Source organism: Salmo trutta, chromosome 2 (assembly GCF_901001165.1).
Source record: "Salmo trutta chromosome 2, fSalTru1.1, whole genome shotgun sequence".
Lineage (NCBI taxonomy): Eukaryota > Metazoa > Chordata > Actinopteri > Salmoniformes > Salmonidae > Salmo > Salmo trutta.
Genome location: NC_042958.1, coordinates 71,713,000 through 72,001,357, shown reverse-complemented (window position 1 = coordinate 72,001,357; position 288,358 = coordinate 71,713,000). Strand labels below are relative to the sequence as shown.

Genomic DNA, 288,358 nt, shown 5'->3' with positions numbered 1-288,358 from the left:
GAAACCGCCTTTGATTGAACAGTCAGTCAATCACAACTTGGGAATTCTGACTGACCTTGCAAATCAGGCATTGGTGTCAATGGAGAAATTGTGTGAAAACTAAAAATCAGGATTTTTGTCACTTCACAAATTTGAAAAATAAATTGTAAATCATGTTCATGGACAAAAATAAATGGTTACTTATGCTTATATGGCATGACCCTCTATGGAATCTATTCAATGTATTGTGTGATTTGTTACAGAATTACTAACTGACAAGCACAGTTTCTAATGATGTTACAGCTGTTCTTGAATGGCTCCGGTTCTGACTTAAACCTGCAATATGTAACTGTGGGCGATCCTAACAAATTCACATAGAAATGTGTGTAATAGATCTGTCATTATCATAGAAAGCAAGTCTAAGAAGCAATAGATCTGTTCTGTGTGCGCCACTTCTGTGCTTCCCATTCTTCAGTTTTGTTTTTGCGTCTTTTACTTTCGGCGCTGAAAAGACAATATTTTTGTCCCGTTTCCTGGTTGCTAAACTATTAGAAGTTTACCAACCAGGAAATGGCAAAGCAATTTCTGCATAGTGCTTCTTTAAAAACCTTAATTGAATCAAACAATATAATAATGGACATATTGCTGCAGGCTAAAAGGCTCAGCCGACTTGACCCAACGCAATGATTCGGACACAGTAGATAATGTTCAGTGGATTTTTCAGAAAGGGCATAATAACATTACAACTCACATTACTTTTCTGGTATGCCTACTACTTTAAATGGACGAAGTCCAGGTAAAATCCTAAAAGGAAAACCTGCTATCACTTTAATTTAAGGAAATCAAAACCTTTGAAAAAGCTGATATGAACGCTATATTAATGCTAAGTAGGAAGGAGTCTCACATGACAAGGGAACAATGTTTCAAATTATTGCATTGTTCTTAAAAAAAAAGCTTAATAAAAAAAGTGTAACTATGATCCTTCAAGACATGAACAAACATACTAGCTTTAGTCATATAACCTGGGACCTGACACCCTGAATTCAAGTTTATGCAGCTCAACAACCGATGGCAGGCACAACACCAAAACATGTAATCAAGGGTTCAAATCATCAGCGGATTTGGAAATCTTACAGTAAATCTTAATCACATGGCTTTGCATCTGATGGACACCCGACACCACAACCTTTCAAAAGAAAATACAAACAGGAGTACTTGTTAAGACAGAGGTCAAAACTAAAGACATTTAAAAATAGTTGGACAACCCTCTTTGTAAGCTTTAAAAGGATATCAAAATCAACCTTAAAATGAAGATCTGGATGTCAGTTAAAATCAAAGGAGTGTGGTCAAAAGACTTGATAAGGCATTACCCTTCCATGACTTAGGAAGGCTATGTGCTGTAGCCGTCATTCAGAATTTGCCAATCAATTTCCCCACTGTCTATTGCCTCCAAAGTCTCAACCTCCCGCATTCATGCCCAACGCAAATACATCGATTGACTATGATCTATGTCTGCGGTATGCGTGTATGCCTACATTTGTCATCACTAGTTACCACAGCTACAAAGTCATAAAGCCTGCCTATTCTACAATTTATCTTCTTAAAATCGTTTTTTAAACCTAACCTTAACCACACTGCTAAACCTATGCCTAACCTTAAATTAATACCAAATAACCTATTTAAAATTTGTGGCTGTGGTAACCCTACACTTTGTGTAGCAGTTAGCGATGATGCTAATGACAACCATCTTCTGTTAGAGATGGAAAGGTTTTCTCAAAAACATTTCTCAATTAAATGTTAACTAGAAATTAGCTAGCCTATGCCTACCTGGCAGAATGATATCGTGATTATTTGCATCAATCCAGTGGCCATTTGTTTTGCAAACACTGCAATCACAACCGCTACAGAAACATAGCTAAACAAACATTAATTTGCTGATGCACACATGCATTAAAAGGGTAACTGCACCCCAAAATCAAAATTTCGTAGATTTTTCCTAGACCTCCAAGGTAGTTTCTAAATGTTTTAAGTCCACAATAATGCTTAAAGCACAACAAAAATTGGATGTTCTTCTAGTAAACAAAATGTATGTTTATGTGACCAAAAAACTTAACCTGGGAAAAACAAAAAACGGACAACCAAACTTTTTTTTTAATATATAAAATGATTTTACAAGGCTCTATTACTTACATTCAAAAGGTGTACACTTAACCTTTTCCCGTGTGAATTCCAAATATCTCTAACGGTCGCCCCAGCGTGAGTTGTTTTATGCACGTGATGTCAAAATGCACTCACTTTTCCAAAATGTGATTGTTACGCAACAGGACAGTTAACCTGCGCTGCCTGCTAATTGTTTCAATTTGTCAATTTCAAATTATTTCCTAACGAAATGTATTTTCTAACTTGAATTTAGGGGTGTTCTGCCTCATTAATTCACATAGAAGTAGCCAAGTATTCATCCCCCTTGGGGCTTTTCCTATTTTGTTGCATTACAACCTATAATTTAAATGAATATTTATTAGGATTTCATGTAATGGACATACACAACATAGTCCAAATTGAAAGTGAAAAAATATATACACTTGTTTCAAAGAATTCTAAAAAATGTAAAACTGAAAAGTGGTGCGATCATACGTATTCACCCCTTTGCTATGAAGCCCCTAAATAAGATCTGGTGCAACCAAGTCACATAATTAGTTAAATAAAGTCCACCTGTGTGCAATCTAAGTGTTATATGATCTGTCACATGATCTCAGTATACATGCACCTTTTCTTAAAGGCCCCAGGGTCTACAACACCACTAAGCAAGGGGCATCCCCAAGGAAGTGGCACCATGAAGACCAAGGAGCTCTCCAAACAGGTCAGGGACAAAGTCGTGGAGAAGTACAGATCAGGGTTGGGTTATACATTTTTTTATCAGAAACGTTGAACTTCCCACAGAGCACCATTAAATCCATTATTAAAAAAATTGAAAGAATATGGCACCACAACAAACCTGCCAAGAGAGGGCCGCCCACCAAAACTCACGGACCAAGCAAGGAGGGCATTAATCAGAGAGGCAACAAAAAGACCAAAGATAACCCTGAAGGAGCTGCAAAGCTCCACAGCGGAGATTGGAGTATCTGCCTATAGGACCACTTTAAGCCAACACCACCATGCGTTGCTTGTTTCACACAAAAAAAATAATAATTGCATATTCAAAGTGGTAGGCATGTTGTGTTAATCAAATGATACAACCCCCCCCCAAAAAATATATTTTAATTCCAGGGTGTAAGGCAACAAAATAGGAAAAATGTCAAGGGGGAGAATACTTTCGCAAGTCACTGTACTTTTTTGAAGGTTGTACTGATTATGATGAGCTAATGCTGTTTGTTGACATTATACAATGCATTCTGGGTATCACGTAAACGTCTGTCAGACCAAAGATGTTATAATGAGGTAAAGGAATGGTTCACGCATCTTTCAAGTAAACTTCCGGAAGTGAATGATAGTAAATTACACACCCCTTCAACATGCATACTGCAAACAGACCAAACTCATCTTGTCTCCTCTTATCTTTGGGCGACGTGAAAAAACAAACATGGTGGCGCGCGAAAACTAGCCATCGTCGGATTACTACACATCGAAGTGTTTCTCTATTTTTATCAATGGTGAGCTCAACCGTGATGTGATGAACTGTGAATAGTAATTGCTACTAGCTAATTCATATTGTGCTTTATGTCAGCTGAGTGTTAGCTAAATATGACCACTTGTGTTACGTCAATCTTTCCCCAGAGTTAATACTAATGTATGCTGTCGCTACTTCTGTGACTGTCTGAACATTGCATCCAAAAATAAACTGGTCACATTCATGACAACTTTGTAAGGACTGCGTTTGTGCAAAATATTTCTGTGAAAAAAAGTGGCCAGCTGAAACATTGACTGTTGCATCAATCGAAACTGGACAGAGGTTTGAGCGTACCCTGTAGGGACCACTGTAGAATGATCACACCCATTTGTTGGTACATGTCAAAGGGCTAAAAGGGCAATTCCGCCACTTTTCAACCTCAAATTCATGATCTCCAGCGCCAAACCAGTGTCTACATGTGAAAAAAGCACGTTTCTATGATCAGTGGTTAAAAAGAAGGTCCTAAAAAAAATGCTTCTCTGTGACATCACAGGATAGGATTTAAAAAAGGGATTTTCAAAACCTGCTACTAGTTTCTAGCCCAAGAGCGGGTATTTGCTTGCTCCCCACATCACCACAAATCTCATAGTGTTTGAAAATCACATTTTTTTTATCAATGTTTCAACTGATGATATCATCAGATGTAACATTAAAAATGTATTTGTTTCTACAAAACTTAGAAATGCGCCATTTTCACATATGTTGACACTAGTATTGTGCTGGAGATAATGAAGTTACCCTTTAAGTGACAGATTCCTGTTTGTCACACTCAAGTCCACAAAGTGAATATTTATTCACTTCAAATCATGAAATTTATTAAATCAGTAACAAGATGGAAATTTTCCCATGAAGAAAATTTTTGCGGCAGTGGAAGAGGATTATAACATTTTACTAAAGTGAAGCGGTGAGATATAGTCAAAAGGTTAACATTAAAATATCTGGTCTGATTACCCCACTATATCAACCTTCGAGTGTGGGGCAGTTACATCACATATTTCATCACAAATAACTACTCAGACTACTAAACATTTAATAATGAAGGAATTTGAAGAGTTATCGGGTATTATTTTGGGAGAGAAATATGATGGTGCATCTCGTGGAAGAAGTTATGACATTTTCAAAGTTGTGCCGAAAAATTGTGGCTGGTGTATTAGAGAGCAACTTTTATTAATAGTTGATAGTAGCCTTCAGTGGGACAGGGTTCGACATTAACACTGGGGCAAGTCCCCCAAAAAATATCAGACAAGCAGAATATACATTTAAGTGTACATTGTTTTTTTTGTTGTATCAACCGATTTCTGCAGATCGCATCAGAATATAATTGTATTGCATTGAAAGGTGATCTGTCAATCACTTGCGGTCCCGAGATCAAAAGCTTTTGAGATCAAAGTGCTGATATTCCTTGCTAGTTGAGTTATTTACCCAGTTATAGCAAGTCTTGGGTCAGCCAACAAGGTTTGTGCGGTCATGAAAATCCTGGAAAAGTAAAGATGTATGAGTCACCTGTGTGTGCCAGTGCGACTGGGACCGAGAGAGACATTACAGCATGTAGGCTACAAAATAATAAGACAACAGACAGACTAGATAGCCAATTCAAAACATAGTGTAGCCTGGCTAGTTAACTATTTAGCATCTATTAAATGTCATTGTCATGTCCGATGTCCAAAATCGGAATAACTGCAAATGAACGAGTGTGTTAATAAACCAAAGCTAAATACTCCTGTTGTAAACCGCCTCACAAGTGCTCAAAATTGGGCATTGCGAAATAAATCCGACAGTTGGCCTGCTGGGATTCCCCTATATTCAACATTGGTCATGTCATTCCGACAATGTTAAAAAATTCTTAGAATAGCCCAGCATAAATGACAAATAACACCCAATGCTGTCAAAAGATCTCCACTGAAATCTGAATACTTTTGCCTTACAGTGCAGATACAGTGCATTCGAAAAGTATTCAGACCCCTTGACTTTTTCCACATTTTGTTATGTTGTTACAGCCTTATTCTAAAATGGATTCATGTTTTTCCGCAATCTACACACAATACCGCATAATGACAAAGCGAACAGGTTTAGAAACAGAAATACCTTATGTAAATAAGTATTCAGACCCTTTGCTATGACACTCGAAATTGAGCTCAGGTGCATCCTGTTTCCATTGATCATCCTTGTGATGTTTTTACAACTTGATTGGAGTCCACCTGTAGTAAAGGACATTCAGAGACTTATCCCAAGGCCACTCCTGCGTTGTCTTGGCTGTGTGCATAGGGTCGTTGTCCTGTTGGAGGATTAAACTTCACCCCAGTCTGAAGTCCTGAGCGCTCTGGAGCAGGTTTTCATCAAGGATCTTTCTGTACTTTGCTCTATTAATCTTTCCCTTGATCCTGACTAGTCTCCCAGTCCCTGCCAATGAAAAACATCCCCACAGCATGATGCTGCCACCACCATGCTTCACCGTAGGGATGGTGCCAGGTTTCCTCCAGACGTGACGCTTGGCATTCAAGCCAAAGAGTTTAATCTTGGTTTCATCAGATCAGAGAATCTTGTTTCTTATGGTTCGGGTGTCCTTTAGATGCCTTTTGGCAAACTCCAAGCAGGCTGTCATGTGCCTTTTACTGCACTCTACCATAAAGGCCTGATTGGTGGCATGCCGCAGAAATGGTTGTCCTTCTGGGAGGTTCTCCCATCTCAACAGAGTAACTCTAGAGCTCTGTCAGAGTGACCATCGGGTTCTTGGTCACCTCCCTGACCAAGGCCCTTCTACCCCAATTGCTCAGTTTGGCCGGGCAGCCAGTTCTTGGAAGAGTCTTGGTGGTTTCAAACTTCTCCTATTTAAGAACAATGGAGGCCACTGTGTTCTTGGGGACCTTCAATGCTGCAGAATTGTTTGGGTACCCTTCCCCAGATCTGTGCCTCGACACAATCCTGTCTCGGAGCTCTACAGACAATTCCTTCGACCTCATGGCTTGGTGTTTGCTCTGACATAGACACGTGTGTGCCTTTCCAAAGCATGTCCAATCAATTGAATTTACCATAGGTGGAGTGCAATCAAGTTGTAGAAACATCTCAAGTATGAGCAATGGAAACAGGATGCACCTGAGCTCAATTTTGAGTCTCATAGAAAAGGGTCTGAATACTTACGTAAATAAGCTGTTTTTTGCTACAATTTCTAAAAAAAACTCTTTTCGCTTTGCCATTATGGGGTGTTTTGTGTAGACTGATGAGGATTGTTTTTATTTAATTCAATTTAGAATAAGGCTGTAACAACAAAATGTGGAAAAAGGGAAGGGGTCTGAAAACTTTCCGAATGCACTGAAGAATGGGACAAAGTGATTATTAGTCAGTGCTTGCGTCCGTAGCAGTTTGTATGAATTTGAGTGGTTACATACAATACATGTCAGAATGGCTGTGACAGGGGGACTGTTGCTGTACTCCCAGGTAAGGCCCTTGCTTCTGGAATCACTGAAAACCCCAGTATTCAGTCAGGAAGCTTGAAGATGTGTGTTACCATCCAAGCCCATGTCATAGCATGCAGTGGAGATTACAATAAATGCATTATGTTCCTTTCATCACCAAAGCCATGTTCACTGCACATGTTGGTGAACAATTCAACCCTTTTGTTAGTTACATTGATATATGGAAATTCACATACACATTCAGTTCATAAGCATTGACTGTAATACCTCTAGGGTCCTGTGGTGAAAGACTGGTATTGGGCAACAGCTTTCTTCCGGGGCCCGTATTCATAAAACGTCTTCAGAGTAGGAAAAGTGATCTAGGACCAGCTCCCCCTGTCAATGTAATCACTAATTGCGATAAAGGCAAAAATCTTAAAATCAGAATTTCTAATCTGAGATGCTTTGGAATACAAGCCCTGGTCTGACTGCATGCTGAATTTCTAGTGATCTAACTCCCTCTTCATCTGAAATGAAACACCACCAAAAACATGAATTAGACTAGTCAGTCAGTAACTTAATTAACTAATGTAAATGTGCACAAGTTTATTCTGACAAATTATACCAAACCAACACAGCCTATTTGCAGTGAAATCAAGAGGAGCATTTTTCTTGTGAAGCAATAAACAGGCAGGGGAATGAAAAACTGCAGTTTTACAAAAAGTGTTCAGAATGGTCAGTATTATAGCTAGAAAATATATACAGTGGGGGAAAAAAGTATTTGATCCCCTGCTGATTTTGTACGTTTGGCCACTTACAAAGAAATGATCAGTCTATAATTTTAATGGTAGGTTTATTTGAACAGTGAGAGAGAATTACAACAAAAAAATCCAGAAAAACGCATGTCAAACATATTATAAAATGATTTGCATTTTAAATGGAGGGAAATAAGTATTTGACCCCTCTGCGAAACATGACTTAGTACTTGGTGGCAAAACCCTTGTTGGCAATCACAGAGGTCAGACGTTTCTTGTAGTTGGCCACCAGGTTTGCACACATCTCAGGAGGGATTTTGTCCCACTCCTCTTTGCAGATCTTCTCCGAGTCATTAAGGTTTCGAGGCTGACGTTAGGCAACTCGAACCTTCAGCTCCCTCCACAGACTTTCTATGGGATTAAGGTCTGGAGACTGGCTAGGCCACTCCAGGACCTTAATGTGCTTCTTCTTGAGCCACTCCTTTGTTGCCTTGGCCGTGTGTTTTGGGTCACTGTCATGCTGGAATACCCATCCACGACCCATTTTCAATGCCCTGGCTGAGGGAAGGAGGTTCTCACCCAAGATTTGACGGTACATGGCCCCGTCCATCGTCCCTTTGATGCGGTGAAGTTGTCCTGTTCCCTTAGCAGAAAAACACCCCCAAAGCATAATGTTTCCACCTCCATGTTTGACGGTGGAGATGGTGTTCTTGGGGTCATAGGCAGCATTCCTCCTCCTCCAAACACAGCAAGTTGAGTTGATGCCAAAGAGCTCCATTTTGGTCTCATCTGACCACAACACTTTCACCAGTTGTCCTCTGAATCATTCAGATGTTCATTGGCAAACTTCAGACGGGCATGTATATGTATTCTTGAGCAGGGGGACCTTGCAGGCGCTGCAGGATTTCAGTCCTTCACGGCATAGTGTGTTACCAATTGTTTTCTTGGTGACTATGGTCCCAGCTGCCTTGAGATCATTGACAAGATCCTCCCGTGTAGTTCTGGGCAGATTCCTCACCGTTCTCATGATCATTGCAACCCCACGAGGTGAGATCTTGCATGGAGCCCCAGGCAGAGGGATATTGACAGTTCTTTTGTGTTTCTTCCATTTGTGAATAATCGCACCAAATGTTGTCACCTTCTCACCAAGCTGCTTGGCGATGGTCTTGTAGCCCATTCCAGCCTTGTGTAGGTCTACAATCTTCTCCCTGACATCCTTGGAGAGCTCTTTGGTCTTGGCCATGGTGGAGAGTTTGGAATTTGATTGATTGATTGCTTCTGTGGACATGTGTCTTTTTTACAGGTAACAAGCTGCGGTTAGGAGCACTCCCTTTAAGACTGTGCTCCTAATCTCAGCTCGTTACCTGTATAAAAGACACCTGGGAGCCAGAAATCTTTCTGATTGAGAGGGGGTCAAATACTTATTTCCCTCATTAAAATGCAAATCAAGTTATAACATTTTTGACATGCGTTTTTCTGGATATTTTGTTGTTATTCTGTCTCTCACAGTTCAAATAAACCTACCATTAAAATTATAGACTGATCCTTTCTTTATCAGTGGGCGAACGTACAAAATCAGCAGGGGATCAAATACTATTTTCCCCCACTGTAGTTATTTTCTAGAAACCTAGCTACAGTCTACTTCGCTAGCTAAGGTGGTGAACTCAGACTGATGGTGGGAGTTAGGGTAACAGTCAACTTTCCTTCAGCAGTTTCAATCTAGCTTGCTAATGGCATTTTATCAACTTTAACAATCAGATGGATAGCTTAGCAAATATAGCATTTCATTTCCCCCTGGCATGTAAAACTGCCTGATCCAGCTTTCCAGCTGCTAGTAAAGTAGCATGAATAAGTCAGAAGCCAGCAAGCAATGCCAAGTTCATGCCTTTTACCAACAAAAATCATGTAAACGTAAGTATAAGAGAGAATTATTTTAGGACTTCAGGCCTAGGAGTAATAGTTACTTGTTTGCAAAACTGGCGTCTTCACCATATGTTGTCCCCAGTCAGCTCCAGAGTCTTCACCTGAACGAACGTCTTAGGTAAAATCACAGGCTGCGTCATGCACTTGAGGGGAGCATTGCTTACTAGCGCATGTGCTTCACACGTCTTTTTCTTAGCAGCCCAAATTTTTGGGGGTTGTTTCGCCATTCACAGGGGGTGTATGTATATTATATTGTCAAATGTAAATTGCAACATGGCATTTAAGCCCATGTGCCCATTAAGCCCACACCAATCTTTGGATTCAAATAAAAAAAACGAAAAAAGTATTCTGCTGTTTAATGTTTCAACTAATTCATCTGGATGTTACATCCATAAATTATTTTATTCTAAGCTAATCAGATGTTTTATTAAGTTATTGACAATTGTGTAAGTTCACATTAAGTGGCCAATTTCAAAGCTATTAAAAAAAATAACAAAAAACTTATGTTGAGGCTTCCCACAGATAACATTGTTTACTAACTTCTCAGATAAGTGATCATAATTTATCTCAAATTAAGAGATCAATGTGCTGCTATATGCACATGTTAGCATATTTAAATGAACATTCATTACCATTTCTTGCCAATTTAAAATATGTGTTTTTCATGCTAGCAGTCGTACCTGCATGTCACAGTAGTTATGTTGCTACAACAACATACATTTAAAAATGCAATTTTTGTAAATTTGACATTTATCTCAGGTGAGCTTAAAGGGTACATTAGCATGAAAAGCACTCCCTCTATACAGAATGCAAATGAAAATAAAGCAATATTGTTCAATATGATCAATACTAACTTTGCATAATATTGTAGTCTATAGTGTATATGTATACCCCAAACCATTGGCTTCCAAATATTTTATGGGTAGATTTGTGATTGGTCAAGAGCATTTATTTATTTTTCACGCATATCCATATTTTGTATATATAATTCAAATAGTGAAATAATGTCAACTGCCCATCCCTAACAGGAGCCACGTATGATGAGCCGTGTTGGTTGGGAATTTTGGGGAGGTGTGCGGTCGGGGCTGTGCATCCCTGCTTTTATGCACAAATATTGATATAACAACTATCATGTCAAAGTAAACTTACAGTCACACGATGCTATGTTGTGTGGTCCTCACACTGCGACTTGGAAAAGCATGCACAGTGTATTAGGCCACAGATGTAATAAGTTATGATGAACGTCACAGGGTGGTGAAAGTGCACGGTGATGAGCTTGACACTCCTTTCCAATAATTATCACCTCTGGTTGGAAAAAGACGATATTCGTATGAAAATCTGTTGCAAATTAGATGGAAGCTTAGCTAATGATGACTTCACAAAATTCCAATGTGAGATCAGATGGTCTCATGCTTTATTCTTGTGGCTTTTTCATTGTAATCAAGATTATTTTCACACTGAATTCTGTGTTAGGCCTATATCTCAATGTTACCACTAAAAGAAAAACAGTATTCCACACAGCATATGCACATTTGTTGGTGCAATTGCCTTGTATCAGATAATAAATTATGGTAGGCTTTACAGACTAAGATTAAAGAACAGCATGACAAACTGTATTGACTGAAATTGATTGAAACTTAACTACTGTATGTCTGTTGTATGCACATCCTAATTCATCTTTTACAAAATGATCAAGACTGAACTGGATGCATCAATAGAATACTTGCTCAACAAAAAGGAACCTCAGAAATGACATCCTTTGTTTTTATTATGACTATTTGAATTTACCTTTACCCCTTCCAAGGAAGCCTTAACATGAATGTTCTGTCTTCTCCCTCAGGGTTGGTGATGTGGGGATGGGCTCCGCAAGCTGTCAGATAAATTGCAAAATGATTAACATCACCACTGCTTCCATTTATTGTGTGGACTGATTACATGGTTTTGATGTCCATTTATTGTCATCATAATTCTGTTTGTGTAAATTGGTAAAATATTGAATGAAAGGTAAAGACTATCAATATGGTTAAATGAAGGGTAAGATTCAGATTATGGTTGAGACTCAACAATGAGACTCAGCAATGTGACATTGCCACAAGCAGCAGGATTAACCAATAATATTGCAGATGAGCGCGATGCAAGACAAAGTATCTGCACACGTACACTTCACTGTGCTGCAACGGGATACAACAGCACAGAAATTTAGCCTCACACTTTATGCTCTTAGTTGTTGCGTTAGTCGGCCCGATATTGTTATTTAGTCTACCTTAGGGTTGGGCAATATCCAGATTTTCATACCAGTAGCCTAGTGGTTAGAGCGTTGGACTTCTAACCGAAAAGTTGCAAGATCAAATCCCCGAGCTGACAAGGTACAAAATCTGTTGTTCTGCCCCTGAACAAGGCAGTTAACCCACTGTTCCTAGGCCGTCATTGAAAATAAGAATTTCTTCTTAACTGACTTGCCTAGTTAAATAAAGGTAATAAAAAAATATACTGTTTCTGTACCATACCGGGGTCTACGGTATTACCGAATGTACACAGAAGGGGCAGTATTTCTAAAAAAATAAAAGTTACAAATTAGGCAACAGGGATCTTGATCCAGGAGGGGATTGGATGCATCTGCTGTAACCAATAAGCTTGATCTTGACATCTAGCCACTTAGCTAGCAAGTTAGCATACCAAATGCATAGCTGGAGCCCTGAGATGGATATAATGTATTTGACAAACCTTCAAATTTCTTATAGTTATACTTTACTTTAGTTATAAGCAGTGGTGTACCACACACCCCCACAAGGCAGTGGTGCCCCCCCCACATAAATAAATGTTTTTTGGGGGGCGGTATTGAAAGTCATACTGTCGGTATTTCGGAATATACCGTATACCGGGGTATCGCCCAAGCCTACTCAACCTTTAAGTTTAACATCACATTATTGGATATAGGCACGCGTTGAAAGAGGACACTCCTTTTCCAATATAGCCTAACTGCCAACCAACTCCAAGGATTTAGGTTTGATTTTAACTTTAAAGGCCACGTAACTAATTCTGCTAGGGCAAAATATAGTTGTCAACAAGCACAAATGGCAGTCTAAATAGCTGGCTTTCTAATGTCAGACTTATTTGCACAGGATCCTTCGAAGGTTGGGTATTAGCACACAACCCATGTTTTTTGACCCAACCAAGAAAACTGCATAACTGACCCTGGAGCATTGGCTGGTGACCATGTTTGAAAAAATAGCCACCGGGATTTACAAATTCTGTGATGTCCCAGCACTACACAACTAAAAAATACATAACTGAGTGAGATGTTGTGCCACCATCCCAAAAGACACATTTCCATCCTCACTGCTAACGAATACTACATTTGCTGCATTAACCTAGCCTATGCAACTCATGCATGCATTTCACAAGGCAACCAAACCATAAACTATTCTCTAATTCTACCACATTTTCTGTGGAAAAAAAATATCAAATTAATAGCAGTATGTGGTAAATGTATTAATTTTACAATATGATAGCATAATGATATTAACACTAATGTCCTTCAAAATGTGTAGGTCTGTGTGTTGTTATCGAAGAGGGTCCCTATAGGAAGCAGCTAGGATAACGTACATTGTGGAAATGTTTTTTATTCCCTGCATCCTACAAACAACGATCAACAGAACATCATGGGCCAGAACATCGGATCCTTACCCACACCAAAGCAAAACGACACAATAAGTACAGTGTGTGCCCCCAAACAATTTTATGTCTCAGTAAGCTAACGTTACTTCACAACAGGCAACAACTACCAATATTTGTGGAAGACAGACAAATCCCACCTCGTGTGTATACATTGTAAACAGATAAATTACTTGACAAAAATACAATTTTAAAATGTACTTTTCCGGTAGCTAGCTACCTATACAGACTCGACATTCTCTAACTTTGAAAAAACGAAGACGTATAGCATACATCACCAGTGGAAAGCATGGGGCAATGTTTATCTAGACAATTTATATTGCTCTACGTACCTCGTCAACTTCATCCGTGATACTGACAAATAAATACTTTATATTGGGACTCTATAGTAAGAACTTGTTCAATAACCGGTTATTTGAATACAAAAATAGAGCTTACCCCCACCCACGCCAGAAATAACGCCTCATAATGGAAATGTATGGTTAGCGATGATTTATATAGACATTATCCACTGTGACGCAATGTAAACCCTTGCGATTGTTAAAATTACAGTTGAAAAAAGGTTTACCGTTGATGAATTTACCTTCCTTTTCTCTTCAGCCTTGCAGCTCAGCGACGGCGGCCATGACAGCTCCATCCGGGTACTACTACTACTTCTTCTTTGGTATCATGGCGTTTGCACAATTGTTTGTGCATGCCGCCGCTATGGAGCCAGGTACCTGCATAAAGGTTGAATGTGCGTATTGTTAGGATCGTAATAAGATCCATATATAAATTGTTAGGGTCGTAAGAAAAGCCTTGCGTGAGAAATGAACTGAACGTGAAATTTCATCTGTGAACATACAAACACCATGTTACGATTACGGAATAACATTTTAGGCTTGAACAAATCTCGAGTTGTAATTCTGACATACAATAATACCTTTCAGAGTTTAGGCAGTTTCATCTCAGCAACAACAAAAAAACATACACCAAGCGGCCTGTGAGGAGTGCTACCCAAACAAGAAAAACAGAGTATAAAAAAACGGACGTTTTCAAGTTAAAAGTCTCCATTATTTATTTATTTTTTACTTTATTTAACTAGGGAAGTCAGTTAAGAACAAATTCTTATTTTCACAGATGGCCTAGGAACAGTGGGTTAACTGCCTTGTTCAGTGGCACAAAGAATGATTTTTACCTTGTCAGCTCAGGGATTCAATCTTGCAACCTTTCAGTTACTAGTCCAACACTCTAACCACTAGGCTACCTGCCACTCTATTACTCCTCAGTTGAGTTTACTTCACATTTAGGTAGCTAATGTAATGGATTTGTTTGCCAGCACTAGTCTAAATAGCACTAGCTGTAATATGCCTACAACTGTGAGCATTCAGTCCGCTAGGTGTATCTCTACAACATGAGCATATCTCTGGGTGACATGCACCTTATCAAAATATTAGTAATTCAATATTGCACCATCCCATTCTCTGGGCTCTGTCTGCAATCATAAACAATATTATATACCATGAATAATGAAACATAAAATAATAATATATGTTTGGTGAATCTATGAATTATGTATGACCACTGGAGTCTTTGCCACTAAAATACTTTTCTATAGAATATTTTGACATTTATTTCATCACTCAAAATCTTGCCGAAGCATATGCTGTAGGAGGGGTTACTATGAATTTAAAATAATTTGATTTGATTTATGTGAATCCGGGTCATGAACATATCACCAAGGGAGAGGTTTAACGTAGGCAAAGTCTGGCATAAACTTATTCCCACACTCAGTATAGGCTATTCCCCACATCACAACACTGCTACCCAGTTGAAGAGCTTATGATCTCCATGCAGCACCACAGCACCATGCGCCTGCGGAAAAGCACCCATCAACCTCATAAAATGGCCTTCTGGAGGCATGTAGTCATAGAGTCATTATACCCTAATGCAGGCCTATCTGCCTACCAGACAAATAAAGTGCAGAGCATGCATGATATTTTCTTTTAACATTTAATTCATCCTTCATTCAGTTCAGTCAGTCAGTATGTCACCCATTCAGTCATTTGTCTGAGTTGCAATAGGAACTAAATCAAAGAGAATAGAACAGTCTTATCCATTTGTTTATTGAAATCCATGTGTATTCAAAATTATCAAAATTATCCAAAGTTCTTTAGCCTATCACTTTAATAATGCAATGTCTAATTTAGGACTATCCAAATAACAAATAGGTCTTCAACTTGTAGGCATTTCAATCTAGGCTATCATTTTGGGTACTGGTGTCTTGCAGAATAATATTAGAACTCTATTTGTGTTTTATAACTGTTTTCATTATAGGGCTTACCTTAAAAAGAGACCCTAGCTCACAGGCCTCTAAATATAGCCTCTAAATACTGGCAATAAGAATAGGCTATAGATAGTCTTGACCATTTGGGACCCCTTGGCTATTTCGCTCAGAACAGGTTTTAGCAAAGACTTAATCAATATTTTGTACAGAGGCCCATTGTCTGCAACCATCACTCCTGTGTTCCAATGGCACGTTGTGTTAGCTAATCCAAGTTTATCATTTTAAAAGGCTAATTGATCATTAGAAAACCATTTTGAAATTATGTTAGCACAGCTGAAACTGAAGCAATAAAACTGGCCTTCTTTAAACTAGTTGAGTATCTGGAGCATCATCATTTGTGGGTTCGATTACAGGCTGAAAATGGCCAGAAACAAATAACTTTCTTGAAACTCGTCAGTCTATTCTTGTTCTGAGAAATGAAGGCTATTCCATGCGAGAAATTGCCAAGAAACTGAAGGTCTCGTACAACGCTGTGTACTTCTCCCTTCACAGAACAGCACAAACTGGCACTAACTAGAATAGAAAGAGGAGTGGGAGGCCCCGGTGCACAACTGAGCAAAAGGACAAGTACATTAGAGTGTCTAGTTTGAGAAACGGACGCCTCACAAGTCCTCAACTGGCAGCTTAATTAAATAGTACCCGCAAAATATCAGTCTCAATGTCAACAGTGAAGAGGCGACTCCGGGATGCTGGCCTTCTAGGCTAGCAGTCATTTACAACATTAACAATGTCTACACTGTATTTCTGAACAATTTGATGTTATTTTAATGGTCAAAAAAATTGCTTTTCTTTCAAAACCAAGGACTTTTCTAATTGGCCCCAAACTTTTGAATGGTAGTGTAGTCTCTGCGTGATGGGGTTGTGCAACGCAAATGGCTATAACAAGCCTACATACAGAGTGGAATTCACTAATATAACAGTCAAAATGCCTAGTATAAGGCCTACAGTCCGTGCTCCCAAATACTGGAAAAAGTGTGATTCATTAGCTTACATGATCACCATAATAGTCCCACGCGGCTATAAAAAATGTATTATGCAATTATATGGCCATTAAATAGCACACAACAGCATGGCATTTAGATAGCGGAATAGGCCTAGCCTAAATCATATTAACTTTCTATTTTGCATCTCAGGCGGTTATTCTAGACAAGGCTTTTCTATGTCTTTATCATTCTCACATGTCATTTACTGAAGGTCCAAGTCTATACTTCGCCATCTACTGGTATAACGTCATTATTGAATGCAGTTCTAAAAGAAGCACTAGACTTTTATTTCGGAAATGAAATCGGAGGTTGCCAAGCAACGTCTCGGATAGAGTTGCTTCAATTGACTAGCTAACTTCGACTATCTAAGTTCGGTTCATGTCCTTTGCAGATGCCACATTACTGACAAAAGTTTGTACTCATAAAAAAAACCTGTAAACGAGTAAAGGGAGACGTAAAGTAAGAATTGAACGTGTAAATGTTCATTCATAGTCGTAACATAGAAACCCTATGTTACGACTATGAATGAACATTTACACAGTTACAGATCTTTTTTTACGTTTCATGTTTCACACATGGCTTTTCTTACGATCCTAAAAATGTACGTATTGATTTTCGTACGATCCTAACGATTCATATGTTCAACCTTTTGGCAGGTATCTGGCTCCATCATTTTACATTTTGTGATACAAAAATTTAAAAAAGGGAGAGGGAAATGGAAAAAATTGCTCCGCCAACTAAGCTACACGTATATTCCACAATTTCATACAAATAAAAATCACCACCCCATTCCACTACTTTCACCCTAACTGATCCTACACGGGACTCTTTCGTTCAACACACTTTTTGTTCCTTCTTTTATTTACCTTATTTAACTAGGCAAGTCAGTTAAGAACAAATTCTTATTTTCAATGACGGCCTAGGAACAGTGGGTTAACTGCCTTGTAACTCTTCTGCAGTAAAACCTCGTACACCCAAGTATTTCCCTGCAGCTGCCACCACAACATATATTTTCTGTGATTTACGTTCCATTCCTGTGATACAGTTGATAACCATGGCAATGAATGCTAAGAAGTCAACCTTACTGAAACCAAATACTACTCACCCTTGACACATCATCCTCTACTCTCTTCACTGTCTCAGCATATAACACCTTCTGCTCTACTCTGGCCCTGGCAACCTCAACCTGTCTTTCTCGCACAGTTGACACAGTTTTTTCCACCGGTGCTACACATTCCTTTGTCCCATGCTCTCCTGCACACTTCACACATTTCGGAATCTCCCGCCTACACACTGCTGCAACGTGATCATAAGCTTGGCATCTGAAACACCTTAGTGCAGTGGTCACCAACTGGTCGATCACGATCGACTGGTCGATCTCCAATGCATTCCTAGTCGATCACGAAACATTTCTGAAAAAAAAGCCTTGCGTTCTAATTTTTTGTATATGTTTCGTGCTGTTGGCGGTATATGCACTTGATTCAGCAGCCCTAGCACCGGGAAGGGAAAGTGTTCCCATTTTGAACCTATTCATGTGTCTGAAGGTAGAACTCCGCTTACCCAGCAGAACCAGATAACAAATCAAGTGCACTTATAGGCCGACCGCTGGCCAATCAGTTCACAGTTTCTGCATAGTTTCCTCGCACCATAGACTGTAAAAAGAAGCCTCAACGCACAGCAAAGTTGATCATGTGAGACTTCAAAACTTTTAAAACTATGACTAGAGAGAGACTCAATGAATACAGAAAAGAGTTGCTGTTTGTATTAGTAAGTTCATGTTTAAGTTCTTATTCAGCACTGTCAACACTTTGTTCAACTCTTTTATAAGCCATAAAATGCACGTTCTCCCTACTTCAATTGATTGGACATGATTTGGAAAGGCACACTCTATATAAGGTCCCACAGTTGGCAGCGCATGTCAGAGCAAAAACAAAGCCATGAGGTCGAAGACAGGATTGTGTCGAGGCACAGATCTGGTGAAGGGTACCAAAAAATGTCTGAAGGATTAAAGGGCCCCAAGAACACAGTAGCCTCCATTATTCTTAAATGGAAGGTAGAACTCCGCTTACCCAGCAGAACCAGATAACAAATCAAGTGCACTTATAGGCCGACCGCTGGCCTATAAGTGCAAAACCATCCTCTAGAGTTACTCTGTGGAGATGGGAGAACCTTCGAGAAGGACAACCATCTCTGCAGCACGCCACCAATCAGGCCTTTATGGTAGAGTGGCCAGACAGATGCCACTCCTCAGTAAAAGGTACATGACAGCACGCTTGGAGTTTGCCAAAAGGCACCTAAAGACTCTCAGACCATGAGAAACAAGATATTCTGGTCTTATGAAACCAAGATTGAACTCTTTGGCTTGAATGCAAAGCATCACGTCTGGAGGAAACCATCCCTACGGTGAAGCATGGTGGTGGCAGCATCATGCTGTGGGGGTGTTTGTCAGCAGCAGGGATTGGGAAACTAGTCAGGATCAAGGCAAAGATGAATGGAGCAAAATACAGAGAGATCCTTGATGAAAACATGCTCTAGAGCGCTTAGGACCTCAGACTGGGGCGAAGGTTTACCTTCCAACAAGACAACAACCCTAAGCACACAGCCAAGATAATGCAGGAGTGGCTTCGGGACAAGTCTAGGAATATCCTTGAGTTGCCCAGCCAGAGCCCGGACTTGAACCTGATCGAACATCTCTTGCAAGACCTGAAAATAGCTGTGCATCAAAGCTTCCCATCCAACCTGACAGAGCCTGAGAGGATCTGCAGAGAAGAATGGGAGAAACTCCCCAAATACAGCTGTGCCAAGCTTGTAGCGTCATACCCAAGTAGAATCGAGGCTGTAATTGCTGCCAAAGGTGCTTCAATAAAGTACTGAGTAAAGGGTCTGAATACTTATGTAAATGTGATATCTGTTAGCAAAAATTAGCAAAACAAATCAAACCTGTTTTTGCTTTGTCATTATAGGGTATTTTGTGTAGATTGATGGGGAAAAACAACTATTTAATCAATTTTAGAATAGCGCTGTAATCTACTAAAATGTGGAAAAAGTCAAGGGGTCTGAATACTTTCCGAAGGCACTACATGACCAAAAGTGTGTGGACACCTGCTCGTCGAACATCTCATTCCAGAATCATGGGTATGGAGTGGATCCCCCTTTGCTGATATAACAGCCTCCACTCTTCTGGGAAGGTTTTCCACTAGATGCTGGAACATTGATGCAGGGACTTGCTTCCATTCAGCCACAAGAGCCCAATGGCGGCGAGCTTTACACCACTACAGCCAACGCTTGGCATTGCGCATGTTGAACTTCGGCTTGTGTGTGGCTGCTCGGCCATGGAAACCCATTTCATGAAGCTCCCCGATGAACAGTTCTTGTGCTGACGTTGCTTCCAGAGGCAGTTTGGAACTTGGTAGTGAGTGTTGCAACCGGGGAGAGACGATTTTTACGCGCTATGCGCTTCAGCACTTGGCGGTCCCGTTCTGTGAGCTTGTGTGGCCTATCACTTCACGGCTGTGCCGTTGTTGCTCCTAGATTTTTCCACTTCACAATAACAGCACTTACAGTTGAACAGGGCAGCTCTAGCTGGGCAGAAAATTGACGAACTGACTTGTTGGAAAGGTGGCATCCTATGACGGTTCCACGTTGAAGTCACTGAGCTCTTCAGTAAGGCCATTCTACTACCAGTGTTTGTCTATGGAGATTGCATGGCTGTGTGCTCAATTTTATACACATGTCAGCAAAGGGTGTGGCTGAAATAGCCAAATCCACTAATTTGAAGGGGTGTCCACATACTTTTGTATATATAGTGTATATATTATGCTCACTCAGCTGCGCCTCACAAGTAACACAACAAATCATCTATTACCAGTGTGATCATATACCTAAAATGTTGTAATATAATTTCAAAATGGTCTGAGGAGAACAACGTTGGCAGGGCAATTCAAGCATAGACAATATGCAGTTATAATGTATTAGGCCTATATCCTACTGCACAAACCTGAATGCTACAGAACTGTTTATCTCTACGGGATTGGTGTCCCTATACTGGGACGGTTGAGATAACGTGCGCTAATGTGATGAGCATGACGTCGTAAGTAACAGCAATCTTTCCAGGACTTAGACATATCTTATAAGGGCAGAAAGTTTCAATTCTTGTTCATCTAATTGCACTGTCCAATTTACAGTAGCTATTTCAATGAAAAAATACCATGCTATTGTTTGAGAGTGCACAACAACAAAAAACTTTTACCACGACAACTGGTTATATACATTCACCTCTGAAGGTAAATAATGTCCTTAAATTCAGTAATCTTGCTCTGATTTGTAATCCTGAGGGTCCCAAAGATAAAATGTAGCATAGTTTTGTTTGATAAAATCCCTTTTTATATTCAAATGTAGGAACTGGATTCTACAGTTTGAATCCCAGCTGTCTCTGTCTCCACACCCACCCCGCCCGGCCATCTACATGTGTGAAAGTCAGTGTATAAGCTAATGATCCATCATGCATGACATTCCTGGGAATGTGTAAATTTACATTTTGTATTACCATATTATTTTTGTATGTTCTCAATAGTTATGTACTTGAAAATGTATCAATTGACCAATTCGGCACATTTGGGCAGACTTGATACAAAATATTGTCCAGTATTGCAATGCTTACCTGGATCAATCTGAAACTTTTTGCACACACTGCTGCCATCTAGTGGCCAAAATCTAAATTCTGCATAAACTGCAATGTTATATTATAGCCTTTCTCTTACATGTTTTTTTGAAAACTCATGTTTTTGTTCGTATTATCTTTTACCAGATCTAATGTGTTATATTCTCCTACATTAATTTCATTTCACATTTTCACAAACTTCAAAGTGTTTCCTTTCGAATGGTATCAAGCATATGCATATCCTTGCTTCAGGTCCTGAGCTACAAGCAGTCAGGTTTGGGCATGTGATTTTAGGTAAAAATTGAAAAAAAGGGTCCGATCCTTAAGAGGATTTATTAATTGGTTAATGTTGCATAGGCTTACGTTTTTTAAGTCGTGTTCCAAAAAATCTGTAAATCTCAGCTTGCATTTTGACTCAGAAAAGGTTGGTGACCACTGCCTTAGTGGGTTTGGTACAAAAGCTCTCAGTGGATAACTGACATATCCTAACATGACTTTATCAGATAAAGATTATGCTTCAAAACTCAGTTTCATCACGCTCGCCACAGGGTCTGCGTCGCACCAAATGTCGGGCATCACAGACACAAGGAATTTTCCATTTCAGTTGCTCCACATCAACACTTAACGCCTCCACAGTAATCATTATTTTCAAAGGCACCCTGCTCCAGAGAGCGGAGCAGGTCACAGGTCTTGTCCCTTGTCGAGTGACGTGAAGCACCCACTCCCTCTGAACAGAAGAAACACAGAAAATCATTACAAGTCACTTCAAGCTACCTTCACCGATTTAACAGTGCCAAACTTATTTTCTACCCAGCCTGCGACTACATATGGATCAGGCTAAAGACCGGGATCCACTTTCTACAAAAATGGCACTCCCACTGGGCCCAAATCATCCTTCTTCTCGGGGTGAGGCTCGGACTCGGAGGTCTTCACCACATCTGCCACCACAGGTAATTCATCCTCACTCTCGTTAGGTTAAATATCTGTCCCATCAGAGAAAGCAGAATACGATTTGTACTTGCCGCCATTCTTCCTCAACACACATCTTCCGACTGTACTCAGCTCTTCTCCTTCTTCCTCGCTGTCCATAACGACATCTATCCGCTCACCACGCTCTTGCTGCGCCTTCATCCGCTGTATTGGTTGCAGAGCAGGCACTGATGGTGTTTCTCCAAAACCCAACTTCTCTTCCTTATCCCAATTTACAAGTCTCTGGCCTCTCCATGCTTCTCTTCTATCGTTACCACTTTATCCCTCGGGGCTGCATGTCACCATCTGGGTACTTCGTTTCTGACATTCTTATTATAGCTCAGTGGTTCTGACTGTCTGAGGTTGGTGTTGGCAGAGAGGAAGCGGCAAAATGAGAGGATTTATTCCCCTCAATCTGTCCACAATAAAAGCAGGCCGCCAGACAACGACTCCCATTGTTAGGGCGGAGACCATTTCGTCATTATATACAGTATATTTTGTGTTCTAACACAGATAAATATGGATTACATGTTAAAAGCCTTTTCTATGCGCTCCAACTGATTTAGAGGAGGCAAATGCATATGAAGAGAATGTTCAGAGCCCAGTTACATCTGTTTCCCTAAATAATTATGCCATTATTTCAATGGTGTTATAACGACACTTAACCCTTCCTAGTAGCCTACGTCATTCTCAAGGCAGAGCTGAAAGGCACCATGATGAGTCATACTTGTTCTGCAGCTCAGTAAGCTTATCAGCAAGATCAGAAAATAAAAATTATATCCGCATTAGTGTGTTTACAAAATAAAATAAAAATGTTTAATTTAGTTATGTCTCGTAAACCCCTAGCATTTAGTGCACTGAATTGAACATTTTGCATAACCTGACAGCAATAAAATAATATATTAAAAAAACTACACTGAGCTAGTAAGCTGGGTAGCTAGTAAGGAAACCTGAGCTTAGAGAAATAAAAATATACACATGCATGGCTTATAATAGCTGGAGACGAATATCTTAGATGCAAGGTCCCCCCTGTTTAGGGGACCTGCGTGTTTCTGGTATCGGTTACGAGAGACAATTTCGCTTATAAATCGACCTGTGGACACCTTAGATCGAAATAGCTTGCAACTCTACATCAAATCAAATGTTATTGGTCACATACACATATTTAGCAGATGTTAGTGCGGGTGTTGTGAAATGCTTGTGTTCAAAACTCCAGTGCAGTAGTATCTAACAATTCACAACAATACACACAAATCTAAAAGTAAAAGAATGGAATTAAGAAATACATAAATATTAGGACGAGCAATGTCTGAGTGGCATTGACTAAAATACAGTAGAATAGAATACAGTATATACATATGAGATGAGTAAAGCAGTATGGAAAAATGATTTAAATATGATTAAAGTGGCCAGTGATTCTAAATCTATGTATAAAGGCAGCAGCCTCTAAGGTGAAGGGTTATGTAACCGGGTGGAAGCTGGCTAGTGATGCTATTTAACAGTCTGATGGCCTTGAGTCTCTCAGTCCCAGCTTTGATGCACCAGTACTGACCTCGCCTTTTGGATGATAGTGGGGTGAACAGGCCATGGCTCGGGTGGTTGATGTCTTTGAGGATCTTTTTGGCCTTCCTGTGACATCAGGTGATGTAGGTTTCCTAGAGGGCAGGCAGTATGTCCCCGGTGATGCGTTGGGCAGACCCTGCAGTTGCGGACAGTGCAGTTGCTGTACCAGGCGGTAATACAGTCCGACAGGATGCTCTCAATCTGTAAAAGTTAGTGAGGGTCTTAGGGGCCAAGCCTAATTTCTTCAGCCTCCTCAGGTTGAAGTGGCGCTGTTGCGCCTTCACCATACTGTCTGTGTGGGTGGACCATTTCAGATTGTCAGTGATGTGTAAGCCGAGGAACTTTAAGCTTTTTACCTTCTCCACTGCGGTCCGTCAATGTGAATAGGGTCGTGCTCTCTCTGTTGTCTCCTGAAGTCCACGATCAGCTCCTTCGTTTTGTTGATGTTGAGGGAGAGGTTATTGTCCTTCCCCGTAGCTCAGTTGGTAGAGCATGGTGTTTGCAACACCAGGGTTGTGGGTTCAATTCCCACGGGGGGCCAAGTACGAATAAAAAAAATTTATGAAATGTATGCATTCACTACTGTAAGTCGCTCTGGATAAGAGCGTCTGCTAAATGACTAAAATGTAAAATGTAATGTCCTGGCACCCCTTCGCCAGGGCCCTCACCTTCTCCCTGTAGGCTGTCTTGTCATTGTTGATAATCAGGCCTGCTACTGTTGTGTCGTCTGTAAACTTGCATGGCCACGCAGTCATGGGTGAACAGGGAGTACAGGAGGGGGCTGAGCACAAACCCTTGTGGGGCCCCTGTGCTGAGGATCAGCGTAGTGGAGGTGTTGTTTTGTACCTTCACAACCTGCCTTGAAAGAGTTAACACACTTAAATGTCTTACTCATGCCGGTCACGAAGAACAAGAGCCCACAGTCCCTGGGAGCGGACCACATTGGTAGCACTGTGTTATTCTCAAAGCGAGTGAAGAAGGTGTTTAGCTTGTATGGAAGCAAGACGTCGATGTCCGCGACGTGGCTGGTCTTCCCTTTGTAATCCGTGATTGTCTGTAAACCCTGCCACATGTCTGGCTCGTGTCTGAGCCGTTAAATTGCAACACCACTTTGTCTATGTTCTGATGTCTTTCCTGTTTGATTGCCTTACGGTGTGAATAATTACATTGTTTGTAGTCCACCATATTCCCAGTCACCTTGCCGTTGTTAAATGCGGTGGTTCGTTCTTTCAGTTTTGAGCGAATGCTGCCATCTATCCACGGTTTTTGGTTTTAATAGTCACTTTGGGAACCACATCTCCTATACACTTCCTGATGAACTCAGTCACCGTGTCCGTGTCTGCGTCAATGTTATTCTCAGTGGCGACCCGGAACATATCCCAGTCCATGTGATCAAACAATATTGAAGCATTGATTCTGATTGGTCAGAACAGCATTGAATAGACCTGAGCATGGGTACTTCTTGTTTGAGTTTCTGCCTATTGGAAGAGAGGAGCAGAAGGAGTCGTGATTTGCCAAAGGTAGTGCGGGGGAGGGCCTTGTAGCCATCGCAGAAAGGATAGTAACAATGGTCACGTGAGTACTACAGGCAATGTGTTGATAGAATTTCGGTAGTGTTTTTCTCAAATGTGACTGACAGGCTCAAATCGGTCTTAAGTAGCAAAATTGGAAACTTTGTTTTTTACATTGGATAAAAGTAGAGACTCAGAGCTACAAAATGGTGTTTCATACACTGCAGTTGAGGAACAATGGGAAAGTAATTCTGCTTTGAAAGATAAACTTGTAAACTCACTTTTGAGAAAATGGCCTTTGAATGTTTTGGTACTACTACTGCAGAGCCCTTCTTTGTCTAAACCCATTCAGCATCATTCACACCCTCTTAACCTTAAGCCACACCAATCTCTTTAAGGGGGAATAGAGATACTAAGGACAGGCATTTATTTCAAGTACAGAGGAAAGTCGGCGAAGACGGCAGGAAGGGACAGAAGAGAGATTAAGGGTGGGACACAGCCAGTTGAATAAGTCCTTAAATAAAAAGTGTGAAAGTGTGATTATTGCCAGGAAACAGAGACCGTGGAGCATGTATTGCTACAGTGTGAGCAGTATCAGAGGGAAAGAGAGAGGCTGAGATTTAGTATGAGGGAGAAGGGGATACAGGAAATAAGTTTAGAGTATATTGAGTAGAAAGTCATTAGATATAGTACCAAATATTTTGCTATCTTTTTTAAGAGCAACAGGGCTGGCAGGTAGGATTTAGTTTCACCCTGTCTCTGGCCCACACTCCAGTACAGTAGGTGACGGTAATGCACCATAATGTTGGATGCCAACCGCCGATGAACCCCACTGATGAAGAAGAAGAATCTCTTTAAGGGTTGATCCGAGCGTTCTGTATTAACAGCAGTCAAGCACCCTAGCTAACTTGCTAGCTACTTCCAGACACAAATGAGAGAACAGCTAACTGAACATTACTTGCCCTAGTAGAGCTGGTTAGGCTGCTATGTTATTCAGAGCGTTGGTGACTGCAACTGTGCTGCCAGATAGTTCATTCATAACCAAATAGGTTTCGCTCTCAGAGCATTCAGAGTGCATCCAAACGTTCTGACCTCACAACGGCAGTCAAGCACCCAAGCTAACTGGTTAACATTGGCTGGCTATTTCCGGACAAACTCGATCCTCCAGAAAGTGGAGAGTAACACTTACGCTGTTTTACTACACAATACATTTATTTTAAAGCAGCGTTAGACGGGATTAATCTGGATGTGAAAGAAACGCACACCTGTTTAGGCGAGGTGTTGCTTAAGGAGAGCCGCACACTCTAGGAGCTTAGATGCAATAATTTAATAACCTAATAACCAACATTTCGACAGACAAGCTGTCTTCATCAGGGTATAATGACAAACACTGCGGGTCACTAGTTTATACAGTGTCAAAGGACACACACAGGTGTCTGTAATCATGGCCGGGTGTGGCCTGGTATCATTGGTTCATTCTCAGATATAAACGGAACATACAAAAAGCATGAATGGATAGCATACGATCATAGATAGAATTTGGCTACATGAATAGCAAAATCCTAATAATAACAAGAATGGCTTTACACCAAGTCTACATTGAGACCGAAGGGAGTAATGGTCTTTAAATGAAAGATTCAGGCAGCCTTTCCTAGGGAGGGTGACATGTTTGTTGCCGATATAACGTTTTTGCACCTAATGGTGCTATGATGCGCCGAGATTCATACTTTTAATTTGCTCTTTGTTTTACCTAATTTACATAATTTTTACCACAAGGACAAGTTATAGGATAAAGAAATGCCTTAGTGGAGCATGTGATAACACCTTTGATTGGGGCCGGTTTCCCTGTTTGGGGTTGTTTGAGGGATCAACATTTGTAAGTGCCATTGCATTGAGCGCAGCCGTTTCCATCCGGTAGAGGCGCAAATAGACATTGTTTAAGGATATTTTGAGGTGTCAGAGTTTACCAATTGATCTCTGAGATTTATCTTTAGACAGGATTACCTAGACATACTGATCAGCTCAAATATACAGAAGCGTGCTATATGGCAGACCAATCCAAACTTATCTCGCGGCATGTCCGGCCCACTCATTATCTCAGCCAATCATGGCTTGCGGGAAGGTTACTGTATTTTTCTTTGGCTAAACCAACTAGGCTCGTAATTAACAATTGTATTCGTATTTACATATGGGATAAGTTTGTTATTAAGGCACATGAAAGTTCACATGATCGAGAAGGCATTGCTGCCAAAAACACATTTTGATTTAAAAAAAGTTTACGTTAAAACGGCTCTCCTGTGAAGTAGTGACCTGCGACATACGCCTAGTTTCCTGAAACGGGTCACGAATTTGCTTTGTTGAAATCCCCAGCTACAAAAAATGCAGTCTCAGGATATGTGGTTTCCAGTTTGCACAAAGTCCAGTGTAGTTCCTTGAGGGTTGTTGTGGTATCGGTTTGAGGGGCAATATACATGGCTGTGATTATAACCGAAGAGAATTCTCTTGGGAAGTAATACGGTCAACATTTGATTGTGATATATTCTAGGTCGGGTGAACAAAAGGACTTGAGTTCCTGTACATTATCACAATCACACCATCAGTAGTTATTCATGAAACATACACCACAGCCTTTCTTCTTCACGGAGAGTTCTTTATTCCTGTCTGTACGATGTACTGAGAACCTAGCTGGCTCTATGGACAGGGACAGTATATCTGGAGAGTGCGATGATTCCGACAAACAGAGTATGTTACAGTCCCTGATGTCTCTCTGGAAGAATGTCCTAGCCCTGAGCTCGTCTACTTTATTGTCCAAGGACTGAATATTAGCGAGTAAAATACTTGGAAGTGGTGGATGGTGTGCACACCTAAGTCGGACTAGAAATCCACTCTGAATACCTCTTCATCGCCGGTGGCATCTTGGAGCAGCCTCTGGGATAAGTTCAATTGCCCTGGGGATTAAGAACAAAGGATCCAATTCGGGAAAGTTGTATTTCTGGTTGTAATGCTGGTGAGTTACTGCCGCTCTAATATCCAAAAGTTATTTCCGGCTGTATGTAATAAAACATTTTTCTGGGTTAATAATGTAAGAAATAACACACAAAAAAACGAAATACTGCAAAGTTGCTTTGGATCTAGAAGTAGAGCTGCCATGTCTGTCGGTGCCATCTTCCATTGCAGCCACCGACAAAGCGTCGAGTGACTGTAAAATGATATTACTGAAATTAGAAAGCTCATTAAAGTCCAGTTGCATTTGAGGACACTGGAAACTTAATAATTCACCCTTAAACAATCCAGTCTTTAACTAGAGTATGAAGAGCTTAATCAGGGACTTGTTTCATTCAAACGATATATACTGTAGAACCACAACATGGGAGAAAGTGGGAAATATTTAAATTCAAAGTGAGATGTATCCAATGCAGTAAGGAACTAAAGAAACATTTTTGGAAAGAAGATGACCTCGTGAATAAATTGAGTGTTATTTTGGAAAAGGATACACTTTCAGCAGAGGAAGAAGTAGAATTGAATACATCTGAAATAGAACTAGATCAAATGTACATTGATTCAGCAAAAGGGGCCATTATTAGATCTAGAGCAAAAGGGGGTTGAGGAGGGTAAGAAAAACACAAGCAATTTTTTTGCACTTGAAAAAGGGACTATAATATGCTTTACATATTGAAAATGACTTGTGTAAAGACCCTCCTGTCTCTAGCTTTGTGTATTGTTGCTATGGAAATCTGTATACTTCTATTTTTGGAATAATGTTATCTTTATATATTTGTCACTTATAAAGCATCCTAAATATTCAATATTTTTTGTGGTCCACTTAAAGGATCTGTAAATTGTGAGTTATTCTGTTTCTATTTCCTATTGCCATTATTTTTTTCCCCCACGTTAATTTTATAACCTGAGATTTTTGAATATTCTGAAAATATTTTTAGCAAAGTGGGCGTTCTAGTTTTAATGCGATTGAATGTGAAAACTATAGGAAACATGTCCATGGTCATGTTCCAGTTATTTCTGATGAGTTCAAGTTCATTGTGAAGATGAGTTTTCTGTAGTAGAGGTTAGAGTTGGTCTTAAATATATGAAGAAGGGCAAAGCACCTGGAACATACAGTCTTTCTGTGGAATTTTATTTACACTTTTGGAAAAATTTTGAGGAACCAGTTTTTACAGGTCTGAAGAATGCCTAGCTAATTTTGAGATGATTACTACCATTAAACAAGGAATTATTTCTTCAATACCAAAACCAGACAAAGAACCCCATTTCATACATAATTGAAGACCTAGTACAGATTATAAATGATAACTTTAGCAAATGCTAATAAACTTAAAATGGGTCAAAACCAACTTATTAATGAAACCCAAACTGGTTTCATGTAAGGTCACCAACCACATCTGTCAGGTGCGTCGTAGAAAGTGGACAAAGGTGCAGCGGGTATCGTGCTCATCTTTTTTTCTTTATATAAGTGAACACTTATACAAAATAAATCAATGTCAACCAACAGTTCCGTAAGGACACAAGGACTATACGAAAAACAACTACCCACAAAACCCATGAAGAAAAAAACCCTACTTAAATATGATCTCTAATCAGAGACAACGAGATTCAGCTGCCTCCAATTAGAGATCAACCCAAAATACACAACATAGAAATATAAGAACTAGAATAAACACATAGAAACAGATAACATAGAACATAAACCAAAAACCCCGAAACACACAAAACAAACACCCCCTGCCACACCCTGACCAAACTACAATAACAAATAACCCCTTTTACTGGTCAGGACGTGACAACATCAGCTGTAACATTAGGTTAGTTTTAGATTTGATCGATTATGCTGATTCAACTGACTCTGAGTCTATTATTTTATTTATTGACTTTTGCACTGGACCACACGACTGGACAATAATCAAGATTAGACAAAACTAGAGCCTGCAGAACTTGTATTTGGAGTGCAGTGTCAAAAAAGCAGAGCATCTCTTTATTACGGACAGACCTCTCCCCATCTTTACAACCATTGAATCTAAATGTTTTGACCATGAAAGTTTACAATCTAAGGTAATGCCAAGTAATTTAGTCTGCTAAACTTGTTCAACAGCCACACCATTCATTACCAGATTCAGCTGAGGTCTAGAACATAGGGAAATATTTATACCAAATACAATGCTCTTAATTATAGAGAAGTACTTGACCAGTTTATTACTGACCACCCATTCCAAAAAATACTGCAACTCTTTGTTAAGGGTTTCAGCGACTTCATTAGCTGGGGTTGCTGATGCATATATGGTTGAATTATCAGCATACATGGACACACATGCTTTGTTTAATGCCTGTGGCAGGTCATTGGCAAAAATAGAAAAGAGTAGAGGGCCTTGAGAGCTGCCCTGCTGTACACCACACATTACATGTTTGACATTAGAGAAGCTTTCATTAAAGAACATCCTTTTAGTTCTATTAGATAGATAGCTCTGAATCCACGATATGGCAGAGGTTGAAAAGCCATAACACATACGTTATGGTCAATAATATCAAAGGCGTCCCTGAAATCAAACAGTACAGCTCCCACAATCTTCTTATTATAAATTTCTTTCAACCAATCATCGGTCATTTGTGTCAGTGCAGTACATGTTGAGTTCCCTTCTCTATAAGCATGCTGGAAGTCTGTTGTTAATTTGTTTACAGAGAAATGGCATTGTATTTGGTCAAACACAATTTTTTCCAACAGTTTGCTAAGAACTGGCGTCAATGCCAGGAGGTTTGTCATTATTGATCGATAACAGTCATTTTTCCACCTCTCCCACACTAACTTTACAAAACGAAAACTTACAAGGCTTTTCTTTCATTATTAGTTTTTTTCTGCATGAATACAATGTCTCATTTTTCATTGTTGGCATTTCCTGCCTAAGTTTGACCACTTTGTATTTTAATGAAGTAATCATTGAAATAATTAGCAACATCAAATGGTTTTGTGATGAATAAGCCATCTGATTCGATGAAAGATGGAGTTGAATTTGTATTTCAAGTGCTCCAACGTTTTTTTATCATTGATCTTGGCTTCATAATACAGTTTCTTTGTCTTTTTGTTGAGTTTAGTCACATAATTTTTCAATTTGCAGTAAATCAGCCAGTCAGATGTGCAGCTAGACTTATTAGCCACTCCTTTTGCCACATTTCTTTCAGCCATACATTTTTTCAATTCCTCATCAATCCATGGAGCCTTAACAGTTCTAACAGTCAGTTTCTTAACAGGTGCATGTTTATCAATAATTGGAAAAAGCATCTGGATGCTCCTCATTAATCACATCAGACCAACAAATATTTTTAACATCATCCACATAAGTCACAACAAAATATTTTCTATGAATATCTTATACACTATTTTAGGCCCACCTGTTGGAACTTAGTCTTTCCTTGATATAGACACTATATTGTGATTACTGCATCCAATGGGTATGGATACAGCTTTAGAACAAAGTTCTACATTACTAGTAAAAATGTGATCGATACATGTGTATGATCTTGTTCCAGTAGTGTTTGTAAACACACTGATAGGTTGATGAAAACCTGAACCAGATTACAGCCACTGGTTGCAGTAAGAAGCTTCCTCTTGAGTGGACAGCTTGATAAAAATCAGTCAATATTCAGGTCCCCAAGAAAGTAGACCTCTCTGTTTACATCCCATACACTATCAAGCATTTCACACATATTATTTAGATACTGACTGTTCGCACTTGGTGACCTACAGCAACACCCCAAAATAAATGGCTTTAGAAGTGCCAAGTGAACCTGCAATAACACTTGACATAAGATCTTCTCTAAGCATTACAAGTATATGACTCTGAATATATACAGCAACACCTCCCCCATAAGCATTTCTGTCTCTTCTATAGATGTTATATCCTTGTATTGCTACTACTGTATCATCAAATTAATTATCTAAGTGAGTCTCAGAAATTGATAATATTTGAATGTTATCTGATTTTAGCAAGTTATTGATTTCATGAACCTTATTTTTAAGGCTGTTAGCTAGGTACTAAGAACTTTCCAATGCACTTTCAAAACAACAAACTTTTCAAAACAACAAAACCAAGGTCTTTCTCGTTCCGTGTTCAACTTGAAGAGATAATGCCAGAGAAGCCAGTGTTTGGGGGATATATTGGTACGGGTGTTGTTAGGCCCGAGACGAAGCCGTTCCAATATATCCTCCAAACATCAGCTTACCAACATATTCAAATAATGATTGACATATTTTCATTAAAAACTTTATTCTGATGAATTTATTCATACTATATCATCCTTCCACAAGATATAGTCCCGACACAAATCTAGGGTTGCTACCCAAGCCGGTTGTTCGTTCTATCGATTTGATTGCCAGAGACGCGACCCAGATGTTCAGTCTTTTTGTTCTGTATCTACTGATGCGACCCAGTCGTTCATTCTAAATATTCCATTGCCATACTGGTTGGCAACGTTCTTATCCCTTGCTTGCTAGCTAGCCAACTACGGCTAATTTACAGTCACGTCAAACAGTGCAGCCAGAATAAAAACAGTAGCTGATTTTGCATTTGTTTATCTGTTTTCTAGTGACATTTATTTGGATACATCCATAACAATGAGCTAATGAGGCGCGATTTGGCCAGGTATAGAAAATGTGCTCTCTCATCAGGACACTGAAGTTCAGAGGAGATAGTTGTGTGTTTTTAGTTGGTAGTTGTGTTGTTTTGGTCTGTAGTGGTGGTAAGTAGTTATGTGGTTATGGTCAGTGGTAGTGTGGTTGTTGTCAGTCATTCTGGTCTGTAGTTGTGTGGTTGTAGTTGTTCGATTTTGTCATTAGTTGTGGTCAGTATTTGATGTCAATAGTTGTGGTTAGTCATTTTGTGGTTGTGGCCAGTAGATGTGACCAATAGTTGTGTTCAGGAGTTGTGGTCATTAGATGTTCTGTAAATGTGTTGTTGTTCTCAGTAGTAGTGGTCAGTAGTTGTGTGGTCAGTAGTTGCATGGATGTGGCCAGTAGTTGTTTAGTTGTGGTCAGTAATTGAGGTCAGTAGTTATGTTGATGTGGTCAGTTGGTTAGGTCAGTAGTCTTGGTCTGTAGCTTTGGTCAGTAATTGACCTATTGTGGCCAGTGGTTTTGTGTTTGTCATCAGTAGTTGTGGTCTGTAGATGTGTTGATGTGTTTAGTAGTCATGTGGTCATTATTATGTCCTTGTGGTTAGTAGTTGTGTGGTTGTAGTCAGTAGTTGTTGTCAGTTGTTGTGTGGTTTTGGTCAGGAGTTGTGTGGTTCAGTAGATTTGTGGTCACTAGTTGTGTGGTTGTGGTCAGAAGTTGTGGTCAGTATTTGTGTTGTTTTGGTCAGTAGTTGTGGTAAGTAATGTGGTTGTGGTCAGTCATTGTGTTCTGTAGTTGTATGGTTGTAGTCATTTGTTTTTGTCATTAGTTGTGGTCAGTATATGTGGTCAGTAGTTGTGGTTAGTCGTTTTGTGTTTGTGCTCAGTAGTTGTGATCAATAGTTGTGTTCAGGAGTTGTGTGAATTAGTTGTGGTCAATAGATGTGGTCAGTAGTCATGTTCTGTAATTGTGTTGTTCTCCGTAGTATAGGTCAGCAGTTGTGTGGTCAGCAGTTGTGTGGTTGTGGTCATGAGTTGGGTTCAGCAGTTATGGTCTGCAATTGTGTTGTTGTGGTCAGTAGTTGTGATCAGTAGTTGAGTGGTATTGTTCAGTAGTTGTGATCAGTAGATGTTTGGTTGTGGTCTTTAGTTGTGTTTTTTTGGTCAGTAGTGGTGGTAAGCAGTGGTAAGCAGTGTTCAGCAGTTATGGTCTGTCATTGTGTTGTTGTAGTCAGTAGTTGTGGTCGGTAGTAATGGTCTGTAGTTGTGTTGTTGTGGTCTGTAGTTGAGTGGTTTTGTTCAGTAGATGTTTGGTTTTGGTCAGGAGTTATGGTCTTTAGTTGTGCTGTTTTGGTCCGTAGTGGTGGTAAGTAGTTATGTGGTTGTGGTCAGTAGTAGTGTGGTTGTAGTCAGTCATTGTGGTCTCTAGTTGTGTGGTTGTCGTCATTCATTTTTGTCATTAGTGGTGGTCAGTATTTGATGTCTGTCATTTTGTGGTTGTGGTCAGTAGATGTGATCAATAGTTGTGTTCAGGAGTTGTGTGAATTAGTTGTGGTCAATAGTCATGTTCTGTAATTGTGTTGTTCTCAGAACTAGTGGTCAGTAGTTGTGTGGTCAGTAGTTGCATGGATGTTGCCAGTAATTGAGGTCAGTAGTTGTGTTAAGTAGTTGTGGTTGGTAGTTAATGGTCTGTACTTGTGTTGTTTTGGTCAGGAGTTGTGTTCAGCATTTTTTTATTTAACCTTTATTTAACCAGGTAGGCTAGTTGAGAACAAGTTCTCATTTGCAACTGCGACCTGGCCAAGATAAAGCAAAGCAGTTAGACACATACAACAACACAGAGTTACACATGGAATAAACAAACATACAGTCAATAATACAGTAGAAAAAGTCTATATACAGTATGTGCAAATGGGGTAGGATAAGGGAGGAAAGGCAATACATAGGCCATGGTGGCGAAGTTATTACAATATAACAATTAAACACTGGAATGGTAGATGTGCAGAAGATGAATGTGCAAGTAGAGATACTTGGGTGCAAAGGAGCAAGATAAATGAATAAATACAGTATGGGGATGAGGTAGTTGGATGGGCCATTTACAGATGGGCTATGTACAGATGCAGTGATCTGTGAGCTGCTCTGACAGCTGGTGCTTAAAGATAGTGAGGGAGATATGGGTCTCCAGCCTCAGTGTTTTTTGCAGTTCGTTCCAGTCAATGTCAGCAGAGAACTGGAAGGAAAGGCGACCAAAGGAAGAATTGGCTTTGGGGTGACCAGTGAGATATACCTGCTGGAGCTCGTGCTATGGGTGTGTGCTGCTATGGTGACCAATGGGCTGAGATAAGGTGGGGCTTTACCTAGCAGAGACGTGTAGATGACCTGGAGCCAGTGGGTTTGGCGACGAGTATGAAGCGAGGGCCAGCCAACGAGAGCGTACAGGTCGCAGTGGTGGGTGGTGTATGGGGCTTTGGTGGCAAAACAGATGGCACTGTGATAGACTGCATCCAATTTGTTGAGTAGAGTGTTGGAGGCTATTTTGTAAATGACATCGACGAAGTTGAGGATCGGTAGGATGGTCAGTTTTACGAGGGTATGTTTGGCAGCATGAGTAAAGGATGCTTTGTTAAGAAATAGGAGGCCGATTCTAGATTTAGTTTTTGATTGGAGATGCTTAATGTGAGTCTGGAAGGGGAGTTTACAGTCTAAGCAGACACCTAGGTATTTGTAGTTGTCCACATATTCTAAGTCAGAACCGTCCAGAGTAGTGATGCTGGACGGGCGGGCAGGTGCGGGCAGCGATCGGTTGAAGAACATGCATTTAGTTTTACTTGCATTTAAGAGCAGTTGGAGGCCACGGAAGGAGAGTTGTATAGCATTGAAGCTCGTCTGGAGGTTAGTTAACACAGTGTCCAAAGAAGGGCCAGAAGTATACAGAATGGTGTTGTCTGCGTAGAGGTGGATCAGAGAATCACCAGCAGCAAGAGCGACATCATTGATGTATACAGGGAAGAGAGTCGGCCCGAGAATTGAACCCTGTGGCACCCACATAGAGATTGCCAGAGGTCCGGACAACAGGCCCTCCGATTTGACACACTGAACTCTATCAGAGAAGTAGTTGGTGAACCAGGCGAGGCAATCATTTGAGAAACCAAGGCTGTCGAGTCTGCCGATAAGAATATGGTGATTGACAGAGTTGAAAGCCTTGGCCAGGTCGTTGAATACGGCTACACAGTAAGGTCTCTTATCGATGGCGGTTATAATATTGTTTAGTACCTTGAGCGTGTCTGAGATGCACCCATGACCAGCTCTGAAACCAGATTGCATAGCAGAGAAGGTAGGGTGGGATTCGAAATGGTCGGTAATCTGTTTGTTACCTTGGCTTTCAAAGACCTTAGAAAGGCAGGGTAGGATAGATATAGGTCTGTAGCAGTTTGGGTCTAGAGTGTCTCACCCTTTGAAGAGGAGGTTGACCGCGGCAGCTTTCTAGTCTTTGGGAATTCAGACGATACGAAAGAGAGGTTGAACAGGCTAGTAAAAGGGGTTGCAACAATTCTGGCAGATAGCTTCAGAAAGAGAGGGTCCAGATTGTCTAGCCCAGCTGATTTGTAGGGGTCAAGATTTTGCAGTTCTTCCAGAACATTAGCTCTCTGGATTTGGGTGAAGGAGAAATGGGGGAGGATTGGGCGAGTTGCTGTGGAGTGTGGAGGGCTGTTGATCGGGTTAGGGGTAGCCAGGTGGAAAGCATAGCCAGCCATAGAAAAATGCTTATTGAAATTCTCAATTATAGTGGATTTATTGTTGGTGACAGTGTTTCCTAGCCTCAGTGCAGTGAGCAGCTGGGAGGAGGTGCTCTGATTCTCCATGGACTTTACAGTGTCCCAGAACTTTTTTGAGTTTGTGCTACAGGATGCAAATTTCTGCTTGAAAAAGCTAGCCTTAGCTTTCCTAACTGCCTGTGTGTATTGGTTCCTAACTTCCCTGAAAGGTTGCATATCACGGGGGCTATTTGATGCTAATGCAGAACGCCAAAGGATGTTGGTCAAGGGCAGTCAGGTCTGGAGAGAACCAATGTCTATACCTGTTCCTGATTCAATTTTTTTTGAACGGGGTATGCTTAATTAAGATGGTGAGGAAGGCACTTTTAAAGAATAACCAGGCATCCTCTACTGACGGGATGAGGTCAATATCCTTCCAGGATACCCGGGCCATGTCGATTAGAAAGGCCTGCTCGCTGAAGTGTTTTAGGTAGCGTTTGACAGTGATGAGGGGTGGTCGTTTGACCGCAGACCCATTACGGATGCAGGCAAGGAGGCAGTGATCACTGAGATCTTGGTTGAAAAAGGCAGAGGTGTATTTGGCGGGCAAGTTGGTTATCATGATATCTATGACGGTGCCCGACTTTACGGATTTGGGGTTGTACCTAGTGGGTTCATTGATAATTTGTGTGAGATTGAGGGCATCAAGCTTAGATTGTAGAATGGCTGGGGTGTTAAGCATGTCCCAGTTTAGGTCACCAAGCAGCACGAGCTCTGAAGATAGATGGGGGGCAATCAATTCACATATGGTGTCCAGGGCCCAGCTGGGGACAGAGGGTGATCTATAGCAAGCGGCAACGGTGAGAGACTTGTTTCTGGAAAGGTGGATTTTTAAAAGTAGAAACTCAAATTGTTTGGGAACAGATGTGGATAGTATGACAGAACTCTGCAGGCTATCTCTGGAGTAGATTGCAACACCGCCCCCTTTGGCAGTTCTATCTTGTCGGAAAATGTTATAGTTAGGGATGGACATTTCTGGGTTTTTGGTGGTCTTCCTAAGCCAGGATTCAGACACGGCTAGGACATCCGGGTTGGCAGAGTGTGCTAAAGCAGTGAATAAAACCAACTTAGGGAGGAGGCTTCTAATGTTAACGTGCATGAAACGAAGGCTTTTACGGTTACAGAAGTCTGCAAATGAGAGCACCTGGGGAGTAGGAGTGGAGCTAGGCACTGCAGGGCCTGGATTAACCTCTACATCACAAGAGGAACAGAGGAGGAGTAGGATAAGGGTACGGCTAAAGGCTATCAGAACTGATCGTCTAGTACATTCGGAACAGAGAGTAAAAGGAGCAGGTTTTTGGGTGCGATAGAATAGATTCAAGGCATAATGTACAGACAAAGGTATGGTAGGATGTGAGTACATTGGAGGTAAACCTAGGCATTGAGTAATGATGGGAGAGATATTGTCTCTAGAGACGTTTAAACCAGGTGATGTCACCGCATATGTGGGAGGTGAAACTAAATGTTTGGTTAAGGCATATTGAGCAGGGCTAGAGGCTCTACAGTGAAATAAGACAATAATCACTAACCAGGACGGTAATGGACAAGGCAAATTGATATTAGGGAGAGGCATGCGTAGCCGGGTGATCATAGGGGTCCAGTGAGTGGTTGGGCTGGCTGGAGACACTGCGATTCAGACAGCTAGCAGGCTGGGGCTAGCAAGCTAGCAGAAGGGCCTTAGAGGGACGTCTCAACGGAGGAAAGTCTGTTTTAGCCTCCGCGTGCTGTGACGTCTATAGACCAGTCGTGATGGATTAGTAGGGTTCCGATTAGCAGAGGGGTCCAAGTCCAATTGGCAAAATAGGTATAGTGGCTCAAGGAATTGGCCGGTGGATCTATTCAGCTAACAGTCCAATATGCTCTAGACACCTAGCGGGCCACGGCTAGCAGGCTAGCAGATTGGCATTCAGGGGACGTTGCAATGTAGGGGACAGTGATGGGCTGATGGGCCACTTCAGCTAGCCGGGAGAATGGGCCTAGCATGGGCTAGCCCATTGGTGCTTGCTTCAGGACAGACGTTAGCCAGGAGTAGTCACTCGGATAGCAGCTAGCTAGCTGCGATGATCCAGGCAAAACGGTCCAGAGCTTGCGGTAGGAACCCCCCCCCCAAAAAAATCCGATTTTTACGTTCAAACGGCTCTCCTGTGAAGTAGTGGCCCACGACATACGCCTAGTTTCCTGAAACGGGTCACATATAGGGCCTAATATACAACAGCCCTCCCCCCAAAAAACATGCATAAAGTGTAAAAGAAAAGGTAGGCCATTACCACTTTAGGAATAATGTATTTTTTAGACCTTGATATTCAAATTATTATTACATTCTAAAATATGTGAAAATAATGTGGACATTGCCTTACAAAATAGATTGGATGCATGCATTGCGATTTTTCTGTAGCCTATGTGGCCGACGCAGGTACACATAATAAAGCCGTTAACAGCGGTAGCATTAATCTCACAGTTTTTATGTTGTCGTCATAATAACCTCACATAATATGTTGTCATCATAATAACCTCACATGGTTTTACCACAACTGAGTAGCACACAGTGGCGGAAAACAGATCAAAAATGAAACCACAGATAATTATAAGGGAGCAGGAGAACTTAGAAATTGGCTACAATAATTAAGGACTTTTCAAGCACCAAATTGAGGAAATTTCTGCTTTTCAAGGCAGGTCTATTCCAGTACTTGAATTTCTGAGCGCCAAATTTAAGTTCAAGTAGGCTACGTGATCTTCCTGTCCGGATTGGCGCCATCTCGGGTTTGTGACGCGGGGGAGATCTTCGTGGGCTATACTCAGCCTTGTCTCAGGGTAGTAAGTTGGTGGTACGAGGATTTCCCTGGTGTGGAGAGCTGTGCTTTGGTAAAGTGGGTGGGGTTATATCCTGCCTGGTTGGCCCTGTCCGGGAGTATCTCCTGACCCCTCCTGTTTCAGCCTCCAGTATCTATTCTGCAATAGTTTATGTGTCGGTTGGCTAGGGTCAGTCTATTATATCTGGTGTAATTCTCCTGTGTCCTGTGTGATTCTCTCTCTCTCGCTCTCCCTCCCCTCCCAGAGGACCTAAGTCCTTGGACCATGCCTCAGGACTACCTGGCCTGATGACTCCTTGCTGTCCCCAGTCCACCTGGTTGTGCTGTTGGTCCAGTTTCAACTGTTCTGCCTGCGGCTATGGAACTCTGACCTGTTCCATTGACTCTCTCTCTCTACTGCACCTGCTGTCTCAAACTCTGAATGCTCGGCTATGAAAAGCCAACAGACTCCTGCGGTGCTGACCTGTTGCACCCTCTTCAACCACAGTCAAGGGCGTCGGAGAAAAAAAGCAAGGGGAAGGATTTGAGTGGTAAGTAAGTGCAGACGGCCTGCCGAACTAAGTAGCCTAGCTAGCCAATATAGCTAGCTTGATAGCTTGCTAGCTACAGGTAGCTGCCTACCGTGGACTCACTCGGCTCGGTCAGAGCAGTAATTATTAACAAGATGATGATTCTCTACCACTACCAGCTATGGCTAGCTAATTAGCTATTATTTAGATATTATTATAACTGTATTCCCCAATATTTGCGTGATATTTGTTAGCTAGCTAGATAGACTAAAATTTAAACCTAACATGTAGTCTACCTTGTCACACCTTGATCTGTTTCACCTGTCTTTGTGATTGTCTCCATCCCCCTCCAGGTGTCGCCCATCTTCCCCATTATCCCCTGTGTATTCATACCTGTGTTCTCTGTTTGTCTGTTGCCAGTTCATCTTGTTTGTTCAAGTCAACCAGCATTTTGTGTCTCAGCTCCTGCTTTTCCAGTCTCTCTATTCTCACCCTCCTGGATTTGACCCTTTGTCATGACTTACGCTGAAGTTGGTCCCTCTCCTTGTTCGGGTGGCGTTCGGCGGTCGACATCACCGGTTTTCTAGCCGCCACCGAACCACTTTAAATTTTCCATTTCTTTTGTCTTCATTGTACACACATGGTTTCCATTCCCATAATTATATGTTCCTTATTTAACCCTCTGGTTTCCCCATGTTTTTGTGCGTGTTTGTTCATTGTAAATTGGTCTGTATTTGTGAGCTTGAATATTTTTCCTTCTTGGAATATTTGTTGTTTTGAGTAAAGTTATGTGAACTACTCATCTCTGTGTCCTGCGCCCGACTCCGCCTTACCTGCTACACCTAGACGCCTTACACCCTTGCCTTTCCTGACTCTGAGCCCGCCTGCCTGACCTTTCTGCCTGCCCCTGAGCCTGCCTGGCGACCTGTACCTTTGCCCCCCTCTGGACCACCGACCTCTGCCTTACCCTGACTGCTGCCCGGTACCATTGCCCCACCTCTGGTTTACTGACCCCTGTCTACCTTGATCTGTCTATTGCCTGCCCCTGTTGGAATTTTAAATGATTGTTTATTCGACGTGGTCTGCATCTGGGTCTTACCTTCATACCTGATATACCTATCCATACTGTAGATGCTACTACTACTACTGTAGACAAAGATCCCAATGTGTGTCTACTACATGAAGTTGAAACAGCGGACCTTGGAAGTGAGGCAGTTGTTTTGTGGCTGCAGCAGCATAACTAGACCATTTTTAAATTGTAAAGTTAGGCACAAGAAACTGAAACAATAGGGTAGCTTTTCGAGATGGTACATGGGGACTGGGAGGGAGCGCACTCAGGTCGAGTCTACACTTAACACTTACACGTGACTACTGCTATCAGAATATGAAGAACACATTGAAAAGAAAGGTCTAGATGACCAAAAGTCGCTTTGTAGTTTTATTGTGTTCTGATCTGGCTGACCACTTCAGGAGGTGGTCAGGGAAGCATTGTGTGTGGATTTCTCCTCAGTCTGGACACAATCAGGCTACGGAAAGCGTCATCAGCACTCCTCCCACAAGTCTCCAGACAGCTTGTGATTTGGGACAGAAAAGCCCCTTTTTCATTATACCATTGGAGGCCTCATAAATGCTAGCCAGCTAGCTAATATGAAAAAATAAGATTAGTTTGTTTGGCTAGAGTTAGGGGTGTATTCACTTTTGTTGCCAGCGGTTTAGACATTAATGGCTGTGTGTTGTGTTATTTTGAGGGGACAGCAAATTTACACTGTTATACAAGCTGTACACTCACTACTTTACATTGTAGTAAAGTATCATTTCTTCAGTGTTGTCACATGAAAAGATATACTCAAATATTTACAAAAATGTGAGGGGTGTACTCACTTTTGTGAGATACTGTACATACATTTTTAAAAAGGCACACGTAGCCTACATGTGATTTCGTTATCTGATAAAAAAATGTATTTTGCTGTGTAAATTGACTGGATATATTCACTGCAGTATTAAACCTAGCATTGAGCTTCTGAATTATGGGCTAATATGTATACACTTCTAATTTAGGCTATAGGATACATCTCCAGCCTGTCTGCTGTGTTCTGTTGTGCAATTACGCACCTGGTCTCTCCTCTGCCATGGTTATTCCTCTTAAATCTTGTGGAGTCCCAGGCAAAGCCAGACTACAAACGCTTGTTGGTCACTTATTTCAACTTATTTTCTTTAGCCTACTAACAGCCTTTTGGACGAGAGATGCACAGTTGGTTCTTGCTTGCTGAATGTACAATAGGCTACAGCATTAAGAAGGGGCTAGGAAAGGAGAAACCCATATTTTTCTATAGGCCAATCTTAACACTGGGCTACATCCTGACAAAATATATCATATGGTGGCCTGCTAATGTACCTTTCTGGACCTTCTAAACTGTTGAGAATAGACCCAATCTGACCCAAATGGTTGCATAATCAGGCCTAGGCTGAAGGCCTATGCAGTTATTTCGGCATGAAACAAAACAGGATGTTTGAGAGGTTATTCAAATTAGCCTACATCACTGCAGTTTACAGCCTATGGACAATAATGGTGTACTCACTTGATAACAATAATACATTCCTCATTGCACTGTAATTTTATTGTCAGAAAATATAGACCTAGGCCTAATCAATAGGGGAGCTTTGTATACCTGGGGTCACAGAGTGCAGCCTGGAGGAACTCACTCCAGATTTGCCATTTCATAATCTGTTAACTTTTTTTCTTGCGCTTTCACTGATAAATATTTAGCCTATAGTCCTAATATTTAGTTCATGATTTAGTTCAAATCTAGCTAATGTTTAGCTTCTTACTTTGGCTACACATCACTAGCCTCTCTCTTCCAGCTGTTCCCGTACACAACAGGCTGTAGCAGGGGTAGGCAACCCTGGTCCTTCATGTTTTTTCTTTAACCTGGAAGACCAGGTGTGTTGAAATTAGACAATCATTGAACAGGGCTACCTACCCCTGGGATATAGGCTAGGCAAACGTCTCTGCAATAGGCCATTCTCGTCTTGTTAAATCGACAGAAAACCTATAGTCAAAGCTATAGGACATATTCGAGCCCTAGGACCATGCCTCAGGACTACCTGGCATGATGACTCCTTGCTGTTCCCAGTCCACCTGGCCGTGCTGCTGCTCCAGTTTAAACTGTTCTGCCTGCGGCTATGGAACCCTGACCTGTTCACCGGACGTGCTTGTTGCACCCTCGACAACTACTATGATTATTATTATTTGACCATGCTGGTCATTTATGAACATTTTAACATCTTGACCATGTTCTGTTATAATATCCACCCCTCATACCCTGGTTCCTCTCTAGGTTTCTTCCTAGGTTTTTGGCCTTTCTAGGGAGTTTTTCCTAGGGAGTTTTTCCTAGCCACCGTGCTTCTTTCACATGCATTGCTTGCTGTTTGGGGTTTTAGGCTGGGTTTCTGTACAGCACTTTGAGATATCAGCTGATGTACGAAGGGCTATATAAATACATTTGATTTGATTTGATAATGTGTGCAGTGTTGTATGGGCCTAGGATTGCATGATGGTGAAGGACGCCATTTTGACTAATAGCCGCACACATTGTTATGTTGCCACCACGTTGTACTGGGACGTTGATGATGGCACGGTGTCCGATGATATTTCTGCCGCGGCCCCTTGTTTTTCAAAGGTTGAAACCTGCCTCGTCCACATATATTAGCTCATGATGCACTGCATCTGCTTCCAGCTCCATGACTCTCTGAAGGAGACAAGACAAAACAATGTAGCACAGTACAAAAAGACAGGGATCAGTCAATATAATGTAGCACCATACACATCCAGATCCAGTGCCAATGATAGGATAGTATACTTTACTGTCACATATTAATATCTCAGTTGTCTTACACGGTGTGAGTTTCTTTCGAAAGGGACTCTGTACAGCTGCTTCATTCTAATTCTATTGTGTTTCAGTAGATGAGACAGTGCAGAGACTCACTCTATTGACGTTTTGGAATAAGGTGTTATCTGCCATTATGTGGTCCTGCAGTTCTCTGAGACTGATGCAGTTATTTGCAATGACCATATTTACAATGTGGGTCTCCTGCTCTGGGGTGAACAAGCGACCTCTTCCACCAGATACTGGTTTTCTTGCAGTTCTGTAAAAACATTTGAATGGTTTTAGGGATAGATCATTCTCATTATGAAAGTACAGCACATATTACTGTACCAGTAAGACTACAGCACTTACAGTTACTTACCGGTTCTCATTTTGAAATATCCGGATGATACCTGCAACAGTATAGCGGCTCAGATTTGGTTGAACCCGTTGCCCAGCCTCCTTCATGCTCATCCCATGGTTGACAACATGGCCAACCACAGTCTCTCTGATTTCATCATTTATTGTGTTCTTGACTCCTCTTCCCCGTCCTCTCCTTCTCCCCGTCCTACTTCCTCATCCTTCTCCTCCTCCTCCACTTACTTCTTCACCTCCTCATCCTCCTCTTCCTCCTCCTCTAGTTCTCACCGCTCTTACTCTCTGTCCAATATTGGCCTCCAAATGTTTACCTGTGGCCTATTTATAGTGCTCACGCTCTGATTTCAAAGTGAACTCATTATCTAAAAGTGTTTTCACATGTGTCAATGTGGAAAGGCAAGTGGCGAAATAGTGTAGCAATGTAGACACCAATGTTTACCGTTTTTCTAGAAGTGTGTTATTAAATTGCAAACTGAGTGTAAAGAAGTGAGTTGTGTTTACAGTTTGGCAAAAAGTGTGTTATAAAATGACAAACTGAGTGTAAAGCAGAGAACATGCATTCAGTTTGGCACACTTGGTAAATGCATTGGCTGCAAGTGTTAATGGTTTCAGAGATAGTGCTTAAAGAATCACTGTTAGTGTTTAGGCATTCAGAAAATAGACAGCATGCAGTAGGATGCGTTGATCAGTTGATTGACAGGTGTAGGACTGCAGAACAGTAAACAATAAAGTTCTCTAGTCTGGATGCTCACCAACATTTTATTGTTTTTTTAGCCATTATAGTTATAGTTATAATTATTGGCTTGGTGGATGGCTCTTAACTCTGACAGAGCACAACTAACATTATTTATCACAACATAGCCTACTAGCAGGTCTAGCTAACTTTAGCGAACTTGAATGAAATAAATATAAAATTCCACTTAGACGTATACTTGTTTACTTGACTTGTATTCTCTATAAATGGACTCCTTCAAACAATTTACCCTAGCAAGTTTGCCACCTGCGCTCTGCAGTAGGGAAGTAAAGCGGAAGTCGAATTCATCACTTCTGTTGTTTGGCTGTACCCATAGCAACATTCAAAAATGAAGTGGATAGTGTGGCCATCTTTGAATGCATCAACTTTATTTTCTCATACTCTTTAGGAACTATTGTGAGTCCAAAGAACACATTTGGAGTGAATCTGACTTTTAGTCCATGAGAAGACAATTTTCATGTTTATTTTAAGCATTAGCGTTACATAGTCAGACAAGTGAATTGTTAATAGTTTCTTTATTTTTTAAGATACCAATGCCTAACTTAACACAGTTCATCATGGTAATGTCTTTGATGTTATGCGTCGTCCCAAGCACATCGTCCATTATTTCAGAGATAATGTAGAGTGTTGGCTTTTATCCCTTACATACTATACTACACACATTAGTGTTATGCAAAAAAAACACATTTGCAGACCCCAGTCCTACCAACATCCATATTCAGTTACACTTATGTTGTAGTACAATGTATAACGCATATTATGCTCACAACCGCATTGTGGTATAGATATTGCTAGCTGTTGTACATATGTACAGTATATAATGGTGTTTTTTTCATACTTTTTACAAGTTTACTGACAAGTGACTAAATGATTCAAGCTGCATCAGAAACCAATAAAGTGTTGACTTAAACTTTTTGATCACTCAATTGTGATATTCATGAAATGTATTTGTATTAACTAGCTTCAGTCTTACTGCTAAAACAAATGATGCAGTGTATCATTTAGGCTAATTTGTTGGCAAGTAAACATGTTTTAATAAAAAAGTAGATTAGTCTGTCAATATAGCAAATAAGAAGACATAGCTTGTATTCAAGACAAAGTTTATTTGCTCTGGAGACCGAGGTGAATTTACACAGCAGTATGCAGGAACTGTTATGGCAATGTATGACATACAGTGAATTTGGAAAGTATTCAGGCCCCTTGACCTTTTTCACATTTTGTTACGTTACAGCCTTATTTTAAAATGGATTAAATAGTTTTTCCCCTCATACATCTACACACAATACCCTATAGTGACAAAGCAAAAACAGGTTTTTATACATACAAAAAATACAATGGAAATATCACATTTACATCAGTCTTCAGACCCTTTACTCAGTACTGTGTTAAAGCACCTTTGGCAGCGATTACAGTATTGAGTCTTCTTGGGTATGACGCTACAAGCTTGTCACACCTGTATTTTGGTAGTTTCTCCCTTTCTCTGCAGATCCTCTCAAGCTCTGTCAGGTTGGATGGGGAGCGTTGCTGCACAGCTATTTTCAGGTCCTTCCAGAGATGTTCGATCGGGTTCAAGTCCAGGCTCTGGCTGGGCCACTCAAGGACATTCAGAGACTTGTCCGGAAGCCACTCCTGCATTGTCTTGGCTGTGTGCTTGGGGTCGTTGTCCTGTTGGAAGGTGAAACTTTGCCCCAGTCTGAGGTCCTGAACGCTCTGGAGCAGGTTTTCATCAAGCATCTCTCTGTACTTTACTCCGTTCATCTTTCCTCCGATACTAACTAGTCTCCCAGTCCCTGCCGCTGAAAAACATCCCCACAGCATACTGCTGCCATCAACGTGCTTCACCGTAGGGATGGTGCCAGGTTTCCTCCAGATGTGACGCCAAATAATTCAATCTTGGTTTCATCAGACCAGAGAATCTTGTTTCTCATGGTCTGGGAGTTTTCAGCCTGCTTGGAGTTTGCAAACAGGCACCTGTCATGTGCCTTTTGCAAAGGAGTGGCTTCTGTCTGGCCATTCTACCATAAAGGCCTGATTGGTGGAGTGCTGCAGAGATGGTTGTCCTTCTGGAAGATTCTCCCATCTCCACAGAGGAACTCCCCTGATAGCTCAGTTTGGCCAGGCGGCTAGCTCTAGGAAGTATGATGAAGGCCACTGTGTTCTTGAGGACCACCAATGCCGCAGACATTTTTTGGTACCCTTCCCCAGATCTATGCCTCGACACAATCCTGTCTCGGAGCTCTACAGACGATTCCTTTGACCTCATGGCTTGGGTTTTGCTCTAACATGCACTGTCAACTGTGGGACCTTATATAGACAGGCGTGTGCCTTTCCAAATCTTGTCCAATCAATTGAATTTACCACTGGTGGCCTCCAATCAACTTGTAGAAACATCTCAAGGATGATCAATGGAAATAGGATGTAGCTGATCTCAATTTCGAGTCTCATAGCAAAGGGTCTGAATACCAATGTTTTTGTTTTTTTAGGGTTAGGGTTACATTTGCAAACATAAAAAAAAATCACTTTGTTATTATGGGGCATTGTGTGTACGTAGATTGATGAGTAAAAATATGTATTTAATCCATTTTATAATAAGGCTGTAACATTACAAAATGTGGGAAAAGTAAAGGGGTCTGAATACAGTCCGAATGCACTGCAAATAACATTCGATTGGTTGCAAGAATTTTGTATAATTTTAATTTAAAATTCTACATTTTGAATCCGGCATCGTTTGGTGTTTCAGTTCATTAACCATGTTCCATGGAATCGGTACATTAAAAAAAATCTCTTCCTAACTATTTTGCAATCGATATGGCACAGCTGTTCAAGTTTTGGTCCTTAAATAAAACTGCTATACTTTTTTATTTATCACAATTTTCTTTAACCTATTTGGTCTTTAACGCAGGGCCAACAGACAAGATCCTTACTTTCCCCCCTTCCAGATGCCTCTTCTATTTTTGCAGTAATTTTGGGTAGAGCCATCATTTCCCCATATTTTTGTTAGCTGCATGTGTGACATAACTCCACCAGTCCTATTTATGATATAATTTACAAAGATTGTACCTATTTTTAAACATCCCAGCACAGAAATCAAAACTGAATGGTGTTCAGATACAGATGGGAGGGGTTGAGGGTAGCTGAAGGATGGGATTAAAAACAAACAAAAGATAACTATTGTAAAATACACTGTGTCTGTAAAGGTATACAGTATGTATGAGCTGGAAGAGGAAGCCTAAGTGTTGTTTTCCATTAGCTTACTCCAATTAGGGGGTGGTAGGGTTAGGGGAAAATAATATAGGAAATTGTATATTTGCACTACCGATCAAACGTTTTAGAACACCTACTCATTCAAGGGTTTTTCTTTATTTTTACTATTTTCTACATTAAACTATGAAATAACACACATGGAATAATGTAGTAACCAAAAATTGTTAAACAAATCAAAAAATATTTTTGATTTTAGATTCTTCAAAGTAGCCACTCTTTTCCTTGATGACAGCTTTGCACACGCTTGGCATCCTCTCAACCAGCTTCAGCTGGAATGCTTTTCAAACTGTATTGGAAGAGTTCTCACATATGCTGAGCACTTGTTGGCTGCTTTTACCTCACTTTGCAGTCCAACTCATCCCAAACCATCTCAATTGGGTTGAGGTCGGGGGATTGTGGAGGCCAGGTCATCTGATGCAGCACTCCATCAAATAGTCCTTACACAGCCTGGAGGTGTGTTTTGGGTTTTGGGAAAAACAAATGATAGTTCCACTAAGCACAAACCAGATGGGATGGCATATGGCTGCAGAATGCTGTGGTAGCCATGATGGTTAAGTGTGCCTTGAATTCTAAATAAATCACTGACAGTGATTGAATAGTCCCCGCGATATGCAACTTTTCTGGGAAATCAGGAACCAATACACGCAGTCAGTTAGGAAGGCAAAGGCTAACTTTTTCAAACAGAAATTTGCATCTTGTAGCTCTAACTCCAAAAAGTTTTGGGACACTAAAGTCCATGGAGAATTAGAGCACCTCCTCCCAGCCGTCCACTGCACTGAGGCTAGGAAACACTGTCACCACCGATAAATCCACGATAATCGAGAATTTCAATAAGCATTTCTCTACGTCTGGCCATGCTTTCCTCCTGGCTACCCCAACCCCGGCCAACAGCTCCGCACCCCCTGAAGCTCCTTACCCAAGCCTCCCCAGCTTCTCCTTCACCCAAATCTAGGTAGCAGATGTTCTGAAAGAGCTGCAAATCCTGGACCCGTACAAATCAGCTGGGCTAGACAATCTGGACCCTCTCTTTCTAAAATGAACCGCTGCGATTGTTTCAACCCCTATTACCAATCTGTTCAACCTCTCTTTCGTATCATCCGAGATCCCTAAGCATTGGAAAGCTGCCGCGGTCATCCCCCTCTTCAAAGGGGGTGACACTCTAGACCCAAACTGTTACAGACCTATATCCATCCTGCCCTGCCAAGTTAATAAACAGATCACTGACCATTTCGAATCCCACCGTATCTTCTCCGCTGTGCAATCCGGTTTCTGAGCTGGTCACGGGTGCACCTCAGCCACGCTCAAGGTACTAAACGATATCATAACCACCATCGATAAAAGACTGTACTGTGCAGCCGTCTTCATCGACCTGGCCAAGGCTTTTGACTCTGTCAATCACCGTATTCTTATCGGCAGACTCAACAGCCTTGGTTTCTCAAATGACTGCCTCGCCTGGTTCACCAACTACTTCTCAGATAGAGTTCAGTGTGTCAAATCGGAGGGCCAGTTGTCCGGACCTTTGGCAGTCTCTATGGGGGTACCACAGGGTTCAATTCTCGGGCCGACTCTTTTCTCTGTATATATCAACGATGTCGCTCTTGCTGCGGGTGATTCCCTGATCCACCCCTACGCAGACGACACCATTCTGTATACATCTGGCCATTCATTGGTCACTGTGTTAACAAACCTCCAAACGAACTTCAATACCAAACAACACTCCTTCCATGGCCTCCAACTGCTCTTAAACGCTAGTAAAACTAAATGCATGCTTTTCAACCGATTGCTGTCCGCACTCGCCCGCCCAACTAGCATCACTACTCTGGACGGTTCTGACTTAGAATATGTGGACAACTACAAATACCTAGGTGTCTGGCTAGACTGTAAACTCTCCTTCCAGACTCAGTTGAATCTAGAATTGGCTTCCTATTTCACAACAAAGGCTCCTTCACTCACACCGCCAAACATACCCTCGTAAAACTGACCATCCGACCAATCCTCGACTTCGGCGATGTCATTTACAAAATAGCCTCCAATACCCTACTCAACAAACTGGATGCAGTCTATCACAGTGCCATCCATTTTGTCACCAAAGCCCCATATACTACCCACCACTGCGACCTGTACGCTCTCGTTGGCTGGCCTTCGCTTCATAATCGTTGCCAAACCCACTGGCTCCAGGTCATCTACAAGACCCTGCTAGGTAAAGTCCCCCCTTGTCTCCGCTCACTGGTCACCCACCTGTTGCACGCGCTCCAGCAGGTATATCTCTCTGGTCACCCCCAAAGCCAATTCTTCCTTTGGCCATCTCTCCTTCCAGTTCTCTGCTGCCAATGACTGGAACGAACTACAAAAATCTTTGAAACTGGAAACACTTATCTCCCTCACTAGCGTTAAGCACCAGCTGTCAGAGCAGCCCACAGATCACTGCACCTGTACATAGCCCATCTATAATTTAGCCCAAACAACTACCTTTTCCCCTACTGTATTTATTTATTTAATTTATTTTGCTCCTTTGCACCCCATTATTTATTTCTACTTTGCAATTTCTTATACTACAAATCTACCATTCCAGTGTTTTACTTGCTATATTGTATTTACTTTGCCACCATGGCCTTTTTTGCCTTTACCTCCCTTATCTCAACTCATTTGCTCACATTGTATATAGACTTCTTTTTCTACTGTATTATTGACTGTATGTTTGTTTTACTCCATGTGTAACTCTGTGTTGTTGTATGTTGTCGAACTGCTTTGCTTTATCTTGGCCAGGTCGCAATTATAAATGAGAACTTGTTCTCAACTTGCCTACCTGGTTAAATAAAGGTGAAAAAAATATTACAAATATTAAACATCTCCAATCCAAAATTAAATCTAGAATTGGCTTCCTATTTCGCAGCAAAGCCTCCTTCACTCACACCGCCAAACATAGTCAGTTTTACGAGGGTATCTTACCGATCCACGACTTCAGCAATGTAATTTACAAAACAGCCTCCAACACTCTACTCAGCAAACTGGATGCAGTCTATCACAGTGCCATCCGTTTTGTCACCAAAGCCCCATATACCACCCACCACTGCGACCTGTATGCTCTCGTCGGCTGGCCCTCGCTACATATTCATCGCCAGACCCACTGGCTCCAGGTCATCTATAAGTCTTTGCTAGGTAAAGCTACGCCTTATCTCAGCTCACTGGTCATGATAACAACACCCACCCGTAGCACGCGCTCCAGGAGGTATATCTCACTGGTCATCCCCAAAGCCAACACCTCCTTTGGCCGCCTTTCCTTCCAGTTCTCTGCTGCCAATGACTGGAACGAATTGCAAAAATCGCTGAAGTTGGAGACTTATATCTCCCTCACTAACTTTAAACATCAGCTATCTGAGCAGCTAACCGATCACTGCAGCTGTACACAGCCCATCTGTAAATAGCCCATTTAAATCCACCTACCTCATCCCCTTATTGTTTTTATTTACTTTTTTGCTCTTTTGCACACCAGTATTTCTACTTGCACATCATCATCTGCATATCTATCACTCCAGTGTTAATTTGCTAAATTCTAATTACTTTGCTACTATGGCCTATTTATTACCTCCTCACGCCATTTGCACACACTGAAAATAGACTTTTTTATATTGTGTTATTGACTGTACATTTGTTTATTCCATGTTTGTTTATTCCATTATTCTGTGTTGTTGTTTGTGTCGCACTGCTTTGCTTTATCTTGGCAAGGTTGCAGTTGTAAATGAGAACTTCTTCTCAAATGGCCTATCTGGTTATATAAAAAACGATTTCTTTTTAAACAGTGTCACCAGCAAAGCACCCCCACACCATCACACCTCCTCCTCCTCCATGCTTCATGGTGGGAACCACACATGTGGAGATCCTCCATTCACCTACTATGCATCTCAAAGACACAGCGGTTGGAACCAAAAATCTCAAATTTGGACTCATCAGACCAAAGGACAGACTTCCACAGTCTAATGTCCATTGCTCGTGTTTCTTCCAAGCAAGTCTCTTCTTCTTATTGGTGTTCTTTAGTTGTGGTTTCTTTGCAGCAATTCGACCATGAAGGCCTTATTAATGCAGTCTCCTCTGAACAGCTGATGTTTAGATGTGTCTGGTACTTGAACTCTGAAGCATTTATTTGGTAGACTGGTAACTCTAATGAACTTATCCTCTGCAGCAGAGGTAACTCTGGGTCTTCCTTTCATGTGTCTGTCCATATTAGAGTCAGTTTCATCATAGCGCTTGATGGTTTTTGCGATTGTACTTGAAGAAACTTTGAAAGTTCTTAAAATTTTACAGATTGACTGACCATAATTTCTTAAAGTAATGATGGACTGTTATTTCTCTTTGCTTATTTAAGCTGTTCTTGCCATAATATGGACTTGGTCTTTTACCAAATAGGGCTATCTTCTGTATATCTTCTCACAACACATTACTCTAATCATTGTAAATATGTGGTATACATTTTTATAAACATGCTCCCAGTGAATATATAAGAGCGGATGCGTCTTTGCATGTGCCCAGGGTCTCTTCTCTGTATCATGGTACAGTACCATCCACTTAAATAAGATACGTTTACCCATAGTACACATATGGTACAAATACAATTATTATTGATAAATTGTTTAACATATTTTCACTATTACAGTGAAAGTTTTCACACCACTTGACTTTTTCCACATTTTGTTGTGTTACAGCCTGAATTTAACCCTTTCATGCGTGAGTTCCAAATATCTCTAATGGTCGCCCCAGCATGAGTTTTTTATGCATGTGATGTTAGAAAGTTCTCTCCATTCCAGAATGTGATTGTTACACAACAATACATTTAATCCGCACTGCCCTCAAACCAAGGCACGCAGCCTGTTTTTATTTATAGGCTGTTTAACTCGTCAATTTCAAATTATTTTCAAACAAGTTTGAACTGAGGTGTGTTCCGCCTCATTCATTCACATAAAAGTAATCATTTTTACTTTTGCGGACCAATTCATGTTTTAGGCATGTCTGACCGGGACAAAATTCACCAAACACTTCCCAAATGTTTGTGCAGTCTGCAGACATTTGCTCATCTCCCGTCAGGCACACACGTGTTCACATTTTCCGTCTGTCGCCTGCATCGCAGTCATAGTTGTTTTCATTACCAATAATAACATTGGACATGTGTGCGTTTCTATTAAGTTAAGTGCCTTATTACATTATAATAGTTTCTGCATGTCGTGTTATGTCGTTTCTACTGTAGCATAATATTTTTGTGTATATTCCAAATATCCGCGGACACGCGAGGTAACGTTACTCATTTCATAACCTTTATGGTGTTATACTCAATGCTTAGGTAGCTAGCTACATTCTTCTATTAGCTCTGGAAAACAATGCTAATTGCATCAGAGAAGTATTAGCATGTGTTGTATTTTGAAGCTACCCTGGCCTTATGACTCCCAAGTGGCGCAGTTGTCTAAGGCACAGCATCTCAGTGCTAGAAGCGTCACTACAGACACCCAGATTCAAATCTAGACTGCGTTTCTATCAAAGTAAGTGCCTTATTACTTTATAATGGTTTCTGTATGTCATGTTATACCATTTCTACTGTAGCTCACTGTATGTATGGAGCATAATATATTTGTGTATATTCCTTATAGCCGGGAACACGCCAGGTAACGTTACTCATTTCATAACCTTTATGGTGTAATATTCAATCGAGCTTATGTAGCTAGCTACATTCTTCTATTAGCTCTGTAAAACAATTCTACTTGCGTCAGAGAAGTATTGGCTTGCTGTATTTTGAAGCTACCCTAGCATTATGACTACCAAGTGACGCAGCTGTCTAAGGCACAGCAGAATCTCAGTGCTAGAGGCGTCACTACAGACACCCTGGTTCAAATTCAGGCTGCGTTTCTATCAAAGTAAGTGCCTTATTACGTTAACCTCTCTGGGCCAGTGGGACGCTTCCCCACCTACTCAACAGCCAGTATAATCCCGTGGCGCGATATTCAAATACCTTAGAAATGCTATTACTTCAATTTCTCAAACATATGACTATTTTACACCATTTTAAAGACAAGACTCTCGTTAATCTAACCACACTGTTGGATTTCAAAAAGGCTTTACAACGAAAGCAAAACATTAGATTATGTCAGCAGAGTACCCAGCCAGAAATAATCAGACACCCATTTTTCAAGCTAGCATATAATGTCACATAAACCCAAACCACAGCTAAATGCAGCACTAACTTTTGATGATCTTCATTAGATGACAATCCTAGGACATTATGTTATACAATACATGCATGTTTTGTTCAATCAAGTTCATATTTATATCAAAAACCAGCTTTTTACATTAGCATGTGACTAGCATGTGACTAGCATTCCCACCGAACACTTCTGGTGAATTTACTAAATTACTCATGATAAATGTTCACAAAAAACATAACAATTATTTTAAGAATTATAGATACAGAACTCCTTTATGCACTCGCTATGTCCGATTTTAAAATAGCTTTTCGGTGAAAGCACATTTTGCAATATTCTGAGTAGATAGCCCGGCCATCACAGGCTAGCTATTTTGACACCCACCAAGTGTGGTACTCACCAAACTCCGATTTACTATTTGAAAAGTTTGATTACCTTTACTGTTCTTCGTCAGAATGCACTCCCAGGACTTCTACTTCAATAACAAATGTTGGTTTGGTTCAAAATAATCCATAGTTATATCCAAATAGCGGCGTTTTGTTTGTGCGTTCAAGACACTATCCGAAGGGTAAAGAAGGGTGACGCGCCCGACGCGTTTCGTGACAAAAAAGGTCAAAATATTGCATTACCGTACTTCGAAGCATGTCAAACGCTGTTTAAAATCAATTTTTATGCTATTTTTCTCGTAATTAGCGATAATATTCCGACCAGGAGTCGTTGTTTTCGTTCAAAGAGAGAGAAAGTAAACATGGTGTCGGCTTGTGCACGCGCCTCCACTCTCATTGTCCTCAGATCGACCACTTACAAAATGCGCTACTGTTTGTCAGCCAGGGCCTGCAAAGCCACCATTCATCGTTCTGGCGCCTTCTGAGAGCCTATGGGAGCATTAGAAAATGTCACGTCATGCCAGAGATTCCCTGTTTTGGTTAGAGATGATCAAGAAGGCCAAGAAAAAGTCAGAGAGAGCGCTTCCTGTTTGGAATCTTCTCAGGTTTTGGCCTGCCAAATGAGTTCTGTTATACTCACAGACACCATTCAAACAGTTTTAGAAACTTTAGGATGTTTTCTATCCAAATCAAACAATTATATGCATATTCTAGTTACTGGGCAGGAGTAGTAACCAGATTAAATCGGGTACATTTTTTATCCGGCCGTGCAAATACTACCCCCTATCCCCAACAGGTTAATAGTTTCTGTATGTGATTTGCATGTGAACTGTATGTCCAATTACAAAAATCCCTTGTTCAGTAATCATCTCACCTGTTAGTTGGTGCTGAACTATGTGGCCTTTGAGGGCTGCATTGAACAGATGGAAAAAGATGTTCTTATACCACTTGGTTGTTTTCTGAGTTCATTCCACAAAGCTGTTCATCATGTTTATCATGAAGCTAGCTGGCTAACGAAGAATAACAAAGAATATCTAGTTAACAGAAGAAAAGAAAGAGAAAATCAGGACAGAAGAAAAAGGATATCAAAGTGAAACAGTTCTCTAAAGACACAAGAGACAATAATACAAGAAACAACACTTCTGTAGCTTGTCAACTATAGCTTGTCTATCCCTGTTCTCTCCCCTCTGCACAGGCCATACAAACGTTTCACACCGCGTGGCCGCTGCCACTCTAACCTGGTGGTCCCAGCGCGCACGACCCACGTGGAGTTCCAGGTCTCCGGCAGCCTCTGGAACTGCCGGTCTGCGGCCAACAAGGCTGAGTTCATCTCAGCCTATGCTACCCTCCAGTCCCTAGACTTCCTGGCGCTGACGGAAATATGGATTACCACAGATAACACTGCTACTCCTACTGCTCTCTCCTCGTCTGCCCACGTATTCTCGCATACCCCTAGAGCATCGAGCCAGCGGGGTGGTGGCACTGGAATCCTCATCTCTCCCAAGTGGACATTCTCTATTTCTCCCCTGACCCATCTGTCTATCTCCTCATTTGAATTCCATGCTGTCACAGTTACCAGCCCTTTCAAGCTTAACATCCTTATCATTTATCGCCCTCCAGGTTCCCTTGGAGAGTTCATCAATGAGCTTGACGCCTTGATAAGTTCCTTTCCTGAGGTTGGCTCACCTCTCACAGTTCTGGGTGACTTTAACCTCCCCACGTCTACCTTTGACTCATTCCTCTCTGCCTCCTTCTTTCCACTCCTCTCCTCTTTTGACCTCACCCTCTCACCTTCCCCCCCCTACTCACAAGGCAGGCAATACGCTTGACCTCATCTTTACTAGATGCTGTTCTTCCACTAATCTCATTGCAACTCCCCTCCAAATCTCCGACCACTACCTTGTATCCTTTTCCCTCTCGCTCTCATCCAACACTTCTCACTCTGCCCCTACTCGGATGGTATTGCGCCGTCCCAACCTTCGCTCTCTCTCTCCCGCTACTCTCTCCTCTTCCATCCTATCATCTCTTCCCTCTGCTCAAACCTTCTCCAACCTATCTCCTGATTCTGCCTCCTCAACCCTCCTCTCCTCCCTTTCTGCATCCTTTGATTTTCTCTGTCCCCTATCCTCCAGGCCGGCTCGGTCCTCCCCTCCTGCTCCGTGGCTCGACGACTCACTGCGAGCTCACAGAACAGGGCTCCGGGCAGCCGAGCGGAAATGGAGGAAAACTCGCCTCCCTGCGGACCTGGCATCCTTTCACTCCCTCCTCTCTACATTCTCCTCTTCTGTCTCTGCTGCTAAAGCCACTTTCTACCACTCTAAATTCCAAGCATCTGCCTCTAACCCTAGGAAGCTCTTTGCTACCTTCTCCTCCCTCCTGAATCCTCCTCTCCCTCCCCCCCCTCCTCCCTCTCTGCAGATGACTTCATCAACCATTTTGAAAAGAAGGTTGACGATATCCGATCCTCGTTTGCTAAGTCAAACGACACCGCTGGTCCTGCTCACACTGCCCTACCCTGTGCTTTGACCTCTTTCTCCCCTCTCTCTCCAGATGAAATCTCGTGTCTTGTGACGGCCGGCCGCCCAACAACCTGCCCACTTGACCCTATCCCCTCCTCTCTTCTCCAGACCATTTCCGGAGACCTTCTCCCCTACCTCACCTCGCTCATCAACTCATCCTTGACCGCTGGCTACGTCCCTTCCGTCTTCAAGAGAGCGAGAGTTGCACCCCTTCTGAAAAAACCTACACTCGATCCCTCCCATGTCAACAACTACAGACCAGTATCCCTTCTTTCTTTTCTCTCCAAAACTCTTGAACGTGCCGTCCTTGGCCAGCTCTCCTGCTATCGCTCTCAGAATGACCTTCTTGATCCTAATCAGTCAGGTTTCAAGACTGGGCATTCAACTGAGACTGCTCTTCTCTGTGTCACGGAGGCTCTCCGCACTGCTAAAGCTAACTCTCTCTCCTCTGCTCTCATCCTTCTAGACCTATCTGCTGCCTTTGATACTGTGAACCATCAGATCCTCCTTTCCACCCTCTCCGAGTTGGGCATCTCCGGCGTGGCCCACGCTTGGATTGCGTCCTACCTGACAGGTCGCTCCTACCAGGTGGCGTGGCGAGAATCTGTCTCCGCACCACGCGCTCTCACCACTGGTGTCCCCCAGGGCTCTGTTCTAGGCCCTCTCCTATTCTCGCTATACACCAAGTCACTTGGCTCTGTCATATCCTCACATGGTCTCTCCCATCATTGCTATGCAGACGACACACAATTAATCTTCTCCTTTCCCCCTTCTGATAACCAGGCGGTGAATCGCATCTCTGCATGTCTGGCAGACATATCAGTGTGGATGACGGATCACCACCTCAAGCTGAACCTCGGCAAGACGGAGCTGCTCTTCCTCCCGGGGAAGGACTGCCCGTTCCATGATCTCGCCATCACGGTTGACAACTCCCTTGTGTCCTCCTCCCAGAGTGCTAAGAACCTTGGCGTGATCCTGGACAACACCCTGTCGTTCTCCACTAACATCAAGGCGGTGACCCGATCCTGTAGGTTCATGCTCTACAACATTCGCAGAGTACAACCCTGCCTCACACAGGAAGCGACGCAGGTCCTAATCCAGGCACTTGTCATCTCCCGTCTGGATTACTGCAACTCGCTGTTGGCTGGGCTCCCTGCCTGTGCCATTAAACCCCTACAACTCATCCAGAACGCCGCAGCCCGTCTGGTGTTCAACCTTCCCAAGTTCTCTCACGTCACCCCGCTCCTCCGCTCTCTCCACTGGCTTCCAGTTGAAGCTCGCATCCGCTACAAGACCATGGTGCTTGCCTACGGAGCTGTGAGGGGAACGGCACCTCCATACCTTCAGGCTCTGATCAGGCCCTACACCCAAACAAGGGCACTGCGTTCATCCACCTCTGGCCTGCTGGCCCCCCTACCTCTGAGGAAGCACGGTTCCCGCTCAGCCCAGTCCAAACTGTTCGCTGCTCTGGCACCCCAATGGTTGAACAAGCTCCCTCACGACGCCAGGACAGCGGAGTCAATCACCACCTTCCGGAGACACCTGAAACCCCACCTATTTAAGGAATACCTGGGATAGGATAAAGTAATCCTTCTAACCCCCCCCCCCCTAAAAGATTTAGATGCACTATTGTAAAGTTGTTGTTCCACTGGATATCATAAGGTGAATGCACCAATTTGTAAGTCGCTCTGGATAAGAGCGTCTGCTAAATGACTTAAATGTAAATGTAAAATGTAAATGTCCGCCTTATCCACTACCCCCATTGAGGTTATAGTCAAGCACGCAGTCTGGCTTGATTTTTTTCTCTCCCCTCAGATGGTCCTCCTTCCCTGTGGCCCAGGGGCGAAAATCTGATATCAACTTTGGAGGGGACAATTACATGAAATTTTCTCAAGAGCAATTCCTGAGGGGGACACCAAAAGTAATGCTGTAACACATAGCCTACGTTGTAATATGGTAAATGTATATTGAGGAACCAAAGAAATAAGGTGTTTGCCGTACTCTTAACTACCGGTACCCAAAACTACACAACTAATCACAACAGCAATACCATTGCCTTTAACAAATCTTAGTTCAGTCACCAGTTTAAGTTGAGAGTGGGGGTATCCATGGCATTTTCCAATTATGTTCCTATTTTACAAGTAAAAAAAATGGAGAACCTTTCATAATGTTGCCAAACAAAGACTCAACAAACTTACCTGAGACTCCCTGTCTCTGCCAGTCTGTCCATGCATATCTGTCCCCAGCTCTGCTGTCTGTGTGCCATCTGTTGCCTGCTCTGCCTAATGACATCATTGTGAAACATTTCCATTAGTATTTCACTTCTTTCTTATGAACATTTTATCAACTAGTCTTTGAGATATTAGGCTACTAGGGTTCTTACTTTGCGTTTTGGTGTACTGAAAAATACTCTGATGTCCGTCTTTTTTCTGCCATTTTTCTACCTGGCTGGCTACACACACACACACACACACACACACAGTGTGTAGGTTATTTACAGTAGGAGATGGGCTTCTACCATCTTATCTTCTATCATTCTATATGGGCTTCGATCTAAAAGGTAGCTAGCAAATGTGAAACGGATTGCAGTGACAAGAGTTGACAGCTGTATGAGTTCACCATTTACACAACATATGCTGCAACCTTTTGTCATTTTAATCATTTGTTTCATATTGGCTGGCTTCCAACAATAGCTGAATTTGCAAAGCTAGCGAGCACCAATTCCGTTTCAGTGGTGTTTGCTATAATCTTTGCTACCCGGGTTAAATAAAGGTGAAATAAAATAAATAAATAAAAGTTCCCCTTGCGACAATTTAGCTTTTGCAACGAGACCATTAAATATATTTAAGACAATGGTAGAACAGAGTGTAGTTCTGTTCAGTTTGGACTTCAATTTATTACTAACCTTATCACAGGGACTTTGAAGCACTAATTTACATGCATGCCGATCTTGGAATAAATTGACGATAGCAAAGATTCCATCTTTGACGACGCCACATAAATAGAATAGGTACTAGCTAGCTTAATAGTTAATATTTGTGCGCTAGCTCTGCAAATTCAGCTAGTGTGTGTGTGAACCCTGCCAACATAAAACAAAACATTGCTATGGCGCGATTGACTGGATTAACCTCACCTCAGTTACGTGCATTGAGTGCCTTTCAGACAGTAGATACAAACCCTCTGTTACCTTGCCAACTAAGGAGCTGGCAGTGGATCAAACCATTGTGAGGCAAAGGGTGGGGGGCGCAATCTTTTGAAACTTAAAAACGAGCTATTAAGTGTCTATAATCAGCACAATTGCTTTCATTGCGTATTATTCATATTATTTAAATTACATAGTTATGTTTACAGTGATATATTGGGGGGGACAAATCATATTTTTCCCAGGATGGGGGGGTCGTGTCCCCCCCATCCCCCCTGGGATTTCCGCCCCTGCTGTGGCCGACATGGTTGCTGTATGGACAGTGGAGTGGACATGGATGTCTTGTTTGTCATGCCACTTTATTGCCAGCTGTTGATATTTCTTATTTTGTATAACGGGTCATTTAGGATGGCAGTAGCGTTGTTGATGAAATGCAGTCATCGCAGCAGAACTAGGAAGCAGTCTTGGGAAAAGAGGGTGGCAAAGAAGGGAGTAGCAAACATAGTATCTGTGCTCCAGTATTCTCTTAGGGAGTTCTTTACTATACCCATGAGAAGGACTGTCACCAGGAAGGTATACATTTCACTAATTATGGTTGTCCCCCCCACTCCTGGCTCTCTGTTCTCCTGTAGCTCCAAGGCATAGCGATTGGTCTCTGCTATGTCTCCCACCAGCTCCTCTGTCAGAAAGAACTTGAAGCACTCTGCCTTAGATGGAAATGGCAAGGGGCGTTGCACTCCAGACTGGGATTCATCAAAGCAAACAGCAGGGCCAGGAGGGGTGAAATGGCTGGCAGCCTTCCAGCTACCACAGAACTCCTGTACTTCATCCCCTGTCAGTCTGCCTCCATCACCGCCAGCATCTTCAAAGGGAACTGGGACTTTGTCAGTGGACAAGGATTCCTCAGATTCAGGGTTCTCAATGACTGGGGGGCAGCTCATCACTGTCACTGTCAGAATCTGATTCCTGACTTTCAGACTCAGTCAGAATGTTTTTAAATCTCCAGTATTTCCGCATTTGTGAGGTGTCTCCTTCTGAAAGACATTGCTAATGCTACATCTTAGCTCACTAGCTACAGACATAAACAACAACACTGAATGGCTCAGAGTGAGAGGTAACGTGATTGACTGCCTGCACGCGCCATTTGACTGCCTGCTGCTCCAGCTCCAACTGTTCTGCCTGCAGCTATGGAACCCTGACCTGTTCACCGGACATGCTACCTGTCCCAGACCTGCTGTCCCAGACCTGCTGGAACCATGACCTGTTCACCGGACGTGCTACCTGTCCCAGACCTGCTGTTTTCAACTCTCTAGAGACAGCAGGAGCGGTAGAGATACTCTCAAAGATCGGCTATGAAAAAGCCAACTGACACTTACTCTTGTGTTACTGACTTGTTGCACCCTCGACAACTACTATGATTATTATTATTTGACCATGCTGGTCATTTATGAACATTTGAACATCTTGGCCATGTGCTGTTATAATCTCCACCTGGCACAGCCAGAAGAGGACTGGCCACCCCTCATAGCCTGGTTCCTCTCTAGGTTTCTTCCTAGGTTTTGGCCTTTCTAGGGAGTTTTTCCTAGCCACCGTGCTTCTACACCTGCATTGCTTGCTGTTTGGGGTTTTAGGCTGGGTTTCTGTACAGCACTTTGAGATATCAGCTGATGTAAGAAGGGCTATATAAATACATTTGATTTGATTTGTGTCAATAAATCACTATCAGAAAATATTTTGTGTGGTAATTATTGTATATATTTACTGTTTAATTCACGTTTTTCAAGTTCCGGTGATAAATCATGCATTCCGATTCTTGCATAGATTGTAATGGGCACATATTATGTGTGTAGAATACTTTTTTGAAGGTTGTACTGATTATGATGAGCTAAGCTAATTCCAGCTATGTGTGGAGCCATGTTTGTTGGCATACAATGCATTCTGGTTTTCACGTAATCATCTGTAGGACCAAAGAAGTTATAACAAAATGAGGTGAGTAAGGGTTCACTCATTTTTTGAGAACTTCAGGAAGTGGATGGTGGGATGTGAACGATGGTAGACGACAGACCCCTTCAACATGCATACTATAAGCAGACCAAACTCATCTTGTCTTTTCTTATTATCTTTGGTTTCTGTGAGGAAGAAAAGCATGGGGGTACGCTGAAACTAATCATCGTTGGATTACTTTCGATTTCTAGAAAGTGTTTTACTCAATTATTTCGATCAATGGTGAGCTCACCCATGATGTGATTAATTACAATAATAATTGCTATTAGCTAATTCATATTGTAGTTTAAGTCAGCCGAGAGTTATAAAATATGACCGCTTGTGTTGCGTCAATCTTTCCTCAGTTAGCGCTAGGACAAATGTAGCCTACATTTTCCCAGTTTGGATGATTGTGTTATGCTACAGATACTTCTGTGAATATCTGAACATTGCATCCAAAAATAAACTGCTCTTTGTAAGGACTGTGTTTATGTAAATAGTTTCTGAAAAAAAGTGTGGCCTGCTCAAATGCTGATTGTTGCGTCATTCGAAACTGTCCGTTCTAAATAAGCGTTCTAAATAAGCGTTCTAATCACACGGGTGTGATCGTACGCTTCAGGGACCTGTTACGTTCATCGTAAAGATTGGACCAAGGTGCAGCGTAGGCGAACATTTTACTTTATTTAAAATGAACACCGTCAAAACAACAAAATACAAAATGAATGTAAAGTTCTGCAGGCTACACAGCAGCAATACAAAATCAAGATCCCACAAACAAAGGTGGGAAAAAAGGCTGCCTAAGTATGATCCCCAATCAGAGACAATGATAGACAGCTGCCTCTGATTGAGAACCATACCCGGCCAAAAAAGAAATAGAAAACATAGATTTCCCACCCTAGTCACACCCTGACCTAACCAAATAGAGAATAAAAGGGATCTTTAACCTCTATGGGCTACGTGGCACCAAATCGTCCCACCTACGTAACAGCCAGTGGAATCCTGTGGCGCGATATTCAAATACCTTAGAAATGCTATTACTTCAATTTCTCAAACATATGACTATTTTACACCATTTTAAAGACAAGACTCTCCTTTATCTAACCACACTGTCCGATTTCAAAAAGGCTTTACAGCGAAAGCAAAACATTAGATTATGTCAGCAGAGTACTCAGCCAGAAATAATCAGACACCCATTTTTCAAGCTAGCATATATTGTCACAAAAACCCAAACCACAGCTAAATGCAGCACTAACCTTTGATTATCTTCATCAGATGACACACCTAGGACATTATGTTATACAATACATGCATTTTTAGTTCTATCAAGTTCATATTTATATCCAAAAACAGCGTTTTACTATGGCGTTGATGTTCAGGAAATCGTTTCCCTCCAATAACCGTCAGTCAAGTCAGCACAACAAATTAAATAATTAATATTAGAAAACATTGGTAAAATATTATATTGTCATTCAAAGAATTATAGATTTACATCTCTTGAACGCAATCGACTTGCCAGATTTAAAAATAACCTTACTGGGAAATCACACTTTGCAATAATCTGAGCACTGCGCCCAGAAAAATACGCTTTGCGATACAGACTAACCGCCATGTTGGAGAGATCTAAAATCGAAAATACTATGTAAATAATCCATTACCTTTGATTCTCTTCATCAGATGTCACTTCCAGGAATCCCAGGTCCATAACGAATGTAGTTTTGTTCAAAAAAGCTCATCATTTATGTTCAAAAAGCTCCGTGTTGTTAGCACATGATCTAAGCCCGCCGGACTTCACTTCATGAACGAGGGGAAAAAATATATTTACGTTCGTTCAAACATGTCAAACGTTGTATAGCATAAATCATTAGTGCCTTTTTTAACCAGAACATGAATAAAATTCAAGGCGGACGATTGGGTTCTCTTTTAAAACGTATTGGAACGAGAGTACCCAACATGAACTCGCACGCCAGGTGTCTAATGGGCCATCACCGTTCCAAGGCTCTTGTTCGGTCAGATCTCACAGTATAAGACTCAAAACACTTTGTAAAGGCTGGTGACATCTAGTGGAAGCAATAGGAAGTGCCAAAAGATTAATAAGGCCCTGTGTGTTTCAATGGCATAGGCTTAAAGGTAATTCAACACATCAGGTATCCACTTCCTGTCAGAATCTGTCTCAGGGTTTTGCCTGCCAAATGAGTTCTGTTATACTCACAGACACCATTCAAACAGTTTTAGAAACTTTAGGGTGTTTTCTATCCAAACCTGAACAATAATATGCATATTCTAGCTTCTGAGTTGGTGTAGGAGGCAGTTAAAAATGGGCACATATTTTTTCCAAAATTCTCAATGCTGCCCCCTAGCCCGTAGAGGTCAGGGCGTGACAGTACCCCCCCCCCCAAAGGTGAGGACTCCGGCCACAAAACCTGACTCTATAGGGGAGGGTCCGGGTGGGCATCTAGCCTCGGTGGCGGCTCCGGTGCCGGACGTAGACCCCGCTCCGCTCGCGGATCCGCCATCTCCGGTGGCGACTCTGGTGCGGGGACCGTCTCAGGAGGTTCCGGACTGTGGGCCGTCTCAGGAGGTTCCGGACTGTGGGCCGTCTCAGGAGGTTCCGGACTGTGGGCCGTCTCAGGAGGTTCCGGACTGTGGGCCGTCTCAGGAAGCTCCGGACTGTGGACCGTTGCCGGAAGCTCCGGACTGGGGACCGTCGTCGGAAGCTCCGGACTGGGGACCGTCGTCGGAAGCTCCGGACTGGGGACCGTCGTCGGAAGCTCCGGACTGGGAACCGTCGTCGGAAGCTCCGGACTGGGAACCGTCGTCGGAAGCTCCGGACTTGGAACTGTCGCCGGAAGCTCCGGACTGGGAACTGTCGCCGGAAGCTCTGGACTGGGAAGGCGCACTGGAAGCCTAGTGCGTGGAGCAGGTGGCACCAGACTGGTGACACGCACCTCAGGGCGAGTGCGGGGAGCAGGCACAGGACATACCTGATTGGGAACACGCACTTCAGGAACAGTGCGAGGAGCAGGCACAGGATGAACTGGGCTGTGGAGGTGCACTGGAGACCTGGTGCGTAGAACCGGTGCAGGATATACTGGACCATGGAGGCGCACTGGAGGTCTGGAGCGTAAAGCTGGCACAACCCGTCCTGGCTGGATACTCACTTTAGCCCAGCAAGTGCGGGGCGCTAGCATTGGATGCACTGGGCTGTGAAGGTGCACTGGCGACACAGTGCGTAGAGCTGACGCAGGATATCCTGGACCGAGGAGGCATACTGGAGACCAGGAGCGCTGAGCCGGCACAACCCGTTTTGGCTGAATGCTCACTTTCGCACAGCAAGTGCGAGGAGCTGGCACAGAACGCACCGGGCTGTGGATGCGCACTGGAGACACATTGCGTATCTCCGCAAAACATGGTGCCTGACTGGTCCCACGCTCCTCACGGCGACTGTCTTGCTCCAGACACCAATGCATCCACTCTACCTCATCATCCCCCTCAACAATCTCACAATACTCCTCGCTCAGTCTATCCCAATATTCCTCCTCGCTCTCAGACTTGCCCCTCGGCGTCGCCGACCAACCTGTGTTCCCCCCAAACATAGATTTCCCACCCTAGTCACACCCTGACCTAACCAAATAGAGAATAAAAAGGATCTCTAAGGTCAGGGCGTGACATGACCACTGTAGAACGATCACACCCACTTAGAATGTTTACAAATTAATAAAAAATGGGGGAAAAAATCAATAAGTATTCAACCCTTTGTTACGGTAAGCTTAAATAAGTTCAGGAGTGAAAATGTGCTTAACAAGTCACATAATAGGTTGCATGGACTGTGCAATAATAGTGTTTAATTAACATGATTTTTGAATGACTACCTCCTTTCTATACCCCACGCATACAATTATCTTTAAGGTCCCTCAGTCAAGCAGTGAATTTCAAACACAGATTCAACCACAAAGACCAGTGTGGTTGTCCAATGTCTCGCAAAGAAGGGCACCTATTGGTAGATGGGTTAAAAAAAGCAGACATTGAATATCTCTTTGAGCGTAGTTTTATTAATTACACTTTGGTGTATCAATACACCCAATCTCTACAGAGATATAGGTGTCCTTCCTAACTCAGTTGCTGGAGAGGAAGGAAACTGCTCAGGGATTTCATCATGAGGCCAAAGGTGACTTTAAAACAATTAGAGTTTAATAGCTGTGATAGGAAAAAACAGAGGATGGATGAACAACATTGTAGTTACTCCACAATACAAACCTAAATGACAGAGTGAAAAGAAAGAAGTATGTACAGATTAAAAATTGTGCAAAACATGCATACTGTTTGAAATAAGACACTAAAGTAAAACTTCAACAACAAAAAATAAATGTACTTTATGTCCTGAATACAAAGCGTTATGTTTGGAGCAAATCCAACGCAACTGTAACGGCTGTCGTCGCAAGAAAACCAAGATGCAGCGGAGGTTGTGGATTCATTATAAATATTTTATAAAATGAACCACTATAAACAAAACATCAAACAGCAACGATAGCTAACAGTCCTGTCTGGTCAAAAACGAACGAGACAGAAAACAATCCCCCACAAAACCCAAAGGAAAAACATGCTCCTTATGTGTGACTCCCAATCAACAACAACGAACTTCAGCTGTGCCTGATTGGGAGCCACACACGGCCCAAAACAAAGAAATACAAAAAACCTAGAAAAAGAACATAGAACGCCCACCCAATGTAACACCCTGGCCTAACCAAAATAAAGAACAAAAAACCCACTTTGTGACTATGTCACTATGGGGTACTGTGTGTAGATAGAATATTTAATCAATTTTGAATTCAGGCTGTAACACAACAAAATGTGGAATAAGTCAAGAGGTAACTTCATTGTTGGTTAAGGGCTTGTAAGTAAGCATTTTACTGTTGTATTCGGCGCATTTGACAAATACAATCTGATTTGATTTGACTCATGTGACCACATTCGCTACATGTTCACATGTAAGTACAGACCTTTAATCTCTGACCTTTTGAGAGTGATTTTTTATATATTGTATTATTCTAATCATTGTAATTATGTGATATACATTTTTAGAAGCATGCTCCCAGTGATTATATAAGAGCGGATGTGTCTTTGCATATTCTCAGGGTCTCTTCTCTGTATCATGGTACAGTACCAACCAATTAAAGATAACAAGATGGTGCCGACAGACAGGACAGCCGTGCTTCTAGTTCCTTGACAACTTTGCAGTATTTCGTTTTTTATGGGTTATTTCTGACACTATTAGCCCAGATTTTTTTTGTGTTATTACTCACACCCAGAAGAACTTCTGGATATCAGAGCAGTGGTAACTCACCAGCATTACAACCAGGAATATGACTTTCCCGAATCGAATTTTTTGTTTGTACCCCCCAGGGCAATTGAACTGATTACAGAGGCTGATCCAAAACATCGCCGGCGGAGAAGAGATGTTAAGCTATGCATAATTATATATGCAAAGAAAAAACAAAGTTTGATAACATGACGATTCCCACTCTCTCTTCACCTGACTATATGGCTTCAGGATACTTTACTGCTGGGTTCCACAAAAATGAAGGCTGTGAAAAACCTCCTCATGCTTTCACCCAGTCTTCCCCCTCCGGCCAGAGATTCCAAAAAGTGTTCCCAATCCATGTCATTCTCACATCTCCTTCTTCATCCATAGCCACCCGATACCGATATACATGTGTGGTAGTCTTAATCACTTTACCTCATCTTGAGGTAACTCAGCACTGTATATACGATTCAACATCAATGCCCTCAGAAGATGATATCCCAACAATGCTACTAAAGTAACCCCTGCTACTACTAATGCTGCCCATGACGCATACCTCAAAATCCCTCATTTGCGCCGTATCCAATTCCATGCTGTTACTATAGCATCCTTCAGTTACTGTCCCTACAGCGACTGCCGTGAGAATAGCTATTGCATGAAATCTGTCTCCTGCTCTCCTATTATCTTTGTGGTTTACTGCTATGTCTATGACTGAACCTTTCAGCTACTCCCTACCTGGTTCCCAACTCATACCCGATCCCCTAGCCACCAACATCTCCAATGACCTCCTGTTTTCTGCTACAGTCTGTACATGTGGATAATACTCTCTTGTGCTCAGGTTAGATTGGTCCCAATCTTCTGGGAGTTATGTCAAGTGTTTGCTGGCTGTTAGAAATGGGGAAGAGATTAGTGACGTTGGAAGAGTATCCAACCTAACAAAACTCAATCACAGGTTTCTTGAAAGTTGACAATAGTGTCTGAAATGACAACACTATCTCTGCTACTCTCACCATGATGTGGGAACGTGTGACGTTCAATTCAACTTCATAATAATCTCTATTTTGTGCACGGTTACCTGTCGTCCCTCTCCTACGAGCTATCTCCTGTAACAATATACATAGAGGAGTGGTATCATCCCCAGAACCAATCCCTCCTCTGGAACAAAGATCACTCTTATGTTCCACGACACCTAAAAACATATTGACTTGAACAGGGAAGAGAGAGAATACATGTTTAATCATTTCAAACCAACCGTGATGCGACTAAGACTGGGGAAAGAACCATCCATTCGTTCTGTTCTATGCCCATGGGATGCTAGTCTCCATGCCCGTCTCCTTGGGTGTTAACACAAGACACAGACTATGAGCCTTGTATGTAATTAATTGTACAGTATCATCCAGCAATCCATATGTATTGATGCGCTTTAACATAAGGATTCTGATGACATTGTAAAACAAAACCCTTTCATGGTTGGCCTAAGCTATGGGTGGGTTCTCCAATAACCTCCCTCTCGGAGGAACCGAAAATATATGGTTTCTAGGAATAAAAACCCTCCCTAGACCCAATAAATTCAAGCAGTGCACCGACCTGTCATGTCTTAGGAGCCGTGCTCTCTCTCTTTCTCTCCTTACCGAATCATAATTAAAACATTTGATAAATATCCAACCCAAATTTAGTATGACAGACTGAACGTAAAGCACTAAGGACTATCACTCGAATTCAAGCCCCTCAACCAAGCACGCATCGTCACGGTTAGAATGTACACTTACAAACGGGACCATATATTACCGGTATTAACTTTTCTCATTAAAAATCCCCGTTTGTCCCTGTTTTACTGTCGCGATTGGCAAGGTAATGACAGATCAGTATCTCAATTAATTCTTAGTCTAAATTGCTATAAATTCGCAGTGTGCACACCTCCATAATCAACCTGATACCCCAAATAAGCAGTTTAGGGCAACCCTAAATTAAGTTACGGGCACAGTTGACCACCCCCCTTTTTCCCGACACTCATCTTCTGACGTCTCTTCATTTTCTTCTTCATAGATTCACAGTTCATCTTCACAACGGCACATAGGTAACTCATGATGGCCCTTGATAATGTCCCAATTTCAATATCCAAAGAAATTAATCAGTTTTCCCAAGTACACGAGTCTCTCACCTGAGCCGCCACCACCATTCTGTACAGTCCATTCTTCCCACCAGTACACCAGCAGCGTGAGAGAAGTTCAAACGTTATCTCTCTCCATGCTCACTCCACATGCACGGTCTCAGGACTCATGCCGCTCTCCTGCCGCTCGTACCCAGGTTGATGGCTCGGACTCAGGTCACAGGTAGGAGTGATAAAAGACACTTTCGTATTGACCGCCTTTGTCGCTCTTCTTCAGCCGGTTAGGGAGGGCTTTGAGGTTCACACACTGTTCGTGGTTAAATTATCCCTTCCATTCATCAAGACACCATCTGTGGTCACCTTCGCCATAACTCGAGAGAGGACAGAGCAAAACAATAGTTTAAGACACTTCTGAATCTGGAAAGAAAGACCATCTATTCACCATATGACAGATTATTACATTCCCAATTTTCTTAATACCAAAATCTCTAAGTCAAATGTCAAAGAGCATAACAACACACCGTTGAAACCATTTTCCAAATTGGTTTATACTCCCTTCTCATACTGGCGACCTCTCCGCAGAGTTACCGGGTCAGGGAGTTAGAGCGCTAACCCTTTGGGTCTGTATTGTTGGGATTTCTCCCTATCTGGTGAGATTTGTATTGAAACAAAGACAAGAATGAAAACAACAGCAATACACATATCACAATCCATTTGGAGTAACTGTTACCATTAACATATATTTTCCTTTTATATGCAGACTGAACAAAACATCTTTGCATATTTACCAAAGGGCCAGGGCCCCGGGGAACTGGTCATTTCCCATTTGAACACATGACATACATCATGATTCATAAACAAACAAATTAGAATGACAAATCATATTAGAAGTACAACTTGATACATCTTAATCAGCAACCTATAAGTTTTAATTACAAACCAAACATGATAATAGTAAGTCCACTGTCCTCCCTCCAATCATTCATCGTTTTAATCCACTCCATTGTTTATGTATCCTTTATTTTGCATGTAACGTTACTACCTTTAGACACGGCAAAATGTATCTCGCCACCAAGTCTAACGATTCACTTGTCTCTCTTTTCTCCATGATTTTCCATAACCACCGCACCACAATGCCCTTCATGTTCATGAACAAAAATTGTATAAGTTCATTTTAGGTTTGGTAACCCCAATGCTATCCCTTGACAGATTGATTCTTTAAACTCTACTAACAATTACTTACACTATTAACTCCAATCTAATTCCTCGTGACTCATCCTCCCATTCATCCATTCTATAAATCTATTTCAGAATAAGAGGACATAAAATGTAAATCTATTTCATCATAAAACAAAATAAAATGTTTCACGAGATTAAAAACCAACTAAGGATTTCTGAGTTTGTGAGGAGTATTTGGACTGGTAATTTACATTTATTACCCTTAAGACTCCATTGTCTTAGATTCTAGCATGGATTATCCAACCCCAAAAACGGCTCCATTTCCTCCTGTTCAACGACATAGGTAATAGCTGTTTCGCCTTAGATTGTGCCCGTTACCCGCTAAATGTGATACTTTACCTGTCACAAATTTAGCCAATTTCTCATCATAAGGAATCCACAATATTTGATCCCAGGCATCGATTAAGAAGTTGTTTGAGATGTGGCCTCCTACATCTCCCTTCACATAGAAACTGTAATCTCTATGAACCACTATCGATCGAACCGAGACCATACACTGCTGTGTAAAAGTTTCTTGCTCCGCTGCTTTCAAGAGTGTTTGTTGCTGGTGTTTGAACAAAGATGCAAATGCTTGCATCGCAGCATCCCCTCTGAATGCAGCAGGATACATTACCACGTTACACTTATTCTTCCAATGATCGATAGCCCCACATCTAAAACATAGAGCTAACCCCCTATGCCTTAGCACAGGTTCGCTACCCTTTCCTCTCTGTTGCTTTGTCTTACCTTGGCCATTGAAACAACGGTTAGTGACTTTCACTGTGGCAGCATTAACCACTTGTACAGCTGCGGAGTAAATGGAATTAGATTCCACTCTCAACGCTACTTGTACAATTTCATCCCAGTGAGAATGCTGGTCCACTATCCCCGCAATAACCATTTTGATAACAGGCTTCAATGCTGCCATCAAAGCAGACATACAAATTCTATCAATGTACTCACGTACCCAGTCTTTTTTTTAGCGTACATATACTAATTTAGGGTTTATCGGTTTGTCTTTTTTGTTGATAGAATGTTGATATCAAAACGCTGGTGTTTTGGCCTCCTGAGTGGCGCAGTGGTCTAAGGCGCTGCATCGCAGTGCTAGCTGTGCCACTAGAGATTCTGGGTTTGAGTCCAGGCTTTGTCGCAGCCGGCCGCGACCGGGAGGCCCATGGGGCAGCGCACAATTGGCCCAGTGTCATCCGGGTTAGGGAGGGTTTGGCCAGCAGGGATATCCTTGTCTCATCTCGCACAAGCGACTCCTGTGGCGGGCCGGGCGCAGTGCACGCTGACACGGTCGCCAGGTGTACGGTGTTTCCTCCGACACAATTCCTCCCCCCAAAGTCAATACTTTGTAGAGCCACCTTTTGCAGCAATTACAGCTGCAAGTCTCTTGGGGTATGTCTCTATAAGCTTGGCACATCTAGCAACTGGGATTTTTGCCCATTCTTCAAGGCAAAACTGCTCCAGCTCCTTCAAGTTGGATGGCTTCCGCTGGTGTACAGCAATCTTTAAGTCATACCACAGATTCTCAATTGGATTAAGGTCTGGGCTTTGACTAGGCCATTCCAAGACATTTAAATGTTTCCCCTTAAACCACTTGAGTGTTGCTTTAGCAGTATGCTTAGGGTCATTGTACTGCTGGAAGGTGAACCTCCTTCCCAGTTTCAAATCTCTGGAAGACTGAAACAGGTTTCCCTCAAGGATTTCCCTGTATTTAGCACCAGTCTTCCCAGTCCCTGCTGATGAAAAACATCCCCACTTCACTGTGGGGATGGTATTCTCAGGGTGATGAGAGGTGTTGGGTTTGTGCCAAACATAGCATTTTTCTTGATGGCAAAAAGCAACATTTGTGTCTCATCTGACCAGAGTTCCTTCTTCCATATGTTTGGGGAGTCTCCCACATGCCTTTGGCGAACACCACACGTGTTTGCTTATTTTTTTCTTTAAGCAATGGCTTTTTTCTGCCCACTCTTCCGTAAAGCCCAGCTCTGTGGAGTGTACGGCTTAAAGTGGTCCTATGGACAGATACTCCAATCTCCGCTGTGGAGCTTTGCAGCTCCTTCAGGGTTATCTTTGGTCTCTTTGTTGCCTCTCTGATTAAGGCCCTCCTTGACTGGTCTGTGAGTCTTGGTGGGTGGCCCTCTCTTGGCATGTTTCTTGTAGTGCCATATTCTTTCCATTTTTTAATAATGGATTTAATGGTGTTCCGTGGGATGTTCAAAGTTTCAGATTTTTTTTATAACCCAACCCTGATCTGTACTTCTTCACAACTTTGTCCCTGACCTGTTTGGAGAGCTGCTTGGTCTTCATGGTGCCTCTTGCTTGGTGGTGCCCCTTGCTTAGTGGTGTTGCAGACTGGGGCCTTTCAGAACAGGTGTATATATACTGCAATCATGTGACAGATCATGTGACACTTAAATAAAGTCCACCTGTGTGCAATCTAATTAATTAAGGTAAATTAAGGTAAATGGTTGCACCAGATCTTATTTAGGGGGTGAATACATATGTAACGGCTGTTGTCGGAATTGAGACCAAAGCGCAGCGTGGAAAGTGTTCATTATGTTTTATTTTCACCAAAAACACTCAAACAAAAATAACAAAAAATGAAACGAAAGCGCACAGTTCTGTCAGGTAAAGATACGAAACAGAAAACAACTAACTACAAAACACAGGTGGGAAAAGGCTGCCTAAGTATGATTCCCAATCAGAGACAACGATGGACAGCTGCCTCTGATAAGGAACCATACTCAGCCAAAAACAAAGAAATAGACAACATAGAATGCCCACCCCACATCACACCCTGACCTAACCAAATAGAGAAATAAAACGGCGTGACAACATATGCACGCACCACTTTTCCTGTTTTTATTTTTTAGTAATTTTTGAACCATGTATTGTTTTCATTTCACTTCACCAATTTGGACTATTTTGTGTATGTCCATTACATGAAATCCAAATAAAAATCAATTTAAATTACAGGTTGTAATGCAACAAAATAGAAAAAATGCCAAGTGGGATGAATACTTTTGCAAGGCATTGTATTCCTACCTTGTTCCTGTTCACTGATTCGGACTCTCTAGTGCGACTGTAAATCGTGGTGAACCCTGCTTGTAGCGCCAACTGTTAGGTTCTAAATGAACCGTGTAAAACTCACAGACGATTAGTAAAGCTCAAACCAAGTTTATTCACCCGAAGACATGTTTCCCCTAGCACAAGTATATATACTCAAATTTCTGTGGGTTATCCTCCTTCTCTTTGAACATTACATCTTTATTGCTAGGCAGGTTAAGTGATGCGGGCAATAAACTGTTCCTTCTCCCTTAATGTGACCTGACCTCAGCCCCCATTCTTCACTAAACCACATCTCTCTACCCTTATCAGTGCCTGCACCTATGTGATTGCCCTTCCTTTACTCAATACATTCCAAGCTTAATTGCCTCCACCATATACATTCCTCCTACAGATAACCATTAACTTATGGTTTAGAAACCAGACTATGTCACTCAATAATTCCATAGAATACCTGATAATTAACAATGCTTCAAGTTTTGTAGTCACAACCCATCAGTGGTCTCACAGGAGAAGGTTATGACAGACAGCTTCTGTCAGAGAAGGACCTGACTTTCTAGAAAGCCTGTGATATCGCCCATGGACTCGAGCTTGCCCACAGCGATACCATTGAGCTATCGGGAGATGCTGAACTTTAGAAAGGAGTTTACAAAGTCAGTGGCACAAGTGGAGGAAAACGCTCACAAATCACACTTTTCTCACTCAAGGCTACACAAAAAAACAGCAGCCCACATCACAAATGACAAAATCAAGTTACTACAGATGTGAAGGATATAAATCACCACAGTACATGTTGATTCGTGTCACAACTGTGGAAAGTTGGACATTTACAGAGAGTATGTGTAATAATGGAGCTGTGAGTCGGGAAGCAGGTGCAGGTGAAACGTTTAATAAAACAAAACCAATAACGAGACAATTCCATAAGGCTATACGCCGGTAAACAAGAACAATACCAACTGGTGAGAAAACATAAGGGAGTGACATATAAAGGGGAGGAAAGTATGAAGGTAATGAAGTCCATGTGTGAATCATAATGATTAACAGGTGCGCGTAATAATGAGTGCCAGGTGTGCGTAATGATGAATCCCAGGACCGGTGGTTAGTATTCTGGCGATGTCGTACGCCGGAGGGGAGGAGCAGGAGAAGATGTGACAGTATGTGAAGCTCCAAAATGCACAGCAAGAGCTCACAATGTGTCACACACAACACAAGAAGAGGAAGGTACAGTTGAAACAGTACTGGAACTGTTCACAATGTACACAGCTCAACAATGGAAAGATGGAATCTACCTCAACATGGAGTTATCTGGAAAACCAGTAAACATGCATTTGGACATCAGAGCTTCTGTATCTCTTGTTCCAGAGCGAATCTACAAAGAACAATAATGCCCTCTTCAGCAGCATCCATTCACCTTTCTTCATACACTGTTGACACTATTCCTGTGTTAGGACAGATCCAGGTACCAGTCTGGCACAGGAGGTTGGTGGCACCTTAACTGGGGAAAATGGGCTAATGGTAATGGCTGGAGTGGAATTAGTGGAATGGTATCAAATACATTAAACATATGGGTTTCATGTGTTTGATGCCATTTAATTTGCTTCGTTCCAGCCATTATTATGAGCCGTCCTCCCCTCAGCAGCCTCCACTGCAGTCCGGTATAAGGGGAAGGAGTGGACGCTACCACTTGTCATTGTCAAAGAAGAGAAGAAAATCAAACTGAACTGGGGAAACATCAGTCTGAGAAATTACAAACCAGTGAGTCAGGCTTCACTCACAAACATGCTGGAGAAACACAAATAACTTTTCAAAGATGGCTATGACGAGATACGAAACTTCACATCAAAAGTCAGAGTGCAAGAAGGAACCGAGCCTATCTTTCACAAACCACATGCTCCACCAGTAGAGAAAGAACTGGAGGGTCTACAGAAGAATGAGATTGTCACGAAAGTGGAGGGTTCACAGTCAGTCGCTGCATACTACCAGAGGAATATACACTGCTGAATGCTTATGATCTGTTTGCCACTCTAGTCGGTGGGAAGGTTTTCAGTAAGCTGGACTTGTCGTTTGCTTATCAGCAACTGAAGCTGGATCTGGAGTCAGAACAGTATCTGACCATCAATACACACAAAGGGGCTATTCAGATTCAATCACTTGGCCTATGGGATCTCGACAGCTCCAGCGATATTCCAACATACAATGGATCAGATCTTGAACAATGTTGTGTGCTTCATGGACGACATCCTTGTGTCAGCACCAACCATGGAAGAACACCTACACCATGCTGGTCGGTTAGCAGAACTAGCTAGACCAGTGGTCGCGAATCTCAAAGCCATTCCTAGTTGATCACCAAAAATGTATTTAAAAAACCCAACGATAAAGCCCTGCGTTCCTATTTTTTGGGATTTGCGGTTAGTTGAAGGCTTTGAAATCTAATACTCATACTGGATTTTACATCCTGCATCCTTTTTTGCCTCCCAAGTTTACTATTTTACAAAACAATATGAATCTATGGCATTACTTATACATAGGACAAAAGCTTTCATGTAATATACTAAATAAATCTAATTATTTAAACATCAATGTGCAGCTAGTGTGGTTACAAAGAAAAACAAGTATTATTAGTAGCCCATGACTTGGTTGGGACTCAACCCCTTGTCTATATGTCTCAGAGTTCCTGCTGAGCTATCATTCAGGTGCTCTACCTAGGAACACGTTTTTTTCAAACACTTCATAATTTCCTCAAAGTTTGTACCAACAGATGTAGCCAGTTGAATATGTATAAAAGTGCAACGTCTGCCTATGCCCACACATAGTCTAAAGAACATTTTACATTTTTAATACCCTCAAACACCAAGTTAGGCATATGCTACCTAATTTCAAAATAGCGCATCATCACTGTCAATCATGAATGATCATTCTTCAGGTTTTACTGACGAAACGTCCAAACTGCATCTCCATGCCAATCATTTGATTGACCTCAATCAGTTTCATGGGAATATGCATTTAGATCTTCTTGAATTACTGTTTTATGAGTGAATTAGAGTACATGGTGTTAACAAACTATTATAACTTATTGTATTTGGTTTTGCCTTGAGTTTTGGTGCATGAGAAAAACATTTGTGTATTCAGCTTCAGCGAACCATCCAAAAATCTCATTAGAAATTAGACATTTTTGGTGTAATAGTAATGTTACATGCCTATTTATTAGAAATGTTGGGTGTAATAGTAATGTTATATGCCAACTAAGCTATGGTATTATATTCGGTTATGTTATGTAAAATGCTAATGAATCATTACGTGATCTTGCGAGACATTGATTCAGCTTTGATCTAACTTTAATAAAGAAGCACCATTGTGAGAAGTGATAATATTCTATTTGTAATTGGAAATAATAATATTTGTAATAATAATGAGTATGATTTAGGCTTAGGAAACAGATCTTGATAAGGTGTCATTTTAAGCGATTGGAGCGCCGATCGTTTTTTATGGAATTTTCGTGGTAATTAAATACAATTTATTTCGAATGTATCTGAATACATTTTCCAGAATTCGTTTTACTAGCTCCGTTTATTCTCAAATTGAAAAAAGTGATGGAGCACTGCAAATCGGCATCGAAAGCTTGTCAGCATCAACATATTTCGACTATATAGATACTGCAATAGGCAGAAGGGAGTGTTTGGTAATGCTATTCTCATTTAGTAGCCCACCTGTCCCTTATTCAGTGGTGCCTATAGCCTAGCCCTAGGACATCAGATCCTGTAGGCACCCAATCAGTAGCCCTATACTAGAAACTGCCTACTGAACAATGGCACGAAAGTCTACCAATATCAGCTAATACCAGTAGAGGTCGATGTTTGAAAACAACTCGGAATCGAAAGAACCGAACCCATGTCGAAATCAGTGGGAACTCGCATTTTGCAGCATACGTTTCAAAAAAGCATGTGATCAAAAGAAGCATCGGACATCATTGATCACGTGGTAATCTTACTTTGAAACAAGCATCCGTACATTATATCGGATCAGTAGTTTTTTGAAAACTGCATCGGAGCTCAGGTATCTTTCAAGCGGCGTTTCACTAGCTAGTGTTGACATTCACAGACCGGCTACTACAGCCTGGGATTGTCTTCTCAGAGACGAAACAGTGACAACCGAGAGTCTTGGTCGTGCGTTGAGAATGGAAAAGCACAAAGGTATGGGCATAATGTATCTAAACTTCCAAAGTGAACTGAGAAAACAACGTGTGAGTCTGTTGTTTTTCTAAGCGCCTGGTCCTGTAGCCTTCTGGTACTTACTCAATATCTTGGATTATGCAGTCCTTTTGCAGTGTAACGGCAGTTCTGCAATTACTGCGTCCAAAATACCACAGTGGAGTGCAGTTACTGCACTTTTACTGCAGTTTCAAAACGGCAATCTTTTTTTGTAAGGGCAGAAACGCAATCAGATTAGAATGAGATTCCCTTGGTCCGACAGTGTTAACCCACATGAAAAAAATACTATAGTATTCACTGTAGTGTTTTTGCGGATTTTACTGTAGTATCCCCTGTAAAGTCTGCAAAAACACTACAGTGAATGCTATTGTTTATTTTAGTATACTGTAGTATTTACAGTTAACTATAGTATAAATACTGCAGCAAACAAACTGTAGTAGTATATACTATAGTATTCATGTAGTGTTTTTTCAGATTGTAGTATACTGTAGTATTTACTGTAGTGTTTTTGCAGATTGTAGTAGTATACTGTAGTATTTACTGTAGTGTTTTTGCAGACTGTAGTAGCATACTGTAATGTTTTTTGCAGACATCACTGTATTACTTACTGTAGTGTTTTTGTTTTATTATCTTTGACATAGAAGTGGAGACTTTCTCCATGACAAAATCTACTGGAGAAATGCTAAAAGAGCAAATTGTCCATAACGGGTAGATAGGTCTAGGCTCTGAACCGATAATTCAGCACTTCTACTATTTTCTATAACCTGTTGGGAAAACAAAATGGTCTATACATGTTATGTAGGTTTATCACTTATGGGTGGCATACATTGGATATGGGGGAGGGGAATAGGCAGCGTACAGTATATGCAAATAAAATACTGTAGTATTTACTATAGTAAAAAAAAAGAGTGGTTTTGCATACTAGTGTTTTTGCAGACATTTGCAGATAATATTGTAGTATTTACTAGTATTCTACAGTATACTACAAAATTATATAGCAAGTACTACATTTGATCGAGGGATACTACAGTGTGTAGTATAGTATTCTACATACTTCTATAGTAAGTACTGGAGTATTCTATAGTAAACTGTTTTGACAGTAAATATATACTCTGTCCTGGCCTACTTCTGTTCTCTCTGCTTCCTCTGGGAGGAACAATGTATATGTTTCATCCCTCCATTCCCAACCCTCCATTAATGGTTTCTCTCTCGTAAATAAACACAAGTTCATCCACAGCAGTCACTGGAGATGAATTCCAGTAGCAGCAATTGTTCTCCCAAGATTCCACAGATTCCTGCGGTTACTTTTCTCTCTGAGAATGTGTGCAGCGGTTAATGCTTTATTATTACTCACTGATAGACCCTGAGACGTGGGTGTTTATGGAATACATTACCACCTTGACTATTATGACTGCATGTATTGCATTACAGACACAGATCAATAAAACACACGTGGCTTATAAGCTATCTACATAGGATTCTTTTTACTTCAGGACCCCAACCAAAGTAGAATAGTGCTTCATATATGGCTGTCATCATTATCGTTAAATTTAGCCCAGGGGGAAATGTTGATTTGAAACTATTTTCATCAAATGGTTAATTTAGTGCCTCAGACCTAGGCTACAGGTGAAACAAAAGCGGTACTCATCTCGAGGTCCTAGATGCTGTGAAACCCCCTTGTGTATTATTCACATACCTCACTGTGTGGGAGGCATTGCCTTCAGAACAATGTAGTTGTGAGAGTTTTGACGCAGTTCTCTTTCACTTCATTATTTGTCTTCCTCTTGAGAAAACTGAACATCTATGCTATGTGATGTAGCCAATGTAAGTAAGCAGGATTTATATCTATGCACACAACCTACATGTCAAAGGCTGCGTTTATACAGGCAGCCCAATTCTGATATTTTATTTCCACCAATCACATCCAATCTTTTCACGTCAGATCTTTTTCAGAGCTGATCTGATTGGTCAAAAAAACAATTAGTGAAAAAGGCTCACTCAACAAACAACTCATTCAACTAATCAAGGGCTTGGCAGTTAGTTGAATCTGGCATTTTAGTGCTCGGGTAGAACAAAAATGTGCACCTTCTGGTGGATCGAGAAGACCCTCTTTTAGGGCATCTATGTCACCAGCTACATCATCTAAACCTCAACGTTATTGGCTGTGTTCAAGAGCATCAAAATCGTGATGTATCATGGATAAATTGTGACTGACTGACTGACCTACAAATAATAGTGAGTAGTTATTTATGATAAAAGGTCATTTGGAGATCAGCCAGTCTCGACCCGCCTGTAAAGTCGGCTGCAATGTCGAATGTGCCCATTTACATCTGCAATTACCCCCAACATTTGAACACTGGATGGGCTTTGAACCTGTAACCTGCTTTTTTGGGTTTAAGGCTCAGTGGGTTTGCCTGGTGTTGGGATGTAGAGGAGGCTGGCTATAAGATGCAGGCCACTGGAACTGGCCCCTGCTACATTGGAAGTGTGTCAGGGATTGTATGGGAGAGTGGTGCGTGGGTAATTCAGGAAGCCGAACAGGACAATAAAAATGATGAAAAGAAGGCTCTCTTCCTGCTCAGCAGCGGTGGGGCGCTGAGTTTCTTTGGGGGTTGTGTGTGTGCTGTGTTGCCCTGTGTGTTTCACACATTGAAACATGCTTTTGGGTGATTCCTCGTGTTTGTGTGTGTGTGTGTTCGCACGTGGCAAGCGTTTGTACATTCACTCTGCCAAAACAGTACACAGTTGCAGTCGCTCACCCTTCTCGATAACTTCAAACAGTCTAACCAGGTCTTGTGTCGCCTAGGCTGGTGTGCGACCGGTGGAAACGTTGGTTTGACATAGGCTATCCAATCTCTGGGGTTAGTTATGGACAGTCAATAAATTACACAATATAAATGGGACAATATCTTCATGTTGCACATATTTTAGTTGTCTCATTAAATGCTTTAAATATTTGGTATATGAATTGTTATAGTTGGTTTGAAGTTTTTTGCGCCATTGAGGCAAGTAGTCAGTTTTTTCTTTCTTTCTTTCTTTCTTTCTTTCTTTCTTTCTTTCTTTCTTTCTTTCTTTCTTTCTTTCTTTCTTTCTTTCTTTCTTTCTTTCTTTCTTTCTTTCTTTCTTTCTTTCTTTCTTTCTTTCTTTAGCTTTATTTAACCAGGAAATGCCCATTGAGACCCAGAGTCTATTTTTCAAGGGAAACCTGGCCAAGGCAGCAGCAACAATCAATACATTACATAATTAAAACATAACAATACAAAACAACATGATCCAGCCTAAAAAAATAATTTACACTCCTCTGTAACAGTCTCCCATCAATATTTTATATGAATTCAGTGGCACTAACATATCTAGATGAAGCATGGATTGTAGCTCTGGTGCACGAGAAGAGAAGGCAGTCTTGCCTAATACTGTGAATGTCCTTGGGACTTTAAGTAGCAACCACCTAGCAGACTGGGTACGGTAACTGCTGGTTGTGAAGGAGACCAGACTACAAAGGTAAAGAGAGGGTTTACCCAAAAGGGCTTTGTAGATGAACACATACAAATGTATCTTTCTGTGCATAAGACAGAGGAGGCTGCATGCGTATTCAACACGTCACCATAATCAATTACAGAGAGAAAAGTGTCCTGCACAAGGTTCTTTCTAGCTATAAGCGGGAAGCGAGGCTTATTACGAAAATAAAACCCAATTTCAATTTAAGCTTTGTCACAAGATTATCCACATGAACTTTAAAGGACAACTTGTCATCCAACCAAATACATAGGTATTTGTAGGATGACACTTTTTCAATGGATAAGCCACCAGATGTGACAATGCTAACCATCTCTGGCAGAGTTCTAGCTGTGGTAAAGGTTATGAATTGATTTTTTGGTACATTTAGGATCAGTTTGAGACCATAAAGGGAGGCTTGCAGTGACTGAAAAGCAGTCTGGAGCTCTTCAAACAGCCTGAACCAGAGAAGGAGCACATGAATATATGACTGTATCATCTGCATATAGATGTACATTTGCTGGTTGCATCCCATTTCCCAAATCATTAATAAAAATTTAGAACAACACTGGAGCTAAAATGGAACCCTGGGGCACACCTATATTAATCTCAAGAAAGCTAGACTTGTGATTGCCAGTATATACACATTTTGTTCTGTCAGAAAGATAATTCCTAAACCAATGTACTGCCCCTTCGCTGAGACCAATGTTTCTGAGTCTAGCTAGCAACAATTCATGGTCAACTGAATGAAAGGCCTTTGATAAATCCACAAACAGTGCAGCACAATGTTGCTTTTTATCAAGTGCATTAATAATGTCATTTTCCACTGCCATAGCTGCAGTTGTGGTGCTGTTCCCCGATCTAAAGCCAGACTGAACCTCGCTCAGTATGTTCTTTTCAATTAATACGTTTTGAGTTCACTAGGGATTAATAGACTTTGGCCAGGATAGGGAGTTTGGCGATAGTTATTAGCATCTGAGGGATCTCCTCCCTTTAGCAGAGGGAGGACATAAGCTGATTTCTAAATGCTGGGTATGGAATTGGTCAAGAGACTCAAGTTGAAAATGTGAGCCACAGGTTCAGTAATAATACCAGCTGCTATCTTTAAGAGGTAGGGGTCGGTTAAGAATTTGTTCTTAACCGACTTTCCTAGTTAAATAAAGGTTAAAAAATAAAATAAAACTTATGAGCCTATGTTAAAAGTGTTAGAAATGTGTCCATATGCTTACCCTGTCCCAATGCTCAATTTACTCCATATTTTGTTAGAAAGAATTAGGCTTGGGCCTGGGTATTTGGAAAAAGCCACTGGATGGTTTTTCAATACCGTCAAAACTATTTATTTGAAGTTTTTCAATAAATTCATATATTTGTAGCTACTTTTTAAGTTAATACCTGCAGTCAACTTGTACAATACATTTGGAGATAAAGCAGATTGCGTTCTTCATTTCACCTGTCACATTATTGTACATTATGAATCTTACCGTAGTTCACCAGAACAGTTGAGCCCCATACAAATGTGTTTGTTTGTAAATGTTCTATATCTATCTGTTGTGCAGCACGAGGTGATGAAGTTACACTTGTATGTAATTCAGAAGCAAATGTTTGCCGTCAGATTTCTTATAATGTCTTTCTGTCAGAAGTCAAAGAGCTCTGGATGAGTTCTGTACAGTTGCCATTTTTTCCCTGTGCTTCCTACTAGTGTTTTTTTCTCATCCACTCTTCTCCCCTCTGCTCGGTGTACACATGCTGCTCTTCCTTCAGAAAACATGCATCAAAACTTTGATCATTTGCACAGTTTCTCTCATTCACTTTGGCTTGTAAATATCCATACTCACTGAACATGACATTCAGATGCTACTAGCTATGCTTGTATAACTTTAGGAGCTGGGTTTGCCTGTCTTTGCAATTAGTTTATTTTTGTTTTCGTTCGTTAGCTGTGTGATTTCGCTATTATTCCGTGCTAATTTTGTTAGCATTCTGGTGCATTTTAGCACCCCTTTGTGTGCTATGCCAGTAATACCGTAAATCCCAGGATGAGGGAAGGACGGTATGACAATATGAATATCTGGATACTGCCCAAACCTAGAAAGAATACTATATGTCCAATGACGTACTGATGCTGAATGTGAAAAATGGCTCAACATACCCCTCTCTCCCCTACAGACAAAATCGGCATTGTAGGCAATCTAACCAATCACAGCCCTCCTTTTACTTGTGTCATTGCACATCCTGCAAATCACAAGCAGAGGTCGACCATTTGTAATCCATTTTAACATTCACTCTGTTGGTAATGCTTACAAATTGGATCATAACTCTATAAGTAACGGAGATCCCACTCTGAAATTTTGATATGCCTTTAGAGTAGATTATTTTCAACAATATATGGAAAATCTACCAAATCTACATTTTTATATTTTCTATATTCAGGTTTATATTTTTCATTATTCATACATTTATTTCAGAAATGTGTTATTGAAATCAAAATACTACTCATTACATAACAGGTGGTGAAGCTTCATATGACACCAACATTTGCTTTGTAGCACGTACAGAAGAATCATTATGGAGGACAGAATGTCAGAAATATTCCAACTTCAATTAATAATTTCTCAATTATGCTTTAAGATACAAATGCCAACTAAATGTCAACAATCCTTCCTCCAAATGACCCTTCTATGGATGAAATTGTGTGAAAAAAATACATAAAATCATGGTCTTTGTTATAGTTTCATGAAGAATCACCCCTTTTACTAATTGGAAGAATCCACACCTGCATTCTTTTTTAATAAAAAAATAATAATTCAAAATGTAACCTTTATTTAACCTAGGCAAGTCAGTTAAGAACAAATTCTTATTTACAATGACGGGCTTCCCCGGCCAAACCCAGACGACACTGGGCCAATTGTTAGCTTTTATTTCTCCTTTCACTATGGTTTCTCCCAGTGGTGTCAGTTCAGCTAAACTTAGGGTATGGCAAAGTGGGGTGTGGTGTGGGTGTTTTTTGAAAGTTGAAGCTCATTTACTGCATTTCTACACAATTGAAAAACTAAAATTGTATTTGGAGAACAGCAAAGACAAACAAAAATGACCCCAGCCATTAATTATCTGTGGAATGGCATATACAATGTCAACCACTACTCAACCTCATTATAACCTCATTATAAATGTACTAATTTACTTGTGGAACGGTGCATACAGTGCAATGTGAAAGTATTCAGACCCATTGACGCCTTCCACATTTTGTTACATTACAGCCTTATTCTAAAATTGATTAAATAAAAAAAATCCTCAGCAATCTACACACAATACCCCATAATGACAAAGCAACAACAGGTTTTAGACATTTTAGCCAATGTATTAAAAATAAAAACCAAATACCTTTATTTACATAAATATTCAGGATTGTGTCGAGGCACGGATCTCAAGCATTTCTCTAGCAAATTTCTCCAGCATTGAAGGTCCCCAAGAACACAGTGGCCTCCATAATTCTTAAATGGAAGAAGTTTGGAACCACCAAGACTCTTCCTAGAGCTGGCCGCCCGGCCAAATTGAGCAATCGGGGGAGAAGGGCTTTGGTCAAGGAGTTCCTCTTTGGAGATGGGAGAACCTTCCAGAAGGACAACCACCTCTGCAGCACTCCACCAATCAGACCTTTATGGTAAAGTGGCCAGACAGAAGCTACTCCTCAGTAAAAGGCACATGACAGCGCGTTTGGAGTTTGCCAAAAGACATCTAAAGACTTTGACCATGAGAAACAATATTCTCTGGTCTGATGAAAGCAAGATTGAACTCTTAGTCCTGAATGCCAAGCGTCATGTCTGGTGAAACCTGGCACAATACCTACGGGGAAGCATGGTGGTGGCAGCATCATGCTGTGGGGATGTTTTTCAGTGGCAGGGGCTGGGAGATTAGTCAGGATCGAGGTAAAGATCAACAGAGCAAAGTACAGAGAGATCCTTGATGAAAACCTGCTCCGGAGCGCTCAGGACCTCAGACTGGGGCGAAGATTCACCTTCCAACAGGACAATGACCCTAAGCACACAGCCAAGACAACGCAGGAGTTGCTTCGGGACAAATCTCTGAATGTCCTTGAGTGGTGCAGCCAGAGTCCAGACTTGATCCCGATCGGACATCTCTGGAGAGAAAATAGCTGAGCAGCAACGCTCCCCATCCAACCCGACAAAGCTTGAGAGGATCTGCAGATAAGAATGGGACAAACTCCCCAAATACAGGAATACCAAGCTTGTAGCGTCATACCCAAGAAGATTCAAGGCTGTAATTGCTCCCAAAGGTGCTTCAACAAAGTACTGTGTAAACGGTATTTATGTAAATGTGATGTTTCAGTTTCTAATTTTTAATAAATTAGCAAACATTTCCACAAACCTGTTTTTGCTTTGCAATTATTGGGTATTGTGTGTAGATTGATGAGGGAAAAAAATGATTTAATCAATTTCAGAAAAAGGTTGTAACTTAACAAAATGTGGAAAAAGTCAAGCGGTCTGAATACCTTCCGAAGGCACTGTACAGTAGATGCATAATATACACTGTTAAGTCACAAAAAGGCCAACTTCAAATGACGACATTCATAGGCGGCGCATGAGTTTCAGGTTTGGGGAAGCAATTTTTTCCTTATAAAATAATACCTTTATAATGAAGGATCTATCATCTCATTTGCAGATTAATGTACAGTGGAATAGACCACTATTCTTAATGTGATGAGTAGATTGCATAGTCCTATTTTAGGCAAAAAATATAACTCAATCACTGTTCAGACAGTTCTGAACAAACAATGCATGCCTGAGTGTGTAGTGATATAGAGTAGGCCTAATCAGAGACATTTCTTCTCCTTTTTTTGCACCGGAAAAATTTGGCCTTTTCTAAGTATTTGTGTTGCAAAAAACGAGATTTCGCCGTGGTACCGGTGCTTTCTTAAATTCCAAGCTACTTTACAACACCGACCTCTACTGGACACCGTACTTACAAATATAGTTAGGATTTTCTACAGACTTTCATCTGATATGAGGCTTTGCAGGCAGAGGTCATGAATCTCGTTTCAGGCATAATATTTAGAAAATGGTTTTATGTGTCACGGCTGTCGAAAGGATCGGACCAAAATGCAGCGTGTTTGTAGTTCCACATCTTTATTTATTCGTGAAACGTAATGCAATACACTAAATACGTGAACTAACAAAAACAACAAACCGTGAAGCAGAGAGAAAACACACTACTCAAAATATAATCACCCACAAAAACAGGTGGGACAAACATCAACTTAAATATGACCTCCAATTAGAGACAACGACGACCAGCTGCCTCTAATTGGAGATCATACCAAACAAAACCAACATAGAAATACAAAATTAGAAACTGAACATAGAAATACAAAACATAGACAAACACCCCCTGTCATGCCCTGACCTACTCTACCATAGAAAATAACCACTTACTATGGTCAGGACGTGACATTATGTAAAACCACACTTTCTGGAATGTTGTTCAAATAATTTGTTTTATTTAGTATAGTATAAGCTTCTGTCTTAATTAAGTATCCTAACTAATATCATAGATTCAGTTTGAGTTTCTAACCTTTCAGTTTCTAACTTGAAGGCAAAAAAAGTGAAGCATGATGGTCTTTGTTAGGAAGAAATGGTCTTCAGAGTTCGCAATGAGCCAGGCAGCTCAAACTGCTGCATATACCCTGACTCTGCTTGCACAGAACGCAATATGACACAATTTCCCTAGTTAAAAGAAATCCATGTTAGCAGGCAATATTAACTAAATATGCAGGTTTAAAAATATATACTTGTGTATTGATTTTAAGAAAGGCATTGATGTTTATGGTTTGGTACACATTGGTGCAATGACAGTGCTTTTTTCGCAAATGCGCTTGTTGAATCATCACCCGTTTGGCAAAGTGGGCTGTGATTCGATGCTAAATTAACGGGCACCGCATCGATTATATGCAACGCAGGACAAGCTAGATAAACTAGTAATATCATCAACCATGTGTAGTTAACTGGTGATTATGTTGAGATTTGATTGTTTTTTTATAAGATGAGTTTAATGCTAGCTAGCAATTTACCTTGGCTCCTTGCTGCACGCAATCTCCTCGTGGAGCGCAATGTAATCGGCCATAATCGGTGTCCAAAAATGCAGATTACCGCTTGTTATAAAAACTTGAAATCGGCCATTCCGATTAATTGGTTGACCTCTAATAAAGAATATGCTTGCACTCACTGGGGATAAGGCCGATGCTCTCCGCTGGTGCCAATAAGATTTTTGATTACTTGAGACAGATCAGAGTATGTTTTTCCCACTATTCTATTTTTGACATATTGAGATAGGCCTATTTAATTGCTTTTCACTGACCGTGGGAACTCATCAATCAGCTATTTGGTAGGCTATTTGCAGCGCGCACTGCACTAATTGTGTGCTTATTTATTTATATATAGGCACAAGTAATTATATAGCAAATTTAATTCAATTTACTTTAGGGGAAGCTTATTTTCCCCAAGCATATTGGACGCGCCGCCAATGCCGACTTCAATGTCAAAGTAACCGGTGCATAAAACAGCTGGTTGCAAGGCTTAAAAGGCTGAGTTCAAATGCCTGCATCAAATTCAAAGCAATCAGTGCACTGTCTGTTCTCTGAGAGAAAGACGCGCAGGCTGGCAGCTTCTCTCCGAGTGATGCTCCACATGGTCCTAAAGCCACCCATTACACTAAACAGCCGTTGCATTTTAATCGGGATTGGAATGATTTTAGTCTACTTTTTTGTACCCTACTATTACATTTTTGGTTTTGAACTAGGCCATACTCTGCAATATCCAACTGATGCCCCTGGTTTCTCCCTCTCACCAGGCTTCATAAGCTTGTAAAACTGTTATTTGTTTTGCTGTGTATGCTGTGCAGTGTGTAACTGTGATTTCGAGAGGTCTAAACCACAGTAAATGCACAGCATATACAGCAAGGTAATGGTCATACCATGTATAAAAAAGAAAAAAGAAATAGTATACTATGGTAAAAATACTATAGTATTCACTAACATTTTGCTCACTTTACTGTAATATTCACTGTAGTGTTTTTGCAGATATGACTGTAGTATACTGTAGTATTTTCAGTTTACTATGGTTTAAAAAAAACGACTAGTGTTTTTGCAGAGTGTAATATTTCCTATATTAATTACTGTGGTGTTTTTACAGACTAGTATACTGTAGTATTTATTGTTATAGTGTTTTTGTTTGATTATCTTTGACATAGAAGTGGGGGGTTTCTCCTTGTGGAAGCATGCTGGACAAAAAGAGCACATTTTCCATAAACTGTAGGTAGGTAGGTAGGTAGGTTCTGAGTGGATAGTTCAGAGCTTCAGCTCATTTCTATAACCTGTAGGGAAAATAATACTTGGCATGCAGGTTTCTGAATTATGGGTAGCAAAAATGGGGATATGGGGTAGGGCAGTGGTTCTCAATGTTGGTCCTGGGGACCCAAAGGGTTGCACATTTTTATTTTTGCTCTAGCACTACACAGCTGATTCAAATGATCAACTCATCATGAGGCTTTGATGATTTGAATCAGGTGTGTAGTGCTAGAGCAAAAACAAAAATGTGCAGCCCTTTGGGTTCCTAGGACCAGGATTGAGAACCAGTGGGGTAGGGGAATGGGCAGGGTGTATGCAAATTAAGTACTGTAGTAGTATTACTATAGTTAAACTTTTGTGTTATTGCAGACATCACAATTGTGTTTTGTACAGTGTTTATTTTCCGGATAATACTGTAGTATTTACTATAGTATTCTACAGTATACGGCAAAATTCTATAGTAAGTAATACACATGATAAAGGAATACTGCAGTATGTAGTATAGTATTCTACAGTATACAACAGAGTTCTGTAGCAGGTACTGTAGTATTCTATAGTAAACTGTAGTATTTTTTCATGTGGGTAGGTCAGATGTGTAGGCCTACAAATGTTGTGTGTTTGTCATTTTTGCTCACTCACATTTACATATGTGTGCCTGCATGTTGTAGTATAAGCTGTGAGACTGTATCCTACTTCAACTCACAAACATACAATCTACACATACATAACCATATCTATTTGACTTGCATGAACGACAGTTGCATTACTCATGTCATCGTGTCCCTTCACACTCGTGACTGTGGTCAGAGGCTGCCTTAAGGCCCTATGCCATGAGGAGTTTGTTTTTGGAAGATAAGGCCGGGAAGAAGGGAGCGAGGGAGAGATAGAGGCATAGCAGGATGCTTGAAAGAGGTGGCATCGGGTACAGTCAGCTTAATTGAATCAACAGTGTGGGGGTGACATATTTTTCACCACTGTGTAGATCCGTTTGTTGGAAGAACTACACCAGTGGCATAGAACTGTGAATCGGTCATTGAGATGCAATGTCTCTACGTTCTGGGGCTCTGCTGTCCACTTCCTTTTTAACATTTGGGCAATTCCATGACAGGGTGCCCCAAATATATTTATGATGTTTTGTATCTTCCTGAAATGAAATCCATAAAATGGTAGTTTGGGGGAAGGATGTTTGGCATATCTTTTGAAATATGTATCCAAAATAATTATTGAGAACTACAACGAAGATTCTGTAGATGCTACAAAGCCAGTGTTGGTTTCATCTGAAACCTTACCATGTGCTCTAAAATATGAATAGTGTTTAGAAAGGAGAATACACCTGATTTATTATGTAAATATCTCAAAAGTAACCTCTTTGATTTTGTTAACTTTTAGACATATTGTTTTAAACAGTAAACTCTACAAGTACATCAAATTGGGTCTCTGCTACTTTTGAAGTTATAATACGTTCTTATGAGCACCACCAACACAGTGAATGGCAAAATGGATTCAAACGGAATTCCCTCTGCTGGTGATTTGCTGAATGCACAATCCTAAAGGAGGGCTTTGATTGGTTAATAGCCTATAAAGTCAATTTATAAAATGGGTCATATCTTCAAAGTACCAGAGAGACCAATTCCGGAAGATCTAAAACAACAAAATGGAATTGCCCCATGATATTTGTGTCTCACGTGTGCATAGCACAGTTCAAATTTGATGTGACTAGTTGATTTTTATGTTCTAGAGCCCTGTGTGTTACTAATTTAGGCTTAACAAAGTTGATTTACTGTTTAGTGGATGACCCGCTTCACATTTCTACCCCCCTCTTTTTTAAATATTTTTTTATTCATATGAATCTAATTATTTTTGACAAAATGAACGATTCACTTTGCCATTGTAGTAGTTGGGATTCAGTTCAATTGCGGTGAATCGAATCATGTGAATAAAAATAATAATTTGGGAATCGCGAACAGCAATTTTTGGAATAAATATTAGCTGTAGTCTTCCTTTTGGATTATGTAGCTGGAAAACTTGTAGCTGAAGTTGATTTGGGCATTCAATTTATGGGACATTGCAACTCGAGATGCAAGTCAACCTGCAAAGTAAACACTTCTAAGGTAAGATAAATATGACTAAACTAGAAAAGGTACATTTCCTGAAGAGAATGTGTGTGCTTTCTTCAGCTGTCTAAAAATATTTGTATGGTAGTGGGAGATGTGTTAAACGCCCACACCAGTAGAAATTATATTTTTCTAACCGATGGTCTGAGCTTACCCATGATGTTGCGCAACGATTTACATCAATATGTCATTGTTTTAGTGAAAGTATGATTTGTAGTGACAAATTCGAACTGCCCTTTGTGCAAATCTGTGTGAATGCGGTGTCTTTCCATATGATATGATGTATAAATTATTTTCAGCCTACATTTTGTTTCAGGGCAGGGTTTTATTTGAATGTTACTACCCACCAGCATGGCATTGTTTATTAATCAGAAACAGCTGCAAAGTTATTCCTCTTTGCGACTGAGATGAGCCAAACAGCCTTGTGTCCACTTGGCCGCCTGAGCCATGGAGCAAATTAAAATAGGTGCCAGACATTTTTCGTAATCCATTGGATAATTTGTACATTTTCACTTATTTTTTAGCTAGTCTGTATAAAAATATATATATCTGAACATTTTAATTGCGTGGTATGATAGCATTTTGCAAAGCCGCTCCCCCCGTCACCCCAAGATGAATGGTTTTGACCACTAAAGTTTTGCTTCATTGCTTTGATTGGTGTAATGTTAACTAGAAACCAAAAGTGTCTATTCAGATAATGAAAAGGCACCCACGAAGGAAAATTCAAGGAACTTGACATTTGCGGCATGCATTATCATGAGAAAGTCAATGTAGCCTATCATTTCACTTCCCCTGTGAGAACCATCAGCACGGGCTGACTTGTACCGCAGCTGAAGCTTGCCAGCAGCCTACCTACCAAAGGTTGCACCGTGTCCAATACAATAAAGAAAGCTAATATCCATGTTATCTTTCAATAGTTATCCATATTACCGGAGCTTAATCTTATTCTGGAAGATGCCAAAACTTTGAAGATAACAATAGATGTCAAAGCCAGGCCATTGGTTTCCATCTGTGGTGAGGTTTTCCCTAAATCAATGCTTATGACAAATCTATCTCCAGAACCAGCCATAGAGCCAGCTGGCTAATCTTTTGAATATGGTATAGTAAAAAAAACGCAGCAACAACAGATAAGGTTAGCAAGATATTGTAGCTAATCTAGACCTCCACAAGTCTGGTTCATCCTTGGGAGCAATTTCCAAACGCTTGAAGTTACCACGTTCATCTGTACAAACAATAGTACGCAAGTATAAACACCATGGGACCACGCAGCTGTCATACCACTCAGGAAGAAGACATGTTCTCTCTCCTAGAGATGAACGTACTTTGGTGCGAAAAGTGAAAATCAATCCCAGAACAACAACAAAGGGCTTTGTGAAGATGCTGGAGGAAACGGGTACAAAAGGATCTATATCCACAGTAAAACGAGTCCTATATCAACATAACCTGAAAGGCCGCTCAGCAAGGAAGAAGCCACTGCTCCAAAATTGCCATAGAAAAGCCAGACTACGGTTTGCAACTGCACATGGGGACAAAGATTGTACTTTTTGGAGAAATGTCCTCTGGTCTGATGAAACAAAAATAGAATTGTTTGGCCATAATGACCATCGTTATATTTGGAGGAAAAAGGGGGAGGCTTGCAAGCTGAATAACACCATCCCAACCATGAAGCATGGGGGTGGCAGCATCATGTTGTGGGGGTGCTTTGCTGCAAGAGGGTTTGGTGCACTTCACAAAATAGATGGCATCATGAGGTAGGAAATTACGTGGATATATTGAAGCAACATCAAGACATCAGTCAGGAAGTTAAAGCTTGGTCGCAAATGGGTCTTCCAAATGGACAATGACCCCAAGCATACTTCCAAAGTTGTGGCAAATGGCTTAAGGACAACAAAGTCAAGGTATTGGAGTGGCCATCACAAAGCCCTGACCTCAATCCTGTAGAAAATTTGTGGGCAGAACTGAAAAAGCGTGTGCGAGCAAGGAGGCCTACAAACCTGACTCAGTTACACCACCTCTTTCAGGAGGAATGGGCCAAAATTCACCCAACTTATTGTGGGAAGCTTGTGGAAGGCAACCTGAAACGTTTGACCCAAGTTCAACAATTTAAAGGCAATGCTACCAAATACTAATTGAGTGCATGTAAACTTCTGACCCACTGGGAATGTGATGAAAGAGTAAATGTCAGGATTTGTGAAAAACTGAGTTTAAATGTATTTGGCTAAGGTGTATGTTGTCGTGTCTTTGCTATGCCGGATTAAGTGATATGATATTTTATAAAATAATTTCTCTGTAATTAATATTACCTGATTAAACTAATCATGTAAATGTAATTAACTACAAAGTCGGGGCACCACGGAATAATGTTTATAGAGCTGGTGTCTGCCGAATAAACTCTTAAAAACCTGGTAATCTTTTAATCAAAAGCAGTCAATTATTAATCGTCACCTTATTCAGTCTCAGAGCGTCGTAAAATTCTTGATTATCTTCACTAACAAGTTGATTCAGCAATACCATTTTTTAAAATTATTTATTTACTAAATAATCACACAGAATTATATATTCACAGGATGGATCATACATTGATTACGAATTGTCATACAAGAAAACGTCCCTAGCTGACGGAACCGATATGACGGCTGGTTACACAAAGGGGGTTGAGTTTGAATGAAAGCGCGGGAAGGTTGAGGCACAAAAGGATTGGGTCTCTCTTGGACCTTTTGAAGCTATTCTATCGTGTACGGCTTAAAGTGGTCCTATGGACAGATACTCCAATCTCCGCTGTGGAGCTTTGCAGCTCCTTCAGGATTATCTTTGGTCTCTTTGTTGCTTCTCTGATTAATGCCCTTCTTGCCTAGTCCATGAGTACTCGTGGGCAGCCCTCTCTTGGCAAGTTTGTTGTGGTGCCATATTCTTTCTATTTTTTAATAATGGATTTAATGGTGCTCCATGGGATGTTCAAAGTTTCTGATATTTTTTTTCTAACCCAAACCTGATCTGTACTTCTCCACAGCTTTGTCCCTGGCCTGTTTGGAGGGCTGCTTGGTCTTCATTGTGCCGCTTGCTTGGTGGTGCCGCTTGCTTGGTGGTGCCGCTTGCTTGGTGGTGCCGCTTGCTTGGTGGTGCCGCTTGCTTGGTGGTGCCGCTTGCTTGGTGGTGCCGCTTGCTTGGTGCCGCTTGCTTGGTGGTGCTTGCTTGGTGGTGCCACTTGCTTGGTGGTGCCGCTTGCTTGGTGGTGCCGCTTGCTTGGTGGTGCCGCTTGCTTGGTGGTGTTGCAGACTCTGGGGCCTTTCAGAACAGGTGTGTATATACTGAGATCATGTGACAGTTAGATTGCACACAGGTGGACTTTATGTCCTTCTAATTATGTGACTTCTGAAGGTAATTGGTTGCACCAGATCTTATTTAGGGGCTTCATAGCTAAGGGGGTGAATACATATGCACGCACCAGTTTACCGTTTTATATATTTTTTTATTTTTTGAAACAAGTAATTTTTTTCATTTCACTTCACTAATTTTGACTATTTTGTGTATGTCCGTTACATGAAATCCAAATAAAAATCCATTTAAATTACAGGACGTAATGCAACAAAATAGGAACAACGCCAAGGTGGGTGAATAATTTTGCAAGGCACTGTACATTTTGTATTGCAGATATGTAGTGGCGTAATAATGTTATATGATGTACTGTTTTATCTTTTGTTTTATGTGTAATGTAAGTGCCTTAATGTGTTTGTACCCCAGGAAGAGTATCTGCTGCCTTGGCATCAGCTAATGGGAATTCCTAATAAATACAAAATTGAAGTGCATCCAGATGACGTCTTTTTTCCACTGCCCCTGTTCCTGCCCATTTGATAATAGGCCATTCTAACTCGAAAGACAAGATTAAATTGAGAATAGTCTGATGGGTGAAAGTATGATCACTTGATGAGAGAACAGCTGTGCAGCCTGGGGCAAGGATCAGAGCTCAAGCTTTTTTTCTACTTTCTCAAATCATCAATAGCCTATAGTCGCAAAATGCAGCCCATATATCTTTAGATTTCTAAGACATTTTAAGGTTTTTAGGATTCACAACTAAAGTTGCCAAATAACTCTAAATCTAGCATATAGGATCTCACTTCATATGCAGACTCGCTCCGTAATGGGAAAAATATCCTTTCTATTTCAGTCAGTTCAATTATATTCTTCATACTATAAAATCATATAAAATAAAAATAATGGCCAGGCACTTGTCAGCTAAATGAACAAGCCTATGGCATGGAGCATAGCCAGATAACTAACATACAGTAGGCCAACTCGTATTCTGTTCTTCTGAAATACATTTTCTTCATATCATAATGTTTCTTTAGACCTGACTAAAATAAATAATGGATTTATTGTGATGGTGTATATTAAATAGATTTATTAGACTTTTTTAAATGTAGATGTTCCAAAGGCACGTATCAGCGGCTTGTATGCGCGGAGGCCTGGAGATGCTAAATGTGTTTATGTTAAATAAAGGTTAATTACCTTCTGACCGGCAGTCTTTTGCATGAAAATAACCGGATGACAACATTTCAGGACTACCACAGCACTAGGTCCTTAAATTGTGACTCGTTTCAGGAAACTAGGCATTTGTTGCGCATCACTAATTCACAGGAGAGCCATTTGAACGTAAACGTTTAATTATTTTAACAAAATGCGTTTTTTGGCAAAAATTGCATCTGGAACATGTGAACTTTCATGTGCCTTAATAACAAACTTGTTTTTTTTTTACTTTTAATTTTTTTATTTCACCTTTATTTAACCAGGTAGGCCAGTTGAGAGCAAGTTCTCATTTACCTCTGCGACCTGGCCAAGATAAAGCAAAAGCAAAAGCAGTGCGACAAAAACAACAACACAGAGTTACACATGGTATAAACAAACGTACAGTCAATAACACAATAGAAAAATCTGTATACAGTGTGTGCAATTGAAGTAAGGTAAAGCAATAAATAGGCCATAGTGGCGAAGTAATTACAATTTAGCAATTAACACTGGAATGATAATGTGCAGATGAAGATGTGCAAGTAGAAATACTGGTGTGCAAAAGAGCAGAACAAATATGGGATGAGGTAGGTAGTTGGTTGGATGGGCTATTTACAGATGGGCTGTGGACAGCTGCAGCGATCAGTAAGCTGCTTTGACAGCTGATGCTTAAAGTTAGTCAGGGAGATATAAATCTCCAACTTCAGGGATTTTTTCAATTTGTTCCAGTCATTGGCAGCAGAGAACTGGAAGGAAAGGCGGCCAAAGGGGGTGTTGACTTTGGGGATGACCAGTGAAATATTACTGACGGAGCGCGTGCTATGGGTGGGTGTTGCTATGGTGACCAGTGAGCTGAGATAAGGCGGAGCTTTACCTGGCAAAGACTTATAGATGACCTGGAGCCAGTGGGTTTGGCGACTAATATGTAGCGAGGGCCAGCCAATGACAGCGTACAGGTTGCAGTGGTGGGTGGTATATGGGGCTTTGGCGACAAAACGGATGGCACTGTGATAGACTGCATCCAATTTTTTGAGTAGAGTGTTGGAGGCTATTTTGTAAGTGACATCGATGAAGTACAGGATCGGTAGGATAGTCAGTTTTAAGAGGGTATGTTTGGCAGCATGAGTGGAGGAGGCTTTGTTGTGAAATAGGAAGCCGAATCTAGATTTATTTTGGATTGGAGATGCTTAATATGAGTCTGGAAGGAGAGTTTACAGTCTAGCCAGACACCTAGGTATTTATAGTTGTCCACATATTCTAAGTCAGAACCGCCCAGAGTAGTGATGCTAGTCGGGCGGTGAGTGCGGGCAGCGATCGGTTGAAGAGCATGCATTTCATATTACTAGCATTTAAGAGCAGTTGGAGGCCACGGAAGGAGTGTTGTATGGCATTGAAGCTTGTTTGGAGGTTTGTTAACACAGTGTCCAAAGAAGGGCCAGATGTATACAGAATGGTGTCGTCTGCGTAGAGGTGGATCAATGAGTCACCCGCAGCAAGAGCGACATCATTGATATATACAGAGAAAAGAGTCAGCCCGAGAATTGAACCCTGTGGCACACCCATAGAGACCTCCAGTGGTCCGGACAACAGGCCCTCCGATTTGACACACTGAGCTCTATCTGAGAAGTAGTTAGTGAACCAGACGAGGCAGGCATTAGAGAAACCAAGGCTGTTGAGTGTGCCGATCATAATACGGTGATTGACAGAGTTGAAAGCCTTGGCCAGGTCGATGAAGATGGCTGCACAGTACTGTCTTTTATCGATGGCTGTTATGATATTGTTTAGGACTTTGAGCATGGCTGAGGTGCACCCGTGACCAGCTCGGAAACCGGATTGCATAGCGGAGAAGGTACGGTGGGATTCGAAGTGGTCGGTGATCTGCTTGTTCACTTGGCTTAAGAATACTTTAGAAAGGAAGGGAAGGATGGATATACAGTTGAAGTTGGAAGTTTACATACACCTTAGCCAAATACATTTAAACTCAGTTTTTCACAATTCCTGACATTTAATCCTTGTAAAAAATCCCTGTTTTAGGCTAGTTAGGATCACTGCTTTATTTGAAGAATGTGAAATGTTAGAATAATAGTAGAGAGAGTGATTTATTTCAGCTTTTATTTCTTTCATCACATTCCCAGTGTGTCAGAAGTTTACATACACTCAAATAGTATTTGGTAGCATTGCCTTTAAATTGTTTAACTTGGGTCAAACTTTTCGGGTGGCCTTCCACAATCTTCCCACAATAAGTTGGGTGAATTTTGGCCCATTCCAACTGACAGAGCTGGTGTAACTGAACCAGGTTTGTAGGCCTCCTTGCTCGCGCACACTTTTTCAGTTCTGCCCACAAATTTTCTACAGGATTGAGGTCGGGGCTTTGTGATGGCCACTCCAATGCCTTGACTTTGTTGTCTTTAAGCCATTTTGCCACAACTTTGGAAGTATGCTTGGGGTCATTGTCCATTTGGAAGACCCATTTGCGACCAAGCTTTAGCTTCCTGATTGATGTCTTGAGATGTTGCTTCAATCTATCCACATCATTTTCTTTCCTCATGGTGCCATCTATTTTATGAAGTGCACTAGTCTCTCCTGCAGCAAAGCACCCCCACAACATGATGCTGCCACCCCCGTGCTTCACGGTTGGGATGGTGTTTTTTGGCTTGCAAGCCTCCCCCTTTTTCCTCCAAACATGACAATGGCCATTATGGCCAAACAATTCTATTTTTGTATTATCAGACCAGAGGACATTTTTCCAAAAAGTACAATCTTCGTCCCCATGTGCAGTTGCAAACCGTAGTCTGGCTTTTTTATGGCGGTTTTGGAGCAGTGACTTCTTCCTTGCTGAGCGGCCTTTCAGGTTATGTCGATATAATACTCCTCCAGCATCTTCACAAGGTCCTTTGCTGTTGTTATGGGATTGATTTTCACTTTTCGCACCAAAGTACATTCATCTCTTGAGTGGTATGATGGCTGCGTGGTCCCATGGTGTTTATACTTGCGTACTATTGTTGGTACAGATGAACGTGGTACCTTATGGCGTTTGGAAATTGCTCCCAAGGATGAACCAGACTTGTGGAGGTCTACAATTTATTTTCTGAGGTCTTGGCTGATTTATTTTGATTTTCCCATGCTGTCAAGCAAAGAGGCATTGAGTTTGAAGGTAGGCCTTGAAATACATCCACAGGTACACCTCCAATGGACTCAAATGATGTCAATTAGCCTATCAGAAGCTTCTAAAGTCATGACGTCATTTTCTGGATTTTTCCATGCTGTTTAAAAGCACATTCAACTTACTGTATGTAAACTTCTGACCCACTGGAATTCTGATACAGTGAATTATAATTGAAATAATCTGTCTGTAAACAATTGTTGGAAAAATTACTTGTGTCATGCACAAAGTAGATGTCCTAACCGACTTGCCAAAACTAGAGTTTGTTAGGAAGAACTTTGTGGTTTTAATGACTCTAACCTAAGTGTATGTAAACTTCTGACTTCAACTGTAGATGGGGGCAATCAATTCACATATGGTGTCCAGGGCACAGCTTGGAGCTGAGGTGGGTCTATAACAAGCAGCAACAGTGATGGACTTATTCCTGGAGAGATGGATTTTTAACAGTAGAAGCTCTAACTGTTTGGGCATAGACCTGGATAGTATGACAGAACTCTCCAGGCTATCTCTGTAGTAGATTGCAACTCCGCTCCCTTTACCAGTTCTATCTTGACGGAAAATGTTGTAATTGTGGATTTAAATTTCTGATTTTTTGGTGGCCTTAAACCAGGATTCAGACACAGCTAGGACATCAGGGTTGGCAGAGTGTGCTAAAGCAGTGAAAAAAGCAAACTTAGGGAGGAGGCTTCTGATCTTGACATGCATGAACCCAAGGCTTTTACGGTTACAGAAGTCAACAAATGAGAGCGCCCGGAGACACGCAGGGCCTGGATTAACCTCTACATCACTAGAGGAACAGAGGAGGAGTAGGATGAGGGTACGGCTAAAGGCTATAAGAACTGGTCGTCTAGTGCTTTGGGAACAGAGAATAAAAGGAGCAGATTTCTTGGCATGGTAGGATAGATTCAGGGCATAATGTACAGAGAAGGGTATGGTGGGGTGCGAGTACAGTGGAGGTAAACCTAGGCATTGAGTGACGATGAGAGAGGTTGCATCTCTGGAGGCGCTAGTTAAGTTGGGTGCGGTCTCCACATGTGTGGGGGGTGGGACAAAGGAGCTATCTGAGGCATGTTGAGCAGGACTAGGGGCTCCTTAGTAAAATAAAACAATGAGAGCTACCCTAAGCTACAGTATACAAGGCGTATTGACATTAGAGAAAGCATAAAGCAATCACAGGTGTTGATTGGGAGAGCTAAGACAACAACGGGTAAGACAAAAATGGGAAAAGAACTAAGACCACAACAATGGGTAAATAGCAATGAATGGGCAGAGAGGGTCTAATGAGCAGCAATAGATGAAGCAGGGAGCTGTTCGGTCATCGTTACTACGCTAGGCGAGCAGGGGTTCAGAAAGCTAGCGTGCCGGGGCTAGCAGATGGGTCTTCACCGACATCCACAACGCAGAGGCCGTTTGAGAGCACATCAGCCCGAATTACATCAGCAGACCAGCAGACCAGTCATGATGGATCGGCGGGGCTCCGTGTCAACAATGGGTCCTGGCCAATTGGCAAGAGAGGTATTGTAGTTGGTGTACTTTGTTTGCTAGCCGGGAGATGGGCCTAGCTCGAGTATAGCTCGAGGCTAACTGGTGCTTGCTTCCAGACAAGGGAGTTAGCCACAATAGCCATTCGGTAGCAGCTAGCTAGCTGCGATGATGTGGTGTGATGGTGCAGAGCTTGTGGTAGGAATCCGGTAATGTAGTTGGAAAAAAGCGGTCCGATATGCTCAGGGCGGATATCACGCTGTGCAGACTGGCAGGTAGCGGCTGGTGTCTGAGCTAAAGGTAAAGTGCTAGCAGTGACTAAATAGCTAGTAGCTAATTAGCTGGCTAGCTTCTGATGGCTTGCTTCTGATGGAGGTTCCAGTTATAAGGTCTAAAAAATAGGAGATCCGTACCACATTGGGTGAGGTGGGTTGCAGGAAGGTATATTTAATCGGAAAATGTAAAAAAAGGGTTTGAAATATATTGAAATGTATACAGAATAAAACGGAAAAAAACGGAATATTTACACGGGACAAAAACAAACACGTCTTACTGCTACGCCATCTTGGATGTAGATGATTGTATGCCATCTATAAATACGAATACAGTTGTTAAATTATGAGCCTAGTTGGTTTCGCCACCGAAAAAGTCAGTAACCTTCCCGCTAGCCATGGTTGGCTGAGATAATGAGTGGCCTGGACATGCCAAGAGATGAGTTCGGATTGGTCTGCCATGTAGTACGCTTCTGTCTATAACATGAACTGGTCAGTATGTGTAGGTAATCCTTTCTAACACTGCTTTTTTTTAAAGATATCACATTGTAGAACTGCAAAAGTGTTGTTCTCCAATTTCTGGAGGACTGAGTTTTGAAATCAGTGGAATTAGAATATGATAGCTAAGGAGATGGAGAAAATTCAGGGTTTGAATGCAAATATGCAGATGAAATCAGAAAGAGAACACACAGAATGCTGTTGTATAAAACACCTGTTTCTGGATTACATCTTCAAACTAAGGGCAACCATGTCCTCCGTGACAAATAGGGAGAAGCGTCCATCCATGTATAGGGGTAAGAGTGTAGCTATCTACATTTTCAGATATTACATGTTTCTAATTTTGTCAGAAAGTCGTTTTTATTTCAAGTTAAAGTGTACTTTTATCTAGCTAGCTAACGTTACGTGTATGATCTGTGTTGGAATATTATTCGTATCTCAGAGCCATTTGCATTGCTAGTTATAGCCTAATATTAGCTAGCTAATTTCTTAAAATCAATCCCATATACTATGTTATTGCAAAAAAGGTTTTAAATTCTCTGTTAATGCCAATACGGAATACTATCAAATGCTTCTCAAAGATGCCCTCTGCTGGTCAAACTAGCAATAACTTGCAGTAACAGAAAAAAATGTCTGAGAGTTAAATGACGTGCCACAGAATGCTTCGGCAGCACGCAAGGTGTGCCGCAGTATGATGCAACTTTTAAAGGAGGAACCACTGTACGTCTCTTTTCAACACACTAACCCAATAGGCTACATGTAAATCTACATTGCAAATATGAGATTTGAACTCTTGTCGCAATCTGCGACAATTACATGGACTAGGCACTTGGACTAGGCACATGGACTAGGCACTTTACACAGAGAGCAAGTCAAATACACGTAATAGCCTAGTTGCTTTGATGATCAGAACGTGCTGTTGGTATGTTAAGGGCGCTTCCATGAACAATTGTTGGAGCACGTCCAACTAAATCTACGATTTTAATATGCTGCAGAAGTTGTGCCAGGATGTAATCACTGCCACCTGGTCAGGTTAGCAAAGGGCTAATGTGTGTCATGTTATCTGATGGGACCTTCTACAATTTCGCTTTCTGTCACATGCAAGTAAATCAAAAATGTTTAATTGTCTGATATGCATTTTGTGTGTGAGAACCTGTTTAGCTTTAAATGCTTGCTTATGTTCGCATGTAGCAGAAAGTAATGAACCACAACTTGAAACAAGACAGTAATAGTAACAGTTGGTCAGAGCACTTTACGTTGTATGGGGAGGGGAACTCATCTTACCCACTGCCAATGTGTAGCAGCACCCACCTTTTCTTCTTTAGGCTTTACTCACAGATAAGTTAAGTTTCTAACACTGTCCAAAACTGACAATGTTTGTTCTCTGTGTGTCCTATTCTAGTGCTGGATCAACTCCTGGAGGAGCTGCAGCGCTTCCTCCTGATCCTGGATCGGGAAAACCTGAGTGGGAATGCCACTGTGCAGAAAGGCCTGCTGTCTGACCTGCTGCAGTCCTACAGATGCTCCAACGGTATGTGTAACCAGTGGAAATCTGACATGGCCCAGCAAACATGCCCACATTGGCGTGAGGTGGGCCCAAAGCGGGCAAATATATTGGCCCCATGTAGGTTTCCCACATTGGGCGGATGCGCCTTGCTCATCGGCTCCACATTGGCCCCAAGGTAGGTGGCCCCAAGAAAAGCCATAACTTTGCCTAAAATAATTCTACTCTTCAGATTGACTGCCCTTATTGGGCCCCAATATAAGCTCATGGTATTGAACATATCGGGCTCCCGAGTGGCGCAGCGGTCTAAGGCACTGCATCTCAGTGCTAGAGGCGTCTCTACAAACCCTTGTTCAGTTCCAGGCTGTATCACAACCAGCTGTGATTGGGAGTCCCATAGGGCGGCGCACAATTGGCCCAGTGTCGTCTGGGTTAGGGTTTGGCTGGGGTAGGCAGTCATTTTAAATAAGAATGTGTTCTTAACTGACTTGCCTAGTTAAATAAAGGTTAAATAATGTATGTATTGTATGTATGTATTGCCCACCAGGCACATGCACAGATAGGGTTATACCTGTGCCGAGCACATGCCCCTTTGCCCTCCCACTCACCAAGTGCCCTTTTGGGTGATGGTATAATTTTTGTTGTTGTGTACTGTTTTTGTCATTGTTCTAAACCCACTGCCCCCGAGATGTTGTGATGTCGTCAAGTTCGCCACCCCTTACCCTGTCCGTTGGTTAGCCCTGTACAGAGCTCACGTGCGCCCGAGTTGCCTTTTTCCCAGTCCGCCCTGTACAGAGATTGTGTGGGCCGGGTTTCCAAACATGCATGGCCTGAGATGTGGTCACTGGTCATGTGTGTAGCGAGCTACCCAGTTTAAATATCAACAGTAGGCTACTGCCACAGCAGCATAACATTTGATTAACACTTGATTTACATCATCATCAATATTCGGTCTGGTTTGCAGCAGCATTTCATTTATTTCCTTATAGAATCATAGCTGCGGAAAGCCTGATAAATTTAAATACATTTGCCAAAGTTATAGAATTATTGCTGTCAGTTCAGAAAGAAATTGAATAATTCTACACCATGAGTAGAGGCGGCAGGGGCGGCAGGTAGCCTAGTGGTTAGAGCGTTGGACTAGTAACTGAAAGGTTGCAAGATCGAACCCCGAGCTGACAAGGTAAAAAATCTGTTGTTCTGCCCCTGAACAAGGCAGTTAACCCACTGTTCCTAGGCCGTCATTGAAAATAAGAATTTGTTCTTAACTGACATGCCTAGTTAAATAAAGGTTAAAAAATATATATAATTTAGCCACAGAGGATCAATAGCTTCTTTCAAAACATTGCCAAGCTGTGGATTGTGTGTAGCCCAATAACAAAGGATAGCCTACAGTGGGGAATGCACTGTTAATCTGTCAGTGAAGAGCATGCAGACAAAACAATATTTCTAATATAATCGCGTGCAAATGGCTCCTGCTGAAAAAAGAAGACAGTAATCTGTGTGCTATCAACATCCAATTGCAAAGTAGGCTAAAACAATAGAGAGATAGGCTTTTGGCACTACTTTGTAAAACAATGTTTGCTCACAATTTTTATTTTTTAAAAATGTTTATTTAACCTTTATTTAACTAGACAAGTCAGTTAAGACCAAATTCTTATTTACAATGACGGCCTACCAGAAGGCAAAAGGCCTCCTGTTGGGACAGGGGCTGGGATAAAAAATGTATAATATAAAAAATATATTGGACAAAACACACATCACGACAAGAGAGACACCATAACACTACATAAAGAAAGACCTAAGACAACAGCATGGCAGCAACACCTGAAAACACAGCATGGTAGCAACTAGGGATGCAACGGTACAGTGGGTCCACGGTTCGGTATGTATCACGGTCTGTGGGTCACGGTAATGGTACGGTTTCGGTATCTTTATATTTAAGAAAAAAATAAAAACATCTCCCTTTAAACAATGAACTCTTTATTTTGCCTATAGACAAATAAATGTTTAAATAAACATGGTACATACTTGTATAGGAAATATTCAATGTAAAAATAACTTGAATTGCAACATCAAGTTGGTACCTTATATGAGATATCTATTCCTTTATGTTGAGCTTCTTCTTTAAAACAATAAACATGTCAACATTCTCTGAAGCAAGACGAGAACGGCTTGCACTGACATTGTCCCTTGCAGTGGAGAAAACTCTCTCACTTGCAACAGAGGTTCCCGGGACACTGAGGCACTGTTGTGCAAGTTTTGCAACATGGGGGAACATTGACTGGTTTGTTTTCCACCACACAAAAGGATCAGTATCCACATGAAAGCAATCTGCTGCCTTGTATGAGGTGACCTCCTCAATCATTTTGGAAAAGAGCTTGGTCTGCTCCTCTGTTTTAAAAACTCCCCAAATAACTGACACGGCAGTCCTCTTTTGAGGAGGGGATAATGAGGATGGATTTTCTTCCTCTGTGGATGGCCCTGCTTGCACTGCTTGAAACTGCAAGAAAAATGGCAAACGTATTATTATTAAGTGTAAATGACACTTATCTCATCAAAAAAGCATATCTCATCACATTTTAACGGACATGATAAAAAGAATATCATGAAAAATAATAAAAAAATAGGTAATACCTGATGTTCCTGCTCCACAATTTCTTTGATGAGATCCTTGTAGACTCTGTCACAGCAGGCTGGCAGGGATTTAAACCTTGGATCAAGGGCTGTAGCTCTGTGAAGGTAGTCTAGAAGATCCCTGTCTGTGTATCTTCTCTCCAAGTCCTGAATGATGGCTGCCATGGCCTCCCTGATGGTTGCACTGTCTTCAGGACCTGGTGCCATGGATTTGAGAATCATTGTCTTTAGAGGGAGAATCATTGATGAGGTGGGACTTGTATCACTGCTCATGAGAGTTGTCATTATTTTCAGGGGGTTGGGTAGCTGAATGAGTTCTTCTGCCAGCTTCAGTTCACTGTCAGTCAGCATGGCTATGTCTTTAACGGATTTCTTCACAGCCTTGTCCAATATTGCAGAGTAGATGACCGGTTGCTGATCCACATGACGTTCCAGCATGTCGTATGGTATTCCAACGGGTTGTGACATCATGGATTAATTTGTGCTTTGGTATATCTAGCATCTCTTGCGTGACTGTCAAAACTTGGTGAGCAGTGGTGCTTTGTGAAAAAAAGTCACCAGTTTTTCTGACCTTCCCCAGGAGGCGGGACACTGCCTTGAGAGCGACTGCCCTCTTGGCTGCGAGGTTCAGGATGTGTGCAAAACATCCAATGTGGGGCCCAAACCCATCAGCTTCATGGATGGCATTCACAATGTTTTGTGCGTAATCTGTAATGGGTAAGATTGTGATATTTGGCCTCTCTAGCTTCCACTCAGTCACATCATTCATTAATTCTAGGGCTAAGTGTGTGCTTGTATGACTCTCATACAGGGACGAATTTGCAACACGTAGCTCTTCATCTCCCAATCCGGTACCAAGTTAACCGTCACAGTGAGGTAGCTTTGAGTTGCTCTGGAGGTCCAACTATCAGTGGAGAGAGTTAGATAGGGTGCCTGTCAATTAGTTTTCAATTTCTCTCTGTGATGTTTCATAGAGTTTGGGAATTACTTTTCTGCTGAAATGTGTGCGTGAGGGGACATTGTAACGCTGTTACATTTTTTTCATCAGGTGACGAAATCCCGAGTCAGTAACCACCGAATAGGATAGAGCTGCATGTCTTTGGCTATGAATAATCCCACTGCTTTCGTTATTTCTGTATGATTTTCTGAATTTGTCGCAAATTGTTGCTAGAAGGCAATAGCGAGAGATTGTTGTGTTTTCGCTAACGAGTGGACTCTCCTTGCTCCAGCTCCACCTGCAAGGGATACGGCCGGGTGATGGCGCCGTAAATGACACATCATGTTAGAAGTGTTTCCACTCGAGTAGCCGACAGTGGCAAAGTAATGCTTGCAGACTGTACTTTGTTTGTTACGGTCTTCTTATCCTCGCCTATTCAAATTTGCTTCTCTCTGTCTCGCTAGCACTCGCCATTGTCACGTTGGAGCTGAGAGAATATATGTTTTTAGTTTCCCCTCTCTTCATGGGGCCCCTTTAGGGAGGTTTCCTACTGAGATGTCATTGCAAATCGTCCATTGGCTGTTTAATGGGGAGGGGGTTGCAGTCACTGCGGTTGCCACATTTTGAAACATTGCTGTGGAGTAAAGTTTGTCAGCCCTCAAGGAGCCCCCTTGTGGCCTGGGGCCACAAGCAGTTGCCTGCCTTGCCTGTTCACAAGCTGAGCGTCTGGTTCTGTGGATCTGAATATACAACGTGCGTATAGTATGCAATGGATGAGAGAGCTTCCTACTGCTTGAGCTATGTTGTTGATGTAAATTAAGAAGAGCGTGGGGCCTAAGATCGAGCCTTAGGGTACTCCCTTGGTGACAGACAGTGGCTGAGATAGCAGATGTTATGACTTTATACACTGCACTCTTTGAGAGAGGTAGTAAGCAAATCAGTCCAAAGACCCTTCAGAGACACTAATACTCCTTAGCCGTCCCACAAGAATGGAATGGTCTACCCTATCAAAAGCTTTGGCCAAGTCAATAAAAAAAGCAGCACAACATTGCTTAGAATGACATCATTTAGGACCTTTAAGGTTGCAGTGACACATCCATAACTTTAGCGGAAACCAGATTGCATACCCGAGAGAATACTATAGACATCAAGAAAGTCAGTCAGTTGATTATTGACAAGTTTTTCCAACACTTTTTTTGATTAACCTCTCTAGGGTAGGTGGCACCAAATCGTCCCACCTACGTAACAGCCAGTGGAATCCTGTGGCGCGATATTCAAATACCTTAGAAATGCTATTACTTCAATTTCTCAAACATATTGCTATTTTACAGCATTTTAAAGACAAGACTCTCGTTAATCTAACCACACTGTCCGATTTCAAAAAGGCTTTACAACGAAAGCAAAACATTAGATTATGTCAGCAGAGTACCCAGCCAGAAATAATCAGACACCCATTTTTCAAGCTAGCATATAATGTCACAAAAACCCAGAAGACAGCTAAATGCAGCACTAACCTTTGATGATCTTCATCAGATGACACACCTAGGACATTATGTTATACAATACATGATTGTTTTGTTCAAGTTCATATTTATATCAAAAACCAGCTTTTTATATTAGCATGTGACGTTCAGAACTAGCATACCCCCCGCAAACTTCCGGCGAATTTACTAACAATTTACTAAATTACTCACGATAAACGTTAACAAAAAGAATAACAATTATTTTAAGAATTATAGATACAGAACTCCTCTATGCACTCGATATGTCCGATTTTAAAATAGCTTTTTGGTGAAAGCACATTTTGCAATATTCTAAGTAGACACCCAGCAAGTTTAGCCTTCACCAAACTACGATTTACTATTAGAAAAGTTTGATTACCTTTGGTGTTCTTCGTCAGAATGCACTCCCAGGACTTCTACTTCAATAACAAATGTTGGTTTGGTCCAAAATAATCCATAGTTATGTTCCAACAGCGGCGTTTTGTTTGTGCGTTCAAGACACTATCCGAAGTGTAAATAAGGGTCATGCGCACGGCGCATTTCGTGACAAAAAATTTCTAAATATTTCATTACCGTACTTCGAAGCATGTCAACCGCTGTTTAAAATCAATTTTTATGCCATTTTTCTCATAAAACAGTGATAATATTCAAACCGGGAATCTGCAATTAGGTAAACAGACGAAAGAAAATAAAGCATGGGGCCGACTCGGGCACGCGCCTAAGCCTATTGTCCTCTGATCGGCCACTTGGCAAAGGCGATAATGTGTTTCAGCCAGAGGCTGCCTCGATATCGTTCAGCTTTTTCCCGGGCTCTGAGAGCCTATGGGAGCCATAGGAAGTGTCACGTTATAGCAAAGATCCTCCGTCTTCAATAAACAGAGCCAAGATGAAACACAACTTGTCAGACAGGCCACTTCCTGCATGGAATCTTCTCAGGTTTTGGCCTGCCATATGAGTTATGTTATACTCACAGACACCATTCAAACAGTTTTAGAAACTTTAGGGTATTTTCTATCCAAAGCCAATAATTATATGCAAATTCTAGTTACTGGGCAGGAGTAGTAACCAGATTAAATCAGGTACATTTTTTATCCGGCCATGTCAATACTGCCCCCTAGCCCTAACAGGTTAAGCATGTGGTTTAAGCATGCGGCTATTAACAGTAGATGGGCCAGGGTGTACATGTACATTTCCAGATATAATCAGGAGTAATACAAATCAGGGCACGGCAGAGAACAGGGAGAGCTCTGCAGTGTTGATTTATAACATTTGCATGTGCATTAGATGGCAACAAGATCATATTGTACAGCAATTTCATCAGGTTACTTCAATACAAACCTGGCGAGAGGTGGTTAGAGTAGGATGGGAGGCCAAGAGTCTGTGTAACAATAGACAGTCAGAGTCCTGAGTGTATGAACTAACATAGACTGTCCCACGGTTGGGTCAACAAGCAATATAACAACTTGGGGCTAGCCATTGTAAGTTCAGAGTCACTCGCCTCAACAGTGCATGTGTGCTGGAGGTGAGCGAAAGCTCTGGAGAGAAAGGGAAGTGTGGCGGGGGTTCCAATACCAGACAGGGGGAGACAGGCCAGGCAGTCGGTGAACAGATCGCCAGGTGGAATCCAAGCAGCAGTGCAGCAGGCAACGGGAGTAGGTGTCACACCCACTTGGGAGAAGCTTTTTTCAGGAGGCAGATTCCTTGTAGAAAATCCCAGCTAACTAACTAATGTAGATAGCAAGTCTTTGTCCGTCTTTTCCACGTGGAAACTGTTGCATGATTCAATCTTAGCCCTGTATTGACGCTTTGCCTTTTTTATGGTTCTTCTCAGGGCATAGCAGGATTTCTTATAAGCTTCCGGGTTAGAGTCCTGCACCTTGAAAGCGGCAGCTCTACCCTTTTGCTCAGAGCGAATGTTGCCTGTAATCCATGGCTTCTGGTTGGGGTATGTACGTACAGTCACTGTGGGGACGACGTCCTCGATGCACTTATTGATAAAGTCAGTGACTGAAGTGGTGTACTCCTCAATACCATCGGAAGAATCCCGGAACTTGTTCCAGTCTGTGATAGCAAAACCGTCCTGTAGTTTAGCATCTGCTTCATCTGACCATCTGAATTGGAATGGTTTTGATGTTGAGGTTAGAATCCTGTATAAGTCCTTCAAAAATTAGGCCTGTTGGAAGCTAAAACTATTATTTGGTAGCCTGCAGCAGACAGATTATAGTCTTATTTTCTTCAGCCGGAGCCGCGCATCATTGGGTGTGTCAGTGAAACTGGAAAGCTTTTTTAGGACTTTAATTTCCTCCTTATATTGTACAATATGTCTCCGTACACCTAGGCCTAGGCTATTGATGGATTCAAGATGAGGTCGTTTTTATTGATCTCAGATTCTCAGTTTGTCAGCAAACCACCATATACTAAAATATTCACACCAACCACTAGCCATCCAGCCATATATCATGAGTTAGAAGATTATGAATATTAGGCTATATTATGAAGTAAGAGCAAGAAAAATCACAATCATACATTTTTTTAAATATGTATTTTTTTAAATATTTATCTTTTCCGGATGTCAATCGTGTCTTTAGGAGGCACTTTAACCAGCTTGCCCACAATTTGTGAATGGCTAGCCCGTGTTGGGTTGATGTGGGCTTGGTGTTGGCTAGCCTGTGTTGGGCTGGTGAAAGCTGGCCCATGTTGGGCTGATGTGGGCTTGGTGTGGGCTAGCCTGTGTTGGGGTGGTGTGGGCTAGCCCATGCCCACTGAATACCCACATGGGGCCAATGAGGTCATGTTTACTAGGGGGTCTCCTGGTAATCTCGAATCCCAGAACCAGATTGTCACGTGATTTACTGGATTTGGTTCTGGGGGATTGTTGAGATTATTGGCCTAGTACAAGTTGCGAGGACCACACCGCCTCCCCTGAAATCCTCTCTGCGGCTATGGAACCCTGACCTGTTCACCGGACGTGCTACCTGTCCCAGACCTGCTGTTTTCAACTCTCTAGAGACAGCAGGAGCGGTAGAGATACTCTGAATGATCGGCTATGAAAAGCCAACTGACATTTACTCCTGAGGTTATTACCTGTTGCACCCTCGACAACCACTGTGATTGTTATTATTTGACCCTGCTGGTCATCTATGAACATTTGAACATCTTGGCCATGTTCTGTTATAATCTCCACCAGGCACAGCCAGAAGAGGACTGGCCACCCCTCATAGCCTGGTTCCTCTCTAGGTTTCTTCCTAGGTTCTGGCCTTTGTGCATCTACACCTGCATTGCTTGCTGTTTGGGGTTTTAGGCTGGGTTTCTGTACAGCACTTTGAGATATCAGCTGATGTAAGAAGGGCTTTATAAATGAATTTGATTTGATTAAGCCCCATACTATTGTGGAGGACTTAATTCTTCCTGCTGCCGCGGATATGGCTGGAACAATGCTGGGGGAAAAGGCCAAAAAAACTATACAGACAATGACTTCATCAAACAACACTGTTTCACAATGCATCAGTGACATGGCAGGAGATGGTTTTAAACAATTACTGCTTCGTATACAAGCCAGTGAATTCTTTGCATTACAGCTGGATGAGTCAACAGACGTGTCGGGCCTGGCACAGTTCCTGGTGTACAGTGCCTTGCGAAAGTATTCACCCCCCTTAAATGACTAAAAAAAAATGTAAAAAATGTCATTTTTCTTATTTTGTTGCCTTACAACCTAGAATTAAAATAGATTTTGGGGGGGTTTGTATAATTTGATTTAAACAACATTCCTACCACTTTGAAGATGCAAAATCTTTTTTATTTGTGAAACAAACAAGATATAAGACAAAAAAAACGGAACTTGAGCGTGCATTCACCCCCCCAAAGTCAATACTTTGTAGAGCCATCTTTTGCAGCAATTACAGCTGCAAGTCTCTTGGGGTATATCTCTATAAGCTTGGCACATCTAGTCAATGGGATTTTTGCCCTTTCTTCAATGCAAAACTGCTTCAGCTCCTTCAAGTTGGATTAGTTCTGCTAGTGTACAGCAATCTTTAAGTCATACCACAGATTCTCAACTGGATTGAGGTCTGGGCTTTGACTAGGCCATTCCAAGACATTTAAATGTTTCCCCTTAAACCACTCGAGTGTTGCTTTAGCAGTATGCTTAGGGTAATTGTCCTGCTGTAAGGTGAACCTCTGTCCCAGTCTCAAATCTCTGGAAGACTGAAACAGGTTTTCCTCAAGAGTACCTTCCTTAAGGTTGTGGTGTCTCCCACATGCCTTTTGGCGAACACCAACACTCATTGTTTTTCTTTAAGCAATTACTTTTTTTCTGGCCACTCTTCCGTAAAGCCCAGCTCTGTGGAGTGTACGGCTTAAAGGGGTTCCATGGACAGATATTCCAATCTGGGTTATCTTTGGTCTCTTTGTTACCTCTCTGATTAATGCCCTCCTTGCCTGGTCTGTGAGTTTTGGTGGGCGGCCCTCTCTTAGCAGGTTTGTTGTGGTGCCATATTCTTTAAAAAAAATATATAATGGATTTAATGGTGCTCCGTGGGATGTTCAAAGTTTCTGATATTTTTCTATAACCCAGACCTGATCTGTACTTCTCCACAACTTTGTCCTTGACCTGTTTGGAGAGCCCTTTGGTCTTCATGGTGCCGCTTGCTTGGTGGTGCCCGTTCTTGCTTAGTGGTGTTGCAGACTCTGGGGCCTTTCAGAACAGGTGTAAACAGTTGAAGTTGGAAGTTTACGTACACTTAGGTAGGAGTAATTAAAACTCGTTTTTCAACCACTTTCCAACAATTGTTTATGGACAGATAATTTTTCTTATAATTCACTGTATCACAATTCCAGTGGGTCAGAAGATTACATACACTAAGTTGACTGTGCCTTTAAACAGCTTGTAAAATTCTAGAAAATTATGTCATGGCTTTAGAAGCTTCTGATAGGCCAATTGACATCTTTTGAGTCAATTGGAGGTGTACCTGTGGATGCATTTCAAGGCCTACCTTCAAACTCAGTGCCTCTTTGCTTGACATCATGGGAAAATCAAAAGAAATCAGCCAAGACCTCAGAAAAAAAATTGTAGGCCTCCACAAGTCTGGTTCATCCTTGGGAGCAATTTCCAAACGCCTGAAGGTACCACGTTCATGTGTAAAAACAATATTACGCAAGTATAAACACCATGGGACCACGCAACCGTCATACCGCTTAGGAAGGAGACACGTTCTGTCTCCTAGAGATGAACGTACTTTGGGGCAAAAAGTGAAAATCAATCCCAGAACAACAGCAAAGGACTTTGTGAAGATGCTGGAGGAAACGGGTAGAAAAGTACCTACACTGCGTGCACAATTATTAGGCAATAAGTGAGTATTCTGATCTTATTTTTTATTTATTTATTTATTTATTTCACCTTTATTTAACCAGGTAGGCAAGTTGAGAACAAGTTCTCATTTACAATTGCGACCTGGCCAAGATAAAGCAAAGCAGTTCGACAACATACAAAAACACAGAGTTACACATGGAGTAAAACAACATACAATCAATGATGCAGTAGAAAAAAATAAGACTATATACAATGTGAGCAAATGATGTGAGATAAGGGAGGTAAAGGCAAAAAATGCTATGGTGGCAAAGTAAATAAAGTATGGCAAGAAAAACACTTATCATTGTTTCTATTCACATTTTCGAACTCCAAACCATATAAACTTGAATGCTTATTGGATTTAATCATTTTCAGGTGATATGTATTTGTGTAATGAGGGAGGGTGTGGCGAAAGTGAATAACACCTTATATCAAGGTGTGCATAATTATTAGGCAGCCTCATTACTTCAGGTAAACTGGACCAAAAAAGAAATTTAACTGACACTGAAAAAACAAAAATGTAAAATGCCTTTCAGACGGATGCGACACTCTTTAAATAGCTAAACTATTGAGGTGTGACCACCGGACATTCAAATGTTTTGTTGCGAATAGTCAACTGGGGCGCAAAAAACGCGTGGGAAAGAAAAGGCACAAATTAACTGCAAAAGACTTGAGAAGAATTAAACGTCAAACTACCAGGAACCCATTATCCTCCAGTGCCACTGTATTCCAGAACTGCAAGGTGTCAAGTGCTCAGAGACATGGCCAAGGTCAAGAAGACTGAAACAAGACCACCACTGAATAAGATTCACAAGTTGAAGCGTCAAGATTGGGCAAAGAAATACCTGAAGACAGATTTTTCAATGGTTTTATGGACAGATGAAATGAAAGTGACTCTTGATGGACCAAATGGATGGGCTCGTGGCTGGATCGGTAATGGACACAGGGCACCACTTTGAGTCAGGTGCCAGCAAGGTGAAGGAGGGGTACTGGTATGGGCTGCTATCATTGAGGATGAAGTAGTTGGACCTTTTCGGGTTGAAGATGGACTGAAACTCAACTCCCAAACCTACTGCCAGTTTCTGGAAGATTCTTTCGTCAAACAGAGGTACAGGAAGGAGTCCTCAGCATTCTAGAAGGCCATAATCTTTATGCAGGACAATGCTCCATCACATGCATCCAAGTACTCCACTGCTTGGCTAGCCAGCAAGGGCCTCAAAGATGCCTGAATAATGACCTGACTTAAATCCTATTGAGAACTTGTGGGCCCTTCTCAAACGTGAGATTTACAGTGATGGAAGACAATACACCTTTTTGAACAGCATTTGGGAGGCTGTGGTTGCTGCTTCAGCGAAAATTGATCGTGAACAGATCAAGAAACTGACAGACTCCATGGATGGAAGGCTCATGGCAGTTATTGAAAATAAGGGTGGCTATATTGGTCACTGAATATTTTTGAAAGGCCAAAAATGTTATATAATTGTCATTTTCTGTTACTTATCTGTTACACTTACTCTAAAAATTGAGAATAAACAAGTGAGTTGAGAGAAATTATTTTTGTAATTTAGTTGCCTAATAATTCTGTACACTAATAGTTGCCTAATAATTGTACACACTTATATATTTTCTTGAGAAAGACAAAACTCACTTTTCCTTTGTTAAACATTCAGATTTGAGGTTAAATAACATTTTGGATTGACTGAGAGCATTTTGTTTGTTAAACAATAAAATTAATCCCGAGGAATACAATTTGCCTAATAATTGTGCACGCAGTGTATATCCACAGTAAAACAAGTCCTATGTCGACATAACCCGAAAGGCCGCTCAGCAAAGAAGAAGCCACCGCTCCAAAACTGCCATAAAAAAGCCAGACTACGGTTTGCAACTGCACATGGGGACAAGATCATACTTTTTGGAGAAATGTCCTCTGGTCTGATGAAACAAAAATAGAACTGTTTGGCCATAATGACCATCGTTATGTTTGGAGGAAAAAGGGGGATGATTGTAAGCCAAAAAACACCATCCCAACCGTGAAGTATGGGGGTGGCAGCATCATGTTGTGGGGGTCCTTTGCTGCAGGGGGTACTGGTGCACTTCCCAAAATAGATGGCATCGTGAGGTAGGAAAATTATATGGAAATATTGAAGCAACATCTCAAGACATCAGTCAAGAAGTTAAAGCTTGGTCGCAAATGTGTCTTCCAAATGGACAATGATCCCAAGCATACTTCCAAAGTTGTGGCAAAATGGCTTAAGGACAACAAAGTCCAATTTGTGGGCAGAACTGAAAAAGCGTGTGTGAGCAAGGAGGCCTACAAACCTGACTCAGTTACACCAGCTCCGTCAGGAGGAATGGGCCAAAATTTGACCCAAGTTAAAGAATTTAAAGGCAATGCTACCAAATACTAATTGAGTGTATGTAAACGTCTGACCCACTGGGAATGTGATAAAAGAAATAAAAGCTGAAATAAATCATTCTCTCTACTATTATTCTGACATTTCACATTCTTAAAATAAAGTAGTGATCCTAACTAACCTAAGACAGGGCATTTTTACTCGGATTAAATGTCAGGAATTGTGAAAAACTGAGTTTAAATGTATTTGGCTAAGGTGTATGTAAACTTCCGACTTCAGCTGTATATACTGAGATCATGTGACAGATCATGTGACACTTAGATTGCACACAGGTGGACTTTATTTAACTAATTATGTGACTTCTGAAGGTAATTGGTTGCACCTGATCTTATTTAGTGGCTTCATAGCAAAGGGGGTGAATACATACTATGCACGCACCACTTTTCCGTTTTTTATTTTTTAGAATGTTTTGAAACAAGCTATTTTTTTCATTTCACTTCACCAATTTGCAATATTTTTGTGTATGTGTATGCCAAGGGAGATTAATACTTTTGCAAGGCACTGTATGTCTGTTACGTTTATGGGGTGTCAATTAAGCAAGACATCCTCTTCTGTAAACCACTGGAACCAGGACAACAGGAGAGGATATTTTTAAAGTCCTGGACAGCTTTGTGACATCAAATGGACTTTGGTGGTCAAGATGTTTTGGTATCTGTACTGATGGCACAAAAGCCATGACAGGGAGACATATTGGAGTGATAATGTGCGTGCAAGCCGTTGCTCCCGACACCACTTGGGTACACTGCAGCATCCACCGAGAGGCTCTTGCTGCCAAGGGAATGCCTGACAGCTTGAAAGGCGTTTTTGACATTGCAGTGAAAATGTAACGTAATGTAACGCATTTACAACATACAGAAGTGCGCTGGTTATCAAGGGGCAATGTATTGACAAGTTGTTTTAATTGAGAGACGAGCTTAAAGTTTTCTTTACTGACCGTAATTTTCACTTGTCTGACCACTTGCATGATGCCGAGTTTCTCACACGACTGGCCTATCTGGGTGATGTTTTTTTTCGCCTGAATGATCTGAATCTAGGATTATAGGGACTCTCCACAACTATATTCAATGTGCGGGACAAAATTGAGGCCATGATTAAGAAGTTGGAGCTCTTCTCTGTCTGCATTAACAAGAACAACACACAGGTCTTTGAGTGCACTGACCCTGGTGCTAGTGGGGTTTTGCAGCTGGAGTTTGAATGATTGAATGGGTACGGGTCTATAAAAAGTTTGGGAACCACTGGTCTAAATAATCAGTGACACATAAACCAGCACACCGGAATAATTGTTCTTTGTATCCCAATGTTCCCAAAAGACAAAGCTTTAGTTACGGATGGGGGCGAAACTAGTCTAACGCTTGCCAATCCAAAGTCTTAACCATTAGAACAAGAGGACATCATCTACGTCCATGGACGACATTTGGGGACCACCCTTCACGAGAGCGTGATTCCAAATCACTTCTGCTACAAAGTGACAAGAAGTACTATTACAAAGAAGGAAGTTAGAGGTAGTTTCATGAGTCAATGCTAACTAGCGTTAGCGCAGTGACTGGAAGTCTATGGGTATCTGCTAGCATGCTAGCGTAAAACTACCTCGAACTTCCTTCATGCCGGATACAGAGACATAAATATGGTATCCACGTGTTCATCTGACTCTGGGGAAGTAGATAAAGGGCCTCATTGCCAAAATCCCGAAGTATCCCTTTAATCTGAGTCCAGAAAGCAACCGCTCAAGAATCAATGGGTAATTATTAAGAATTGAAATGACTATAAAACATCTTCCCAAATATAGACTAGCTTTAGTGTGGTTCTCTTTCAGTCGACTCGGTTCAACATTTCCCTATTCTCTGAAACCTTATTCAATCATGCCTAACAGGCTAATCAGAGTTTTACAGGTGTGAGCCCCGCGCATGTTGATTGGCTTCTTTCCTATTTACAGGAATTCTGCTAACTTCTGCTTGACTTTATCGAGTGAAGTTACCTCAGTTAGCTTGTTAGCAGCGCTGTTTGTCATCAGCTAACTACAATTCCCATAGCTTAGTCTGCACGCAGTTAGTGCTATTAGCTCTCTAGCTCCACTGCTTTAGTATAAGGCTGCACAGACCGGTTTCGGTTTTTCCGTTACCTTATATAACGGGGGTGCTAAGCTGATATATGGAATTGTTTTAAGATGGTCCTACTACGGATCATTTAGCTATTTCAATTTTAGGACCCATTTAGGCATCAAAATCAATTTTGGTCTTGGTACTATTAAAGCTCATAGAAATGCATTGAATAAAACATTAATGAATGGCAAAAAGTACAGTCAAAAGATAAATAATGAAAAACAAGGTTTTGAAGTTTCTGTCCTAAATCTATAAAAAAAACTCTGAAATACAGTACCAGTCAAAAGTCTGATGCAGCAATCCATCACTCTCCTTGGTCAAATAGCCCTTACACAGCCTGAAGCTGTGTTTTGGACATTGTCCTGTTGAAAAACAAATAATAGTCCCACTAAGCGCAAACCAGATGGGATAGCGTATCGCTGTGGTAGCCATGCTGATTAAGTGTGCCTTGAATTCTAAATAAATCACTGACAGTGTCACCAGCAAAACACCCTTACACCATCACAACTCCTCCTCCATTCTTCACGGTGAGAACCACACATGCGGAGATCATCTGTTCACCTACTCTGCGTCTCAAAGACACAACGGTTGGAACCAAAAATCTCAAATTTGGACTCATCAAACCAAAGGACAGATTTCCACCGGGATAATGTCCATTGCTTGTGTTTCTTGGCCCAAGTAAGTCTCTTCTTCTTATTGGTGACCTTTAGTAGTGCTTTCTTTGCAGCAATTCGACCATGTAGGCCTGATTCAATTGATGTTGAAATGTCTGTTACTTGAACTCTGAAGCATTTATTTGGGCTGCAATTTCTGAGGCTGGTAACTCTAATGAACTTATCTTCTGCAGCAGAGGTAACTTTGGGTCTTCCTTTCCTGTGGCGGTCCTCATGAGAGCCAGTTTCATCATAGTGCTTGATGGTTTTTGCGACTGCACTTGAAGAAACTTTCAAAGTTCTTGAATGTTATTTTTCCAAATAGGGCTATCTTCTGTATACCACCCCTACCTTCTCACAACACAACTGATTGACTCAAACGCATTAAGTAGGAAAGACATTACAAAAATGTACTTTTAACAAGGAACACCTGTTAATTGAAATGCATTCCAGGTGACTACCTCATGAAGCTGGTTGAGAAAATTCCAAGAGTGTGCAAAGCTGTCATCAGTAAGTCGCTCTGGATAAGAGCGTCTGCTAAATGACGTAAATGTAAATGTAAATCAAGGCAAAGGGTGGCTACTTAGAAGAATCTCATATAAATATATTTTTATTTGTTTAACACTTTTTTGGTTACTACATGATTCCATATGTGTTATTTCATAGTTTTTATATCTTCACTATTATACTACAATGTAGAAAATAGAAAAAATAAAGAAAAATTCTGGAATGAGTAGGTGTGTCAACTTTTGACTGGTACTGTATATATATTGTTTTTGCACATTTACTGTAACCCCTTTTTTGGGTGTAGGCACAGAACTTCCTTCATACTTCCACATTTGTTTTATTATCTGGTACCGGTTACCTTCATACGAGTCCCGTGACACTTGTGGGGGGTCATAGAGCATAGAACACCATCGTGTTCGTGATAATATCCCCTTTCCACAGAAGTTCTTATTAGTTTTTAGCCCAAACGGTTCGGAAGCTATCAAACAGAAGTTACCACATTGACGGTACCGACTTCAAACAAGTCTCTTGACACTTGTGGGGATTGTAAAGCAAAACAGAGAACACCATCGTGAGAGTCTCCCCTTTCCATAGTTTGCAGGTCAAAACATTCGGAAGCTACAGAGATTTTCGGGATTTATCATGGTCAATGCAGCACATGCAACAATGTTGATAACAATGATGCTGTTTTCACTTTGCTTCTTAATATAAATCCAGTAGGGTTCTATAATTACACTATTAGTTTGTGTTTCTTACATCTGCAAACAGCTTGTATGTCTATTCTTAGCAAGTGGAGCCTCTAATGCTAATTGCTAGTTAGCTGGCTGGCTAGCTAGCTAGCTAATGAATGTACTGAGTCAGCGCAAACATAATTAGCTATACAGCCTGATATTACCAGTATTGGTGTAGACCTAAATCAGCATGTTGTTTGTGCAACAGAATCTCTAAATCAAAGAGGAATATGTGAAGCATGGATATGTTAGCTACATGAAGTAGCTAAGAGAACATTCAATTGAAGATTATAGGGTCCCCTAGGAAACACTTATCAACACTTTGGTTCCCACCCTGTCACAAGATCTCCTCCCTGGCATTTTAATTCGTTGTCATGTCAAACAACACTGTATTCAAAGTGCCCACTATTAAATTCTAACTATAGAATTAGATGAATAATTCTATTTCCATGATTCCAACAGTTCACCCAAATGTTTTGCTCTAAATTGCAAGTGAAATTGCAATTGCAACATTTGGTTAAAAATAAGGCCTAGGGCATGCACTCTGACACGGTCTGTAAGACTATAACTACCAATTGGACACCACGAAATTGGTGAGAAAAAGGGGTAAAATAATCAACAAAATATATACGTATAAGGCCTAGATTGTTGGCCCATATCATTCAGCCCTGCATTGTAGTGTCGAAATTAGAATAAAACAATCAGAATGGAGAAGACTCATTGAAATCACTTAGACTGTATGTGTTGGGATCACGCACTACTCATGAAGCAAATTTTAACTTGTATTATTCAAAAACATTAAATACTGTCAAATACCATCATATTGTCAAAAAAATGTATACCGTGATATGATATTTTGGAAATATCGCCCAGCCCTATTTTAGCATCCCACTAATAGTATGTTTCTACTAGTTTTTACTACTTCTACTCATGGTCTCTAGCTGTCTGTCGGTCCCCACCGTAGTTAGCTAGCTGAACTGGTGAGTGTTTTAACTAGCCAGTTGCTTAACAGCGCCGCATGCGGTTCTGGCTAGCAACCTCTGGGCTAACCCCCACTCAGTTTGCTTGGCTAAACTCGAGCTGTGCTGTTTCTTCAAGTGTGTTACACCAACATGAAGCGCAATCCTTTACATTCCCCTTTAAAAGATACACCTAGCTAAGCTTTTTACCTCGAGTTGCTTGGTTTACACACCGAGTCAGCACTTGGTATTAATACACGCTACTTCTACTCATGGTCTCTGTCAGTCCTCACTGTTTGGCGTTAGCTAGCTGAACTGCCGAGTTGTCTGAGCTATCTACTTGGCTAACAGCAGTTTTTAGCTAGCTATACTCGAGCGGTACTGTTTCTTCAAGTGTGTTACCCCAGCTGTTAAGCACAATCCTTTACATTCTCCTGTAAAAGATAAACAAAGCTGTGTGTTTTTTATGTTAAGTGACTTGGTTTACACACCGAGTCAGCACTTGGTATTAACACGCGCTTAGCTAGCCATCTATCGTCACTCAGCCAGCTAATTAGCTAGCATCCCTGTTAGCTCTACTTTCACTACCTTGAAAGTATTTAGACCACTTCCCTGGTAAATAAAGCTTTCTGTTTCTGCTTACCTGTCTTCCAGCTATTGTTACCCCAATAGTCTAGGATTACTCCCGTGTCTCATCCGACTTCCCTGCCAAATAGCAGCGTGTGTGTAGCTAGCTAGCCTCCTCCCTGGTAATTCCATCTGTTTTCGTCCGTTCGGTTGAAACGATGTCCTCGAGTGTACTGACCAAGAAGGAGAGAAAGCAGCGCAAGCCTAGCAGGCTGGCAATTGCAGCCACGACATGTCACAGTCTGACTCCCGTAGATCTGTGCTACTTGCTTTGGCATAGACCACACTTTGGCGGCTCTCGTTGACTCTGCTAGCTGTGTGCATTGCTCTAAGATGGGCACCGATGTCATCAAACGTAGATCAAGGTACATGGAAAGTATTGCCCAGGCCTCATTCTTGCTTGAGGTAGATTTTGTTTACAACAAAGTCCCAGAGGAGGGAGAAGCTGTCCAAGCTTTCCATCTGCCCCTCTACTTGAGCTCCTGGCAAAATTAGGTGGTCCATCTTTCCAGGGGACGAACCTTTCAGACAAATCCAGAAGTGAGGACGACGGCATGTCTCTTGCTGCATCAGGCAACTCCCCACTCTGACCAGGAGGTGGATTACACCCCTGAGGAAAAGTTGCTCCGGTCAGCTTGTGCTGCCCAGCCAAACCGAGGAAGTAGGGCAGGATCCATTGGGCATGTTCGACATTGCAGCCAACTTTAAAGGCAAGTCAGACCTACAAATCACATTACATCCTAAATAGCTACTCAATATTGTTTGTAGATCAGTCAGTCACAATTTACCCATGTACATCTCCGTTTTGATGCTCTCGAACACGGCCAATGACTGATCTCCCCTTCTTCGAGGCACTCCGATGCACTGCCACCAAACTCGAGGTCGGGTATCCTATGCCTCCCCCGCCTACAAAGAAGAGTAGGATGGTTGGAATCACCCCTCAGGGTAATTCCACATCCTTCCCACAATGTATACCAGCCTTCCCAGACTGTGTGTCTTCCTGGGTGGAGCCACATAAGTCACCTTCTCCGGTGACTGCCTACCCCCACTTGGATATTTATGGCATGGAGTCATTGAGATGATTCAGCTCTCCTGTCGTGGAGCCTTCCCTGGTTGAACACCTCGACCTGAGGCTCGGGGAGCCGGCTGAGCCCTTCTGACCTTGATGACCTGAGTCTCCTCGGGAGTCCTGTGTCAGGTCACTCCAGAGCCCCCCATCTCAAGACCCATAAGTCCCTGTGGGGCGGGTCAACACCACTGTTCCCCCAGTTCAGCTCTCTAATAAAGAGTTTCCATCACATCCAGGCCAATGGGCCGAGGTTGATAGTTCAGAATGTTTCCATTCAAAACAAGCAACCTCTTGAGGGCTACCTTGTCCAACAAGCAGGTCTGAAAATGTCTTAATTCTTTCCACAGGACAGGTTGCCCACATGCACAGTCCTCCCAGGGAACAGGTGAGTTCTCTTGCTTCTCATATGGAGCAGTGGCGCACGTGTACAGTCTCCCCCTAGTTCCTACCTAGGCCAGGGGTACAGACTACATGGGAATAGTACAGTCCACTGCACAGGTGGAAGCATCCTGAGCCCTCAGAGACAAGATACACTCTCTGTTGGCCAAGGGAGCCGCACGTGTTGTGCCAAGTGAAGAACCTTACCAGGGCTTCTTCTGCGGCTATTTCTTGGTCCTCACAATCGTATCAAGTACATTTTCTTCCCTCAACAAAGTATTTTTCAGCAACCGTCAGTGTTAATTGGAAATGACAAGCGCTGTAAGAGTTATTTAAGATCCTCTTAAAAGAGGTAAGTTTCAGAAATTTTTGGAAGATGGGCAGGGACTCCGCTGTCCTGACTTTAGGGGGAAGCTTGTTCCAACATTGGAGTGCCAGGACAGAAAAGAGCTTTGACTGAGCTGAGCGGGGGTAGGGGTGGGAGGGCCATCGTAACGGTGGGAGGGCCAAGAGACCTGAGGTGGCGAAACGGATTTCTTGGGATGGAATGTAGGGTTTGAGCATAGCCTAAGGATTTACGGAACCTCAACAAGCGTCTGAAGGAGAGTAGACCACAAAGATTGCCTGTTCCTTGCAATGAGAGATCACAACATCCCTCACGCTAACCCACTAGAGGTCATACGTGCTTCTGTACGCCTTCCCTCCCTTGGGCCTGATTCCCCCCCACTCTGGACAGTGAAAGCAACCGATCTAGCCCTCATCCTGATAGCCCTGCCACTGTTAAGGTCTACTTGGCAGCAATCTCAGCCTGCCATGTAGGATTAGGTGAGACGACGATCGGGGCTCACCCCTTTCATTTGTTGTTTTATTTAGGGAACGCACTGTTTTATAAGATGGACAGTTGCTTGCCTTTGCCAATGCCAAGCGCGTTAGCGACCTTCATGTGCTCTTGGTTCAACCTTCATGCACTCAGTTTGCCCCCGACTATTCCAAGGTTATGATACGTCCTAATGCCGCGTTCATTCCTTAAGTCATTTCCATGACTCATAATAGCCTAGTCGAGGCACTGATATCTCCGTCTCAGAAATTTGTGTGCAGGCTAGTTGGGCTTTCACTCACACCTTTTTGTGGTTTTATTGTCTGGACGTCACTGCGCCATCCCTGGTGCACACAGTCATTGGTGATGGAGCTGAGTAGGATGGCTCAGGTTCACTAGCAAGTACACCAACACAGGCTTCTCAGGAAAAGGGCTAATGGCAATCGGGGCGTTTTGCAAGTGTCCCATAGTGAGATGTCAAATCGAGTCGACTGTTAGAGAACCAAGAGTTACGTTATGTAATCCAGGTTCTGTGAAGGAGATTAGGGAGACATTTTACCAGATTGCCTCTCTTGCACGAGTCGTATAAGAGGTAGTTTGTTGAATGAGGAAACAAGAGCATTGTGGGTGCTATATATACACGCGGGGCTCACACCCACAAAGTGTCTGTTAAGCATGATTTGAATAAGGTTTCAGTAAATAGGACACGAAGGGGCATGTCCCATAGTGAGATGTTTCCCTCATGTCTTTCAGAGAACCGGGGTTTCATACTGTAACCCATAGTTTTTTCTCCTCAGTAGTTTCTATCTCTCTGAGTGGTGTGTTTCCATGTTCTGGTCTTGGGCTTCTCCTTACTTCCTCCCCTGGCTCCAAACTATCATTTTTCCAAGGCTGCATTTATCCTCCTGGGACTTTCACTTCCTTTGAGTAGCTGCTTATAAATAGCATTCATTTCCATCCTACAAATCTGTTTTCACTGTACCAGGAAAATATAGTTTAATTCTGCTGCTGTTATATTTCTCTCCTGATATTTATATAAAAGGAATGACCGTCACTAGAGTATTACTGGGGTTACACCAAAATCATAGTCCTAGGTTTTTCTCTGTGATTCTCTCTCTTGGTACAGCCTCAGTCAGATCATTGTCAATATATATATTTGAGAATGGGATCATTCTGGAAAAATAGACAGTGGTTTTTGAACCTGTTAGCCATTAATAATTATAGTTCTATGGCTAACTCATTATCCCCTTTTTATATGATATCTTCTGGATAATGACCCAAACTTGTGCATTTGTATTATCTTTTATGTGTTTTTTGTTATTTTGGCCAGATCATCATTGCAAATGGGAATTGTTTCCAACTCACTAACTAGGTTGAGTACGAATTACATTTGATATATTTTAATTAATAACCAATATCCTGATATCAGAATCATCAAGCATAACAGTTCTAATAATAAATAATAATGGCGCCAGAGGAGTGGCTGCCGTTTACGGTCCCCTAACCAATTGTGATATTGTGTGTGTTTTTTTGCGTTATTTGTAACTTATTTTTTCAATATGTTTCTGCCCCGTCTCTTATGACCGAAAAGAGCTTCTAGATATCAGGGCAGCAACACCGTACTGGAAGAAGATTTTTTCTTTCACGAGTCGAACCTGAAAGATTTACTTCAGACGCCCGACAAGGCCCTCATCCCCGTCATTCGCAAAAGAAAGAGATGAAGATATCGGGACGTATGTCTAGGTGCCTTGAAAGGAACCGATGTCGAGTGGTTATCTGCCTTTACCGTCGGTCCTATTAGCCAACTTACAATCATTGGATAATGAAATGGATGAACTATGAGCACGTATATCCTACCAACAGGACATTAAAAACTGTAATATCTTGTGTTTCACAGCGTCGTGGCTGAACGCCGACCTGAATAACATATAGCTGCCTCCGGGAAGACAAGGTGTGGTGGTCTGTGTATATTTGGAAACAACAGCTGGTGCACGAAATCTTAAGAAGTCTCAAGTTTTTTCTTGCCTGAGGTAGAGTATCTCATGATAAGCTGTAGACCACACTATTTACCAAGAGAGTTTTCATCTATATTCTTTGTAGCTGTCTATTTACCACCACAAACCGATGCTGGCACTAGGACCGCCCTCAATGAGCTGTATACGGCCATAAGCAAACAGGAAAACGCTCATCCAGAGGCGGCGCTCCTAGTGGTCGAGGACTTTAATGCAAGGAGCCTTAAATCCGTTTTTCCTCATTTCTACCAGCATGTTAAATGTTCAACCAGAGGGAAAAAAACTCTAGACCACCTTTACTCCACACACAAAGACGAGTACAAAACTCTCCCTCGCCTCCGTTTGGCAAATCTGACCATAATTCGATCCTCCTGATTCTTGCTTACAAGCAACAACTAAAGCAGGGAGCACCAGTGACTCGGTCAATAAAAAAGTGGTCAGATGAAGCAAATGCTAAACTACAGGACTGTTTTGCTAGCACAGACTGGAATATGTTCCGGGATTCTTCCAATAGCATTGAGGAGTACACCACATCAGTCACTGGCTTCATCAATAAGTCCATCGATGGTGTTGTCCCCACAGTGACTGTACGTACATACCCCAACCAGAAGCCATGGATTACAGGCAATATCCGCACTGAGCTAAAGGCTAGAGCTGTTGATTTCAAGGAGCAAGACTCTAACCCAGAAGCTTATAAGAAATCACGCTATGCCCTCTGACAAACCATCAAACAGGCAGAGTCAACACAGGACTAAGATTTAATCGTACTACACCGGCTCTGATGCTCGTTGGATATGGCAGGGCTTGCAAACTATTACAGACTACAAAGGGAAGCACAGCCGTGAGCTGCCCAGTGACATGAGCCTACCAGACGAGCTAAATTACTTCTATGCTCGCTTCGAGGCAAGTGATTCTGAAACATGCATGAGAGCATCAGCTGTTCTGGACAACTGTGTGATCACCGACTCGCCATAGCTTATGTGAGTAAGACCTATAAACAGGTCAACATTCACAAGGCCACATGGCCAGACGGATTACCAGGATGTGTACACTGAGCATGCGCTGAACAACTGGCAAGTGTCTTCACTGACATTTTCAACCTGTCCCTGACTGAGTCTGTAATACCAACATGTTTCAAGCAGACCACCATAGTCCCTGTGCCCAAGAACACGAAGGTAACCTGTTTAAATAACTACCGACCCATAGCACTCACGTCTGTAACCATGAAGTGCTTTGAAATGCTCGTCATGGCTCACATCAAACACCATTATCCCAGAAACATTAGCCCCAATCCATTTTGCATACTGCCCCAACAGATCCAATCTCTATTGCATTCCACACTGCCCTTTCCAACTGGACAAAAGGAACACATATGTGATAATGCTATTCATTAACTACAGCTGAGCGTTCAGCACTATAGTGCCCTCAAAGCTCATCAATAAGCTAAGGACCCTGGGACTAAACACCTCCCTCTGCAACTGGATCCTAGACTAAATTATGGGCCGCCCCAGGTGATAAGGGTAGGTAACAACACATCCGTCACGCTGATTCTCAACACGGGGCCCCTCAGGGGTGCGTGCTCAGTCCCCTCCTGTACTACCTGTTCAACAGTGGTAGGCCTGATCACCGACAACGACGAGACAGCCTATAGGGAGGTGCAAGGACAACAACCTATTCCTCAACGTGATCAAGATAAAGAAGATGATTGTGGACTACAGGAAAAGGACGACCGAGCACGCCACTGTTCTCATTGACAGGGTTGTAGTGGAGCAGGTTGAGAGCTTCAAGTTCCTTGGTGTCCACATCACCACATCCAAACTAACATGGTCCAAGCACATCAAGACAGTTGTGAAGAGGGCACGACACAACCTATTCCCCCTCAGAAGACAGAAAAGATTTGGCGTGGGTCCTCAGATCTTCAAAAGGTTCTACAGCTGCACCATCGAGAGCATCCTGACGGGTTGCATCACTGCCTGGTATGGCAACTGCTCGGCTTTCGACCGCAAGGCACTACAGAGGGTAGCGCGTACGGTCCAGTACATCACCGAGGTCAAGCTTCCTGCCATCCAGGACCTCTCTACCAGGCGGTGTCAGAAGAAGGCCCTAAAAATTGTCAAAGATTCCAGCCACCCTAGTCATAGACTGTTCTCTCTGCTACCGCACGGCAAGTGGAACCGGAGCACCAAGTCTAGGTCCAAAAGGCTTCTTAACAGCTTCTACCCCCTAGCCATAAGACTCCTGAACAGCTAATCAAATGGCTACTTAGACTATTTGCATTGCCTCCCTCCCTCTTTTATACTGCTGCTACTCTCTGTTTATTATCTATGCATAGTCACTTTAACTCTACCTACATGTACATATTACCTCAATTACCTCGACTAACCGGTACTCCCACACATTGACTCTGTACCGGTACCCCCTGTATATAGCCTCACTATTGTTATTTTACTGCTGCTCTTTAAGTGAAAAATACATAAGTAACAAATAATTAACACTTATGTAGTCATAAACTGTTCTCTCTGCTACAGCACGGAAAGTTGTACCGGAGAGCGAAGTCTAGGTCCAAGAGACTTCTAAACAGCTTCTACCCCCAAGCCATAAAACTCCTGAACATCGAATCAAATGGCTACCTCCCCCCCTCTTTTACACTGCTGCTACTCTCTGTTATTATCTATGCATAGTCACGTTAATAACTCTACCTACATGTACATATTACCTCAATTACCTCGACTTGTAAGTAAGCATTTAAGGTCTACACCTGTTGTTTTTGGCGAATTTGACAAATTACATTTGATTTGATTTGTATTTCAGATGGAATCCTGGCATTAATCATTTTGCTGTGTACTTCCACCACCAGTACAAACTGCTTTCACTTTAAATTATGATGACGACAATAACAATGTGATCAAATACGTGTTTTGGATTATATTATAATGACTCTTATTATGCTAACAACTCTAAATCATTTTCATCATGTTTGAAAATGATTGAGCAATTCAATTTGGTTCCCAACTCTGACTAAGCAAGTATAAAAGGGATCCAGGCATTAATAATTTTGCTGTGCATTTCGGATGGAATCCAGGCATTAGACCATACCGGAGGATAACAAAGTAGAGCTCGTTCTGGCCCCAAAAATTCTGTGACCATACCTGCCCGGAACACCCTGGGGCTGGCTACTTTTTCTATTTGTTTGACTACTCCATGTACTTACGGAAAACACTGAATGATGGTAACACCAATGAGACATTTGGGGCTATTGAGGATTTTTTTGAATGGAGGCCACAGATGCCCAAATCTAAGGCAATTAACCCTTTGAAAATAATTTAATTGAGTGATATGATTGATTCTTTAGCTCACAATGCTATTTCCCTTCATTTAAATCGAGTAACACCAAGTGACACTTTGGATTTAGACACAAAATGATCAATGGAATCCTCAAATGTTTAACATATTAAAATGGGGGGGATTAGTTAATAACTTTTTTTAAATGTCGATACGTTTGACTCTGAAGTGAATGCTCAAGGTCCTTGTATATCTTTGAAATGAGTGACTTTCAAGGCGGTAACACCAATGACCTAAAACTAAGGGACATGCATTATACTAGCGATAAAAATATGCATTTTATTAGTCGCCTTTGTTTTTATTGATCTATATAATATATTACATCATTTTGTTTACTTTCTAGCATTCAAAATAATAAATAGATACAGTGCATTTGGAAAGTATTAATTTTATTACATTTTATTACGTTATTACAGCCTTATTCTAAAATTGATTAAATCGTTTTTTCCCCCTCGTCAATCTGCATGCAATACCCCTTAATGACAAAGCAAAAACAGGTTTTTAGAAATGTTGACAAATAAAAAATAAACTAATCATATTCACATAAGTATCAGACCCTTTACTCAGTACTTTGTTGAAGGACGTTTGGCAGTGATTACAGCCTTGAGTCTTTTCTGGTAATGACGCTACATGCTCTGGCACATCTGTATTTGGGAGTTTCTCCCATTTTTCTCTGCAGATAATCGCAAGCTCTGTTAGGTGTGATGGGGAGTGATGCTGCACAGCCATTTTCAGGTCTCTCCAGAGATGTTCAATCGGGTTCAAGTCCGGGCTTTGGCTGGGCCACTCAAGGACATTCAGACTTTTCCCAAATCCACTCCTGTGTTGTCTTGGCTGTGTGCGTAGGGCCATTGTCCCAGGCTGAGGTTCTGAGCGCTCTGGATCAGGTTTTCATCAAGGATCTCTGTGTACTTTGCTCCGTTCATCTTTCCCTCGATCCTGACTAGTCTCCCAGTCTCTGCCTCTGAAAAACATCCCCCCACAGCATGATGCTGCCACCACCATGCTTCACCGTGGGGATTGTGCCAGGTTTTTTCCAGACGGGATGCTTGGCATTCAGGCCAAAGAGTTCAATCTTGGTTTCATCAGACCAGAGAATATTGTTTCTCATAGTCTGAGAGTCCTTTAGGTGCCCTTTGGATAACTCCAAGCGGGCTGTCATGTGCCTTTTATTGAGGAGTGGCTTCCGTCTGGCCACTCTACCATAATGGCCCGATTGGTGGAGTGCTGCAGAGATGGTTGTCCTTTTGGAAGGTTCTCCCATCTCCACAGAGGAACTCTGTCGCTCTGTCAGAGTGACCATTGGGTTCTTGGTCACCTCCCTGACCAAGGCCCTTCTCCCCCAATTGCTCAGTTTGGCCAGGCAGCCAGTCTGTGTGCAATTTCACATCGGTTACACCAGCCTAATCTTGGGAGTTGATAGGCTTGAAGTCATAAACAGCGCAATGCTTGAAGCATTGCGAAGAGCTGCTGGCTTGAAGGGGTGGGTATAATTTGTGGAACGTTCCAACAGGAATCTGTTCCAAAAAACGTAAAGTAAAAGGTTGCCAACCAACAACGCATACAAAGTAGCAACGCATACAAACCTAGCTAACTAGCTGCCGGATAGGCATCAACTCACCACGTAGCTTATTCTTAATGTTAGTCCATAGGCAACGAGAGTGAGGACAGACATTTTTCGGAATAAACGTGATGAGTGGTCCCGTGTGGCTCAGTTGGTAGAGCATGGTGTTTGCCACGCCAGGGTTGTGGGTTCAATTCCCACAGGGGACCAGTACAGGGGAAAAAAATGTATGAAATGTATGCATTCGCTACTGTAAGTCGCTCTGGGTAAGAGCGTCTGCTAAATGACTAAAATGAAAAATGCAATGAAATAGACCACTCCCTACCCGGTATCTTATTCTGCCGCTATACAACTTTGTATGCGTTGTTTTTGGAATAGATTCCTGTTGGAACGTTCCACAAATTATACCCACCCGGCTTGAAGTCATAAACAGCTTGAAGCACAGCAAAGAACTGCTGGCAAAACGCACGAAAGTGCTGTTTGAATGAATGTTTGAATGAATGCTTAATATGAATGTTTGAATGCTGCTGCCTACCACCGCTCAGTCAGACTGTTCAATCAAATATCAAATCATAGACTTAATTATAACATAATAACACACAGAAATACGAGCCTTAGGTCATTAATATGGTCGAATCCGGAAACTATCATCTCGAAAACAAAACTTTTTTTCTTTCAGTGAAATACGGAACCATTCCGTATTTTATCTAACGGGTGGCATCCCTAAGTCTAAATATTCCTGTTACATTGCACAACCTTCAATGTTATGTCATAATTACGTAAAATTCTGGCAAATTAGTTTGCAACGAGCCAGGCAGCCCAAACTGTTGAATATACCCTGACTGCGTGCAATGAACACAAGAGAAGTGACACAATTTCATGTTAGCAGGCAATATTAACTAAATATGCAGGTTTAAAAATATATACTTGTGTATTGATTTTAAAGAAAGGCATTGATGTTTATGGTTAGGTACATTGGTGCAACGACAGTACTTTTTTCGCAAATGCGCTTGTTAAATCAACACCCGTTTGTCGAAGTAGGGTGTGATTCAATGAGAAATTAACAGGCACCGCATTGATTATATGCAACGCAGGACACCTTAGATAAACTAGTAATATCATCAACCATGTGTAGTTAACTAGTGATTATGTTAAAATTGCTAGTTTTTTTATAAGATAAGTTTAATGCTAGCTAGCAACTTACCTTGGCTTCTTGCTGCCCTCGCGTAACAGGTAGTCAGCCTGCCATGCAGGCTCCTCGTGGAGTGCAATGTAAGGCAGGTGGTTTGAGCTTTGGACTAGTAACCGGAAGGTTGCAAAAACGAATCCCCGAATCCCCCCTGAACAAGGCAGTTAACTCCCGTTCCTAGGCCGTCATTGAAAATAAGAATGTGTTCTTAATCTGACTTGCCTAGTTAAATAAAGGTGTAAAAAAACTAATTATTATTATTTATTTTTTAATCGGCAAATCGGTGGTCAAAAATACCGATTACCGATTGTTATGAAAACTTGAAATCGGCCCCAATTAATCGGCCATTCCGATTAATCGGTCGACCTCTAGTCCTGATGTGGCAATGTCAAATGGCTGTGGGCTACACTAGCTGTGGGCTACACTAGTTCATTTAGCTGTCAAGATTTGCTTATAATTCCATGGCATTATTTTATATTATTTTTTTATTTTATAGTATGAAGAATACAATTGAACAAATAATATAAATATTTTCTCCAAACGATTTGAGGGAGCGCGCACATGCGGCTATTCTATGTTGAGTGGTTAACAAAGAAATAGGTACTTTTATATGTTTAATTTAGAGTTATTAATGTAACTTTAGTTGTTCTACAAACATTTGGCTATATGTTTTGATGTTTAATACATTGTAAGGCTGCATGGTGAGACTCTAATGATGATTTGAAAAAAGTCGCTTGAAAGGCATGACCTCTGCTTTGTTTTTTTTGGCGCATGCTTTACACACTCCAAAAGTCTCTCATTCACAATTTGACAAGCATTTGATAATGCCTCGAATTTTATGGCGGCATCCCCTTTGTGGCTGTAATACACGCTAAAAAAATCCCTGCCTTTTGCGGCCCGAAGTGCTGTGTTGTGCCCTTCTCCCTGAGTGTGCTGCGCAATCTGAAGCGTCTCTCACTCACACGGCTCTCCATCACGTAATCAGGTCTTTCTCACAGGCTACAAGTTAAGACAGACACATCGGAGACGCAACTGCGCGTGTCCTTATTCAATTCCAAGGTGCATATTGAAGATGTTGGAAGATCTGTCCACATTTACTTTTCGTCAGCCAATAAGATGTTTAGGCCTAACGAACAGCAAAAGCACTAACCTATGTCAATCTACTATCCCCCATAGTACAAACGTAGACCTGTTCTATTCTGTGCGAGAAATACATTTTCCAAACATAGTCTGGGACAGTTGTGGGATGTGATAGATCCCAAGTGAATATAACCACTAGCATCAAAAGAACAGATCAGAAAGTTTAGCTTAAAATGTTGATAAACTATTAGGCTATTTCTTAACATTATAAGCACAGCAATGCAAACATGGTAGTAGTCTATAAGCACAAATATTCCATTAGAGGAAAACCCCATTATCAAAAGTGACCACAAATGCAATTATGCATGTAATGCTTTTATTATAAAGGTGTATTTTATAGTGATCTTCCCCAAACTAGAAATTCACGCGCTGCTTATGTATGCCAGTTAGGCTCTACATCCCTTGTAAAGTAAATTAATGTGCTTAATTTTAAGAACTTATTTGGCCACTTTAGTTGTGATACAAACCTTATTAAAACATATAGGTCTATGGGCTAGGCTACATGAGGTGTGCAACTATGATTTCTTATGCTGGGCATCATTCACAAGCGTTAATATGTCATTCACAAGTGATAGGATAATATTGTCACCCATCAGACTATTATTGATTTAAATCTTGTCTTTCCATTTACTAAATAATATATGTGTAAAATTTGTTTTGATTTAGAATTGACCATTATCATGCACCTGTATCGAAACAGGGGCAGCGGGAAAAAATGCATGTCATCTATGCATTTAAATAGCGAATGGAGGACGCTTTTCCCCACAGTTTATTTTCATGCCAGCCAGGTAGGCTGTTCTCCTGTTGTAAATATAACAATGTGCTTAACATTAGGAAAGTTGAGAAATAAATATAGTAGGCCTAGCCTATAGAAAGTTGATGGGATCCTCCTCTTTTTAATAGATGCCATCACTCTGTTTTCTCCCGCAATTGCATAGCCTATAGTAATGTTGCGCATCATGAGCTCATTGGGCTCTCGTATGGTGATTGATTCGATTTTTGAATACATTTGCATTGATGTCAGAGTGATTAGAGGGACAATATAGTGCTGAGTGCCAGGCAGTTAGAAAGTTTGGTAGGCTACTAATGACCAGCAGCAGCATCAGAGCTCAGATAAGTCTAATTATCGTGGTACTAAACAGTCATGTTGAATTTGACTGCCTTCATGACTCGTGACCGCCGATGTGGTGGTAATACAGTCACTGCAACAGCCCTATTTGTGATACTATTGATAATATTTTTCTGATACAGAAATACTTCCACAACTGTTGTACTGTGTCTACACAACACTTTTGTAGTTATTATTTTGTGCAGAAAAACTATCCGTTGTACTTAAATTGTACAGGGCCATTGTGTAGTCTTGTACAGGGCCATTGTGTACAGGGCCATTGTGTAGTCTTTACATGATGTGTAACCCTTGATCCAAACAGATATAGTAGGATCAGAAAGTGTAAGTCAGGCCTATGATCTTTACAACCTTCAAAAAGAGAAGAGTGTTCTGACTCATGTCTGATAAATGCACCATGAGCGTGCATGGGAATAATAACCTTTTTTATCTCTGTTTATCCATAGGTTTTGATCTCACTAGAATGTATATTTGTTAAGGGTGACTTTTAGAATGTTGTTATATAGTAGAAATGTTGATAGACTATCAGTGTATTAATCTCAATAGTAATTTATTAATCTCAGTAATTGATTAAAACTTTGTTGTGAACGTTGTGGATCTTATTTTATTTTGAGTTTCACCTCTGATTTCCCTGGGCTGCCACAATGTACAGTATCATAGCATGATTCTGTTCATTCAAAACTTAATTCTGAAGTGGGTTGTATCAGCAGCATTCATAATGAAGTATATTTCTCATGTTGATTGATGTTACTGTTCTCTCTCAACTGCTATGTTTCAGGTGGTGGCGGTGGTGGTGGTGGTGATGAGGAGTACATCTACATGAACAAAGTCATTGTGACTGGGCAGGGTCAGGACAAAGCTGACAGAGGTGAGAGTTCAAAGGTTGTTTCCTACAAGGTGGAACCTGCTTGATGGTGTAGCGCTCTGACTTGTTTGGTTCATACATTGTAAATTAGTATTATTGAGGCTTTACATACTTTCATAATCCAATATTTGAGGTGCGTTTAATTTAGCTTGAATTTTGCACTTTTGGTATTTGACCTACGTATTTGAACCCAGGTCTGGCTTTAACTCAAGTCACAGTCCCTCACAAATAAGAGTCACATAGAATCAAATTGCTTAATGTCAATCAATAAACCAAGTTTCGCTGTGAAAACCCAGAATTATGCACTTTAAACACAGTCACAGTCACAGTTGTTTTGTTGAGACTGTGCTCTTAAACCACTGGAAAATTGTGTTGCTGCTCATATCAGGTTCACCATTCAACCACAGGTTGTATGTGCTTGATAGGCTACATCACACTGTCCACAGGTGAGACTAAACAAAGTTTCCAACAGTAGCTGTCAGTGGTGTTTAGGAGTGTGAAAACAGCCTTTCCACACCATTCCCCCTCCCCCCCACACACACTCATTTCCTGTGTATTTCTCAGTAGTTCTCTCTTTGTCCCCCCTCTCCAACCCACCACCTGAGGCCAGTCATTTTGTTTGGACTGTGATAAAAAATGAGCAGACCGAACACTAGACTTAACACACATTAACCCCACTGAAGGCCAGTAAAAGCCACAGGCTTTCTTTTACGGCCACCCCAAGTACAAGGGTGTTCTCAGATCAAAAAGATGCAGGCCTCTTGTCATGCATCTAGACCATTTTCTTTATTTGAATGGAGGGGTTGGTCAGGGTGTTTATTATAACATAGACTAAAGACTGCATATGTATGGAAACATTGAGATCCTTTTTTTTTTGAAGGACACAAAAGGGAATACCTGTCATGTTGGGTGTCTTGTCTAACTTGCATCTCATGTACCCACATGGCTAGACAGAAAGCCTTTCTTTCAGCCAACTGTTTTGAAACTCAATATGAGGGTTTGAATGTGTTTATGTCAACATCATAGTTATTTAGTGATAACAGCCAGATGTATTGAATTTGTGAGCTCTGCAGAGTTGTTTGAATGTAATTTCTGTAACTTTCAGTGACTCCTGTGAATTTACGACTAGAGGTGTCCAGTATAAAGCACTCTGCTTGGGTCCCTATGGCAACCCAGATGTCTACATGCTGAGAGGTGGAATGTCTGTCGAGAGGGGAAGACTGCTGTTATGGCATGTGCATACAGTAGCTTAGAGACAAGGACCCACTGTCATAATGAACAGAGAAATAGGCAAATAACTATTAGGCAAATGTGAGGCAAAATGTTAACATTGTTATTTTGGCTAGAAGGCTAATGTAACCAGCATGCATCACCCAGGTGTATGCTACACATTGGTGTTTAAGAAGGAAGGTTATATAGTTCAATAAAAACTGTTATTAAGGGGAAGACAATCCCATGTATAAAGTAAAGTCCTTTAGGACCTAGTGAAAAAGATGAAGGCCTTACAAAAGGCTGATACGTGTTGTTTTTATCCTGATTTTAATATTATGATTCTCTTCGGCCCTATTCTTCTTTGCATTTGTGAAATGACTATCTTCCTTTTGATGGCCATTGTTGATTTTCATCTAATGTCCTTCTTTTGTGTTGAAATGACCAGACAACACACCAGATGCCCTGGCCAATGGGAGAGCAGGAAAACATGTCCCCGCACCACAGAAGAGTCTTCCAGACTTGCCACCACCTAGAACAGTGAGTGATGTTCATTTATCTTACTACATCTTTCCAAATTACACCGAACATCCATGCTGGGACATCCATGAGTATTGAGAAATCGTTCTTTGCATATTGAACCATACAGACTTTATTTGGGTGTGCCGCAAGACTCCGTTTTGGCGCCTCTATCTTTTGATGATACATTTCAGTTATAGTATTTTTTATTTTTTACATAGAATATAATAAAACTTTTAAAAGTAATAATATCCACACCATGTGTTTTACCTTGTGTAGGACTACGATTAACATCAAATACTAACGTAACTCACTTGCTAGCATAACTCTTAAGCATCTTTGGCCTCATCCATTTCTAGCCTGGTTTTTCTCACATTCATTTGGTCGTAGTAGCACTGCCATGTTTTTTTCCCGTAACTATAAATCCCAGGCCTGCGGTACCATTATTAATCAAGGCTTCAATATGTGTTGTAATCACCCACAGAAACAGGTATGTTATCCTTCTCAGAGTGATAAAATTTGAAAATTTGTGTGGAAATGAGTGTGTGAGATTTGAGAGGAGTGATGTATTTAATGTTGACTGGGGAGGCTAGGGGTCTACTGAATTAGCGCTGTGTGAGATTGGAAGGGTCACAGACAGACAGGAGGATGGGATTATAGCGTTCCTTCTGAGTCTTTGAACTCCACACGTATGCACACACACAGAGAGAGACACACCCAGCACTGTTTTCTTATTAGCAACATCTGCTGTTGCTGTGGTGTGAGAGCTGTTTTTGTGGCTGGATAGGAGCTCAGTGAAGTTTTTCCCCTTGTTCTCCATGAAAGAACAGATTTCCTCACACAGCTCAAACAATCTCTTCAGCACTTTGCCCCAACTTGGCCAACGCACCTCTGTGTGGTAGGGCACATCTTGATGTTCTGAATTAACCTCGTCAAGAAATGACTGAAACAGTTTACTGTTTTTGTTACAGTTCCGTCCTTAGTACTTTACCACAAAGAGCCTCCTGATGTATAATACAGTAATATGTTGTCAGCTCGTCGGGGCAATTCTCCTCCTGCATCTTCTCTCGCATCCTTCCAGCCAATCCGCTCCTCCCACCGCACATATAAGATTCCACATCTGTTGTCAGTCCAGTAAGTTTATCCCATTGTAACTTGGTCATTTACACATTTCTTAACTTATTGAAAAATTATTTCCTATAGTCGTGCCATACATTGATTTAACACCCAAGAGCTCTTCACTAACGAATCCCCCCCCAGGAATGAAAATGGACATTCTGAGCAATGTCTGTAGCAACCATGCTCTCGTCAACAGCAAGTGAGTAAGCTACAAAGTATTTCACTTTTTCAGCGAGCTGCTCTTGTAGATCGGTGGCTAGCTCATCCACGCAATCTGCCACTGTATTTCTCCTAAGGCTGACATTTGCAGATGCTTGCGTTTTATCTGGGCACACTACTTTGCTAACTTTATCCATGCACTGCTTCATAAAATCACCTTTGGTGTATGGTCAGCCTGATTTAGCTATTTCATTCTAGGTAGAATCTGGCCTTTACTGCTGCATCACTCTGTGATTTTGGCTTTGAAAACATAGTCTGCTGTTGTACAAGGCCCTTATTTAACTCTGCCACTTTCTGTAGCCTATGATGTCTATTCAAGTCACAGTGTTTTGTCCCATAATTGCACCTTATGTTAAATTCTTTCATTACGGCCACAGTCTTTTGGCAAACGATGGTCCACAAACAAGTACTCGATCTCCCAACTGTCGTGAAATTCCCTGCCTTCGCTGTCAACTTACCTTCTTTTTGCAATTTTCTGGCTGGCTGGCTAGCTAGTTATTTTTGATGAAAACAGTTGGGCTGCTACTGAACTGTTAGTGAAAATATGATACAACCCACTGGCTGTCTCGTGGGTGTGTACGCTCTTAGAATGGATTATTTGCAGAGGGATAGGGTTTTACCAAGAACCGTTTTCATCAGAAGAAACCTTTTTGGAAGAAAGGGTTATTTGAAGATTCTTTTGAAGGCCAGAGGGGTTCTACATAGAACCCTTCTCAATAAGAGTGTTTAATTGCTGTGTTTTATTGTTTAATTGCTATATTGTAATTATTTTGCCACTATGGCCTATTTATTGCCTATATAGACTTTTTCTATTTTATTATAGACTGTATGTTTGTTTATTCCATGTGTAACTCTGTGTTGTTGTTTGTGTTGCACTGCTTTGCTTTATCTTGGCCAGGTCACAGTTGTAAATGAGAACTTGTTCTCAACTACCCTACCTGGTTAAATAATGGTAAAATAAAAAACAATATGCTTTTTTTATTGTAATTATTTCAATTTATTTTAAAGAGTGTCTGAGAATTTGTGTTTACCTCAGTGTTTTAACTTTAACATGAGGATTTTCTAAAAAGATAGGTGTGTGGGAATATTTGTGCATGTATCTGGTTTTCCCTTAAATCCATTTAACATATACAGTACTGACATAGAAATCATGACAAAGATATTAACTGTCTTTCAAATGTTGTGATTTTATTCAGAAGAGAGAATGCGTGAACCAGCAGTGTACCATACAGGGCTGCGTGAACCAGCAGTGTATGGTACACTGCAAATTGGCCAGTTTTACCTAGGGTTTACCTTGACAAAACAAAGGAGCTAATCGTGGACTTCCGGAAACAGCAAAGGGAGCACACCCCTATCCACATCGACGGGACTGCAGTGGAGCAGGTGGAAAGCTTCAAGTTCCTCGCCGTACACATCACTGACGATCTGAAATGGTCCACCCACACAGACAGTGTGGTGAAGAAGGTGCAACAGCGCCTCTTCAACCTTAGGAGGCTGAAGAAATTTGGCTTGGCACCTAAAACCCTCACACACTTTTACAGATACACAATTGAGAGCATCCTGTTGGGCGGTATCACTGCCTGGTATGGTAACTGCACCGCCCGCAACCGCAGGGCTCTCCAGAGGGTGGTGCAGTCTGCCCGAAGCATCACTGGGGGCAAACTACCTGACCTACAGGACACCTACAACACCCGATGTCACAGGAAGGCCAAAAAGTGAATCAAGGACAACAACTACCCGAGCCACTGCCTGTTCACCCCACTGTCATCCGGAAGGCGAAGTCAGTACAGGTGCATCAAAGCTGGGACCGAGAGACTGAAAAACAGCTTCCTAAAAAGTGTTAAACAAATCTAAACATTTTGGAGATTCTTCAAAGTAGCCACCCTTTTCTTGATGACAGCTTTGCACACTCATGGCATTCTCTCAACCAGCTTCCCCTGGAATGCTTTTCCAACAATCTTTAAAACCTCTTAAGGATCGGCCCCTTTTTTTCAATTTTCACCTAAAATGTCATACCCAAATCTAATTGCCTGTAGCTCAGGTCTTGAAGCAAGGATATGAATATTCTTGGTACCATTTGAAAGAAAACACTTTGCAGTTTGTGGAAATGTGAAAGGAATGTAGCAGAATATCGCACATTAGATCTGGTAAAAGATAATACAAAGAAATAACTTTTTTAAATTATTTTTTTGTACCATCTTTGAAATGCAAGAGAAAGGCCATAATGTATTATTCCAGCTCAGGTGCAATTTCGATTTTGGCCACTAGATGGCAGCAGTGTATGTGCAAAGTTTCAGACGGATCCAATGAACCATTGCATTTATGTTCAAAATTTTGTATCAAGACTGGCCAAATGTTCCTAATTTGTTTACAAATAACTTTTCATGTTCACAACTGTGCACTCTCCTCAAACAATAACATGGTATTATTTCATTGTAATAGCTACTGTAAATTGGACAGTGCAGTTAGATTAACAAGAATTGTAGCTTTCTGACAATATCAGATATGTCTATGTCCTGGGAAATCTTCTTGTTACTTACAACCTCATTCTAATCGCATTAGAATACTTTAGCTCAACCGTCCCGCAGGGGACCCACCAATCCTGAAGAAGTTTTAAGGAGTTCCCACATATGCGGAGCACTTCTTGGCTGCTTTTCCTCCACTCTGCGGTCCAAGTCATCCCAAACCATCTCAATCGGGTTGAAGTCGGGTGATTGTGGAGGCCAGGTCATCTGATGCAGCACTCCATCACTCGCAAACCAAATGGGATGGAGTATCGCTGCAGAATGCTGTGGAGGCCATGCTGGTTAAGTGTGCCTTGAATTCTAAATAAATCACTGACAGTGTCACAAGCAAAGCACCCCTACACCATCACACCACCTCCTCCATGCTTCACTGTGGGAACAACACGTGCAGAGATCATCCGCTCACCTACTCTGCGTCTCACAAAGACAAATCTCATATTTGGACTAATCAGACCAAGGACAGATTTGCACCTGGTAATGTCCATTGCTCATGTTTCTTGGCCCAAGCAAGTCTCTTCTTCTTATTGCTGTCCGTAAGTAGTGGTTTCTTTGTAGCAATTTGACATTGAAGGCCTTATTCACACAGTCTCCTCTGAACAGTTCATGTTGAGATGTGTCTGTTACTTGAACTCTGTGAACCATTTATTTTGCCTTCAGTTTCTGAGGCTGGTAACTCTAATGAACTTATCATCTGCAGCAGATGTATCTCTGGTTCTTCCTTTCCTGTGGCGGTCCTCATGAGAGCCAGTTTCATCGTAACACTTGACGGTTTTTGTGACTGCACTTGAAGAAACGTTCAAAGTTCTTCAAATGTTCCATATTGACTGACCTTCATGTCTTAAAGTAATGATGGACTGTGGTTTCTCTTTGCTTATTTGAGCTGTTCTTGCCATAATATGGACTTGGTATTTTACTAAATAGGGCTAGCTTCTGTATACCACCCCTACATTGTCACAACACAACTGATTGTCTCAAACACATTAAGAAGGAATGAAATTCCACAAATTAACTTTTAACAAGGCACACCTGTTAATTGAAATGCATTCCAGGTGACTACCTCATGAAGCTGGTTGAGAGAATGCCAAGATTGTGCAAGGCTGTCATCAAGGCAAAGGGTGGCTACTTTGAAGAATCTCAAATATAAAATATATTTTAATTTGTTTAACACTTTTTTGGTTTCTACATGATTCCATATGTGCTATTTCATAGTTTTGATGTCTTCACTCTTATTCTACAATGTAGAAAATAATAACAATAAAGAAAAACCCTCGAATGAGTAGGTGTGTCCAAACTTTTAACTGGTCCTGTATATTTTTTATGCTTAAAATTCAAAATCAAATAGCTAAATGATCCTTGGTATGACTTTCTTAAAACAACTCCATATAGCTTAGTAGAACCCCCCGTTTAGACAGGGCTTATGTGTTAAAAGGTAGGTTATTTTTCATAAGAATTTCCACACCTCTACTTCTGTAAATTATGAGAAAATAACTTGTCCAAACCCCCCTTGTTGCAATTTCAGATGCTCCTTATCCAAATGAATTTCTTGCAACAGACCAATATCAATATAGATGTTTTTAAGAGTACTTCTTTCCTCAAGTGCCTTTATTTTAGTGTCCATTGATGTAGCCAAGGTTTCCATAGTAACAATTCTTCCTTCCGCCTTATCAACATACTTGACAACCTGTAGTTCGGCTGAATGGCCTACTATTGCTTCCAAGACAGTTACTATCTTTGACATCAATCACCTTAATAATGTTGTCAGTCATCTTTTGGATCACTTGATCCATTGTGCCTGGATCAACAATTCTGTTAACCTCGCACATCTACAGTCGTGGCCAAAAGTTTTGAGAATGACACAAATATTAATTTCCACAAAGTTTGCTGCTTCAGTGTCTTTAGATATTTCTGTCAGATGTTACTATGGAATACTGAAGTATAATTACAAGCATTTCATAAGTGTCAAAGGCTTTTATTGACAATTACATTAATTTTATGCAAATAATCAATATTTGCAGTGTTGACCCTTCTTTTTCAAGACCTCTGCAATCCACCCTGGCATGCTGTCAATTAACATCCTGACTGATGGCAGCCCATTCTTGCATAATCAATGCTTGGAGTTTGTCAGAATTTGTGGGTTTTGTTTGTCCACCCGCCTCTTGAGGATTGACCACAAGTTCTCAATGGGATTAAGGTCTGGGGAGTTTCCTGGCCATGGACCCAAAATATTGATGTTTTGTTTCCCAAGCCACTTAGTTATCACTTTTGCCTTATGGCAAGGTGCTCCATCATGCTGGAAAAGGCATTGTTCGTCACCAAACTGTTCCTGGATGGTTGGGAGAAGTTGCTTTCGGAGGATGTGTTGGTACCATTCTTTATTCATGGCTGTGTTCTTAGGCAAAATTGTGAGTAAGCCCACTCCCTTGGCTGAGAAGCAACCCCACACATGAATGGTCTCAGGATGCTTTACTGTTGGCATGACACAGGACTGATGGTAGTGCTCACCTTGTCTTCTCCGGATAAGCTTTTTTCCGGATGCCCCAAACTATCAGAAAGGGGATTCATCAGAGAAAATGACTTTACCCCAGTCCTCAGCAGTCCAGTCCCTGTACCTTTTGCAGAATATCAGTCTGTCCCTGATGTTTTTCCTGGAGAGAAGTGGCTTCTTTGCTGCCCTTCTTGACACCAGGCCATCCTGCAAAAGTCTTTGCCTCACTGTGCGTGCAGATGCACTCACACCTGCCTGCTGCCATTCCTGAGCAAGCTCTGTACTGGTGGTGCCCCGATCCCGCAGCTGAATCAACTTTAGGAGACGGTCCTGGAGCTTGCTGGACTTTCTTGGGCGCCCTGAAGCCTTCTTCACAACAATTGAACCGCTCTCCTTGAAGTTCTTGATGATCCGATAAATGGTTGATTTAGGTGCAATCTTATTGGTAGCAATATCCTTGCCTGTGAAGCCCTTTTTGTGCAAAGCAATGGTGACGGCACGTGTTTCCTTGCAGGTAACCATGGTAGACAGAGGAAGAACAATGATTCCAAGCACCACCCTCCTTTTGAAGCTTCCAGTCTGTTAGTCCCTCCAAGAGAAGACCGGTTTAATGTTAAAAAAGGTTATCTTACTTAGAAAATAGTCCTGATCATATAGGCCTAGACGACATCCAAAACAACTAACAACACACTGAATTCATACATTTTAGGTAATTCTAATTGTAATGTCATGTCTTTCTACTCAATACCAAAACTAATTTTACCAATCTGGGAGGTAAAGTCGTTAAAGTGTTCAATAACGTCTGTAGCCATGAAGTGCTTTGAAAGGCTGGTTATGGCTCACTTCAACACCATTATCCCAGAAACCCTAGACCCACTCCAATTTGCATACCGCCCCAACAGATCCACAGATGATGCAATCTCTATTGCACTCCACACTGCTCTTTCACACCTGGACCAAAAGGAACACCTATGTGAGAATGCTATTCATAGACTACAGCTCAGCCTTTAACACCATAGTGTCCTCAAAGCTCATCACTTAGCTAAGGACCCTGGGACTAAACACCTTCCTCTGCAACTGGATCCTGGACTTCGTGACGGGCCGCACCCAGGTGATAAGGGTAGGTAACAACACATCCGTCACGCTGATTCTCAACACGGGGCCCCTCAGAGGTGCGTGCTCAGTCCCCTCCTGTACTACCTGTTCAACAGTGGTAGGCCTGATCACCGACAACGACGAGACAGCCTATAGGGAGGTGCAAGGACAACAACCTATTCCTCAACGTGATCAAGATAAAGAAGATGATTGTGGACTACAGGAAAAGGACGACCGAGCACGCCACTGTTCTCATTGACAGGGTTGTAGTGGAGCAGGTTGAGAGCTTCAAGTTCCTTGGTGTCCACATCACCACATCCAAACTAACATGGTCCAAGCACATCAAGACAGTTGTGAAGAGGGCACGACACAACCTATTCCCCCTCAGAAGACAGAAAAGATTTGGCGTGGGTCCTCAGATCTTCAAAAGGTTCTACAGCTGCACCATCGAGAGCATCCTGACGGGTTGCATCACTGCCTGGTATGGCAACTGCTCGGCTTTCGACCGCAAGGCACTACAGAGGGTAGTGCGTACGGTCCAGTACATCACCGAGGTCAAGCTTCCTGCCATCCAGGACCTCTCTACCAGCCGGTGTCAGAAGAAGGCCCTAAAAATTGTCAAAGACTCCAGCCACCCTAGTCATAGACTGTTCTCTCTGCTACCGCACGGCAAGTGGAACCGGAGCACCAAGTCTAGGTCCAAAAGGCTTCTTAACAGCTTCTACCCCCAAGCCATAAGACTCCTGAACAGCTAATCAAATGGCTACTTAGACTATTTGCATTGCCTCCCTCCCTCTTTTATACTGCTGCTACTCTCTGTTTATTATCTATGCATAGTCACTTTAACTCTACCTACATGTACATATTACCTCAATTACCTCGACTAACCGGTACTCCCACACATTGACTCTGTACCGGTACCCCCTGTATATAGCCTCACTATTGTTATTTTACTGCTGCTCTTTAAGTGAAAAATACATAAGTAACAAATAATTAACACTTATGTAGTCATAGACTGTTCTCTCTGCTACAGCACGGAAAGTTGTACCGGAGAGCGAAGTCTAGGTCCAAGAGACTTCTAAACAGCTTCTACCCCTAAGCCATAAAACTCCTGAACATCGAATCAAATGGCTACCTCCCCCCCGCTTTTACACTGCTGCTACTCTCTGTTATTATCTATGCATAGTCACGTTAATAACTCTACCTACATGTACATATTACCTCAATTACCTCGACTAACCGGTGCCCCCACACATTGAATCTGTACCGTACCCTCTGTATATAGCCTCGCTATTGTTATTTTACTGCTGCTCTTTAATTATTTGTTACTTTTGTTTCTTACTTTTTGTAGGTATTTTTCTTAAAACTTCATTGTTGGTTAAGGGCTTGTAAGTAAGCATTTAAGGTCTACACCTGTTGTTTTTGGCGAATTTGACAAATTACATTTGATTTGATTTGTATTTCAGATGGAATCCTGCCATTAATCATTTTGCTGTGTACTTCCACCACCAGTACAAACTGCTTTCACTTTAAATTATGATGACGACAATAACAATGTGATCAAATACGTGTTTTGGATTATATTATAATGACTCTTATTATGCTAACAACTCTAAATCATTTTCATCATGTTTGAAAATGATTGAGCAATTCAATTTGGTTCCCAACTCTGACTAAGCAAGTATAAAAGGGATCCAGGCATTAATAATTTTGCTGTGCATTTCGGATGGAATCCAGGCATTAGACCATACCGGAGGATAACAAAGTAGAGCTCGTTCTGGCCCCAAAAATTCTGTGACCATACCTGCCCGGAACACCCTGGGGCTGGCTACTTTTTCTATTTGTTTGACTACTCCATGTACTTACGGAAAACACTGAATGATGGTAACACCAATGAGACATTTGGGGCTATTGAGGATTTTTTTGAATGGAGGCCACAGATGCCCAAATCTAAGGCAATTAACCCTTTGAAAATAATTTAATTGAGTGATATGATTGATTCTTTAGCTCACAATGCTATTTCCCTTCATTTAAATCGAGTAACACCAAGTGACACTTTGGATTTAGACACAAAATGATCAATGGAATCCTCAAATGTTTAACATATTAAAATGGGGGGATTAGCTAATAACTTTTTTAAATGTCGATACGTTTGACTCTGAAGTGAATGCTCAAGGTCCTTGTATATCTTTGAAATGAGTGACTTTCAAGGCGATAACACCAATGACCTAAAACTAAGGGACATGCATTATACTAGTGATAAAAATATGCATTTTATTAGCCGCCTTTGTTTTTATTGATCTATATAATATATTACATCATTTTGTTTACTTTCTAGCATTCAAAATAATAAATAGATACAGTGCATTTGGAAAGTATTAATTTTATTACATTTTATTACGTTATTACAGCCTTATTCTAAAATTGATTAAATCGTTTTTTCCCCCTCGTCAATCTGCATGCAATACCCCTTAATGACAAAGCAAAAACTGGTTTTTAGAAATGTTGACAAATAAAAAATATACTAATCATATTCACATAAGTATTCAGACCCTTTACTCAGTACTTTGTTGAAGGACGTTTGGCAGTGATTACAGCCTTGAGTCTTTTCTGGTAATGACGCTACATGCTCTGGCACATCTGTATTTGGGAGTTTCTCCCATTCTTCTCTGCAGATAATCGCAAGCTCTGTTAGGTGTGATGGGGAGTGATGCTGCACAGCCATTTTCAGGTCTCTCCAGAGATGTTCAATCGGGTTCAAGTCCGGGCTCTGGCTGGGCCACTCAAGGACATTCAGAGACTTTTCCCAAATCCACTCCTGTGTTGTCTTGGCTGTGTGCGTAGGGCCATTGTCCCAGGCTGAGGTTCTGAGCGCTCTGGATCAGGTTTTCATCAAGGATCTCTGTGTACTTTGCTCCGTTCATCTTTCCCTCGATCCTGACTAGTCTCCCAGTCTCTGCCTCTGAAAAACATCCCCACAGCATGATGCTGCCACCACCATGCTTCACCGTGGGGATTGTTCAGGCCAAAGAGTTCAATCTTGGTTTCATCAGACCAGAGAATATTGTTTCTCATAGTCTGAGAGTCCTTTAGGTGCCCTTTGGATAACTCCAAGCGGGCTGTCATGTGCCTTTTATTGAGGAGTGGCTTCCGTCTGGCCACTCTACCATAATGGCCCGATTGGTGGAGTGCTGCAGAGATGGTTGTCCTTTTGGAAGGTTCTCCCATCTCCACAGAGGAACTCTGTCGCTCTGTCAGAGTGACCATTGGGTTCTTGGTCACCTCCCTGACCAAGGCCCTTCTCCCCCAATTGCTCAGTTTGGCCAGGCAGCCAGCTCTAGGAAGAGTCTTGGTGGTTCCAAACTTTTTCCATTTAAGAATGAACTGTGTTCTTGGGGACCTTCCTTTGCCCAGATCTGTGCCTCGACACAATCCTGTCTCGGCGCTCTACGGACAATTCCTTCAATCTCATGGCTTGGTTTTTGCTCTGACATGCACTGTCAACTGTGGGACCTTATATAGACAGGTGTGTGCCTTTCCAAATCATGCCTAATCAATCGAATTTACCACAGGTGGACTCCAAGTTGTAGAAGCATCTCAAATATGATCAATGGAAACAGGATGCACCTGAGCTCAATTTGGAGTCTCATAGCAAAGAGTCTGAATACTTATAACAATAAGGTATTTCTGTTTTTGCTTTTTCATTATGGGTTATTGTAAATTGTTTTATTTAATCCATTTTAGAATAAGGCTGTAACATAGCAATATGTGGAAAAAGTCAAGGGGTCTGAATACTTTCCGAACACGCTGTATCTCTAAATCTCCAAAACATGTCACTACAACTTTAAACATCACTACTGGGACAAGCCAATTTGCTTTCCTTAAATACTTTTAATAATGCATAAACAAAGTTTTGCAGTATAAAGGATTTGCATTATGTTTTATCATTGATAAACAGTTCAATATAAACAAAAACATGTATGATGTGTGACTATTTGTATTTTTAAAGTGTTTTTCATGGTTGCAAAGGCAAGGGACGCAAATGCCACCACAATTCAAGAACGGCCCGATTTACATTCTGAATAATGAGACAGAAAATTCAGTTTTACTACTTCTGCTAATATACAGTAATTCTAGGCTACCACCACCAGTAAAAACTGCTTTCAATTTAAATTATGATGACAATAACAATATGGTCAAATATATTTTTATATTCTATTATAATGACTTTTATTATGCTAACAACTCTTATTCATTTTCATGGTGTTTGAAAATGATTGAGCAATTCAATTTGGTTCCCCATACTAAGTATAAAAGTTGGGACCAAAGTGTCCATAGTTGTGTCACATAAAACCATACAGGAAATCTAAGTGAAGGAAAGAGCAGGGAGATAGACTGGGACATTATCAGAGCCCTGGACCCAGGATTTACAACACAGCAGCCCTGCTGATTTTTTATCACTATCTTCTCCCTCTTTCCCAGCCCCGAGTGAGTGTTTTCGCTGTGCTGAATTCTTGGCATAGGAACGAGGGACTTTCCATGTTCTGGGTGTTCATTTGGGTTTTTTCCCACTCTTTCTCAAAACACTCCCCCCTATTCTTTCCCCCGCGACTGTTATTTTTTCCCTGACTCCTGAACCGCTACCCTGGCCTGCCGTTTCCGTGGTGATGAGGCAGGGGTGTGTGTTTGTGTGTGTGTGTGTGTGTGTGTGTGTGTGTGTGTGTGTGTGTGTGTGTGTGTGTGTGTGTGTGTGTGTGTGTGTGTGTGTGTGTATAGGTGCATCCCAAATGGCAACCTATTCCCTATGCAGTTCACTACTTTGACCAGGGCCCATAGGTTTCTGGTAAAAGTAGTGAGTGCACTATGTAGGGAATAGTTTGCTGTTTGGGACGCATCCTATGCATGTGGGGTAGGGTGGGAGGGGGGATTCTGGTCGCCGTGGGAAGTGAGACTGTTTGGATTTAGGAGGATGAAGTCCTAGCAGAGCTGGTTAGGCTGTTATGTTATGCAGAGCGTTGGTGACTGCAACTGTGCTGCTGGGAATAATTTAATGATGCTTTTTTTGCCAACGTTTACTGACACCGGCCATATTCAACGGGTGTTGAGCGTCCGTAAATTTGTTATTCTGCGCTCTGGCACACTCAGACGAGTGCGCTGAAATCAGAGTAGATAGCCAGAGCGAATTTACCAGCTACGTCTATCGTCAGTTGTCACAGTGACATCATGAACATTCTATTGAAATGTTTACTTGCATAGTGGAGTCTTTTGTTTAGACATGTAGCGAGCTAAACAATAGACCATAATCCCAACTCATAACATTACAACCCTGCATGAATCTACAGGTAGCTAACCAACCAGGTTCAATGTTAGCTAGCTAACATTAGGCTATAACTAGCAATGCAAATGGCTCTAAGACAGGAATCATATTACTACACAGATCATACAAGTAACGTTAGCTAGCTAGCGAGCCAGCCAGCTAACATTAGCTAGTTAGCTAACATTACAATTTAACTTGAAATGAAAACAACTTTCTGACAAAATTAGAATTCTGAAAATGTAGCTAGCTAGATTATCTTACCCGTATACATGGATGGACATTCTCCCACTGTGTCACGGATGCCTTGTTTGCCTTTGTTTCAAGATGTAATCCGGAGACCGGTATTTTATACCAGCCTTCTGTGTGCTCTCTTTTTGACTATTTGGTATAAAAAACAAGTCCATATTATGGCAAGAACAGCTCAAATAAGCAAAGAGATATGACAGTCCATTACTTTAAGAAATGAAGGTCAGTCAATCCGGAAAGTTTCACGAACTTTGAACGTTTCTTCAAGTGCAGTCGCAAAAACCATCAAGCATATGATGGATGATGAAACTGGCTCTCATGAGGACCGCCACAGGAAAGGAAGACCCAGAGTTATCTCTGCTGCAGAAGATAAGTAAATACATTTACTGCACCTCAGATTGCAGGCCAAAGAAATGCTTCAGAGTTCAAGTAACAGACATCTCAATTCACTGCCTGAATCAAGCCTTCATGGTTGAATTGCTGCAAAGAAACCACTACTAAAGGACACCAATAATAAGAAGAGACTTGCTTGGGCCAAGAAACACGAGCAATGGACATTAGACCAATGGAAATCTGTCCTTTTGTCTGGTGAGTCCAAATTAGAGATTTTTTGGTTCCAACCGCCCTGTTTTTGTGAGACGCAGAGTAGATCTCCGCATGTGTGGTTCCCACCGTGAAGCATGGAGGAGGTGTGATGGTGTGGGGGTGCTTTGCTGGTAATACTGTCAGTGATGTATTTAGAATTCAAGGCCCACTTAACCAGCATGGCTACCACAGCATTCTGCAGTGATACGCCATCCCATCTGGTTTGGCGCTTAGTGGGACTATCATTCATTTTTCAACAGGACAATAACGCAAAACACACCTCCGGGCTGTGTAAGGACTATTTGACCAAGAAGGCGAGTGATGGAGTACTGCATCAGATGACCTGGCCTCCACAATCACCCAACCTCAACCCAGTTGAGATGGTTTGGAATGACTTGGACCGCAGAGTGAAGGGAAAAGCAGCAACAAGTGCTCAGCATATGTGGGAACTCTTTCAAGACTGTTGGAAAAGTATTCCCCATGAAGCTGGTTGAGAGAATGCCAAGAGTGTGCAAAGCTGGCATCAAGGCAAAGGGTGGCTACATTGAAGAATCTCAAATATAAAATATATTTTGATTTGTTTAGCACTTTTTTAGTTACTACATGATTCCATATGTGTTATGTCATAGTTTTGATATATATATATATATATTCACACAGTGGCTTGCGAAAGTATTCACCCTCCTTGGCATTTTTCCTATTTTTTTGCATTATAACATGCAATTAAAATGGATTATTATAAATGTTTTTGTCATTTTATTTACACAACATGCCTACCACTTTGAAGATGCTAAATATTTTTTTATGTGAAACAAACAAGAAATAATACAAAAAAACTGAACTTGAGCGTGCATAACTATTCACCCCCCAAAGTCAATACTGTGTAAAGCCACCTTTTGCAGCAATTACAGCTGCAAGTCTCTTGGGGTATGTCTCTATAAGCTTGGCACATCTAGCCACTGGGATTTTTACTCATTCTTCAAGGCAAAACTACTCCAGCTCCGTCAAGTTGGATGGGTTCCGCTGATGTACAGTATTCTTTAAGTCATACCACAGATACTACATTTTATTGAGGTCTGGGCTTTGACTAGGCCATTCAAAGACATTTAAATGTTGTCCTTTAAACCACTCGAGTGTTGCTTTAGCAGTATGCTTATTGTCATTGTCTTGCTGGAAGGTGAACCTCTCCTCATCTCAAATCTCTGGAAGACTGAAATGGGTTTCCCACAAGAATTTCCCTGTATTTAGTGCCATCCATCATTCCTTTAATTCTGACCAGTTTCCCAGTCCCTGCCGATGAATAACATCCCCACAGCATGATGCTGCCACCACCATGCTTCACTGTGGGGATGGTATTCTCAGCCTGATGAGAGGTGTTGGGTTTGCACCAGAGATAGCATTTTCCTTGATGGCCAAAAAGCTCAATTTTAGTCTCATCTAACCAGAGTACTTTCTTCCATATGTTTGGGGAGTCTCCCACATGCCTTTTAGCGAACACCAAATGTGTTTGCTTATTATTTTTTTTAAGCAATGGCTTTTTCTGCCCACTCTTCCGTAAAGCCCAGCTGGAGTGTATGGCTTAAAGTGGTCCTATGGACAGATACTCCAATCTCCGCTGCTTCAGGATTATCTTTGGTCTCTTTGTTGCCTCTCTGATTAATGCACTTCCTGCCTGGTCCGTGAGTTTTGGTGGGCGGCCCTCTCTTGGCAGGTTTATTTTGGTGCCATATTCTTTCCAATTTTTAATAATGGATTTAATGGTGGTCCGTGGGATGTTCAAAGTTTTGGATATTTTTTTCATAGTCCAACCCTGATCTGCACTTCTCCACAACTGTCCCTGAACTGTTTGGAGTAGAGGTCGACTGATTGTGATTTTTCAACGCCGATACCGATTATTGGAGGACCAAAAAAAAGCCGCTACCGATTAATCAAACGATTTTTAAACAAATGTTTTATTGGTAATAATGACAATTACAACAATACTGAATGAACACTTATTTTAACTTAATATTATTCATCAATAAAATCAATTTAGCCTCAAATAAATAATGAAACATGTTCAATTTGGTTTAAATAATGCAAAAACAAAGTGTTGGAGAAGAAAGTAAAAGTGCAATATGTGCCATGTAAGAAAGCTAACGTTTAAGTTCCTTGCTCAGAACATGAGAACATATGAAAGCTGGTGGTTCCTTTTAACATGAGTCTTCGATATTCCCAGGTAAGATGTTGTAGTTATTATTGGACTATTTCTCTCTATACGATTTGTATTTCATATACCTTTGACTATTGGATGTTCTTATAGGCACTTTAGTATTGCCAGTGTAACAGTATAGCTTCCGTCCCTCTCCTCGCTCCTACCTGAGCTTGAACCAGGAACACATCGACAACAGCCACCCTGGAAGCAGCGTTACCCATGCAGAGCAAGGGAAACAACCACTCCAAGTCTCAGAGCGAGTGACGTTTAAAACGCTATTAGCGCGCACCACGCTAACTAGCTAGCCATTTCACATCGGTTACACCAGCCTAATCTTGGGAGTTGACAGGCTTGAAGTCATAAACAGCGCAATGCATTGCGAAGGGCTGTTTGAATGAATGCTTACGAGCCTGCTGCTGCCTACCATCGCTCAGTCAGACTGCTCTATCAAATCATAGATTTAATTATAACATATAACACACAGAAATACGAGCCTTAGGTCATTAATATGGTCGAATCCGGAAACTATTATCTCAAAAATGAAACGTTATTCCAGTTACATTGCACAACCTTCAATGTTATGTCATAATTACGTAAAATTCTGGCAAATTAGTTCGCAACAAGCCAGGCGGCCCAAACTGTTGCATATGCCCTAACTGCGTGCAATGAACGCAAAATGACACAATTTCACCTGGTTAATATTGCCTGCTAACCTGGATTTCTTTTAGCTAAATATGCAGGTTTAAAAATATATACTTCTGTGTATTGATTTTAAGAAAGGCATTGATGTTTATGGTTAGGTACAGTCGTGCAGCGATTGTGCTTTTTTCGCAAATACGCTTTTGTTAAATCATCCCCCGTTTGGCGAAGTCGGCTCTCTTTGTTAGGAAGAAATAGTCTTCACAGTTCGCAACGAGCCAGGTGGCCCAAACTGCTGTATATACCCTGACTCTGTTTGCAAGAGAAGTGACACATTTTCCCTAGTTAAAAGAAATTCATGTTAGCAGGCAATATTAACTAAATATGCAGGTTTAAGAATATATACTTGTGTATTGATTTTAAGAAAGGCATTGATGTTTATGGTTGGAGCAACGTGTACCTAAGAGATTATATGCAATGCAGGACAGGCTAGATAACTACACATGGTTGATGATATTACTAGTTTAACTAGTGATTATGATTGATTGATTGTTTTTTATAAGATAAGTTTAATGCTAGCTAGCAACTTACCTTGGCTTCTTACTGCATTCGCGTAACAGGCAGGCTCCTCATGGAGTGCAATGTAAAGCAGGTGGTTAGAGCGTTGGACTAGTTAACCGTAGTTAAGAAAACTTGAAATCGGCCCTAATTAATCGGCCATTCCGATTAATCGGTCCGATTAATCGGTCGACCTCTAGTTGTAATGCAACAAAATAGGAACAACGCCAAGACAGTGAATACTTTTGCACGGTACTATGCATGACATTTCATCCGAGTAAAAATTCCCTGTCTTAGGTCAGTTAGGATCACCACTTTATTTTTAGAATGTGAAATGTCAGAATTATAGTAGAGAGAATTATTTATTTCAGCTTTTATTTCTTTCATCACATTCCCAGTGGGTCAGAAGTTTACATACACTCAATTAGTATTTGGTAGTGTTGCCTTTAAATTGTTTAACTTCAGTCAAACGTATCAGGTTACCTTCCACAAGCTTCCCACAATAAGTTGGGTGAATTTTGGCCCATTCCTTTGGAAGACCCATTTTCCTTTGGAAGACCCATTTACGACCAAGCTTTAACTTCCTGACTGATATCTTGAGATGTTGCTTCAATATATAAACATAATTTTCTTCCCTCATGATGCTATCTATTTGGTGAAGTGCACCGGTCCCTCCTGCAGCAAAGTACCCCCACAACATGATGCTGCCACCCCCGTGCTTCATAGATTGGGATGGTGTTCTTTAGGCTTGCAAGCCTCCCCCTTTTTCCTCCAAACATAACGATGGTCATTATGGTCAACAGTTCTATTTTTGTTTCATCAGACCCAATAACATTTCTCCAAAAAGTACGATCTTTGTCCCCATGTGCAGTTGCAAACTGTAGTCTGCCTTTTTTTATGGCGGTTTTGGAGAAGTGGCTTCTTCCTTGCTGAGCGGCATTTCAGGTTATGTTGATATAGGACTCGTTTTACTGTGGATATAGATACTTCTGTACCTGTTTTCTCCAGCATCTTCACAAGGTCATTTGCTGTTGTTCTGGTATTGATTTGCACTTTTCGCACCAAAGTACGTTCATCTCTAAGAGACAGAACGCGTCTCCTTCCTGAGCGGTATGATGGCTGTGTGGTCCCATGGCGTTTATACTTGCGTACTATTGTTTGTACAGATGAACGTGGTACCTTCATTCATTTGGAAATTGCTCCCAATGATGATCCAACTTGTGGAGGTCTAGAATATTTTTTCTGAGGTCTTGGCTGATTTCTTTTGATTTTCCCATGATGTCAAGCAATGTGGCACTGAGTTTGAAGGTAGGCCTTGAAATACATCCACAGGTACACCTCCAATTGACTCAAATGATGTCAATTAGCCTATCAGAAGCTTCTAAAGCCATGACATAATTTTCTGGAATTTTCCAAGCTGTTTAAAGGCGAAGTCAACTTAGTGTATGTAAACTTCTGACCCACTGGAATTGTGAAACAGTGAAATAATCTGCCTGTGAACAATTGTTGGAAAAATGACTTGTGTCATGCACAAAGTAGGTGTCCTAACCGACTTGCCAAAACTATAGTTTGTTTGGCTATGGAGGCTATGGAGACATATGTCTCCGAATCCCTGCATCAGGAGTCCTCCACTTCACCCGCCTCCTCGAGTTTCTTTTTTGTGAAGAAGGATGGAGGTCTGTGCCCGTGCATTGACTATAAACGGTCTCAATCAAATCACGGTGAGGTACAGTTACCCGCTACCTCTTATTGCCACGGCGATTGAGTCAATGCACAGGGTGCGCTTCTTCACTAAACTGGATCTCAGGAGTGCGTACAACCTGGTGCATATCCAGGAGGGAGACGAGTGGAAGACGGCGTTTAGTACCACCTCAGGGCATTATGAGTACCTTGTCATGCCGTACGGGTTGATGAATGCTCCATCAGTCTTCCAAGCCTTCGTAGACGTGATTTTCAGGGACCTGCACGGGCAGGGTGTAGTGGTGTATATCGATGACATTCTGATATACTCCGCTACACACGCCGAGCATGTATCCTTGGTGCGCAAGGTACTTGGACGACTGTTGGAGCATGACCTGTACGTCAAGGCTGAGCAATGCCTGTTCTTTCAGCAGGCCGTCTCCTTCCTAGGGTATCGCATTTCCACATCAGGGGTGGAGATGGAGAGTGACCGCATTGCAGCCGTGCGTAATTGGCCGACTCCCACCACGGTAAAGGAGGTGCAGCGATTTTTAGGGTTTGCTAATTACTACTGGAGATTTATCCAGGGTTTTGGCCAGGTGGCTGCTCCCATTACCTCACTGCTGAAGGGGGGTCCTGTACGTCTGCAGCTCTGTTTACCTCGACTCCCGTGCTGGCCCATCCGGATCCCTCTTTGGCATTCATAGTGGAGGTGGACGTGTCCGAGGCTGGGATCGGAGCCGTGCTCTCTCAGCGCTCAGGCACCCCACCGAAGCTCCGCCCCTGTGCTTTCTTCTCGAAGAAGCTCAGTCCGGCGTAGCGGAACTATGATGTGGGGGACCGGGAGCTGTTGGCTGTGGTTAAGGCTTTGAAGGCGTGGAGACATTGGCTTGAGGGGGCTAAACACCCTTTTCTCATCTGGACTGACCACCGCAACCTGGAGTACATCCGGTCAGCTAGGAGACTGAATCCTCGTCAGGCAAGGTGGGCCATGTTCTTTACCCGTTTTGTGTTTACCCTGTGCTACAGACCAGGTTCCCAGAATGTGAAGGCAGACGTACTGTTCCGGCTGTATGACAGAGGAGCGGCCCATGGATCAGACTCCCATTCTCCCGGCCTCCTGCCTGGTAGCGCCTGTCGTGTGGGAGCTGGACGCGGATATTGAGCAGGCGTTGCGTACAGAGCCCGCTCCACTCCAGTGTCCCGTCGGGCGTCAGTACGTTCCGTGTGCTGTCCATGACCAGTTGATCTATTGGGCCCACACATCACCCTCCTCTGGTCATCTGGGGATCGGTCAGACGGTGCGCTGTCTGACTGGGAAGTACTGGTGGCTCACCTTGGCTCGGGACGTGAGGGTTTATGTTTCCTCCTGCTTGGTGTGCGCCCAGTGTAAGGCTCCTAGACACCTGCCCAGAGGTAAGCTACATCCCTTACCCTTTCCACAACAGCCTTGGTCACACCTGTCGGTGGATTTTCTAATGGATCTTCCTCCCTCACAGGGAAACACCATGATCCTGGTCGTTGTGGATCGTTTCTCTAAGTCCTGTTGTCTCCTCCCTCTGCCCGGTCTCCCTACGGCCCTACAAACTGCGGAGGCCCTGTTTACACACGTCTTCCGGCACTACGGGGTGCCTGGGATATAGTGTCTGATCAAGGTCCCCAGTTCACTTCGGGAGTCTGGAGGGCGTTCATGGAATGTCTGAGGTCTCGATCAACCTCACCTCGGGTTTCCACCCCGAGAGTAATGGGCAGGTGGAAAGGGTGAACCAGGATGTGGGCAGGTTTCTGCGGTCCTATTGCCAGGACCGGCCGGGGGAGTGGGCGGCGTTCGTGCCCTGGGCAGAGATGGCGCAGAACTCGCTCCGCCACTCCTCCATTAACCTCTCCCCCTTTTAGTGTGTATTGGGGTACCAGCCGGTTCTTGCACCGTGGCATCAGAGTCAGACCGAGGCTCCTGCGGTGGACGATTGGTTCAGGCGCGCGGAGGAGACCTGGGAAGCCGCCCGTGGTCACCTCCAGCAGGCCCCGGTGTTCGCACCAGGGGACAGGGTCTGGCTCTCGACCCGAAACCTGCCCCTCCGCCTGCCCTGCCGGAAGCTGGGCCCGCAGTTTGTGGGGCCATTTAAAGTCTTGAGGAGAGTGAACGAGGTATGTTACAAGTTACAGCTCCCCCCCGATTATCATATTAACTCCTCGTTCCATGTGTCTCTCCTCAGGCCGGTGATGGCTGGTCCGCTCCAGGAGTCTGAGGTGCGGGAGGTTCCTCCGCCCCCTCTGGACATCGAGGGGGCCCCGGCGTACTCCGTCCGTTCCATCCTGGATTCGAGGCGTCGGGCGAGGGGCCTTCAGTACCTCTTGGAAATTCAGTACCTCGTAAAATTACAGATGTGGTGTTTTGTGCTCGTGCATATTTATTTATTTCATTTAACCTTTATTTAACTAGGCAAGTCAGTTAAGAACAAATTATTATTTACAATGATAGCCTAGGAACAGTGGGTTAACTGCCTTGTTCAGGGGCAGAACGACATATTTTACCTTGTCAGATCGGGGATTCGATCTAGCAACCTTTCGGTTACTGGCCCAACTGGCACATAATCACATTACCATATCTCCTCCAGTAAAACTAATCCCGTCCAACTAGGGCACAATAGGGCCTGACCTATAGCTAGATGTTGAAATCAAGCTTATTTTTGATTCTGTATGAAAGTTGAAAAGTTATTTATCGATGTCTATGTTTGGACCAAATCAAGGCTTAATCCGGACCGGACCAAAAATGTATGTCCGTGGACGTTGAAATCCAAGCTGGTCTGGACCCCTCCAAATCTGAACCAAGCATAGAAGTCTATGATTGGTTCAGATTTGGTCCGGACCGGACCAAAAACCAATGTCTGTGGATGTGGAAATCAAGTCCGGAACAGCACCAAAAAAAGACATCCAATAGGCGTTGGTGTCGGTCCGTGCTTACTGAGGTGTAACCTACAGTGTTGCCTGAAATAGAATTTTATGAATGCCCATCTATGCGGTAAGCCTACTGTTTGTAAAACAGGCAATTGCATTGCCTTTATTAGTCCTGATTCCTGTGTCTAATCGATTTGGCTATTTAAGCTCTGAATATCAGATACCCAACTTTATCAAATCATATTTTATTTGTCACATGCGCCGAATACAACAGGTGTAGACCTTACCGTGAAATGCTTACTTATGAGCCCTTAACCAACAATGCCAGCATTGGTTATCAGCAGGAGTTATCACGGGCGTATTTGCAATTTCTTTACACAGCGGGTATTTTCTTTTTCGCTATGATCAGCTTTTCAAAAAAACTTGAAACCACTAATCATGACAATGGGATGAAATTCCTGGACAACAGTTGTCAATAAAAAATAAAAAAAAGATTTAACTGGGCAAGTCAGTTAAGAACAAATTCTTATTTACAATGATGGCCTACCCCGGCCAAACCCGGATGACGCTGGGCCAATTGTGCGCCTCCCTTTTGGGACTCCCAATCAAGGCTGGATGTGATACAGCCTGGAGTTGAAGCAGGGACTGTAGTGACGCCTCTTACACTGAGATGCAGTGCCTTTTCCCCGCTGCGCCACTCAGGAGCCCGAGTGGCTCCTGTCCTGTTTTTAGGATATGTTGTTTAACATGACAGCTAATTTTTTATTTGATTGAGTGCCATTTAGGTTAGACTATTTGATCAGAGAAACCTGCATGATGTAAAAAGTGTCCATTTAATCCTGCCTAATGAGCGGGCAGGTCGTGCCTATAGCATATTGTAATCACATTAATAAATTGGTTATAACAAACTCTGAACACCGTAACACGTGACAGCAAAATGGATGTAGAGGACGTGACAAATGAACTAAAAACAGGAATATTTATAGGTTGCTCAGGAGGTAAAAGGAAAGACAGATGTGTGGAATAAATGTGACTAAAAAAAGGTAAGGAGCAAGGGCTGCGTGCATATTATGTGTGCCAAACAGGTGCTGTATAGATTGCAATATAATTTTTCTGACCGCTTGGAACAATGTAAACAACACTAAATAAGTATAAGCATACCAGAGAGTCTGTTGTAACATTTTTTTGTCAAGCCTTTATTACAGGAAAGACTAAAAACAGTCACATTCATTTTTTTTTTGTTTTAGGTAATTATTCAAGGCTCGCTTTATTTTAAAACTAAAATGCTTGATTTAATTTCAGATCATGAATGACTTGTATGCTGTAGGATGACATGAACAAATGAATGATTGATTGATACAGTAGCCTATAGAAGTATTGAAATATAAGCCTGAGAAAGTTACGGTATTAAGACTAAACAGGATGTGCTTCTAGGCCTACAGCTCGATGGTGGTTATAGAAGGCTGCTATACTAAGCCTACTAATGATAAGAACATTACTTATTGTAATAATAATAGTAATAATAACAATAAGTAGGACATCAAGAAAAAATAACATTATTATTACAAATATCATTTTTCAGACAATTTGGAACAGTGTAAACACTACATAAATTATAAATAATACCAGGGAGGCTGTTCTATCAAAAAAAAGGTGTAAAGCCTTTATTACAGCAAAGCAAAGATTAAAAACAGCAAAAAAAAATGTTTTGTTTACGTGAGGCTTGGTGCTCACAGAATCAGTAGGCTATTAAACATACACTCAAACAGGCAACAGAAGCAGGATCTGTCCTATTTCTATAGATATTGATGGTTTATTAAGCCAGGCACATTTAACAGTTAGGCTATTGATTATAGACCTAATTAAGTTCCGGTTTCCTCTCTCCTCACTTTTCTTAGACAATGAGGCAAGGGCTGTTTTCTCATCTCCTCATTTTGCTGGTGCCTTCGCGGCATTGTTCTCAACACCAATATGCTGGTTAACTTTGCTATTATGCACATAGCAACATGGTCTTGGAAAAGAAGCCAATTCAACAGCTCACTGATATGTTTCAGAACTGTGAACAGTGACTGCTAGCTTTCCAATGAGGGAGAAAGCGCATTTGTTATAAAATAATATTCTTTTTATTAGTGTTGCACCATTGTTCTTATGTAATATAACCATATACAATTTCAGTAACACATGTCTTAGTCTGATGGACTGTGCCATCCCCAAGGCCTCTACAATGAATCAGTCCACTCAGACAGGCGTCAATCAGACAGGTGTTCAGACAGGTGTTCTGTATACCGAGTAACAATCGACCAGTTGACTAAATGGGGTCAGCTCTAAATCAGATCAAAGTATGATGACCAAAGTATGAAAAATTACTGTTGTTTTTACATTCATAAAGTTTGATCATAAAGTTTACTGGTCCTCTCCCACATGTCAAACACTTGGATTCAGGAGGCAGGATTATTAATGGGATAGGGTGACATCACCGTAACAGACATTTTAGTACACCAATGGTAAAATGATATTCCCTTACCTAATTTAAATTAGTCCTGCCTTCTAACCAACATCGCAGAAAGTGTGTTTGCAGAGGGGCGTGGTTTATATAGCAAGAAAGCTACTCTACTGGTGTTATGCTCGTTGTTGGAATGAGAACAAGGTGCAGCGTGGTAGGCGAACATTTTACTTTATTTTAAAATGAACACTGTCAAAACAACAAAATAGAAAAGCTAATGTAAAGTTCTACAGGCTACACAGCAGCAATACAACATCAAGATCCCACTAACAAAGGTGAGGAAAAAGGCTGCCTAAGTAGGATCCCCAATCAGAGACAACGATAGACAGCTGCCTCTGATTGAGAACCATACCCGGCCAACAAAGAAATAGAAAACATAGATTTCCCACCCTAGTCACACCCTGACCTAACCAAATAGAGAATAAAAGGGCGTGATAGTAACCCCCCCCCCCTAAGGTGCGGACTCCGGCCGCAAAACCTGACTCTATAAGGTAGGGTCCGGGTGGGAATTCTCTCCCTGAAGTGCGTGTCCTCAGTCAGATACGTCCTGTGCCTTTTCTCCGCACTCGCCCTGAGGTGCGTGTTACCAGTCTGGCGCCACCTGTGCCGGCCCCATGCATCAGGCCTCCAGTGCGCCTTCCCGTTCAAGAGCTTCCGGCGACAGTTCCCAGTCCAGAGCTTCTGGCGACAGTTCCCAGTCCAGAGCTTCCGGCGACAGTTTCCAGTCCGGAACCTCCGGCGACGGTTTCCAGTCCGGAACCTCCAACGACGGTCCACAGTCCGGAACCTCCAACGACGGTCCACAGTCCGGAACCTCCAACGACGTTTCACAGTCCGGAACCTCCAACGACGTTTCACAGTCCGGAACCTCCAACGACGTTTCACAGTCCGGAACCTCCAACGACGGTCCACAGTCCGGAACCTCCAACAACGGTCCACAGTCCGGAGCCTCCAGCGATGCTGGCGGATTCACAGGATGAGATGGTTCCTCGTCCTGCACCAGAGCCGCCTCCAATGTTGGCGGATCCGCAGGATGAGAAGGTTCTTCGCCCTGCACCAGAGCCGCCACCAACACTAGACACCCTCCCTTTTGGTTTCAGGTTTTGCGGCCGGAGTCCGCACCTTTGGGGGGGGGTACTGTCACGTCCTGACCATAGAGTGCTCTTATTTTCTATGGTAGAGTAGGTCAGGGAGTGACTGGGGGGTTTTATCTAGTTTATTTTTTCCATGTTTCCTTTTTCTATATTGGAGTTTTTGTATGATTCCCAATTAGAGGCAGCTGGTCATCGTTGTCTCTAATTGGGGATCATATTTAAGTAGTTGTTTTTCCCACCTGTGTTTGTGGGAGATTATTTTGAGTTAGTGCATGTTGCACCTCTGTTGTCACGGTTTGTGTTTTGTTTATAGTTTATTGTTCGTTTGGCTAAGTTTCACGATATAATAAAGATGTGGAACGATACTCACGCTGCGCCTTGGTCTGTTTCTACACACAATCGTGATACTTGGTCTTCAGCCAGCATAGAACGAAAGGGGCGGGAAGGGTTGTTAAAAACTGTCATGTCAAGACATCTGTCTGTGCTGCTGCGAATCACATCACAAGAGACATGCCAAATGGAATATCTATAAAATAAATGACTTAATTTATGCAATTTTAATGTTTGAGTTGCTTTGTGTATCACCAAATTAGTTTGAGATTATTTTACTGCAACACTGCTCACTACATTCAAGTTTCCAGAAATAGGCATTTCAAAGAGCTGTCAGTTAAGGAGAGCGCATGAATATAAGCACTCCACCCACTCAACCTGTCTTTTCAAACCTCCTGGTCGTTAGCCATGAGAGAAAAATACATGTTTCTCAAATTTGGGGCATTTCTATCCCCCCAAAATAGTATGTGTGATATTTGAGTCACTCAAAAGGTTATTTTAAATGGGAATCGGAATGACTGTTTGTGACCTTTCAAACAATGTGGTTTGACAGAAGATGGGAATTTCTTCTTGAGAAGTAGTAGAAATGCTTAATTCTTCATTTATATCCTTCCTCATGTAGTGAGAAGTCTTGCCAGGCAGTAAATGTTTCAAGCAGTAGACGTTGTGGAGAAACTCAGCAGACCGCTTGCCTAAGGGGATGTTGTAACAGTGTGAATAGTAGATGACTGGACCAGAGGGGATAGAGGTGAAATGCTTGATTGATTTGGGAAAGCTAGGTAGCCCAGCCTGTGCTGTGTGTTGTGTTACCTCCCCAAGGCAAATTAATGTGGAATTCCCATCCTAGTCCAGGCAGAGGCTAAGGTCAGAGGAGGATTGGAATTCCCCCCTTTTACTCAGAAAGGAGAGCCCAGTCGAGAGACTGGTGATTGGTCAAAGCACCTATCAGGGTAACCCCCAGATTTGAAAGATGTTTCATGGAGGTGTGTGTGTAATTCAATTGTGTAAGATAGAGCAGGGTTTTCGAAAAACAGGGTTTCCGACCCCCCCCCCCCACAGCTGACTCAAATAACCAACTCATCATCAATCTTTGATGATTTGAATCAGCTGTCTAGTGCTGGCGCAAAAAACAAAACGCTGACCGAGTTTGGGAAACCCTGAGATAGAGTACAAGAGAAAATAGAAGAAACCTCTCTCTCTCCTCCTAACCTTCTGTCTCTCTGCCTCCTCCTTTCCTTCTCTCGCAGGTTATTGTAGGGAGAGAGCCCTTCCCCCAGCCCTCGGCCCCGGCCTGCTTGGAATTTCAGGAGGGATATTACGAGGAGGCCCAGCCCTATGACTCAGCCATGAACGGTGAGTTCCTGCCCTGTCCCTGATTTTACTGGGAAACTGAAATTAGTTTTTATCAAACTAGAGGCGACAAAACTCTAGATCACCTTTACTCCACATACAGTGCCTTCCATCACCCTCCCTTAGGCAAATCAGAGCATAACTCTATCTTCCTGCTTACAAGCAAAAACTCAAGCAGGAAGTTCCAGTGACGTGCTCAATACGGAAGTTGTCCGGACTGTTTCGCTAGCACAGATTGGAATATATTCCAGGATTCATCCGATAACATTGAGGAGTTTACCACATAAGTCACAGCTTCATTAATAAGTGCATTGACGTCGTCGTCCCCACAGTGACCGGTACATACTGTACGTACATACCCCAACCAGAACCCATGGATTACAGGCAACATCCGCACTGAGCTAAAGGCTAGATCTGCCGCTATTCAAGGAGTGGAACACTAATCTGGACCCTTATGAGAAATCCCGCTACGACCTCCGACGAGCCATCAAACAGGCAAAGCGTTAATACAGGACTAAGATCGAATCCTACTACGCCGGCTCTGACGCTAGAGGAATGTGGCAGGCTTTGCAAACTTTCACGGATTACAAAGGGAAAACCAGCAGTGAGCTACCCAGCGACGCAAGCTTACCAGACGAGCTTTGAGACAAGCGACACTGAACCATGTATGAGAGCACCAGCTGTTTCAGACGACTGTTTGATCTCACTCTCTGTAGCCGATGTAAGTAAAGATAACATGCAAATATTCGCCTCCGGACAAGACGCATACTCAAAGCATGCGCTGACCTGACAAGAGTCTTTACTGACATTTTCAACCTTTCCCTTACCCAGTCTATAATACAAACTTGTTTTAAGCAGACCACCATAGTCCCGTGCCCAAGAAGGCCATGGTAACCTGCCTGTCGCCCCACATCTATAGCCATGAAATGCCTTGAAAGGCTGGTCATGGCTCACATCAACATCCCAGACACATTGTAATTTGCATACCACCCCAACAGATCCACAGATGATGCAATCTTCATTGTACTCCATTTTTTTTTGGGGGGGGGGGGGGTCATTTAGCAGACACGCTTATCCAGAGCAACTTACAGTAGTGAGTGCATACATTTTCATATTTTTTCCCCCCCACACTGGTCCCCCATGGGAATCGAACCCACAACCCTGGCATTGCAAGCACCATACTCTCCCAACTGAGCCACGCAGGACCTAAACACCTTCTACTCCCAGCCCGCCACAGGAGTTGCTAGAGTGCGATGGGACAAGAACATCCCTGCCAGCCAAACCCTCCCCTAACGAGGACGACGCTGGGCCAATTGTGCGCCGCCCCATGGGTCTCCCGGTTGCGGCCGGCAGAGCCTGGACTTAAACCAGAATCTCTAGTTGCACAGCTAGCACTGCGATGCAGTGCCTTAGACCACTGCGCCACTCAGAAGGCAATGACTTGTGATTCTAACATGATTCTAACGTATTGATTCAGGGGTGTGAATAATTCTGTAAAATAGATGTTTATGTATTTAATTTTCAATACATTTGCAAAAATTTCTAAAAACCTGATTCACTTTGTCATTATGGGGTATTATGTGTAGATGTGAAAAATAAATACATATTTAATCAATTTTAAATTCAGGCTGTAACACAACACAATGTGGAAAAAGTCAAGGGGTGTGAATACTTTCTGAAGGCTCTGAATATCATAACCATTCCAGAATAAATTCCTCACCTTTTCTGGCCATGATGAGTTCATATTCCTGAAGTAGCCATACACCAAATTACCATGCACATCTCTCATTTAATTTGGCCTTTTAGGCTAGATAGGCTGTGATCATTTCAAGCAATTTCATGCTTTCGACAGGGAGTGCGGTTTATAAAATTACAGTAGAATTTGACAGGTGAACAGACTTGATCTTTTGCATTGAAGTGTGTAGGCCTACTGTAGTTTAAATGTTTTCCAGAGTAGACAATGTTTCAGAATTTGCGGGTGGTGCAGACTATTTAGGTTCAGGAAAAAGTGAATAAAAAATATTTTTGCATTCAAACAATCTGTTTACAGGTCCACAACAATTTGCAATTGTCTTTCAGAAACAGTCAGATAGGGCAAAAAACGAAAACATTCTGCCAACATCTCCAAAGACATTTGTTCAAGTGCGCCAGGCATTACTATTTTCTTTAGATACTGTCTTGGCCTAATTCTAGTACTTCCAAAATATACAGCAAATAAGGATGAAAGATGTGCATTTTTCAGGGCGAGTTATAATGCTTGTTCGCGTGCGCACAGTTGTACGACAGTTCTGATTTCTAACAGGAGACATGCGAATGCATGGTGTTGGAAAAATTTTCAAATCTCAATATAAATCTAAATATTTTTATTCAGTGTTAAATTTATGCAACAGTTATCAATGAGGCCCCAGGCCTCAACCTCTTGGTTGGCAGCAAACTGACCTTCCTGTCACACCATCAGGTCAGTGAGCGTGACAGAGATCAGTCACAGTAAGTTAGTGTGAATTTTAGAATAACTACTTGCAGCAAGCTGACAGTAAGTTATGAAAATTTAACATGAACTTCCTGATCACCAACTGCTATTAAGTTAATGGAAAATGCACAGTAACAGCTCTTGATTGTCACAAGTTCTTGCAAAGACTGTAGAACTGGGTGTGGACAACTGAGCAGCTCAACCTGCATAAACATAACTATAAAGCCACTTAAACTGGTACAACACTTCTACTAACGTTTGGTGCAAATACAACATATTTTTGACCGTGCCCCAAAATATGCTAATGAGAACCCGCTACCACATTGCCCACACCTTTCAAATTGCAGTAAAAGTAAGGTAAACAACAATTATTCAAATGTAAAAATACTGTATTTTTGCTGCATCTCAGTAAGCACATCTGAAGTATCCTATAAGTATAACTGTAGAACCTGTCACTGGTTCTATTTGGAACCAGGGGGTTCTTCATAAGAGGGTTCTAAATGGAACTCAAAAGGGTTCCCCTACAGGGACAAATCAAAGGGTTCTGCATGGCACCCAAAAGCGTTTCCCAATACGCACAAATGACAGAATGTCTATTGGTTTGAATTGTTTTATAATCTTTATCATACCCACAGATCCAGTGGTGTAGCAGCAAATACAGGTTGCTGGCAACCGAGAGGTTGTGAGTTCACATCCCAAGTGAGGTTGAATCCCAAGTAATCCAAATTTTGCTGATCTGCAAAACCACGCCCATCTTTGCCATATTTCCCAACATGCTCTATTGTAGTTAGATTTGAAAAAATGGTTTGTTGCAGTATCTGTGTTTTTGCATGTACATTGACTGATTATGCTACACAAAGATAAATGACACACTTTTTTAAAACTAATCTAATCTGTTAGTTGCACCGGTTACTGAAATAGTTGTTCCAGTTTAGATGGTTTGAGTAGATTAGAGGAGCTGGTGTGGCTGGATGTTTTGTTTGAAACTGATGGCGCGGTCAGTGGAGATGAGAAGGAATGGATTACAGGGGTGAACAAGAAGGGAAATAAGAGAAGTAAAGTGGTTGTGGAATCTAGTAAATCCTTGCTCTGATTCTTCAAAGTTTTGAATTGATGGTGTTATATGGGAGATAATTTTGATGTCTCAGTGAATATCATAGATGCGTTTGATAAGGTTGTATCAGTGAGGATAACAAGAAGTGGGTTTATTTAGTTTTTTTGTGTTGCTTTGCTTTGGAATGTGTCGTTTGTGGATCTGCGTAGCAAGGGGGTTATTTCTGGAGTGGTGCTAGAAGTGAGTGCAAAGGATATAACTGAAGAAGTAGATGCAGTGGTTAGTGCACGCCGACAGACCTGTATTGTTGATGGAGAAAGGAAGCCCACTCCATCTGTTCACTCCATCTGTTCTTTGAAGAAGAGTCTCTTCCTTCGCATGTATTTTTGGGTTATGTGAGATACCCTGTAAGAGCCTTTGTGCCCAAACCCATTCAGTGTGATAAATGTAAATTATTTGGACATGTGTCAAGTGTATGTACTCTGGACAGTTCTTACTTAGAATATGTGGACAACTACAAATACCTAGGTGTGTGGTTAGACTGCAAACTCTCCTTCCAGACTCACATTAAGCATCTCCAATCCAAAATTAAATCTAGAATCAGCTTCCTATTTCGCAACAAAGCCTCCTTCACTCATGCTGCCAAACATACCCTCGTAAAACTGAATATCCTACCGATCCTTGACTTCGGCGATGTCATTTACAAAATAGCCTCCAACAGTCTACTCAGCAAACTGGATGTAGTCTATCACCGTGCCATCTGTTTGTCACCAAAGCCCCATATACTACCCACCACTGCGACCTGTATGCTCTCGTTGGCTGGCCCTCGCTACATATTCATCGCCAAACCCACTGGCTCCAGGTCATCTATAAGTCTTTGCCTTTCCTTCCAGTTCAATGCTGCCAATGACTGGAACGAATTGCAAAAATCATTGAAGTTGGAGATTTATATCTCCCTCTCTAACTTTAAGCATCAGCTGTCAGAGCAGCTTACTGATCACTGTACCTGTACACAGCCAATCTGTAAATAGCACACCCAACTACCTCATCCCCATATTGTTATTTATCTTCTTGCTCTTTTGCACCCCAGTATCTCTACTTGCACATCATCCTCTTTACATCTATCACTCCAGTGTTAATGCTAAATTGTAATTATTTTTTGCCTCTATGGCCTATTTATTGCCTTACCTCTCTGCTCTTCTACATAGATTTTTTTCTATTGTGTTATTGACTGTATGTTTGTTTATTCCATGTGTAACTCTGTGTTGTTGTTTTTGTCGCCCCTCTTTGCTTTATCTTGGCCAGGTCGCGGTTGTAAATGAGAACTTGTTCTCAACTGGCCTACCTGGTTAAATAAAGGTGAAATAAAAAAAGAAATGTAGATGGGAGAAGTATTGTATGTCAGTTGAGGTGAAATGCTGCAATTGTGGTGGCGAGCATGTGCCCAAATTCATTAAGAGCACTGTTAGGGAGAAGGAGACCGAGGTGGCAAGAGTAAGGGCTGTCCAGCGTGTCTCCTATCCAGAGGCGTTGAGAAGAGTAAAAGAAGGGTGTAACACTGAAGAAAGCATGGTAGTTGGATTAGAAAAACCAGTAAATCTTACTTGCCAACAGGACCCTGACATGTTGCATGTTAAAAAGGTTGACTTTTTATCATTTATTGCATTGGTTCTAAACTGCACAAAGCAAACAAAGAGGAAATCAGAGAAAATAGGCATTGTTGTGAGTGCGGCTGAATGTTTTTTTTTTACAGCAGAAGCATTACAAGGAATCCTGTTGATGAGTGTTCCATCCTCATAGGCCCTTGCACCTGTGTAGGGATGTGATTTGGACTGTGACTGATGTTTTTATATTTTTATTTTGTTTTTGTATTGTTTATGATGGTTGTTTTTTTTCCCGTTTCCCGCAAGGGATTATTTTTCTCGTTCACTACCTATACAGTAGGTGGCAGCATGCACCTTTTACATTTGTTTGTGGACTGCCATAATACCAGAGAAGAATAATAAGTTAGTTTAGGTAGTCTCATTCATTCATTATAACCCTGGCAGTCATTCTGAATGCAGATTGTGGAAATCCATTCAGCCTCGATTCCTATAGGAATTAAACATCACTTTGCAAGCCAGCATGTGACTTGATGCTGGTTTTGCTTTAGCTTATGCTGGTCACCAGTGTCAAAAACACAGCAATGGCTGGTCACCAGCGAAAACACAACGAAGCCTAGACACCAGTGAAATCACATGAAGCTGGTCACCAGCGAAAAAACAACAACAAAGGCTGGTCTGCCAGTATAACCTACTAGACCATGCTGGTCAGATCAGCTTGACCAGCTAGACCATACTGGTGTACCAACATAACCAGCTAGACCATGCTGGTCGGCCAGCTTCACTGAAAGGAGTTTTCGTGTGTTGACAGTAGGACAGAGACAGCACAGTTGCGGGTCATTTAAGTGGACAGTTAGCATGTTTAATTCAAACAAAAGCCTGCACCCACACCGGCAGTCAGCGGAAGATTTACTTTATGCTTTGAATGATGTGTTTGTTTTTTTACAGTGTTACCGTAACTATACTGTGGAGATGACTTTTTAGTCTCTCTTGACAAACAGATTATTTATCTCAACGAGATGCGCTGGTTAAATGAAGGTTACATTTTAAAAAGTTACAGAAGTGTAACCCAGCTTTGAAAGTTAACCCTGTCATTTAGGTCAAGTCTCCTTTGTTCTTTAGAAGGCTGTGTGTTTGGTTTGACCACAACTTCAAATGACACTACTTTAACAGTAGCCACTTCTCACGTCACAGGAAATGCACTGGTGGCTCCATATAAAATCATCTGCTCACCCACACGTCAGAATTAGCAAGCCATGTTTCCAACATGAGAATTTATACTATTGGTAAATGCTACGCTTCAGAAAGACTGTTCGACATGAGTGCATATACACATGCTGGTTTGTGTGCGGTTATTCTCACTCATCTTTTCATAGAGGTAGGTTAAAAGGTTATTTATTGACTATACGTATTAATGTGGCCATGAAAAAAAAAGGTCTCACCGAGCTTAGCTTCTGTTTGCTAGCTTATTAATTTTGATAGTGTATGCATCCAAGCTTTTCAGATCTATAAAATATATAATAGAAGAAAATAAATACATTTCATTCCAATTTTTAAGTACTTAAATAGGAGTTGCTCTTGTCTTTTCATAGTTTGCTTTATACTGCATAGCATTGGGATAGTGCAACCCTGTCTTATTTTCATCACTCTTGTCCTCTTCTCCCCTCTTCTTTCTCTCCTTTATCCCTCTCCCTGTAGATGTGGGTTGTTTTGGGCTCCTCTCGGGAGCATCAACACAAGTAAAGAGCTCAGACAATGTGGTCTATGCTGTGATCACATGGGGTACCTGCCCCACACACTCCAATCAGTGTGTGTGTGTGTGTGTGTGTGTGTGTGTGTGTGTGTGTGTGTGTGTGTGTGTGTGTGTGTGTGTGTGTGTGTGTGTGTGTGTGTGTGTGTGTGTGTGTGTGTGTGTGTGTGTGTGTGTGTGTGTGTGTGTGTGTGTGTGTGTGTGTGTGTGCGTGCGTGCGTGCATGCTTGTGGGCTTGGGGGGCGAGGGGTCAACTGTGCATGTTTTCATACCTTTCTGTGATGGGTGTGTAGTCCTCACCACCTTGTGCGAACTAATTGCCTACTTAACAGGATAACGAAAAGTCATCACACACGCATTTTCAATTGGAATTTCATTAATTCATCCTCCTCATCGTCTTCCACTTCATCCTTGTCCTAACCTCACCTCTGACCCCCTTCCCTGTGTCTCCCAGATGACGGCGAGGCAGTGAGCAGCTCCTATGAGTCCTACGATGAGGAGGAAGTGACCAAGGGGAAGTCGTCATTGTCGGCGCAGCACCAGTGGCCGTCCACCGAGGCGTCCATCGAGCTGATGAAGGACGTGCACATCTGCGCCTTCCTCTGGAGGAAGAAGTGGCTGGGCCAGTGGGCCAAGCAGCTGTGTGTCATTCGAGAACATCGCTTCCTGGTGGGTTGTAGGACTAAGACGGTTTAGATTGTCCCTACCACACACACTAATACATGGAAATACGGTGAGAGGAGAAAAAGAGGGAGAATGAGGGTGACAGAGCTATAGCCACTAACTGCACAGCCATGCTCATAAACCACCCACATTACACTCTTGTCAAGTGAGGTGCCTTATCGTGTGTGTGGGGGACTACGTTCACATACTACTTGTAGGCGCTATAGTGAAAATGGCTCCACTTTTACATATACACAAATAGATAACCAATTTTGAAATGGAAAGTGCTCTCCTCTCTTAGTAAGAATATGGAGCCTGACAGACTATCTACAGTGACATGAGGAAGCTATTTGTTTATGTAGTGTCATTTTAGGTGCAGGGTTCAGAAACTTCATTTCTGAGAAAATGTGATTTCCTGTGTAGGAAATGACAGGACATGCTGGTTATTTAACATCCGTTTATCTGTCATTAAGGATCGTGAGGATCATTAACGGTAATGACAATTTGGTGTCCTAATGGACCATAGGCATGGGCTGTTGTCCAAATTGGCCTAGCTTCCTTGAAAGTATAGGTGTTGGATAAGAGCATCTGCTAAATTACTCAAATGTAAACGTTAATATGGTAATTTAGTCAGTTTTTTTCCTAAGTGACTAAATTCTAACAGTTGACAATTCAATTGTATGTATACCCAGTATATTATGTGGACCATTTGGCAGGTGCAGAAGGTAAGAATAAGGCAGATAAACAAACAAGACAAGCATACTGAACGTGACTAAAACCAATACTGACTGAGGCTACTGAGGGCTAATTAAAGGGAGAGTAATCAAGGTGATGATGATGTCCAGATGTGCGTAATGATGGGGAGCAGGTGTGCGTAATGATGGTTGCCAGAACCGTGGTTAGTAGACCGGCGATGTCGAGCGCTGGAGCTGGGCTAAGATTAGTCATGACGGTACCCCCCTGAAGGCGAGGAGCGGGCTGGTCCGGACGGTGGAGATGGAAATTATGGACGATTTTGGGGTCCAGGATGTTGTCCGCCGGGACACAACAGCACTCCTCAGGGCCGTACCCCTCCCAGTCCACTAGGTACTGGAGCCAACCCCCACGACATCAGGAGTCTAGGAGGGACCAGACAGCATAGGCAGGGGTCCCATCGATGTCCAGGGGAGGCGGAGGGGTGTTGGGGGGGGCACCAGCCAGGGGAAAAGGAACCACCGGCTGAGGAGGGAAACATGAAAAGAGGGTGAGATCCGGTAGGTAACCTCCCTGGGCAAGGTGGGATGCTAGTCAACAGCCAGTGGAATCGCGTGGCGCGAAATACAAATACCACATAAATGCTATAACTTCAATTTCTCAAACATATGACTATTTTACACCATTTTATAGATACACTTCTCCTGAATCGAACCACGTCGTCCGATTTCAAAAAGGCTTTACAGCGAAAGCAAAACATTAGATTATGTTAGGAGAGTACATCGACAAAAACAACCATACAGCCATTTTCCTAGCAACTAGCATGCATTACAAATACCCAAAACACAGCTAAATGCAGCACTAACCTTTGACGATCTTCATCAGATGACACTCCTAGGACATCATGTTACACAATACATGCATTTATTGTTCGATAAAGTTCATATTTATATATAAAAACATCATTTTACATCGGCGCGTGACGTTCAGAAAATATTTTCCCTCAAATACTGCCGGTGAATCAGCACCACAATTTACAAAAATACTTGTCATAAACATTGATACAAAATTAAACTGTCATTCAAAGAATTATAGATGCACTTCTCCTTTATGCAAACGCTATGAAAGATTTCAAAAAAGCTTCACGAGGAAAGCACTCTTTGCAATAATCTGAGTACTGAGCTCAGAAAAATACACTAGGCTATACAGATAGCCGCCATCTTGGAGTCATCTAAAATCATACATTGCATTAGAAATATTCCCTTACCTTTGATCATCTTCATCAGAAGGCACTTCCAGGAATCCCAGGTCCACAACAAATGTTTTGTTCGATAAAGTCCATAATTTATGTCCAAATAACTCCTTGCTGTTTGTGCGTCCAGTAAGCTACTCCAAGTGTAGAAAGCGCGCGGACAATGTCACGACGAAAAGTTTAAAAAAAGTTGTATTTACGTTCGTTCAAACATGTCAAACGGTGTAAAACATCAATCTTTAGGGCCTTCAGAACGTGAAGATTCAATAATATTTCAACCGGACGGTTCCTGTGTCTTGAAAAAGGTTTTGGAACGGGAGGGATCCATCCTCATGAACGCGCTCCAAGAAGTGATGTCACCCCCTGCCTCAACAACTTCCCCTCCTTGTCATTCGGGCTCTGTTCATCGTAGAAGCTTCAAACAACTTTGTAAAGACTGTCGACATCTAGTGGAAGCCTTAGGAAGTGCACAATTATTACTACGTCACTGTGTATTCAATAGGAAACGACTTGAAGTGAGCTCATGCATCCAGATTTCCACTTCCTGGTAGAATTTCTCTCAGGTTTTTGCTTGCCATATGAGTTCTGTTATACTCACAGACACCATTCAAATGGTTTTAGAAACTTCAGAGTGTTTTCTATCCAAATCTACTAATAATATGCATATCCTAGCTTCTGAGTTTGAGTAGGAGGCGGTTTAATATGGGCACATATTTTTTCAGAAATTGTCAATACTGCCCCCAAGCCCCAACAGGTTAATGGGGTGTTGTAATTGATATGCTACCTCGTTGACCCTCCGGAGGACCTTGAAGGGCCCCACAAACCGGGGGCTCAGCTTCCGGCAGGGCAAACGGGAGGTTCCTGGTGGAGAGCCAGACGCGATCTCCAGGTCTCCAGATCTCCTGCTTGATCCTCTCACAAGATGAAATAGATGGTATGAAATATAGTATATACATATGGGATGAGTAATGTATGTAAACATTATTAACATTATTAACCTCTTATGGCTAGGGGGCAGTATTTTCACGGCCGGATAAAAAACGTACCCGATTTAATCTGATTATTACTCCTGCCCAGAAACTAGAATATGCATATAATTATTAGCTTTGAAAGATAGAAAACACTCCAAAGTTTCTAAAACTGTTTGAATGGTGTCTGTGAGTATAACAGAACTCATTTGGCAGGCCAAAACCTGAGAAGATTCCTAACAGGAAGCGCCCTCTCTGACCATTTCTTGCCCTCCTTTATCACCTCTAACCAAAACAGGGGATCTCTGGCATGACGTGACACTTCCTACGGCTCCCATAGGCTCTCAGAACCCGGGAAAAAGGTGAATGACGTAATTCCAAGCCCTGGCTGAAAAGCTTTAGCGCATTTGCTAAGTGGTCTATCAGCGGACAATGGGACTCATGCTCGTGCACGAGACGACCCCATGTTTTTATTCTATCGTCTTTGAACGGATACAACAACTCCCGGTCGGAATATTATCGCTTTTTTTACGAGAAATGAAACAGCGGTTGACATGCTTCGAAGTACGGTAATGGAATATTTAGATTTTTTTTGTCACGAAATGCGTCGTGCTCGTAACCCTTCATTCGGATAGTGTCTTGAACGCACGAACAAAACGCCGCTGTTTGGATATAACTATGGATTATTTGGGACCAAACCAACATTTGTTATTGAAGTAGAAGTCCTGGGAGTGCATTCTGACGAAGAACACCAAAGGTAATAACATTTTTCTAATAGTAAATCTGATTTTGGTGAGTGCTAAACTTGCTGGGTGTCTAAATAGCTAGCCGTGATGGCTGGGCTATCTACTGAGAATATTGCAAAATGTGCTTTCACCGAAAAGCTTTTTTAAAATCGGACATATCGAGTGCATAGAGGAGTTCTGTATCTATAATTCTTAAAACAATTGTTATGTTTTTTGTGAACGTTTATCGTGAGTAATTTAGTAAATTCACCGGAATTTTGCGGGGGGGTATGCTAGTTCTGAACGTCACATGCTAATGTAAAAAAGCTGGTTTTTGATATAAATATGAACTTGATTGAACAAAACATGCATGCATTGTATAACATAATGTCCTAGGGTTGTCATCTGATGAAGTACATCAAAGGTTAGTGCTGCATTTAGCTGTGGTTTTGTTTTTTGTGACATTATATGCTAGCTTAAAAAATGGGTGGCTGATTATTTCTGGCTGGGTACTCTGCTGACATAATCTAATGTTTTGCTTTCGCTGTAAAGCCTTTTTGAAATCGGACAGTGTGGTTAGATTAACGAGAGTTTTGTCTTTAAAATGGTGTAAAATGGTCATATGTTTGAAAAATGTAAGTTTTCGGATTTTAGAGGAGTTTGTATTTCGCGCCACACCCATCATTGGATACTGGAGCAGGTGTTCCGCTAGCAGAATGTCTAGATGTAAGAGGTTAAAGTGTCATTATTAAAGTGACTAGTGATCTATTTATTAAAGTGGCTAATGATTTCAAGTCTGTATGTAGGCAGCAGCCTCTCTGTGTTAGTGACGGCTGTTTAACAGTCTGATGGCCTTGAGAAGCTATTTTTCAGTCTCTCGGTCCCAGCTTTGATGCACCTGTGCTGACCTCGCCTTCTGGATGGTAGCGGGATGAACAGGCAGTGGCTCAGATGGTTGTTGTCCTTGATGATCTTTTTGGCTTTCCTGTGACAATGGGTGCTGTAGGTGTCCTGGAGGGCTGGTAGTTTGTCCCCGGTGATGCGTTGTGCAGACCGCACCACCCTCTGGAGAGCCCTGCGGTTGTGGACGGTGCAGTTGCCGTACCAGGCCGCGATACAGCCCGACAGGATTCTCTCAATTGTGCATCTGTAAAAGTTTGTAAGGGTTTTAGGTGCCAAGCCAAACTTCTTCAGCCTCCTGAGGTTGAAGAGGCGCTGTTGCGCTTTCTTCACCACACTATTTATGTGGGTGGACCATTTCAGTGGGTCCGTGATGTGTATGCCGAGGAACTTAAAATGTTCCACCTTCTGCGCTGCTGTCCCATCGATGTGGATAGGGGGTGCTCCCTCTGCTTTTTCCTGAGGTCCACGATCATCTCCTTAGTTTTCTTGACGTTGAGTGAGAGGTTGTTTTCCTGACACCCTCACCTGTCTCGTTGTTGTTTGTGTTAAAGCCTACTACTGTTGTGTCGTCTGCAAACTTGATAATTGAGTTGGAGGCGTGCATGGCCACGCAGTCATGGGTGAACAGGGAGTACAGGAGGGGGCTGAGCGAGCACCCTTGTGGGGCTCCAGTGTTGAAGATCAGCAAAGTGGGGATGTTGTTTCCAACCTTTACCACCTGGGGGCGGCCCTTCAGGAAGTCCAGGACCCATTGCACAGGGTGGGGTTCAGACCCAGGGCCTCAAGCATTAAAAGGAGCTTGGAGGGTACTATGGTGTTGAATGCTGAGCTGTAGTCAATGAACAGCATTCTTACATGGGTATTCCTCTTGTCCAGATGGGATAGGGCAGTGTGCAGTGTGATGGCGATTGCATCTTCTGAACCTGTTGGGGTGGTATGCAAATTGAAGTGGATCTAGTGTGGCAGGTAAGGTGGAGGTGATATGATCCTTGACTAGTCTCTCTCAAAGTACTTCATGATGACAGAGGTGAGTGCTGCAGGGCGATTAGTCATTTAGTTCAGTTACCTTTGCCTTCTTGGGTACAGGCACAATGGTGGCCATCTTGAAGTATCTGGTGACAGCAGACTGGGATAGAGAGAGATTGAATATGTCCATAACAACACAAGCCAGCTGTTCTGCAAATGCTCTGAGGATGCGGCTAGGGATGCCGTTTGGGCCAGCAGCCTTGCGAGGGTTAATACGTGTAATGTTCTTACTCACGTCGGCCACGGAGAAGGAGAGCCCGCAGTCCTTGGTAGAGGGCCACGTCAGTGGCACTGTATTATCCTCAAAGCGGGCAAAGGTGTTTAGTTTGTCTGGAATCAAGATGTCGGTGTCCGTGACATGGCTGTTTTTTTTGTAGTCCATGATTGCCTGTAGACCCTGCCACATACATCTCATGTCTGAGTTGTTGAATTGCGTCTCCACTTTGTCCCTATACCAACATTTCGCTTGTTTGCCTTGCGGAGGGAATAACTACACTGTTTGTATTTGGCCATATTCCCAGTCATCTTTCCATGGTTAAATGCAGTGGATCGCGCTTTCAGTTTTGCGCGAATGCCGCCATCTATCAACAGTTTCTGGTTAGGGTAGGTTTTAATAGTCACAGTGGGTACAACATCTCCAAATCACTTACTTATAAACTCACTCACCGAATCAGCATATAAATCAATATTATTCTCTGACGCTACCCAGAACATATCCCAGTACGCGTGATCAAAACAATATTTAAGCGTGGATTCCGATTGGTCAGACCAGCGTTGAATAGTTCTTGTCACTGATACATCCTGTTTGAGTTTCTGCCTATAGGACGGGAGGAGCAAAATGGAGTCAGGTCCGTATGTACTCCAAGTTCCAGTGGTTGGTGAGGATGAGAAATCTGTCCTTGGTGCCCTCCAGCCAGTGTCTCCACTCCTCTAATGCCAACTTCACCGCCAGGAGCTCCCGTTAGCGACGTCATAGTTCCTCTCTGCAGGAGACATTTTCTTTGCGTAGTATGCACATGGATACAATTTCTGTGGGACCTTGGCGCTGGTACACAACGACCCCCACACCCACTTCTGAGGCGTCCACCACTAAGGGCAGCATAGGATCTGGGTGTTTCAGCAATGGGGCGGAGGTGAAATGCCCCTTCAGTAGGCAGAAGGCCACATCGGCTGCAGGACTCTACACCAACTTACGGGGATCACCCTTGAGGAGAGGCAGTGGAGCTGAAGTTCTTAATGAAGCGGCGGTAGAAGTTGTCAAAACCCAAAAAACATTGTAGCCACTTTTACGGTGGTTGGGACTGGCTCAACCTTCCTTTCATCCATCATCACTCCCTGTGGCCTGATCCGGTATCCCAAGGAGACTTTCACATACAGGCGGTTCTCCAAGAGGCGCCCAAGGACTACTCGGACGTGGGCGATGTGATCCTCTATGGTGGCCGAGTAGACCAGGATGTTGTCAATATACACAACCACCTGGCGCACGAGCATGGCCTGGAACACCTCGTTTACGAATGCCTGAAACACAGACGGAGCATTGGCTAATCCGTAAGGTATCACCTAGTACTCGTAGTGCCCAGACATCACGCTGAAGACCATTTTCCATTCATCCCGGATCAATTTGTAGGCACTCCACAGGTCCAGTTTTGTAAAAAAAAAATGAAAAAAAACGGGCCCCGCGAAGCTGTTCGATAGTGGCCGGCACCAATGGGAGAAGGTAGCAGTACTTGGTAGTGATGGAATTGAGGCCTCTGTAATTGCTGCACGGACGTAGACCTCCATCCTTTTTGGTCATGAAGATGAAGCCTGCCGACTAAAGGGAGGTGGATGGGCGGATGAAACCCTGTTGGAGAGCCTCCTGGATGTATTCCTCCATGGCATCGGTTTCAGCCACCGACAGAGGGTAGATGCGGCTGTGCGGAGGCGCAGAGCCTGCAAGCAGGTCAATGGCTCAGTCCCAGGGGCGATGAGGAGGGAGACGGGTGGCGTGGGTCTTGGGAGAACTCCCAGAGATCCTGGTAAACCTCCAGGATGTCGGTCTGGAGGGCAACCACAGGACTCTCAATTGAAGTGGAACCACAGTGTAAGGAAAAGCAGGTCTTCCGGCATCCAGGTTCCCAGGCGGTGATTTTCATCCTCCACCAGGAGATGGTAGGGTTATGACGTTGGTGCCACGGGAGGCTCCAACATCATGACTTTGTGTACGGGTGGGGTGATGATGAGGAAGGAAGGCTTTTCTTGGTGCATGGGTGCTGGTGAGTGGTGCTGTGATATGTGTGATTGTACCAGATCCCACTGGTCGATTATCCAGGGCTTGGACCTGAAGAGGAGAGCAGAGTGGGTACGAGGTGATGTTCAGAGGGGAGGCAAGGGTCTGGTCATTGAAATTCCCTGCGGCATCGGAGTCCACTAGGGCTGTAGAGACAACACGAGGGACAGCCAGCCAGTGAAATGGAAACCAGGGACAGTTTGTCGGAAAGCAATGATGATGGAATGCTCACACCTCCTCCAGGAGACAGATGATCACGGGGCCGCTGTTCTGCCCCCTTGGACCCCGAGTTGGGACGCCGCTGAAGCTTGTGCCCCTCCTGGTTGCAATAGGATCAGAGGCCCAGCTGTTTCAGGTTACACTGCTCTGCCGCTGGGAGGTGTGTGGCCCCTATCTATATGGGTTCAGGAGGAGGGGGGCACTGGCGCTCCCGAAGAAGGTTGACCAGGCACGCCAACTCTGTCTGGACCTCCTCGCGCAGTCCTCTTCGGAATAGTGTGCGGAGCGCCGGCTCATTCCATTCGCTAGAGGCTGCTACGGTCCGGCAGGTGAAGGTGTACTCTGCAGCGGTCTGGGCACCCTGCCGGAGTTGGAGTAGTCACTCACCTCCCTCTCTGCCCTCCGGTGGGTGGTCAAAGACCGCCCTGAACAGATCCATGAACCTCTCATAGGAACCCAGCTCTTCCTCTCCCAGATGGCCGTAGCCCACTCCATCACCCGCCCGGTCAGCAGGGAAATGACCGTGGCAACCTTGGACCTCTCGGTGGTGGGGGCTCCCATCTGATGGGAGAAATAGAGGGAGCACTGGAGTAGGAAGCCACGCATTTGGATGGAGTCCCGTCGTATTTGTCCGGGAGGGACAGTCGGGCATAGTTGACCTGGGCGGAGTGCTGGGTAGGCTGGGGGGCTGGCTCGCTGGGATGACTCGTGGTAGGAGGCCCTCCTCTAGTTGGAGGTGAATCCTCTCGGGTGGTGTCGAGCCAGTGGAGGACCCGGAGGACCTCATCCATAGCCGCACCTAGTTGTGCCAGCTGATTGTGGTGTTGGCGGAGTAGGTGTCCCTGTTCGCCGACGGTCTGGGAGATGTCTTTCTCTTCTGCTTCTTCCATATAGAGAGGCAGTATTCTGTAATGAATACACTGGGAGTCAGGAAGCAGGTGCAGAAGGTGAGTTTAATGATAAGAATAAGGCAGAAAAGCAAAACAGGAGACGGACTGAACGTGACCACAACCAATACTGCCTGAGGACTGAGGCTACTGAGGGCTAAATAAAGGGAGAGTAATCAAGGTGATGTGAGGTCCAGGTGTGGGTAATGATGGGGAGCAGGTGTGCGAGATGATGGTTGCCAGAACCGGTGGTTAGTAGACCGGTCACGTTGAGTGCTGGAGTTGGGGAGCAGGAGTAGGCATGTCACAATCAAACCCACAACCATAATGCACAAACCAGGCTCCAACCCAATGTTTCTCAGTCCATTCCTTGGGGACACCCTGAGTGAGCACATTTGTGTTATAGCCCCACACTAACACACCTGATTCTACTTATCAACTAATAGCAAGCACTTGAGTCATGTATAGTGCCTTCAGAAAGTATTCATTCCACTTGACTTATTCCACCTTGTGTTATGTTACAGCAATTACAGCTGTGAGTCTTTCTGGGTACGTCTCTAAGAGCTTTCCACACCTGGATTGTGCAACATTAGCCCATTATTATTTTCAAAATTCTTCAAGCTCTGTCAAATTGGTTGTTGATCATTGTTAGTCAACCATTTCAGGTCTGGCCACAGATTTCCAAGTAGATTTAAGTCAAAACTGTAACTCAGCCACTCAGAAACATTCACTGCATTCTTGGTAAGCAACTCCAATGTAGATTTGGCCTTGTTGTTTTAGGTTATTGTCCTGCTGAAAGGTAAATGAGTATCCCAGTGTCTGGTGGAAAGCAGACTGAACCAGGTTTTCCTATAGGGTTTTGCCGTGCTTCAGTGTCTTTTTGTATCCTGAAAAACTCCCCAGTCCTTAGTGATTACAAGCATACCCATAACATGATGCAGTCACCACTATGATTGAAAATATGGAGAGTGGTACTCAGTAAGGTGTTGTATTGGATTTGCCACAAACGTAACGCTTTGTATTCAGGACAAAAATGTATTGCTTTGCCAGATTGTTTGCTGTATTACTTTAATGCCTTGTTGCAAACAGGATGCATGTTTTGAAATATTTTTATTCTGTACAGGCTTCGTTCTTTTCACTCTGTCAATTAAGTTAGTGTTGTGGAGTAACTACAATGTTGTTGATCCATTCTCAGTTTAACATTATATGGTATTGTGTGTAGGCCAGTGACAAAACATATGAATTTAATCCATTTTAAAATCAGGCTATAACACAAAGAAATGTGGAAAAAGTCAAAGGGTGTGAATACTTTCTAAAATATGCACCTCCCTGAAATGAGTTAAGAGACATTGCTTTAACCAACTAAGCCATATTTCCATCACCAACCACTGTACCCTCTTGGTGTTCCAATAGTGCTACAAGAGCTCCAAGGAGCAGATGCCGCTGTTGGACGTGAGCCTGCTGGGCTGCAGTGTGGTCTACAAGGAGAAGCAGCCCAAGAGGAAGGAGCACAAGCTGAAGATCATCCCCATGGGAGGAGAGGCCATCGTTCTGGGCCTGCAGAGCAAGGAGCAGACAGAGCAGTGGCTCAAGGTATAGGGACTGGAGATGGAGAGACTGTTGGTGTGGGTTGGAGTCAGACTGCATTGTTGTCACCGCAGTGTTGGATTCAATTCCATTTTAATTCAGTCAATTCAGGTAGTAAACAGAATTTCCAATTTACATTTTCACTATTTGCTTTTCAATTAGGAAAATTAAAATTTCTGTATATTTCCTGAATTAAAATAGAATAAATCCCCAACCCTGATAGTTACAATAATGTCAATGATGATAATGGATTGGATTGATATATAGCTTTTCCAGATGCTTAGAAAGGGAAGGGGGCACATACCTATTGGTCTTGTTTCCTTGTCTCCCCCATCAGGTGATCCAGGAAATCAGCCCTAAACCAGCAGAGGGCTCTGAGATGCAGCACTTTGTGTCTGACTCCTCACGACTCATATGCACTAAGGTAGAACACCATCAATAGAACACAATTTATTTATTTACTGGTAGTTATGGCTATTGGGTGAGATTGGTTATAGTCTCTCATGGACAGACACACATAACATAACTGGTATCGTAGAGTATGTCAACAGACTGTGGGATGCGATGAATAACAAGGAACTTTGTTACGATGCTCAGATTTTTCGTCACCGATCATTTGGTGTTCGCATCTTTAACATTTAACAAAGGAAGGGACATACAGTGCCTTCAGAAAGTGTTTATACCCCTTGACATATTCCACATTTTGTTGTTACAGCCTGAATTAAAAATGGGTTAAATTGTATTTTTTCTTTTCTCACTTATATACAAACACACAATACCTCATAATTAGAAAGTGAAAACATGCTTTTAGAAATGTTTGCAAATGTATTGAAAATTAAATACAGAAATATCTCATTCATATAAGTATTCACATACCTGAGTCTATACGCATAAGAATCACCTTTGGCAGTGATTACAGTTGTGATTCTTTCTGGGTAAATCTCTAAGTGCTTTGCACGTCTGGATAGTACAATATTGGCACATTATTATTTTTAAAACACTTCAAGTTTTGTCAAGTTGGTTGTTGATCATTGCTAAGAAGCCATTTTCATGTCATGCCATAGATTTTCAAGTCGATTTAAGTCAAAACTGTAACTAGGCCACTCAGGAACATTCATTGTCATCTTGGTAAGCAACTGCAGTGTATATTTGGCCTTGTGTTTTCGGTTATTGACCTGCTGAAAGGTGAATTTGTCTCTGTCTGTTGGAAAGCAGACTGAACCAGGTTTTCCTCTAGGATTTTGCCTGTGCTTAACTACATTCCGTTTCTTTGTTATCCTGAAAAACTCCCCAGTCCATGCTGATGACAAGCATACACATAACATGATGCAGCCAACACCATGCTTGAAAACATGAAGACTGGTACTCAGTGATGTTATGTTGGATTTGCCCCAAATATAATGCTTTCTATTCAGGACATAAAGTTCATTTCTTTGCCACGTTTTTTGCAGTTTTACTTTAGTGCCTTATTGTAAACAGGTTGCATGTTTTAAAATGTTTTTATTCTGTACAGGCTTCCTACTTTTCACTCCTACTTTTCACTCATTTAGGTTAGTGTTGTACAGTAACTACAATGTTGTTGATCCATCCTCAGTTTTCTCCTATCACAAACTTTAAACGTTGCAACTGTTTAAAACTCACCATTCACCTCATGTGAAATCCCTGAGAGGTTTCCTTCCTCTCCGGCAACTGAATTAGAAAGGACGCCTGTATCTTTGTAGTGACTGGGTGTATTGATACACCATCCAAAGTGTAATTAATAACTTCAACATGCGCAAAGAGATATTATAAACTGGGTGGTTCAAGCCCTGAATGCTGATTGGCTGACAGCCATGGTATATCAGACCGTATACCACGGGTATGACAAAACATTTATTTTTGCTGCTCTAAACAAAATTTAAGAGAAGTAAGCTTTTTGTGCATATTGAAAATGTCTGGGATCTTTTATTTCAGCACTTGAAACATGGGACCAACACTTTACATGTTGCGTTTATAATTTTGTTCAGTGTAGAAATTAGGCACCTTGGGGGTTTGTGGTTTTTACCCATCTACCAATAGGTGCCCTTCTTGGAAAAATATCCATGGTCTTTGTGGTTGATTCTGTGTTTGAAATTAACTGCTTGACTGAGGGACCTTACAGATAATTGTATGTGTGGAGTACAGAGATGAGGTAGTCATAAAAAAATTATGTTAAACACTTATATTGCACAAAGAGTGAGTAAATGCAATGTATTACGTGAATTATTAAGCACATTTTTACTACTGAACGTATTTAGTCTTGCCATAACAAGGGGTTGAATACTTATTGACTCATGACATTTCAGCTTTTAATTTTTAATTAATTTGTAACAACAACAAAAAATGGTGAAAACAATTCCACTTTCACGTTATGGAGATTTGTGTGTAGGCCAGTGGAAAACAAAATCTAAATGTAATCCATTTTAAATTCAGGTTGTAACAAATGTGGAAAAAGTCAAGCGGTGTGAATACTTGCAAGTAAATTGCAAATAGAGGGGGCTGGAGCTACCACCCTGCTTCCGCTCCACGCTCTAATATATTTTCTAACACATCTACCCCCAGAACTTAACAAGCAACTGATTCAATTACGCAAGATTTTAGTTCTGGGTTTCTGAGATTAGATTGGTTATAACTTGGTTATATGTTAAAGTTCCAAAGCTGCTGTCAAACAAGGTTTTATCTGACTAGTGTAATGTAAGTACAAGTAACTATTTCATTATGGGGTTTCAATAGGGAACACGGGACATGCTACCTGATCCCTTGTTGCTGGGAGCTTGTAGAAAGGGCCTGATTGAATCAGATGACGTTAGTGCTGGGCTCGAACAAAAATGCCCACACCTTGGGGGTCCGGCAGGAATTGATTGAAAAACACAATCAATTGTCAATCATGCTTCACAAGAGTTGTGTACAACTGTTCGTGTTTGAGTAGAGTCCGTGTGTGTACGGTAAGTGTGTGTGTGATTAAGTTGTGTGTGTGTATAGTAAATGTGTGTGTGTGTGGTGGTCTCTATACGCAGGGGGAGCTCAGTGAGAGGTACTCAGTTGCTTCTGAAAGTGGCAGCAGCACAGACAGCCACGCTGAGACCCTTGAAACTAAAGATGGTGAGTAACGTCTCAGCTCTGATCCTCACCAATTATAGGGAAGTTGCCACTAGAGGCTTGGGGTTAGGATTGGGGGAGAAGAAGCTGATCCATCCTAGATCTGTAACAAGGGAACGCTTCACCCCAGAGTGAACCTAACTGGAGGAGTTCTCTGATAATCATGTTAAGTTTTGGGGGGATTACTCAAACATGGGTTCATTTAACCATAGTTGGGTTTTTATTAACTTTCATGCTGGGTTGACCCAGCAGCTGGGTCTTTTTTAATGCAATCCATAGGTTATTTTTAGGAGGTGTGGCCTATTAGGGGAATTGTTTCATATAGTTATTTTTGGCCACCCGTGACAATACATGCCATTCTTGTTCATCATGTTAAGTTTGTGCAATGCAAATATACATTTTCATAGAATAGTTTTATTTTTTTTATTAATAACATTGAAATTTACATTATTGTAACAAAGTGGTAACTATCCCAACATTGGGCTATGCATAGGCTCTTGAAGAACCCATTAAAGCTACAAAAGTATCAGTGTTCAACCTTAACATGTGATAACAATACAACAGAACAGATGAACCAGAATGACATTTATAATCATGGGTGGCCAAAAACAACTATCTGAAAGCCACGCCCCTACTAAGCCACGCCTCCAGTCTTCTAATCTGAGCTGCTGGATCATATCTCAAGAACCCAGTATCAGTAACCCAGCCTCAACAACCAAACCTTGCTCTTTTAAAGAAAATAACCCAACTAATTGACCCAATGCCTGCAACCCAGTAACCCACAGTAAGGATAATGTTACTAACTGTCAATTATAAAGTAAAGTAGTTTGGTTTCCATCCAATTGTTGAGAGATTGTAATGTGAATATTCTAAAATCCACATAAAAACAAATTTCCCCACGGTTAGTTTTTTTGCCCTAGCACTACACAGCTGATTCAAATAATGAAAGCTTGATGATGAGTTGGTTATTTGAATCAGCTGTGTAATGCTAGGGCAAAAATCTAAATATGCACCCAGGGGATGCCCCAGGACAGAGTTTGGGAAACCGTGCTCTAGACATCAGCTTGCAGATACAGTGCAGGTATAGCCTAATACATGATGAGATTATTATGAATCAAAGAGCAAGATTTTATTTGTCAAACGGTAGCCAAGCATCGATCATCATGTCACCAGAATAAGACCCTCAATATTTATTGGAAAGGAGCTTGAAGCTCATCACCCTGCACTTTCACCACCCTGTGAAGTTCATCATCATTTATTTAACCTAGTAAACTGCATGCTTTCCAGAGTCTCAGTGAAAAGACCACACAACATATCATGGTGTGACTCCAAGTTGATGATGGTTATTATATCAATATTTGCATGATGGTTATTGGTTATTTCTCGCATAATTAATTTTCCATACACAAAATAGCCCACATTGTCTAGCGTATTTTGTTTTGTCGACATTCGGAAAGTTTTCTGCCAAATTTGCTGTTTCCATCAGGCCTGTTGCAACATTTTTTATCCGACATGTACTTTACTCGCATAAAAAGGTTCGATGTAAACCTGATTAAAGTAGCTAAGTACTTTCTTGAGCCAATCGATTTTGGGAGATTGACGATTATGAATATATAAATATACTCTTGTAATGATCTTAACACAATTTACAGTGTAGCATGCATATTTTGTCTAGTACACTCTGAACGGTAGGTGACATTTCTTTGGAAGAGTAACTCTTCAGTTATGTTTCACTCGAGGTGTTATCATAAGTTTTACTTTTGAGTTACCGGAAAACTTCAATTAAACACAGTCTCAAATAGCTGGCTGTATCTTTTAATAGCCGGTCAACCGCACACATTTCAGCAAATAAACACCTGTTTCAAATAATCTTAGGGTCTAAATGAATTGCTTATGAGCTTACCATGAATTACCATCTTTTTTTGAATGAGGTTTAATGTTTGATTTGCTACATTAAATAATTCAGTAATTCAAACAAATTATGGCAATCATCTATTTTTATCACCAATACGAAACTGATTGGCTGCTAACAGCTAACTGTCAAGCACAAAAACAGGCAACAACTTCGGGAGTACAGAACCGCCAGAAATTGTCTGATCGCCCTCTAGTGGCCAAAGTATGAAAATGCCGAAATGCACTGTTTTAGAGGAGAATAATTATTCTGTCAAGGAAAAGTTAATTTTTTATTGTTTTAATAGAGGCAATAATAACACGTTAGGGCAGGAAATGAAGAAATGTATTAACATTCTGGAAGTGAACGTTGGAATTAAACAATTACCTATGTGAATGAAATAAGACGCCTGGCTCAAATAGAAGCCTGTCTCTCAGCGCCTGTTGTGTTCAGTGATTTAAGCAAATAAATGCCCGGGCTATTAATTTAAGTTTTTCATTATGTTTCCATGATTAGACTGAGGACAACACAGTAACTGTCACTACTAAGGGTTTAAAGTACGGGAATTTTAGAATGGTCAATTTCTAATTGGTTGTTATTGGTTTCAGTCACCTTCTTAGTAAGTGATTTGAGAGAATATAGCAGTCTTGTGGATGAACTTGCGTCACTCCCATTGACATCAATCCAACCACATAATGTAATGCTCTGCTTAACTTTGTTCTTGATCGTTTACAGAAGTCTCTTGGTTTAGAACCTTTTTCTGCCTTCATCCTTTACAGTGAAGAAGAAATACAGTGCAGGCCTGAAGTTCAGTAACTTAATGAACATTGGCAAGAAGAAGACCTCTTCCTTAGACAGTCCGGAGAAATGTGTCGACACCTCAGGTGAGTGGAGATGGCCTCTAGAGCTAGGCAAATCAGCCATTACCCTGTTAACCTACAGTACAGCCAAAGTCACTGGAAAGGATTCAAACAAACCGCAATGCAGTGCGATGTCTGCACATTGCGGTTTGAATCCAGACCTATCTCTTTTTCACTTTCTTTTTCTTGTCATCTTATTCACCTGCTCTTTGTCTTTGGCATCCCGTCTTCTCTATCTGGCCTTGACTTTCCTTTCCCCTCCTTCTTTCCTTTCAATTTGTTTAACTTTATTGGCATGAAATGACATTTTACCAGGGGTGGCTGAAGATATCGGCGGATGGGCTCAATGTAATGGCTGCAATAAAAGCAATGGAACCGTATCAAACACATGGAAACCATGTGTTTTATGTGTTTGATACATTTCCATCTATTCTATTCCAGTGATTACGATGACCCCATTCTCCTATACCTCTACCCGCCAGCCTCCTCTAAATCTTACATTGTCAAAGCAAACAGAGGCCCGTTTGCAACCAAGAGGCAGAACTTAACGCGCAGCTGTGTATAAGCACTGGATTTCTTAAAACATTACTAACAGGAGATTATATGCACCTGCATGTTAAAACAAAATTGTTTGTGACTGAAAACCCAGACTAAACCAGCAGATCAGGTGATCTCATGTTGTTACCGTGTCAAGCGAGTCTGATACCAGACAGCTGTGTCTAGGTTCTCTACTCCTGCCCCACAAAAAGTATTGACCTATCGGTAACATTGAAAATCGCAAGGCTGGTAATTCATATAAATACTTATTGCATTTTCATACAAACATTTAATCTTGAATTTCAACTTAATTAGAATATAATTTGTGTCATTTGAAATACTTTTATCAGACTATCATTTAATGAAAACAGAGATATTAACTGAATCATGATTGGCTGTTTATGGTTTCAAATTTTAAATGTGGACAGTTCAGAGATATTTGTTTTTCGACCCTTGATAAGAAATTACCATACTGTATTAAGACAAGTTGTTATTAATGTATTACATGAATTGGAAATGAAAAATGAAGTACACCAATATGAGTTTTCCATTCATAAAAATGTGCAAGATAAATTGCCATCATAGATTTGCCGGGGTTGTAACGTAGACATTGGGATGCAAGTCCAGGTGGTGAGTTTAATAATAAACTAAACATGGAACAATACAAGAAACAAGAGTAGCATAAGGACATGAAACAACATCAATACTGCCTGGGAAGAATCAGACTTGTGGAGGTCTACCATTTTTTTTTGGAGGTCTTGGCTCATTTCTTTTGATTTTCCCATGATGTCAAGCAAAGAGGCACTGAGTTTGAAGGTAGGCCTTGAAATACATCCACAGGTACACCTTCAGTTGACTCAAATGATGTCAATTAGCCTATCAGAAGCTTCTAAAGCAATGACATCATTTTCTGGAATTTTCCAAGCTGTTTAAAAGCAAAGTCAACTTAGTGTATGTAAACTTCTGACCCACTGGAATTGTGATAGAGTGAATTATAAGTGAAATAATCTGTCTGTAAACAATTGTTGGAAAAATGACTTGTGTCATGCACAAAGTAGATGTCCTAACCGACTTGCCAAAAAAAGAAGAAAAAAAATGCATTAAATTAAATGTATGAAATGTATGCATTCACTACTGTAAGTCGCTCTGGATAAGAGCGTCTGCTAAATGACTGAAATGTAAAATGTAAATGTATAGTTTGTTAACAAGAAATTTGTGGAGTGGTTGAAAAACGAGTTTTCCTGACTCCAACCTAAGTGTATGTAAACTTTCGACTTCAACTGTAGATAACTCACTCTTAATCTTCTCAAAGAGTAGGTTTTGTTTGTACCAATGATAATATCCACCAGAACTTAAAAATATATTGAAAAAATGTTGGCAGCAACCAGGACTTAAAGTTAACACACATCAGCTTTACAGAGTGGTAATACATTGGCCAATAGTGGTTGCAATTGAGATCAGCTTTGCTTTGTGATCTTAGCGCGTATTGATGGTTTAACGAGAGATCATCCTGCGGTGATATTGTGACCAATGCTGGTTGCAATAGGCCCTTAAGAACTTATTAAATGTATTATGACGGAAAGTATAATATATAATGAATGATCACAATTAGTTGAACAGTCGTGGCCAAAAGTTTTGAGAATGACACATGTATTCATTTCCACAAAGTTTGCTGCTTCAGTGTCTTTAAATATGTTTGTCAGATGTTACTATGGAATACTGAAGTATAATTACAAGCATTTCATAAGTGTCAAAGGCTTTTATTGACAATTACATGAAGTTGATGAAAATAGTCAATATTTGCAGTGTTGACCCTTCTTTTTCAAGACCTCTGCAATCCACCCTAGCATGCTGTCAATTAACTTCTGGGCCACATCCTGACTGATGGGCCACATCCTGACTGACTGGCTCACCTGTGAAGCCCTTTTTGTGCAAAGCAATGATGATGGCACGTGTTTCCTTGCAGGTAACCATGGTTGACAGGGAAAGAACAATGATTCCAAGCACCACCCTCCTTTTGAAGCTTCCAGTCTGTTATTCAAACTCAATCAGCATGATCTCCAGCCTTGTCCTCGTCAACACTCACACCTATGTTAACGAGAGAATCCCTGACATGGTGTCAGCTGGTCATTTTGTGGCAGGGCTGAAATGCAGTGGAAATGTTTTTTGGGGGATTCAGTTAATTTGCATGGCAAAGAGGTACTTTGCAATTAATTGCAATTCATCTGATCACTCTTCATAACATTCTGGAGTATATGCAAATTGCCATCATATAAACTGAGGCAGCAGACTTTGTGAAAATTAATATTTGTGTCATTCTCAAAACTTTTGGCCACGACTGTACAGTACAGTAATTACAGGGATAACAAATTCTGTCTTTCACCCTTTCTTTCTCACAATCTCCCCCTCTCTCTCTGTCCCTCACCACACAATAATTCAATTTATTTCAATTCAGTCGACTTAATTGATATGGCAACAAGTTAAACTTACATTGACAAAGTAAACATATAGCAATATGGTCTCTCTCTCAGGTTACCTCAACGTGCTGGTAAACAGTCATTGGAGGAGCCACTGGTGTCTGATAAAAAATGGCCAGCTGTGGTTTTACCAGGACAAGGGCAAGACTAAAGTGTCCCAGCAGCCTGTGCCTCTGGAGGGATGCATGGTCCTGCCAGACCCCAGCCCTGAGCACCTCTACTCCTTCCGGATCCAGATGGATGGGGCACAGCTAGCCACGCTAGAGGTAGGAGGGGGGGGGGGGGGTAGGCAGGCATGGGGGGAAGGTAGGCGCTATAGAAAGAAAGTAGAGACTAGTACTTTATTGATCCGAACTTGGGAAATTGTTGTATCAGTTATCACCATAAAAAAGACCCGATTCAATGAAAACGCATGATCAAAAACACATACTAACTCACATAAGTCATTGCATGTTAAATAGCAAATTACAACACAAACACACATCTTTAGCCTTGACACTGGATTATTGCATGTTGTACCATTCCATATAAGCATTAATTCTACGGAAATCAGTAATCAAGAAAGCTCTCGTAAAAGCCCTTTACTAAGTCCCTAGTACAGCAAGAGCTGACCTCATATGAGAACCTGGCCCCTGTCCCTCTCCGAAATACTTACTGAGAACAGTCCCCATTCTGGAAACGCACGCACGCCACGCACACACCAACCCCACCCGCCAGACACACGGCACCTAGTGCAAAAAAACACATACTAGCATTCCTAACACTGAGACTGTGCTGATGGTACAGTGCTCCTCCCAAGAACACTAAACACTTCAATTGTACTGTCTGACACACACTACAAAGTCTGGCCCAATTGTACTGTCTGATACACACTACAAAGTCTGGCCCAGAGGAGTAAAGGGGAGGTGTGTGTGGGTTGGTTCTTCTATCCTTGTTCGGACTTAAAATCCCCACAAGGATAGTAAAACAAGGAAAATTCTCCCTCGTGGGGACATCACCCATGTCCCCATGAGGACACAGGCTATTTTAAGTTTAAGGGTTTGGTTTAGGGATAGGGGTTAGGGAAAATAGGATTTTGAATGGAAATACATTCTAGGTCCCCACAAGGATAGAAGAACATGACACGTGTGTGCATGTGTGTGTGTGTGTGTGTGCGTGCGTCCGTGCGTTTTTGTTTAACTATCCTTTTGGGTACCAGAATTTCTCACAAGGATAGTGTTTTAGGCTTGGAGGTTAGGTTTAGGGTTACAATTAGGGTTAGGTTTAGAATTGGGGTTAAGGTTAGGTATAGTTTTAGGGTTAGGGGTTACAGTTAGGGTTAGGGGTTAAGAAAAATAGGTTTTGGATGGGAATCAATTATTTGGTCCCCACAAGGATAGCAATACAAAACTGTGTATGTAGGGGAGGTAGTGGATGTACTGGGATTTGTGAGCAAGAGGAACTCCCCTTTTTTTATTTAAGCTTCAGCACCACCTTGCTTTGGGGCTCCCGAGTGGCGCAGCGGTCTAAGGCACTGCATCTCAGTGCTAGAGGCGTCACTACAGACCCTGGTTCGATTCCAGGCTGTATCACAACCGGCCGTGATTGGGAGTCCCATAGGGCAGTGCACAATTGGCCCAGCGTTGTTAAGGTTTGGCCGGGTTAGGCCCGTCATTGTAAATAAGAATTTGTTCTTAACTGACTTGCCTAGTTAAATAAAGGTTAAATAAAACAATTGTGCTGTTATGGTCAATGAAATTCCTTTTTTAGTTGTATTTCATGGACTTTAAAATGAAATAAATGTGCTGCAGAAAACTGATAATCAACTACCGGTAATTTCCTGTGAAGGGATATTTTTCTTTTTAGGGTGATGAAGCTGATGAAGCCACTCTTCAGACTAAAGCCTTGACATGACTGCCACCTGTGGGTTCATCTACGTAATAGGCAACTTAATTTTTATGTTATAATCAAGGCTGTGTTTTCAAAATGCTCTCCGCTCCTCTCCTCTTCCCCCTCCTCTCCCTCTCCTCTTCTGTCCTTACCGCTCCCATTCCTCCCCTCTTCCCTTGTTCTCTCCTCTATGGCGCTTTCCACTCCCAGGCCAAGTCGTCAGCTGATATGGGTCACTGGCTGGGTCTTCTGCTATCTCAGACTGGGACTAAGACAGACCCTGAAGAACTCACCTATGACTATGTCAACTCTGAGAGGATCTCCAGCATAGTCAATGCAGCCAAGACCTCCTTGTAGTTAGTTAATTCATCACAGTTGTGTGTGTGTGTGTGTGTGTGTGTGTGTGTGTGTGTGTGTGTGTGTGTGTGTGTGTGTGTGTGTGTGTGTGTGTGTGTGTGTGTGTGTGTGTGTGTGTGTGTGCGTGCGTGCGTGCGTGCGTGCGTGCGTGCGTGCGTGCGTGGTTAGCTGTACAGAACTGTGTGTGAGAGAGAGAGCTTATACAGTAATATGTGTGTGTATTCTTCAGTCTGATGCAGGGGAGGTACTCAGAGCCTAGCATCTACAAAGACAGCCTTTCCTCGGCCCCCCACGGTTCAGATGACATTTATGACGACGTGGCTTCTATAGAGGGCGAACTGGAGGTGAGCTCACCGCATCAATACAACAACAAATTCAAGAGTATTAATTCAGCCACGTACACACAGTTTGTACCACTGATGCACAACCCATTTGACACAACAGCACAATGTCTGCACAGAAAAGGTCACACAACGTTTGTTGTGACACACAGCACAATGGATGTGTAAACAAACTCACCATTGTATGACAGAAATATCTGTGTCCAATGTGTTGTACATCAGTTGTGTAACCTGAGTGTGTATGGGGTGTGTATAACTGAGTGTGTATAGCTTCTTGCTCTTTCAGGTTGTACTCTAGTTTGGAGTGCAGAGAGCTAAGGGAAACATATTGTATCTCTGAGTGTGTTGAGGGGGGGCAATGCAAATAGTCTGGGTAGCCATTTTATTAGGTGTTCAGGAGTCTTATGGCTTGGGGGTAGAAGCTGTTTAGAAGCCTCTTGGACCTAGACTTGGCGCTCCGGTACCGCTTGCCGTGCGGTAGCAGAGAGAACAGTCTATGACTAGGGTGGCTGGAGTCATTGACAATTTTTAGGGCCTTCCTCTGACACCACCTGGTATAGAGGTTCTGGATGGCAGGAAGCTTAGTCCCAGTGATGTACTGGGCCGTTCGCACTACCCTATGTAGTACCTTGCGGTCGGAGGCCGAGCAGTTGCCATACCAAAACCACGGCCATCATTATCATATTTCCCCTCATGCTCTTTTGCTGGTTGATTTTTTTATATTTTATTTCAATATTTATGTTTTTGCATGATTGATGAATTAATAGGCTATTGTTTGCGAACTGCATCAGCCACCCAAACGATTCGTTCTCAAGTTTGAGTGTTGAGCAGAGACAGACTGAGTATGTTTTGGTTCTACAAAGCAGTGTCCGTCGATAACATTCAATAATAAATTGATTGCGTTCATTCTTGGACCATACGGTCATTTATCAGTTCTAAACGAGTATTTTTCTTCTTTGTGCTGCACATGATAGATGGTGGCGGAGCATGTCTCCGGAGTAGCGCGTATTAATCCTGCTGTAGAATTCATTGCGGCAAGCAGGTCAAACGAACGATTAAAATGAACGGGTCACTAAGAAAAATGTATCATGACTCTCGAGTCAGTAAAAGGAGTTGTTCAAAAATAACGAATTGTTCACAATCTGCACATCACTAATATCTTAGTCTTCCCAACCCGGAAGTCATTCTGAATGCAGGTTGCGGGTGAAATTAAATTCAAAATGTTGGATATCCCCACTCTGCTGGATTCCAATAGGAATTACACATCACTTTGTAAGTCATTATAATGTGAGTTTCAGGCCTAAAAACCATGAGTTTCAGGCCAATGTATTAGGGTAAAACTCAGCCCTCAGAATCAAATCAGTTTATTTGTCACGACCTTACAGTGAAATGCTTACTTACAGGCTCTAACCAATAGTGCAAAAAAGGTATTAGGTGAGCAATAGGTAAGTAAAGAAATAAAACAACAGTAAAAAGAGAGGCTATATACAGTAGCGAGGCTATAAAATTCCCTAGGCCACATACAGACACCGGTTAGTCAGGCTGATTGAGGTAGTATATACATGTAGATATGGTTAAAGTGACTATGCATATATGATGAACAGAGAGTAGCGTAAAAGAGAGGTTGGCGGGTGGTGGGTGGCGGGACACAATGCAGATAGCCCGGTTAGCCAATTTGCGGGAGCACTGGTTGGTCGGCCCAATTGAGGTAGTATGTACATGAATGTATAGTTAAAGTGACTATGCATATATGATAAACAGAGAGTAGCAGCAGCGTAAAAATAGCGGTTGGGGGGGCACACAATGCAAATAGTCCAGGTAGCCATTTGATTACCTGTTCAGGAGTCTTATGACTTGGGGGTAAATACTGTTGAGAAGCCTTTTTGTCCTAGACTTGGCACTCCGGTACCGCTTGCCATGTGGTAGTAGAGAGAACAGTCTATGACTGGGGTGGCTGGGGTCTTTGACAATTTTTAGGGCCTTCCTGTCACATCCTGACCCTAGTAAGATGTCATTTTCTATAGTAGTGTAGGGCAGGGCGTGACAGGGGGGCGTTTTTGGGCTGATCTATGTTTTCTAGTTCTATGTTTAAATTCTAGTTTTCTATTTCTATGTTGGATTGCTTGGGGTTGATCTCTAATTGGAGGCAGCTGATCCTCATTTGCCTCTGATTAGAGATCATATTTAAGTAGGGGTTTTTCTCATTGTGGTTATTGTCTTTTGAGTAGTGTGTTGCACTTGCTGCGTCACGGTTTGTTGTTTTCATATTTTCAAGTTATTAGTGTATTTGCATTCAGTTTCACTTTTAATAAATATGTGGACACCGCCTGGTGTAGAGGTCCTGGATGGCAGACAGCTTAGCCCCAGTGATGTACTAGGCTGTAGTGCCTTGCAGTCAGAGGCCGAGCAATTGCCGTACCAGGCAGTGATGCAACCAGTCAGGATGCTCTTGATGTTGCAGCTATAGAACCTTTTGAGGATCTCAGGACCCATGCCAAATCTTTTTAGTTTCCTGAGGGGGAATAGGCTTTGCTGTGCCCTCTTCACAAAATCAGGCCTCATTATATATTTGTTGAATTGTGTTAAATAATTTAATTTGAATGATAAAATATTCACTTAGGATTTCAGTTCTTGAAAGGCACTGTACTGAAAACAGATGAATGCAACAGTCATGGGTGGTAACTCTACAATTCACTCGCAAGGCACTCTGGGAAATAAAGCTAACACTAAGTGTTTTAATTTCACACTGAAAAGTGTGGACCAGTATAGACACTGGGCCAGTGTTAAATTTAAAGGAAAATTTCACTTCTTCTCTTTCTCTGTGTTCATTAATATGTTTTTAACATATGTCTCAAAAAAATCGCTAATTTACAAATACAAGCATTTCTACATCTCACCAGTAGAAACAGGCCATCTATACTGAACAAAAATATAAACGCAACATGCAACAATTTCAAAGATTTTACTGAGTTACAGTTCATGCAAGGAAATTAGTCAATTGAAATAAATTCATCAGGCTCTAATCTATGGATTTCACATGACCGGGGAGGAGCGAAGCCATGTGTGGGCTTTGGAGGGCATAGGCCCACCCACTGGAGAGCCAGGCCCAGCCAATCAGAATGAGTTTTTCCCCACAAAAGGGCTTTATTACAGACAGAAATACTCCTCAGTTTCATCAGCTGTCCGGGTGGCTGGTCTCAGACGATCCAGCAGGTGAAGAAGCCGGATGTGGAGGTCCTGGGCTGGTGTGGTCTGCATTTGTGAGGCTGGTTGGACTCACTGCCAAATTCTCTAAAATGACGTTGGAGGTGGCTTATGGTAGAGAAATTAACATTAAATTATCTGTCAACAGCTCTGGTGGACACTCCTGCAGTCATCATGCCAATTGCATGCTCCCTCAACTTGAGACAGCTGTGGTATTGCGTTGTGTGACAAAATTGCACATTTTAGAGTGGACTTTTATTTTCCACAGCACAAGGTGCACCTGTGTAATGATCTTGCTGTTTGATCAGCTTCTTGATATGCCACACCTGTCAGGTGGATTATCTTGGCAAAGGACAAATGCTCACTAACAGGAACGTAAACAAATTTGTGCACAACATTTGAGAGAATTAAGTTTTTTGTGCGTATGGAACATATCTGGGATCTTTTATTTCAGCTCATGAAACATGGGACCAACACTTTACATGTTGCGTTTTTATATATATATATATATATATATAATAAAATAAAAATTTCCTGGTTGTAAGCGAACCACAATATCCAGAGTTCATAGCAATTTCAGGACATAGTATCGCCTCTGTCTAGGTGGATCCAGTTGAGAATGGGCGTCAACAGGTAGCAAACGTTATTCACTGTCCCAGCCACTCGTTCATAGAACATCATATATAACAATTTTTGTTGTGTGTGTGTGTCGACAATAAGCAGGTAACCGATCAAATTTGACTCCAGTAGCCTGTGCTTGCTTGTAGTTTGCACATTCAGATACTGAGCACCACAACATGACTAGACTTTACAGGAGATATTCCTCGGAGCCGACGACAGTGGCTGGCGGCAATAAAGAACCCTGCCCATGATGTGAATACTCGTGTGGAGAAATATCCAAATCTCCGTGTTTGTAGCCAGCACTTTCAGTCAGAGGATTTCGAAATGGACATGAAGTTTCAACTGATGGGGTTGCCAGGTCGTCGAATGTTAAAGTGAAGCTATTCCGTCGATTTTTCTCTTCACTTCAAAGAAGAAGGCATCCGATCACCCAACATCAGCGCAGAAAAGAAGTCGAGCAGAGGTAATGTAGCTAACTAGCTAGGAAACTATATTTGTTTATAAAAAAAAAAAAAAAATCTAGCTAGCAAGATGTTATAATACGCTGGCTAGCCATTCCAACGCGAATCAATGTAATTAGCCAGCTGCTATCTGGAAATGTGATTTGTAACTTTGCAATTTAACGTTAGCTATGTTAAGATACGTTAACTACAGCCTACCGGACCGTATCTAACCGTTAACTAGCTAACTTCCGCAGAGGCCAATGTGACTGGCCTATGTGTTCTATTTACAGAGTCCAATCCCATCAACATCTGCAGCACATCAACATCAAGCTCAGCACCAGGAACTAGTAGTGTAAGTCACCTTTGCTCAATCTTTCCATTATGACCAAATAAATGACTAGAGCTAGGCATTAACATGGTCTGTCTTATCATAGTTGGTGTGTTTTATACGTAGGCTACAACTTCTACTGTAGTTTTCTCTGTATTATGGAGGCTTAGTTGATTGTTTATGCAAAGCTTGAAGTCTAAATTGAACGAAAAATAGAGCTATTAGTATGGAGGAGATGGTGTGGGGTGACTGACTGGTGTCTTTTGGGGGTGGGTATTGTGTATGAAGGTTAGTATACATGATCTATTGACATGAGGGGGATAGGAGGATATAAGTTCATTGTTCTGAGTGTGTATTGATGGGTATAAAGTAGTAAAATGTTGGCTAATCACTGACTAGTGTGTGTGTGTCCTACATATTAATCTTGCTGCTGCTGATAAAGACCTTGACACCAGCTTTAGTAGTACAGATCCTGTAGACCCATTGGATGAAAGCTTTCAGTCAGGAACAAACTCAACATCCTCTGACTCAGAAGAAGAAGAAAAGACTGCATGGGACTGGCAAGAGCCAAAGTGTGTACTCTTTGAGTCCAAGGTTATGGAGCTCATGAAGTTCTGCCAGACATGTGGATAGCCAATCATCTCTACAGCCATTTCATATGTTGGGGCTATGATGAAGGTGAATTGGGACTGTAATGGCAGACACACAGGGACATGGACCTCCTGTGGAAATGGCAGAGGTTCATCTTCTCACAGCTGCATCTGTGATGTTTTCAGGAGGCACTTACACCAAGCTGCAGGACTGGGCTCAGACCATGAACCTGAAGCTGTTTGGCAGCACCACCTACTATCCGATTCAGAATACCTACCTGTTTCCAGTCGTAAATGCAGAGTATGGGGAAGGAAGGAACACTATTTTGGCAAGACTGTTCATGGATGGTGTTGGAGCACAGCTGTCTGGTGATGCACGCAGCGACAGTCTGGGCTACAGCACTATATTTGCATTGCTATTTAACATGCAGTGCATTGTGTGTTAGTATGTGTTTTTTATCACGTGTTTTCATTGATATGGGTCTTGTCTTTGTCATTTTTATGGTGATAAGTCATACAACAATTTCCCAAGTTGGGATCAATAAAGTACTATTCTCTACTCTCTTGCTATAGCGCCAAATACACCACCTCTTACCGATGACAGTGAGATTGTGCAGAGTGAACTAATACAGGTACAGTACAATGAATACAGTTTACAGTATGATGGTCAATGGCATGTTGTGTTATCACACCTAGTGACTGGCTGTAATTCTGTGTTACTTTTGCCCGTTATAGGTCACGGAGGCACCCAGTTCTGTTGCGATTTGAGGTAGTAATTGGCTTCAAGCGAGCTCTGACAAAGCTGTTGGACAACATGGGTCTCACAGTGGATGTGGTCACAACCGACCGTTACCCATCTATACGCAAGATGAGGGATCTCTTCTCTGACATCCAACAAGAGCTTGATGTGTCGCATACAGTTAAAGATTAGCACTGCAGAACCCAACCTTGAACAAGATGGGTCCCATTATGTTTGCCGAAAATCAAACACTGCTTTCCACAGTAAGAACCTCATACCAAGAGCCAAGCATGGTGGTGATAGTGTGGTGGTTTGGGGATGCTTTGCTGCCTCAGGACGACTTGCATTAATAGATGGAACAATGAATTCTGCTCTGTATCAGAGAATTTTACAGGAGAATGTCAGGCCATCAGTCTGAGCTGAAGCTGAATCGCAGCTGGGTCATGCAGCAAGACAATGATCCAAAACACACAATCAAATCTCACCCCAAATCTGATCGATATGCATTGGTCTAGGAGACAACTAGCACTTGTACTGGTGCATGTCCTGTACTGATCATATCTAAAAGCAAATATATGTTTGTTTGGAAGAAGTCCACTGTCAACACCCTGACCTCAGTTGTGTTTGGCCTCTGCAATTGTGTTGGACAAGCATTGGAAAACTGTAGTCATCAATAACAGCATAACATTTAAACATTTTCAATCAGAAAAGCCAAAATACTTTGTCTACTCTGTTTTTTTTATAAACACACAGGCCATCTGGAGGCATTCCAGTGCTCTCCTAAAGTACTCCCCAAAGCGGGTGCATTTTGGGCTCCTGTGAATGAAAACGTGGACACAAAGAGTGGAAAGCATAATGAGAATGTGGGATGCAAACAAGCCAAGACAGCCAAAGGTATTTATGAAAGCAAAATCCCCTCTTGAGAATACAAAATCACCAATAAACAAGCCAGGTGCTCCTCAAACTTTTCACACACTTGCAGTCAGTTCTTTGGCATAGGGGAGAGGGGGTGTTAGTATACTCTTCTAGCCTATTCACTCTATTGTTGGCAGTGCTCGTCTACTAAACAGCACAACTGAAGGTGCTCATACACAACAATACATGCCTAGACTGTCTACAAGTCAAGCCCCCCTCAAAAGTTTCACACCTTTGCTAACAGCCCATCTCAATGCTCATTATTGCCTCTGTGTATAACAAAACAGTGTCTCGCGAAAGTATTCACCCCCTTGGGGTTACAACCTGGAATTAAAATAGATTTTTGGGAGGTTTGTATCATTTGATTTACACAACATGCCTACCACTTTGAAGATGCAAAATATTTTTTATTGTGAAACAAACAAGATATAAGACAAAAAAACAGAACTTGAGCGTGCATACCTATTCCCCCCCCCAAGTCAATACTTTGTTGAGCCACCTTTTGCAGCAATTACAGCTGAAAGTCTCTTGGGGTATGTCTCTATAAGCTTGGCACATCTAGCCACTGGGATTTTTATCCCATTCTTCAAGGCAAAACTGCTCCAGCTCCTTCAAGTTGGATGGGTTCCGCTGGTGTACAGCAATCTTTAAGTCATACCACAGATTCTCAATTGGATTGAGATCTGGGCTTTGACTAGGCCATTCCAACATTTTAAATGTTTTCCCTTAAACCACTCGCGTGTTGCTTTAGCAGTATGCTTAGGGTCATTGTCCTGCTGGAAGGTGGACCTCCGTCCCAGTCTCAAATCTCTGGAAGACTGAAACAGGTTTCCCTCAATTTCCTTGTATTTAGCGCCATCCATCATTCCTTCAATTCTGACCAGTTTCCCAGTCTCTGCCAATCGAAAAACATACCCACAGCACGATGCTGCCACCACCATGCTTCACTGTGGGGATGGTATTCTCGGGGTGATGAAGGTGTTGTGTTTGCGCCAGACATAGTGTTTTCCTTGATGGCCAAAAACCTACATTTAAGTCTCATCTGACCAGAGTATCTTCTTCCATATGTTTGGGGAGTCACCCCCATGCCTTTTTTTGGCAAACACAAAACGTGTTTGCTTATTATTTTAAGCAATGGCTTTTTTCTGTCCACTCTTCTATAAAGCCCAGCTCTGTGGAGTGTACGGCTTAAAGTGGTCCTATGGACAGATACTCCAATCTCCTCAGTGGAGCTTTGCAGCTCCTTCAGGGTTATCTTTGGTCTCTTTGTTGCCTCTCTGATTAATGCCCTCCTTGCCTGGTCTGTGAATTTTGGTGGGAGGCCCCCTCTTGGCAGGTTTGTTGTGGTGCCATATTCTTTCAATTTTTTAGTAATGGATTTAATGGTGCTCCATGGGATATTCAAAGTTTAGAATATTTTTTTATAACCCAACCCTGATCTGTACTTCTCCACAACTTTGTCTCTGACCTGTTTGGAGAGCTCCTTGGTCTTCATGGTGCCCCTTGCTTGGTGGTGCCCCTTGCTTAGTGGTTTTGCAGGTTCTGGGGCCTTTCAGAACAAGTGTATAGATACTGAGATCATGTGACACTTAGATTGCACACAGGTGGACTTTATTTAACTAATTATGTGACTTCTGAAGGTAATTGGTTGCACCAGATCTTATTTAGGGGCTTCATAGCAAAGGGGGTGAGGTGAATACATATGCATGCACCACTTTTCCGTTTTTAAATTTTTGAAACAAGTAATTTTTTACATTTCACTTCACCAATTTGGACTATTTTGTGTATGTCCGTTACATGAAATCCAAACAAAAATCAATTTAAATTACAGGTTGTAATGCAACAAAATAGGAAAAACATGAATACTTTTGCAAGTCACTGTACCAGTCTAATGTACCTATTTTTGTTTACAGATGAACATGGTTTATTTTATGGTTACACATCCTCATGATCTGTCTTCATGTCTTTCCAGGAGACTTGCATTACAAACTAATCTATTGCAAGAGGGCGAAGCAGTGGGTGGTGAAGAAAATATACTAACCCAGAACCCACAACTTCAGGGAGAGACTTGTCCACCTGGCTGTGGAGCGAAGAAAGGACAAGACAGTGGTATACAAGCAGCCAATGTCACAGCTCCCCAACATCCCTGCCTACATCGCCACAGCGCCAATGGCTACTAAACCAGCTGCCATTGACCAACACAAGATGAGGTTCACCAACTGAAGAACATTCAGGACACTGCCTGGGTCATTCAGCCAACACAACATCCATATTCAATTAGGCTGATGTAGTATAATATAGAATGCCTAGTATGCTTACAACTCAAATGAAATTGTATTTGTCCCCAGTAAACAGGTATAGACTAATTGTGAAATGCTTACTTACGAGTCTTTTCTCCAACAATGCAGAGTTAAGATAATGATATAACAAATAAAAATGGTGACACGAAAAATAAATAAACAGTGAATAATGAATAGCAAAACGAGTAAAAGTGACATGGCTATATACATGGAGTACCAGTACCGAGTCGATGTGCAGGGGTACGAGATAATTGAGGTAGCTATGTACATATAGGTAGGGGTAAAGTAACTAGGCAACAGAATAGATAATAGACAGTAGCAGCAGCGTATGTGGTATGCTGCAACATCGAGAGAATCCTGACTAGTTGCATCACTGCCTGGTACGGCAATTGCTCGGCCTCCGACCGCAAGGCACTTCAGAGTGCAGTGCGTAGGGCCCAGTACATCACTGGGGCAAAGCTGCCTGCCATCCAGGACCTCTACACCAGGCGGTGTCAGAGGAAGGCCCTGAAAATTGTCAAAGACCCCAGCCACCCCAGTCATAGACTGTTCTCTCTACCGCTTGCCATGCGGTAGTACTGGAGTACCAAGTCTAGGACAAAAAGGCTTCTCAACAGTTTTTACCCCCAAGCCATAAGACTCCTGAACAGGTAACCAAATGGTTATCCGGACTATTTGTATTGTGTGCCCCCCCCCCCCCCCCCCCGCTACTCTCTGTTTAGCTTATATGCATAGTCACTTTAACTATACATTCATGTACACACAACCTCAATTGGGCCGACCAACCAGTGCTCCCGCACATTGGCTAACCGGGCTATCTGCATTGTGTCCCACCACCCGCCAACCCCTCTTTTTACGCTACTGCTACTCTGTTCATCATATATGCATAGTCACTTTAATCATATCCACATGTACATACTACCTCAATAAGCCTGACTAACCGGTGTCTGTATATAGCCTTGCTACTCTTATTTTCAAATGTCTTTTTACTGTTTTATTTATTTCTTTACTTACCTACACACACATACCTTTTTTTTCGCATTATTGGTTAGAGCCTGTAAGGAAGTATTTCACTGTAAGGTCTACACCTGTTGTATTCGGCGCACGTGACAAACTTTGATTTGGTGAATATGTGTGTGGCATCAAATCAAATTTGATTGGTCACATACGCGTGATTAGCAGATGTTATTGCGGGTGTAATGAAATGTTTGTGCTTATACCTCCAACAGTGCAGTAACATCTAACAAATTCCACAACATATACATGCAAATTTAAGTAGGAATGAATTAAGACTATATACATATGGACAAACGATGTCAGAGCTGAACGGACTAAGATACATTAGAATAGTATAGAAAAACAGTATATACAAATGAGATGAGTAATGCAAGATATGTAAGCATTATTAAGTGAACGAGATACCGTAGAATAGTATACAAAACAGTACAGTCGTGGCCAAAAGTTTTGAGAATGACACAAATATTAATTTCCACCAAGTTTGCTGCTTCAGTGTCTTTAGATATTTTTGTCAGATGTTACTATGGAATACTGACGTATAATTACAAGCATTTCATAAGTGTCAAAGGCTTGTCAAACGTTGATGCAAAGAGTCAATATTTGCAGTGTTGACCCTTCTTTTTCAAGACCTCTGCAATCTGCCTTGGCATGCTGTCAATTAACTTCTGGGTCACATCCTGACTGATGGCAGCCCATTCTTGCATAATCAATGCTTGGAGTTTGTCAGAATGTGTGGGTATTTGTTTGTCCCCCCGCCTCTTGAGGATTGACCACAAGTTCTCAATGGGATTAAGGTCTGGCGAGTTTCCTGGCCATGGACCCAAAATATCGATGTTTTGTTCCCCGAGCCACTTAGTTATCACTTTTGCCTTATAGCAAGGTGCTCCATCATGCTGGGAAAGGCATTGTTCGTCACCAAACTGTTCCTGGATGGTTGGGAGAAGTTGCTCTCGGAGGATGTGTTGGTACCATTCTTTATTCATGGCTGTGTTCTTAGGCAAAATTGTGAGTGAGCCCACTCCCTTGGCTGAGAAGCAACCCCACACATGAATGTTCTCAGGGTGCTTTACTGTTGGCATGACGCAGGACTGATGGTAGCGCTCACCTTGTCTTCTCCGGATAAGCTTTTTTTCCGGATGCCCCAAACAATCGGAAAGGGGATTCATCAGAGAAAATGACTTTACCCCAGTCCTCAGCAGTCCAATCCCTGTACCGTTTGCAGAATATCAGTCTGTCCCTGATGTTTTTCCTGGAGAGAAGTGGCTTCTTTGCTGCCCTTCTTGACACAAGACCATCCTCCAAAAGTCTTTGCCTCACTGTACGTGCAGATGCACTCACACCTGCCTGCTGCCATTCCTGAGCAAGCTCTGTACTGGTGATGCCCCGATCCCGCAGCTGAATCAACTTTAGGAGACGGTCCTGGCGCTTGCTGGACTTTCTAGGGCGCCCTGAAGCCTTCTTCACAACAATTGAACCGCTCTCCTTGAAGTTATTGATGATCTGATAAAAGGTTGATTTAGGTGCAATCTTACTGGCAGCAATATCCTTGCCTGTGAAGCCCTTTTTGTGCAAAGCAATGATGACGGCACGTGTTTCCTTGCAGGTAACCATGCTTGACAGAGGAAGAACAATGATTCCAAGCACCACCCTCCTTTTGAAGTTGATCTCCAGCCTTTTCCTCGTCAACACTCACACCTGTGTTAATGAGAGAATCACTGACATGTCAGCTGGTCCTTTTGAGGCAGGGCTGAAATGCAGTGGAAATGTTTTTTGGGGATTCAGTTCTTTTGCATGGCAAAGAGGGACTTTGCAATTAATTGCAATTTATTTAATCACTCTTCATAACATTCTGGAGTATATGCAAATTGCCATCATACAAACTGAGGCAGCAGACTTTGAAAATGTATATTTGTGTCATTCTCAGAACTTTTGGCCACGACTGTATATACATGAGATGAGTAATGCCAGATATGTAAACATTAAGTGACTAAGATACCGTAGAATAGTATAGAATTCAGTATATACATATGAGATGAGTAATGCAAGATATGTAAACATTAAGTGACTAGTGTTCCATTCCTTAAAGTGGCCAGTGATTCCTAGTCTTTGCCTATAGGCAGCAACCTCTAATGTGCTAGTGATGGCTGTTTAAGAGTCTGATGAGCTTGAGATAGAAGCTGATTTTCAGTCTCTCGGTCCCAGCTTTGATGCACCTGTACTGACCTCGCCTTCTGGATTATAGTGGGGTGAACAGGCAGTGGCTTAGGTGATTGATGTCTTTGATGATCTTTATGGCCTTCCTGTGACATCGGGTGCTGTAGGTGTCGGGGGGGGGTAGTTTGCCCTCGGTAATGCATTGGGCTGACCGCACCACCCTCTGGAGAGCCTTGCGGGCGGTGCAGTTGCCCTACCAGGCGATGATACAGCCCAACAGGATGCTTTCAATTGTGCATCTGTAAAAATGTGTGAGGGTTTTAGGTGACAAGCCACATTTCTTTAGCCTCCTGGGGTTGAAGAGGCTCTGCTGCACCTTCTTCACCCCACTGTCAGTGTGTGTGGTCCATTTCAGTTTGTCAGTGATGTGTATGCCAAGAAACTTGAAGCTTTCCACCTTTTCCACTGTGGTCCCGTCAATGTAGATAGGGGGGTGCACCCTCTGCTTTTTCCTGAAGTCCATGATCATCTCCTTTGTTTTGTTGATGTTGATTGACAGGTTGTTTTCCAGGCACCACACTCCCAGAGCCCTCACTTCCTCCCTGTAGGTTGCCTCGTCATCGTTGGTATTTAAGCCTACTACTGTTGTGTCGTCTGCAAACTTGATTATTGAGTTGGAGGCATGCTTGGCCACGCAGTCATGGGTGAACAAGGAGTACAGGAGGGGGCTGAGCACGCACCCTTGTGGGGCCACAGTATTGAGGATCAGCGGAGTGGAGGTGGTTTCATACCTTCACCACCTGGGGGGGGGGGGGGGGTCAGGAAGGCCAGGACTCAGTTGCACAGGGCAGGGTTCAGACCCAGGGCCTCAAGCTTAATGATGAGCTTGGAGGGTACTATGGTATTTAATGCTGAGCTATAGTCAATAAACAGCATTCTTACATAGGTATTCCTCTTGTCCAGATGGGATAGGGCAGAGCGACGGCGATTGCATTGTCTGTGGATCTATTCGGGCTGTAAGCAAATTGAAGTGGGTCTAGGGTGGCAGGTAGGGTAGAGTGATATGATCCTTGACTAGTCTCTCAAAGCACTTCATGATGACAGAGGTGAGTGCTACGGGGCGATAGTCATTAAGTTCAGTTACCTTTGCCTTCTTGGGTACAGGCACAATGGTGCCCTCTTGAAGCATGTGGGGACAGCAGAGAGAGATAGGGAAAGATTGAATATGCCTGTAAACACACCAGCCAGCTGGTCTGAGCATGCTCTTAGAAAGGGCCAAGGGATGCCGTCTGAACCGGCAGCCTAGCTAGGGTTATAACGTTTAAATGTTTTACTCACGTCTACGACGGAGAAGGAGACCCCAAAGTCCTTGGTTGTGGGCCGCGTCGGTGGCACTGTGTTATCCTGAAAGCGTGCAAAAAATGTATTTAGCCTGTCCAGAAGCAACACCTCGTTGTCCGCGATGTAGCTGGTTTTCCGTCTGTAGTCCTTGCCACATACGTCTCGTGTCTGAGCTGTTGAATTGCGACTCCACTTTATCTCTATACTGATGTTTAGCTTGTTTGATTGCCTTGCGGAGTGAGTAACTACATTGTTTATATTCTGACATATTACCAGTCACCTTGCCATTGCTTAATGTGGTGGATCCCACTTTCAGTTTGGTGCGAATGCTACCATCTGTCCATGGTTTCTGGTTAGGGTAGGTTTTAATAGGCATAATGGGTAATATTTTGCTACTTGTAGGCTGTAATTTGTCTCAATTAATTTCATGATGTGTAGCCTAACATGTGCGCAATGATGTGCCAAATCGGTGATTCAGTGCATTTTTATTGGGTAAGCAATAGAATAAGCCGCTTCAATATTTGCAGCCGTAGGTGGTAGGTAACTGTAAGAGCTGATCCGTCATCAGTATTGTGAAATAATTATATTGTTAAGGTAAGATTTGAATGGAGAAGGCTGATCCCAGAGCAGCGCTTCATTTATATCAACCAGCGTGTTTTGGGGGAAGGGGTGTATCTGAGCTCCATCAGCTAGGACTTGACATTGGTTAATCAAATCTCCCCATTCTTGCAAAATTTTGCATGCCTTCTCAAACAGCTATAACTGCGTATGCATTCACACATCAAGTCCTTTCTTGAGTTGAGCTCGGGGATGGAACAACAGTTGAACATCTGAGCTTGTGGTTGTTTGTGGGGGTAGGGTGGGGTGTGTGTGTGTGTGTGTACGTACGTACAGTTGAAGTCGGAAGTTTACATACAGCTTGGAGTCATTAAAATTAGTTTTTCAACCACTCCACAAATTTCTTGTTAACAAACTAAAGTTTTGGCAAGTCGGTTAGGACATCTACTTTGTGCAGGACACAAGTCATTTTCCCAACAATTGTTTACAGACAGATTATTTCACTTATAATTCACTGTATCACAATTCCAGTGGGTCAGAAGTTTACATGCACTAAGTTGACTGTGCCTTTATTAAACAGCTTGGAAAATTCCAGAAAGTTATGTCATGGCTTTAGAAGCTTCTGATAGGTTAATTGACATCATTTGAATCAATTGGAGGTGTACCTGTGGATGTATTTCAAGGCCTACCTTCAAACTCAGTTCCTCTTTGCTTGACATCATGGGAAAATCAAAAGAAATCAGCCAAGACCTCAGCAATTTCCAAATGCCTGAAGGTACCAAATTCATCTGTACAAACAATAGTGCGCAAGTATAAACACCATGGGACCACGCAGCCGTCATACCGCTCAGGAAGGAGCCGTGTTCTGTCTCCTAGTGATGAACATACTTTGGTGCCGAAAGGTCCAAATCAATCCCAGAACAACAGCAAAGGACCTTGTGAAGATCCTGGAGGAAACAGGTACAAAGTATCTATAGCCACAGTACAACGAGTCCTATATTGACATAACCTGAAATTCCACTGAGCAAGGAAGAAGCCACTGCTCCAAAACCGCCATAAAAAAAGCCAGACTATGGTTTGCAACAGCATATGGGGACAAAGATTGTACTTTTTGGAGAAATGTCCTCTGGTCTGATAAAACAAAAATAGAACTGTTTGGCCATGATGACCATCGTTATGTTTGGAGGAAAAAGGGGGAGGCTTGCAAGAGCACCATCCCAACCGTGAAGCACGGGGGTGGCAGCATCATGTTGTGGGGGTGTTTTGCTGCAGGATGAACTGGTGCACTTCACAAAATAGATGGAATTGTGAAAAACTGTTCCTGCATATTGCTATGAAAACTCACCTCATTCTCCAGAGCAAATAAACTTTTTATTGGATACCCGCCATGTCTACTTATTTGCTATATTGACAGACTAATTTACAGTTTTATTGAAACATGGTTACTTGCCAACAAATGAAAGTTGAAATGATGCACCAACTCCCTGCATCATTTGTTTTAGCAGTAATATTGTAGCTAGTTACTTCCAAATACATTTCATGAATATCACAATAAATTTATGCAGTATTTGAAGTTCTCATGAGTGTTTTCTGATGCAGCTTGAATCATTTAGTCACTTGTCATAGACTTGTAAAGAAAATATTATATAAAACATTTGACCAAACTCCATTATATACATACTAGCTAGCTCAACTTGCCTAGCTTGACTTGTAGTGGTCCTAGCAAGCCCTGTTATGGCCGGATCAAAAAAAACTATACTGTACTGAACAACACTGCCTCATGTTAAAAGAGAGCTTTTTACAGAAAAAAACAAAAACGTCTCAAGCACCCTTCTCATCAATCAAACAGTCAATCTTCATGAATCATCAGAATCAGCCATTGTAATTATTTAATAATCTTGGATAAACAGTGCACGGTAACATAGCTCCCGTGAACCTGTAGAAACTAGTACTGCCTCGGTTTAGCCCGCCTTTGAGGGTAGGAACACAATTGTAGAAGGATGAAGGGCTCCCATCAGGCTGTAGTCTACAAAGCCATGTGAAATTTGTCAACCTAGATATCCTGCAATGTTGTGGCAGACAGGAACATCGTTGAGTCCAATGGCTCTATTGAACAAGGATAACCATATCTACTCGCTGCTAGAATGATTGTGCAATTGGTGAAACACAAAGGTCACAATAATTGCTACAAAACATGACTCCATTCATTTTTTGATCAGACAGTAGGCTCAGTCAATCGCTGACGTCACTGGTTGAACTCTCTCGGTGCGAGAATTTAAAAAATGCAACTATGGTGCATAATTATGTCTGAAACACCTCTCATCACTCATAATTATGTAGGGAGACAGGAAAAGCAGTATCTCAGTGCTGTGTGTACCTCTGTTTCTGCCATGACAGGATGCAGAGGAGAGCGGTCTTCTGGGTGATCAGGAGAGCAGTGGTCAATGTCGTCAAGACAGCACTGGACCGTGTGGTCAAGATGGCGATGTGGACAGTGCAGGGCAAGACGCAGCAGACAGGGTTTACTTGGACCTCATTCCTGTACGATCGTTCCTGCACACGTCCTGTGGTGGAGGGTCCCCAAACAAAGAACCCCCCCGCTCTTCACCCGCTGCCACTGAGGAGCAGCAGGCCCTCCCTAGCCAGGTATGGAACCAAATCATTCAGGATCTAAACCCAAGGCTAATACTGTATCCATTGCAATCATGTAAGAATGTCTAAATTATATCTTAAGTAAATTTAGTGAGCATCAATTCATTATATGAATTGAATTAAGCTTAACCCTGATTTTAATACATTGGTTTGAACAATACCATTGTTTAGTATCTTGTGCTATAAATAATATTGCTTTGGATGTTGTTAGAATAAAACAAGAAATGTTTGTACGTGTAGATAAATAATTAATTAAATGTAATGCATATCTACGTTCCTAGGTTGATTCTAGCATCTTATCCGAATCAGAGCTTCCACCATCCCACAATGGAGTGGAACCCACTGCTAACACCAACAGACCTGAGCAGGAGCGCCCCCTGTCTCCCAGCCATCTACAGCCCTATACCCAGGCTCAAAAGACCTCTCTCCTCAGCCAAGACATCCAGAAAAGGGCCAGTCCAGGCATGCAGCACCCCCAGGCCCCCAGTACAACCACCCTTAACACACAGCCCCCCAAAACCCCTCAGAGTCCTGCAGCTACCACTCTTGCATTCAGCCTTCCCCCTCACAGTCCCCAACCTCTCAGAGGCCGGAGTGCCAGCAGTGGAGACCAAAGGACCAAAGTCTTATCCACAGGTGAGAAATGAACCAAAGACACAGAGGATATTGGAGTGCAATGTAATTGAAGAGTCACTAATCAAGTAGAAACATTTTACACAGAGTGAATGGAAACCGGCACACTATAAATAGATCTATTTGTTTATCCTGTTCTCCAAGATGGCGTAGCAGTTGGACGTGTGTTTGTCTTTTCCCGTGTAAATAGTCTGTAAATAGTCTGTTTCTTCATTTTTTTCCTGATATATTAATCTCACTTTCCATCTACAAACTAAATATACTTTCCTGCAACCCGCCTCACCCAATGTGGTACGGATCTGCTATTTTTATACTTTATAACTGGAACCTCCATCAGAAGCTAGCCAGCTAACTAGCTACTAGCTATTAGTCATTGTTAGCCACTGCTAGCGGTCTTCACCTTTAGCTCGGACACCAGCCAGCTTTAGCTCGGTCAATACCTGCCAGTCTGCACAGAGCAATATCAACCCAGAGCATATCGGACTACTTTTCTCTACCATATCACTGGATTCCTGCCGCAAGCTCTGGACCATTACACCGTATCATTGCAGCTAGCTAGCTGCAACCGAGTGGCTATTGTTGGCTAACGCCTCTGTCCAGACGCAAGCACCAGTTAGCCTTGAGCTAGCCTCGAGCTAGGCCCATCTCCCGGCTAGCCAATGAAGTATACAAGCTAATTCTTGGTTTACAATACCTGTTTTGCCAATTGGCCTGGACCCTTTATTGTCGACACGGAGTCCCGCTGATCTAGCTGATGCCTGCTGGACTGTTCACTAACACGGTACCTCAATTTGTTTATATGTCGGCCCCAGCCTCGAACTCAGGTCCTGTGTGTACCTAACTGACCCTCTCTGCCCATTCATCACCATTTACCCATTGTTGTCTTAGCTCTCCCAATCAACACCTGTGATTGCTTTATGCCTCTCTCAAATGTCACTATGCCTTGTCTACTGCTGTTAGTTCTTATTGTTTAATTTCACTGTAGAGCCCCCAGTCCCGCTCAACATGCCTTAGATAGCTCTTTTGTCCCGCCCCCCAGACATGCGAGGACCTCACCTGGCTTAACTGGTGCCTCCAGAGATGCAACCTCTCTCATCGTCACTCAATGCCTAGGTTTACCTCCACTATACTCACATCTTACCATACCCTTGTCTGTACATTATGCCCTGAATCTATTCTACCTCGCCCAGAAATCTGCTCTGTTCCCAACACACTAGACCACCAGTTCTTATAGCCTTAAGTCGTACCCTTATCCTACTCCTCCTCTGGTGATGTAGAGGTTAAACCAGGCCCTGTAGCCCCCAGTACTATACCTATTCCCCAGGCGCTCTCATTTGTTGACTTCTGTAACCGTAAAAGCCTTGGTTTCAATCATGTTAACATCAGAAGCCTCCTCCCTAAGTTTGATTTATTCACTGCTTTAGCACACTCCTCAAACCCGGATGTCCTAGCAATGTCTGAAACCTGGCTTAGGAAAGCCACCAAAAATTCTGAAATTTCCATCCCCAACTACATTTTCAGTGAAGATAGAACTGCCAAAGGGGGCGGAGTTGAAATCTACTGCAGAGAGCCTGCAGAGTTTTGTCATACTATCCAGGTCTGTGCCCAAACAGTTGACCTCATCCCATCAGGAGAGGATGCCTGGTTATTCTTTAAAAGTGCTTTCCTCACCATCTTAAATAAGAATGCCCCATTCAATTTTTTTTAGAACTAAACAGATATAGCCCTTGATTCACAACAGACTTGACTGCCCTCAACCAGCACAAAAACATCCTGTGGCGTACTGCATTAGCATCGAATAGCCCCCGCGATATGCTACTTTTCAGGGAAGTCGGGAACCAATATACACAGTCAGTTAGTAAACCAAAGGCTAGCTTTTTCAAACAGAAATTTGCATCCTGTAACACTAATTCCAAAACGTTTTGGGACACTGTAAAGTCCATGGAGAATAAGAGCACCTCCTCCCAGCTGCCCACTGCACTGAGGCTAGGAAACATCGTCACCACCGATAAATCTACGATAATCGAGAATTTCAATTAGCATTTTTCTACGACTGGCCATGCTTTCCACCTGGCTACCCCTACCCCGGCCAACAGCTCTGCACCTCCCGCAGCAACTCCCCCCCCCCCCCCCCCACTTCTCCTTCACCCAAATCCAGACAGCTGATGTTCTGAAAGAGCTGCAAAATCTGGACCACTATAAATCAGCTGGGCTAGACAATCTGGACCCTCTCTTTCTAAAATTATCCACAGAAATTGTTGCAACCCCTATTACTAGCCTGTTCAACCTCTCTTTCATGTCGCCTAAGATCCCTAAAGATTGGAAAGCTGCCGCGGTCATCCCCCTCTTCAAAGGGGGAGATACTCTAGACCCAAACCGTTACAGACCTATATCCATCCTGCCCTGCCTTTCTAAAGTCTTCAAAAGCCAAGTTAACAAACAGATCACCGACCATTTTGAATCCCACCGTACCTTCTCCACTACGCAATCTGGTTTCCAAGCTGGTCACGGGTGCACCTCAGCCACGCTGAAGGTCCTAAATGATATCATAACCGCCATCGATAAAAGACAATGCTGTGCAGCCGTCTTCATCGATCTGGCCAAGGCTTTCGACTCTGTCAATCGCCGCATTCTTATCGGCAGACTCAATAGCCTTTGTTTCTCAAATGACTGCCTCACCTGGTTCACCAACTACTTCTCAGATAGAGTTCAGTGTGTCAAATCGGCCTGTTGTCCGGACCTCTGGCAGTCTCTATCGGGGTGTCACAGGGTTCAATTCTCGGGCCGACTCTTTTCTCTGTATATTTCAATGATGTCTCTCTTGCTGCTGGTGATTCTCTGATCCACCAATACACAGATATACCTACGCAGACGACACCATTCTGTATACATCTGGCCCTTCTTTGGACACTATGTTAACTTGTTATGGATAGGGGGCAGTATTTTCACGGCCGGATAAAAAACGTACCCGATTTAATCTGATTATTACTCCTGCCCAGAAACTAGAATATGCATATAATTATTAGCTTTGGATAGAAAACACTCCAAAGTTTCTAAAACTGTTTGAATGGTGTCTGTGAGTATAACAGAACTAATTTGGCAGGCCAAAACCTGAGAAGATTCCAAACAGGAAGCGCCCTCTCTGACTATTTGTTGTCCTTCTCTTGATCATCTCTATCCAAAACAGGGGATCTCTGCTGTAACTTGACATTTTCTAACGCTCTCAGAAGGTGCCAGAACGTTGAATGATGACTTTGCAGGCCATGGCTGAAAAACAGTAGCGCATTTGGATAGTGGTCGATCTGAGAACAATGAGACTGGGGGCGCGTGCACGAGACGACTCCATGTTTTTATTTTTTCGTCTTTGAACGAAAACAGGGTTTCCCGGTCGGAATATTATCGCTTTTTTACGAGAAAAATCGCATAAAAATTGATTTTAAACAGCGTTTGACATGCTTCGAAGTACGGTAATGGAATATTTTGCATTTTTTGTCACGAAACGCGCAGGGCGCATGACCCTTCTTTACCCTTCGGATAGTGTCTTGAACGCACAAACAAAACGCCGCTATTTGGATATAACTATGGATTATTTGGAACCAAACCAACATTTGTTATTGAAGTAGAAGTCCTGGGAGTGCATTCTGACGAAGAACAGCAAAGGTAATCCAATTTTTCTTATAGTAAATCTGAGTTTGGTGAGTACCAAACTTGGTGGGTATCAAAATAGCTAGCCATGATGGCCGGGCTATCTACTCAGAATATTGCAAAATGTGCTTTCACCGAAAAGCTTTTTTAAAATCGGACACCGCGATTGCATAAAGGAGTTCTGTATCTATAATTCTTAAAATAATTGTTATGTTTTTTGTGAACGTTTATCGTGAGTAATTTAGTAAATTCACCGGAAGTGTTCGGTGGGAATGCTAGTTCTGAACGTCACATGCTAATGTAAAAAGCTGGTTTTTGATATAAATATGAACTTGATTGAACAAAACATGCATGTATTGTATAACATAATGTCCTAGGAGTGTCATCTGATGAAGATCATCAAAGGTTAGTGCTGCATTTAGCTGTGGTTTTGGTTTTTGTGACATTATATGCTAGCTTGAAAAATGGGTGTCTGATTATTTCTGGCTGGGTACTCTGCTGACATAATCTAATGTTTTGCTTTCGCTGTAAAGCCTTTTTGAAATCGGACAGTGTGGTTAGATAAAGGAGAGTCTTGTCTTTAAAATGGTGTAAAATAGTCATATGTTTGAAAAATGGAAGTTTTTGGATTTTTGAGGAATTTGTAATTCGCGCCACGCCTATCATTGGATATTGGAGCAGGTGTTCCGCTCGCGGAACGTCTAGCAAACCTCCAAACGAGTTTCAATGCCATACAACACTCCTTCCGTGGCCTCCAACTGCTCTTAAATGCTAGTAAAACTAAATGCATGCTCTTCAACCGATTGCTACCCACACCCGCCCGACTAGCATCACTACACTGGATGGTTCTGACTTAGAATATGTGGTCAACTACAAATACCTAGGTGTGTGGTTAGACTGTAAACTCTCCTTCCAGACTCACATTAAGCATCTCCAATCCAAAATTAAATCTAGAATCGGCTTCCTTTTTCGCAACAAAGCCTCCTTCACTCATGTTGCCAAACATACCCTCGTAAAACTGACTATCCTACCGATTCTTGACTTCGGCGATGTAATTTACAAAGTAGCCTCCAACACTCCACTCAGCAAATTGGATGTAGTCTATCACAGTGCCATCGTCACCAAAGCCCCATATACTACCCACTACTGTGACCTGTATGCTCTCGTTGGCTGGCCTTCGCTAGATATTCATCGCCAAACCCACTGGCTCCAGGTCATCTATAAGTCTTTGCTAGGTAAAGCCCCGCCTTATCTCAGCTCACTGGTCTCCATAGCAACACCCACCCATAGCACGTGCTCCAGCAGGTATGTTTGGCCACCTTTCCTTCCAGTTCTCTGCTGCCAATGACTGGAACAAATTGCAAAAAATCACTGAAGCTGGAGACTTATATCTCCCTCACTAACTTTAAGCATCAGCTGTCAAAGAAGCTTACCGATCACTGCACCTGTAAACAGCCCATCTGTAAATAGCCCACGTAGCTACCTCATCCCCATATTGTTATTTATTTAAAACATTTTTGCTCTTTTGCACCCAACTATCTCTACGTGCACATCATCATCTACACATCTATCACTCCAGTGTTAATGCTAAAATGTAATTAGTTCGCCACTATGACCTATTTATTGCCTTACCTCCCTAATCTTACTACATTTGCAGACACTGTACAGTCGTGGCCAAAAGTTTTGAGAATGACACAATTATTAATTTTCACAAAGTTTGCTGCTTCAGCGTCTTTAGATGTTTTTGTCAGATGTTACTCTGGAATACTGAAGTATAATTACAAGCATTTCATAAGTGTCAAAGGCGTTTATTGACAATTACATGAAGTTGATGCAAAGAGTCAATATTTGCAGTGTTGACCCTTCTTTTTCAAGACCTCTGCAATCCGCCCTGGCATGCTGTCAATTATCTTCTGGGCCACATCCTGACTGATGGCAGCCCATTCTTGCATAATCAATGCTTGGAGTTTGTCAGAATTTGTGGGGTTTTGTTTGTCCACCTGCCTCTTGAGGATTGATCACAAGTTCTCAATGGGATTAAGGTCTGGGGAGTATCCTGGCCATGGACACCAAAATATCGATGTTTTGTTCCCCAAGCCACTTAGTTATCACTTTTGACTTATGGCAAGGTGCTCCATCATGCTGGAAAAGGCATTGTTCGTCACCAAACTGTTCCTGGATGGTTGGGAAAAGTTGCTCTCGGAGGATGTGTTGGTACCATTCTTTATTCATGGCTGTGTCCTTAGGCAAAATTGTGAGTGAGCCCACTCCCTTGGCTAAGAAGCAACCCCACACATGAATGGTCTGAGCATGCTTTACTGTTGGCATGACACAGGACTGATGGTAGCGCTCACCTTGTCTTCTCCGGACAATCTTTTTTCCAGATTCCCCAACCAACCGGAAAGGGGATTCATCAGAGAAAATAACTTTACCCCAGTCCTCAGCAGTCCAATCCCTGTACCGTTTGCAGAATATCAGTCTGTCCCTGATGTTTTTCCTGGAGAGAAGTGGCTTCTATGCTGTCCTTCTTGACACAATGCCATCCTCCAAAAGTCTTCGCCTCACTGTGCGTGCAGATGCAATCACACCTGCCTGCTGCCATTCCTGAGCAAGCTCTGTACTGGTGGTGCCCCGATCCCGCAGATTCAGTTTATTTGCATGGCAAAGAGGGACTTTTGGGACAATTCATCTGATCACTCTTCATAACATTCTGGAGTATATGCAAATTGCCATCATACAAACTGAGGCAGCAGACTTTGTGAAAATTAATATTTGTGTCATTCTCAAAACTTGGCCACGACTGTCCATAGATTTTTCAATTGTGTTTTTGACTGTGCGTTTGTTTATCCCATGTGTAACTAACTCTGTGTTGTTGTTTGTGTCGCACTGCTTTGCTTTATCTTGGCCTGGTCGCAGTTGTAAATGAGAACTTGTTCTCAACTGGCCTACCTGATGAAATAAAGGTGAAATAAAAAATCCTAAGGTGGATCCCATTCCGATCAAAGTGAATTCATGTTTATTTTGTTAGTATAGGCTAGGATAGTCTATACACACAGTTAAAAAAGTTAACAATGTGCAAACTGACAGGCAATAAACTTGAGACAGACGTGTTTTTTATTATACACTATTAATCCCATGTAGAATGTTTTACCTGAACTATGCACATATGGATCTATCTTAGTTTTTTTTACAGCTTTTTTGCTACATATACATACATTTTACGTATACATTTTACATGCACATTTTGCATACACATTTTACATACACTGCATGCACAATTATTAGGCAAGTGACTCTCCTGATCTTATCATTATTTCTATGGACATTTTCCAACTCCAAACCATATAAACTTGAATGCTTATTGGATTTAATAATTTCCGGTGGTTGGCGGTGTGCATAATTGGCGGTGTGCATAATGTGCATAATGATTAGGCAGCTTCATTACCTCAGGTAAAATGGGCCAAAAAAAGAGATTTAACTGACACTGAAAAGTCAAAAATGGTAAAATGCCCTTCACACGGATGCAACACTCTTGAAATAGCTAAACTATTGAAGCGTGACCACCGGCCAATCAAACGTTTTGTTGCGAATAGTCAACTGGAGCGCAAAAAACCCATGGAGAAGAAAAGGTGCAAATTAACTGCAAAAGACTTGAGAGGAATTAAACGTCAAGCTACCAGGAACCCATTATCCTCCAGTGCCACCACAGAACTGCAACCTACCTGGAGTGTTCAGAAGTACAAGGTGTTAAGTGCTGAAGCGTAAAGATTGGGCAAAGAAATACCTGAAGACAGATTTTTCAAAGGTTTTATGGACAGATGAAATGAGAGTGACTCTTGATGGACTAGATGATTGGGCCCGTGGCTGGATCAGTAATGGACACAGGGCACTTTGAGTCAGGCGCCAGCAAGGTGGAGGATGGGTACTGGTATGGGCTGCTGTCATTAAGGATGGACTTTTTCGGGTTGAAGATGGACTGAAACTTAACTCTCAAATCTACTGCCAGTTTCTGGAAGATACTTTCAGTGGTATCTTACAAGGAGTATCTTACAAGCAGTGGTACAGGAAGAAGTCCTCAGCATTCAAGAAGGCCATGATCTTTATGCAGGATAATGCTCCATCACATTCATCCAAGTACTCCACTGCTAGCCAGCAAGGGCCTCAAAGATGCCCAAATAATGACCTGGCACCCTTCCTCACCTGACTTAAATCCTATTGAGAGCTTGTGGGCCCTTCTCAAACGTGAGATTCACAGTGAGGGAAGACAATTCACCTCTTTGAACAGCATTTGGGAGGCTGTGGTTGCTGCTTCAGTGAAAGTTGATTGTGAACAAATCAAGAAACTGACAGACTCCATAGACCGAAGGCTCATGGCAGTTATTGAAAAGAAGGGTGGCTATATTGGTCACTGAATAAACAAGTGAGTTGGGAGAACTTATTTTTGTAATTTAGTTGTCTAATAATTGTGCACACTAATAGTTGCCTAATAATTGTGCACACTTATATATTTCCCTGAGAAAGACATAACATTTCCTTTGTTAAACATTCAGGTTTGAGGTTCAACAGCATTTGGATTGACTGAGAGCATTGTTTGTTCAACAATAAAATGAATCCTGAGGAATACAATTTGCCTATTAATTGTGCACGCGTAAAATGTTTTATTTTCTTCCTCTTGGTTCCTAGCCATCCCTGGGGCCATCGAGGTGAAGCTGGGGAAGAACAGAACGGAGGCGGACATGCGGCTCTACACGGAAGAGCGTGACCGGCTGGAGAGAGAGAAGGAAGAGATAAGGAGCAGCCTAGTCAACCTGAAGAAGGAGAGGAGGGAGACCAAGGAGGAACTCAGCACCTGCCAAGGTACACCATCAACCCCTTGTGTTGGAGCACAACACATGGTTAGCCTTTACACAAGGGCTCTTTCTCAATTCATCTTTCCTCCATTGCTTGCATCCTTTCTCCTCACCTCCCACTGTGCACACATTGGTTTTAATCAACGTTGTTTCAACCTAATTTGTTAACATATTGTGACGTGGAATCAACGTGGAAGTACATTGGATTTGAAAAAAGTCATCGACCAGTACTGTTTTCATCTAATTTCAACCAGCATTGTAAACATTGAAATTAGGGTAAAACTTCAACATAAATACATTGACTTAACCTGATTAACAGGTTGTTTCATCAATCTAATTTCAACATAATCATCAAAACTATGTATCTGTGGAATTTGCGTTAAATTCAATGGTATGTTTGAATCAACGTCATGCCATCAACCTAAATATAGAAGGGTATACTAAAATAAAATGTGACGCCCTAGTCCAACAAATGAACAGTGACTCTTACTGGTATATGAGGAGTAATGCACTTCAGTGAGAACAAGTCTACCATCCAGATGCCTACTTCTATGTATTCTGCTTAGCATTGGAAACAATCTGAGTTCGATTCAGCTGAGCCATCGTATTTAGACATTGAGCAGCTTCCATACTCATTTGCGTAGACTACCCAATAACATGGAATAGTTGAAAGTAACTAACTTTTGTTACACAAGCTGTATGTGAAAGAACATTTGGAGTGAGGTTGGGTTTATGTAGGCTACATTGGCATCTGATTTGCCCAAAGGACACCAATTCAACTTGAAGCTAGGCATACTGTCAATCGTTCATGGTTGATTGGATCATTAGAAGTTTAGAAGTAGTTACCATTAGCCCTATAAATAGCTACTTTCATAATACACAGAACATAAATATAAACGCAAAGTGTTGATACCATGTTTCATGAGCTGAAATAAAAGATCCCAGAAATTTTCCATACACACAAAAAGCATGTTTCTCTCAAATGTTGTGCACAAATTTGTTTACGCCCCTAGGTGAGCATTTCTCCTTTGCCAAGATAATCCATCCATCTGACAGGTGTGGCATATCAAGAAGCTGATTAAACAGCATGATCATTACACAGATGGTGCCACAGATGTCTACATTTTTGAGGGAACATGCAATAGGCATGCTGACTGCAGGAATGTCCACCAGAGCTGTTGCCAGATAATTGAATGTTCACTTCCAACATCATTTTTGAGAATTTGGCAGTATGTCCAACCGGCCTCACAACAGCAGACCACATGTAACTACGCCAGCACAGGACATCCACATCCGGCTTCTTCACCTGCGGGATCATCTGAGACATGCCACCTGGACAGCTGATGAAACTGAAGAGTATTTCTGTCTGTAATAAATTATTTTTGTGGGGAAAAACTCATTCTGATTGGCTAAGCCTGGCTTCCCAGTGGGTTGCAACCGAGGACAGATGATTTTTTACACACTAACCGCTTCAGCACTCGGCGGTCCCGTTCTCTGAGCTTGTGTGGCCTACCATTTTGTGGCTGAGATGTTGTTGCTCCTAGACGTTTCCACTTCACAATAACAGCACTTACAGTTGACCGGGGCAGCTATAGCAGGGCTGAAATTTGACGAATTGACTTTACTCAGTACTTTGATGCACCTTTGACTGTGATTACAGCCTCAAGTCTTTTTTACCTTTATTTAACTTGGCAATTCAGTTAAGAACAAATTCTTATTTTCAACGACGGCCTAGGAACAGTGGGTTAACTGCCTTGTTCAGGGGCAGAACGACAGATTTTTACCTTGTCAGCTCGGGGATTCGATCTTGCAACCTTTCGGTATATATCACACTCTCACAAACTGAAATATAATGTGTGTACAATAAATTGCTTAGAAAGAGGTCTCAATTATCTCTAATTTGTATCCCCTGTAGCTTTAGAATCGTAGCAAAATTGGTTCCTGTTTCAGTCATGTCTTTGGTCATGTTGGCATTGGTTAACCAAAAACACCCTATTGATTAGTTGACATATAGTATCTCCTCACTAGCCAGGCGATGGCTGCATGTTGCAGTTGGTGAGAAGCAAGTACAGCGACTTGAAGGCGACTTCATCCAAAACCTTTGATCACATTGTAAAGTTAATGCAGTCAACATGTAGGCACAAATGTAACACATTTTGAAAGGCAGTCACCAACTATGGACTTGACAAAAAGGATCCGCTCGAAAGCGGCCAATAAAACATCACCCATTCGAGTGTTTGATCTTGTAACACGGCTGCAACGTCGAACGCGGCTGCATGGGATTTGCCGGATGATAAAGTCGGGTGTGGTTTTGTTGCATCCAATGGCAATGTCCGCAATAGGTATAACACCGGGAGCCGCTTGTGGATTTGACAGCTCTAACGCAATTCCACCTCCGACACTCAAAACAACCGTTATGCAGAATGTTGGCTAAAGAGGATCTGATTGAAACAAGCCTTTACTTAGTGTCTATGCTGTTTTTTAAGACATTCAAGTATAAAAGACAACTTCATGTGTAATCTTTGTTTTTGTGTGTTTTATCCCCTACTAAAAAGGAGCACATTTGGCAAATTCTTAATTATTCTAGCCTTTAGTAAGAAACAGTTAACATGGTTTAACATGATGCTTGTTTCATGACTTTCCCTCTGCATATGCCATATGGAGCTGTAAAGTAAACAAGCATGTCACATAAAAACATTCTCAATCACTGAGATCATGATTGGCATCCACATGTCATGTGGCTCAGTTGGTAGAGCATGGTGTTTATAATGCCAGCATGGTGTGTGCAACGCTAGGGTTGTGGGTTTGATTCCCACGGGGGGCCAGTACAAAAAAAATAAAAAATGACATTTTTTTGTTCTTGCATGAAATGAAATGTATGCATGAACTACTGTAAGTCGCTCTGGATAAGAGCGTCTGCTAAATGACTAAAATGTAAAAATGTAAATGTAATTGTAATTATGTCAGGTTTGACGTTCTGATTGACACTTGTCCATGTTACTCAGACCCGGCGCAGCAGGCCTCCCTGGATGCATGTCTGAAGCAGAAGGAGGAGGCGTGCCGGGAGGCGGAGCATTGTCGGGTGGAGGTGGAGCTACGATTGATGGATGTGAAGGAGAGTCTGAGGAAAGCAGAGGCGGGGCCTTTCGTTCTGGGCACCACATTGGACAGCAGCCTCCTGGACACACCCATGGTGTGTAGGTTAACACTGCCTATAACAAATTTGCCCCTGGATGCTGATCTTGGGTAAATTTCGCATTTCCCCCACTTATGGTTAAGGACAGGCTAATAGCTTATTTTTTTATTTACTCTAATCAGACTGAAACTTTACCAGTTGAAAGTATACATAAAAACAATATATTTTTGTATTATACGTTTTATTTAAAATTAAAATATGCAAATGAGCCAACACCTTAAATATGCCTTATTTGCATATTACGAGAATCAGTTTTTCAACACATTGCTTCAAGGCAGAATATTTTTGTTTTACTGTGATAAGACACTCAATGGTCAGACTTTTACAGAACAGCTTATCAAAATGTTGTAATTTCATGGAATTATTAAAAAAAACACTATTCACATTTATGCATATTTTGCATATAATTACATTATTGCAAGTTACAGTTGCAAAACATCCCAAAATTAGAAAATTGACAGATGGAAGCAAAATCACAATTTTTGCCTGTGGTGCCTGGCTTTAAGATTAGGATTGGAGGAAGGGAAGCTGATCCTAGAGCTGTATCTAAGGGAAACTTTACCCTGGATCCTGCATATACCAAAGAGTGTATCACAAAGCAGAGCCCTAGACTACGTACCTGGTTTGAGGAGTTAGCGCAGTAACTTTGGTCAACTCTAACTTCAACTCGGGATAACCTGTACCTCGAAAGTGGTTCACCTTTTAGCCAGGTAAATTTCTAATGCAACGAATCCTTCAGAACTACCTGTAACCTGCTCTAATTCAGGGATAAATCCATTTATCCTGAATGAAGTGCCTGAGGTGAGGACCAGTGAAATCAGATTCCCTCCCTCTCGCATATATTGTGTCATCATCCCCTTCATTTGAGGTAGATGACTGATTTAAATATTTTATTAATCAAATGTGTTAAAAAATAATGTTAAAATACATATCACAAACATTTAGTAATGACAGAATGCATTTGAAACTTCACGCAGAGTAAACATTTTCTATGTCTAAAAACAATTATTTTATCGATATGAGTGGGGAAAAAGGTGCTTGTGCATTGAAAAGCACACCAAAGCAACCAAAGACGGAATTAAAAACGTATTCCATTCACGGGACGGTTAAGCTAACACAGGCTAATGTGATTAGCATGAGGTTGTAAGTAACAAGAGAATTTCCCAGGGCGTAGGCATATCTGATATTGGCAGAAAGCTTAAATTCTTGTTAATCTAACTGCACTGTCCAATTTACAGAAGCTATTACGGTGAAAGAATACCATGCTATTGTTTGAGGAGAGTGCACAGTTTTGAACATGAAAAGTTATTAATAAACAAATTAGGCACATTTGGGCAGTCTTGATAAAACATTTTGAACAGAAATGCAATGGTTCATTGGATCAGTCTGAAACAGACACATACACTGCTGCCATCTAGTGGCCAAAATCTAAATTCCACCTGGGCTGGAATAATACATTATGGCCTTTCTCTTGCATTTCAAAGATGATGGTACAAAATATATACAAAAGAATGGTTGTTTTTTTTCTTTGTATTATCTTTTACCATATCGATTGTGTTATATTCTTCTACATTCCTTTCACATTTCCTCAAACTTCAGTGTTTCCTTTCAAATGGTACCAAGAATATGCATATCCTTGCTACAGGCAATTCGATTTTGGTATGTAATTTTAGGCGAAAATTTTAAAAAGGAGAGGTTAACAATAAGTAATCAAATAATGTAATCAAATAATGATGGCACTTCTAAAAGCCAATTTCACGCCGTAGCCTGCTGAATTTGCAAGATAACATTTCTTTCATTTTGATTTCGGCACAAACGAAAATGTGGCACTGACTCGCCCATGCACTGATGTTTCAGCATTGTCTCAATGACGAGTTTGGCGTTCGACTAGCCACATGCGACATGCACGTGCACGTGCATGCACAAGCCTACTGGAGTTAGCGGCTGGCAGACGAGCAATATCCAATGTCGTAATACGGATGAAGCTTGAGCTGGAATGTGAAGCTAACTGAAGCTAGGATTCTTCAGAAAACCCTGAGTAGATCTAGCTTGCATCGTAGTATGTCCCTCAACATCACAAAGTTAACTAGCTAACTTTGATAAACATTCAGAATAAGCATTCAGTTCTTGACTTTCTTGTTACAGGCGAAAGCAGCATCCATGGGCCCCCCACAGACTCCCTCTCCCCCCACAAACTATGGGGACTCCTCTCCTGTCAACTCTGCCACCGCGCTTAAGAATAGACCCCTGTCAATCATGGCATCCAGCAAAGGCAACGTCCTGCAGAAGGCTAAGGTCAGAGGTTATTGTCCCCCCCCCCCACACACAGGCATTTGAATACATTTACATTTAAGTCATTTAGCAGACGCTCTTATCCAGAGCGACATACTTTATTTGGATCTATAATGGAGAACCTATATTTTCAAAGGTCATTTTTGTATGCACTTTTTGAGTTGGATGGATGTCCTTTGGTTGGTGGACCATTGTTGATACACACAGAAAACTGTTGAGCGTGAAACACCCAGTAGCGTTGCAGTTCTTGACATAAACTGGTGCGCCTGGCACCTAATACCATAGGCACTTCAATATTTTGTCTTGCCCATTCACCCTCTGAATGGCACACACACAATCCATGTCTCAATTGTCTCAAAGCTTAAAAATACTTATTTGAGCTGTCCTTCTCCCCTTCATCTACACTGATTGAAGTGGATTTAACAAGTGACATCAATAAGGGAACATAGCTTTGACCTGGAATCACCTGGTCAATCAGTCATGGAAAAAACATGTGTTCTTAATGTTTGTATGCTCAGTGTATGTTGTTGATATGATCACACACAAACATACTTTTTACTAATTTACTCATACACATACAGTGGCAAGAAAAAGTATGTGAACCCTTTGGAATTACCTGGATGTCTGCATAAATTGGTCATCAAATTTTATCTGATCTTCATTTAAGTCACAACAATAGACAAACATAGTGTTCTTAAACTAATAACACAGAAGTTATTGTATTTTTCCATATTGAGTACATAATTTAAACATTCAGTGTAGGTTGAAAAAAGTATGTGAACCCCTAGGTTAATGACTTCTCCAAATGCTAATTGGAGTAAGGAGTCAGCTAACCTGGAGTCCAATCATTGAGACGAGATTGGAGATGTTGGTTAGAGCTGCCTTGCCCTGTAAAAAACCCTCACAAAATTTGAGTTTGCTATTCACGAGCATTGCCTGGTATCAACCATGCCTCGAACAAAAGAGATCTCAGAAGATCTAAGAGTAAGAATTGTTGACTTGCATAAAGCTAGACAAGGTTACAAAAGTATCTCTAAAAGCCTTGATGTTCATCAGTCCAAGGTAAGACAAAGTGTCTATAAATGGAGAAAGTTCAGCACTGTTGCTACTCTCCCTAGGAGTGGCCGTCCTGCAAAGATGACTGCAAGAGCACAGCGCAGAATGCTCAATGAGGTTAAGAATAATCCTAGAGTGTCAGCTAAAGACTTACAGAATTCTCTGGAACATGCTAACATCTCTGTTGACGAGTCTACGATACGTAACACACTAAACAAGAATTGTGTTCATGGGAGAACACCACGAAGAAGCCACTGCTGTCCAAAAAAAAAACATTGCTGCACATTTGCAGTTTGCAAAAGTGCACCTGGATGTTCCACAGCGCTACTGGCAAAATATTCTGTGGACAGATGAAACTACAGTTGAGTTGTTTGGAAAGAACAACTACAGTTGAGTTGTTTGTAAAATATAGTGAAGGGAGCATCATGGTTTGGTGCTGCTTTGCTGCCTCAGGGCCTGGACAGCTTGCTATCATCAACGGAAAAATGAATTCTCAAGTTTATCAAGACATTTTGCCGGCAGAATGTTTGGCTATCGGTCCGCCAATTGAATCTCAACAGAAGTTGAGTGATGCAACAGAACAACGACCCAAAACACAGAAGTAAATCAACAACAGAATGGCTTCAACAGAAGAAAATAAGCCTTCTGGAGTGGCCCAGTCAGAGTCCTGACCTCAACACGATTGAGATGCTGTGGCAGGACCTCGAGAGCGGTTCACACCAGACATCCCAAGAATATTGCTGAACTGAAACAGTTTTGTAAAGAGGAATGGTCCAAAATCCCTCCTGATCGTTGTGCAGGTCTGATCCACAACTACAGAACACATTTGGTTGAGGTTACTGCTGCCAAAGGAGGGTCAACCAGTTATTAAATCCAAGGGTTCACATACTTTTTCCACCCTGAACTGTGAACGTTTACACAGTGTGTTCAATAAAGACTTGAAAACGTATAATTGTTTGTGTGTTATTAGTTTAAGAAGACTGTGTTTGTCTATTGTTGTGACCTAGATGAAGATCAGATCCAATTTTATGACCAATTTATGCAGAAATCCAGGTATTTCATAAGGGTTCACATACTTTTTCTTGCCACTGTACATTTACTCTGACTTCTTACACTGGCCAGAGGAAAGGAGACAAAATGCAAGACTATTGCAGTACTGCCTCTGAGATTGACATCCTTTAAAGCAGTGGTTCTCAAACCTCTCCTCAGGGACCCCCAGCCATTCCATGTATTTGATTTATTCCTGAGCTAGCACATCTCATTCAACTTATCAAGCTCTTGACTAATTGAGTGAATCAGGTGAGCTAGTTCGGAGCTACAACAAAAGTGTGAAACGTCTGGAGGTCCCTGAGGAGAGGTTTGAGAACCAGTACTTTAAATCAGTGGTCACCAATCAGTCAATCTACAAACATTTCGGTATAAATCCAACGATTAAAGCCTTGAGCTTCTATTTTTTGTATTTATTTATTTCGTCTTGGGCTGTTGGCGGTAGGTGTACTTGAATCAACTGCCCTACACGCCGGCCGGGTAGGCAAAGTGTTCCAATTTTGAACCATTTGATTTGGACATAGAGAGCTAAATCAAAGCACCTACTACTGACCAATCGGATAGCTCAAATTACTGTGCCTGCAGCTTCCATAACCCCATCCACAGCAAAGTTGATACTAGCCTATGTGAGATTTCATAACTTTTAAAACCATGACCAGAGAGAGACAGTCAAAGAAAACAGCAAAGAGTGAGTTTGTGTTTAAGTTTTTATTCAGCACTGTCAACACTGTTTTTTTTCCAACACCTTTACAAATGTGCTTCTCCCTACAACCAGCACTACAGCTGCAATGAATGAGTAGCCAAGTATATTGATAGGCCTCCATTTTTATTATTAGCGGCTCGTCGTGTCTATTTTAATATCGAGGAATATTTAACTTCAAAGGAACAACAACATTAATTTGTGCATGAGATACAAATAATGTGGTTCTTCTCGAGTTTCGCCATCAGGTGGAAGACATTGTCCCTTCTCTCTGGTCAGTCTCACCGGTGGGAAAGAGCAGGGACTTTGAGAGGCGAACCCTCTGCTGCTCTCTCCCTCCCTCTGCTGAGACTGACCATCAGATGCATGCAGGTACCATTAGTCTGGTAAAATAAAAAATTACATTATTTAAATGTATGCCCACCAGTGCCTCGCAAGTAATAAAACAACTGATCTATTTTGTTATCATGTAACTCAAGTTTTGAAATATAATATGGTCTGAGAAGAACAATATTGTCAGGGCAAGCATAGTCAATATGCTGTGATAATGTATTAGGCCTACTGCACAAACCTCATTCCTGCAGAACTGTTTTTATTAGGTTAATGCTACATAGGTTTACATTTTTTAAGTCATGTTTTAAAAAAATATATCTGAGCGGTAGATCTCGGCTTGCATTTTGACATCGAAAGTGATCTTGACTCAAAGGTTGGTGACCACCACTTTAAAGGCACAATTCTTTTTGTTTTGAGCCTGTTTTCAGGGATAAGGCTGAAGAAATGTAACGTCTCAAATGAATTCATTGGAGCTATATGAAGAGCCATGAGAACAAATTAATAGCTTCAAACAATGTAAAATACAGAAACTATCATGGTTGGTATTAACGCTGTTCTCTCTGCACACACAGGAATGGGAGAAGAAATCCACCACCTAGGGGTGAGCAAGACTTTCCCTTTGATCTCTGATGACATTTGAGGTCATCATTATGACCCATGGCCAGGTCAGGTGCTATGCTTTGGCAAAGAGTGGCTGCACTGGGGGGCTAGGGAGGAAAAGGACGCCACCCCCACCACCTCCCTGCCCCTCCACCTTCTTCTGTCCAACCAGAGAATAGGACAGAAACAAATGGCTCCACAGAAAGCCAATTAGAGACCAGGCACACCTGTCTACTGGAAAACCAATGCCACTGGACAATTCTAGATTTGAAAACGATTTAAGTCCTTTTTTTCATAGTCACATTTTCATATTGTCAAATTTTTTTAAATGTTTAAAGAGTTTAAAAAAAATAATATACAGTATTCTTTTTGGAAATATGGAGCCACTTTCCTCTTACACCAGCATGCCACAGGGGACGACCCCACTACTAGGTCTACCATTTGGTACAGGCTGATAGCCAAGATGTAAATACATATTACACTGTTCTGTTTACTTTTTTACTTGTATGCTAGCTAAAACTTGCACTTTTATTCAAATAAAAAAACTTAGTACTGACATAAATACTTGCTTGCTGATAAATTTTATGTGCATTTCATAATGGAATTTAATTTCAAGTTGCCGGCACAGTCAAATGGGTCTTCATGAACACTCCCCTATTTATAAATTCATAACGTAAATCAGATTTCAAAAAGACAAACAATTCATACATCGTATCATACTCATGTTGACACAAACACATTTCTCTGTATATAAACAAGTCATTTTTATATTTGCATACTGTAGCTAAGAATATATATTTTGTTTCAGTCAAAAAATACTCAAGTTTTCTTCTTTCCAGAAAGAAGATGCATTCAATCAATCAAATGTATTTATAAATAACTTTTTTACATCAGCAGATGTCACAAAGTGCTATACAGAAACCCACCCTAAAACCCCAAATAGCAAGCAATGCAGATGTAGAAGCATGATGGCTAGGAAAGCACCCTGGAAAGGCAGGAAACAAGTAAGAATCCTAGAGAGGAACCAGGCTCTGATGGGTGGCCAGTCCTTTTCTGTTTGTGCCTGGTGGAGATTATAAGAGTACATGGCCATTTAAGGCCAGAATGTTCTTCAAGATGTTCAAATGTTTATAGATGACCAGCAGGGTCAATAATAATCACAGTGCTTGTAGAGGGAGCGACAGGTCAGTTGGCTTTTCATAGCCGAGCATTGAGGTCAAGACAGCAGGTGCGGTAGAGAGAGAGAGTTGAAAACAGCAGGTAGCACGTCAAGGTAGCACGTCCCATGAACAGGTCAGGGTTCCCTAGCGCATGGCGGAACCGTTGAAATTGTAGCAGCAGGGTGACCAGGTGGACTGGGGACGGCCAGGATTCATCAGGTCCTCTGGGAGGTGAGGGAGAGAGAGAATTAGAGGGAGCATACTTAAATTCACACAGGACACCAGATATAACAGACTGAACCTAATCCCCCGGCACATAGACTATTGCAGCAAAGATACTGGAAACTGAGACAGGGGTGGGTCGGGGGACACTGTGGCCCCTTCCGACGATACCCCCGGACAGGGCCAACCAGGCAGGATATAACACCACCCACTTTGCCAAAGGACAGCCCCCACACTACTAGAGGGGTATAGCCCATGAAAATCTTCTCCACCGCACAAACCTGAGGGGGCACAAAACCGGACAGGAAGATCACGTCTGTGATTCAACCCACTCAAGTGACGCAACCCTCCTAGGGACGGCATGGAAGAACACTAGTAAGCCAGTGATCCAGCCCCCGTAATAGGGTCAGAGGCAGAGAATCTCTGGAGAGAGACACCAAGGGCAGTTCGTTGCTCCAGTGCATTGCTGTTCACCCTCGCGCCCCTGGGCCAGACTACACTCAATCATAGGTACCTACTGAAGTGATGAGTCTTCAGTAAAGACTTAAAGGTTGAGACCGAGTCTGCGTCTCTCACACGGAAAGGCAGATCATTCCATAAAAATGGAGCTCTATAGGAGAAAGCCCTGCCTCCAGCTGTTTGCTTAGGGACAATAAGGAGGCGTGTGTCTTGTAACCATAGCGTACGCTTAGCAGCAGCAGCCATACACACGAAGCATCAGGGAGTGCTGGCGTTCCGGTTGGAATGGTGGCAGCAGCTCTGGGTCGCCACTGATGGAACCAGGGATGCCTACCCAGCTCGTCGGGCTTTCACGCCCTAGCTGGATCGAGAGGTTTCCTTGCCCCGGTTGGCTCGGATGACGCCCATCCCACGTCGGACCTCAGCCGGATCATCAGTTCTTGTTCGCCCAGCCGGTCCAGGAGTGTTTTGTTCGTGACGTCGGGGTGGATTCCGCCACCGATGGAACCGGGGATGCCTCAGCCAGCCCGTTGGGCTTTCACGCCCTGGCTGGCTTGAGAGGTTTTGTTGCCTCAGTTGGCTCGGCAGGTTCCCATCCCACGTCACACTCCACTGGATCACCGGGCTCCCCTTCTGCTGCAGGATCGACAGGCGTCTTGCCTCAGCCGGATCGTCAAGCTCTCATGCCTTGGCCGGCTCGCCAGGCTCTCACGCTCCTGCCGGTTCGTCGGGTTTTCACGCCCCTTCTGGCTTGCCCAGCGCCCATGTCTCGGCCGGTTCGCCCCGGCGTCCCAAGAGGGAGGGGTACTGTCACGTCTGCTCCCACTCTTCCCTTCCCCTGGCGCTTGAGGGCGCCAGATTACTCTGCATCACACACTCCTGCCATCCATCACTCACACCTGCCCTCCCTCGTCACTCGCATCAGCATTATTGGACTCACCTGGACTCATTCATCACCTGTTTATTTCCTCCCCTATATTTGTCAGTTCCCTAGCTCTGTTCCCTGCTGCTGCATTGATTGTCTTTTGTCTTAGGCACAGCGTCAGCAAACAGAAACTGTCTTGTTATATGTCCGTCATTTATTAAATGTTTACTCCCCTTACCTGCTTCGTCCCTCCAGCGTCATTCCGCGTGACAAATTGAGTACCGTGATTAATGAACAGTCCAGCAGGCATCAGCTATGTAGCCAAGTGATCATAGGGTCCATTGAACAGCAATAGATGAAACAGTGAAGCTGCAGGGTAGTTGTTACTACGCTAGCAAGCCGGAGATACGGCATTTAAACTTAGCAGGCCGGGGCTAGTAGAAGCGTCTGCTCCGACGTCCGGCAAATGCCGGTTGAGGGCACAGCGGATAGAGTTACGTCGGCAGACCAGACGTGGTGGTACGACGGTCCTGTCTGGTCCAGCGACGGTGGGTTTGTGCCCATAGGCGACCTGGTTGTCGGTGATGTCTGGTTAGGACCTACCTTACAACAGGCCTACAAGCCCTCAGTCCAACCTCTCTCAGCCTACTGCCGGTAGTCTGAGCACTGATGGAGGGATTGTGCGTTCCTGGTGTAACTCGGGCAGTTGTTGTTGCCATCCTGTACCTGTCCTGCAGGTGTGATGTTTGGATGTACTGATCCTGTGCAGGTGTTACACATGGTCTGCCACCGCGAGGACGGACAGCTGATCGTCTCCCTGTAGCTCTGTCTTTGGCGTCTCACAGTACGGACATTGCAATTTATTGCCCTGGCCACATCTGCAGTCCTCATGCCTCCTTGCAACATGCCTAAGGCACGTTCACGCAGATGAGCAGGGACCCTGGGCATCTTTCTTTTGGTGTTTTTCAGTCAGTAGAAAGGCCTCTTTAGTGTCCTACGTTTTCATAACTGTGACCTTAATTGTCTATCGTCTGTAAGCTGTTAGTGTCTTATTAACGACTGTTCCACAGGTGCATGTTCATTAATTGTTTATTGTTCATTGAACAAGCATGGGAAACAGTGTTTAAACCTTTTACAATGAAGATCTGTGAAGTTATTTTGATTTTTACGAATTATCTTTGAAAAGACAGGGTCCTGAAAAAGGGACGTTTCTTTTTTGCTGAGTTTATGTGATATCAACAGTGAGGTATATTTTCTGCATGATTTAAATATTGACTGGCTCTCACCAAGCTGCCTACTCAAGAAAAATATTAAAACTGTAGTGCTTGCAACCTCGTTCAGGTTGTCAGTCAACTGACCAGGGTATTTACAAACAGCACAGGAATGAAATCATCAACATGTATTGATCACGGCTTTACTAATGCTGCAGAAATGTGCTTTGAAGTAGTATCTAAATCCATAGGATGTTGTGATCACATTATAATAGCCATATCTAGGAAAACCAAAATTCCAAAGGCTGGGCCTAATATAGTGTATAAGAGGTCATCCAATACGTGATGATGATGTAAAGAATATTTACTGGTCTGTGGTGTGTAATGAGGAGCAACCAGACGCTGCACTTGACACATTTATGAAATTTCTTATTCTAGTTACTAATAAGCACGCACCCATTAAGAAAATGATCTGTAAAAACTGTTAAATCCCCTTGGATTGATGAGGAATTGAAAAATGTTATGGTTGAGAGGGATGAGGCAAAAGGTATGCCAAATAAGCCTGTCAGCCCAACTGATTGGCAAAAATATATAGTATAAAGCTTTGGAGCACCTTAAATTACATTTTGGAGTAAAAAGCCAACATGGCTCCAAAATTAATTGGATCAGATGGCTCATTTATCATAAAACCACTGATATTGCCAACTACTTTAATTACTTTTTCCTTGGCAAGATAAACAAACTTAGGGGTGAAATGCCAACAACAAACGCTGACACTACACATTGAAGTATATCTGACCAAATTATGAAAGACAAGAATTGTACTTTTGAATTCTGTAAAGTCAGTTTGTAAGAGGTGAAAAAATTATTGTTGTCTATCAACAATGACAAGCCACCGGGGTCTGACAATCTGGATGGAAAATTACTGAGGATAATAGCGGACGATATTGCCACATCTTCAATTTAAGCTTACTATAAAATGTGTGCCCTCAGGCCTGGAGGGAAGCTAAAGCCATTACGCTACCTAAGAATAGTAAAGCCCCCTTTACTGGCTTAAATAGCTGACCAATCAGCCCGTTACAAACCCTTAGTAAACTTCTGGAAAAAATTGTGATTGACCAGATACAATGCTATTTCACAGTAAACAAATTGAAAACAGACTTTCAGCATGCATATAGGGAAGGACACTCAACAAGCACGGCACTTACACAAATGACTGATGACTAGCTGAGAGAAATTGATGAAAAAATGATTGTGGGGTCTGTCTTGTTAGACTTCAGTGCAGCTTTTGACATTATCGATCATAGTCTGCTGCTGGAAAAATGTATGTGTTATGGCTTTACACCCCTTGCTATAATGTGGATAAAGAGTTAGTTGTCTAACAGAACACAGTAGAAGCACGAATTCCCCAGGGTAGATGTTTAGGCCCCTTGCTTTTTGAAATCTTTACTAACGACATGCCACTGGCTTTGAGTAAGGCCAGTGTGTCGATGTATGCGGATGACTCAACACTATACACGTCAGCTACTACAGAGACTGAAATGACTGCAACACTTAACAAAGAGCTGCAGTTAGTTTCGGAATGGGTAGGAAGGAATAAGTTAGTCCTAAATATTTCCAAAACTAAAAGCATACAATGCTTGGGACAAATCATTCACTAAACCCTAAACTTCAACTACATCTTGTAATGAATAATGTGGAAATGGAGCAAGTTGAGGTGACTAAACTGCTTGGAGTAACCCTGGATTGTAAACTGTCATGGTCAAAACATATTGATTCAACAGGAGAAGTCTGTCTATAATAAAGTGCTGCTCTGCCTTCTTAACAACACTATCAGCAAGGCAGGTCCTACAGGCCCTGGTTTTGTCGCACCTGGACTACTGTTCAGTTGTGTGGCCAGGTGCCACAAAGAGGGACTTGGGAAAATTGCAGTTGGCTCAAAACAGGGTAGCACGGCTGGCCCTTAAAAGTACACGGAGAGCTAACATTAATGACATGCATGGCAATCTCTCATGGCTCAAAGTGGAAGAGAGATTGACTTCCTTATTACTTGTTTTTGTAAGAGTTGTTGATAAGCTGTCTGTTTTAAATTACTAGCACACAGCGCGGACACCCATGCATACCCCACAAGACATGCCACCAGAGGTCTCTTCGCAAAGTACTACATAGAGCCATGACTACATGGAACTCTATTCCCCATCAGGTAACTAATTCTACTAATGCAGTAGAATCAGATTCAAAAAGCAGGTAAAATTCACCTTATGGAACAGCGGGGACTGTGAAGTAACACAAACATAGGCACAGACACATGCATACTCACACATGATAACATACGCACTATACATACACACGTACATATGGATTTTGTGTTGTAGATATGTGGTACTGGAGTATGGGCCTGAGGGCACACACTTAGTTTGTTGTGAATTCTGTAATTAATGTACTGTAATGTTTTTATAACTGCCTTAATTTTGCCAGAGCCCTGGAAGAATAGCTGCTGCCTTGGGATCCATAATAAATACAAAACACAATCTGGGAACCATTCCTATCCTACATTGCCCCCAGGCAACCCCCCAAAAAGTAGCCAAGGCAGGAAAACAAACTGTCAGTCGCCACCTAGCTCTGTCCCCATATCCTAGTGTTTTAACACTGTCCCTTCAAATAAAAATGATGATAGGGCACCTGGCTCTAACGGCACCAGAGGGTGCTCCGGCACCACTGGTGAGTGAGCGCAAACCTAACTGTGGGCTACTCACCAAAAGAGCAGGGAACTGGTGTACATGCGTCAGATAAAGGTGACCTCCGCATGTCTCTTGGCTCGCCATCCCTGGAGTTCTGATTTTCTGGGTGTATTACCAGTAGGTCACAGAAGAAAGTACTCAACTGACCCTGATTAGGAGACGCACCGGGACAGCAAACTGGTTTTAAAAAAAGTTCATAAAGCAACTGTAGAATCATATTAAAAAATATGAAACAGAACTAGTCCTTGTTCCACGTGAGAATTTAAGTCATCCATTGGGTTTAAATCATTGAGGAAGAGACAAGTAAAAGGTGATGTTAAATCATCTCAATTGCAATCCACAAGTTATACCACTAATAACCCATAAGTAAGGGATAGAACACTGTAGTTTTAAGGGATAGAACACTGTAGTTTTAGTAGCCTTTGGCAAATGTATGGTCACTACTATAGAAACTCATTCAGATCAAATGTCATTCAAAACATTGTAAACAGGTACATGAGCCTTGTAGTAATTTATGATCATGGTCCTACTTACACTGGAATCTAACACCTTTTTCACACTACTGATTTGAGCCAAACCAAGCCTGAACTAGCCTGGCTCTTAAGGGTGGGTGTAACAATTCATTATTAAGCTACGAGTGCATCGGTCTGCGGGACCCTAAACTGATCCAAATGTAGCATGCATTGGCCAGAAAATCGACTAAAACGTTATGTAGCGCGAGTTCAATAAAGGTTTTTGATAATAATACTATCTTCCAATGGTGTAAGGTACTTACTATGTGTTTGGGTAAAATGAACATTTTTGTTTCGTTCTATAAACTACTGACAGCATTTCTCTCAAATTCCATATCAAAATTTTGTCATTTAGAGCATTTATTTGCAGACAACTGGTCAAACCTGGCCATGACAGGGTCTTGATCTGGTGGTCCTCCATCCACACCTTGACTGACCTGGCTGTGTGGCATGGAGCATTGTCCTGCTGGGAAAAAAACAATCCTCCGAGTTGGGGAGCATTGTCAGAGCAGAAGGAAGCAAGTTTTCTTCCAGGATAAACTTGATTGTGGCTTGATTCATGCGCTTTGCTGAAGCACCCCCAGATCATCACCGATCCTCCACCAAATTTCACAGTGGGTGCGAGACACTGTGGCTTGTTGGTTCTCTCCAGGTCTCACACCCACTGTGCAATTTGGTGGGTGCGAGGAAGAAAACGTGCTTCCTTCTGCTCTGACAATGTTCCCCAACTCTGAGGATTGGTTTTTCCAGGAGGACAATGCTCCATGCCACACAACCAGGTCAATCAAAGTGTGGATGGAGGACCACCAGATCAAGACCCTGTCATGTCCAGCCCAATCTCCAGATCTGAACACCACTGAAAACCTCTGGAATGTGATCAAGAGGAAGATGGATGGTCACAAGCCATCAAACAAAGCCGAAATGCCTGGATTTTTGCGCCAGGAGTGGCATAAAGTCACCCAACATCAATGTGAAAGACTCGTGGAGAGCATGCCAAGACGCATGAAGGCTGTGATTGAAAATCAGGGTTATTCCACCAAATATTAATTTCTGAATTCTTCCTAAGTTAAAACATTAGTATTGTGTTGTTTAAAAATGAACATGAACTTATTTTCTTTGCAATATTCGAGGTCTGACAACACTATATATTTTTTGTTATTTTGACCAGTTGTCATTTTCTGCAAATAAATGCTCTAAATTACAATATTTTTATTTGGAATTGGGGAGAAATGTTGTCAGTAGTTTATAGAATAAAAAAAAAAACATTTTACCCAAAAGTCATACCTATAAATGGTAAAACCAGAGAAACTGATAATTTTGCAGTGGTCTCTTAATTTTTTCCAGAGCTATATATACATGTCCCGTGTGGCTCAGTTGGTAGAGCATGGTGTTTGCAACACCAGGGTTGTGGGTTCGATTCCCACGGGGGACCAGTACGGAGAAAAAATGTATGAAATGCATACAAAATGTATGTAAGTCGCTCTGGATAAGAGCGTCTGCTAAATGGCGTAAATGTAAAAATACAGTACTAGTCAAAAGTTTGGACTCATTCAAGGGTTTTTCTTTATTTTTACTATTTTCTACATTGTAGAATAATAGTGAAGACATAAACTATCAAATAACATATATGGAATCATGTAGTAACTGAAAAAGTGTTAAATCAAAATAAATTGTATATTTGAGATTGTGGAGGCCAGGTCATCTGATGCAGCACTCCATCACTCTACTTCTTGGTCAAATAGCCCTTACACAACCTGGAGGAGTGTTGATTCATCGTCCTGTTGAAAAACAAATGATAGTCCCACTAAGCGCAAACTCACTGACAGTGTCACCAGCAAAGCACCCCCCACACCATCACACCTCCTCCTCTATGCTTCACGGTGGGAACCACACATGTAGAGATCATCTGTTCGCCTACTCTGCGTCTTACAAAGAGAAGGCGGTTGGAACCAAAAATCTAAAATTTTGACTCATCAGACCAAAGGACAGATTTCCACCAGTCTAATGTCCATTGCTCGTGTTACTTGGCCCAAACAAGTCTCTTCTTCTTATTGGTGTCCTTTAATAGTGGTTTCTTTGCAGCAGTTCGACCAGGCCTGATTCACGCAATCTCCTCTGAACAGTTGCTGTTAAGATGTGTCTGTTACTTGAACTTTGTGAAGATTTATTTGGGCTGCAATTTCTGAGGCAGGTAACTCTTATGAACTTATCCTCTGCAGCAGAGGTAACTCTGGGTCTTCCTTTCCTGTGGCGGTACAACAGTTTTCAGCTGTGCTAACATAATTGCAAAAGGGTTTTCTAATGATCAATTAGCCTTTAAAAATGATAAACTTGGTTTAGCGTGCCATGGTACACATGGCACGTTATATATATATATATATATACTGCTCAAAAAAATAAAGGGAACACTTAAACAACACAATGTAACTCCAAGTCAATCACACTTCTGTGAAATCAAACTGTCCACTTAGGAAGCAACACTGATTGACAATACATTTCACATGCTGTTGTGCAAATGGAATAGACAACAGGTGGAAATTATAGGCAATTAGCAAGACACCCCCAATAAAGGAGTGGTTCTGCAGGTGGTAACCACAGACCACTTCTCAGTTCCTATGCTTCCTGGCTGATGTTTTGGTCACTTTTGAATGCTGGCGGTGCTTTCACTCTAGTGGTAGCATGAGATGGAGTCTACAACCCACACAAGTGGCTCAGGTAGTGCAGCTCATCCAGGATGGCACATCAATGCGAGCTGTGGCAAGAAGGTTTGCTGTGTCTGTCAGCGTAGTGTCCAGAGCATGAAGGCGCTACCAGGAGACAGGCCAGTACATCAGGAGACGTGGAGGAGGCCGTAGGAGGGCAACAACCCAGCAGCAGGACCGCTACCTCCGCCTTTGTGCAAGGAGGAGCAGGAGGAGCACTGCAGAGCCCTGCAAAATGACCTCCAGCAGGCCACAAATGTGCATGTGTCTGCTCAAACGGTCAGAAACAGACTCCATGAGGGTGGTATGAGGGCCCGACGTCCACAGGTGGGGGTTGTGCTTACAGCTCAACACCGTGCAGGACGTTTGGCATTTGCCAGAGAACACCAAGATTGGCAAATTTGCCACTGGCGCCCTGTGCTCTTCACAGATGAAAGCAGGTTCACACTGAGCACATGTGACAGACGTGACAGAGTCTAGAGACGCCGTGGAGAACGTTCTGCTGCCTGCAACATCCTCCAGCATGACCGGTTTGGTGGTGGGTCAGTCATGGTGTGGGGTGGCATTTCTTTGGGGGGCCGCACAGCCCTCCATGTACTCGCCAGAGGTAGCCTGACTGCCATTAGGTACCGAGATGAGATCCTCAGACCCCTTGTGAGACCATATGCTGGTGCGGTTGGCCCTGGGTTCCTCCTAATGCAAGACAATGCTAGACCTCATGTGGCTGGAGTGTGTCAGCAGTTCCTGCAAGAGGAAGGCATTGATGCTATGGACTGGCCCGCCCGTTCCCCAGACCTGAATCCAATTGAGCAAATCTGGGAAATCATGTCTCGCTCCATCCACCAACGCCACATTGCACCACAGACTGTCCAGGAGTTGGCGGATGCTTTAGTCCAGGTCTGGGAGGAGATCCCTCAGGAGACCATCCGCCACCTCATCAGGAGCATGCCCAGGCGTTGTAGGGAGGTCATACAGGCACGTGGAGGCCACAAACACTACTGAGCCTCATTTTGACTTGTTTTAAGGACATTACATCAAAGTTGGATCAGCCTGTAGTGTGGTTTTCCACTTTAATTTTGAGTGGGACTCCAAATCCAGACCTCCATGGGTTGATAAATTGGATTTCCATTGATTATTTTTGTGTGATTTTGTTGTCAGCACATTCAACTGTGTAAAGAAAAAAGTATTTAATAAGATTATTTCATTCATATCTAGGATGTTATTTTAGTGTTCCCTTTATTTTTTTGAGCAGTGTACATACATACATACATACATACATACATACATACATACATACATACATACATACATACATACAGTACCAGTCAAGAGTTTGGACACACCTTCTCATTTAAGGGTTTTTCTTTATTTTTTACTATTTTCTACATTGGAGACACCTACTACCATACCCCGTTCAAAGGTACTTACAGTTTCTTTCTTGCCCATTCACCCTCTGAATGGCACATATACACAATCCATGTCTCAATTGTCTCAAGGTTTAAAAATCCTTCTTTAACCTGTCTCCTCTCCTTCATCTACACTGATTAAAGTGGATTTAACAAGTGACATCAATAAGGGATCATAGCTTTCACCTGGATTTACCTGGTCAGTTTATCATTGAAATAGCAGGTGTTCTAAATGTTTTGTATACTAAGTGTAGGTGGACGCACATGACATTTCGGCATCTTTGAAAAAAAATATTTTTGCCTGTTGTTCACATGCATATCTGCCTTCTCATTGGCAAGAATGGTCCCACCTGATCTGCCTCCTCCTGCCTGCCTTCCATTTTTGAGGACATGTATTTCCATTTGTAAAGCGGTGACTCAACTACGTTATCAATATAATAGATCATCTTTGTTTTATACCTTCTATCTGTCCAACATGAATTATGGTCCCACATGAAACACCGACCAACACTTTGGTTCCAACCCAGTTATATTAGTCTGGGGTTTGAATTACAAGGTTGCCCGAGGTAGGGATGCAGGACAAATTGGTCCAGTACACGATAAATGAGGCACACAAACAGAAGTAGGCTAGGCTAAAATCAATCAAGCACACATTGTGGTATTTATGCAGTAGCTCTTTTACCTATGGTAAAAAAAAATCCAATACCCTACTGACTTTCTGGTCAGCTTATGGAAAATATGCTGCAGTATCATTTACACATTTAAAATAGAATTAAGAAAAAGGTCTTGGGTACTGGTCTTGGTACTCTAAAAAAAACTACAACTACTACCAGGTAGCTTCCTCTCACAGGTAGCCTGGTGTGAAGTTTCAAATCTAAGACACTGCAAAATTTGCTATGGCGGATTTGATTGAATCCCGGCCTTCTGTAGTTATCAACACCAAAATAAAAGTTAAACTAAGTTTCTCATTCCACATAGTTTTAATTCATTAAAGGGTTCAAATGCCTTCGCAAAAGGGATTACTTTTCTTATACACAGCAAAGTCCCGCAACGCAAAAAAAAAACGTGACAAATGTGAAATGAAAAATAGATAAATAAATTACAGTTCATTAAAGAGAGAAACAACAGTGATGTCTAGATAAAAATAAGTATACGGTTTAGTCATAAAATCAACAATATTTTACAATGTTTGATTTATGTTTATGAATGATTGATTGAGTGCTATGTAATATTTGGTCATGCTCAGTTGGTCATTGATCCATTGCTCTTGATAATATTGTTGCTTTTGTAGTTTTAATTAGTCCGGGATTCAATCCGATCACGTTTTGTCGACAATGCACCTTTTAAAGGCAATGTTCAGGGAGACCGCTTTCACTCTGCATATGTCTGCTCAATCGGAAATTACCTTTAAATGGTGCATTGTCGTCAAAGTAAGATCAGATTGAATCCCGGCCTTAGTGGTTAATCATTGGCTTTTCTTGATTGTCATTTGCTAAGGTCTTTGCTTTGATTGGTTGCTAACCTGAACATCAACTCTTATTGCATGGTGGCTGATGATACTTCATTGGCTGATGAATATGTAAACTGATGGCTCTATCATTGAAGTCTTTGTTACAAAATCTGAGGATGATTGTTGTTCTAAAATGTGCTGCGTTCTTCCTTCCATAAATTTGATATTCTCTATATAACTGTATTGTTATACATCAATACTGTGGCCAAGGGTCAACTCCATTTCAATTCCAGTCAATTCGGGAAGTACGCTGTAATTCCAATTCTGATTCTCTTCAATGCTTTTGAAATTAGGAACATTTGGAATTTCTATTTGGTTTACTTTCTGAATTGGCTGTAAATTAAATGGAATTGACTCCAACCCTGACTTGGGCCTCCATTAGAATTTAATTGTTTCGCAACATTTGTTTCACCACAAAATATTATGTTTGGCTGATTGCTGATAGGAGAGATAGGCTTTAAACATGTTTTGTAAAAGGTGAATGTTTTAAGATAATCGAGTCAAAAAATGTATCTTCACAGTATATACAGCCTCTCACCACTGATGCTTATGGAACAACTAGCCACGCCATATCAATGAGCTTTTATGCTTCCCGTTGTAAAAAAAATATATAAGTATTTTGGAAGCACATTTGTAAACATTTAATGCATATTGGGATCTTCCTCAAGCCAAACCAACTCAAAGAAGCCTGTCTCTTATCTAGTGTCCTTGTTTTATCCTCCCTTTTCATAGCATGCCTTTGATGGTCCCCTCAGTCGATTCTCGTTTCCTCTCTCTCACTGTAGTCTGGCCCAGTACTGACCGAGGTTCTGTCCCATGCTCTGCTCGTTCCCAGGAAGCTGCACCGGTACCGAAACCCCGGGAGAAATGAGCCCTGAGAGATGGGGGGGCAAGGAGAGAGAAAGCAAGGGGACAGGAAGAAGGAGAGAGAGAGGAGGAAGAAGGAGAGAAAACAGGAAGGGAGAGAGAGAATGCAAGAGAGGGTGAAAGAGAGGAGAGGAGGAGGAAGGAAAGAAAGAAAGACAGGCAGAGGAGAGAGTGAAAGAAAAAATATAGGAGGTGGAGTTCAAAAGACTGTTTTCATAAAAGTTGTTGGATGCAGACAATAATAAGATTTGAAGCGTTTTACCAATAAAAGTAAAGCGAAGAGAATATAATTTTATTGCCCGACTGTGCTGCCATCCTGTTAGAAAGTAACAGATTATTTTATTACAGTGGTTAAAATGGATTTTCATTGTGTTCCATGGTGTTTATCGCCTCCTAGTGGAGCTTTCTAGTACTTAAAGACTAAGGAAACAGGAAGTAGAGAATTCGTTCTGCACGCATAGAAGCAGATAAAAACAACGCAACGGTGCAGGTCTTTCAGTGCAGTTATTTCTTGTCACGCTTCAGCCTCGGAAAATATTTGTTTTTAAGTTCGAATCAAGCATATTGCTATTGATAGAATTGCTTACTTATCAATATTAGTTGCTTGCATTTATTCACACAAATTGCCTTGCTTTTCATGTATGCCATCAGCTGTATTACTTTGCTCGTGCGTCATGTAAACGAATTGTAAAACATACAATACTGAAGTTTTGTTACTGTTTCTAGTGTAATATGCATTGTTATTGTACAGAGGTGGTTGCACATTATTAGAGTAATTAATGGAGTTAGCCAATTACCATATGAGTAACAATTCGCTATATGGTTTGGCATCATGCCAACTTCAACTTGAAATGTATTGTAATGACCCGGCTGGGTCATAAAAGGAAAAGAGACGGACTCCAGGTGTGCAGGTTAGAACACAGGTTTATTCCTAAACTGGGCTATTGTTGTGGCCACAGCCCACGCCGCTAAATACCGGACGTACACAATTACACCATGTCGGGTTAAGGGTCACCCCCATAAGAACAGATCAAGGCCCGAACAGAAAGAGAGAGAGAGATGAGACAGCAATCCCTATTTATGCATTTCCAAATCCCGCGGGATTACCCATCATACCCCCCACCCTTTCCCCCTGTCCTGACACATTCAACCCCTGCTAGTAGCCATGAGAACCATAACACACCCACGAACACAGAACACAATACCGGGTCGTTACATAGCCCCCCCCTTTCTAAACCCTAGCCCCTAGGGTTACACAACAAAATCCTTAAAACGACCCGGAGGTCGCATCAGTCTCTTGGGCCTCCCCGTGGCTCTCACCGGTGAACCCCCAGAACACTCATCTGCCCCAATGTCATTTCCAGCGCCCTCTGAAGAAGCAGCCCCCATCCCAGGCTCAGGTTGCGCTAGAGTCTCTTCGTTAGACTGTTCCCGTGGGCTCACATCAGAGACCTCACTCCCATTTCCTACCGTTTTCCTCCCTCTGTAGGGTGCCAATCGGTCCCGGTGGACCACCACCTTCCTGCTCCGTGGGGGGACCTCCACCCAGTACGTCACCTCCCCCACTCTCTCTATCACCAGACACGGCCCCACCCATGCACTGTCCAGCTTTGGGCACCGCCCCTTCTTGCGCGTGGGGTTGTGAAGCCACACACATTCTCCCGCTCCAAAGTGCCTCCCCCTAGCGCGCGAGTCGTAGTGGCGCTTTTGGCGGACCCCTGCGTTCTCGAGTTGCTCTCTTGCGAAGGTGTGAGCCGCTTCTAACCGGTTCTGCAGACGACACACATAGTTCGGGCCAGGCAAAACCCCGTCGTCATTATCAGGAGGGTGACCAAACGTCAGTTCGGCTGGGGTGCGCAACTCACGACCTAACATTAGTAGCGCTGGGGAGCACGCAGTCGATTCTTGAACAGCCGACCTACATGCCATAAGAATAAACGGTAAGTGGGTGTCCCAATCTCTCTGGTGTTTTGAGGTAACGATGGCCAGCTGCTGTGCTAACGTTCTGTTAAATCTTTCCACCAGCCCATCACTCTGGGGGTGAAGTGGCGTAGTGCGCGTCTTCTCCGCGCCTAACCGTCTACACAACTCTGAGAACACCCGTGACTCGAAGTTTCTCCCCTGGTCGCTGTGAATAGACTGTGGCACCCCAAACCGACTGATTATTCCCCCCACCAACGCATCAGCTACTGTCGCTGCCTCCTGGTCTGGGAGAGCGTAAGCCTCCGGCCACTTGGTGAAGTAGTCCATAGCGGTTAGAATCCACCTGTTACCGCTGTCTGTGGTTGGAAACGGCCCCACTATGTCTACCCCCAGTCTCTCCATGGGCTCCCCTACTGGGAATTGTTGTAGGAGGGCGTGTGACTGACCTGGAGGTCCTTTTTTAGCAGCACACTCGTCGCACTGCCTACAAAAGTCCTCAACATCCCTCCTGTGCCTGGCCCAATAGAAGCCTTTACGCACGCGCTTTAACGTTTTGGAGACCCCAAAATGCCCTGCGCCAACTCCCCCGTGAAGCTGCTGTAACACGCTCCCCTGCAGCCTTTTGGGCACCACTACCTGCCACGTAATTTCTCCAGTCGCTGGCTTTTTCCACCCCCTCTGGAGCACTCCCTCAGCCACTCTAAGGACTGTGAATTTAGCCCACAGCCCCTTGGTGACTGGTGATAGAGGGGCTACTTCCCCCCACGGCGGTCGTCTTCTCTCTTCCACCCACCGCAGCACAGGACGCAGCTCTGCGTCCTCCTCCTGGCGACGCCTCCACTCCCCAACATCCACAGCCTCAAGCTCCCGGCACTCTGTCACCCTCAGCTGACTCACCGTGGCGGTGACTCCCTCCTCCCTGCACAGTTCTCTCTCTCGCTCCACCCGTTTGGCGCAGTACCCACAGCCATGCTCAGCACACGGGCGCCGGGACAAGGCGTCTGCATTGCTGTGGCGAAGGCCGGCTCTGTGCTCCACCTGGAAGTCGTAGGGTTGCAGCTCCTCCAGCCAGCGGGCAATCTGACCCTCTGGCTCCTTGAAGGAGAGAAGCCACTGCAGGGCGGAGTGATCCGTCCGGACCACAAACGGCAGGCCCTCCAGGTAGTACTTGAAATGGCGTACTGCTGCCACGACAGCCAAAAGCTCTCTCCTTGTCACGCAGTAGCGTTTCTCTGCCTTATCAAAAGTTCTGCTGTAATAAGCTACTACGTGTTCCCCATCAGGACCACGCTGAGCCAGTACAGCCCCCAAACCCTCATTGCTTGCGTCGGTGTCCAGGATGAACGGACGGTTCGGGTCTGGTGAGGCCAGGACAGGAGCCTCCATCAGGGCACGTTTGAGGGCCTCAAACGCCCGCTGGTGCTCTTCGGTCCACTGAAAAACAGTGTCCTCCTTGAGAAGGTGGTTCAAAGGAGCCGCTACCCCCGCAAACCCCTTCACAAACCTACGATAGTAGGATGCCAGCCCCAGGAAACTCTTAACCTCTTTTTTTCCCCCTGGAACTGGCCACCCCCTCACAGCCTCTACTTTGTCTGGCATCGTGCTGATGCCCTCACCACCCAGCTGATGCCCCAGGAACGCCACCTCCCTTTGCATGAAATGGCACTTTCCCGGATGTAATTTTAGCCCTGCCCCCGAGATCCTCTCCAACACTCGCCTAATTGCCCCCAGTGCCCCCTCAAACGATGTGCCATGCACCAATATGTCGTCTAGGTACACAACACACTCGTCTCTCGGAACCCCCGCCAGCACTCTGTCCATGAGCCTCTCAAAGGTGGCAGGAGCATTACAGAGCCCGAAGCACAGCACCTTGAACTGCCAATGGCCCCTATCTGTGGAGAAGTCCGTTTTTTCACGTGCCCCTGGCGAGAGGGGCACCTGCCAGTAGCCACTGCGCAGATCAAGGGAGGAGAACCATGAGGACCCTCTCACGTGGTCTAGTGACTCATCAATCCTCGGTAGGGGATAAGAGTCTTTAGTGGTGATAGAATTTAGGCCCCTGTAGTCAACACAAAACCTAAGTTTACCCCCTTTCTTGGGCACCATGACGACCGGCGCGGACCATGGGCTATCTGATGGCTCAATGAAATCAGCCCGCAACATGTCAACAATAGCTGTGTCTGCTGCTTCCCTCCTGGCAAGGGGAATACGACGGGGCCGAATTTTAATGGGTCGGGCATCCCCAGTGTCTATTTCGTGCTGAACTAGGTGCGTTTGTCCTACCTCATCATCCCCCCAAGCGAAGCTATCTTTAAAGTCCAACAGCAGCTGCTTTAACTGTCTCTGTTGTCCCTCATCCAGACCCTGACAGTTCTTCAGCCACACAGCCTCAACGGCGTCTATAGCTTCCTCCTTCCCCCCGTCGGGCTGATGGGGTGAAGGAGCCAGTGTGTTTTGGGCTACTGAGCTGCCTGTGCTTGCACCATGATGGGGAGTGAAGGCCGTCGCCGCCGGAGACAGCTGCTGGAATGGCACAACGACCAAGGGAGCAGCCGGGATGACCGGTGGAGTTTCTGCAAGCTTGGAGGAAGACGGAGGGACAGCCCTGCCCCCTGCTGGCCCTCCCGAAGTCGACATTCCCACTGTGGGCCCCCCCGACAGCCTCAAAGTGCCCGACGCTAAGTCCAACTGAGCCCCACAGTTTTTCAAAAAGTCCATTCCCAGTATACAGGGGTCCTGCACCGCTGCTACCCATGCCGGACACCCCACAATTCTCCCCCCCACAGTCACAGATAGCTGACACTTCCCTAACATGGGGGCTAGCTCCCCCGTGACAGTCCGTAGCTGGACAAGGGTCGGCTCCACCCGCACCCCAACAGGTAGTATGTCTGGTCTCACCAGGGTTACTGTAGAGCCCGTGTCGACCAGGGCCAAACATTCCACCCCCTCCACCTTGACGATGACATTACAGAAGTCCCCAACGGTGGTACGTCCCACCACAACTACCGGACTAGGAAACACGGCGGCAGCTACACCCTGGGGGAGCAGGTCCCCACCCTCTTGTCTGCGCTGCTGGGTACATCTTTTGCTTACAGTTGGTTTGGTGGCGCGGGGGTGGGTCCGCGCTGCCCCCAGCGCGAGAAACCGCCGTCGTTTCCCTGGTGACGGGGTAATCTGCCACACTCCCGCTGAATGTGGCCAGGCTGGCCACAACCCCAGCATACAATAGGAGTTGAGCTGACACTGCGACGCTGCCTGGAGCCCCTCTCCATGACAAGCGAAGCAGTCTTGACTAGCCCGCACAACTCGTCGGCCCACTCTGGTTTCGTGACCCCTGGCACCCCAGCCACCGCTGCTCTCACCTCTGGTTGACTGGCGACTTCCACTCTCACTCCCTCACCCCAGATCAGCTCCCTCTTCCTGGCTATCTCCACTGCAGCCCGCAGAGATGGTGGGTCCGCCATCTGAACATGCTTACCCAGTTCGGTGGAAGAGAGCGCTCTAATAAAACTGTCCCGTGCCAGCTCGTCTTGCACCCCAATCGGCATAGTTGCATAAGCCCGCCTGGTCAGGCTCAGAATACCACTTGCCAACGCCTTTAATGATTCCCCCTGAAGTCTCTTTTTGTTACTCAGTTCAATCCGCAGCATGTTGGGCTGCGCGTCGCTGCCGAAACGGCCCCCCAATGCCTCCACTAGCGCACCGTAGTCGCCCCTCTCGTCCAGGGCTAGCGTTAACAGGCATTCCGACGCCTCCTCTGCCAGGCTCAGGGCAAGCTGTAACGCTTTCGTCTCGTCAGACCACCTCCCGGCTGCAGCCAACAACTCGAATTGAGTGAAAAAAACTTCCCATTTACCTTGTCCATTGAACTTTGGTAGTTTAGCCGCTACCGTGGCTAATGGCAATAGGCCGCCGCCATCTCTGTTTACATACGCAGGCCCCGCCATTTCCGCACCCGGTGACGTCGATATCCCCGTCGCCGTGACGTCTGCTCTCGAGCGGAGTGAAGGAAAACCCGCCAGTTCTGCCATCTTGCTGACTGACAATTTTACTCCCGCCATGTGGCTCTCCAGCTCATCTACGGCTGTCGCCGCCCGACCCTCCCGACCGGGTACCCCCGAGCCCACAACGGACACTTTGTCCGACTCTTCCTTAATTTTCTGCCTCGCCCCAAGCATCATGACCGTAGATGCGAGTTACGCTAAAGCCAACCCGGCCTATACTGAACAGCTAACTCGCCTAGTCTCGATCCCGTAGTTCGAAAGCACTTCTGACACCAATGTAATGACCCGGCTGGGTCATAAAAGGAAAAGAGACGGACTCCAGGTGTGCAGGTTAGAACACAGGTTTATTCCTAAACTGGGCTATTGTTGTGGCCACAGCCCACGCCGCTAAATACCGGACGTACACAATTACACCATGTCGGGTTAAGGGTCACCCCCATAAGAACAGATCAAGGCCCGAACAGAAAGAGAGAGAGAGATGAGACAGCAATCCCTATTTATGCATTTCCAAATCCCGCGGGATTACCCATCATACCCCCCACCCTTTCCCTCTGTCCTGACACATTCAACCCCTGCTAGTAGCCATGAGAACCATAACACACCCACGAACACAGAACACAATACCGGGTCGTTACAGTATGATGTACAGCTACAGTATATCGATGTGAATTGAATACTAAAGTATATTATTTTCTGTATTTTGCAGTTTTCAATATATTTATTCAAGAAAAGTCACGCCTTGGGAGTTTTACTGAAGACTTAGTTGTTAGCTATCTGTCTAGTTTTGCATGGGAACACAATTCAAGGGCAGAATACCGACCGACCCACACACACACACAAACACGCACACAGTGTAAAACTCACCAGTATTTGAGTTGGCAGAGGACAGTGGAGGCATATAGGAGGGGTACGCTGAAGAGTCAAATTTCTGCGGGGTGGAAGGGGACAGGGGTAACATGCAAGAGTATGAGTTGGCAGACTGGGATGACACTTTCTACTCACAGACACAGTGAATCAAAGACATAGTGAATCACACACACATACAGTGAATCACAGATACAGTGAATGAGCAACAAAGGAAGGATGAGGCACAATAGAAAAGTGAATAGAAAAGGAGAATAGAAATTAGATTTTAGATTTGTGTATGCAAAATGTACATTTTGGGGTACATAGAGCCAGAATGGACACTATTGGGATGTGGTCTATTATCACATGACACCCTAGATGATAACTACAAAAATTGCACACAGAACAAGGAGACCCTTTGAGGATTTTTTTTTTAGCTATATAGATTCATCATACTCTATAATCAGTCCAAGCCACCATTAATTTCAATGAGGAGGAACTGCATTGATTTTGCATGTACAGTCCATAACTTAATAAATAACTTTTGTAATAAGACCAATAATGCCTTAAAATGTGTGTTACAATGAGGACAACCCAACATGATGGCCCAAGTATGTCAGTTATATGTATTTAGTAAAATATTACCAGAATAGTGGTAGAAATATCCCCAAAAAGATGTCCGAATTCAAATATATTATGTTGTATAAGCATTCACTGATGTCTATTCATTAAAATTATATGCAATATGATTCTATAAAGTGTGTGTACATCAAGAAATGTGACATGAAACCTGCCCTGTACATTGCACCCACTATAAAATCCCATAGGAATGTATTACATCCAGCAAAGAGGTACAGGTAACCCATTTTCGCAAAATGCCTTCATAATGACTGCACCAAACTTAACATAAAACTTGGAAAATGCTGATTTAACCATAGGGTACACAGTTTCCAATACGGCCGCCACCCAGCTCCATTGGTTATAATTGGATTGGTCTGCCATTGCTACAACTCTTTCAATAATAGGTGGAATATGCCTAATGATAATTAAAACATTTTTATAGTAATGCAGATAACACAACCAATTTTGGAAAATATATAATCTTAGTACTATATTAGCAACATTTTGCACTTTTTTTATATACACAAAAAACACTTCATACAACAGTTTTTTGGTCAGTATTTGCATCCCTAATTTCTATATTTTATTTTCAAATACTATTTATTTTCAAATGTATCTATAATATTCCTAAATGAATCTATCTTGTTAAATACGAAATCTATGTCTTGAAACCTGTCATATAGACTGCATTCCAATAACATTATAACAAACCACTTGATGATGAGGGCATCTATCAGGTATGAAGGTAAGACCCAGATGCAGACCACGTTGGATAAACAATAGTTTAATATTCCAACAGGGGCAGGCAAAAGACATGGTAGAGGGTAAATTGGGGAGAGAAATGGGCGGCCTTGGAAAAATTATCCACCACGGTCAGGATGGCGGTATTGCCATCAGACGGGGGAGACCCGACAAAGTACAGGGAGATGTGAGACCAGGGGCGATGAGGGATGGGCAGAGGTTGGAGGAGGCCAGCCGGAGCTTGTCGAGGGGTCTTGTTCCGTGCACAGACTATGCAGGCGGCGACAAAGGCGGCGACATCTGAAACCATGGTAGGCCACCAAAAGTGTTGATGCACGAAGGCCAGGATCCGCCGGGAGCCTGGCTGGCAGGCAGGCATGCCTGAAGGAATGGGCCCACTCCAGGACCGCAGAGTGGACAGAGTCAGGCACAAACATCCGGTTATCTGGGTCCCCCCCAGGGTTCGGCTGGGACCACTGCGCCTCCCGGACCTGTTTCCCGGTACCCCAGCTGAGTGCCGTCGCCAGGCACAAGGTGGGAAGGATGGTCTCGGGCTCTGGAGTGGTAGCCGTGGTGTTATAGTGGCAAGACGGGCATCTCCCCGGCCGGTAGGAGAGGGAAAAGTTGAACCGGGTAAACAGCAGGGCCCATCTCGCATGCCTGGAGTTGAGGCGCTTGGCGGTGCAGAGATACTCCAGGTTTTTGTGGTCGGTCCACACAAAGAATGGATGTTAAACCCCTTCGAGCCAGTATCTCCATTCCTCCAATGCCATCTTCACCGCGAGAAGCTCCCGATTCCCCACATCATAATTCCCCTCTGTGGCGGTGAGGCGGTGGGAGAAGAGGGCGCAGGGATGCAGCTTAAGGTCCAGGGCAGAACGTTGGGACAGAATAGCCCCCACTCTGACATCTGAAGCCTTGGCTTCCTTCACGAACTGACGGGAAGGGTCCAGATGAACCGGGATTGGAGCCATGGTGAAGCAGTGTTTATGGTCCCGGAATGCCCAGTCCGCGGGTGTGGACCACTTGAACGGAACCTTGGTAGAGGTGAGGGCAGACAGGGGGGAGGCCAGGGTGCTATAACCGCGGATAAAATGGCGATAAAAGTTGGCTAACCCCAGGAAGCATTGCAGCTGCACCCTGGACGTAGGCTGAGGCCAATCCACCACCGCTTTCACCTTCTCGGGATCCATCTTGACGCTCCCAGTACAGATGATGTAGCCCAGAAAGGGAATGGTGGAGCGATGGAACTCACACTTTTCCGCCTTAACAAACAACTGATTCTCCAGAAGGCACTTGAGAACCTGCCGGACATGCAGCACGTGTTCTTGGGGGGAGCGGGAGAAGACGAGGATGTCATCAATGTAGACGAAGATGAATTGGTTCAGCATGTTGCGGAGAACGTCATTCACCAGAGCCTGGAACACAGCAGGAGCGTTGGTGAGGTCAATGGGCATGACCAGATATTCGTAGTGGCCGCTGGCCGTGTTGAAGGCGGTCTTCCACTCATCCCCCTCTCATATCCACACCAGGTGGTAGGCGTTATGTAGATCCAGCTTGGAGAACACAGTGGACCTCTGGAGCGGCTCGAAGGCCGAGGAAATGAGTGGCAGCCGATAACGGTTCTTAAGAGCGATATCATTGAGTCCCCGGTAGTCAATGCACGGGCGCAGGGTCTTGTCCTTCTTCTCCACGAAGAAGAACCCTGCGCCAGTGGGAGAGGAAGAGGGACGGATCAATCCAGTAGCTAGGGAGTCCCCAATGTTGTCCTCCATAGGTCCCAACCGTGAGTACAGACACCCCGGGGCAGCGTGGTGCTAGGGAGAAGGTCAATCCCGCAGTCATAGGGGCGGTGCGGCAGAAGGGTAGTGGCCCGGGACTTGCTGAACACCTTCCGGAGATCCTGGTACTCCGCTGGAATGGCGGAGAGATCTGGAACCACCTCCAATGACCCAGGAAGACGTCCCGGGTCAGGTTGCGCCGACTTCAGACAGTGGGCGTGGCAGAACAGACTCCAGCCCATGATGGCACCTGTAGACCAGTTGATGAGTGGTTTGTGTCTCTGGAGCCAGCAGAATCCCAAAACAACCAATAGAGCGCCCGTCCAACGCTCTAGCATCCACGGGAATGGAGGGGGGCTGAGTGGGGATGTTCAGCTTGGAAGCCAGTGTGGCGTCCAAAAAGCTCTCATCGGCCCCAGAGTCAATGAGGACCTGAAGAGATTTGGACTGGTTTCCCGACAGAAGAATGACATGAAAAGGGGTGCTAGTAAAGGAAGCAGAACATTTCCCCATATGGCCCCCCAGAGGACTCTCTCCTAACGGTGAGCCTGGTACTTTACCGGGCACGAGGACACAAAATGACCAAAAGTCCCGCAATACAGACAGCTCCTTGTGCTGATTTGGTGTTGCCATTCTGCTGGCGACAGCACAGCCCTGCCTAGTTGCATGGGCTTGGGAAACAGTGCCTCGGTCGGCCCTCCTTGGTGACTCTTGAGGAAGGTCGGGTAATCTCGGGTGCTCTCTGCCACGGGACTGTCGGGGACTTCCGGGATGACTCGGAGGCAAGGTGGAATCTCTGGACGTGCGAGTGAAATCGAATTTCCTCTGCATCCGTCGTTCCCGCAATCGCCCATCAATGCAGATGGTCAAAGCGATGAGGGAGTCAAAATCTGTGGGTAACTCCCGAGCCGCAAGCTCGTCCTTAACCTGTTACATCTAGGGGGCAGTAATTTCACGGCTGGATAAAAAACGTACCCGATTTAATCTGATTATTAGTCCTGCCCAGAAACTGGAATATGCATATAATTATTAGCTTTGGAGAGAAAACACTCCAAAGTTTCTGAAACTGTTTGAATGGTGTCTGTGAGTATAACAGAACTCCTATGGCAGGCAAAAACCTGAGATGCTTCTGTTCAGGAAGTACCCTGTCTGAACATTTCTTGCCCTTCTTGATTCTCTCTATCGTTTACAAAGGATCTCTGCTCTTACGTGACACTTCTCACGTCAACAATGGAGTCTCACAGCCCGGGAAAAACAGGAATGATGTCATTCAAAGCCCTGGCTGAAGCACACGAGAGCAAAAGCTGAGTGGTCAGTCAATGGACTAAGCCTTAGGCGCGTGACACGCCCCGCCCCCGGCTTTTGGTTTTTTCCTCAGTTTACAGACAGGCAGATTCCCGGTCGGAATATTATCGCTTCTCTACGAGATAAATTGCATAAATATTGGTTTTAAACAGCGGTTGACATGCTTCGAAGTACGGTAATGGAATATTTCGAAATTTTTTGTCATATTTTGCGTCATGCTCGTGGCCGAGATTTAGCGTTGGGATAGTGTCTAGAACGCACGAACAAAACGTCGCTGTTTGGATATAACGATGGATTATTTGGGACCAAACCTACATTTGTTATTGAAGTAGAAGTCCTGGCAGTGTATTCTGATGAAGAACAAGCAAGGTAAGAACATTTTTCTTATAGGAAATGTGATTTTGGTGAAGGCTACACTGGGTGGGTGTCTAAATAGCTAGCCCTGTAACGCCGGGCTATGTACTTACATTATTGCAAAATGTGCTTCATCCGAAAAGCTATTTTAAAATCGGACATATCGAGTGCATAGAGGAGTTCTGTATCTATAATTCTTAAAATAATTGTTATGCTTTTTGTGAACGTTTATCGTGAGTAATTTAGTAAAATCACCAGAAGTGTTCGGTGGGAATGCTAGTTCTGAACGTCACATGCTAATGTAAAAAGCTGGTTTTTGATATAAATATGAACTTGATTGAACAGACATGCATGTATTGTATAACACAATGTCCTAGGTGTGTCATCTGATGAAGATCATCAAAGGTTAGTGCTGCATTTAGATATGGTTTGGGTTTATGTGACATGATATGCTAGCTTGAAAAATGGCTGTGTGATTATTCCTGGCTGGGTACTCTGCTGACATAATCTAATGTTTTGCTTTCGCTGTAAAGCCTTTTTGAAATCGGACAGTTTGGTTAGATAAAGGAGAGTCTTGTCTTTAAATAGCTGTAACATAGTCATATGTTTGAAAAGTGTAAGTTTTCGGATTTAGAGGAGTTTGAATTTCGCGCCCCGCCCATCATTGGATATTGGAGCAGACGTTCCGCTAGCGGAACGTGTAGATGTAAGAAGTTAACCTCCTCCGAGACACCGTGCAGGAACATGTCAAACAGTGTTTCCGGGTTCCACGCAGTCTCCGCTGCCAACTTGCGGAAATCCACCGCATAGTTAGCCACAGTGCGGGCGTCCTACCGGAGCTGGATTAGCTTCTCTCCCGGAGAACGGGGCATCAGAGACCTTCATCACCTCTCCAACGAACCCCTCGAGGCTTGCGCATATGGTCGGCTGCTGTTCCCATACGGCATTAGCCCAGGTGAGAGCCCCTCCAGACATCAGCATGATGAGGTAGGCTATTTTGGAGCAATATGAGTGGAAGGAGGAGGGCTGAAGCTCAAAGATGGAGTGGACGGTGGGGCGGCGCTGCTAACCGCCGAGTTGCTGAGGGGCTGTGGGGTTACCACCATGGCAGGCTGGCCCCCAGACGACCCGCAGAATTGCTCCAGTAGCATGTCCAATGCCAGGTCATGGCACTCAATCAACGTTTGGACCCCTTCCATCAGCCTACAAAGCAATTCCTTGTGCCTACCAATGGAGGCTCCTTGGGAGGAGATGGCATTGTGCAGCTGGTCTGTGTCTGCTGGGTCAGTCATGGCCAGTTCGTGCTATCAGGTATGAAGGTAAGACCCAGATGCAGACCACGTTGAATAAACAATAGTTTAATATTCCAACAGGGGCAGGGAAAAGACAGGTCAAGGCAGGCAGGGGTCAGTAAACCAGAGGTGGGGCAAAGGTACCCTGGCGGCAGGCAGGCTCAGGGTAAGGCAGAGGTCGGTAATCCAGAGGGGGGTAAAGGTACAGGTCGGCAGGCAGGCTCAAGGTCAGGGGCAGGCAGAGTGGTCAAGCAGGCGGGCTCGGAGTCAGGACAGGCAAGGGTCAAAATCAGGAGGGCTAGAAAAGAGAGACTGGAAAAAGCAGGAGCTGAGACACAAAACGCTGGTTGACTTGAACAAACAAGACAAACTGGCAACAGACAAACAGAGAACACAGGTATAAATACACAGGGGATAATGGGGAAGATGGGCGACATCTGGAGGGGGTGGAGACACTCACAAAGACAGGTGAAACAGATCAGGGTGTGACAGAATCAATTTAAATAGCTGGTGAAGTATTAAAGCCTTAGGTTTACAGCCTTTATAGATAGTGTCTAGTTACACTATTTATGAAAATAAAAATGTATTGTAATATTGGGCCTACTGAAATATGTATTGGTTAGTGGCTGCTGAGGGTTGTCAATGTCGAGTGCATCAGCAAATGGTCCAATTGCTAAAAGGCTGGATTTTTTTCTAATCACCAATTGCATAATTCCTATTAAATTTGTCAACTAGCCAATGAACAAATGGCTACAATATTATTAAGTAACATATTTCATTTAATAACTTGTAAGGTTGAAGGTTAGCGAGCATAATTTTAAGATCATGATGGTCAGGGACAGAGATTACAGTCACCAATGCTCCTTTTTAGAAATCATTTGTGTTTACCTACATATTTGTGTTAACTTGTTGGGGCAACTAAACAAATGACAGAGCACATCTTTCATTTTAGCATGCTGTCATGCCTACCCCCGCTCCCCTGCTGCGGCACTTGATGACGCCGGGCTACTAACCACATGTCCTGGCAACCATCATAACGCACACCTGGACATCATCATTTCCATGATTACTCTCCCTTTATTTGGCCATCAGTCACGAGGTAATATTGTTTTGATTCACGTTCTGTACGCTTCCCTTGTTTTGTTTATCTGCATTTATCATGAATAAACTCACATTCTGCACCTGCTACCTGACTCCCGGCGTATACATAACAGATCACTACCTCGACATATGGAAGCAGCAGAAGATAAAACCATCTTCAAGATGGTCAATGAACAGGGTAACCTACTCCACCAACACCACAACACGCTAGTGCAACTGGGTACATCTATGGGAGGAGGTCCTCCGTGTTCTCCACCACCTCAACACCACCAGAGAAAATCTTCATACCACCATCAGAGGGCCTCCTACCATGGGTCGTCACAGTGAGCCAGTCCCCCAGCCTACCCAGCAGTGCGCCCAGTCAGCGATCCCCGACTGTCCCTTCCGGAGAAGCATGGTACTCCATCAAAATGCCATGGCTTCCTACTCCAGTGCTCCCTCTATTTCGCCTATCAGACAGGAGCCCCCACCACAGAGCGGTCCAAGGTTAACACAGTAATTTCCCTGCTGGCTGCGCGAGCATTGGAGTGGGCTAGAGAGAAGAGAGAGGAGAGGAGGAACTGGGTTCCTACGAGAGGGCAGTCTTCAACTATCTTCCAGAGGGCAGAGAGGGAGGTGAGCAAATTCTCCAACTCCATCAGAGTGCCCAGACCGCTGCAAAGTAGGGCATCACATTTTGGACTGTGACAGCCACCAGCAGATAGAAAGAGCCATCGCTCCGCACCCTATTCCCAGAGAGGACTGCGTGAAGAGGTCCAGACGGAGTTGGCGTGTCGGGATGATAACCTTTCCTTGGACGCACTCATTGTGATGGCCATCCATCTGGATAACCTTCCTCGGGAGAAACGGCCACCTCGCCACTCGCCTCCCTCCTTAGGCCATCCTGAGGCAGAGCCTGAACCTATGGAGATAGGGTCCACACACCTCACAATAGGCTCTGCGCCTATTGTGGCCAGGAGGTGCACCAGTTTCAGCGATGTCCGGTGCATCCAAACCTGGGATCCATGAGCACAGAGGGGCGGCCCCATGAACATCCGTCTCCCGGGAAAGGCGCGAGTACTCCATCATCATCGTTTTCCTGGAGGTTTACCAGGATCTCCGGGAGGTTTTCTCTAAGACCCAAGCCCACTGTCCCCCTCCTCATCACCCCTGGGACTGTGCCATCGAACTGCTAGAAGGCTCTGTGCGTCCACGTGTACCCTCTGTCGGTGATTGAGACTAAGGCCATGGAGGAGTGCATCCAGGAGGCTCTCCAACAGGGTTTTGTCCACTCATCCACCTCTCCTGCATCGGCAGGCTTCTTCTTCGTGACCAAGAAGGATGGGGTTCTGCGTCCCTGCATCGATTACAGAGTTCTCAGAAGTGGGCATGGGAGCCATCCTGTCCCAACGCCAAGGTAACCCATAGAAATGATATCCATGTGCATACTTCTCAAAGAAACTGTCTCCTGCAGAGAGGAACTCTGACGTCATGGCGGTGAAGTTGGCATTAGAGGAGTGGAGACACTGGCTGCAGAGCTCCAAGGAGCCATTCCTCATCCTCACCGACCATCAGAACCTCGAGTACATATGGACGGTGAGGCGGATGAACCCGCACCAAGCAAGGTTCTCCCTTTTCTTCACTAGATTCAACTTCACCCTGTCATATCGCCCAGGTTCTAAGAACATCAAAGCCGATGCCCTGTCCTGTCTCCACGATTTTGGAGCGGTTCCGATCCTAAGTGCGCCCATTATTCCATCCTCTTGAATCGTTGCTCCCGTGCTTTGGGATGAATACGTGGACATATGCCAAGCTCTGGAGAGTGAACCTGTGTCTTCTACCTGCCCTCGGGGGCGCACCTACGTCCCTACGGGGGTTAGGGATCGGCTGTTGACCTGGGCACACAAAACCTTCACCGCTGGACACCCAGGTATCACCATTCAATCTCTCTCGGCTAAGTACTGGTGGCCAACCTTCGCGGGATGTCGCCCACTATGTCAACTCCTGCTCAGTATATGCCCAAAGCAAATCTCCCTGGCACACTCCAGCAGAGAAACTCCTTCCCCTTCCTGTGCCTCAGCAGCCTTGGCCCCATCTGTCCATAGACTTCGTCACTGATCTCCCCCTTTCTGATGGTTTTACCATTATTATAGTTATCGTTGACAGATTCTTTAAATCCTGCCATTTTATCCCTCTCTCTGGTCCACCTACCTCTCTCCAGGTCACTGAGGTAATATTCTAGCAGGTCTTCCAGCACTATGGCCTTCCGGAGGTCATTATATCCGACCATGGTCCCCAATTCACGTTACGGTTATGGATAGCCTTTATGGAGAAGCTGGGGCCCACGGTTAGTCTCACATCCGAGTACAGGCCTCAGTCCAACAGGCAGGTGGAGGGGATCAACCAGGAGCTAGGGAGGTTCCTTAGGAGTCACTGTCAGGACCGACAGGGGGAGTGGGCCCGATTCAATCGATGGGCGGAGTACGCCCAGAACTCACTTCGTCATTCCTCGCCCGGGGTTACTCCCTTCCAGTGCATTCTGGCTCCGTGGACTCCGAGTCAGACTGAAGCCCCTGTAGTGGACGATTGGTTCCAGCACGCAGAGAAGGTGTGGAACACTGCCACGTGAGGCTTCAGCACTCCGTCCGCTGTCAGAAGGATCAGCTGGACCGCCACCACAGTGAGGCTCCCATGTTCCATCCTGGTGATCGGGTCTGGCTCTCCACCAGAAACCTCCCTCTCTGCCCGACGTCGTGGGGGTCGGCTCCAGAAACTGGTGTACAGGGAGGGGTACGGTCCTGAGGAACGCTGTTGGGTCCCGGTGGCCATCATCCTGGACCTCAACATCATCCGGGATTTCCATCTCTGCCGCCCAGACCAGCCCACTCCTTGCCATTGGGGCGTCCTGAGCCGTGCGTTGGGGGGTACTGTGACACCTACTCCCGCTCAACCGCTCTGGCGCTCGACGTCGCCGGTCTACTAACCACCGGTCCTGGCAACCATCATTACGCACACCTGCTCCCTACCATTAAGCACACCTGGACATCATTATTTATTTGATTACTCTCCCTTTATTTAACCCTCAGTAGCCATCAGTCACTAGGTAGTACTGTTTAATTCATGTTCTGTACACTGTGCGTTTCATTTATCTGCATTTATCATTATTAAACTCACCTTCTGCACCTCCTTCCTGACTCCCGGTGTATACTTAACATATGCTGAGTATTGCTATACAACAAACTATTAAAGATGGCAACTATAAAACCAATATGGTACCAGATTTGGATCTCTTAAACTTTCCCTAAAAGACAAATTTCCCTAAAAGAAATGTCTAGTTCTGCTATTTGTAACATTTTAGTTTCAATGATGAGTCAGTCTATGGAAATCATTAGATCTGATGGCAAAAATGTACCAAATCCCATGGTTTTTAAGATGTTTGATAGGCATTGTCAATGTGAACATTCCAACTTGTCTCAACATTCCTTTATCAGCCTGCAAACATTCTATTGCATATACTCCCATACAACAAGATACAGGCTTTAAAAGGTGTGAAAAACAGGTAAAGAATTTTTGGGGGGAGAGTCTATCATATATACACTATATATACAAACGTACGTGGACAGCCCTTCAAATTAGTGGATTTGGCTATTTCAGCCACATCCGTTGCTGACAGGTGTATAAAATCTAGCACACAGCCATGCAATCTCCATAGACAAACATTGGCAGTTGAAAGGCCTTACTGAAGAGATCAGTGACATTCAACGGGAACCGTCATAGGATGCCACCTTTCCAACAAGTCAGTTTGTTAAATTTCTGCCCTGCTAGAGCTGCCCTGGTCAACTGTAAGTGCTGTCAGGGGCACCGCCAGGGATTTTGGGCCCCATGAAAAGATATCAGATTGGGCCCCACCACCACAGGCAACACCAACCCTGCGCAATTGCTGTAACCACACAGCTCCAGAACCCAATCGACCCATTCAAAGCTTTAAATAACTCTACCTTTGCAGGCTTGCTACTCTCTTGTAGTCCAATATTTACTGTACGATATTTACTGACAGTGAGCTGTGAAAATGTAACACTGTGCAGACATGCATGCAAAATTCTGCATACAGTGGAATTCACTATTTGATGCAAGACTGATACCCTCTATAAGAAATGTGCTAAAGGCAATGTTTTATAGTCTAAATGTAATTTCAAAGTAAAATTCAATACAGAGGCTCTCTGGATGTTTACGTTTTGCCAAAATCAGGAAAAGAAAAAGAAACCGTTAGTTTTATTAGTACATTGTCAATAAAATATTCTATTGATGATGGTACTGCGCCCCTGAGTGCTGTTATTTATTGTGAAGTGGAAACATCTAGGGGTGGAGCGAGAAGTGGTACAAGCTCACAGAAGCTCACAGAACCGGACCGCCAAGTGCTGAAGCGCGTAGTGCAAAAAAATTGTCTGTCCTCAGTTGCAACACTCACTACCGAGTTCCTAACTGCCTCTTGAAGCAATGTCAGCACAATAACTGTTTGTCAGGGGAGCTTCATGAAATGGGTTTCCATGGACAAGCAGCCGCACACTAAAATCAACTTGCGCAATGCCAAGAGTCGGCTGGAGTGGTGTAAAGCTCGCTGCATTGGACTCTGGAGCAGTGGAAACGTGCTCTCTGGAGTGATGAATCACACTTCACCATCTGGCAGTCCAACGGACAAATCCGGGTTTGGTGGATGCCAGGAGAACGCTACCTGCTCCAATGCATAGTGCTAACTATAAAGTTTGGTGGAGGAGGAATAATGGTCTAGGGCTGTTTGTCATGGTCCGGGCTAGGCCCCTTAATTCCAGCATACAATGACATTCTAGACAATTCTGTGCTTCCAACTTTGTGGCAACAGGAAGGCCCTTTCCTGTTTTAGCATAACAATGCCCCTGTGCACAAAGCAAGGTCCATACAGAAATGGTTTGTCGAGATCGTTGTGGAAGAACTTGACTGGCCTGCACAGAGCCCTGACCTCAATCCCATCGAACACCTTTGGGAGGAATTGGAACTAACAAGGCCTAATCGCCCAACATCAGTGCCCACCCTCACTAATGCTCTTGTGGCTGAGTGGAAATCCCCACAGCAATGTTCCAACATCTAGTGGAAAGCCTTCCCAGAAGATTGGAGGCTGGTATAGCAGCAAAGGGGGGACCAACTCCATATTAATGCCCATGTTTTTGAAATTAGATGTTAGACGAGCAGATGTCCACGTACTTTTGGTCAAGTAGTGTACATTTGATCAGGGGTTTGTGGAAAACAATTTAATGCCATCAAACCTTTGCCACCACAAAGTGGACAAATTGTTCCGCTGGCCCCAGGACTAAAGACAGTAGAGCAGTTTTTTGGTGGCCCTTCGTTGATGGTGGCCAATAATGATGGCACTGTAGGCCTATATTGTTTCATCACTAACACCTTACTTGAAGGGGTATTTATAACACCTTTATGAAACCAGTCATCCAACATTGATACCTTGAATGTAAATAATCCAAAAACACCAATTCCTTTGGCATCTTCCTCCTGAGATCCATACAATTCTCAGGTTGTCTGTTTGACATCCCTCCCCCTTTCCCTTTTTATGTAAAAACCAAGAACTTCATGGGCCAGACAGAGGTTAATCCTAGTCCTGCATTTAGGGCGTTATTACACAAACAAAATATATGAAGTCAGATCTGCCACTATCCTTAGCTATTCACTAAGAAGCATGTTCAATGATGATTCTCTGCTGGGTTGTTGAGACAAATTCAATGCCACGCTAGCTACAAATGAAGCTTTTGAAGAAACAAACTCCTCCCAGGTTAGTCGATAGGTTCTAATGATGTGAATGATGAATGGCCAACCTGGACTCCAGTGGAGAGGACGGACAGAGAGCTGTAGCTGGGCAGGGTAGACACGCTCTGAACCAGCATAGACCCTAATGAGACAGACATACCCAAACACATTAAGTACACAGTCCTGATTGTCACAGTTGGTAAGAACATAGCGACGTCCCGGTTGTGGGTTAATTTCCTGCAGGGACCATGATATACATACAAAAATGTTTGAACTCACTTTGCTGTAAGTTGCTTTGGTATCTGGCACATACAATTTTGGCACATACAATTATATTAGGTGAATGTGATAAGGGTAATGATATTTACATTTACGTCATTTAGCAGACGCTCTTATCGAGAGCGACTTACAGTAGTCAATGCATACATTTCATACATTTCTTTTTTTTTTTCGTACTGGTCCCCCGGGGGTATCGAACCCACAACCCTGGTGTTGCAAACACCATGCTCTACCAACTGAGCCACACGGGACAGAGCTATATAGATCTATTGCCCCCTATTTAGTAATCAAATCAAATCTATTTGTCACATACACATGGTTAGCAGGTGTTAATGCAAGTGTAGCGAAATGCTTGTGCTTCTAGTTCTGACCATGCGGTAATATCTAACAAGTAATATAACCTAACAATTTCACAACAACTACCTTATACACACAAGTGTAAAGGAATGAATATGAATATGTACATTAAAATATATAAATGAGTGATGGCCGAACGGCATAGGCAAGATGCAGTAGATGGTATAGAGTACAGTATATACATATGAGATGAGTAATGTAGGGTATGAGAACATTATATAAAGTGGCATTGTTTAAAGTGGCTAGTGATACATTTAATTACATCAAGATGGCAAGATGCAGTAGATGGTATAGCGTCCTGTATATACATATGAGATGAGTAATGTAGGATAAGTAAACATTATATAATATAAAGTGGCTAGTGATAAATTGATTACATCAATTTTTCCATTATTACAGTGGCTGTTGTTGAGTCAGTGTGTTGGCAGCAGCCACTCAATGTTAGTGATGGCTGTTTAACAGTCTGATGGCCTTGAGATAGAAGCTGTTTTTCAGTCTTTCGGTCCCCACTTTGATGCACCTGTACTGACCTCGCCTTCTGGATGATAGCGGGGTGAACAGGCAGTGGCCCGGGTGGTTGTTGTCCTTGATGATCTTTTTGGCCTTCCTGTGACATCGGGTGGTGTAGGTGTCCTGGAGGGCAGGTAGTTTGCACCCAGTGATGCGTTGTGCAGACCTCACTACCCTCTGGAGAGCCTTCCGGTTATGGGCGGAGCAGCTGCCGTACCAGGCGGTGATACAGCCCGACAGGATGCTCTCGATTGTGCATCTGTAAATGTTTGTGAGTGTTTTTGGTGACAAGCAAACTTGATAATTGAGTTGGAGGCGTGCATGGCCACGCAGTCGTGGGTGAACAGGGAGTACAGGAGAGGGCTGAGAGCGCACCCTTGTGGGGACCCAGTGTTGAGGATCAGCGGGGTGGAGATGTTGTTACCTACCCTCACCACCTGGGGGCGGCCTGTCAGGAAGTCCAGGACCCAGTTGCACAGGGCGGGGTCGAGACCCAGGGTCTCGAGCTTAATGACGAGTTTGGAGGGTACTATGGTGTTAAATGCTGAGCTGTAATCGATGAACAGCATTCTTACATAGGTATCCCTCTTGTCCAGATGGGTTAGGGCAGTGTGCAGTGTGATGGCGATTGCGTCGTCTGTGGACCTATTGGGGCGGTAAGCAAATTGGAGTGGGTCTAGGGTCTCAGGTAGGGTGGAGGTGATATGGTCCTTAACTAGTCTCTCAAAGCACTTCATGAGTGCTACAGGGCGTTAGTAATTTAGCTCAGTTACCTCTGATTTCTTGGGAACAGGAACAATTGTGGCCCTCTTGAAGCGTGTGGGGACAGCAGACTGGGATAAGGATTGATTGAATATGTCTGTAAACACACCAGACAGCTGGTCTGCGCATGCTCTGAGGACGCGGCCGGGGATGCCGTCTGGGCCTGCAGCCTTGCAAGGGTTAACACATTTAAATGTTTTACTCACGTTGGGTACAGTGAAGAAGAGCCCGCAGGTTTTGGTAGCGGGCGTGTCAGTGGCATTGTATTGTCCTTAAAGCGAGCAAAAAAGTTGTTTAGTCTGTCTGGGAGCAAGGCATCGTGATCCGCGACGGGGCTGGTTTTTCTTTTGTAGTCCGTGATTGACTGTAGACCCTGCCACATACCTCTCGTGTCTGAGCCGTTTAATTGCGACTCCACTTTGTCTCTGTACTGACGCTTAGCTTGTTTGATCGCCTTGCGGAGGGAATAGCTACACTGTTTGGATTTGGTCATGTTTCCGGTCACCTTGCCCTGATTAAAAGCAGTGGTTCGCGCGTTCAGTTTTGCGCGAATGCTGCCATCAATCCACGGTTTCTGGTTGGGGAATGTTTTAATAGACGCTGTGGGTACAACATCACCGATGCACTTGTTAATAAACTCGCACACCGAATCAGCGTATTCGTCAATGTTGTTGTTCGCCGCAATGTGGAACATATCCCAGTCCACGTGATCGAAGCAATCTTGAAGCGTGGAATCCGATTGGTCGGACCAGCGTTGAACAGATCTGAGGGCGGGAGCTTCTTGTTTTAGTTTCTGTCTATAGGCTGGGAGCAACAAAATGGAGTCGTGGTCAGCTTTTCCCGAAGGGAGGGCGGGGGAGGGCCTTATATGCGTCGCGGAAGTTAGAATAACAATTGTCTAGGGTTTTGCCAGCCCTGTTAGCACAATCGATATGCTGATAGAATTTGGGGAGCCTTGTTTTCGGATTAGCCTTGTTAAAATCACCGGCTACAATAAATGCAGCCTCAGGATATGTGGTTTCCAGTTTACATAGAGTCCAATGAAGTTCTTTCAGGGCCGTCGATGTGTTTGCTTGGGGGGGAATATACTCGACTGTGATTATGATCGAAGAGAATTCTCTTGGTAGATAATGCGGTCGGCATTTGATTGTAAGGAATTCTAAGTCAGGTGAACAAAAAGACTTGAGTTCCTGTATGTTGTTATGATCACACCACGTCTCGTTAATCATAAGGCATACACCCCCGGCCTTCTTCATACCAGAGAGATGCTTGTTTCTGTCGGCGCGATGCGTGAAGAAACCAGGTGGCTGTACCGACTCAGATAGCGTGTCTTGAGTGAGCCATGTTTCCATGAAACAAAGAACGTTACAGTCTCGGATGTCTCTCTGGAATGCTACCCTTGCTCGGATTTCGTCTACCTTGTTGTCAAGAGACTGGACATTGGCGAGTAGTATGCTCGGGAGCAGTGCGCGATGTGCCCGTCTACGGAGCCTGAACAGAAGACCACTCCGTCTGCCCCTTCTTCTACGGCGTCGTTGTTTTGGGTCGCCGGCTGGGATCCGATCCATTGTCCTGGGTGGTAGGCTAAACAGAGGATCCGTTTCAGGATCGTATTCCTGGTCGTAATGTTGGTGAGTTGACGTTGCTCTTATATCCAATTGTTCCTCCCGACTGTATGTAGAAAAACCTAAGATTACCTGGGGTAACAATGTAAGAAATAACACATAAAAAAGCAAAATACTGCATAGTTTCCTAGGAACGCGAAGCGAGGCGGCCATCTCTGTCGGCTCCGGAAGTAGTAATCTAGTACATCATACTGAAAAGTTGAGTTCTGTGGGATTTTGTTATTTTGACTACCACTAATTATAATTCATGATGCATATTTTGGTCTTTTGGTTACTACATGATTCAATATGTGTTATTTAAGAATTTTTATGTCTTCGCTATTATTCTACAATGTAGAAAATAGTCAAAATAAAGAAAAACCTTGGAATGAGTAGGTGTGTCCAAACTTTTGACTGGTACTGTATATACAAAAGTATGTGGACACCCTTTTAAATTAGTGGATTCAGCTATTTCAGTCACACCCGTTGCTGACAGGTGTATAAAATCAACCACATAGCCATGCAATTTCCATAGACAAACATTGGCAGTAGAATGGCCTTACTGAAGTACTCAGTGACTTTCAACGTGGAACCGTCATAGGATGCCACCTTTCCACCAAGTCAGTTCATCTAATTTCTGCCCTGCTAGAGCTGCCCCAGTCAACTGTAATTGCTATTATTGTGAAGTGGAAATGTCCCGGAGCAACAACGGCTCAGCCACGAAGTGGTAGGCCACACAAGATCAAAGAATGGGACCGCCGAGTCCTGAAGTGCTTAGCATGTAAAAATAATTTGTCCTCGGTTGCAACACTCACTACCGAGTTCCAAACTGTCTCTGGAAGCAACGTCAGCACAAGAACTGTTCGTCGGGAGAACTTCATGACATGGATTTCCATGGCCGAGCAGCCACACACAAACCTAATCTCACCATGCACAATGCCAAGCGTCGGCTGGAGTGGTTTAACTCTCACCACCATTGGAATCTACAGCAGTGGAAACCTGTTATCTGGAGTGATGAATCACTGTCACTGATCGACGAATCTGGGTCTGATGCCAGAAGAACGTTACCTGCCCCAAGCTTAGTGCCAACTGTAAAGTTTGGCGGAGGAGGAATAATGGTCTGGGTCTATTTTTCATGGTTTGGGCTAGGCCACTTAGTTCCAGTGAAGAGAAATCTTAATGCTACAGCATACAATGACATTGTAGACGATTCTGTGCTTCCAACTTTGTCGCAACAGTTTGTGGAAGGCCCTTTCCTGTTTCAGCATGCCAATGCCCCCATGCACAAAGCGAGGTCCATATAGAAATGGTTTGTCGAGATCAATGTGGAAGAACTTGACTGGCCTGCACAAAGCCCTGACCTCAAACCCATCGGACAACTTTAGGATGAACTGGAAAGTTGACTGCAAGTTAGGCCTAATCGTCCAACATCAGTGCCTGACCTCACTAATGCTCTTGTGGCTGAATGGAAGCAAGTCCCAGCAGCAATGTCCCAGCATCTAATTGAAAGCCTTACGAGACAGTGGAGGCTGTTATAGCATCAAAGGTGGGACCAACTCCCAACCGCTGTACCCTTGATTTTGTAATGAGATGTTCGACGAGCAAGTGTCCTACTTACCACAATTTCCAATTATCAGAACTCAAAATCACACAAATCATGCAATACACTTGAAAATATTTTGGACTATATTTTATGAGGTTGACTGCTTTAAAACATATTCTTCAACAGAACCGCTGTATCGGTCATCACCAAACTTGGTATATTGCAGATGGATGGATATCTTCAAATACAATATTTTCCATGACCCTTGCTCATAAAATATGGCTACTATGAGCCAATGAGCTTGCATAAATGATTTATTCTGTTCAACAGCACCACAATGTGGCCAAAATGAACCAAACTTTACAGGTTAGCTAGACTCAAATCTCTGAGTATGTGATCCAAATTTCTAACAAATCAAGAGCTATAAACATGCGACAGTTATTTTTTAAATTTATTTCACCTTTATTAAATCAGGTAGGCCAGTTGAGAACAAGTTCTCATTTACAACTGTGACCTGGCCAAGATAAAGCAAAGCAGTGCGAGAAAAACAACACAGAGTTACACATGGGATAAACAAACGTACAGTCAAACAAACGTACAGTCAATAACACAATAGAAAAGGTCTATGTACAGTGTGTGCAAATGTAGTAAGATTAGTGAGGTAAGGCAATAATTTATTTATTTATTTATTTTTATTTCACCTTTATTTAACCAGGTAGGCAAGTTGAGAACAAGTTCTCATTTACAATTGCGACCTGGCCAAGATAAAGCAAAGCAGTTCGACAACATACAACAACACAGAGTTACACATGGAGTAAAACAAACATACAGTCAATAATACAGTAGAAAAATACGTCTATATACAATGTGAGCAAATGAGGTGAGATAAGGGAGGTAAAGGCAAAAAAAAGGCCATGGTGGCAAAGTAAATACAATATAGCAAGTAAAACACTGGAATGGTAGATTTGTAGTAGAAGAAAGTGCAAAGTAGAAATATAAATAATGGGGTGCAAAGGAGCAAAATAAATAAAATAAATAAATACAGTAGGGGAAGAGGTAGTTATTTGGGCTAAATTATATATATAATAAATAGGCTATAGAGGCGAAATAATTACAATTTAGCATTAACACTGGAGTGATAGATGTGCAGATGATGATGTGCAAGTAGAGATACTGGGGTGCAAAAGAGAAAGAAAAAAAACTATATAGGGATGAGGTAGTTGGGTGTGCTATTTACAGATGGGGTGTGTACAGGTACAGTGATCGGTAAGCTGCTCTGACAGCTGATGCTTAAAGTTAGAGAGGGAGATATAAGACTCCGGCTTCAGTGATTTTTGCAATTTGTTCCAGTCATTGGCAGCAGAGAACTGGAAGGAAAGGCGGCCAAAAGGTGTTGGCTTTGGGGATGACCAGTGAAATATACCTGCTGGAGCGCGTGCTATGGGTGGGTGTTGCTATGGTGACCAGTGAGCTGAGATAAGGCGGGGATTTACCTAGCAAAGACTTATAGATGACCTGGAGCCAGTGGGTTTGGCGACAAATAGGTAGCGAGGGCCAGCCAACGAGAGCATACAGGTCGCAGTGGTGGGTAGTATATGGGGCTTTGGTGACAAAACGGATGGCACTGTGATAGACTGCATCCAATTTGCTGAGTAGACTGTTGGAGGCTATTTTGTAAATGACATCGCCGAAGTCAAGGATCGGTAGGATAGTCAGTTTTACGAGGGTATGTTTGGCAGCATGAGTGAAGGAGGATGTGGTTGCGAAATAGGAGGCCAATTCTAAATTTAATTTTGGATTGGAGACGCTTAATGTGAGTCTGGAAGGAGAGTTTACAGTCTAACCACACACCTAGGTATTTGTAGTTGTCCACATATTCTAAGTCAGAACCACCCAGAGTAGTGATGCTAGTCGGGCGAGCAGGTAGCAATTTTTTGAAGAGCATGCGTTTCGTTTTACTAGCATTTAAAAGCAGTTGGAGGCCACGGAAGGAGTGTTGTATAGCATTGAAGCTCGTTTGGAGGTTTGTTAACACAGTGTCCAAAGAAGGGCCAGATGTATACAGAATGGTGTCGTCTGCGTAGGGGTGGATCAGAGAATCAGCAGCAGGAAGAGCGACATCATTCATATAAACAGAGAAAAGAGTCAGCCCGAGAATTGAACCCTGTGGCACCCCCATAGAGACAGCCAGAGGATCGGACAACAGGCCCAACGATTTGACACACTGAACTCTATCTGAGAAGTAGTTGGTGAACCAGGAAAGGCAGTCATTTGAGAAATCAAGGCTATTGAGTATGCCGATAAGAATGCGGTGATTGGCAGAGTCGAAGGCCTTGGCCAGGTCGATGAATACGGCTGCACAGTACTGTCTTTTATCGATGGTGGTTATGATATCATTTAGGACCTTGAGCGTGGCTGAGGTGCACCCATGACCAGCTCGGAAACCAAATTGCATAGTGGAGAAGGTATGGTGGGATTTGAAATGGTCAGTGATCTGTTTGTTAACTTGGCTTTCTAAGATTTTAGAAAGGCAGGGCAGGATGGATATAGGTCTATAACAGTTTAGGTCTAGATTGTCTCCCCTTTTGAAGAGGGGGGATGACCATGGCAGCTTTCCAATCTTTGGGGATCTCAGACGATATGAAAGAGGTTGAACAGGCTAGTAATAGGATTGCAACAATTTCGGCGGATAATTTTAGAAAGAGGGGGTCCAGATTGTCTAGCCCAGCTGTTTTGTAGGGATCCTGATTTTGCAGCTCTTTCAGAACATCAGCTGTCTGGATTTGGGTGAAGGAGAAGTGGGGGGGCTTGGGAAAGTTGCTGCGGGAGGTGCAGAGCTGTTGGCCAGGGTAGTGGTAGCCAGGTGGAAAGCATGGCCAGTCGTAGAAAAATGCTAATTGAAATTCTCGATTATCGTAGATTTATTGGTGGTGACAGTGTTTCCTAGCCTCAGTGCAGTGGGCAACTGGGATGAGGTGCTCATATTCTCCATGGACTTTAGTGTCCCAAAACTTTTTGGAATTAGTGCTACAGGATGCACATTTCTGTTTGAAAAAGCTAGCCTTTGCTTTCCTAACTGACTTGGTTCCCTGAAAATTTGCATATTTCGGGGGCTATTCAATGCTAATGCAATGTGCCACAGGATGTTTTTGTGCTGGTCAAGGGCAGTCAAGTCTGGAGTGAACCAAGACCTATATCTGTTCTTAGTTCAATTTTTTTTGAATGGGGCATGCTTATTTAAGATGGTGAGGAAAGCACTTTTAAAGAGCAACGAGGCATCCTCTACTGACGGGAAGAGGTCAATATCCTTCCAGGATACCCGGGCCAGCTCGATTAGAAAGGCCTGTTTGCTGATGTTTTTTAGGGAGCGTTTGACAGTGATGAGCGGTGGTCATTTGACCGCAGACCCATTACGGACGCAGGCAACGAGGCAGTGATTGCTGAGATCCTGGTTGAAGACAGCAGAGCTGTTTTTAGAGGGCAAGTTGGTCAGGATGATATCTATGAGCGTGCCCATGTTTACGGATTTGGGGTTGTACCTGGTAGGTTCTTTGATAATTTGTGTGAGATTGAGGGCATCTAGCTTAGATTGTAGGATGGCCGGGGTGTTAAGCATATCCCAATTTAGGTCACCTAACAGTACGAACTGTTATTGCGCCACAGTGTGGTCGATCTGAATTTGCTTAGAGATACTGAGTCTTGACAGTGTTTGGAAGATTTGTAGCAAGTTTTTTTACAATGCGATTATCCGTGTCGGAGTTGTATGCATTTATGTGAAATACCTTGCCCATGTAAATGTTTATTGGTCAGTAGTGTCCATGTTGTTTGAGATGCTATCCTGGGAAAAAAAAGCTTGGGCCATAGATGCCATGAATCAAGTTTTGTGCATATTGGTCATTCGGTGCCAGAGGAATCGCGTTTTTTTTGATTTTCACAAAATTCAAAATGGCTGAAAATCCATCAAGGTGGAAAATGTGCATGTTCAATAGCCCCACCATGTGGCCAATTGGCATGGTATTGCATGAGAAGTTGTGGCTCTTCGCCCTATTCCACTATGCAAGGTTGCAACTTTCTAGAATTTACCAACTCACAGGAATTCGATTTTTTTCAACAATCAGCAGAATAAGGAAAATAATAATAATAACTAAAAAAGCTTACTAGCTAGTTTTAAAGTATTTATGGTTTTAGTAGTTATAGTCATTATAGTTGTGGTAGTGGCTGCAGTGTTATTGGTAGTGACTAGTTAAAGTTGAAAAAGTAGGTAGATGGAAAGTTTGATTGGATATTTATTTATTTTACCTTTTGGGCAAGTCAGTTAAGAACAAATTCTTATTTTCAATGACGGCCTAGGAACAGTGGGTTAACTGCCTTGTTCAGGGACAGAAAAACAGATCTGTACCTTGTCAGCTCGGGGATTGGAACTTGCAACCTTTCGGTTACTAGTCCAACGCTCTATGATAAGATAGGATAGCCCAAACAAGTGAAAGTTGGTTTGATGTCTCTAACTTAAACGGTTCTAGAGTCACTGCTCGTAGGTTATTTTATGCAAATGTGTGGACATTTATATAGTTAACGTTGATGAAGATTTGAATGAATTAGAAGTTAGGATAGCCTGAACATGAGAAAGTTGGATTGAATGGATAAAGGGTTACTGCTGATGGGTTATTTTATGCTAATTTCTGCATATTTATATAGTTTTGTTCATAAAAGTTTTTAATAATTTTAAGTTTGGATAGCCTGAACATGTAATAGTTTGTTTGGTGTCTATAGTTTGAATGGTTTAAGATTTACTGTTGGGATTACAATTATTGTTGATGGGTATTATATGTTAATTTATGCTCATTTAAATTGTTATAATTTATAGTGCAGACCACAGCTCGACCAGAGCTCGTGTGAACAACTACTTACCACAACTACTGCGCTGGTCCTGGGCATAGCTATAGATAGCTAGAGCTGGACCAGAGCAAGTGCAGACCAACGCAGAAGTTGTGGTCAGTAGTTGTGTCGTTGTGTTGCAGGTTCTTTAGGCCCTACAGTATGGACGTGGTCAGTACTTGTGGTCTGTAGTTCTGTGGTTGTAATCAGTAATTGTGTGGTTGCGGTAATTAGTTGTGGTAAGTAGTTGTGTTGTTGAGGTCATTAGTTGTGTGATTCAGTAGTTTTGTGATCAGTAGTCGTGTGGTTGTAGTCAATAGTTTTGGTCAGTAGTGGTGTTCATTAGTTTTGGTAAGTAGTTGTGTGGTTTATTAGTTGTGGTCAATAGTTGTGGGGTTGTGGAAATTAATCAATTGAAATCAATTCATTAGGCACTAATCTATGCTTTTGACATGACTGGGAATACAGATATGCATCTGTTGGTCACATATACCACCAAAGAAATGGGCCTCACAAAATACCTCAGGATGTCATCAGGGTATCTCTGTGTATTGACATTGCCATCAATAAAATGCAATTGTGTTCGTTGTCCGTAGTTTATGTAACCATTTCACTGTACTGTTTACACCTTCTGTATCCTGTGCATGTGACAAATAAAAGTAGATTTTATTTGATATAGTGTGTGTTTACCAGAGACAGTACTGTGAAGAACAACATGACATGCACCAAAATCCGGTTAGGATAATGGCCAAGGACTAGATAAAGTGTATTTTTACTACTTTTTGCTACTACTTTCCCCACATTTAGTCTTGAAATCTTTGATTGTTTATTACACTGTGAATCCTTAAAGAGATGGTGGGGCTAAAGCTTTAGAGGGTGTGAATGATGCTGAATGGGTGTAGACACAGAAGAGCTCTACTGTCACAACCTAATTTGTTTCACCTGCCTTTGTGCTTGTCTCCACCTCCCTCCAGGTGTCGCCCATCTCCCCATTATCCACAGTGTACTTATACCTGTGTTCTCTGTTTGTCTGTTGCCAATTCATTTTGTTTCATCAAGCATACCAGTGGGTATGCTTACCAGTGAGTTTTGACATCTGCAGTAGGTGGACCAAATCCAGGTAGTGGGTCACAAATATATACGTAACATGTAACAATTTCAAAGATTTTACTGAGTTGCAGTTCATATGAGGAAATCAGTCAATTGAAATAAATAAATGAGGTCCTAATCTATGGATTCCACATCACTGGGAATACAGCTGGGCCTCACAATGGGCCTCAGGAACTTGTCACAGTATTCCTGTGCATTTAAATTGCCATTGATAAAATGCAATTGTGTTCATTTTACATAACCGCACCGCCACCATGGGGCACTCTATTCACAACTCTACTGGCTAGTTTGTTTGTCTATCTGTAAAGAGAAGGGCAGGCTGTACTCCTCTGATTGGATAGATTGAACCTGTCTCTGTTCACTCACTTCATACTACACCCAATAACTTCTCATCTCTTCACACACAACTGTAGTTTAGATTCTGACCTCAACCATACTCTTTGAAAAAAAGGTTCTGGATAGAACGAAAAAGGGTTCTGTTGCTTGCTTGATATATGGCACCCCTAAAGGAACTACACTGAACACAAATATAAATGCAACATGTAGGTGCAATGTTTCATGAGCTGAATTAAAAGATCCCAGAAATGTTTCATAGTCACAAAAAGCTTATTTCACTCAAATTTGTTTACATCTGTCACGACTACTGCCGAGGGCGGTTCCTCTCCCTGTTCGGGTGGCGCTCGGCGGTCGTCGTCACCGGCCAACTAGCTGCCATCGATCCCTTTTTCGTTTTTCTGTTAGTTATGTCTTTATGAGTTACACCTGTTTTCCATTAGTAATAAGTTGTATTATTTAAGCCCGCCTCTCCACCTGTTCTGTGTGCGGGCTTGTTACGTGTCGTCACTTTGTATGTTTTGTGGTACATGTATTTTGGACTTCGGGGTTATTGTTTCGCCCTGTTGTGTTTGGACATATTTCCTCGGTTTTCAATACTTATTAAATTACATATTGTACCAAACATTTTCCTGCTTCCTGCGCCTGACTCCACACCCACGAAGCCCAAAGTGTTACAACATCCCTGTTACTAAGCATTTCTCCTTTGCCAAGGTAATCCATCCACCTGACAGGTGTGGCATATCAAGAAGCTGATTATGATTCTTTTTTTTACCTTTTATTTAACTAGACAAGTCAGTTAAGAACAAATTCTTATTTATCATGACAGCCTACCGGGGAACAGGGGGTTAACTGCCTTGTTCATGGGCAGAACGACAGATTTTTACCTTGTCAGCTCAGGGATTTGATCCAGCAACCTTTCGGTTACTGGCCCAATGCTCTAACCACTAGGCTACCTGCCTAGGATAAACAGCATGATCAATACACAGGTTCACCTTGTGCTGGGGGCAATAAAAGGCCAACCATGGCGGTTTTGGAGCAATTCCTTGCTGAGTGGCCTTTCACGTTATGTCGATATAAGGACTCTTTTTACTGTGGATATAGATACTTTTGTACCTGTTTCTTCCAGCATCTTCACAAGGTCCTTTGCTGCTGTTCTGGGATTGATTTGCACTTTTCGCACTAAAGTAAGTTTATCTACAGGAGACAGAACATGTCTCCTTCCTGAGCGGTATGACGGCTGCGTGGTCCCATGGTATTTATACTTGCGTACTATTGTTTGTACAGATGAATGTGGTACCTTCAGGCATTTGGAAATTGCTCCCAAGGATGAACCAGACTTGTGGAGGTCTACAATTGTTTTTGAGGTCTTGGCTGATTTTCTTAAGATTTTTTTTCCCCATAATGTCAAGCAAAGAGGGACTGATTTTGAAGGTAGGGCTTGAAATACATCCACAGGTACACCTCCAATTGACAAACATTTTGTCAATTAGCCCATCAGAAGCTTCTAAAGCCATGACATAATTTTCTGAAATTTTCCAAACTGTTTAAAGGCACAGTCAACTTAGTGCATGTAAACTTCTGACCCACTGGAATTGTGATACAGTGACATAATCTGTCTGTAAACAATTGTTGAAAAATTACTTGTCATGCACAAAGTAGATGTCCTAACCGACTTGCCAAAACTATAGTTTGTTAACAAGAAATTTGTGGAGTGGTTGAAAAACGAGTTCTAATGACTCCAACCTAAGTGTATGTAAACTTCCGACTTCAACAGTATATAGTGTATCTCAGATATAGGACAGACACTGCAAAATAAACTTCCTTTAGATCTGTTGTTCCATGTAATGAATCTGTTATTCAATGTGTTTGTATGGGCTAATAGCAGTAAGGCCAAATAAAAATGTTCATTAAATATCATTACATTTTTATACTTCCAAGGTGTCTTAAAATGTCTGTTTGAGCGATATAAGGAAGATCAGGAAACATTTATTTTTTGGACATGTATTTATGCACGAGGCGGGGATTGCTTTAAGAAGGTATACAAAACATTAAGAACACCTGCTCTTTCCAAGACAGACTGACCAGGTGAATCCAGGTGAAAGTTATGATCCCTTATTGATGTAAGTTGTTAGATCCACTTCAATTAGTGTAATTGTAGAGGAGACAGGTTAACATTTGACATTTTAGTCATTTAGCAGACGCTCTTATCCAGAGCGACTTACAGTAGTGAATGCATACATTTCATACATTTGTATTTTATTTTTTTCCCATACTGGTCCCCCGTGGGAATCGGACACACAACCCTGGCGTTGCAAACACCATGATCTACCAACTGAGCCACACGGGTCACGGGTTAAACAATTATTGTAAAGCCTTAAGACAATTGAGACATGGATTGTGTATGTCTGCCATTCAAAGTGCCTTTGAACGGGGTATGGTGGTAGGTGTTTCAAGAATGGTCCACCACCCAAAGGACATTCAGCCAACTTGATACAACTGTGGGAGGCATTGGAATCAACATGGGCCAGCATCCCTGTGGAATGTTTTCGACACCTTATAGATACCATATCCCGATGAATCGAGGCTGTTCTGAGGGGAAAGGGGGTGGTGCAACTCTATTAAGGTGATGTTCCTAGTATCTGGTATAATCACTGTACACTGTGTTATTTTATGGCTGGTTATGACCCCAACATAAGAGTGTCAACCCACATTTTTTCAAATTATGTTTTTACCTGCCAAGAAGTTTCCTTTTGTTTGAAAGTTTGTTTCTTAAATTCTTTGTGTTTTTTAATGAATTCTTTATAGACATGTTTTTTTTCATCATATTTTAAATAACTTGTAGAAAATACACTTTATGACATTGTAATGAAGCATTATGACCATCCTGTGCCACCTTTACTTGGACTAAGAAAATACACTTTGACACTGTCAAGAAGCATTATGACGAGGCCTCCGGAGTGGCACAGTGGTCTAAGGCGCTGCATTGCTGTGCTAGCTGTGCCACTAAAGATTCTGGGTTTAAGTCCAGGCTCTGTTGCAGCTGGCTGGCTGCGACTGTGAGACCCATTTGGGTTTGGCCGGCAGGGATGTCCTTGCCACATCGTGCACTAGTGAGTTCTGTGGCTAGGTGGGTGCAGTGCACGCTGACGCGGTTGCCAGGTGTATGGTGTTTCCACCGACACATTGGTTCGGCTGGCTTCCGGGGTAAGTGGGCATTGTGTCAAGAAGCAGTGTGGCTTGGTAGCGGGTTGTGTTTCAGAGGACGCACGGCTCTCAACCTTCGCCTCTCCCGAGTCTGTACAGGAGTTGCAGTGATGAGACAAGACTGTAACTACCAATTGGATACCATGAAAATGGGGTAAAAAAAGAAGCATTATGACCATCCTGTGTCACTTTAGTTGGACTAAAAAACGACCCTCAAGAAGCGTTATAATCATATAAGCCAGATAGGCCTATCATGTACATGCCCTTATATCAGTCAAAAAGAGGGTGTCTTGTCCTGCTCCTGAAACCTTCTCCTGCATTCATCCCAGTCATCAGAAACAGAGCTTTGTGGTCTGTGCATGTCTGATATCATTGTGTGCGCAATTACAATTATAATTAAATATGGTCAATTAAATGTTTTTAATCATATAACATAAACATACTGTTGACATGTAGGCTATGGTGTAATGGAATGTTTTGCCTTGTGTGGTAGGTTTTGTGTGTTTTTACACTTTTATGTTGGTGTCATATCCAGCCATATAACGCAATATACAGGGCATTTTGTTATGTTACAGACTTATTCTAAATTGGATTAAATAGTTTTTTTTCCCTCATCAATCTACACACAATACCACATAATGACAAAGCAAACACAGGTTTTTAGAAACGCTTGCAAATGCATTACAAATAAAAAACTGATGTCACATGTACTTAAGTATTCAGACCCTTTACTCGGTACTTTGAAGCACTTTTGGCAGTGATTACAGCCTTAAGTCTTCTTGGGTATGATGCTACAAGCTTGGCACGCCTGTATTTGGGGAGTTTCACTCATTCTTCTCTGCAGATATTCTCAAGCTCTGTCAGGTTGGATGGGGATCGTCGCTGCACAGCTATTTTCAGGTCTCTCCAGAGATGTTCGATCGAGTTCAAGTTGGGGCTCTGGCTGGGCCACTCAAGGACATTCAGAGACTTGTCCCGAAGCCACTCCAGCGTTGCCTTGGCTGTGTGCTTAGGGTCGTTGTTCTGTTGGAAGGTGAAACCCAGTCTGAGGTCCTGAGCGCTCTGGAGCAGGTTTTCATTAAGGGTCCCTCTGTGCTTTGCTCCGTTCATCTTTCCCTCGATGCTGACTAGTTTCGCAGTCCCTGCCGCTGAAAAACATCCCCACAGCATGATGCTGCCACCACCATGCTTCATCGTAGGGATGGTGCCAGGTTTCCTCCATACGTGACGCTTGGCATTCAGGCCAAAGAGTTCAATCTTTGTTTCAATCTTTGTTATGTGACTTTTGGCAAACATACAATAATCACTGTATCACAGTAAAAAAAAAAAAAAAGATTTTAATAGATAAGTTTTTATAGCGCATTTCTCAGACCCAAAGGATTTTTCGCTTTTATTCTCTTTATATTGCAATTTAGTTTTACGCTACAACTGTATAGGCTAGCCACATACATTAATAAAACTCAAGTAAAGAAATACATTAATTTGCATAACTGACATGTTCACACCCAGCATCAGATTTCCCATCTGATTTTTGGCCTGATTTTGGCCTTTTACACTACCGTTCAAAAGTTTGTGGTCACTATAAAATGTTCTTGTTTTTGAAAGAAAAACACATTTTTGTCCATTAAAATAACATCAAATTGATCATAAATACAGTGTAGACATTGTTAATGTTGTAAATGACTATTGTAGCTGGAAACGGCTGATTTTTTTTCAAATGAAACATAGAGAGGCCCATTATCAGCAACAATCACTCCTGTATTCCAATGGCATATTGTGTTAGCTAATCCAATTTTATCATTTTAACAGGCTAATTGATCATTAGAAAACCCTTTTGCAATTATGTTAGCACAGATGAAAACTTTTGTCCTGATTAAAGAAGCAATAAAACTGGCCTTCTTTAGACTAGTTGAGTATCTAGAGCATCAGCAGTTGTGGGTTCGATTACAGGCTCAAAAGGGCCAGAAACAAAGCACTTTCTTCTGAAACTCGTCAGTCTATTCTTGTTCTGAGAAATGAATACTATTCCATGCGAGAAATTGCATTGAAACTGAAGATCTCGTACAACGCTGTGTACTACTCCCTTCACAAAACAGCACAAACTGGCCCTAACCAGAATAGAAAGAGGAGTGGGAGGCCCCGGTGCGCAACTGAGCAAGAGGACATTAGAGTATCTAGTTTGAGAAACAGACACCTCACAAGTCCTCAACTGGCAGCTTCATTAAATAGTACCCGCAAAACACCAGTCTCAACATCAACAGTGATGAGGCGACTCCGGGATGGTGGCCTTCTAGGCAGAGTTCCTCTGTCCTAGAAGGCAACGCTTTGCAACGCTGCCTGGAAGGCCAGCATCCCGGGGTCTCTCTATTATGTCTCTCTATTATGCGTGGGAATAATTGGGAACCGATTTCGAAAATTAAAATCATTTGGAGCTGATTTAGTGGTGTCCAACAATTGTGTATATATATATATATATATATATATATATATATATATATATATACACAAAATCCCTTTTGTCTTCTCAGTATGGAGGGATGGAATGTATGATGGGCCTACGGAGAATCTACCTCTAAACAGTAACATGCAATAAATGGACTTAGGGACAATACGTTTCGTCAGCCAAAATGATAGCAATGATGATAGACGGAATATGAAAATGAATGTCATTTTAGTTGTTATAAAAAGTTAAATGACGACGGTATAACGAAAACATTGTAAGTTGAAGAGTTTTCACAAGATATACCTGATGTTTGCATATTGTACGTTGTGTGGAAAATGTTTTTGTAAAGATGAAATGTGAAGATAGTTGTCTAAATTGGATCTGAGTCAAATCCAGACCTTGCCTCGTAATGCCCAGAGAACTTTCCCTTAACCTGTTTAGGATAGGGGGCAGTATTTTCCGGCCGGATAAAAAACGTACTCGATTTAATCTGGTTATTACTCCTGCCCAGAAACTAGAATATACATATAATTATTTGATTTGGATAGCAAACACCCTAAAGTTTCTAAAACTGTTTGAATGGTGTCTGTGAGTACAACAGAACTCATATGGCAGGCCAAAACCTGAGAAGATTCTATATGGGAAGTGCCCTGTCTGACCATTTCTTGGCATTCTGTAGCCTCTTTATCGAAAATATAGGATCTCTGCTGTAACGTGACATTTTCTAAGGCTCCCATAGGCTCTCAGAAGGCACCAGAACGTGGAATGATAACTCTGCAGTCCCAGGGCGAAAAACAGTAGGGGTTTTGGAAAGTGGTCGTTCTGAGAACAATGACACGGGCACGCGCGTGCATGTGACGACTCCATTTTTCTTCTTCCAGTGTTTGAACGGATACAACGTCTCCCTGTTTGAATATTATCGCTATTTTACGAGAAAAATAGCATAAAAATTGATTTTAAACAGCGTTTGACATGTTTCGAAGTACAGTAATGGAATATTTTGATTTTTTTTGTCACGAAATGCGCTCGCGCGTTACTCTTCGGATAGTGACTTGAACGCACGAACAAAACGGAGCTGTTTGGATATAACTATGGATTATTTGGAACCAAAACAACATTTGTTGTTGAAGTAGAAGTCCTGGGAGTGCATTCTGACGAAGAACAGCAAAGGTAATCCAATTTTTCTTATAGTAAATCTGAGTTTTGTGAGGGCCAAATTTGGTGGGTGTCAAATTAGCTAGCGGTGATGGCTGGGCTATGTACTCAGAATATTGCAAAATGTGCTTTCGCAGAAAAGCTATTTTAAAATCTGACACCGCGATTGCATAAAGGAGTTCTGTATCTATAATTCTTAAAATAATTGTTATGTATTTTGTGAAAGTTTATCATGAGTAATTTAGTAAATTCACCGGAAGTTTCCGGTGGGTATGCTAGTTCTGAACATCACATACTAATGGAAAAAGCTGTTTTTTGATATAAATATGAACTTGATTGAACAAAACATGCATATATTGTATAACATAATGTCCAAGGAGTGTCATCTGATGAAGATCATCAAAGGTTAGTGCTGCATTTAGCTGTGGTTTTGGTTTTTGTGACATATATGCTTGCTTTGAAAATGGCTGTGTGATTTTTTTTGGCAGGGTACTCTCCTAACATAATCTAATGTTTTGCTTTTGCTGAAAAGCCTTTTTGAAATCGGACAATGTGGTTAGATTAACGAGAGTCTTGTCTTTAAAATGGTGTAAAATAGTCATATGTTTGAGAAATTGAAGTTATAGCATTTTTGAGGTATTTGTATTTCGCGCCATTTTTTAGGTATTTGTATTTCGCGCCACTGGCTGTTGACTTTTTTTGTAGCCCAGGGAAAATAATTTAGACCTAGCCCAGGGAAGTTAATTTAGACAAGTGTGTCTGGGTAAGCATCATCTAATATTTATAAAATATTTTTTTCTGTACACTTTCTGTTTCCCTGAAATTTTTCCTTATTGTATGCCAATACCTTTACCACTTTTAGTCTTAATCTTTACTACACTACTCACTGTTTAGCATATTACCTCACATGTGAATCCTTAAAGAGATGGGTGGAGCTGGCTTAAGAGGGTGTGACCAATGATGAATGGGTATAGACAAAGAAGATTTCTCCAGTATGTTAACCAAAACATTCAAGGGACATTTTTATGTGGGGTTACAAGTATCAAATTTCAAAGCAGAATTACTTTCCCATTGTTCCTTAAATACAGTTTATGATATACCATTTTGTAGCTCTGCGTGTCTGCTTTTATCCAATGTAAAAAAAAAAATATTTCAAATGTTGCTATATAATACCGAATTAAGGCGGTCGATCACAGACTGTAAAAAAACACTGAAAAAAGACTGTGCAAGATAATCAGACCATTTCTCCTTTTACTTTCACTTCCCCTATACTGTAGATCCATTTTATTATTTTTCTGCCTAATAGTCCTTCCTTTTTTTAAAGTATGTCTGAGAAAGCACAAGTATTAGTTTATAATGTCTTTGTTTTTATTAGTTGATCATGTATTTGTCACGTCCTGACCAGTAATAGGGGTTATTGGTTATTGTAGTTTGGTCAGGACGTGGCAGGGGCTATTTGTTTTATATGGTTTGGGGGTTATGTGTATGTAGAGGGGTATTGTATTTATGTGTTCCGGGGTTTTTGGTATATGTTCTGGTATTGGTGTTCTAGGTTTTTCTAGTTTGTGTATTTCTTTGTTGGCCCGGTGTGGCTCTAAATCATGAACAGCTTTACATCGTTGTTCCTGATTGAGAGTCATATTTAAGGAGCTTGTTGTCACCTGTCTGATTGTGGGTAGTTGTTTTTGCATTGCTTATAGTCTAGCCTGCAAAACTGTTTACTGTCGTGTTTCTTGTTTTTCCGTGTCCACGTTTATAATAAATATAATGATGAGCACGCAACCCGCTGCGCCTTGGTCTAATCACTACGACAGCCGTGACAGTATTTTGAGGATGAATTTCAAGCACAGATTCAACCACAAAGACCAGGGAGGTTTCCAATGGTTCGCAAAGAAGGGCACTTATTGGTAAATGGGTAACAAAAAGAGTAGACATTGAATATTCCCTTTAGCATGGTACAGTTATTAATTGCACTTTGGATGGTGTATTCATACACCCAGGCACTACAAAGATGCAGGCGCCCTTCCTAACTCAGTTGCCGATTTCAGGGATTTCACCATGAAGCCAATCGTGATTTGAAAACAGTTAGTTTAATTGCTTTTATAGAAGATAACTGAGGATGGATCAACAACATTATAGTTACTCCACAATACTAACATGAATGAAGAATGAAAAGAAGGAAGCCTGTATAGAATAATATTATTCCAAAACATGCATCATGTTTGCAATAAGGCACAAAAGTAATACTGCAAAAAATGTGGCAAAAAAATTAACTTTTTTGTCCTGAGTATAACGCGTTATGTTTGGGGCAAATCCAACACATCATTAAGTACCACTCTTCATATTTTCAAGCATGGTGTTGGCTGCATCATGTTATGGGTATGCTTGTCATTTGTAAGGACTAGGAAAGATTGTAGGATATAAAGAAACGGAATAGAGCTAAGCACAGGCAAAATCCTAGAGGACAACTTGGTTCAGTGTGCTTTCCAACAGACACTGGGAGACAAATTGACATTTCAGCAGAAACATTTCCATAAATAAAAGGCCAACTATATACTGGAGTTGCTTACCAAGGTGACATTGAATATTCCTGAGTGGCCTAGTTACAGTTTTGACTTAAATCAGCTTGAAAATCTATGGAAATACTTGAAAATGGCTGTCTAGCGATGATCAACAACCAACTTGACAGATCTTGAATAATTCTTTAAGAATAATGGGCACATATTGTACAATCCAGGTGTGCAAAGCTCTAAGAGACTTACCCATAAAGACTTACAGCTGTAATTGCTGTCAAAGGTGATTCTAACATGTATTGACTCAGGGATTTGAAGATATATTATTGTTTAATTTTCCAATATAATGTTTTTTAATTTTAGAAGTTTTCTTCCGCTTTGACATTACAGAGTATTTGTGTTGATAGTTGACAAAAAATTACAATTAAATCAAATTTAATCCCACTTTGCAAGACAACAAAATGGTATCTACATGGGCTATATGCGTAGATACATGGGCTTTGATACAGGAGCGATACATTTTAGTTTGAAACGATTTTGTGAGATTCAGTTCGATCAGGGGATCAAATCGATGCGATTTTGTTCAATGCAATACGATTCGATGCACTAACATTTGTTTCACTAACATTATTAATTTTCCATTCTAAATTAAACTCTATTAATTGAGATCATGAGCTGGATCTGTCTAAGCTGACTTCTCCCTCCCTCCCTGTGTGTGTGTGTGTGTAAATGATGTACAGTGTCTTCTAAACCCCTTGACTGTTTCCACATTTTGTTACGTTACAGCCTTATTCTAAAATGTATTAAATCGTTTTTTTCCCTCAACAATCTACACACAATACCCCATAATGCTAAAGCAAAAACAGGTTTTTAGAAATGTTTGCTAATTTATTTTAAAAAATAGCAAATTTAGGACAATTAAAATCTGAAATATCACATTTACGTAAGTATCCAGACCCTTTACTCAGTACTTTGTTGAAGCACCGTTAGCAGCTATTACAGCATCGAATCTTCTTGGGTATGACGCTACAAGTTCGGCACATTCTTCTCTGCAGATACTCTCAAGCTCTGTGAGGTTGGATGGGGAGTGTTGCTGGACAGCTATTTTCAGGTCTCTCCAGAGATGTTATGGCTGGGCCACTCAAGGACTTATCCCGAAGCCACTCCTGCATTGTCTTAGCTGTGTGCTTAGGGTCATTGTCCTGTTGAAAGGTGAACCTTCGCCCCAGTCTGAAGTCCTGAGTGCTCTGGAGAAGGTTTTCATCAAGAATCTCTGTAATTTTCTTTGTTCATCTTTGCCTTGATCCTGACTAGCGTCCCAGTCCCTGCCGCTGAAAAACATCCCCACAGCATGATGCTGTCACCACCATGCTTAACCATAGGGATGATGCCAGATTTTCTCCAGACGTGACGCTTGGCATTCAGGCCAAAGAGTTCAATGTTTGTTTCATCAGACCAGAGAATCTTGTTTCTCATGGTCTGAGAGTCTTTAGGTGCCTTTTGGCAAACTCCAAGCAGGCTATCATGTGCCTTTTACTGAGGAGTGGCTTCCATCTGGCCACTCTACCATAAAGGCCTGATTGGTGGAGTGCTGCAGAGATGGTTGTCCTTCTGAAAGGTTCTCTCATCTCCACAGAGGAACTCTAGAGCTCTGTCAGAGTGACCATTGGGTTCTTTGTCACCCCCTTCTCCCCCAATTGCTCAGTTTGGCTGGGTGGCCAGTTCTAGGAAGAGTCTTGAGGGTTACAAACATCTTCCGTTTAAGAATGATGGAGGCCACTTTGTTCTTGGGGACCTTTAATGCTGCAGACATTTTTTGGTACCTTTTATATAGATGGGTGTGTGCCTTTCCAAATCATGTCCAATCAACTGAATTTACCACAGGTCGACTCCAGTGAAGTTGTAGAAACATCTCAAGTATGATGTGGCTCCCGAGTGGCGCAGCAGTCTAAGGCATTACATCTCGGTGCAAGAGGCGTCAATACATTCCCTGGTTCAAATCCAGGCTGTATCACATCCGGCCGTCATGGGGAGTCCCATAGGGCGGCGCACATTTGGCCTTGTGTCGTCCAGGTTTGGCTGTGGTAGGCTGTCATTGTAAATAAGAAATTGTTCTTAGCTGACTTGCCTAATTAAAGTAAATAAAAAATCAATGGTAACAGGATGCACCTGAGCTCAATATTGAGTCTCATAGCAAAGGGGATGAATACTCTATTTTACATTTTTTATAAATTAGCAAAAATGTCTAAAAACCTGTTTTCATTTTGTCATTATGGGGTATTGTTTGTAGATTGCTGAGGGAAAACAAATATTTAACCCAGTTTAGAATACGGCTGTAACGTAACAAATGTGGAAAAATACCTTCCGAAGGCACTGTATATGTCTATGTATATGTCTATGCTGTATGTAGAACCCTGATCTGAGCCATAAGGGAAACTGGGTATCTGCCACCCCCCATTTTTGAAGATAAAAGCGTTAGAGCTAGTAAGGTATCAATATTTATTTTAAAAGAATTGCTAATGAGTATATAGCAAAATTTTGGATATCACCCCTTTCTCATAATCGAGTGGTTTAGACCATTTGGATATTTTTATAGACAGGAACTAGAAAAACCTTGAGGGGTCCATGATACAACATCACAAGAGCATCCTAAAAATATTCCCAAGATGTCTCTGGAACAAACCGGAACTAGACAAAACCTCCAGTGGGCCATGACACAACGTCCTGACTTCTTTAGCTGACCATTTTGTGACGTTCTGGGGATGTCCTAACAACACATTTCTGTTGGCAAGGATGTTCCCTTTGGACCGTCAGGCAACATCCTACTGACTATTAAAATGAAAGTCCTGAAAACGTCCCAAAAAAGTCCTGATATAGTCCTCAGTGACATCCTGATAACTTACACAGAATTAGATAAAGGTCTCCCAGAGAATGTTCCTTTGGGAACATTACGCAACGACCTCAAGACTAGTAAAATGAAAGTCCTGAGAACGTCTTAAAAAGGTCCTGACATGGTCCTTAGTGTTGTCCTAGTAATTTACAGGGAACTATACAAACGTCCCCAAAGAACGTTCCCTTGGGACCATCATGTTACGTTCTCTTGACCATCATGAGATGTCCCCCTGTGGTCATTGAATGTCCCATGGATACCGTCCTATCAGAACCAGATAAGAATATTTTCGGAACGTTCCCTAATGGACATCAAAATACCTTATAATGTTATGCTGCAACCAAACCAGGACCTGTACTTGAACATCCTGTTATGGTCCCAAGGTTAAAGTCATGTTTTAATATTCCTTGAATGTTCTCCATGAATCCCTTAAAGGGAACTAATGGGAATGTCACCTAATGTCCTTAGGACGTCCCCTGTTTGCTGGGTATAAACTTAATGCTCACCAACAAAAATATTCTGTTAAGATATATTTTTGGATCATTATATGTATTGTTGGCTAATATTGTGTATATTTGGATCACTTTGCTGAAACAGCTCTATATGTACCTTTAAATATGTAAAATAAAATAAGCTAATTGATTCATTCATAATATAATATCCCATGTGAGTGCACATCATTTCCATGTTGAGTATGCAGTCATTGCCATTAATATGGTTGTGTCTGCAAGCTATAAGTAACTAATAAAACTGTCCAAGGCTATGCTCGTGATACATAAGCAAAGGGAAGTGGTAGCAGTATAAATAGAATGGATGGCAATGACCTCATGATACATCCATGCAGAGTTGTTGTCCCATACCTTTTCAGAGAAATTAATGTGCTGTAAGGGAAATTGTGCCACATGTAATGTGAAGTATTATTAGGGCTTAACATAAATTAGAGAATATTCTGCCATTTTGGCCCACAGTGATTTGAGGGCCCTTCACTCTCGCTGGCTCTAGGGTTCTCTACTCCCGTTCATTCGGGCCACATGGTCCAATTTAAGCCACACCCATAGGGGTGTTGTAACGGCTGTCGTAGAAAGGGGACCAAAGTGCAGCGTGTTGAGTGCTCATAATTAATTTATTATTTTTACCACAGAACACTACAGAAAATACCAAAAGCGAAAACGATCAACTCACAGTACTGTCAGGTACATAGACTAAACAGAAACAACTACCCACAAAAACAGTTGGAAAAACACCCTACTTAAATATGATCTCCAATTAGAGACAACGAGAACCAGCTGCCTCTAATTGGAGATCATCCCAAAAAACAACAACATAGAAATAGAAAAACTAGAACTAAACATAGAAATAGAAAACCCAAACCACCCCCTGTCACGCCCTGACCTACTCTACCATAGAAAATAACATCTTACTATGGTCAGGACGTGACAGGTGTATAGTGAAGTTTCCTCTAGACACTGATCTTACGTTAGTATTTTAATTTCCCTGCTATTGTTTAAGGTTTGGGGAGGGGAAGCTGATCCTAGATCTGTACCTAGAAGACACTACATTCCGGAGTGGCATGGATAAAAGGGAACTTTTCTTTCATAGGGTGTTTTCTCTCATTATGATAATTATTGTGACCACATCATGTATTCCATATGCACTTACTGTGAAAAGAAACAGAAAAAAGTCTGCCCAAGATAATCACACCATTTCTCCTTTTTCTTTCTCTTCCCTTATACTGTAGGTTAAACAGATAATTTCTGCCTACAGTATAGTCCTTCCTTTTTTTAAAGTATGTCTGAGAAAACTCAAGTATTAGTGTATAATGTCTATTCTTTTCTATTAGTTGATCATGTATTTTGATTAGTGCTTTCTGAAAATATTCACTCCCCTTTTTCCACATTTTGTTGTGTTCCAGACAGAATTGAAAATGGGTTAAATTGCGATTTTGTGTCACTGAGCTACACACAATACCCCATAATGTCAAAGTGGAAATATGTTTTTCGAAATGTTTTAATAATGAATTAACAATGAAAAGACAAAATACAAAGTGTTATGGTTAGGACAAATCCAATACAACACATTACTGAGTACCACTCTCCATATTTTCAAGCGTGGTGGTGGCTACATTATGTCATGGGTATGCTTATCATCGGCAAGGACTAGAGAGGATTGTAGGATAAAAAGAAACAGAATAGGGCTAAGCTCAGGCAAAGTCCTAGAGGAAAACTTGGCTCAGCTGTCTACTGTAGATACATGGGCTCCGATACAATACAGGAGTGATACGTTTTAGTTTGAAACGATTTGGTGAGATTCGGTTCGATCAGAGGATTGAATAGATGCGATTCTGCCCGATGCGATACGATTTGGTGCATTAACATTATTCATTTTCCATTCCAAATTAAATTCTGCTGCTGATCATGAGATCATGAGCTGGGCCTCTCTGAGCAGGATCTGTCTGAGCTGACTTCTCTCTGTGTGTGTGTGTGTGTGTGTGTGTGTTCAATTTTTGATTTTTTTTACCATCACCCAATAAATAATTTGTTGTTTTTGCAGATTAAAAGGGTTAGAGACAGTAATGTATAATATTTACCTTTAAAAAATTGCTAATGAATATATAGCACAACTTTGGATTTCACCCCTGTCTCATAATCAAGTGGTTTAGACCCCATTGGAAGTTTTGATGGACTCGGAGTGAGCTTCTCTTCTTCTCCTGCTTCTACCATGCAGTGCTGGTAGCAAAAGTTATTGCTGTCCTCGTTATGAAATGATCAACTTTACCCTGCATATCTAAAAATGACCTCATATACTGATTGTTTCAACCAAAACTACCAAAACTATTGTTGATGGCGAATCTGAACAATCAAAATAACATCTAATGTAAGCCCCAATCACCATGTAGCCTACCTATAGCCAGATGAGAGTTATGTCTCCGGTGGTAGCTTAGACTACTTTTATTTTCAACAGGCATTTGATAAAAATAACCAAGAAAATTACATTGGTTGTCACTCAACTAATAAAGCTTTATATTGTGCAAGCCATTTTACAAACATTTGAATGCTAAAGGTGACACGCAGATGTGACAGACCAGGAATATGCCTACCTCTCATTGGTCAACATGTGAAGCAAGCGCACAGCGCGCAATTTGTCAGTGCTACTGATTTTGCCTGGGGTTGTTCGGCATTCAAAATTACTTGTAGATCAATGACTGCCAACAAAGTTAAGATATCATTTATAAGTCCACGCAAGATAGAA

At 42.5% G+C, this 288,358-nt stretch overlaps 2 protein-coding genes and 1 long non-coding RNA gene across 6 annotated transcripts in view; 2 read left to right on the top strand and 1 right to left on the bottom strand.

Annotated features, from left to right (window-relative positions):
- Positions 1 to 14,386, bottom strand: part of si:ch211-214e3.5 (zinc finger protein 518A) — a 19,046-nt gene extending 4,660 nt beyond the window's left edge. The window contains exons 1-3 of one of the 2 annotated variants that reach the window (XM_029714056.1): positions 14,314 to 14,386; positions 13,960 to 14,110; positions 11,505 to 11,586 (exon numbers count right to left, since the gene is read on the bottom strand). The gene's annotated coding sequence lies outside the window, so the exon portion shown is untranslated. The remainder of the gene's footprint in view (positions 1 to 11,504; positions 11,587 to 13,959; positions 14,111 to 14,313) is intronic. The other variant, XM_029714048.1, reaches the window with a different exon arrangement.
- A 63,804-nt stretch (positions 14,387 to 78,190) lies between these two features.
- On the top strand, positions 78,191 to 228,695 carry afap1l2 (actin filament associated protein 1-like 2). Of its 2 annotated transcripts, none has more exons than XM_029714016.1 (19): positions 78,191 to 78,520; positions 102,825 to 102,953; positions 134,752 to 134,841; positions 136,496 to 136,587; positions 163,301 to 163,406; positions 170,733 to 170,947; positions 181,297 to 181,476; positions 181,808 to 181,894; positions 184,506 to 184,590; positions 187,258 to 187,362; positions 190,407 to 190,618; positions 192,432 to 192,577; positions 192,808 to 192,922; positions 209,527 to 209,775; positions 210,063 to 210,417; positions 218,743 to 218,916; positions 221,915 to 222,155; positions 224,251 to 224,400; positions 228,106 to 228,695. In XM_029714016.1, exons 1-19 carry the CDS (start codon positions 78,505 to 78,507, stop codon positions 228,161 to 228,163), a joined length of 2,805 nt encoding a protein of 934 aa, XP_029569876.1. In that variant the 5' UTR covers positions 78,191 to 78,504; the 3' UTR covers positions 228,164 to 228,695. The 2 variants fall into 2 exon arrangements, with proteins under 2 accessions (XP_029569876.1, XP_029569884.1); XM_029714024.1 differs by having other exon boundaries at positions 78,202 to 78,520; positions 221,915 to 222,102.
- On the top strand, positions 196,705 to 202,211 carry LOC115162583 (uncharacterized). Of its 2 annotated transcripts, none has more exons than XR_003869581.1 (5): positions 196,705 to 197,207; positions 197,478 to 197,539; positions 198,679 to 198,737; positions 198,841 to 199,738; positions 201,732 to 202,211. It is a non-coding gene; the product is annotated as an uncharacterized LOC115162583 (long non-coding RNA). The 2 variants fall into 2 exon arrangements; XR_003869583.1 differs by having other exon boundaries at positions 197,442 to 197,539.
- Positions 228,696 to 288,358: the final 59,663 nt, after the last annotated feature.

Bases quoted from the DNA above. Each gene is read 5' to 3' on its own strand.
- afap1l2 (XM_029714016.1), top strand. The intron at 134,842-136,495 runs GTGAGAGTTCAA...TGAAATGACCAG, and splicing joins TCAGGACAAAGCTGACAGAG to ACAACACACCAGATGCCCTG. The intron at 192,578-192,807 runs GTTAGTTAATTC...TGTATTCTTCAG, and splicing joins GCAGCCAAGACCTCCTTGTA to TCTGATGCAGGGGAGGTACT.